The 279,085-nt window shown below is 44.9% G+C and overlaps 2 protein-coding genes across 2 annotated transcripts; one reads left to right on the forward strand and one right to left on the reverse strand.

The window, feature by feature from the left end:
* The first annotated feature begins 71,721 nt into the window (after window positions 1-71,721).
* ACSF2 (acyl-CoA synthetase family member 2) lies at window positions 71,722-223,077 on the forward strand. The gene is made up of 16 exons (XM_088482709.1): window positions 71,722-71,860; window positions 103,734-103,929; window positions 114,262-114,390; window positions 117,521-117,574; window positions 121,879-121,997; window positions 124,200-124,362; window positions 143,203-143,301; window positions 143,877-144,025; window positions 151,036-151,124; window positions 171,765-171,841; window positions 207,017-207,124; window positions 213,950-214,101; window positions 214,617-214,758; window positions 214,844-214,954; window positions 216,844-216,912; window positions 220,585-223,077. The coding sequence occupies exons 1-16, from the start codon at window positions 71,769-71,771 to the stop codon at window positions 220,633-220,635; spliced, it is 1,800 nt and encodes a 599-aa protein (XP_088338835.1). The 5' UTR covers window positions 71,722-71,768; the 3' UTR covers window positions 220,636-223,077.
* On the reverse strand, window positions 193,531-200,822 carry CHAD (chondroadherin). The gene is made up of 4 exons (XM_088482708.1): window positions 200,036-200,822; window positions 199,096-199,259; window positions 198,869-199,014; window positions 193,531-196,329 (listed from the first exon to the last, which is right to left on the reverse strand). Exons 1-3 carry the CDS (start codon window positions 200,810-200,812, stop codon window positions 198,873-198,875), a joined length of 1,083 nt encoding a protein of 360 aa, XP_088338834.1. The 5' UTR covers window positions 200,813-200,822; the 3' UTR covers window positions 193,531-196,329; window positions 198,869-198,872.
* Window positions 223,078-279,085: the final 56,008 nt, after the last annotated feature.

Here is a 279,085-nt window from a genome sequence, read left to right on the forward strand (position 1 = left end):
AGGACATGAGTCACACATTAATTCATTAAAGCAGCATAGCATATGGTAGCAAAGTTCGAGTGAGACAAGCCAACATAATTACCAACTAGCGTTCTGTTAGACTCCGTACTGCACCAATCGAGATTGGACCGACTGATATCGTGCTGCGCGCTCCTGCGGGGTCGTACATCGCATCCCCAGGTCTTCCTGCAAAACCATCTGACCTGGGATGCGATGTACGATCCCATTCAAATGGTGGAGGGGGGAGCCGGTATATCGTGCGGTCTGCGGGGACCGCACGAGTCCCGGCAGTGACAGCACGATCCGTCTACTGACGGATCGGCAGTCGCACTACACAGTGCATCGCACCGTGTATGGCCAGCATTAGACTCCATACTGCACCAATCGAGATTGGACTAATACAAACAGACATAGCACACATATGACAACAACAGATACATAAACAGAGCGATTTAACCATTTCCATGGAAATGATTCATGTTTGGAGAGGCTTATCCAACACACAAGCTCATATTGTCAGATTGTTCATCCAAAAGCTCATGGTTAATGTGACATACTGAGAAAATGTTACTCATAAGGACAACTCACCAAACCATAAAGAATGACATTAGCTAATGGATACTAATTCCCTTAAACAAAGTAATGGGCGGAAGCCGATCATTTACAGAATGCACACACAGTGCACCTACTAAGCGTATTGACCTAGTCCAGTGTTGGCTAACCTTGACACTCCAGCTGTTATGGAACTACATAACCCAGCATGCACTACTACAGTTTTGCTATTTGGGCATGCTAAAACTGTGGCAGGGCATGCTGGGATATATAGTTCCACAACAGCTGGAGTGTCAAGGTTAGCCAACACTGACCTAGTCACATTATTTAACTGTCCACATCACCCCAAGGAAATGTCTATACATAAGGGTGATCATAATTAAACCTCACTCGCTCAAAACGAGACACAGAGAATCAGTACATCTAAAGGGAACTTCAGTCTGACCTGATCAAAGGAATCAGAACTACACTTTGAGCGGACCAAAAAGACCAAGAAAATATTTGGATTAACAAAAACCAACAAATTAAATACTGTAATTAAGACAATTGCGGGAGCGAGCATATTGGCCGTACACACTGAGCGAATCGGCCGATATGTAATTCCGATATATTTGTGAACCACCTCACAGAGAGGAAGTGGTGTATACAATTAAAAGCTGTATTTAATTAGCGGCGAAAAGTAGGAATCCACGAAAAGTATCGCGGATGACGTAATTTCACGAGGCGGAAACTTTTCACCATATTCAATTGCAAAGACTTTTTGCATACATGTAAAGTCAATGCAATGTAATAGGCAAAAAAGATTCACCTCTGAATAGGTGGCGAGAAAAAGTGCAGAATCGCTATTTTGGGTGCAAAGGTGGGGAAACCACCCTGCACCCTTGGGATTGCCCCCTAAAAGACAACTGCTGCAAAAAATCCGTTAAAAAAAAGTCTGGGACACCCCAAAAAATGACTTTGGAAAAGGGGGCGAAAAAGACCAAAGTTGGGGTACAAACATAAAAAGTAGCGAACTAGTCTTTTGGGGGATCTGCAAGTATGGGGGAGGTGTTGTTTTGATTGCGTGGTGCTTATTGAAGGTGCATTTTTCACGATTTTTTAAACAACATTTTAGCAACTTTTAACTATGCTTGCACCCATTTTCAAGTACACCAAATTTGACAGGACTACTTATTTTCACCAAAAAATAATGCTTAATGCTATTCTTCACCACTTCTGCAAATACGCTAATTAGAAGCAATTCTCTGCACTAAAGTACCCCAAATAGCTTTAGTAGGGCTATTCGGCTGCATCTATATTGATCCCCAATGTTAGTGCATCTTTTGGGGGGCGTCAGGCTGATTTCCCCATTTTTGACAGCACTTTCCACCTGTTTAAGTTTCGCTGGGTTCCGTTTTCGCGTCCTTTGGAATTGAATACGGCGAATCGTAGGGACGCGCGTGAAAAGTTTCCGCTCCTAAAACAGGCAAAGACGGCGAAACTAATTGAATACGGGCCTAAGTTGGGACTGTATTAACCTGCTGGGGCTTGTGGCAGGGGACTCTCCCATCTGGGCAAGAGAGGGGAGCCCTGCATGCATTATGTTCTAAAAGGTTGTTGTAAGGGAGAGCAGCTTATCAGGTCAGCGGGAAAACAAGTGGCCTGTGCCTGCAGTCTATAAATAGAGGACACTCCCTGACAGTTACTGGACTCCTGAGGTGACTGTGGAGAAGAGCACAGCTGTGTTAGCCAAGGGTGTGGCAGGAATCGCCACTTGAGAAGGGGGATAGTCGGAGCTATGGTCTGACTGCAGCTGGAGACCGGGACTTCCTGTCTGTGACTGCTGGGAAACTGCATCTGATGGTGCATACACATGGTCAGATATGTCAGATGAACGATTTGAATGATTTTACCAACGATCTGAATGATTTGAATGATTGACCGATTTCAGACAGTATTAAAATGAAAGGAATCTTCCAAATCTGACTGCAAACACATCAGATGTCAGATATCGTTATCTGACAAGCGGGAACGTGCATCGTTCATCGTTGCAGGCTCACATTTCAGATTTTCTTTCAGATATGAACAATTCAACAATTTTTAAAATCGTTATCTTCTGACAGAAAATCTGACCGTGTGTATGCACCATGAGGAGCTGCCCAAGAATCTTCCACCTTCATGATGAGTGACAGCTGGGGCATAGGGAGGAGCAGAGATCACTGTCCTGATACAGAGGTGCTGAACTGAGTATCCTGTACAGTGTGGAACAGGTCTGTCAGCTGCTTAGCATATCAGCATATCAACACAGCAAATACTCCAGTCATCATAGACTGGCACATTATTTAGGAGTATTACAGCTGTTAGAACCTGCAGATTCAGGAATGACATTGCAGATTCAGGAATGACATTGATTAACAATGCACTGGCTGCTAGTAATATTGCGAAGTTTGATGTGCCGCACACCAAACCTGGCGACCATTAGCGGAAAAATGCGTACATACTGAGCAATGTAGGCGGCATATCGCTCCGACATCACTACAGTGTGTACCCAGCTTTTTTTAATAATGGAATTTTTTGGGGGAAAATTTTCTATATATTATAGACTAAACAAAAAGAAAATAAACAAAAACATATGTTGCCAGTAAAAAAGGAAAAAAAAGTGGTATAATTAAATACCAAAATATGTCAGAGAAATATCAGCAGTAAAAGGTAAAAGAAAACAACCAAACAAAAATAAAGCAAAAGGGGGAAAACTAAAGTGAAAGAAGAGGGAAAATAGAAAAAGATAGATTACATGAAAAGGATCTCCAACAGTTGTATGAAGGCCCAGGAAAGAAAGAGCCCATCTATCCCATAACTTGTGAATGTTAGAAAGGGCTTTATGACTAGTATAAACATACCGTTCATGGTCAGTGGTGTCTTTAACAAGCGCCCTCTACTTGTGTATATAGGGGGGCAGGGCCGCCATCAGGGGGGGACTGCCGGGACTGGGATCCCGGGCCCGGACACTCCAAGGGCCCGTCTGCTCATACCACCGCTGCTGCTGCCGTACAAGCGCAGGGACACCCACCCGCTCCACGTACTAACAAAGCCGCGGCTGGACTCGGTAGCCTGCTACTACAATTATCTTGTGAATGACAGGCCCGGTCGGGGACCCACTCCTACCTGCATGACAGCCACTACTACCCCGGCTGCCGCACAACAGAAGTCACTCCTGGGTCACTTCACACCTAGCCGCCCCCCTCCCCCCCCCCCCGCCCGTACAATAAAGTTTTCCTTATTAACAGGCGCAACATGACATCATAACGTCATGCCGCACCACTGAAAGACTGAAAGAAGGAGGAGCCACTGTGTGCGGATTGAGGAGCAGCCAGAACAGGGGAAGACTGACGAAACTAAGGTAAGTGTCTGGGGTGTTTAGGGGCCGCCGCTGGGGAAGGGGCCCTGCCTATTTTGGCAGTCCCGGGCCCCATCATTTCTGATGGCAGCCCTGCCGGGGATATCTGGAGCACACAAGGAGCGGGCAATAATTACGTTTGCTAAAGTGGATAAGCCTAAAACATAACAATAAATATTTGTATTAAACAATCCCTCAATATCCAATGCGAATAGACAAAGTTTTGCCTCTAGGGGAGGTAATGATGCGAAAGTAAACTGTATATCTCACTATATTAAGTTCCAAAAATCATTAATCCTAGGGCAATCCCATAACAAATGCCAAAAATCACAATCAACAGCATGTCATTTGGGGCAATTAGTTGGAATATTAGTGTCCATACATGCAATAGAAACCGGGGACCACTAGGAAACAAAGAGAGCCCAAATGTAATTCCCATTTATTCCTAAGGGGAAGAAGGGCATCTGACAATTAACAAGAAATAAGATCACCATAAAGATAGGAGACCGTCTTATGAACAGGTAATTGAAGGAGTGCAAGTTTAACAAAAAAAGGTGATAATAAAATAGGATCAGATCCAAACTGAGAGTGCAGGGCCTGACGGAGTTGAAGGGATCTATAAAAGGCCATATGAGGAAGGCCAAACTCCACACGCAAATGATCAAAGGAATGGAACACCCCATTATGAAATAAATGACTAAGGGTTTTGATGCCATATGAAATCCAAAAGGACTCCGATCCAGGCACTCCCAGCTCAGAAATATCACCATTAAGGGGACATCTGGATTCACACCTTCATCCCCAAATAAACCCTTAGCAAAATGCCAAACCAGTCGAGCCTGTCAAAGTAAGGGGGGAGATCTACCCGGCAATTTTACAGAGAATAAAATTTGTAAAGGAGCTAAAGGGAAGCCCGTTTGCCCACTAAGAAATCCCACCGGAGCGGTGACAGTACCATGAGATAACCATGACACCAAGTGCGACAGTTGTGATGCCATATAGTAAATACTTAAATTAGAAAGGGCCAGCCCACCTGAAGATTTAGATCTACATAGCGTACGGAGAGCAATCCATGGTCTTTTAACCCCCCACACAAAAGAAGATAGAATAGAATCAATATGGGAGAAAACTTTTTTGGGAATAAATACAGAGGAATGCTGTAAAAATACAGATATTTAGGCTAAATGGACATTTTAATGAAATTAATGTGACCTGTGACTGTAAGTTGAAGCTTCTTCCACATATGAATGTTATGTTTAAAAGCTGAGGTAACGGGCATCACATTAAGTTTTACAAAATCAGCAGGGTTAGGTGAAATGTAGATACCCAAATACTGAAAGGAGAGAGTCCATTGTAAAAGGCAGGAGAGAGAGGGGGAAAGAGGCAGGGAGGCATTCAAAGGAAAAATACTAGACTAGGACCAATTAATGAGCAACCCCGAAAAAAAACCCAAATCCTTAATAACGTCAATCAAATATTCCAAAGCTGGGCCTGCATTTGCCAGAAACAAGAACATATCATCCGCACAAAGAGCTATTGTGTCAATTACACGGCCCACCTGCAGACCCTGAATAGCTGAATCTGAGCGAATGAGACACGCCAGGGGCTCGATAGCCAGTGCAAACAATGCATGGGGATAAAGGGCACCCCTGGTGAGTGACACGCCCAAGTTGAAAAGAAGAGAAGGCACAACCATTCACCGACACTCTGGTTTCGGGGAAGAGTACAAAAGATGGACCCAGCTAATAAAATCAGGACCAAAACCAAACTTAGACAAGACCTCCCATAAATACTCCCAGTCCACAGAATCGAAGGCCTTGGCTGCATCTAAGAAGACCACCACCACTTAAGAAGCATCCCTATGGGACATTTGCATATGATAAAATAGTCACTGAAGATTTTGAGTAGTGAATTTACCTGGCATGAAGCCGGTCTGGTCAGCGTGTATAATAGAAGTAATAACAGAATTAAGATGAATAGCCAGAAGTTTAGCCAATATTTAAATGTCAGTGGTAAGAAGGGAAATAGGTCTATAAGAGTCTGGATGGAGGGGGTCCTTCCCAGGCTTTGGGAGCACTACAACCAAGGCCTCCGACATGGATGGTGGGAGACAACCAGCAGGCATCAAAAGTCTCAAGAAGACGCGGGATATAGAAGCTTTTAAATTTCTGATATACCTCTACTGGGACACCATCAATTCTGGGAGCTTTACAGTGTTGAAAGAAGGAGATAGCAACCTCCAATTCCTCCTCTGTAAAAGGAGTATCTAACCAATCCAATGCCTCAGTCTCAAGACTGGGCACAAAGTTGGGTGGGAGAATATGATACCTTAGTAGCATAAAGAGAGGAATAATATTGCAAAAATGCATCCATTATAGAAGGAACAGAGGAATCAAGGCTACCAAAGACCATTCTGGAAGCACCATCCTCTTTTGCTAAAAAAGCTAAATAACCCCCCCCCCAAGCCTGGGAATATTGCTTATGATGTTAAAATAACAGTTTGCGCTTGGATTTATCAAACAGGTGATCTGACCACTCCCGCTTGGCACGAAGCATAACCTCCCAGTCTGAGATCTCTCTGGACAAGAGGTACTGGACCTCAGCGTCCCTATAAGCAGTTTCCAAAATCGCTTCCCGCTGTCTATTATATAATTTAATATTAGCAATACGCTTAATAAAGGTACCTCTTAAAAACGCCTTAAAGGAATCCCAAAATAGAGAAACATCAGTACCTGCATTATCTGCAAAATTGGAAACCCAAGCAGCTTCCAACTCAGAGCCGTCACCCATTAGGTCTAGCCAGAATGGGTTAATCTTCCAAAAACGGGCACCCTCCGAAAGGGAGGAACCAACTGTAATGCACAATGGAGAGTGGTCAGAGACACCACTCGACAAATAATCAACTGCAGAAACCTTGGGAAACAAAATAGGTGAAAGAAAAACCATATCAATACTGTATGTGAAAAAGTACAATACGTGGTGGACTGGCAAGAGAAAGCAGAGACAGAAGGATAACGTACACGCCAGATATCTAACCAGCCCAATTCAGCAATCAATTTAGAAAAGAGAGATGGGGAAGGAGGTAAGGAAGAAATGGATTCTGGCCAATGGTCCAGGGATGGATCCATTATGTTATTAAAATTACCCAAGCAAATGACAGGGGTAGTGGGATAAAGTGCAATCAAGGCAGCAGCCATACCTAAAACATCATTAGAATATGGCGGGGGGACATAGGCCGCAAGTATATGCACAAACAGGGAATTAACAAATGCCTAAGGAAAATATATCTACCCATGGGATCAATTTGGAGTGGACCGTATCAAGACTAAAATTAAGACGCTTGTGAACCAGGATAGAGACGCCTCTAGAATTATGAGAAAAAGTGGAATGGTACATCCATCCCACCCAGGGCTTTTTCAAAGCATTTATACGGCTACCAGAGAGATGAGTCTCCTGGAGACAAACAATATCCATGTTCAGTTTTTTAACCTGTGACAGAACTAAGACTCTTTTAACTCTATCACTAAGGCCCCGAACATTCCAGGTGAGCAAACGAAGGCCCCCAGAATTATCCACAGTAGCCATAATAATAAATCACATAAGAGAGCAAAAAGGATACAGAAACAGACAGAAATACATTCAAGATTCCTCCATGCACAAGTAATATACAGGCCAGCACATATACCATCATATCAGAATTACAAAAAAAGTGGCAACACATATAGAAATAATTCAAATAAAAACAACATAAGAAAAATAACAAACGAACCCATATCTATAACCCGCCCTGCATACCCTACTAAATTTAAGGTATACCTAATCCCGAAAAATAAGAAAGAAGAGAGAAAAATTCCATAGTCTAAATTAACAAACTAAGGGCCGTATTCAATTAGCCGCGATAATTTCGCAGCCGTAGGCAAAATGTACTTTCCGCCTACATCGCGTATTTTGGATGCGGAAACTTATCAAGCACGCCCCCGCTTTTCGTCCTATTCAATTCCAAAGGACGCGATAAGTGCTGTCAGAAATGGGGAAATCAGCCTGAACCCCCCAAAAAGGTGAACTAACATTGGGGATCAATAAATAGGACTAATAAAGCTATTTGTGGTACTTAATTTGTTTAAATAGCTTCTAATTAGCGTCTTTACTCAAGTGGTGAAGAAGGGCATAAAGCAGGTTTTTTTTTTTAGAAAATAAGTAGTCCTGTCAAATTTGGGGTACTTCAAAATGGGTGCTAGCATATTTTAAAATCACCAAAGTGAAGTAAAAAAATTGTGAAAAACTCACCTGTTCCAAGCACCTGCAATCCAAAAAACACCTCCCCCATACTTGCAGAACCCCCCCAAAGTCTATTTAGCTACTTTTTAAGTTTGTACCCCAACTTTGAAATTTTTTCACCCCCATTTTCAAAGTCATTTTTAGGGGTGTCCCTCATTTTTTTAGGGATTTTTTTACACAGTTATCCTTTGGGGAGCTGTCCCAAGGGTGCTGAGTGTATTTCCGGCGTTTGCACCTCTAAACCCCAATTCTGCACTTTTTTTTCCACCTGCTGTCATAGGCGAATCTTTTCCGCCTGTTACATTGCATAGACTTTCCGCATACGCGAAAAGTCTTTGCAATTGTATATGGCGAAAAGTTTCCGTCTGGCAAAATGACATCACACGTGATACTTTTCAGCGGATTCTGACTTTTCGACGCTTATTGAATACGGCCCATAGACTAGATTAAGCAAAAAATAACCTACGCATCTAGGGCTGGTAGAAAAAACTATTGATAGCAAGGCCCTCCAAACAATTATAGCGGAGCGGTTGCCCCTCAAAATAAACCAGAGTCCCCCGGACTGTACCAACTCTCCCCATTAACAGAGAATAAATGAAAAAATCACAACAAAACAGTAGATGCACCACAATATACAATAAAATACATTAAATTATAAAACAAAATAGGGAGAGCAATTAAGATAGGGGAAGCCAGTAACGGACTCACAAAACCCCCAAATTGGCATCAGGAAACAGCAAATGAGTCCAAGGCAGAAGGTCAGCGTGGAGGCCGTGGACGTCCAGCCAGCCAGGCCTCAGCATCTGCAGGTGTGTTGAAGAAATGAGTGGTGCCATCAGCCACCACACGAAGACGGGATGGAAAAAGCAAGGAATATTGGAGTTGGTGTTCCCGTAAATTGCATTTAACAAGCATAAACTGAGAAGGGCTTTTTTGCACCTCCACAGCAAAATCAGGAAACACTGAAACAGAGTGTTTATCCAATTTGAGAGGACCACGGAGACGGACCAGCAGCAAGACCGCGTCACGGTCTTTGTAATGAAGCATGTGGGCAATAAATGTCCTTGGTGGGGCTCCCGGGGGCGGCGGCCTAGCAGGCAGACGGTGGGCCCGTTCAACGGAAAGCTGCGATGAAAAGGCATCTTTACCAAAGAGTTTCACCAACCACTCCTCCAGGAGCTCCTCAGGGGTAGAACCTTCAGCCCGCTACGGGAGGCCTACAAAGTGCAGGTTATTTCTTTGGAGGCGTCCCTCCAAATCTGAGAGCTCGGAACGACAGGCAGCCACGTCAGTGGAAAGAGTCGCAATCTGCCCAGGTATTGGTGCTGTAATATCCTCCACAGCAGAGATAAGATGTTCAGTCTCCCCAACTCGGTGCCTTATTTTCTGAAGATCATGACGGAGCAAAGAAATATCAATCTGTACTTCGCCTATCTTGTCAGTGACCCTCTTTTCCGACTCCGCAATAGCTTGTAAGATATGTGAAATATGAGAGTCACTTGCAGAATCAGACGTAGTAGCAGGGGGAAGAGGTGGTGGAATGAGAGGAGGAGGGTCAATCGGTAGAGGCAGCCCCAGAGGAATGGCCAGTTTTCCCCATTATATAGGAAAGGGATCACCAGAGGATACTGGAAAGTAGAATATTAATGCAGACAGGAACTCCAGGAAATGTAAGAAGATCAAACTGCAGCCCAGCAATAAATCAGGAGATACAGACAACACAGCAGGAATCCTGAAGGGTGAACTGCAGGTCCCAGCCAGTGCTCCAATATGAAACAGGCACCACTGCAGAGAGATCAGGCAGCAGGGGGAGTGAGAAAGACACACCACTTAGCTTTTTAGGGAATGCCTATCCCTTAAACTTGCAGCAGCAGCACTAGTGTATCCAGATCCACGCTGGCCAACATCAGTAGGAGACACCAGGAGCCAGCACCACAGCCTGAAGCAGGGAAAAATGATCCGGTAAAGCAGTCCACCCAGCAGGAGAGGAGAGCCTTGCCTTGTCCCCAGAGGACCCCAGAGCCAGGGGGAGAGGAAACCCGCAGTTAGCAGCCACCGGGCAATGACAGCGGGAGCTGCGGCCGCCCACGTGATCAGCAGAGGAGGACACAGTCAACCAGCAGCGCCCCACGTGTATCCACTCGTGAGCACCGGGAGAATAGGAGAGACGCCCCAGCACCGATCCAGGAGCAGCAGCACACACTCACCCACGAAGCAGGTGAGTATAAAGCTTGGGGCACTGATCCTGCAGGATAGAGTACGCAGGTGGGCTTCCTACTTCATGCTGATCCAAGCCACGCCCCCAGTGTGTACCCAGCTTTAATTAATATGCAGACATCTTCCCTCAGCAAATAGCCCACTCAGTAGTAACAGTGACTAGCTGTGTATAAATGGGCTGCTTAATTCTGGATGGGAAATAGGATTTAACCAGACTCTTTCAACCAAGTTTATACAATTTTGAGAAAAACAAGTGAACTTCCAGGCCTGGGCTCAAATTAGTGTAAATACTCCATGATTGACACTACTAGAACCCTCTAACTCTAACCTCACTAAATTTTAGGAAGATAATCACATCTATTGTGCACCAATGTGTCTGGCCAGAAACTCTAACGTAATTGTGGGACTGTATTGCAGTATTTATTAAAATGTAGTATTAGGGATGTAAAATAATTTTCTCAGGAGTTCATGGATGGTTAATTTGTGGTATCTTATAGAAAGCATGTATTTTTGTGCATGTACTTTTGCTGTGACCTGTTAACTACATTTAGGCCGGGATGTACTAAGGTTGCGGTAACCATTCCACCAGTCACCACAACCTTACTAATCACATATGTACTAACATATGCGATTAGTATCGTAAAGGACAGCTCTTGCAATAAGAGCTGCCCTTTGCGAAGCAGCCGATGCCGGGTGACGGGGTCTCCGTGGGACCCCACCCCCTCCGAGTCCCGGGAGCTTCCTGCTGGTTACCTGTGTAGGAAGCCCCGGGCTCCTCCTCCTCCTCCCTGCACCCGGAAGATTAGGAGGAGGAGGCGGAGGACCCAGGAGGAGCGCGGGCCGGCGACCATGGAGAACAGGTGAGTGGGGGCCAGCGCGGGGCGGCGAGGCGGCGGTGAAGCATCGGGAGTAGGGTATGGTAAGAAACCCATAGGCTTTTATAGGGTTTTATGGCATTACCCTTTGCACCAATAACCCTTTGCTTGGTACATATGGAAATGCGGTAAAAACCCTGAAAACTGTGTTTTTACCACGTTTTTCCTTTAGTACATACCGGCCTTATTCCGTAGTACAAGCAAAGAAGTGTTCCAGTATAATACATTTACTTTAGCATGTTTAAAGCGTGTATCAATTAGAAATTATAAGAAATGTTTAGAATTGAGATCTAATGATCTTCTATTGCATTGCAAAAATACGTTTTAGTATAGTCATTTATCTTTTTGTGAATCTAATTGAAGACAAATAAAAGTTTTTAAGGATCAATTGTGTTTCTTTGTGTTTAGGAAAAGTGTAAAACTTCACCTCTCTGCCAGAAGATGGGGACGTAATTCAGCTCACGATTACCATACCTTCCCTACTGTGAGCATGGAAAAGAAAAAAAAAACAACTTAATGGTAAGAAATTCCACACTATGAGGGGTATTCAATATGAAACGTTAACTTCACTGTCGAAGTTAACGTTTCATATCGGAGTTTTTACCTGCGTTAAAGTATCGGGCGCGCTCCCGCTTATCCCCGTATTCAATATAAAATTAACGAAAACGGGAAACTCCGCAGTTGGATTTGCGTAAAGTTACGAATTTTTCCTTTAAAAAATTGTAAGACCCCCCTAAAGTTGTAAAAACATGGGGGAACACTATGGGTACCCCCGTTTTAGCATTTAAATGAAAGTCGGGGATTTAAATAGCCGCAGCAGGTGTTTTTTTCCCGACATTGAAGAAGTATTGCTGAAGAGCACTTAGGTTATTTTTTTCATTTTTTTAAGTGGTCCCATCAAATTTGGGGTACATGAATATGGGTACTAGCATATTTTTAAGTCCCAAAAGTTCGGCATTTGTGCACCTGCCGCTATAATTCTATTCTTCAAAACACCTGCCGCATACTTGCAGAATAGCCCTGAACCTATTTCCCTATTGTTATACAATTTTTTCCCATTTTATTTTTCACCCCAATTTTTAAATAAATATTTTAGGGGTGTCCCTATTTTTTTTTTTTTTTACTTTTTTTGACAGTTCTTTTTTAAATGTCATTCCCAGGGGTGCAGGCTATTTTTTTTAAGCCTGCACTCCTAAACCCCAATTGTGCACTTTTTTTCGACACCTATTCAATGGTGAAAAGTTATCTCCATTTTTTATCAAAGACTTTTCAAAATTGCGATAAGTCTTTGAAATTGAATACGGTGTAAAAGTAAAACCTGCGATAATGACGTCATACCTCCGATATTAACGCAAAAACTATGTTTTCGCTCCCATATTGAATACCCCTGTATAGGTCCTACAACATTTTGGGGTGTCACAGATGGAGAAGATAAAGTGAAATATGTATTTCACATTCAATGTTTTACTTCAGAAAGGGAGCAACTTCCAAGTCTGTGTTCCCCAATTCACTAGCAAGTGCTGTGTGCAAATGAAAACCTTTTATACTCCTGGATAACTTGGGAATGGCTGCAGGCGTCATGTGAGAGAAAACTGGTCTCCAGTTGGTGGGGATCTGGTCACCTGACACTGACTGTCTTCGCGACGCCCAGGAACTGGCACCGATGGGGTTGCGCATGTGAAAGCCAATGAGACTGTCAAAAGCTGGAGGGAGGAGAAGCTGCCACCGCAGCTGGATGAATGCCGTCCAGATTCACAGGAAGTCTGCCGGTAACAGGTAAGTGAGCCGGCGGCAGCACAGAGAGGAGCGATTTGTGACAGTATGGTGGAGAATGTGGGCAGGAAGCACCAGATCTATGCAATTGATCTACGCAAGAGCTCTACTCAAAAATAAAGATGCTTTCTGCACAACATAATGGAGACAACAAGACAGGACTCACTTGAATGAAACCTGGGTAAGATGGTAGAGAAACAAAAAGCCTGTTTGAAGTGTTGTTTGAACAAAAAAATTGTCTGCAAATGTGCAAAAACGTAATGCAAACTTTGCTAAAAGTGCCAGTGTGTGAAGTCAGAAGTGTTAAAGTGTACACTTTGTCCTTGGAGAGGAAGAGAAATAAGTGTTTACATAGCCGCGTTATTGCAATGGAATTGTTTGTGAAATTGAAATGGCAGGGAAAGGGTTAACAAGAAAGCCCAAACTGTGTTTTTCTGGCTGGAAGATAGACTGTCACTCTGGCTCTACAGCTGGCCACACATCAAGGTGAGTTTCTGCTGAAGAGAGAAAGAGAAAAAAAACAAGGATTTAAATCTGTCTCATCAAGGTGCAGTGTGGTTTTTACAAAAGCAATTAAAGGGTAATTTGCTGTAATACGTGCTGGTTATTGTAGTTCTACAACTGCCGAGTAAACTGTTTTACTGTATTGAAAATACAAGGTGGTACAAGTGCAAACAGAGAAATTGTTCCTGCGTGTATTGTGTGCAGATCAATATGGGAAATAAAAAGAAAAATGCTCCCAGAAGGGGTCTGATTCCTACAAGTGTTCACTCTCAAGCTAGAGAGTAGCAAATCCAGCACTGTAGTCTACAGTCTGGAAGTAAATCAAGTGTGTTGCAAGAAGGTGATTTTTAGTTTTTTTTAAATCCTCTTAATTTAGTGTTGCTAAGTGATGGCTTAGAAAGAAACCAAGATCTAAACTGGCAATGCAGAGTAAAACTGGCAGTGTGTGTGGTCAGTGCAGGGGTTCCCAACCACGGTCCTCAAGGCACACTAACAGTACAGGTTTCAAGGATAGCCATACTTGAGCACAGGTGTCTTAATTAGTACCTCAGTTATTTTGATTTAACCATCTGTGCTGAGGCATGGATATCACTAAAACCTGGACTGTTGGTGTGCCTTGAGGACCAAGGTTGGGAAACACTGGGTCAGTGTATGGTGCAAGGTTCACCATGAGAGGTCTATAACATCATGGAAGAACCATATGCGTAACACTTTAAATCATATCTGCTTACTCTCCCGGGAGGCTGTAAAGCGGCGGGCCTAATGACGGCTATAGTCAGGCTCCGCCCCCCGAAGATGAAAGCAGCAGTCCAGGGGCGTAACTATACCTACAGGGGCCCCATAGCAAAAATTTTTATGGGCCCCCCTCTCAGCCCGCGGCCCCCAATCTCGTCCCGCTCTTGCCCCCCCACCGGTCTGAGGCCCCCCCGCCAGTGGTGTAACTTCATCCCAGGTGCCCGGAGGCAAGATAAATGTTGGTGCCCCCCCAAACTAAAATGTACCACCCCCTAGCACCTATGCCAGCCCCAGCTGCTGCCGCCCCCCTTATGCAGTTCCTTTTATTTAATGTAGTGCTCCCCAGTAATGGTCCCCCTATGCAGTACATCCAGTAGTGAGGCCCCTTGTAGTTGCCCCTTGTAGTTGCCACCAGTAGTGAGACCCCTTGTAGTTGCCCCCAGTAGTGAGGCCCCTTGTAGTTGCCCCCAGTAGTGAGGCCCCTTGTAGTTGCCCCCAGTAGTGAGACCCCTGTAGTTGCCTCCAGTAGTGAGGCCCCTGTAGTTACCCCCAGTAGTAGGCCCCTGTAGTGAGCCCCTGTAGTTGCCACCAGTAGTAGGCCCCTGTAGTTGCCCCCGGTAGTGAGCCCCTGTAGTTGCCCCCAGTAGTGATGGCCCCCACCGCGCGCGCACACACACAAAACAAAACAAACAACTTACCTTATCCCTGCTCCAGTGCTGCTGCCGTCCATCCCCGGCGTCCGCTCCTCGGCACTATGGGAGTGACGTCATTACGTCACTCCCATAGTGCACTGCGGGACCCGGAAGACGGAGGGAGCTCCGTCCTCCGGCTACCGCCAGGAGGATAGGAGCCGGGCGCCCGCTCCATGCAGCTCCGGGAGCAGGTAAGTGCAGTAAAGGGGTTTGAGGAGGGTGCGGAGGGAAGGGCAGCGGACAGCGGCCTGGCACCGTAGGTGCAGGGGGAAGGCCGGGCCCCGGGTTGGTCCGGGCCCCATAGCAGCCGCACCCCCTGCACCCACGGTAGTTACGCCACTGCAGCAGGCCCCCTCCAGGGAAGGTGCAGCAAAGAGTCAGTGAGAATGCTTTAAATGAAAGAAATACATATTATGCTGGTCAGATAGATGACTTAATGGAACAGATTGCTGATGAGAGAAATTTGAATGTTCAAGCTGAAAAGAAGTTACAGAGTGAACTTCGCTCTCTGAAAGTATCATATAAACAAGAAGAGAAACGAGAGCTAAAAATAAGAGACTGTATTACTTTGCAAACTAGCTGCCCATTATATTTAGGGTTGAAGCAGTGAGGTAGTGCTCTGAATGGGGGCTAGGTTTTTGTTATTTTATTGCTGCATGCTGACAACAGTAAAGCTCAATTTATTTAATTTGAACTTGAAAGCTGTGTGTGGACCCTTATTATGCACCTAGATATTACACCACTGACCCCTCTACCGAGCTAAATGACCCCAGTTTATCACAATATATATAACTATATATATATATATATATATATAAAAACAAATGTCCTGACTCATCAGCACCCAGCCCAAACCCCTGAACTTAGAAACATGTAATTCGGGAAGTATATGCCTTCCATGACGTAGACACCCACTAAGCAAGAATTTTTCAAGATTCGACTCCTAAGGGGGTGAAGAGGGCTAAAATGTTTCCTCGCTCCCTGGGCAATTTCCTGACTGACTCATCAATGCCCAGCCCAAACCCCTTGACCTTAGAAAGATGAATTTTGGGGAGTATACGTAGGCACCCAATCCTTGATTGGGATACATATATATTCTTTATCCATCTGAGGCATTAGCGCCATTCTTTTTCACCTACATCATTTTATTTTCTTTACTAGCCTGTTAAGTTTGTGTTTCCTTCAATAAGGTGTTTTAGGAGGCTGCTTATATCCAGTTTTGTGCAAAAGCATTGATTGCCCTTAATATTTATGTGTAGGCACCCACTAAACAGGGATTGTTCAAAAGTCATCCCCTAAAGGAGGTGAAAAGTGGTAAAATGTTTCCTCTCGAATGAGGTGATTGGGAGACAAAGCAACATGTCCCAAATTCTGTGGGACTGTTAGCTCATTGTCAGGGTCGAGTGGCTGCTTCAGAATGGGGCTGCAGCAGAGTCCAATATTCAAATAGGGGAGCCACACCAACTGCCAGTGATGTTTGGCAGCAGTTGGGGTGACAGTTGGTGTGGCTCCCCTATTTCAATATTGGATTGGACTGCACTGCAGCACTACCTCTGGAGTTGCCACTAAGGACTAGGTCATACTTGCCGACATTCAGCTCCCTCCTGACCGGTTAATGATGCCGCATTGGGAGTGGGGCCACAATATCGTGTCAACATGGCCCCGCCCTCTCTTCACAATGCCGAAAATAACGGCATTGTGAAGCAGGGGGCGGGGCCACAATGACGCGGTTTCTATTAGTAGCGGGGAGGCAGACAGCAACCAGGAGTCTTGTTTGCTTTTCTGGGGGGTCGGGAGAGGCACCCGATATTCGGGAGCTCCCGACCAAATCGGGAGGGTAGGCAAGCCTGGACTAGGTTTTTACTATTTGAATACTTCACTTGCTTTGTATTTGTATTTTTCATTTTCTCGAACATGGCAATTGAGTTTTTTAATGGTAAAGGGAGATGTTCCCATCACAAGAGACAGAGCCTTCTATTATCTCATATATGACACTCAGCTAATGGCTAGGGAGGTGAGTGAACTAATTGTGAGGCATGTGATGGACAACTGGGAAGAGTTCTCCATCATGACCCATGACAGCAAGCGGGACAACTATACCAGCTCTGCTGAGTATCTTCTCAGCATTTATTGACATCATCAATGCAAGAAATAGGTGTGGCACCATGCATGCGGCAGGTAAGGGTTGGGGGGAGTGGTGCTTTGGGCCTGCATTCATTTGAATAGGATAGGCTACATAGCAGTCTGTGTCAGTGGCGTAACCAGGGCAGGGCGAGCGGGCACATGCCCTGGCAGGCCCAACAAAGGGGTGCTGCTGCCAGTCAGGATACCATAGCCCCTCCCCCCACCCCTCCATTGCTCCCGGACTAAATATTGAACAAACAGGCATGTGTGCCTGTTGGTGCTGCTGGGGGACTGTAGGGGAAGCTGCAGCAGAAGCGCGCACCCCCTCCCAGGCAGTCTCCCCATTATCTCTATACTGAGAGCTGTCCTCTCAGGAGGACTCCATTTTCTCTGCAGGATTCCTGTCGAAACGCGTTGGAGGAACACTGCAATCCCTATCTAACAGCGTCTCCAGTACCACATTTGCCGTCCAACTGTTTCAGCTTACCACTACTGGAATTTGAATCTACTAGCGAGCAACAGAAGCGCGCCATCACCGCCGACGAAGAAGACCGCCGGGACCGGCAGCTTGGCATCCGGGCAAGTATCCTCTGGTGCAGAGTCGTCCGCGGCCCCCGGCTTGCGCAAGCCAGGACCGTAGGCACCCCTCTCCCCTGTCTGGCACCTGGTGCACGCGCACGGACCTGCCCCCTGGCAACAGGGACAGTGTCCGTGATCTCGGAACTCAGGGCGCCCGTGACGCAGAGTGATCCCCGGCGCTCGCCACAGCCAGCCTCCCCCACACTACACGGAGAATAACCTGGGCAACGTACAGACATCCACAGGACTTACAGCATACCACCGAGGTACCCCTTTGGAGCTAGCGGGACGCCGCTAGATCTCCCTGACTAAACACTATACTTTAGCCATCTCTATCATATTGACTATTCAGTTGGCGGCATCTAAGGTTGAGACCAGTACCAGTGCCTATTCACAAATAGATCGGCACATTTGCTATTTATATTTTGTTTATTTTTGTTTATATTTGTTTACTTTTCCTTCTGATAATTTTGACATATTGCAGCATTGTCCATTGTGTTTATTTGTTTGTTTATTCTGTTGGTGTATAGCTAATGGTTTTCAGGCACCATATTATATTGCATTACAATTGTAGTGACTATTATTGTGAAACTTTTATCAGTAAAAGCAACATTTGTTTCTTAGTTGGTACCCTCTCATCATTTTGGGTTCTACTACTTTAGAATATATTTAGATTATACAGAGTTCAAGAAATAGGTTGTGCGCAGCATCTGGTCCCCACGTTTCTCTGTATCGTATGATGATGACCTTGTTAATATTCCCACACAAACAGGCATCTTCCGTACGATATGACCTACACGAATAGTGAATACCGACTGAAGACGCCGTCATCCCAGGGAGGATGTATCTCTTCAGAGGTTCCACATTGTGAGAAACTACCGTATAGGTAAGGTGCATATGGAATAGAAAGGAATGTGCCCAGACTGACAAGAAATTGGTGGCGTGTCATGTTGACCTGCCCCATTTTCAGTAGCCACGCCCCTTTCAGTGTTTGACCACGCCAATTATTTTCCTGTGTGTGGGGGGGGGGGGGGGCGCGCCATTCTTAAATTTGCCCTGGGCTCCGAAAACCCTAGTTACGCCACTGGTCTGTGTACAGGGCACACAGTGACATTGGTGTGAGTGGCATAGGCAAACACAGGGGGAAGGGGGGTGCCGGTTGCCTCCCCAGCCCACACCATGATTACAATAGAAATAGTAATACAATAGAATATTACTAATGCTGCATGTTCTTCTAAGCATCACAAATGAAATAATTAGCACCACCTGTGGATCTTAATGAAACTGGATCAGAACCTTTATATACCCCTGCCTATACCTTCTAAATATCCTTCCTATAAACCTCTAAGAATAACGCTAATTTGCATACGCAGTCTGACCGCAAATAAATACAGGAGTGGAATCTGTGGTTCTAACGCACAAGTATTATTCAGGTAAAAGTACAGTCAGTTACTCGCAATTGATACATACACAATTTAGACGTAAAAGGAAATATTACAGACCCAAGTACAGTATACATACGCTGCGCCTTCGGACCCAGAGATAGACCTCAGACTAGAGACCCTCAGTTCATACAACCTTCAGCATGGACTAAAAAAAACAGTATTCGGGCACATGTATTTATCCCCCTCAGACTAAAGCAGGACAAAGGGGAAATTTCCTGCTGATGTCATTGGTTCCCAGAGGAGAAGCATATGTTACAGCACATTTAACAGGCTGGTTCAAATAGACTCCCCCTGCCTCTAACAGCAGGGGAATCTTTCTAATAATGCCTCCTGTAACATTCCAACAGCTAAACATTTTGTTGCTTGTAAGTTCTGCGATCCGTAACTTGAATTTGCATGATGCGATCTCTCCACCGATAATACCGGAATGCTGTAAAAGGCGTACGCATCAGAACAAGACCAAACACAACTTGCTTATCATGTATAATACCTTGGTTATCAAAAACCTTTATTTCTCAGCATTTAAACTAAAATAACCAACTTAAATCATACATTTTGATGCTTATGGAACCTTATGTGTGAATATGAAATGTGTGAGTATTCAGGGTTTGATATAAAGACATATTTAATGTGTGTATGAAGATGAGTGCATTTGTCTCTAACATTTTAGCATGCTGGGCCAGATAGTTCTACATGTCCTGTCAGCAGGCCCTCCCACCTTTCCTGTGTCCAAAGGGAAAAACCTATTTTGTTCTCCTAGACTCTTGTGTGGAATGCAAATGTATTATCACCTCAAGCTGTGAAATTTGGGGCCATCCTGTCTAGGATTCAGACAAATCCAATTGTGTATATATCAATGCCTGGATTATATTACAATTGCCACAACTTTACTTTATCTGCATCCAGGGATTCCCAATTTGTATGTAAAACTACCCATTGTCTATTTATATTTACTTTTACTCAGAAAGCTTGTTTTTCCAGTTGCCCTTGGTAGATTAACATTGCCATCTGTTCTTAGCTCTTGAGTTGTAACTTGAAATGACGTTGGTCATAAAATGGCGTCTTGCAGATTCTTGTTTCTAAAATGGAGTCTAGCTGCCATTTGCAAGATGGCGTCGCGCATGCTTCAATTTTAAACTGATCTTGTCTCAGCTAATAATCCAGTTTTGACAATCTTTTAACATGTCAGCCAGTAATAAATACACTTGTGCATCAATTAGGAGATCTAGAAAACATGCACTGCTAGGGGGGCACTGCTACAGACCATCAATAGGGTTAATTATTAATACCATATAAATACTCTATCCAGTGCATAATGAGACCAATATGTACATACAGTCAGGTGCATAAATATTGGGACATTGACAGAATTTTCATATTTTGGCCTCAATGGCTTTGAAATGAAACAAACAAGATGTGCTTTAACTGCAGACTTTCAGATTTAATTTGAGGGTAATTACATCCAAATCAGGTGAACGGTGTAGGAATTACAACGGTTTCTATATGTGCCTCCCACTTTTTAAGTGGGAGGCACATCTGTATCTGTCCAATCTGTGCATATCTGTCCAATCTGGCTGGTTAGAATTAAAATCTGGTAATGTATGGGAGCAAATGACAGTCCATTATATGGTTTTAAACACTGGAAAACAGACAAAAATGATTGTTCAAATTGGTTAAATTTGTTTTATTTAACCAATTTGGCTGAACGACCATTTTTGTCTGTATTCCAATGTTTGTAAACAAATGTTCGATTGTCATTTGCTCCCATACATTACCAGTTTTTCATTCCAACCAGCCAGATTGGACAGATATCTGACAGATATTTGTGTATGTCCAGCATCCGGTATATGCTGGAATTGTGAGACACAATACACTTTGTATGATGCATATTAAAGCTGGATAAGTGCTAGTTATGCATTCATGGACTGAAAGGGGAATAAAAGGTACTGTATTGGGAAGCTCTAGTAGTGAGTATAGGAATAAAAAGGACTAGATTTATATTCTTAGTAGCCAGTAAATTGTAATAATATCTATAAGAACTATCACTTATAACTGCCCCTCAAAACACCAGATAGTCCCCTGGTGGTTGAAACATATATAGCAAATATAAACAAAAGGAGTGGCGCTAAAAGTCTAGTTCGATTGTGTGTAATATAAACAATAAACACATATATAATAAAAAATTTGATACAGAGCTGTGTGATCTTACATAAAAATATTTCTAATACTTCATTTCCTCATGTTAAAATCACATACAAACAATCATAATATATACAAAGCATTGGTAGCTCTCAAAGGGCTCTATTTATGAACATTATTTTTACTAAAATAAAGTGAAAAAGGGTGTTTTCACACCCTTTTCACATTATTTTAGTATCACCTATAGTTATTACAGGGCAATTGGAGTAGAATTCGTAAAATTCTACTCCAACCCCTAAGTATCACTTATTTTTAGTAAGCAGATCGCATTTCCCATAATTGTAATGGGAAATGTGATCCGACCAAAGTTACCAAAAATAAATTGTAAAAAAATATCAGGGAAAGCCCTGTGATAATAACGCCACCTGGAGCTGGCGTTATCTAGGGTCTCCCCCGGTTACCGGGCTCCTACTCTGCTCTAAAAGGCAGAGCAGAGCCCGAAGCTGGTCCCAGTGATCAGCTGTGTGGTCTAAACAGACCGTAAGCTGATACACTGCCCCAAAAAAAAATAGTAAAAAAAAAAAATTCACTTACCTGACTCCATGGACCGGTGATTGGGGCTCCGGTGATGACTCCCCTCCTTTCAGCTGGTCTCCCATGGTGCACTGGGGCCCGGTCATCAGGTGATCAGGTCCCAGTACAGTATGGGATATCAGCTGACCGGAGGCATGGAAGACATCACCGGAGCACCAATGACTGCAGGTAAGTGCTATTAAGGGAGGGGGGGTCGTGAGGCTTAATGATGGGGGGGCTTAGCACCGGGGGGGTAGCAGCGGCGGCCGGGCGGCGCATGAGCGGGCACTTTGTCATGGTATTTTTCGCGAAAATACCGTGACTAGTGTGCGGAGGGGATTTACAGGGACAGAGCTTTATCGCAAGCTCTGTCCCTGCAAGGGATTTGTAGTAAATCCCTGTGATATTGCCTGAATTCAGTCGATAATATCACACTACAATCTGCATTACAAATGCGGATTGTAGTAAACAGAGCCCAAAGACCTTTTAATTTCTAGAAAGTATTTTTCACTCGACACCTGCTACTTCATTCAAGATATTACTTATGTATAATCAGCAGCATGGAATGGATCAAACAGTGCTTGCTGTTATTCTGTTTAAAAGTTAGTATAATTACCCCAGTTGGTATAATCTGGTCCCAGTAATCTTACAGCGGTATAAGTAGTGATGGTATTCTTGCTGTATATCACAAAATAAAGTCCAGAACACAGTTCATCATAATGCTTAGAGGCACCTCCGCAAATGCGTGTAGATGCTGCAGCTTAGTGCACGATGAGCTGGAGTGGATTCACCCACAATGGGGCAGAAAGACCGCTGGATAAAGGTTGTATTCAGACCAACAGACTTGTAGGGTTAACAACAGTTCCTCTGTGGTATCAAATTGGGTCCCAGTAGCAGTGTCAGGTATGTCGCCTAACACGTTTCCCTGTCTTAAGACAGCTTCCTCAGAGGCAATGGAATTTTTATTATTGTTTATATAACACACAATCGAACTAGATTTTTAGCAGCACTCCTTTTGTTTATATTTGCTCTTCATGGACTGGACACACTCGTAAAACAAGCATTTGAAAATCCCCCCTCTAGAACTTCTGCGTTTGCCACTGAGTGGTGGGTGAAGACTGTGAGGTTCTGGTATTGTTGTGGACCCGGGGTGGTATAAGGAGCAGACACTGGAACTGATTTAAAAATAAATGTGGCTTTTTTAATGAGTGGTTTCACAGACATGAAAATGGCAAAACAGAAAGTCCGGGTTTAGCACTAAGTGCACTTGGGAACTGTAGTGATGCAAATGGGAAAAAGTCCAGGTAGTGACAACAGAAGGTAATCCAGTATTCCGGGGTTTGTGAGGCTGAAAAAAACTGCAGGTTGGAGTGAATTGCTGATTGAGGTTAGTGGCAGGCTGAAGTGAATTAGCAGACTTGAAGTGATTGCTGGCAGAAACAATAATGTCCAGAGGAAATGCAAGTGGAGGCAGGGTGCAAGGTAAATGACTGACACAGGTACTGTGGGAGAGGCAATAGGAGGAGGCAGGGGTATCCAGCAGTGTTTAGGAGCAGGTTCAGGTATAGCACACTTGGCAGAATCCAACAGGTAGGCAGACTAACTCAGGAACGCTCTCGCTGAGAAACACGTTGCACTGGCAATGAGAGGAAGCTCAGCACTTCCGTAAATACCCAGTGCCGCACTGTGAGAGGCCAGAGAGAGCATGTGACCCACCAGGATAGGGCAACTAAGTCACATGACCGGAGGCAAGATGGCAGCGCCCATGCCAGAACGGAACGGAAGCACTGCCAGGCCTAACCAGCACAGAGTGACAATATGCCCAAACAGGACTACGCACAGCCAATGCTCCCCGCCAGGAATCAGCACCACCGCCAGACGCCCCCCCGCCACAGCATCCTCACAGATATCACCCGCCGACCACCATGCCGAGAAACCCTGGTCATGACAGTAACCCCCCCTTTATGGGTGGCCTCAGGACACTCACCAGGCTTTTCAGGATGAGTCGCATGGAACTTCCTGACGAGTGCGGGAGGATGGACGTCTCGGGCATCGGTCCAGCAGCATTCTTCCGGGCCGTAACCCCTCCAATCCAGGAGATACTGTAAACGACTTCTGCATATACAGGAATCCAGGACCTGGGAGAACTCAAATTCCACATCTCTTTCTGTCTGCACATGAGGAGGAACAGGAAGGACCTTGCGGAACTTGTTTAGGATCAGAGGCTTGAGCAGGGAAATGTGGAAGGAGTTTGGGACTTTTAGGTATGAAGGTAGCTGAAGGCGATAAGCCACAGGATTAATTATCTCGGTGATGGAAAAGGGTCCGATAAAACGTGGAGCAAACTCCATGGAAGGCACTCTGAGCCGTAGGTTCCAGGTAGACAACCAAACCTGATCTCCAACTCGCAAACAGGGCACCTTCCTCCGTTTTTTGTCAGCCTGAATTTTAAAACGAGAGGACGCCTTCACCAAATCAGCATGTACCTGAGCCCAATTGGATGCAAACCTCCGTACAGTATCGTCCACAGCTGGAACATCAAAGGCAGATAGGCTTTGGAACTCAGGAACTCGGGGATGAAGACTGTATACAATCTGGAACGGGGTTTGATTTGTGGAGGAGTGATATGAAGCATTATGTGCAAATTCAGCCCAGGGTAGCAATTCTGACCAGTTGTCTTGAGAGGATGACATGAAGATCCTTAGGAAGGTCTCTAGGTCTTGGTTAATTCTTTCCGTGGATCCATTACTATGTGGATGGTAAGCTGTGAAGAAATTAAATTTTACTTGTAGAACGGAGCATAGAGCTCTCCAAAACCTTGCCACGAATTGGACACCACGATCAGAGACTATTTCATTAGGAAGACCGTGGAGACGAAATATATGTAGAACAAACAGATGAGCCAAATCCAAAGCAGTAGGAAGTTTCTTTAGTGGAACGTAGTGAACCATCTTTGAAAATCGATCTGCCATGACCCAGATGGTAGTATAACCCTGAGAGCTTTGCAAATCGGTCACAAAGTCCATGGAAAGATGTATCCACGGGCGTGAAGGAACAGGCAGGGGCAAAAACTCACCAGCTGGAGCTTGATGTGAGGATTTGTGCTGGGCACATGAGGTACATAACGAAATGAACTCCGAGACATCAGCCTTCATCGATGGCCACCAATAAGCTTTTTTCAAAAGCTCCAGGATCTTCCGGGTACCAGAATGGCCTGCAAAGCATGAGGAGTGAGACCAGGTAAGAAGCTGCTTCCTTAACTCGATGTCTTCCCAGTAGGTGGCTGCATTTGTATGATGGCAAACACCCTTGACTCCAGCATGGGAATACTGCGTAGGATTTCAGAATTACTGTTGCAGGAGAGTGACCTTGACAAATAATCTGCTTTTTGATTAAGAGCTCCAGAACGGAAGAGTGAAGTGGAAGCGAGCAAAAAAGATTACCCACTGGGCTAAACGAGGACTCATACACTGGATATTTTTGAGGAAAAGGAGATTCCTATGGTTGGTAAAAACAGTAAAGGGAAACTTAGCCCCTTCTAACAGGTATCTCCATTCCTTTAGTGCCAGCTTTACTGCCAAGAGTTCTTGTTCTCCTATGGCATAGTTCCTTTCTGCAGGAGAAAATGTTTTGTAGAAGAATCCACAAGGGTGAACTCGGTTGTCTTCATAGCGCTGGGATAGGATGGCCCCCACTGCCTCTGATGATGCGTCAACCTCCAACAAGAAGGGTCTATCCAGGTCGGGTTGTCTTAGAACTGGGGCTGTAATAAACGCTTGCTTCAACAGCTGGAAGGCTGTCTCTGCCTCAGGTGGCCATAGAGCAGGATTAGTGCCTTTACGCGTCAGGGCCGTGATGGGAGCCAACAATGAGGAGAATACCTTAATAAAACATCTGTAATAGTTGGCGAATCCAAGCAATCTCTGAATGGCTTTTAAGGTTTGAGGTCGGGACCAATCCAGGATTGCATGAACCTTCTTGGGGTCCATTTCTAGACTGGAATCAGAGATGACATAGCCAAGGAATGGCACACTGGGTACGCTAAAGACACATATCTCTAGTTTGCAGTAAAGGGGATTTTTCCTTAGGCGGGATAACACTTCCTTCACATGTTTGTGATGTTCTTCTGGAGAGGACGAGAAAAGCAATATATTGTCCAAGTAGACAACTACTGAGATATGAAGTAAGTCCTGAAAATGTTAATTTACAAAGCCTTGAAAGACAGCAGGGGCATTACATAAACCGAAGGGTATCACAAGGTATTCAAAATGACCGTCCCTGGTATTAAAAGCGGTTTTCCATTCATCACCTGCACGGATACGAATGAGATTATATGCCCCACACAAATCTAGTTTAGAGAATATGACGGATCCTTTGACTCTATCAAATAATTCTGTGATTAGAGGAAGTGGGTACCGATTGTTGATCGTTATAACGTTAAGACCCCGGTAGTCAATACATGGTCTTAGGCCTCCATCTTTCTTAGCAACGAAAAAAAGAACCCAGCATCGGCAGGAGAGATGGAAGGACGGATGAATCCCTGCTCTAAATTCTCCTGAATGTATTCGGACATAGCCTTGGTCTCTGGCAATGATAGATAGGTGCAACCATGAGGCAGCATCTTGTCTGGCAATAAAGCGATGGGGCAATCCCATTCTCTGTGAGGAGGTAAGATATTAGCCTGTTGTTCGGAAAAAACATCAGTAAACATGTGATACTCTTTGGGAATTGCCGGTGGTATTGATGAGACTGTTTTCCTTACAGGTCGTATCTTAGGAAGACAGGATTTCTGACAGTCAGCTCCCCATGAAAGGATTTGCATAGAGCACCAATCTATCCTGGCATTGTGGAGGCGTAGCCAGGGGAGCCTTAAGATGTTATCTTGAGAGGCTTCAGGAATCACTAAGAACCTCAGAGACTCAGAATGCAGGGCTCCAATACGGACCAGTACTGGCTGAGTTTCTTTGGTAACTACTCCATTAGTCAGTGGCCGCCCATCTACGACGGTCAAGGAAATCGAATGCTTGAGAGAAGAACAAGGAATCTGTAATTTGTCAATCAAACTGGAGGTCTTGACATTTCCAGCTGCTCCGGAATCCAACAAAGCAGCAACAAAGACCGGCTTAGGCTTGAAATCTAAGGCTAAGTTTATTACGAAATCTTTTACAGTTTGAGGACGTACTCATTACTCCTAACTTGATGTCCCCAAGGTCAGTTAGGATCGGGCGTTTCCCGACTTACATGAACAGGAGGCCGAAAAAGGAGGGGGGTTTTAACCCCCTATTATTCCTCAGCACACTGAATAGTACCTGCAACAATATAAGAAAACTATATGGTCATAGAAATCAGAGATATTAGTTGCATGCATTTGCAAATACATGGGAAGCTGCTAGGCGACGTCACGGCTTCTCTGTCACTAGCAGTCCCTAACACTAAGGGGTTCACATCCGGGCCACAGTGCACCCCGAAAAATGACCAGCCCAGGACCCCCCCCCAGGGCATCACACGAAAAATGGAAAAAGAGTGACAGTGCAGTGTAAAGTATAGGTGTGTAAGACTAATTAATAAGTGTTGGAAAAAGGGGTTAAAATATATGTGAATTATTACATGAAAAAAATACAAACATAATATGTGATGTAAAAAGCAACTATGTGTATTAAGTGGTGATGCCATGAGGGGGCCCAGCCAGACCACCCCCGGGGGCCTTATGCCCGAACGCTCACCCCAAATGTAAAATATATCAATTATAAGGCCTCATGATAAAGGCACATATAAATTTTGTCAAATGTAAGGCCTCCTAATAAAGGCACATACTTCAAAAAATTAATCAAACAAAGAGCACTGATGGTGAGTGCAGAGCCCCTCTGATTTCTATTTAAACAATGTGGTCACATACCATGTTGCACCCCAAATCTAGGAATGGTGAGTGCCGTGGATCAGTGCTTTTTGTTTATTTGATTAATTTTTTGAATTAATCAGTTTGTGATCACATTTTCTCATGCACCCCTTTTAACCTGTTTAATCTAGCTTGTGTCAGCTGTTTTTCTAGGTGCTTTGCAACAGGTGTGCTTGGTGACTGTCTCACGTTTAAAAGCAAAGTTGCTGTGAGCGTTAAACCTTGATAGCACACCCTGAGTTTAACACTAATGTGATAGTTGTTTCCATGTTGTAATTCTGAGCAATAGAGTAGGGACTTGCAGTAAAGCGGGGTCCCTTTTCGGGGGCTGCAAGCTTAAATGCATTGATCAATTCATGAACCAAAACCCCACTGTACTATTATTATTATTCTTATTATTATTATTATTGTTGTAATTATGCTGAGTGCAGAGCCCCTTTGATTTCTCTCTCTCTCTATATATATATATATATATATATATCATTTTTTTTATGCAGGACAAGCCAACTTCAGCAACCATGCACATGGATGTAGCTTTCACAATCTCTCTGAATTGCTTTTTCAAAAGTAGGCAAGTATAGGCTTGCCTATAGCAGGGGTATATTGCAAAATACTGGGCTTTGGAGCATATGGTAAAGAAATTTTAAAACATTACTACAAAAGCAAAAGATGTGTAGGCAAGCACAGGGCTATTACAGTTGCCTTAGGTGCAGAAAGTGTTGTACCCTCTCACCAGGACAGTCTGATTGGCTGACCATTTCAGAGTACCTACAGACGGTACGATACTTTAAATGATATTGCCGTTTTTCGATGGAATGGAACGACAAATTGTTTAAAAAGTGCCGTGTATAGGCATGATAACAATGCCGATGCTCACTCCCGCTGTTGTTGGTCATGGTCGGTGATTTCTTCAACATACAGAAAGATCACAACCCGTCTTTCAATGATTTGCCACACATCGTTCCATGTGTACGGACGACACATGGAACGACACAGATGCACGGACAGATCTCACTGATCTGTCCATGCATCTGTGTCTTATTTATTTTTTACACACAGATGCATGCATCACGGATCTCCCTGATTCATGCATGCATCTGTCTTCTATCACACACGATCTAATGAATATTTATTTATGACCAGTTATTTATATAGCGCACACATATTCGGCAGTGCTTTACAGAGAATATTTGGCCACTCACATCAGTCCCTGCCCCAGTGGAGCTTACAATCTATATTCCCTTCCACATGCTGACACACATACCCACTAGGGTTAATTTGTGTTGGGAGCCAATTAACCTACTAGTATATTTTTGGAGTGTGGGAGAAAACCGGAGTACCGGAGTGAACCCACGCAAGCACAGGGAGAATATGGTGGGAATCGAACCCATGACCTCAGTGCTGTGAGGCAGTAATGCTAACCATTACAACGTCTGTGCTGCCCTATGCAAATCATTAGATTGTGCACGATACAACTTGTGACACATCAAGCAGCTTTTGCTGCACATTGTGTCCTGGAGTGCCGGGGAGCTGCTGGGGAGAATTGCTCCCGTTATGGCATTGTTAAGCACATCCTACCGTGTGTACCCATCTTTTGATATTTCTCTTGTACACAGGATAGTTTAAGGCATAAAAGATCTACAGCACACAATTACATACAGTATGTGCCTCCAATAAAAATGTCAAAGCTCACAGTAGTATCTGTAAAGTGAACATTTTGCTGTAGTAAAATAAGAAAAAACACTTTCAAGGCCTTCTACATCAGAGCAAGGGTCACACAAGTTGTTATATCCTCCATTTCAGAACAGGATTGTTGATGATTATTAGGAAAATAATATACAATATGTAATATAGTGGTGAGGACATGCATTATATACTTTATTAGGGACAAAGTTTAAAATTCAAATACAAAATAAAAGGTTTTGTTTGAGTATGGATCCAGATTATACTACATTAGGTGATTCACTGTTGCTCCTGTAAATGTTGTCAAATCCCAAATGCTGTCCTCAAGGCATCCCAACAGTTCAGGTTTTAGAGATATCCATGGTTGAGCACAGGTGGTTAAATCAAATTGACTGAGGTACTAATTTAAGTTACCTGTGGTCAAGCATGGATATTCTTAAAACCTGGGTTTGGGAACCTCTGCTGTAATCTATCTCAGTACTGACACATTTGCACTTTGTGGGCCTCAGCTGTGTCTATTGTCTGTCGATGTAGCGGGTTCTGGCCCTGATTCAGAGCCAGACGCTCTGACAGAGCGCTCCCTCTGAATCAGGGCGTCTTTTTTTTTTTTTTTTATGGAGCGGCCTCCTGGCCGCTTGCATTGCTGTGAATTTTCACCCACAGCTAATGTGAGCGGCCAGGATGATGGTCGCGATGGTCAAGACCATCGCGACCATCAGGCTTGCGACGAGACCCTTGTAGTAGGGTCTCGTGGCCGTAAGCCCCAGAGAGCTTTCGGCTCAAACAGAGCTGAAAGCTCTCCCACTGACATCACTTGTGATGTCAGTGGGGCCGCCCCCAAACGGTAGGCATTCTCATGAGAACGCCTTCATCTGGGCAGCCACCCCCCCGGCCCGCCTACCAAGGGGGCGTGCTGTCCCTCAACATCAACAGCACGCCCCCTTTTGTGCGAGGCCCGAAGCGACGGATTGCCCGTCGATATCCGGGTCTCACGCACGCGCACGACAGAGCCGGCTCCGTCATGCACATGCGCTCTGGGCCACCATCGACCCGGTTGCGAGCGCTCAGCGCTTGCGACTGGGTCTGAATCAGGCCCTCTGTTCAGACGACCAATGGGAGACTGTGGTGTTGCAAACAAGTAAGCTTTTTATTCCAGAGTTGAAAAGGCAGAGTCAGTGTAATAGCTTATTACATAAGGAAAATACAGTTCAGGAACAATAAATCAGCTTACATGAGACAGCAGTTCATACGAGCAGAGTATTCACAGCACAGTTATGGTTCAGCTTGTCCAGCATATAGAGAGCTGCTGAAGCTGTAACCTCTCCCTCACATTTCCATTGACTAACTAAACTCACCAGATTTTTATACCTTAGCTGGTCTTAATTGAGGTAAGGGTGTGGTTGCTCCCTAGCTACAGGGAGGTTAACCCTTTCCTCATAATGTGGGAGAGACCCATCTGTCACAGTCGAATATCTACAACTTAATGAAAATACCACTACAAACTTCTTACATTGTGTTCATCCATGCGCCTGAATGTGCAAGGACTGAGGCGCCCGCTTTCAAGGTTCATACCTGCAGTAATACAGATTGGAGCATCCTTAGATGCCACCTTCAGTCGCACCATCAATACCTGCATGAGCTCTATGGCAAATGCAGTTTCTCTGTCCATGTATAACCTCCTATGTGTCTGCCTACAGTACCACGTGCACTCTGATAACACTCCCATAAGACGGACCATCTCTGTGCATGCGTTAAAGCACCTCACCGCCTAGGAATGCCCACCACATTTGCCCTGCATGCGCCTAAAAGTACAACTGCGATTCTGCAAGGACACAATCAGGATGCAAGCGCTGTGCACTTTGACGCATGCACAGAAGCAAAAACTCACTCCACTATGTCAAACATCGACAGTGCGTACACCTCTAAATCGGGCCCTGTGGCTCAGTGTTAATGGATGGAAATTTCAAAACAGTTTGGAATTTAATGAAATTTTATAGGTTTGATGGTCACAAAAATATTCACAATACGTTTTTTATTAGATATCTATGCAATCTTGCAGTCCAACAATTGTTACTTGCTGTTCACATTTTGCATTCGCTTTTAGTGGTTTGTCATTCCAATTTTCTGTAAAATTTATTTTTATATATTTTTTAATTTTCATTAATATTTTCAATAGTAAGAAAGTATTTTATCATTCTTTTAATTGGAGCATTGAAATTCGCTGTTCTTGTTTGAGGTTCTCGTTTGAAAATTTATGGATTGATTGTACACAAATTCCTTTGGTTGAACTAGTTTCAACATGATCCCATTAGCTAAATTTTATTAATCGCTATACAGTTTTAATTAGTAATGCAAATTTTTGCATTGATTCAACAAGCTGTTTGAAGAAAGAGTTTGTGGCTAGTCCAAGAATCTCTAGTTCTAACTAGTGATGTGTGTGAACTCCCGTGTTGTGGTTCTAAATCTTCATCTGGTTTTGGCAAAACCACCCTCAAATATATTTGGTTTTGGATTTCTTGAAAAATTTATAAAAACAGCTAAAAATCTTGTAATTTGGGCCTGTTTTTGTTCCTATAATATTATTAACATCCATAACATTAATGTCCAGTCATTTTCAGTCAATTTTGACCATCTCACAATATTTTTTTCACCAATATTGGCCAAAGACGGCAGTGAGCTGGCTGGCTAAAGTAAGCTGTATACAGAGAAGGGTTACCTCTGGTCACAAGCAGGGGTAAATGTTCTGCTGGGATTCTAAGTACAATTCTCACCCAGCATATTATCACAATGAACATTCATGTAGTGGCGCTATATAGCTTGATTTTTATATCCACAATAAACCAACATATAAGTATGTATACAGAGAAGGATTGCCTCTGGTTAACAACCAGACAGCATTATTATACTGGGATTAATATTACAACTCTCACCCAGTGAAGGTTCATATAGTCCAACTTGTCTTACTACATCTCTCTACACAACATATTCTAATTTGCAGCAAACAATTGATATCAGATTCACTTTTTTATGAGAAAAGTAAATAATTATCCTTTGTAGTAAGGCAATATAACATGATTTCAGAAACCACATCACACATAAATATCCAGGAGGAAGCATACATTTCTTAACATTGCCTGTCCATATATGTATTTCTGGTCAATCCCATCAGGGATATATATCTATACATTCCTTTGTGTGACATTCACCCTGTGTGTAATAATGCAGTTGTAATCGTATTCAACTGAATTGTCTGAGGAATAGGTGGTTTGAGACAGAAAAAGAAAGACACGTAAGTGCCTCTCCACTTCTACTTTGAAACCACATCGCACATAAATATTGGATATGTTCAATATTGGATATGTAATGCAATTGGGCAGAAATATATATATGGACTGCCAATGTTAAGAAATGTATGCATCTGTGCATTCCTCCTGGAATAAATCCACCTTTTGACCACAAGATAATATCTGTCCAGAACTGAAGGTCTTTGACAAGATTTATAGAAAACAGAAATACTGTACATATCAAGGAATTCTGAACATGGAAGACAGAAAAGCAACTGATGAACTTAGAGCCATACCAGATATTATCATAAAACAGACAATAAATAGATAAGGGAGGAAATATTGTTCTGTAGCCTCAATGACTGTTATGTCAAAATGTTACCCAACTCTACGGAAAATGTTAAAGATCTTTATGCTAACATCATCAAAAAAAGCTGCTCACAAGGGCACAATTACAAGACTGGAATACAAATTTCTTTCAATGGATAATCCAATAATAACAAATTTCATCTGCTGCCAAAGGTTCACAAAAATCTAAGTGAACCTCCGGGAAGAACGATAGTCTCGGGCAAGACATGACTGACTTATTGAAGAAGTTCCATAATATCAGCTTACATGAAAACAATCTACTGATGAGCATCGATGTAGAATCACTCTACATTAGCATCAAACATGACATAGGTATAGCAGCTGTTAGGTATTTTCTAACCATGGAAAGACTTAATGACTTCAACAAGTTCCTCGTAAAGCTTCTGCATTTTGTTTTACATACATTATTTTTTTTTTACATCTGACAACCAATTTTTCTTACAAGTGGGAGGGACAGAAAATGGGGGCAGCTTGTGCCCCCACAAAGTCTTATTTTGCGATGGGAGCGGAAGGTAGTTTTTGCAGAAGACAATGACCATCATACTAAACATATAATCAAATGGAAACTTGGAGCAATTGGAAACTTCATTCATACTCTCAATGGAAATTACATCAATCTGAGGTTCACCTATGAAACAAGTTGAACAAGCATCTCGTTGCTTGATTTGAAAATATATAGGGATGACAACAACATGATAGCCACTGAGCTATACAGGAAAAATATGCATACTTGTGTATGCTATTTGTGCATATGCATACTTTGTAAGGTGCTGTAGAACACTTGTGGTGCCATATAAATAAATTATAATAACATATATATATATATATGTGTGTATGGTCAATGCACAAATCGTTTCACATGTAATATTTAACAATTCCTCTTTGAGGATATTTACCATTGTTGGTAAAAAATGTGAGCTTGAGTGGTGTAATATGCTATTTGTGCATGCTCACTCCCTTTTTATCAGCATTTCTCTACTGCCTGCACCAGGTATCACCCAGTGGAAGGACACCACTGACAATCACATCACAATCCTCAACAGTATATTGGTTTAATTTGATCTCACTTCACTTATAATCTATCACCTTCTCTTAAAATTCAAATACACAACTTATTATCCATTGTCGGGTCAATAATACACTGTCTATCACAACCACTGTCACAACTTCCAATTATTACATGTGAAACGATTTGTGCATTGACCATACACACATATATATATGTTATTATAATTTATTTATATGGCACCACAAGTGTTCTACAGCACCTTACAAAGTACATAAACAAATAGGTGACCAGCGACATACAGTACAATACAATGCAATGCAGGACAAGGACATGGATAATATACATTGCTACATTAGCGACCAAAACAGCCAAATTAGCAACAGAGCATAAGCAACCAAGTGTTAGGTGCCCTAGTGGGGAGGAAGAAATAGCTGAAAGTAAAGTATGGAGAAGCACAAGAGAGTATTGGGCCCTGTTCATGAGAGCCTACATTCTAAAGGGGAGGGGTAGACATGGAGGAAGGAGCATGTAGCAGCAGGTTAGGATGAGAGCTGGAAGACTTTGATGAAATAGTGGGTCTTGAGAGCCAGTTTGAAGGATTGTAGGGAGGTGGAGAGCCTGATGGGGAGAGGGAGAGAGTTCCAAAGGTGGGGAGCAGCAGGGGCAATATCTTGGAGGTGGGAGTGGGAGGAAGTAATCAGTTGGCATGAGAGGTGGAGTGCATTTGTTGAACGAAGAGGGAGGACGAGAGTGAAGGGAGATAAGGTCAGAGATGTAAATGGGAGAGGAATGGGTGAGGGCTTTGTAAGCAATTATGAGAACCTTGAATTGGGTTCTGAAAGGGAAGGGGAGCCAGTAGAGGGCTTGTAGGAGAGGGCAGGCAGATGTAGAGCATTTGGAGAGGAAGATGAGCCATACAGCAGCATTAAGAACAGACTGAGATAGAGGAGAGAGATGGGAGTTGGGGAGGCCAAATAGGAGGAGGTTACAGTAGTCCAATATGGAGATAACCAGTGAGTGTCTGAGGGTTTTAGTAGCATCCTGGATGAGAAAGGGTCTGATCTTGGAAATATTTTTGAGATTGAAACGGCACGACTGCAAGAGGTCTGGATATGTGGTTTGAAGGAAAGGGAGAAGTCCAGGATAACTCCAAGACAGCTCACTTTGGGGCTAGAGGAGATATGTTCATCTTGGATGTCCTCTCACCACCTCAAACTTAATATATCCAAAACAAAATTAATTATATTTCCACCGGCCAATAGTAGTTACCAATCTGATATCTCTATCACTGTTGACAACTCGACAATCAACCCCACCCCACAAGCTCGCTGCCTAGGTGTCATCCTTGACTCTGAACTGTCTTTTGCTCCCCACATTCAATCTGTCTCTAAATCCTGTTACATACATCTAAAAAACATAGCCAAAATTCGACCATATCTTACGCAAGACACTGCAAAAACTCTAATACATGCACTCATTATTTCCCGCATTTACTATTGCAATAATCTCCTTATTGGTGTTCCCAAAAACAGGCTTTCCCCACTACAATCCATTTTGAATGCAGCTGCGAGGTTGATCTTTCTCACCAAACGTTCAGTGTCTGCTGATCCACTCTGTCAGTCCCTCCATTGGCTGCCTGTCTTCTACCGTATTCAATTTAAAATACTTACACTCACACATAAAGCTATTAACCAAACCACACCAACATACATCTCTTCACTTATCTCAAAATATCTTCCAACCCGACATCTCTGCTCTGCACAAGATCTGCGTCTCTCATTCCCACGCATTACTTGTCCCATGCACGGTTACAGGACTTTTTTCGGGCTGCACCCACCCTGTGAAATGCCCTCCCACGCACAATAAGACTTTCCACTAGTTTCCAAACATTCAAGCGTTCTCTGAAAACGCACCTCTTCAGACAAGCTTATCAAATTCCTGGAGCGCCCACATAACCTTTTATAGCTTCCTTATTTAACTCCCCTCTTATAGTAAACACCTATCACATCTTCTCTTTCTTCAATTTAACATCCTCCTAACCCTAGGCCAACTTTCCAGTGTGATTGGATTATACAGCCCACCAAGAACATCTGCAATTGGGCTGGGCCAATTTGCAATATGTAGCCTTGTGTATCAACACCTATTTCCCTATAGATTGTAAGTTTGCGAGCAGGGCCCTCTTACCCTTATGTATGTCTTTTACGTATGTATGTATGTCTTTTACAAACCAGTAAAATGTTAATGTTGATTCAAATTGTAAAGCGCAACGGAATTTGCTGCTCTATATAAGAAACTGTTAATAAATAAATAATAGTTGTGCCATCAATTGATAATGAAAAAGTGGGAAGTGAGGTTATGTGGGAGGGTGGGAAGATGATCATCTCAGTCTTAGACATATTAAGTTTAAGAAATTGCTGGGCCATCCAGGAAGAGATGACAGACAGACAGAAGGGGAGAGGTCAGGAAAAGAAGATCAGCATAGAGATGATAATGGAGGTCCAAAGAGCTGATGAGTTCACCTAGAGAGGAGGTATAGAGGGAGAATAGGAGAGGTCCAAGAACAGAACCTTGTGGAACACCTACAGTAAGAGGCTGTGTGGGGGAAGAGGAGTCATGAGAAGATACAGAGAAGGATTGGTCAGAGAAATAGGAGGAAAGCCAGGAAAGGGCAGTGTCACATAGACCAAGGGAGTGAAGGATTTGCAAGAGGAAAGGGTGGTCCACAGTGTCGAAAGCAGCATAAAGGTCAAGGAGAATGAGCAGAGAGTAGTGGCCCTTGGATTTGGCAGCAAGGAGGTCATTGCTGACTTTCGTTTCAGTTTCAGTGGAGTGGAGAAATCGGAAGCCATACTGAAATGGGGCAAGGAGGGAGTGGGAAAAAAGAAAGGCAGTAAGGTGGGTGTAAATAATATGCTCAAGGAGTTTGGAGGCAAAAGGGAGGAGATGGGTCGGTAGTTGGAGAGAGTGTTAGGATCAAGGGTAGGTTTTTTTAAGAATAGGGGAGACAAAGGCATGTTTGAATGCAGAAGGAACAGTGCCAGATGAGAGGGAGAGATTGAGGAGATGGGCAAGATGGGAGCAGGCACAAGGAGAGAGGTAGTAGGGGAGACGTGAAGGGATAGGGTCAAGGGGGGAGGATCAGATGCGGGCCATGACTTCCTCTCCAGATATGGGGGAGAAGGATGTCAGAGTCGGTAAAATGAATGGGCAAGGGTGAGCAGGGAAAGGAGGAGGTGGGAGAGCTGGGGGAATGGTGGGATAAGATGTCCTGATTTATGGAATCAATTTTAGATGTAAAGGAGGTAGCAGAGGGAGGGAGTTGAAGGTGGAGAAGAGACACTGGGGATTTGAGGACTGAGAGATGAGGTTCTTGAAATATGACTGTTTAGAGAGGGAAATGGCAGCACTGTAGGATGATAGCATAAATTTGAAATGGAAAAAATCTGCCTTAGAGAGCGATCTTCTCCACTGTCACTCGGCGGTTCATAAACACTTGCATGTATCTGGTGCATTTGGAATGTCAGGGTTGAGGTGTGGATCTGCGAGGGTGAGTAGTGATTGCCAGAGCAGCAGAAGTAAGGGAAGCATTGTATAGGGAAGCAGCTTGTTCAGGGCAGGAGAGAGAGAGGATAGAGGAGAGAAGTGAGTCAAGCAGGGAAGAAAAAGAAACAGTGTTGATAGCCTCAATGTTACGCTTAGTGATGGTGGCCTTAGGAGGGGAAGTAGAGACAGTGATAGGTTAAAAGAGAGAAGGTGATGGTCAGAGAGGTGGAATGGGGAATTGGAGAATCAGAAATATCACAATGGTGAGTGAAGACCAGATCAATCGAGGAGGTCCATTGGGAGAGACCAAATGAAGATGTGAGGGTAAGAAGTTTGGAGGCATAGGATTCTATGGGGATATCAATTGGAATATTGACATCACCTAGGCTAATGGAGGGAAGGTCTAAGGAGAGAAAGTGAGGGAACCAGGAAGCAAAGTTGTCAAGGAGCTTGGAGGTCGGGCGAGGGGGGTGGTAAATGACAGCTACTTGAAAGGTGCACTGGTTGGAAGAGGCGTATAGCATGAACCTCAAATGTATGGAATGTAATGGATGGTTCAGAGTGTAGGAGTTGGTAGGAGTAACCTGTGAATAGAAGGACCCCATCACCACCACCATGGCGACCCCCGGGCTGAGGGGTGAGGCCCCCCAGGGGAGAGAGCTGCAAGGGGAAGTGGTGTCAGAGGGTGAAATCCAGGTTTCAGTAATGGCTAGGAGATGCAAGTTGTTGGAGATGAAAAGGTCATGAGTGGGAACCAGTTTATTACTGACTGAACTGGCATTCCAGGGGGCACATTATAGAGGGACAGTGTTTGTGGGAGACATGTGAATGAGATTATCAGGGTTGCTATAATGAGAAGGTGAGATTAATTTGGGTGACCGAGATGAATGGAGTGGAGAGATTGTATGGGCACCAGTTCTGGGAAGTGAACCTGTAGGTGTGGTGGGCAGGGAGGAAGTTTAACCAGATGAGGATGGAGGTGGAGTGACATGGAGAGGAGGTTTGGAGGAGGGTGTCGTGGTGGGGTAGTAGTACCAAGGTGGTGTAGAAGAGAAAGAAAGTGGAGTAATGGGAGAGGAGAGGGAGGAAGGCAGACAGACAGAGGAGGGGAGATAAAGGAAGGAGGAGGTAGAGGAGACAAGGAAAAAATTATACAGGTGGAAGAAGAAGGGGACAAAACAGAGGATTAGGTAGACACTGAGTGGAGGGGGAAGTGGAAGAAAACATGGTCATGGTGTGGTTGAGGTGAATAGTTGGAGGAAAACTAGATGTAGGAATAAAGTATGAATGTGAGAGAAAGTGCAGGAGATTTGCAGAGAAGCAAGTAAAAGTACAGTGGAAAAAAAGGTATCTGCTCAATAACAAAAGTTTATTATTTAGCAGAGGAAAAGTGCAGATTTAATGGGGAATAAATTGAATATTAAAGTAGACTGTATTAGAAGATAGATGACATGAGGCTAGGCAAAGAACTAAGGTAGAAATACATTATTTCTAAGAGATAAACTGAAATTGGCACAGATACAGTATGCTTTGAGGTATTTGTGCAGACAGCAGACAGCCGTTGCTTGTAGTGAAGAGGTTTTGAACTTACATTTCGTGCTTGTACTGTACTTTGTACAAATGTTAGGGTGTTTGGATGATTTGAAGTTAGAGTGTTCTTCTTCTGTTTGACTTTGGTATAACGCCGAAATTAGGTTAAAAATGTAAAGTGCATTTTTAAAATTATGCACTTATAAATTTTATGCACCAGCAGCCAAAGGCCTGCAGCCTAACAATGAAACTTAAATACTGAGAACTGGCATGTGTATGCAATGATTACAATCAGCCTCCGATACCATCCCCCTAAAATGGCTAGCAATAAATTTCCTAACACAAACAATGAAACAATGAATACCACAAAGCTAACAACTTGGTCTACTTATCTATACACTGTGCAAAGAGTTCAAAATGAGATATTCTGCAGCAATGATGGACTTTAGATATATATATAACAGGCTTAATCCACGGCACTCAACTATCTGGGGTGCCCTTGGTATGTGACCACACCATCTACATGAAAAATATAGATATATTCATACTCGCATGCCACTATATACACACTGTATGATATACTGTACATACAGGGGTGGCTAGTCTTTCCATTTTGGTCTATAGGATTATATATACTATCAGATGCCTTTCACAGGAACAATATTTCTCACATATCCCAGAGGCATTGTCAGCATCCCTCCCGTTTGATATCTAACAATTTTTTTATTCTATATTTTTTTTCTTCTCCACTTATATAGTAATTATTTTTCAATGGGATTTTTTGTTTTTAATTTACTTCTCAATGTAGATTATATACTCAATTATAAGGTAACCTTATGCCAAATAATTTAATACTACCACTCTGAATTCATGAAATTATCGATGGCTGTAACCATGTACTTACCTTAATGGGTTATATACACTACCACATAGGATAATAATAATTATACTAATATTTGTCTACAGAACTTCTTATATGAGAAGTCAATAAATATGACTACTCTTGCAAGTTAAATGCTATTTAGGTCCGACAGACACCAACAGTCATAAATCGTGGTTGGTATGTAATTATAGTTCTAATTTTAACTATTATGACAAATAGAATATAATTCTTTTATTAATTGGTATTTTTCTTATATAACTGCATATGTTTAGATAATTGAATACCATGCAGTGGCTGCTGTTAGCAGCATATCACACATATATATGTGCTTACCAAATATGCACACATATATTTATGTATTCCCTTACACATGTTTATCTGCTCGATAACAACATTAACCAATAAATGCACTGAGACTGGTATTGTTACTATTATACTTTTAATAATTTTAGTGTTATCTAATCTTTCTTATGATATGCTTTATAAGCAGTGGATATATATACTGAATACAAATAATTCCATATCATGACAGGCATATGTAAATAATAAATAATATCACAGTTTAATAATCTTAATAATAAACATTCAGTAAAGAAAGATAATAAAATGAATAGACATGAATAAATATTCAGCTGATTAAAATATCCAATTCCAACATAAAATGATTGAGGAAATAGCCCCTTGTTCGTGGCTGAGAAACACGTCAAGCTCCACCACTCTTTTCTCTGCTAAAGACATTACCTGGGAAAAAAAGTTTTCTCCCACAAGATCAGGCAGCAGCCGCCGGGATCACACAAGTGCGCCAACCATTACGGTGTACACCGCTATTCAGCAGTTTAAAGCCCGGACTAAGCACCTGAAAAAAAAACTAACCTTCTGAGGTTCCGTACGAGGTAGCGGTAAGCAGCACCTGTATATCGCTACTCGGCCCCAAACGTGTTTTGATGGTCTTTCCCACATCCCTAGTGGGTTTGAGCCATGCACGGAGGGCATACTTAATACTGTCAGGAATCATTATCCTGTAAATTACAGGCTGACAGTTATCTCTGACTGCTTGGATTGATTATTAAGGTGATTTAACCTGCGTAAGACCTATTCACTACTAAAAGTGTTTACCAACAGACTGTCACTTAATAATCAGCCTCAGGACTGACTAATTTAAGTTTTTTGTTGCCATCAGATTGAGACATTACTGATGGTTTGTTACCAATCACCTTAATAATTTTTCATCTTCCTACTAACGGTATGCAGTCTGGACGCCGACAGTCTAAATCCCGACCGTCGGCATCCCGACTGTCTAATCCCAGCAAGGGGCTAATGACAGGCATCGAAATCCCGACCCTGTCATTTTACCTTCGCCAGGAGCCCGGCATCCCGATTGACAATAAGCCGGGCGCGGACAGCCGTCGGGGTGGGGGGGGGGGGTAGGTTAGGGGCTCCCGGGGGGGACTTAGGGTTAGGCAGCCCCCTGGGAGGGTTAGGCTAGTGGAAGGGAGGGTTAGGCACACCCGGGGGGAGGTTAGGGTTAGGCACCCCCCGGGAGGCACTTAGGGGGGGTTAGGGTTAGGCACTTGGGGGGGGGGTTAGGGTTATGCACCCCTAAGGGAGGGTTAGGGGGGGGTCAGGTTAGTTTATATTTACCTTTAACCAGTCGGGTTTTTCACCTCTGACGGCTTTCCGTTGTCGGGATTTGAACCGCCGGCCATACGGCTGGTGGTAAATCATACCGATCCCCTACTAACATACTGCCGCAAGATAGGAAAAGGAAAACTGCACTAATACACACGCTAGGAAAAGTTCTCAATTGCAGTTCATAATGCCAATTGTATGCATGCAATAACCTTCTTGTTTTTTAAAGGAATCTATATGATACCAGGTGCTTGAGGCTGTTCATATCAATTTAAGATCACCAATATATGGCAGAGTCCAGATATGTTTTGTTTTTAATCACTTTCTATCTGAATGGGATAACCAGTGGATTAGTAATTACATGTGTAGTTACTGCACACATGATTAGGAATCAATGGTTTTTATTGTGTCTAATTGATTGTGCCAACCATGTTATGTTGGAATTGGATATTTTGATCAACTGAATATTTATTCATGTCTATTCATTTTATTATCTTTCTTTACTAAATGTTTATTATTAAGATTATTAAACTGTGATATTATTTATGGTTAGTGCTCTTTCTTTTTGAGTGTTTTTATGTTGAAATTACTTTAGATAAGGCTCAGCTCCTTATCTGTTAGTAGCAGCAACCAAATTGAGGTGTCACAGAATTTTTGTAGGATCACATTTATTTCCCTTGATTGTGGAGAGCTCTAAGAATTTAGAGTCACACTAGCGCCATTGTGAGGTTTTTCCTCTGTGTGTTTTCAATATGTAAATAATTGCTGGAAACTCTCCTTCTTTCCCAGCCACTATTTACTATGTGATAAATAGCGCGTGATTGGGCCAGGACCCTGCCAATCAAACAAGTACATAGATGGTCGGCTAGATTCATACAGTAATGCGAATTGGCCCACGGTCCTGTCAATCAGACACTAATGGAGATGATCAGCTCACACCCATATTAAACTGACACACTGAAGCGCTATGGGCTTAGGGCGTTTTGTTGTGAAAAAGCCACAGGCAAAACATGAGTCAACTTCTTGTTCCGGTCAGCTGACCGCGAGACCCACTCTCGGCCTCACACTGACTCCAGACAAGGGATGAACATCAGAAGCCCACCACCAAATGATGGCTGGGCTTCCGCCATTGAAACTTTCGATGTGATAGTAACTAACCATTGCATTAAAAGTATTCCATGGTAGAAACTATTTAAATAACTGGTGGCAGGGGGCAAATCCACTGTGAATGGGGACGGAGCCTCGTGGCACCCCCGTTCACGTCACTGTGGGGGTGTGCCAGCACTCTCCGAGATGCTGTGCTGCCCCCAGACTCTCCAACTGCTCACCGCTGCTATGCTATGTGTGCTTTACCCCTGCAGCCAGCCATCGGATGGGCATAGGAAAGCTGCATCCGATGGCAGGCAACCATTGAAGTCTCGGTATTTGATGGAAAAAGTACTTCCATCGATTTGGAAACATCGCTGGTTACTAACCATCGCTTTCCGATGTCCATCCCTACTGAGACTGACAGGAACTCTCAGTGTCTGCTGTACAGTACCGATCACCCTCACTGCAGGTACACATACATTCTCTTTTTTCTAGTGGTATGACTGAGTGGTCTGGGCATATTTGATCCCTGCAATACCACACTGGCACCAGGGATCATCTAACCTAACTCCCGCAAAGACCCTTAACAGGTCACCATCTAACTTTCATTTTATAGACTTACTTGCCTACCCTCCCGATTCATCCAGGAACCTCCCGAAAATTAGGTGCAGCCCACGGTCCCCCGGAAAGGCAGGCAAGCCTCCCGGCAGCAGCCGCTCTCCCCTTCCTGCATTTATAAGAAAATCCCTCGCAGCAGGGGGGGCTGGTGACATGATTCTTGCCAAAACGCATCAATTTGTCCCCGCCCCCTGCTTCACAATGTCGGTAATCCTGGCATTGTGTAGCGGGGCCAAAATGATGCGATTCAGCGAGAATCGTGTCACCAGCCCCCCCCCGCTGTGGGGGATTCTCTTATAAATGCAGGGGGTAGAGCGGCTGCTGCCGGGAGACTTGCCTCTTCCTCTCCCTCACTCCGCCCACAAATTCCAGCCATGTCCCCTCCCAGAAGGGGCAGCCAGAAAGTCGGAAACCCTGTCTATAGATACTAGCCCCTCCGCTCTCTCATCAATGGTCCTATATCTTGTGCAACGGGTGACAGTAGAAGAGAGAGGCACTTACATGTCTTACTTTTTCTATCTCAAACCACCTATTCCTCAGACAATTGAGTTGAAAGCTGATTGGTTGCTATGGGCAACTTCTCCACTGGTTCACTTCTCCACACTTTTCACTGTTTGATAAATAGATCCCGTAGTAAGACAAGTTAGACTATATAGCAGCAGTATACATACTTGCGACTTTTCATTCATCTTTTCCGGGAGCAGCCCGGTCATCTCGGCTTCGCCAGGCTTCAGCTGTCATTAGGGCCCGCCCCCTTTGCTGGAAAGTCCGCAATTTGCAGGTCCGTGAGGAGGGGGCGGGGGTAAATGATGCGATTCACATCATTTACAGACACGCAAATTTCTCCTAAAATCTCCCCAACCTGCCCACTTCATTAAGAAGTAGGCGGGATGCAGGAGATACGCCTACTCTTTTGGGGGCCTCCCGCGACTCCCGGGAGAGTAGGCATGTATGGCACTATATGAACTGTCACTGTGACTATTTGCTGGTCGAGAGTTGTATTAATAATCCTAGTATAATACTGCTGTCTGTTTGTTGACCAGAGACAATCCTTCAATTTATTTTGGGTTATTGTGGATGTAAAAATCAAGCTATATACCACCACTACATGAATGCTCAGTGTGAAAATTTGACCCTAGGTAATCCTTCTCTATATATAGCATATGTATGCTTATTGGTGAGGTAAAATTAAGGATTATCAAATAAACATATATTTGCACCCATCAGCTGTGGTAGGTTATGTTATATGAGTAACCCATATGCACTGAATTTTTAACATTTGTAATAGAGATACATGTTATTACTATATTCTATATTTTAAAGGGTACAAATAAAGGTTATATTTCAAAATTATCATCATTCCAGTTATCAGTTTCTAAAATAATGTCCCAAAAAGGAGTCTCCTTATATCATATTACTAATTGTGACTCCAGGGGGCACCACCAACAAACCTACACATAAGAGGGAGATAACTACTCCCGATAATTATTTCCACCGTTGGTCAGCAATACAATTTTTAGCAGAATCTCTAAAATAATCCCCTCCCCTCTACATGGCTAAAGTAGGCCACAGAGCAGCAGCATAAACACATGGCACTTTAAAAGAAAATAGCACATGCACTGTAGTGGCAGACAGGGTGTCAGTTTAATAAACTATACGATCTTATAAAATGTTTCATTAATCAAGAACTAGTCCAGAGGCCCAAGGGCAGCACAGATAAATGGAGGTGAGGTATTTAAAGGAAGCTAGGTAAAGCATTGATTGATTGACTGATTAATTGATTACTAACAGTACTATAAATAAAAAGAAAATCAGAGACATGGAACAAACTATTAAAAAATAAGCTTCTAAACTCCAAGTGAGATTTTTTAAATGGAAACGTAATCCAAACAACAAATAACAAGCCTCAGGACAATTCAAGAGATTCAAGGCAGAGTAACAGCTTAGTCAAAATCAAAAATTAAACCAAGCACTTCAGCGACAGGAACTGCCACTTTTATGGCTGAAGTGCTTGCTTTATTTGGGGCCCCACAAATCAAGCTACCAATGGAAGCTAACAGTGTTGTTAATAAATGTCACAGGTGGAATTTGTCAGTATAATCCTCATCACTGTTAATATCATCATCACACAATATTAGCTTATCCCCAATGGAATTCACCCTTACAGAAGTCTCTGTACTTTGTTGTTATTGGCAGGCGATCGCAACCACAATTACGCATGCAATCGGCTGATTATTGCATTCTGTGCATGCGTATGCATCGCAGTGCACAAACCGGCCACAGCAATCGGGACTGCAATCACAGTTACTACGCAGATCCATCGCAGAGTGATTGACAAGAAGTGCCGTTTGTGGGTGGTGACAGGGGGTGGTCTGCGAAATGCAGGTGTGCTAGTGCGTTTCAACGCCGTTACAGGGGCGTACATAAATTAGCCACTGCAATGCCGTACACAGCTTGAGGAGTCATAGCATGCAATGAAGTTAGCAATTTCTGAGTAAGGTCTGTTTTTATGTAAGTGTGCGTGAGGCTGCAATGGTACTCGATTGTACCGATGGTTTTGCAGTCTTCCTAAACATTACGGATGTGTGAGGTAAAGTGGGCGTCCTTATGTAGTGCAATGGATTAGCATATTATCGCAGTTGTGCGTAATCGCTATTTCAATCGCAGTTGCGATCCGTAGTGAATTGGGCCCTGAGTACACACTGGAGGGTGGGCAGCTTAAGTGAAGCAAAGCTAGTTTGAACAAGGGGTTCCAAATTTCCTTTTTTTTTCTCCCAGTATTCAAAGGGACTGTATGAAATGCTAATTTGTACATTATCATTAAAACAATTCTCTACAATTCTATTGATGCTTACTGTATTAGATTGAGTCACGGTAGAGGTGTCCAGAATTGTGGGCAATTCTTTTAAGCTTGACCAGATGTCATAATGTTGTTTCACTCTGGTGCACTGAGTTGACTGATCATCACCATCAGTGGATCTCTTGGAATAGGTCAGTTTATTCCTGTCAGCAGCATTTGCAGGAGAAACTGAAGCAGGAGACATGAGTTGACAACTTGCTTGCAAGCATGCTTGCCAAAATGTATTGATCCAATTGCAAGATGTTGCAAACCCTTTTGTCCAACATAGTAGAATCGCTTTGTTTCATCTCCTCCAGCTGCTTTTCCAGTAGTTTAATTAAGGGTATGACCTGACTCAGGCTTGCAGTGTCTGAACTCATTAAATTCGTTACAATTTCTTATTGGTTCAGTAGCATTCATAAAACATAGAGTATTGTCCACTGTGCTGAACTGATGCAGCATGCCCCCCCTCTCCCTATCTCATGGCTTGATATATAAAAGTGGTTCCCAAACTATTTTACATATTTTACATATTTTAGCAGTTTTTCCTGGCACCCCTAGGCAAAAAGATAATACTTAGCTGTTATACAGAATGACATAAATAAATTGAAAAACAAAAAGCAAGAGGTAATCCTGTTGATATATGAAAAAAAACCCTACTCATTTTGTTCCCCATCATTTAAAAAAAAAAATTAACCCGTTTTTAACTATTTACCGCAAGAAACATACACAAATCACAATGATTTGTGTATGTTTCAGGCTAACTCGTAGCTCAGGAGGTTGAGAGATGGAAAAGTGATTTTGACAGAGAATTTGCTGTCATCTCACCCGAGCTTGTCATCCCGATTCTTGGTAAATTTGAGAGATGTATATAGGTTAAAAGTACTTCCGAATCGAGTTAGCTATCTCTCCCGACTTTTATGAGTGAGATGAGAGATATCTCTCTCTTTTTCATCCGACTTTACCTTTAGTAATTTGCAAGATGAAAATCAACCCTAAAATCACCCGAGATTGGCATCTCGACCAATCTCGATTGTTAGTAAATTTACCCCTAAGTGTCAAATAGTGCTGGTTATAGCGCATTTGGCACTTACCACCTCTTTTTGCCTCTCACACACTGTTATGACTATATTTAGCACTGGTGTGGGATAGAATGTAGTATTGAGGACCATGGTAATTTATATTATTGCATTGTATTAGATATTGTAACTAAAGAATAAAGTGTATAAGTCTTATGCACTTTATCTCTATTTAAAATATCTATGACCATGTAATAATAACTTTACCATGGTCTGCAAAACACCATCCCTCCCCACACCAGTGCTAAAATACAGCTTATTCAATCAAAAAGTTAATGATAAAGAAAAGGGGTAAAATAAACATTAAATTTCATATATTCACTTTAATTAATAATAACAACTACACTACCTCAAAACTTCAGACAAAAGTGTCTGATTGGTTGTCAATAACCCGCCCTAAACAGAAGAGAGTCCAGGAGATAGCACTCAGCCCAATCAGCTGACTTGCTGATGGTGACGGACCATCCACCCTGCGCACCCCTGGGAGCCGCGGCGCACACTTTGGGTACCGATATATATGCTTGATATGGATTACATTGGAACAAGAAAATTCCAGTTATTAATCCCACATACCACATAACGCTATATACTATTTGAAGTTTCCTTTATGTAAGGTGCCTATATTATTTATTTAATTATTTCGGGCATTAACTATTTCTATATATATATATATGGGGGACATAATTATTTAATAAATGGGGCATTATGATTTCTTACTTCAATAATGGGAGGACAATTAGAGATGTATTTAGTAATGGGAGCAGAATGCTTTATTTATTAGTATTTAACATTATGTACTAATTCCCTATTACCAGGGGCGTTTTAAGAGAAGAGGGAGCTCATGTGCAGTCTCCATCTGGGCCCCCATCTCTCCAGCCGGCAGCGAATTAGTGAGGACTAATAGACTGACTCTGGGCCAGAATCTACTGTGCATACACAGGTTACCGTGGAATAGAATGGCAGCCCTTTTCCCAGCAATTTTTTTTTCTATTTACTGTGAACGTGTGAAAAGCTGGGAAAATGGCAGCCGCACAATTTTCCCGGTGATTTATGAAGCACTACTGCTGCTAACGCGGGACTCTAGAGAGGTAGGTTTGAAGAAATGAGTGCAGGGTGTGCACCACACACCCAGCACCCATTACAGATGTGCCACTGCCTATTACCCATCAGCCAGAGGTATTAGGGAGGCCCAATTTTATTTAGCATGTTGCTGGGCCATACTTACCTACTCTCCCGGAAGGTGCAGAAGACTCACGATTTTTCAGGTTGTTAACGCATCCCTGGAATAGTCGGTAGATCTCCAGAGTCTTTCATCCCACCCACTTCCTAGTGAAGTGGACAGGATGGGGAGATAATGCACAGAATTGCGGGTCCGTATGGAGAGGGCTGGGCTAAAATGACGCAAATCAAGCGAGAGCCTGGCCCCGCCAGCTGCATCTCGTCTCTGGCCTTCTCCCGGAGAGTAGCAACAAAGAGTAGGCGTGTATGGGCTTGGCCTTTCTAGCGAACCGGGCCCAATGCTGAGTAGCACTGATTTTTTCAAAAGGAGAATTTTTTCTTATTTTTTCTCTTTCATTATTAATTTAGGACTATTAAGAGACTAAATGGCTCAAACTGGATGAGGTTTGAACTATCTCACCTTTCACAACCTCATACTTTGTAATAGCTTTAGCACTTTGTATTCTCACAATGTAAAAAATCAGGGAGCCATGTCTTTTTCAGTGGCTTTGCCTTCAGCAAATATTGCAGTTTTCATAATGCAAGAAAAGTTGCTGAATAATCTGTGGTTTACATAACTTTCACTTAAGTAAATACAGCAAGGACTCCTAAACTTAATTTTTGACAATAACATGCACCCCAAGGGCATAGTGACTCCATGTGCTCTATGGTTGTATCAGTGTCAGACTGGGGCATGAAGGGCCCACTGGGGGAATGTAGTGGTAGGGACCCAGGGCTGCCAAGAGCCATTCTGGGTAAAGGCGTGTGGCCTAATCATGGGAGGTGTGGCCAGCCCAAGCCCCATTAAAAAAAAATGGTGCTGGGGAGGGGGGCGCTGTGACCCCAGGATGATCACTCCCCCCCCCACAGGCAGAGGAGACTGCGCAACACACAGTCTCCCTTTGCAGCCCGGCACACAGCAGCATGTGCTGGGCTACTCAGCTGACAGACAAAAAGGGGGGGGCAGCGTCAGACCTGGCACCCGCTGGACCCCTCCAGCAAGCCCGGGCCAGGGTAATTAGTACCTGCTCCCCCCCTCTCTGCGCCTCAGTAGGGACGCATGAAAGGGTGTGGCCAGCCACCAGAGTGGCTTGGCAAACTATTAGAGAGGCCATAGACTGCAGACAACATGGAGATTACAGTGCATGATCTGGGCCCCTTTCTAAATATATATAGATAACACTGATAGTTCATACTGTTGGATCAGGAATGCTCAGAGCTGCCTGAACTACTCAGCGCTGCCTGAACTACTACGCATGCATGCCCTGTTGGTACCTCTTTCCTCCCCAGAGTTCCAGCTATATGGATGTTCCCTCTAAGACACCTGCAAACAGAGAGCCATACTGAACTATATGGGTACCACCAAATATCCTGTACCACCACTGCTTACATAAGGGTTTAGCCACTTGGGTGTATGTAATCTTACCATCTGGCGCACTACAACACCCAGATATATATATATACCTGTTATATCATTGTGCCTGCTACCTGTTGTACTACTTGGTTAAATAAACCTAAGACCTGGTTAAGCTGTACCACGTGTGGACTAACTGCCACCAGCACCATTCTACTGCGCAACACATTTAATATCCTACACACTCTGGCCAAGCGTATTGTCTTCCTGCTATATAATTACATTTAACACCCAGTGTCATTCACAGGCACATTCCGCTGCTTTCTGCTAATAGGTTATGGACACTAGTCTCCTACCCTGCACAATATTCTGCTAATACATACACCATAGTCCTGGGAATGCAGTATAATGTAACATATATATAATAAAAGTGTATGGTGTTAATCCTGTCTACATACATCACATTAATGCAATTTTTTTTTACAAATATTCTATATTTTAAATGTTATTTTCACACAAGAAAACATTAACTCTGTTAACTCAACTTATAATTTTGATGAATCTTGGTGCAGTTTCCATAAGAGTGACACCCAATGCGGTCCACACCCCCATAACAACGCCACTGATTACACGCCCTTTAAAATTCTGTCTTAAAATATACTTTTGTGTAGTTTTTATTATTGAATGCATGCACAATACCAATGACTCTGGTTACATTTATCATGCAAAGTACAGTATACATGTATTTAATGTATTTTAGCATGCAAAAATTTGACAATTTACTTAATGAGTTCGAAATCCATTTCTGTACAGTGTTTACAAATGCAGACCTAAAACAGTGTATTTTAAATCAGTGGTTCTCAACCTTAACTCTCAACTTTTTCCAACAGGTCATGTTTTTGAGGATTCCTGTCTGTGGAAGCATGTGGGATATTTACTGACCCAGCAAATTAGATAACTCACCTGTGCATGATTAAAGAAATCCTTAAAACATGACTTGTTGGTGGTACTCGAGGACTGGAGTTGAGAACCTCTGTTTTAAATACTTCAAATGAAAACCTCATAACATGATTTAGTATAACTGGTCAGCACCAGCTTGTCATTGGGCATGAACATGAATTTCATGAATTTGGTAATTAAAGGAGCCCTGGAAAATTTGAAAGTGGACTCGTGGGCAAGACCAAATCAACTGTCGATGGGTCAAAGACAAAAGTAAGTGAGGTTAAAATACATATTCCCTAGCAGTGTAAAATAAAAAAATATATCACATTACCAGTTACTACCAACTGTGCTCTGCCCAGTATGATGGGCCTCGTTGCCTGAGGGTCCCACCTCTTACAAAAGTGTGCGACCATAGTTGACTGGGTGGCAGACTGAAGATGCCAAAATGTCAGTATTGCTGGACCAATGGATAGTCTTTTACACAGGTACTCAGCACTGACACAAGAGATGTAGGTCTTCTGTTCCTTTCACAGGGGTGTGGGATGTGGTTATTCAATCACTGGCTGATCGTCATGCACCCTCCCTGGTGTGCTCGATGATTGATATCAATCACCACATACTTACCGACGACTATAGGGTCCCTTAGTAACTTGCTCGATATCAAGCAAGTTGACCGGCATGCACAGCTGATGGATGATATTGCTATCGTCCATAAGGCGACCGCGCATTGCTGGTCGATGGTAAATTGGTAGGGACCATTTAAACGAACAGTAACGATATCGTTATCATTCAAATCGATCATTTAAATCGCTACGTATGTACGCACCATTAGAACACTACAACTACAGCATAGTACAGTTATATAGAATAACTACTGTTGGAATTACATAGGGCTCTGGTACAGGGTATACTGCTTTAAGGGTGCTATTCCTGCATGTTATATAGGGTTATCTGTTTCTGTTATTACCTAGGAGCTGTTATGTGTTTGTTGTTAAATACTATGTAGCATTACATTAATATATTTTGGTATGGTAATGTATGAGACTTTTCTAGTGGCTGGCTACGACTGTCTCTGTAGGTTGGTCACACCCCTCTGTTGGGTCACACCCCTTCAGCAGCTTGCTGATGCATGACTATTTCATGTGCCCCTTGGGGGCCCATCTTATGTGTCTGATCTATTGATCTTTATGTACTGTTTATAAATAAAAGTTACTAATAGACTCCTCTGTCTAATGTCCTTAAAACAAAACATTTTATTCAATACATTGTCAATAAAGCATTATCTCTTTTGAATCAAACTATATAAAATCCACATAGTTTGACTTAAAAATTTTCCTGCGACTTCCGGGGTCGCTGCATCCAAGATGGCCGCTTTTTACTGAGGCTCCGTCTTGCTCTGATACTATAGGTGACCATCCTTGATTTACATCCAACCAAATTGCCTGAAAACTACAGGATCTTGTGACTGATACTCGCTGGAGTCTGCTGCCCTGGTTACCTTGCAGAACAGAGCCTGCTTTTCCTATCCCCAGGGGCAGGCCAAATTTTTGTCGTGAACAGCTTGCTACGCAGCTGGACTGCTCAAGTGTTGGCGGGCTATACTAACTGAAGGAATCCTTTGATTTAACTAGCAAGTAACAGCTCTGGAGAGCCTGCGATACGACACTGCCTGTGTGCCGACGCCATTTGAGTTATACCGCGGGTGGGCGGAGTCTTTGTGGCAATGCTCCTGGTCCCTTCACCTGATCCCTTCACCACAGACGGCAGGACTTACCCCTTGGTCAAGGATCGAGGGTCTGGAGTCTGTAACTGAAGTCCTTGTGAAGCCCCGATGGTGAAGGTGGATGCTGCATTGGATTGATGCGTTCAGCGGCTGCCTGCGCATTGCTGATTGCTGACTCTCCTTCTCCCTCCGTCGTGCGCATGCGCAGTGGGGAACATCGACCCACTTGCGAGCGTACTGCCGCTTGCGAGTGGGTCTGAATGACCCCCATAGTTACATTCATGCAAAGAAGATACTTAATGTAAATTATAATACTAGCTCTTATATTGGGTACTGTTTGATATTTGTTGAGCTATTTGGTCATTCAGAGTAACTAATTTTTTTGTGACTTTGTCCTTTATTTGAAAGACAAATCCATCTGTCAATTCTGAGTTTAGAGTTGTTTTTCTTATAACCTCAGATATAGGATTTCTTGGATCAAGAATGAATAGACAAATGTTACCAATGTGATGGTTTTTTGTTTGTGATCTTGGGGATATTCATTCCAGGTTTCATTTTTTTTTTTTCCCTTATAATTTTATACAGTTGGTATTCATCGTTTTACATTTTTTTCTTAGATAACCACACCTTTTTTTTTTTTCTTCTTTAATTTTCTCTTTGGGCCGGTTGGGGTGGGATCGATCAGTTCCTTCTGAGATCATCCCTAGCCAGTGACCAACCACAAGATACCCCTTCAAAAATGGGTAGAAACAAATCAACTAACAATAGGAATGCATCCTCTCAGGGAGCCTCCTCTTCCTCCAGCACTACAGAGCCCACTCAGCCTGAACAAGGGGTTATTGTTGCTTCGACTTCTCTTGTAGAAATGGCTGAGGCGATGACTAAAGCCTTTATGCTGTAAATCCATAAAAAGTTTGAAAATATGAAAGCCTTGCTAGATGTGGCCATGTCCAAAGTTGATTCAAACACGTCTAGGTTTTCAGGTCTGGAACAGCGATTGAGCGACGCCGAAGATACTATACATTCTCTACAAGCCACAATTGAATCTCAAACTCACTTCCAAAATTTGATGACCGATAAACTGGACGACTTGGAGAACAGGAATCGGAGAAACATTGGGATTCCCGAATCTATTAAAGGCCAACAACTAACGGACTTTCTTAGCATCTCTTTGCCTCGAGCCTTAAATCTTCCAACAGATGCATCTCCACCACAGATTGAACGTGCACATCGATTATGTCCAGAAAGGGATGACAATGGAAATCGTCCTATAGCCAGATTCTTGGACTTCAGAGCAAAGGAGAAGATTCTGTCAGCTGCTACAAAGTGCCCTCAGCTCCTGGTGGAGGATAGGCGTATCTTGATTTTTCAAGATTTCTCTGCCTCAGCGGCACAGAATAGAAAAGCTTTTTCTCCAGTCTGTTGTCACTTGGTGAACAATCAGATTTGCTCTTCTATTTCTTGCTAGACTCCATGTAGACATAGATGGTCGCCCATCCCTCTCCGCGGTCACCTGTTATCCCGACCCTTAATTATGTGTGTCATTTTTCAAATTTATGCTGATATATTGAGATCAGAAATGACCCCAAAATTCATTACTGTCGGCTGGATACTGACAGCAAGCGGCCGCAATGGCAAGTGTTTGGGTTATGTTATTGTTTCCTAGTGAGCCATTTGTCTTTGTTTTGGGAGCTGACTCCGTTCTATTTGGAAGGAAAAGTAAGATAGTGGTGGATTCGGAAGCATTTTCCATATATTCCTTGAAAATTTATATTTCTCATTGCATTAATGTTATGTTACAAGTATGCATTTTGTGCTTAGGTTTTTTTTTTTTCAAAACAAAATGTTTATTGTTTTTGGACATGTTAGGAGTGATACATTGTGCAAGCTATTTAAAATTTTTGGATTTCCCTGACGGCTGGGACGGGGAAATGTTTTAGTTTTTACAGTTGGCCTCTTGTAATACTCCAGCCCACAAGGTTATAGGATGATGTCGTCCATAGATTTACAAACCTCTACATTCCCTGCTCATAGTCCTTGCCTCGGTCTGGTCTCGTGGAACGTGGGGGACCTTAATTCACCTATAAAGAGAAGGAGAGTCTCCTCTCATCTTAAATGCTTGGGGGCGCAGATAGTGTTTCTACAGGAGACTCATTGGAGAGCTGTGGATGACTTTACCTTAAGGGACACTTGGATTCATGAGTGTATTTCTGCTCCATTTCGCACTAAAGTGCGTGGAGTTGCTATCATATTAAGTCACTCTTTGCAGTATACCATCTCAGATCAATACCTAGATCCTGGGGGCATGTTTATTCTCTTGGACACTGTTGTCTCAAATGTTCGATATACTCTACTGAACCCTGAAGAATTCTTGTTGGAACTGTCTCATTTTCTAGCCCAGAGGGATACCCTGGGTTTGATTGTGGGTGGAGACTTTAATACGGTGGATGATCCTCGCCTGGACAAATCTTTCCCTCCTACCTCATTGCATCATTCAGCTTGGCAACTTATTGCTAAATTTAAATCTTCTGGAGGCCTTTTTGACCCGTGGCGTTTGTTTAACCCCACTGATCGCTCCTACACTCACCTCTCTGCAGTACATTGTACATTGTCTAGAATTGATTATATACTGTTGGAGGAATCTCTATTCTCTTTTGTCCAGGACACCATTTTAGGTGATTTAATAATTTTGGATCATGCCCCCATAAGTGTGTCCCTCTAGTACCCATCTCATATGATGTCTTCTCGTTTCTGGCGTTTCCCTCTTACCTGTCCCAGTCGGAAGACTTTAAAAATATTTAAAATATAGATGGAACGAATTTCTAGATGACAATATTGCCCATTGGGATGACCCTATATTGTTAAGGCAGTGTTAAGAGGCCATATTATTAATTATGTAGCGAAAACACGTAGAGATGAAAAAAACAAATATCGAGCTCTGCGGGATGCTCTGGCTTCAGCATTCAGTCTCTATATTGATAATCCTAATGATGAGACTTTTACGTTTTATAAACAGGCTTGTCGTCTTTTGGAATTGTATCTATTGTCTCAATCTAAATACAGATTAGACAACATCAAAAACAAATATTTTAGGTGGGGTAATAAACCTGGCAAATTGCTTGCTAAGACGAGATGTAAAAGAAGTTTTATCCATTCTCTTAAAGATCAGGTTACAGGTGTTGTCACCACTCAAAATTCTGCTATTATATCGCAGTTCCAAACATACTATGAACAATTGTATAGTTCTAAGCCAATAGATTCGGATCTATGTGACACTCTCTTGGACGGGGCTTGTCTTCCACAATTGTCAGATGATCAAATAAACCATTTGGATAAAGATATTACTATGAAAGAAATTCTGAACACCATCTCGAATCTCCCAGCCCATAAGGTTCCTGGTCCTGATGGATTTACTAGTGATTAGTTTAAAATTCTACACCATGAGGTTTCCCCGACTTTACTGGAGTTATATCGCTTAATACATAGACAGGCTGCCAGTTATCCAACTTTTAATTCCTCTCACACTATTTTTTGCCCAAACCCAATAAAGATCCCCAATTAGTGGCCTCTTATCGTCCGATCACCTTACTAAATTTAGATTTTAAGATCCTTGCAAAAAACAAGAGATATGGTAAGAACTTACCTTTGTTATATCTGTTCCTACGAAGTCCATAGGGTCCACAGGGTTGACCTTGGGGTATAGCTGGATCTGGATCCACGGGCACCACGCAGTTAAAGCTTTGCTGCTCCCAGAATGCACTTGGGTCCGTCCTCCTCTATACCCCGCCCTCGAGCCACAGGCACCTCAGTTGGTAAGCAGCCAAGGCTGGAGGAGGAGACTAAACAGAGAGAAGGAAGACTGGAACACACAAGAAACCATACTCACAGAAATGGGAGACGGAAAACCGGTGACCAGCCACACAGCCCATATGAAGCCAGGTGCATCAGGGCGGGCGCCCTGTGGACCTCATGGACTTCGTAGAAACAGAGATAACAAAGGTAAGTTCTTACCATATCTCTTGTTTTCTACTTCAGGGTCCATAGTGGGTCCACAGGGTTGACCTTGGGGATGTCCCAAAGCAGTTCAACTAAGGGCGGGGACGCTCCTGTGCTGAAAGGAGTACCCGGCGCCCAAAGGATGCATCCTGAGAGGCGAAGGTGTCAAACGCATAGAACCTCAAAAACGTTTGAATTGAAGACCAAGTGGCCACCTTACACAGCTGAACAGCGGAGGCGCCACGTCTAGCAGCCCAAGAGGGACCCACAGAACGAGTGGAATGAGCCTTAACAGAGGCTGGCACAGGTAAACCCTCCTGTGCATAAGCCTCACAAATAACGGAACTAAGCCAACTGGCTAACGTTTGCTTGTTGGCAGGCCAACCCCTCTTGTGAAAACCGAAGAGGACAAACAAAGAATCTGACTTCCTAACCGAAGCAGTCCGGTCCACATAGATTCTAAGTGCCCGGACTACATCTAAGGAAGCCTCACCAGCTGAAAGATCAGGTGACTGAAAAGCTGGCACAAGAAGTTCCTGATTAATGTGGAACTTTGAGACCACTTTGGGCAAAAACTCAGGACGAGAAAAGGAGGACGACAGGAAAGCACCCCCAATTCTGACACCCTCCTGGCAGAAGCAATTGCCAGGAGAAAAACGGTCTTAAACATCAGCCACTTGAGTTCCTCCGACTCAAGAGGCTCAAAAGGAGGACCCTGCAAGACCCGTAGCACCACCGCAAAGTCCCAAGGAGCCACCGGAGGCACGAAGGGAGGCTGGATCCTGAGAACACCCTGGAAAAAGGTGTGAACATCTGGCAGTGTAGCAATCCGTCGTTGAAATCACGCGGACAAAGCAGACACATGAACCTTCAGAGAGGCAAGGCGTAAGCCGAGGTCCAAACCTGATTGAAGGAACTCCAAGATTCTGGAAACCCGGAACACCTGAGGATCATAGCTTCTGGATTCACACCACTGAAAGTGTGCCACACCCTGTGGTAAATCCGTGCGGAAGCAGGCTTGCGTGCCCTAAGCATGGTACCAATGACCGAACTGGAGAAACCCCTAGACGGCTGTCTCAAGAGCCACGCCGTCAAAGACAGCCGACCCAGATCCGGGTAAAGGCAGGGCCCTTGAGACAACAGGTCCCGACGCTGAGGAAGAAGGTACGGAGCGTCGATGGAGAGGCTCCTCAGATCGGAGTACCAAGGACGTCTGGGCCACGCCGGAGCCACCAGCACGAGCATGCCGCCGTCCTGCTTGAATTTCCGCAGGACCTGAGGAAGTAGGGATATCGGAGGAAACAGATACGCTAGGTGAAACGTCCATTTCACCGACAGCGCGTCTACCAGACAGGCGCCTGCGTCTCTTGTCCTTGACCCGTAAACGGGCAACTTGTGATGGGAGGCCATCAAGTCCAGCTTCGGCAGCCCCCACCTGTCCACAAGTAGCTGAAACACCTCTGGGTGAAGTGACCATTCCCCAGGATGCACGTCGTGACAGCTGAGGAAGTCCGCCTCCCAATTGAGGACTCCGGGAATGAAGACTGCCGAGATCGCTGGAATGTGACACTCCGCCCAAGCAAGAATGGGAGACACCTCCGACATCGCTTCCCGACTGCGAGGTCCTCCTTGGTGGTTGATATAAGCCACCGTGGTGGCGTTGTCGGACTGCACCTGAACCGCCCTTCCGTGAAGAGCGGGGCTGGACGACTGCAGGGCCCTGTATACTGCCCGCAGTTCCAGGATGTTGATGGGGAGAAGTGCTTCTCCTGCAGACCAACGACCCTGAAGCGACAATGAGCCGGTCACTGCCCCCCAACCCTGGAGACTGGCATCCGTCGTGAGCAGTCCGGGATCCAAAAGGGGCGCCCCTCGACCAGATGAGCTGTCTGAAGCCACCAAGCCAAAGACTGCCGAACCTCCGGGGACAACACCAGCATCTGAGAGCGGATCCGGTGAGGCAACCCGTTCCATTCCGATAGAATCAGCCCCTGCAGGGGCCGAGAATGGAACTGGGCAAATTCCACCGTGTCGAATGCCGACACCATGGACCCCAGAACTCTCATAGCCGAATGGACCGACAGGCGGCAACTGCTCAGGCAACTGTGTATCCGCAGCTGTAGGGAGGAGACCTTCTCCGGGGTCAGGAAGATCCTTTGCTGACGAGATTCCAGCAGGGCTCCCAAATGAACCATCCGCTGTGATGGAATCAGGGAGGACTTTTTCCAATTTATCAGCCACCCGTGCGCTTGCAGGCAAGCGATCGTCAGGTGGAGATGTTGAAGCAGTACCTCCGGGGAGCTCGCCAGCAACAGGAGGTCGTCCAGATACGGCAGCAACTGTACATTCTGGTTCCGAAGATGTGCGGCCATGACCGCTATAAACTTTGTGAATACCCTCGGTGCCGTGGAGAGGCCAAAGGGTAGTGCCCGGATCTGATAATGATGTTGAAGGATAGCGAACCTCAGGTACCGCTGGTGCGAAGGTGCTATCGGAACATGGAGGTAGGCGTCCTGGATATCCAGGGACACCATGTAATCCCCAGGTTCCATTGCCAGAATGATGGAACGTAACGTTTCCATCCTGAACTTGGGAACTCTGAGGAATTTGTTCAGAGACTTCAAGTTGAGGATAGGGCGATGAGAACCATTGGGTTTCTGCACCAGAAACAGAGAAGAATAGTACCCCGTCTCTCATTGTAATTGAGGAACGGGAACAATGACCCCTGCTTTCAGCAAGGACTCTATAGCTTCCTGAATCTGTAAAGTCTTGGTCTTGTCCTGAGAAGGACTCGTGCAGAAAAACTGGTGGGGCGGTCTGTGCCGAAAAGACAGGGCGTACCCCTGGGAGACCACTTCTCGAACCCAGGCATCCGTGGTGGTATTGTGCCAGCACTGGGCAAATAGAAGAAGTCGGCCTCCCACTCTGGGGTCCCCCAGAGGGAGGCCCATCCCATCAGGCAGAAGGTTTATCTTCCTGCTTGGAAGAAGGGCGCCTGGCACTCCAGGCCTGCTTCTTGGGCTTAGAAGCGGCCTTGGTCGCCGACTGCCTCGGGAAGGACTGACCTTTGGCCTTGCCCTGAACCCGAAAGGACCGAAAGGCAGAGCTCCGTACCTTGGTAGGTGCAGAAGCCGAAGGGAGGAAGGCTGATTTAGATTTAGCCAGAGTATCCACTATTTTGTCCAAGTCTGGACCAAAAAGCAACTCTCCATTAAAAGGTAAGGCCTCCAGGCCCTTTTTGGAGTCTGCGTCAGCTCTCCAAGACCTCAGCCACAAGGACCGACGCGCCGACACAGCTGCAGCCGACACCTGAGAGGTCAGCAGGCTTGCATCTAACGATGCTTCCCCAATGTAGGAAGCCGCATCCCTCATTTGTCCTATCAAGGCTCTCTGGATCTCCGGAGCATCCTCCGGAAAGGTATCCTCCAAAGCGTTGGCCCAGCTCTCGATGGCCTTAGCCACCCAAGAGATGGCCATGGACGGACGGGCCACCGCCCCCGAGAGAGAGTAGATAGATTTTAAACAAGTCTTCACTTTCCTGTCCGTGGGATCTTTCAGGGAGGAGATCGACGGCAAAGGCAGGGTAGCGCTTTTAATTAAGCGGGTGACGTGGGAATCCACCGCAGGCGGAGTTTCCCACTTCCTGCAATGAGCCTCAGGAAAAGGATAGTTTGAAGCCAACCGTTTCTGTGGTTGGAATCTCTTGCTGGGCAACTGCCAGCCCCTGCCATATGATCCGTTAACTGGTCGGACAGGGGAAAAACCGTCAAAGCTACTTTGGCCTTTTAAAAATTAGGGTACTTCGACCTGGGAGCCGGCGCATCCTCCTCTATATGAAGGATGGCCCGCACCGCCCTAACCAATGCCGGCACATTAATGGAGGACTTAGCCTCCACCTCCTGGGCATCCGAGTCAGAGTCGTCATGGATCTCCCCGTCATCCGAAGACACGTCCGAGTCCATGAACTGTGCCGCCAGTGAAGCCGAAACGAGTCGCTTGGACGCCTTTGGGGGCAAATCACTGTGCAACATAGACTGAAAAGCCGATGATGAAGCTGCCAGGCTCTGAACACAGCTGGAGAGGACATCCACCCAGGGAGGGGGTACCGTTGGAGGGTACCCCTGAAAAGGTACCATCGACTGCTGCGGCACCGTGGGTGATTGCACGTATACAGACAATCCCGCATAAGGACCCACAGTCTGAGACCCTGGAGGAGACTGCACCAGACGCATCACACCCGGGGAATGGGGGATGGTAGGCTGGGGCAACACCCTAGAAGGGACCGGTCCGCGATCGACGCCAGCACTTGCGTAAACATCGCCCACGGAGGATCCTGCGCCACTGGGGGTTTAGAGGGACCAGTTACCAGCTGGCACCGCCCGCACAGACCGTCCTGAGACAAATCCGCCACGTCAACCCCTGCCGAACAGCGTCGGCAGGAAAACAACACAGGAGCCACGGGGCGGTCATTCTCCTCATCAGACCTGACACAAAACTTTTGCAATAAAAATGTATCACCGAAACGAGGTTAGGCGTATAACACCTGCAACACAAACGGCCCACAATATGGTACTGAGTAGCACACCGCAGTATGTGACGGACCTCACAAATACGTAGATCTATATAAGTGAGGTACACAGAAAGAACACCCCTCCCCCATGCACCTGCGGGCCGTAGGAGAAGGAAAGGGATAGGTATAAGCTGACAGTAAGAAAAAATAAGCACAGACAGGCAGCACTAGCAAAAGTCACATACCATGCAGGAAGTTATACTCACTGCACCTTCAGCTACAATCAACCTCCCAGATTCAGTGTCTGGGAGGGCTATAGCGCTGCGAACACTGTCCTATGCAGGGGGACTGGTCCACTGTATACCGCCTGGGAGCTCTGCGATGCTGCCTGGAAGATGGCCACCGGAGAGCACTGAGGAGGAGTGGCCAGGAGATAACAGCCCAGCGACGCCAGCACACATGAGAGAAGGCGCGCTGGGCTGAGGGGAGGAGCCGCTAAAGCAGGGAAGGCTGCCTCCCCTGCTAGTAAACCCCCAGGGAAGCCGGTTCCCCGCCGGTACTTACACCCTGGGGGCCAGCGGTCACGTGGGGTATGCCACAGAGGGGGGAGCCCACCGCCGCCGGTCTGTCCCCAGAGACCGGCGGCTTAAAGACTGCCTTTGATCCCCGCGCGCAGCGCGAAGCGCTGCACGCGGCTTACCTGGCCCCGTGTGTCCGGCAGCAGTCAGTGGGAGCTCCCGGAGCCACGCTAGTACTGACTCCGGGGTCCCGCTGCGATCCCCAGATCAGTACTGGCGTCGCAGCGCCAGCGGGGCTGTTGGAGCGGCAGCGTGGACGTCAAGATGGACAGTCTGATGCTGCCGCTCTGAAGATAGTAAAAATAAAGAGATAAAATCTTCTTTTAAAAAAATAAAGCTTAGGGGCTGCTTATGCAGCCCCACTGCCCAGGGTGACCCACCTCCGGCCGGGCACCAACTAAAACTGAGGTGCCTGTGGTTTGGGGGCGGGGTATAGAGGAGGACGGACCCAAGTGCATCCTGGGAGCAGCAAAGCTTTAACTGCGTGGTGCCCGTGGATCCAGATCCAGCTATACCCCAAGGTCAACCCTGTGGACCCCCTATGGACCCTTAAGTAGAAATTATGGCTAACAGACTACAAGCTATTCTCCCTGACCTATTGTCTCCTCATCAATTAGGCTTTGTGAAAGGCCGACATTCAGTCAAAGGAGTTCATTCGGCCATTGCCGCTACAGTGGTTTCAACCAAAGACCCTTCATCTTCTAATTTGTTGCTTAGCTTAGATACCCATAAAGCCTTTGACTCAGTGCTTTGGCCACACTTATATGAAATCCTCTCACATAGATCCTTTGGTCAAGATTTTATTGGCCTAATACGTTATTTTTATACCTCCCCATGTATGACTTTGTTATTGAATGGACTGCGGGAGGTGAGGTGGGGATTTAGAGGGGTACTCGTCAGGGATGTCCACTATCCACTCTCCTTTTTCATTTATCTTTAGATCCATTTTTTTGTTTAATTCAACTAGACCCCAATATTCCAGGTATATGGGTGAACTCAAGAGAAATTAAGGCCACAGCGTTTGCAGACGATGTGTTACTGTATGTTTCTCAGCCTAATACTTCTATCCCTCATTTATTATCTTTACTTCAAGATTTTGGAGATATTTCAGGACTCCATATTAATCCAGAAAAGTCTAATGCCCTGTATCTACGTCCGGGATTCTCAAGACCAAGCTGGCATGATAGAGTACCCTTTACCTGGGCTAAGGGGAATTTTACATATTTAGGCGTGCAAATCACTAAAAATCCCTCTTCTCTTTATAATAAGAATATATCCAAGGCTATTGAGAGTTTGGTTGGGGATCTGGATGTGTGGCGTCGTCTCCAGCTCTCCTATTTGGGTAGGGCTAGTCTGCTAAAAATTACTATACTCTCAAGGCTGATTTATTTATTCCAATCTTTACCTTTACTACTTTCTTTGGAAGATACCAAAAGGCTTAATTCCATTTTTGTTAAGTTTATTTGGAATTAAAAAAGACACAGAATAGGATTGATTCATGTTCAACAGACTAAATATAATGGGGGTATTAACTTCCCTAATATTACACATTACAATCACGCAGCACTGCTACGTCATTTACGGGACTGGTTACATTGTAATGATATGTACACGTATTCAGGTCTCGAGGGGAATTTTCTGACTGATTGCAATTTGGTATCTTTCCTACATCTCCATGACCAGGAGATATCTACAGAACTGTAAGAGAATCCTCTTCTTTGGAATACACGCTGGCTATGGCATATACTACGTCACAAACAGGGCCTAAACGCGCATTAACCTTTTTTGTTCCACTGAATTCCAACATGGTTTAGCTGCAAACCCCTTTTTACTTTGGGCAGCTAGAGGAATACACTCTGTTGGTTGCTTAGTGGATAGAGATGTTAGGAGGCCCCTCATGTTCCACCAGGCAGTTGAGAAATATGACTTTTTGTCCTAATCCCCTTTTGCCTTTTACCAGACGCAGCATTATGTGAGTCGAATTATTCGTAATTTTTCTAACAAAGATTGGGACAACACTCTGGATACATTATTGTCTGCCACACCGCCGGCTTGTGGGGCTATTTCTCGTCATTACTGCTTCATGCGCGGCAGTCTAGACTATGATACACTTCGTACTGGCCTGTCACAGTGGATTCCCCACTTCCCCAACCTCAAGGTAGAAATTTTGCTTAAAAACCTGTATGACTCATGTCGAATTATTCCTGCTAGCTCGTACAGAGAGCTATTCCTAAATACATATCAGAGAACTTATATTAGTCCACACAGTGGTTTTATAATGGGCTCTTCTTCTTCTTCGCATAGGTGCCCCCGTTGTCAGGAAGATAATGCTGACCTATTCAATTACTTATGGTCCTGTCCCATAGTTAGAACTTTTTGGCTCCAGTTTCGGAGATACGCCCAGTATAATTTGGTTAACTTTTTGCCATTTTACTCTGCATGAGCTATTTGGGTACTTTACCACAAGGTCAGAGAGTGTCAGGTGGTTGCCGTAAACTTCTGCTAGCATTGAGTGCAGCTGCTGAAAAAAACTATTTTGCAAGTTTGGATACAGCCTGTTGAACCCCCTTTTTCTTTATTTCTAGAAAAATTATTTTATTTGTTTCATATGGACTGGCTAGAGACTTCTTTATCCAAGGAGTCCAGAGTAGCTAAATTTTTCGAAGTGTGGGAGAGCTACATTTCTATTCTCCCTGCACATACTCAACAATTACTTGTTCAATGTTTCTCATTTACTTCATGGTATTTAATGAGGTTAATTGACAATTATCCCCCCATTGTTTATTAGAATGTTTATTTTGCTTGCACGGCGTGTCCTTCATAGTTTCATTCATACTTATTGTAATCTTATTTTGATGTTTAAAGAATATCTTATATTGGATTGACCTACAGTATTGTATTTTAAGTCCATTATATACTGAATTGTATATTCCTTTTGATCTTTTCAAATATGCTTCAAAATCAATAAAAATATTTTTGAAAAAAAAGTTTCCTTTAGGTAGCTAATACAGCACAGAAACACAAACATTGGGCCGTATTCAACTCTGAGCGATAAGCCTTTTTCGCGTGGTTTTTTTTGCTATATTTATGCCTATTTTCTCCTTATTCAATTCCATTCCGTTTTCGCCTATGCGAAAAGTCAAGGCACTGAAATCGACAATACTTTTTCTCCACAGAATAGAAAGTGAAAAAAAGGTGCAAAATCTATATTTTGGGGTGCAGATGCTGGGAAACCACTCAGAACCCTTGGTACACCCCCCAATGGACAATTCACCCAAAAAAAAGTAAAAAAAAAAAACCCACCAGGAACACCCCAAGAAAAGCCATTGAAATTTGGGGAGAAAATGAAAAAAGTGGGGGGTACTTTGAAATTAGGTTGTGGGGGTGCTGTAAGCAGGGGCCAAGTGTTTTTGGGATTGCAGGTGCTTGTATGCAGGAGGAATTTCACTTTTTCTAAAACATCACTTTAGAGACATTAAAATATGCTAGTACCCATTTTCAAGCAAACCAAATTTGACAAGACTACTTATTTTCACTAAAAAAAATGCATACCACTATTGGAAGGACGCTAATAACAGGGATTTTAAACAACTTCAGTACCCCAATAAGTTTTTTTTATGGCTATTGGAACACTTCTACATTGATCCCCAATGTGAGTGCATCTTTTTTTGGGGCACAGACTGCTTTCCCCAATTCTGACAGTACTTTCCACCTGTTCTGCATTTGCCACTTGCTGTTTTCGCCTGTTTTGTAATTGAATATGGCGAAAAGCAGGGACACGCATGATAAGTTTTCGCGTCCAAAATACACGATGTAGGCGAAAAGTCGGGTAGGCGGAACTTTTTTGCAGATGCAAAACTAATTGAATACGGCCCATTGTTTTAATCACTAAAGGGGAAAACTACTCCTGGTTATAAAGAGGTTAAGCCAGTGAGAGGCAACCTGATACACTTAAGGGGACACATTGGGTGACCCTCTAACTTTCAAAAGGGCCACACATTTTTCAATACTTGCCCAGGCTCCCGGATAAGTTGGGAGGCTCCCACAAATCAAGTAGGGCTCCTGGCCGTCTCAAAGCAGGGGCAAGTCTCCCGGAGCCGGTCGCCACCCGTCCGCAGCCACTCACTTACCCGGCAAAAATGGGCAGTCTGGTATTCGCATCATTGTGGCCCTGCCCCTCGCTTCACAATATCGATAATCATGGCATAGTGTAGTGGGGAACAACGATGCAATAGCAACATCACACCCACTGGCCTGCTCACTTTCCAGCGACATGCCCCACCAGCAAACCCCCCCACACACACACACTTAGCCGACCCTCCTAACACAGACAGACAAATATGAAAACAAAGCAGGAAGAAGCTTGGAGAGCCAAATGTGGGCCTTGAGTGCCTGTTGTTCATCTTTGGGTTAAGTTATGCTGTATCTGAAAGTCTGTTAAGGCATGCGAGTATCAGTTTAGAAGAATAATTTTTCTTTTTTTTTTAAATTGCATGTATTAAATTTGCCTCTTTGGACCTTAGACCTTTAGAGCTCAATTCAATCAGGAGCGAGGGTGGAGAGATGCCATTGCAACAACATAGAAATGCCGGCAACGGCAGCAGAACTCGCCCCCTCATGGACCAATCTCGCCCCAGACTCGTGGATTTTTGTTTGCAATTCAATGGGGCTGCAAACGAAAAATGTGAGTCCGGCGGTGCCGTAAGTGTGAGCGCTTGAAATGAGAACCTACTGTAGGGGGAAATGTAATAGACTACAAAATATATGCATTGGTGAGGGAATGGTTATGACGTCCCGGCGGCCATATAGCCGCCGGTTCATATCCCAATGCCGGCAGCCCGAAGGGAGAAGATCCCGACAGGGCAGGTGAGTACCCTATCCCTCTCCCCCCCTAACCCTTCCTTAGTGGTGCCTAACCCTAACCTCCCCCCCTAGTGCCTAACCCTAACCTCCCCCCGGGGGTGCCTTACCCTAACCCCTCTTACCGCACCCTAATACTACTTGGGGAGTGCCTAACCCTAACCTCCACCTGAAAACCTAACCCCACTACGCTCCCTAAACCTAACCCCCCTGCGCAGTTAACGCTAAGGGCGCCCTGGATTTACCTTGTTCGGTCTGGCGTCCTTCGGCATTTCGGTGTCGGAATTAAGATAGACATCGGTATTTCGAAGCTGATCTTAAGTCCCTTGCCAGGTTTCGGATGTCGGTATCGAGACCGGCGGCTGCATCCCATTGGGGAGATGCTGGTGAGTCTGCCAGGTTTTTTTTTTAGAAGCAGCAATAGTTTAACAGGCTGGTGCCTGCATCTTGCATGCTATTACATTTCCACTTTAGAGTGTTCTAATGTAATATGGGCTCATACTCCGTGAAGGTAATATCGATGTACAATAAAGAAAGGTGAATGATTTACTTTTAAATTGGTTATTATATATTAATTTTGCATTCAACCTGAATTTTAATTAAATAATCTTATTGTGACCATAACCCTGGGTTACGGCGATTCATCAAAGCCCCAAGTCATGACTTAATGTATTTTTGTATGCTCTGGATAAAGTGTGTGTGTTATCATAATTCTATGTTTCAGGAATGGCTGTTTGCTAGGAATGTTTAGACAGTATGGCAAAGCTGGATTGCATAAGATAATCACAAAACGGGTCAAGTCACACCTGGCCTTTGAAGACAAAGCTTCCTGAATGTAACGTTTTGCTCCCACACTAGGGGGCCATGATGCAAGTCCAGTACACAGTCACACTGGTTGCTAGAAGGGTAATTAGTAACACCTTATGCTAGCAGTCTTCCTATCATAAAATACCTTAAAGGTCCAGGGAGGTATATTAGTGTCAGGTCTTGTAGTTGTGCTAATTTACATCTACACAGACCCTGGGAGAACAAACACCAGTATTTTTGAGCCTGAAAAGGGTGGGGGCTGCTGGAGGAGAGCAGATCATGGAACTATAAGGCTCAGCAGTCCACACTGCTAGTTGTTCACTTCCAGGGAATAGCTGAGAGCTAAGGAGTGCTCCCCATGTCGGTCTATGGTGGTCTCCCTCCACACAGATCCCCTAAGATCTCTTAGGATTCTGACTTTCTATCCTTTACTTTTATCTGTAATCATTTTGTGCATTTATATTTGTATGTCTTGTTTATTCACCTATTTTCGTTGTAATTTACCCCTGGAGATATTTCTCAATAAATCCTAAAACTTTATCAGCGTTATCTCTGTACTCTAATGAATTCACGTGCCTGGAGAGGTCCATGCTATATTTATGTATAACTGTGAGTTTAAGTGAGATTTAAGTGTCTGATGAACGTAAGAGCTATATTTTAATACTCTTCGTGGTGGCAGCTTAGGTAAAACCCACATCACAACCACCCAGCTACGTCAGGTTGGCATATCTGAGCGCAGGCTGGGCACGGTGTCGTGACACTTATATTTTGGGACATGTAATTTTAAGTGCTTAATATTAACTTGGATTGTTTAATATTAACTTGCTAGGCTTAAAAACTTGATTCAAAGATGGACGCAACGTCGATGCTGGACGCAGTGGAGATTGAGAAAGCATAGGCTTACTCAGAAGTTCAATGAGCAACCAAATACACGACCAATGTTTCCGATGTTCCCACTTTTGTACGTGAGCCGCAGATGTGAGGTGGCGTTTCAGTGAACAAGACAGCTGCTGAGTAATTTGCATTTTTTAAAGTGCACTATGTACTGAGTTGCAGTTGCGAAGGCACTTGCGTTCATCTCTGAATCAGGCCCGCTGTCCTGTAACCTATGTGCTACTCTATTCACAATTATTTTAGGTGTACTATGCATGGAAATAGTTATTAATAAAGTATATTCAGGAAAGTAATGTTTTATAATCCATTAATTCAGAAACCTTTCCCCTTCTATAACCCATCTCCCATAACCAGAGGCTAGAGAAATGATTTCTATTGCATGTTTAGACTTTGCCTTATCTCGCAGGCTGCAGCTCGATTTTAAGTGGTGAGCTTCGCATGCCGCGGATGCTTTGCAATAACAGGGAGTAAGCTGCCTGGGAATCAGTATGATTTACCTCCGGCCGCATGGCTGGCGATTCAAATCCCGACAGCGGAAGCCCGCCAGGGTTGAAGATCCCGAACATAAAAAGGGAAGTATTAACTAATCCTATTCTACCCCCTAACCCTCCTTTAGGGGTGCCTAATCTCCCCCCCAAGTGTCTAACCCTGACCCCCCTTTAAGTGCCTAACCCCCTCTAAGTGGCTAACCCTAACCTCCCCCCAAGTGCCTAACCCTAACCCCCCCTCCCCACAGCCTAACCCTAAGTCTCCCGGGGGGGTGCCTAACCCTAACCTCCCCAAGGGGGTGCCTAACCCTAACCCCCCCTTCCCCTAGCCTAACCCTAACCTCCCGGGGGGGGTGCCTAACCCTAATTCCCCCCCGGGTGCCCCTAACCTAACCTCCCCCCTGCGGCTGCCCGCGCCCGGCTTACTTTCGATTGGCAAGCCGGGTGTCAGGCTCCCGGCGTAGGTCTAATGACAGGCGTCAGGATTTCGATGCCTGTCATTAGTGCCTTGCCGGGATTAGTCGGGAAGCTGGCGGTCGGGATTACGTCCCGACTGCTTCCCGCTGCCTGTAACACATCACAGCTGGGGCCGGTCCCTGGCAAGTAACAGCTTTACGCAGCCCCAATCCACATAGAGCGGGATGTACGTAAAGCAAAAAGTGGCCAAAACTCATAAACTCTCCTATATCAAGCTCCGGAATGCGATACTTTCCAGAACTTCTTGGACCCGTTAGGCAACACCATCTATAGATAGCGTTGACTAATAGAAGCCTGTGGGGTTCTCTTCGCAATGTTACCTGAGAGGGATCTAATTGGATACCCGCTGCATGTACATATGGACTCCCGAGAGTCTTCTGGGTCATAAACCCTGTAATTCCTATCATCGCAAATGAAAGCACTTTTCAGAAGAAAAAAACGGGTTGGTGCACAATCCCAGTGGTGAGAATCCAGACGGTTACAATACCGGCTCCGGAATCCCAACGGATGTTGGTGAGTATTCTAACCCTTACCTTCCCCCTAACCGACACCGCAAGTGGGTCCAGCAGCTTACCCTAATTGTCCCCTTCCACAACCTAACCCTCCCCTCCCGCAGTCTAACCCTAACCATTCCCCTATTGCCTAACCCTTCTTAGATTCCGAACGTCGGGATTCTAGAGCTGGTATTCTGATGCCCGTCGGGAAACCGGAGCAGTTATTCTGACCCCCTGGATGCTGCCGACATTCCCAAAGAGTCATAGGGAATGGGTATGTATTGAATTACACTAAAATACAATTCAGGTTGGGATTAAATTTCACACTTAACTGCAAATTGTGATATTCAATACCCACAATTCAATGATCATGTAAAAGTCATGATTGACCCCTTTAGAAACACACATTGCAAAAGGGATTATCACTAGCTTGTTTGACCAGGGTTCTTATATTGGAATAATGTATGTGAATTCTATACAATTATACCATGTCTTATTCCTGGCACTACACATCCTGTCACTGAAGCAATTGGAGCAGCACATTCACCTTCTAGCCTAACCAGGGCCGGAGCTAGGCTGTGCTGCGCCTAGCGCTGTCCTGTGTAGCCGCCCCTTCCCTCCTCCTGAGCTTAAATATATCCCATAGCGCTGGGAGGTGGGCGTTTCCTGCGCCCTCCGGAAACAGTAGCGCTCCGGGCGACGGACCGGCTTGTCCTTTCCTGGAGCCGCTACTGAGCCTAACAACAGCCAACCTAAAGGCCCCCATACATCAGAGATTGATTGCAGCAATCATGCAATTTACAATCGATTGTGTATAAAAATCTTTCCCTTTTTCAATCGATTGCAGAATTGCCACAATCGATTGAAAAAGGTAAAGATTTTATACACAATCGATTGCAAATTGGGCCTTAAGAGGCCACCAAACATTGGCCCTCATTCAGAGCCGCTCGTTAGCGGCAGTACGCTCGTTCCGAGCGATGTTTGCACATCTGCGCATGCGTACGGTTTTTAGTACGCATGCGCGAACCAGTCAGTGCGGCCAAAAATCGTTTGTACGCTATATAGCGAGTGCCTGCTATTTTGAGTGACAGAATGAGGCGTATGTGGGTGGTAACAGGGGAAGGTGCTTGAAAACGGGGGAGTGGAATTCGAACGCAGGCGTGCTTAAAGGTCAAAACGGGCGTATTATGGGTGTGCATAATTAATACAGCAGCGTCATTGACCACGTCACTGGGTTATTTTATAGCCAGAACTGCTCGCAAATTTGTGGTAGCAAACACCAACCACAAGAATAGCGAGCAGTTCATACGCTGCTCGATGTACTCGATTAATCAAATAAATAGCGGACATGACGTATGGTGCGAGCGGCCAGGGGGCGTTTTTAACAAATAAACGAGCGTATGTTTTGCTCGCTCGTTCAGACTTAGAGGTGTGAACAGACTGCAATTTGCGAACGGATCATTTGAATAGCCACCCCTTGTTTTTGAACGAACGACCGCAAATAGCGAACGGCTCTGAATGAGGGCCATTATTCCAAACGTCTTTTTTTATGTGTCTTTCTTTAATAAGTGCACATCTCCAGCCATCGCCACTCACTATGGGGAACTTTGTGTATCACGTATCATGGGGCGGCTATGTTACATCTAGTTATATATAATGCCATAGTTTCCTGTACCCGAGTCATGCAGCTTGGCAAACGGCAATTGCAGGCAGCAGCAGAATACACGCCAGCCACGCCCGCACACAACTATGGCTAATCCGTCCGTGGGCATGAAACCCGGAGTACTGTAAATTTATATAACTGTAAAGTGACAGCCATCCAAGTTACTTTTTGTTGACGGTCCCTGGAGTACTCCGCATGAGCGACCTTATGATAGATTTTAGAATGCGGGCAGGGATAGATAGAATGTGGGCGGAGATATGCTGCCAGCCAGATTACACCGCCCTCTGGTATGGGGGCTATGCCTTTTGAAAGTAATGATATGCAAATAAACTCCTCCCACTAGGCGAGGACTATCACGATATGGGCGTGGTTAAATATAAGTTCACCGAGGCTTTGGTTCTACTGATTCCGTGTTGCTGCTGTGATCGCTGAGTGCGGTGTGTCTGTCACTATGGCGCTATTACGGCTGATGCGGATCCTGAGTCGGAAGGCTGGGACTGTTGGGGTGAAGAGGGTGTGGTTTCAGGGCATTCACCGGGGAAGGTAAGTGTAGCCTGTAGATAGGGGAAAATGTCCCATCTCGTGAGCCTAGAGTTTGTGCGCATCCTAATGTTCTCTGCAGAGTTCAAAGCATGCGCGTAGCGCAGTGCTTAATGTAGCCTAAGCTTATTACTAATGCATAGTATTTATAGTATACATATTTATTCTAGTATATGCTGTTTAAAGCCAATAACATTACATAAGGAAAGCTGTAGCACTGCAAGGTTATAAGATGTGTAACCACTAGGGGTCTTACCAGTGTGCCGGATACACAGCTCTGCTAGGACAGTTGTGCATTCTTCTTTAGTTCAACAGCTGTTTTTTATATACAGTGTAGACTAGAGCTGCAACTAGACTTTTTGGTGCCCTGTGTCAGAGAGGACATTGGTGCCCCCGCCCCTTATTTTTCTGTATAGGGACATAAATAGGCACCTGAAAAAGTGCCATGGCCTCATGGGGAAGGGACAGGGAAGAGATAGGGGAGGCCAGGAGATGCTGGGGATAAATGAAGAGGAAGCTACAAGTGAAAATGATTATAAACAGGAAAATTGACAGGCCCAAATAGCACCCCCTGCCCTGAGGTGCCCTGTGCCATGGCACTGGTTGCACCACCCTAGTTACGGCCCTGCTGTAGACAATATCTGTAAATTAAACTAATAATAAATGTGTGTCCTCAGGGAAGCAATGCAGATATGAGGAGATGACTGTAGGCTGTACTACGCACAGGAGTTTACACATTCATGTTGTATATTGATTTCTGGACCAGGGCTCTGTTTGCATAACCGGGAAGTTATATAATATGTCCTGTAGTGGTTTGGACACACATACTGTACTTTATTAAGAGCAACAAGTAAACAATTCACATTTGGAACAGACATGCGTATGAGGATAGAAAAGCAAAACATTTTGTTACATTTATTTAACATTTCTATCTTACAGTAGCTCACGGTATTACATTTCCATCCCTAGGCCTCATTTATGGGGAGAATAGCAGCAGGTTCCATGCCTTGTCCCGCAGAATAACAATGTGCGCATTTCACAGGCTATTTTAATTAATTGTGTTCCTGATACCTGCGCAATTCAATTAGAAACGTCAAGTTGTGTTTGTTGCACATTAACTCTGCAGTGCGCAGTGTATGTGAAGTACATGACAGTGGGGAAATCATCTTGAATCCCAGAAAAAGTGGCATGTAAAGATAGCAGGACAGTGTAGAAGGCTGTTGGTCGCCATAAACAATGTATCGGAGGCAATTAAATGGTGTCAAATGGTTGTTTTTTGGAACTTTTAGAAATTATGGAAATTTGATATCCAGCAATTGTATTTCAGCAAATAAAAGTACTTTATATAACTAAGTTGACAGCCAGCAAGGTTCACGGCAGCGCTGTACTTTTTGTAGAGTATTTTCGGGTACATTATAATGTCTATAGTGAAGTTTGTATATACAAGTTTGTAGAAAGCTGGTAAATTCCCCTTGAGGTTCCCACCTGCAATTTCAAAAACTCCTTTCCCATCAATACAACACTCAACATACATGACCCACATCATATACCTAATTTTCTGCTTTTTAGAGATCATCACCTGAAGAATTACATCTCTTCTTTGGCCATGTTTACGTATTTAAAAAACACTAAATACACATTTTTATTCATTGGGAGGGGTGTCACAGGGATATTTGTTCTGTCATTTTTACATTGAAATAAGGATTCTTCCTTACTTTTTACCTAGTCTGGAGCTGCAAACTAAAATCCGTGATAGCCCACTGAAACCCATGTTATTGCGAATTTATAATGGAATAGCAAAAAGTTGTGGCTTTTTAACTCACATTGAACAATTTTCGGTCAACCAATTGAATCTCACACCTTAAATGAAATACCTGGTAAATTTCACAGTGAATTTGCATATGAACGCCCACAAAGTTGATGAGGTAATTAGGTTAAAGCATAGGAAATATGGGCAGATTATCGAAAATGCGCACACACTGCTCAATATCAGGAAATGTGGCAAAGATTTTGTGTGTACGCACTATATCGTGTGTTCTGGGATCGTACGATTGTAAGTGATCATTTGCTACATTGTTCAGGTGTGTACCTAGCTTAAGTGTCATGGCACACTTAGGCAGTGCCGTAACTAGGGCTGTGCGAGCTGTGCCACCCACAGCCCCTGCACCAGGCTAGCAGGGTGCCTGGAACGGTACCCTGCAGCCAGTATCGCTGCTTCAGTGCCGCGTCTAGGCAGGCACCCTGCAGCTCTTACAGCATCCCCAAACAAGCCCCCCACCCTCCCGAAGGGTCCTAAGGATGCTTTTGTCTGAGCTGTAATTACAGGGTGCAGAAAAGCTCTGCTATGGCCCAGCACTTAGGACTGTTATGCTTCATGTTCTGTCAACAGTGGATTTGAATATTTCTTATCAATCTTGTGACCGCTTCCCCTCGTGTATTTTTCTAATGACAAAATAAATATCAGCTGACATGAGGCACAATATCTAGCCACTTCTGATTGGCTGATTAATTCTTCCAGCTAATAATACTTTAATCATAAGCATCACAGCAATAGTATGTCTAGTCGTTTTTTTACGTTACTAAATTGGCTTTTCAGTTTTGCAGGAAGGAAGTTTACCTATTTATTTTTAAGGGGAAAAAATGTTTCTGATTAAATTCATTTGTATTTAATTGCATTTTATATAAAAAATGTGACTTGTACATTTTATCAAAACAATTCAGACAGTGGTCTGTGTGATGGCTGTGATCCGTAGGGCTCGGGGCCGATAATTAACATTCCAACTCGACACGCAGTCAAGCTCCGAAAATATAATATTTTCAGAGCTTGATAAATTCTATCCCCTTACTAATGTATGGGAACATCGGGTCATTCTGGGAGAGAAAGGTAAGGAGGAGATATCTGTGATCTCTCTTGGATGACCTTTTTCATGAATGGCCCGATAATTACATTTCTACAAAAAATGGATAAAAGTGCTAATTTCACCTGCTTTTGTAGAAATTAAGTGATGATGAATAGACCTCTTAATTACATAATTATAGGGTAATTAGCGTGGCACCAGGTACTGCACCCTGAAACAGTTTTATCTCTTCCATTACTATAGTACAGCACCGGCTTTACCCGTAGAATGTATGAGAGCATTACTATGTGGACAGTGACAAGCAAGAAGCTGCAAGTGCAGAGTATATAGCTTTTGACTGGTCTTCGGGCTTACATCCATCATCTGCCATTTTAGAGAGCGAATTAGAATCTGTTTACTCTGCTATAGCTATGGATCTGCTCTGGGAAAAACCTGAAACATACAGTTTCCAGGGCTCATCCTAAAGGGAAGGAGTAGCTTAGAGAAAATTGTGCTGGCTTATAATAAACACATCACAAGATCTAAACCACAGGTCTTTCTCCTAAGGAGTAGACAATGACAATGACGCACAATAGGTCGCTGGTCAGATTGGACACTTTAGGCACCATATCGTGTCCTGGAGTGCCGGTTGACTGCCGGGGAGAGTTCAAGGGAAATCGTTAACGACATTGCATTGTTTGCGAGTCGTTTAGTGTGTGGCCAGCTTTAGAGTCTATGCTAATCGCAACGCATGCTGCAGCGATGCGAAAATATGTTAATGCAACAGGATGTGTCTGAAGGAAAACAACGCATCCTGCCGACACTACAGATCCAAGTCCTGTGTCCGAAAACGCAGCATCAGATAACCATCGCGACCAATGTCCGTGATGGTTGCAGCCATATGAGTAAGCCTATGCTTACTCAGAATGACTGCTGGAAATGCCCAGCCAGGACTAGGAAATCTGCGTGGGAAGACGCATACCATGGCCTTTGCATGCCTACTAAACGGGGGTGACACTCAAAAAGCAGTCAGCTTCACCGCCCCCGCCCTGCCGCCAAACAGCAGCAGCATGTCAATCACACACTGAGATCGATCTCCGAGGACCCGTTCTGCACATGCACAGAATGGGTCATGCGCAGTCCCCTCGCCAACGGACTTGTACTCAAACCATCGGGTTTGCTAACAAGTCTGAATCGAGCCCATAGCAACTTCTGACATCAGTCCACTATAAAGTACAATAGTCTTACATTATTTGCCCCCCCCATTACCCCCATACCCACCGCTCCAGGGGTATGGGGAAGAGCCCCGGGCTTCAGCATAAGCCTGGGGTGCTCGGGGGGGGGCTTCTTTGGGGGGTCCCCGACTCCCCCGAGGTCACCGGCTTGCAATGACCGACTTGGGGTGCTAATGCTTTGGACCTGGAGCCCCGGTGATTTGGTCTCCGGGCTGTGGCATTACACCCCGGTCGGTTGGGTCTGGTGCTGGTCTTAAATATAGAGGGTACCCCACGTCTTTTTTGTCCCCTATATTTAAAACCAGCACCAGTCCCTGCAGCCTGGTGTTGGTCTCTAAAATACAGTGGAACCCTACACATTTTGTTCTCCGTATTTTTAGAAACCACCACTGGCTGCCAAGCCTGGGGCTGGTTTGGCTTTTGGAGGGGAGCCCTATGTCATTTTTTTTTTAAAACTTTTAACCCGTTTTTTTACAGGTATAAACACAACGGGAATTTTAGGGAAAAAATCCAGGAAACCCCCTAAAGATGTTTAGACATAGGGGATCACTATGGGTACCCCCATTTTTATCTCCTAAAGAAAGTCAGGATTTGTAATAGCCGCCGGCAGGTGCATTTTTGCTGAATTTTTTAAAAATAACTTTAGGGACTTTAAAATATGCTAGTACCCATTTTCATTTACCCCAAATTTGATGGGACCACTTAAAAAACTGAAAAAAAAACCTAACTGCTCTTCTGCATCACTTCTTCAAAGTCGGGAAAAAAACACCTGTCGCGGCTATTTAAAAACCCCAACTTTCTTCTGCAGGCAAAAACGGGGGTACCCATAGTGATCCTCGAGGTCTGGACATCTTTAGGGGTATCCTACAATTTTTTTCCCGAAAATTCCCGTTTTTTTTCGCTGATCCAAGTATCGCCGGGTCCCGTTTTCGCCTACTTTGAAATTGAATACGGGGATACGCGGGCACGCCCGCGATACTTTAACGCCGACAAAACAGGCGAAGTCGGCGTTAAGTCCGGGCGCGTTAAATTATCGCGGCTCGGCTCTAATTGAATACGGGCCTAAGTTTGAGTTTAGGTAAGCATTAGTTATAGGGGGACATTTCCGTATTCTGCTATCTGCAGTAGTGTCATGGTGCACTTAGGGCTGATGCAGATTGTTATTCGAAATATTCTGAGTGTTGGGGGGAAGAGGGTATGGTACCAGGGAAGATCAGGGATTCACCTGGGAAGGTAAGGGTAAGGTTAATGTTCTCACTGATCTGAGAGCTAGCACACTATACAATTCAGAGGTCATCACATTTATGTAGGCTGTTTATTTTGAAATCCTTACTGTATTGCTAATTCTTCTATATGTACTAACTAGCTGGGATACTCAGGCGTTGCCCGGTTGAAGACTTGACCCTGAAGTACGACAATATATTTAGAAAAGTTACTGGCGCACTTAGCTGATAGCTGCCTCAGTGTCCAAACGATGGTGCCCACCAGCAACCCGAAAAGTAACTGTCAATATGTAAACAATAAATGTCCAGACACCTTCGGCGCTGCTAATTTTCTATTGTCTTCAATGATCATCAAATACAACAGTTTCAAAGACGTAGAAGGGGTTCCCGAATGTTCTTAATCTCAAAGCTATAATATGGTAATGCTGCAGGAGGTGTCACACCTCCTGCATGCATTACTGATCTGAGTTGCGTCCAAGGACGCAGCACCGGATAATCTGCGATCACTAAAGCCGGCTGAGTGACCATGGGGTCACGCAAGCCAACCACAGCAGAGGGGTAAAAGCAACCAGGAAATCTCTGTTAGAGATCCTGGCCTCTCCACTCCCCACCCCCCCCACCCCCCAACAGTGGCAACATACAGACCCGTATTGCAGCTGCGCCGTACGGGTTATACGCATTCGCAGCTCCTATCGATCTATCGTGTTTGTGGTTATATTATTCCAATTTCTATTCATTTATATTGTATGGCATCAATGAAATAGTAATGGTTAGACAAGTCCATTGTAAGTAAACAATAGAAGCATATATTCAGTAAAAATAGCTGGTTGATTATGGGAGAGCACACAAATGGCATGCAGTGTATTTGAATAAACTTCATGTAGTCATGACACTAGCAGTAATGTAACCAATAAATACAGTAATACAGGAGTTTTAAGGGGTAAATTTACTAAGAATCGAGTTTTGTTTTTTTTTAAACTCACTTTGCTTCACCAAAACTCGGGTGAGTTTTCCCTTTTACAACTCGCAAATTTAGTTTAGCTGGAAGTGAGTTTGCCAGTGGTGAAGCAGATCGAGATTTCTTCCCCTAGTTGCGAGTTTAGATGAGATTACTCACCCGAGATTGCAGTGGTTTCTAAATCTTTACTAGTCACGGTGTGTGTAGTGTCTTTATTTAACTATTTATTTTACAGTGGAAGTACGGGTGCCGGCCGCATGCTGGCACTTGTAGTTCCACAAGTGCCAAAGTACAGGCATGCTGGCACCTATAGCTCCACTGTAAAATACAATAGTTTACTACTATTTAACCCTCTATTACCCCCGTGCCCACAGCCCAGGGGTGCGGAGAAGAGCCCCGTGCTTCAGACCAAGCCTGGGGTTTCGGGAGAGGAGGTGCCCCTTCTTGGGGGAGCCCCCAACTCCCCTGAGATCCCCGGGTTGGGCTGACCGGCTTGGGGTTGTAATGCTTTGGTCACGGAGCCCCGGTGAAAGGGTCTTCTGGCTGTGGCATTACACCCCGGTCAGTTTGGTCCGGTGCTGGTTTTAAATATAGGAGGACCACTATGCAATTTTTTCCCCCCTATATTTAAATCCAGGACTGGCCCTGCAGCCTGCTGATGGTTCGTAAATTACGGTGGAACCCTACTCATTTTGTTACCAATAATTTTAGGAACCAGGATTTGCTGGCAAGTCCTGGATTGGTTAGGCTTTTGGGGGGGACACAATGTAATTTTTTTTAATAAAAACACTTTATATTAGGTATACAGGCAGAAACATATACAAATCACACTGATCTGTGTATGTTTCTGCCAAAGTCGCAGCTAAGGAGGTGAGTGTTTAAAACCTCTATTTTACAGTGAGTTTGCTACAATCTCACACGAGATTGGAAACTCGATTCTTAGCAAATTTGCAAGTTGCATCATTTTCATGTAAAGTACTTCCTAATTTGGCCGATGGTGAGTTTTTTCGAGTTTGCAATCTCACATGAGTTTTAACAGTGAAAAGAGAGAACTGTCTTCCAGAAAACTCACTTGAGTTTCTTTAGTAAATTTGCAGTTTGAAAAACATGCCAAAACTCATCCAAACTCGATTCTTAATAAATGTACCCCCAATTCTCAATTACCCGCAACAGGTCATGTTCTAAGGATTCCTGGGCCTGATTCAGAGCCGGACGCTCTGACCAGAGCGCTCGCTCTGAATCAGGGCCCTCCTACCTAAAAATGGAGCGGCCTCTTGGACGCTCGCATAGCTGTGGGTGACTACCCACAGCTTATGCGAGCGTCCATGATGATGGTCGCGATGGTCAAGACCATCGTGACCATCGGGCTTGCGACGAGACCCTGCGGTAGGGTCTCGTGGCCGCAAGCCCTGGAGTGATTTTGGCTCTATCAGAGGCAAAATCACTCCCACTGACATCACTACTGATGTCAGTGGGGCCGGACCCAGACGGTAGGCGTTCCCATGGGAACGCCTCCGTCTGGCAGCCACGCCCCCGGCATGCCCACCAAAGGGGGCATGCTGTCAGTCACCATCGACAGCACGCCCCCTTTGGTGCGAGACCCGGAGTGACAGCTTGGCTGTCGCTATGCGGGTCTCGCGCATGCGCACCATCGACCCGCTTGCGAGCGTCCTGCGCTCGCGAGCGGGTCTGAATTAGGCCCTCTGTCTGTTGAAACAGGTGGGATATTATACCCCTTTGAGACATGCCGGGAATTTGGCCTGCCTCAGCCAAATTCCCGAGTTGCTGCGTATGTCTGAAAGGTACCTACCCGGGAAAACGTTCCCGGATAGCCGACCCTTCAACCGACCAGGGAATGTCTCGGGACTTAAGTCTCGGGAAATTACCCTGCTTATGCCTGAATGGTGTAACCTGGGAATTTACTACTCCCGGGATGCACCAAGCAGCTTTTACATTGATTTGGCAGCGCAGAGCGTCCTGTAGGACGCCTAGCGCTGCTGCTTTGAGTTGGCAGCGCGGACGTTCAGCGCTGCTGCTTTGAGTTGGCAGCACGGATGTTCAGCGCTGCTGCTTTGAGTTGGCAGCGCAGAGCGTCCTATAGGACGCTCAGCACTGCTGCTCACCACCCCCAGCGCTGGACGCCGGAGACACCCGCCGGCGGGTTTCTGGCACATTTAAATAATTTAATAATAATAAAATAAAATGCCTGTAGTGATTGGTCGGCTGCCTGCTGCATGATGATGACATCATCAGCGGCAGCCGGAGAGGGGATAGGCTAGGAAGGGCAGAGGAGAGGCAGGTAATATTAAAAACTGAAAAACCCGGCTTATGTCTGAAAGGGGTCTACCTGGGAATTTCCCGGGCAGACGCTGTAGTGTGAAAGGAGGGTCTCGACCAAATACCCGGGAACTTGCACAGGAGAAATTCCTGGGTCTGAGCAGTAAATTTCCCAGCTTGTATGTCTGAAAGGGGTATTACTGACCCAGCAAAATAGATTATATTATCTGTGTGTGATTAAAGAAATATTGAAAACATGACTTGTTGGGGGTTCTTGAGGATTGGAATTGAAACCCTTAGAAGTAATAGTACACAGATGTGGGTGTTACATGGGTTAGGCCATGTTTCATGTCATTTAAAAATAGTAATGTGCAATATTATGTTCTGTAGAACATTTGTATAACAGATTTTCCAGTCAAACGTGTACTCCTGAAGACAATAAAGATAAAAGGATAATTATGTGTGCAACTGTACTAGGGCTGTTACACAAAGGTGTTAAGTTTATGCCTGCAGCTCTCTAAAGGGTCATAAAGCGCGCTTTATTGCTGATATTCGAACAAGTACACCTTCTGCAGTATTCACAAGCATGAGCACTCCATAATATATGATGTACTGTATAGTCAGGGGCGTAGCAAGGGTGGTCCTGGTGGAGCTCCTGCTCCAGGCACCTGCTCTGGCCAGGGCGCAGGAGATCATCATCCGACGAGGAGCAGATCAACTGCAGAGCCTAAAGTACATAAGGGTCTAATTATTAAGCAGTGTTAGGAGACAGAGTGAAAAGTGATAAGGTGCCAGCCAATCAGCTCCTAACTGTCATTTTTCAAACACAGCCTGTGAGATGGCAGTTAGGGCCCTCATTCAGAGCCGTACGCTCTGAGCAGAGCGCATGCTCTGAATGAGGGCCGCCCTCCATAATTATGGAGCGTCCTCCTGGACGCTCGTATAGCTGTGGGTCACCACCCACAGCCTATACGAGCGAGCAGTTTGATGGCCGCGATGGTCTTGACCATCGCGACTATCGCCACTGCGAGCCGGAGCCTGCGGTTGAGTTTTTCAACCGCAAGGCCCGGAGTGATTTTGGCTCTATCAGAGCCAAAATCACTCCCACCGACATCACTAGTGATGTCAGTGGGCCGGCTTCTGACGGTAGGCGTTCCCTTGGGAACGCCCCCGTCAGGGAGGCACGCCCCCGGCACGCCCACCAAAGGGGGCGTGCTGTCAATCAACATCGACAGCACGCCCCCTTTGATCAGACACAACGAGCGAAGGAAAGTCCTTCGCTCGTCGCGTCTGGCGCATGCGCACGACGGAGCTCCCGCCGTCGTGCGCATGCGCAGTGCACAACATCGACCCACTTGCGAGCGGACAGCCGCTTGCGAGTTTGTCTGAATCAGGCCCTAGGAGCGGTTTGGATTGCACCTTATCACTTTTCACTCTGTCTCCTAACACTGCTTAGTAAATAGACCCCATAGAGAGATCAGGGACTCCAGACAGGGAGCATGGTGTGGGCGGAGCAATGCTTGCGGCTCTGCCCACACCACGCCCCCAGTATGGAGTCACTGATCTCTCTATGTGTTTCAGACTCAACAGGTGATCCAGCCCCCTTCGGGTGACTGATCTCCTGCGTTCTGTGAAAGTGAGGAAGGCACAGGGCCGGCCAGCCCATTATGCCAAGTACGCAGCCGCGTACGGCGCTTAGCTGTAAGGGCGCCATCTCCTGCCGCTGTCCCCCACAGGAGCCGGCGTTACAATAAGTCACAATGACTTATTATTCTGGATGCCGCTGCGCTGCCCGCCGACAGTGCTCCATCCGCGGCATGAACACACAGTACAGGCACGGATGGAGAGGGAGGAGGGACTGCCCTCTTTGCTCCTCCCCTCTCCTCAGCTCTTTTACCCTAGAGTGACATTAGCCATCTTACTGGAGTCCGTGCCTGCCGGGAGGGGCTGTGCACTTCAGCTCCTCCCCTTTCCACGTTATGTTCCCCTGTTTCCTCCCCTTTCTGATGGCTGTGCTTGGGCGCCGGGGATCTGATGTCGCGATCTCGTGACCATCCCCGGCGTTACATCCAACAAGGAGCCACGTAACTGATGACGTCAGTGTCCGCTTGGATCTAGCAACAACCTGAAGGGGCATCTAGATGCTGCTAAGGAGGCTGCCATCCACGTGCTGCACTGCAGTTGGGCACAGGTAAGATAATTGAAATACTGTATAATAGTCATCCACTGGCTGTCACCTTCTCTCTGTCAACCACTGCTGTCACCCTCTTCCTGTCATCACCCTCTCCCTGTCACCCAGTTATCACCCTCTCCCTGTCATCACCCATCTCTCGGTCACCCTCTTCCTGTCGTCACCCTCTCCGTCACCCACTGCTGTCATCCTCTTCCTGTCGTCACCCTCTCCGTCACCCACTGCTGTCACCCTCTCCCTGTCACCCAGTGCTGTCACTCTCTGTCACCCAGTGCTCTGTCACCCAGTGAAAGTGCTCTCTTTCTCTGTCACTCTGTCACCCAGTGAAAGTGCTCTCTTTCACCCAGTGCAGTCACTCTTTGTCACCCAGTGCTGTCACCCTCTCCCTGTCACCCATTGCTGTCTGTCACCCACTGCTGTCACCCTCTCCCTGTCACCCAGTGCTGTCACTCTCTGCCGCCCACTGCAGTCACTCTCTGTCACCCACTGCAGTCACCCTCTCCCTCTCATCACCCTTTCCTTGTCACCCACTGCTGTCACCCTCTTCCTGTCGTCACCCTCTCTGTCACCTACTGCTGTCACCCTCTCCCTGTCACCCACTGCTGTCACCCTCTCTCTGAGTATGGATCTTTGGGTATAGCACCTAGGGTGGTCCCAATGTCCCTATAACACTTCATACATTTTCACTGGTGGGGGCCTATGTGTGTGTATTATTATTTTTCACGTGGGGGCCTATGTGTGTTTTCTTTTTTCTGCAAAGATCTATGTGTTTTATTTTCACATGGAGGCTAATGCGTTTTATTTTTTTCATGCAGTGGCTATGGGCAAAATTTACTAGACATTAGGTTCTAAACCCCGGCGGTTTGGTAGCGGTTTGATGGCACGTTCTAACTGACAGCCTGTTCTATTCTAAAATTTGTTTTGACAACGGTTTTGCAGCGGTTTTGGCCTTAGTAAATCTGTGGATAGCAAAACCACTACCAGACTGCCGGTGTTTAAAACCTTGTACATGTATGTATGTGTGTGTTTTATCATGTGGGGTCCCCCGCAGTGTCTTTTTTTTTCCCCCTTTTGGTGCCATTGTTATTATTACCAAGGATTCTGCATGGTCTGATGCAGGAAAAAGTCCATGTGGGGTGACAACATGAGTTACTGCACTCGGTTACACCAGGCTTGCCGACTATCTGGCTGCCTCTTCCGGAAGAGGCAGACAGCTTGGCACAGCTGGAGGGCATGTCAGTTTTGAGGGTGGGCTGGGGGGCGTAACCTCGCGATCGCATCATTGCGACCCCGCACTGATATACGAGGGTTTATTTCACCAAGGGGCGCCAAAATCTATATTTGCTTACCCAAAATTTCAGGCTTGGGCCGGCCCTGGGAAGGCACATAGGAGTTGAGTAAGAAGGGGAGGGACCTGTGTCTGAAGGGAGGAGAGCTGTATGTGTATGGGTGGGGGGGGGGGGTCTGTGAGAGGAGGGAAGATTTGTGTGGGGGGGATCAGACTGATTGGGGAGAGCTATGGGTATGTGAGGGGAGGGGGTATTGTGTGAAGGGGGAGCTGAATGAAGGGGGATCTCAGTAAGTGGGGAGAGCTGTGTGTTTGGGGGGGGGTCTGTGTGAGGAAGGGAGATCTGTGTAATGGGGGGATTTCTGTGTGTTTGAGGGGAGGGGGTATAGTATGAAGGGGGTGAGCTGAGTGAGGGGGGAGAGAGCCGTGTGGAGGGATCTCAGTGAGTGGGAATAGCTGTGTGTGTGAAGGGGGGCTGAGTGAGAGAGGAACAGAGAGGGGAATTCAGTTAGAGGTGAAAAGCCATATTCGCCTGTTTTTTTGTGAAAAATTCGCCTAAAAAAAAATTTGCCAAATTCAATTCCAGGACAATTTCGCCTAAGTGGAAACAATTCTCCAAAAATTATTCTCCAATCAATAGCTGGTGAAAAGAAATGCAAAATCTTTATTTTGGGGTGCAAACGTGGGGAAACAACTCAGACCCCTTGGGACAGCCCCCCCAAAGGACAAATATGCAAAAAATACAGAACTAAAACCTAAGAACACCCCGAAAAAGACATGTCATTTTTGGGGTGTAAATTTAAAAAGTGGGGGGATAAACATTAAAAGTAGCGAAAAAGACTTCTTGGGGGTCCACAAGAATGGGTCAGGTGTTTTTGGGATTGCAGGTGCATGCAGCAGGTGGATTTTTCACATTTTTTAAAAGTTCACTTTAGAGACATAAAAACATGCTAGCACCCATTTTCAAGCACCCCAAATTTGACAGGACTACTTATTTTCACCAAAAAATACAGCTTTATGCCATTCTTCACCACTTTTACAGAAACGCTAATAGCAAGCAATTTACACAACTTAAGTACGCAAAATAGTTTTATTAGGGCTATTAGTACACATTTATATTGATTCCCTATGTTAGAGCATCTTTTTCTGGGGTACAGACTGATTTCCCCAATTCTTTCAGTACTTTTCACCTGTTCCGCATTCGCCTATTTCCATGTTCGCCTGTTTTGCAATTGAATTAGGCGAAAAGCGGGGACGAGCACGGAATAAATTCGCCTCTGAAACAGGCGAATGAAGCGAACAGTCGGACAGGCGAAAACTTCGCCTCTAATTGAATATGGCTCAGAGTGTGTGTTTGAGGGGAGGAGAGCTGAGTGAGGAAGAAGAGCTGTGAGTTTGGGAGGGTCTGTGTGAGGCATGGGGGGAAGCTATGTGAGGGGGGAGATCTAATTGAGGGTGGGAGAGCTGTGTGAGGAATAATGTGTATAAGTGACACTACTGTGTGGCATAACGTGAATAAGGGCCACAAATGTGTGGCATAATGTAAATAAAACACACTACTGTGTGGCATAACATGAATAGGGGTACTACTGTGTGGCACAATGTAAATAAGGGACACTGCTATGGCATAATGGCCCTCATTCAGAGCCGCACGTTAACAACAGTACGCTCGTTGCGTTCCGATGTTGACTAACCGCGCATGCGTCGGTGTTACACTGCGCATGTGCGTACGGCAGATTGCGAGCTTTTTTTCTCTCGTTCCTAAAATAGCGTACAGGAAGTGACATGTCAAATGTGATTGACAGAACAGGGCGTTTTTGGGTGTTGACGGGGGTGGAGATGAAAAAACGCAGGCGTGGCGAGGCGTTTTTGGGGCGTACATACATTAGCAGATGCGAACGTCAAATGTGTTCGGACCGTCTCATACGTCACTGGAACATCCGCTTTCCCTTCAAAATGCTCGCACAGCTTAGGGTCAGGATTACTCGACCACATTGGCGATGGCCTTCTCCTCCGTCCCGGGACTCCACGATGGTGCAGCGATTAATCGCGGCTGGTCAGTAAAGTAATTAGTGTTGGATTGAAATCCGGCTTGGTATGTGTTTGGAAAGCATTTTATTGGGATAGCACAAAAGCGTACGCAGGTGGAAATCAGAGCTGCTAATGTCATGATTACACAATCAATTAGCGTACATTTTTGGGGTTTTATTTTGGCCACAATTTGGTGGTTATGGCCTATTGTAACAATAATGTCATCATCTTTTAATTAGCTCCCCTTTTTTTTGGTTTACTGTGGAATTTGCATCGCTATGTGATTTTTTAAACGTTCCTTAAAGAGGCCTTTTTTTTTTTTAAAGAGGGTCAGTTTTTGCGTTTAAGGCCAGGATTAAATGTAACCCATTTGTCCAATAATGTCACAATACAATGTCAGTGTTTTGTTTTTAATTTATTGTTTACACACAAACAAATTGGCCTAATATTGTATTGCCTTTTTTTGTGGCCAAGATATTTGATCCAAAAAAAAATATAACATAACTACTAACATAAGCGTAAATACAAAATTTAAAAACATTTCACAAGAAAGGAGAGGGAAGTTTTGACCAGAAAGGAATATGAGCCAAGCACAGAAGGAGTGTGGGAAAAGTCGCCATTGCTGTCACCGTTTTCTCGCCCGTTTGGCTGGGTGAGGGTGGGCGCCAGACCGGGTCCGGGATGCCATCGGGCTGGCCTGTCCAGAGGCAGATGTTGTGGCCTCTGGACTACGCACAGGGCTAGGCACATTTGGAGGATTGCCTGATGTTGTGCCAGAGGTGGAGGATCCGGATGTTCCGGCAGGAAGGGAGGTCGGCTCCACCATGTGCTGGCGAACGAGCTGCTCCAGGGCATCGGCGATGCGGATGTTGGCCCTGGTATTTTCCGCCAGGGCCTGACCAATGGTCACGTTGGCCGCTGCATTTTGCTCCAGGGCCTCAGCCACCCGTATCAGACTGGCGTCCATCCTCTGCAGAATCTCCGTATGGCAATCCGATTTAAAATTGAGTTCTGTGAGGAGGCCCACTGCCTGCGAGGGGGCACGCCCTGGACTGGCTTCTGCAGGGTCCTCAGCCGGATGTACTGGTTCCTCCCCTGCAGAGTCAGCAGAAATTCTGCGGCCAAGGCTCCCCTCTGGAGCAGACTCATCCGCCTCTGTCTCTGTTAGGAAATTGGAGAAAAGACTCACATTAGAATCTACATATTGGCACAATAGCATTTCTGAGTTGGTGACATCACAAGACTTACCTTGGCCAACATGAGGAGCCGCAAAGTCTGGCATGTCCGTATCCATGTTGGACACGCCAAACACCTCCACAGCCTGCACACACCCCTGTGCCATCTCTTCTAAGTCTGTCAACTCCAATGACACAGGGGTGGGACCCCCACCTGTCCCCCTTGCATGCCTAGCCCTGTCGGCAAGTTTTTGTTTGAGACGATATTTGAAGTCTGCCAATCTGTGGAATGAATTTGGAACCATTATCCTTTTTTTTACAATGGGGTTTGTTTATAGGATGGGAAAGTGTTTACTTACCGCCGTTTGACATCCCGGGCTAGACGGACATAATCACCCACCCTATTGACAGCAACGGCGACCTCCTCCCACATTCTCCACTTCTGGCTTTGGCTCATATTCCTGGCTGCCTGGGGCAGGATGTCAACGCACTTCTGGATCAAAACCTCCATCTCCTTGCTTGTGAAATGTGGCTGCCTTTTTTTTTTGGCAGCTTTGGCGGGTTGACTGGGGCCAGCAGTCTCTTCCATGTCATCCTCCTCACCTATTTGGGTAAATATGCAGATTTAGCCACTTCACAACTTGCACAATATTATGTTTTAAAAGAATCATTGACACAAAATGCATGAAGGCCTTACCGCCGCAATTTTGACCATTGTTTCCCTGGTTTGAAGCCATGTCTCTGCTTCCAGCATGAAATCATCCAGAAATTCTATGTGATTTCGTGACGTATTTATACATGCGTCCTTAGTTTGCGGCCGCATCATTGATTGTGCGTCCCTATGATTCATCCTTAATTTGTGCGGGAAAATAAACACTATTTATGGCTTGGTGTGTGTGGATTCGAGGTGGGGTTGTTGGAGTGTTGTCGCTGAAGTGGTTTGGATTTGGTTGGTTGCGTTTGGAGGATTTTGCAGAGTTGTTTTTTTGTTTGTTTTTGCTACATTTCTTTGGTTTTTCCGTTCGCATTTTTTTCATTTTTTCAACATCCTTTCCTGATTTGGTAAGTTTTGTGCATTCAAATTTGTGGCCAATTGGTGTATTCTTCTGTTTTGTGGTTCGTTAATTTGTTTAACACTCATTTCATCTTTTTTAGTTTTTTTTTGTTTTCGGACCCAAAGAAGTTTTTTGTGGAAATCTTATATATTCGAGTTGGGTAAGTCCATTTTTTGTCTTGCATTTGCGAATTAATTACCGCATTTTTGACTGTTGGTGTAGTGACTTGCATTTGCGAATTAATTACCGCATTTTTGACTGTTGGTGTAGTGACTTGCATTTGCGAATTAATTACCGCATTTTTGACTGTTGGTGTAGTGACTTGCATTTGCGAATTAATTACCGCATTTTTGACTGTTGGTGTAGTGACTTGCATTTGCGAATTATTTACCGCATTTTTGACGGCTTATTCATCATATAATCCAGTTTTGCTTTTCCCTTTTCCATTTTTTGGGTCCATTTGAACCCTATTTGCCGTACGGTATGCAATGTAGTTTTCATCGATGGCCAAATGTGTTTTTCCGCTATTTTCTGTGTTGGCTTGCAACAATTTAAAAAAAAAAAAAACACCCTCTAAATTTTTGAAGTCTCATTGTTGGCTTTTTTACAGTTTATACGTATCATGACAATACCCCGGCATGTAAGCAGCTATGGATGGTATCAGAAAGCTAAGTTGTTTTTTCTTACTTTTGGGGTGGGTCAAAAGCCTTACATTGTAAACTTTGAATTTCAGGTAGATCTGGGGCAAATTGTTCTGGCCCTGCTCCCGGAAGACGACCAACCTCAAACTCGTCCCAGGCGTAGGCATCGTAGGCATGCAAGGCCCCAGATATTTCGAACACGTGTCACCCTTTTTGGAATGCCCGATGATGAGGTTTTAAGACGCTACCGTCTACCTCCCAAAATCATCATAGACACTCTCTCATTAATAGAAAGTGATCTTGAGCGGCAAATTGACAGTCCAACAGCAATACCACCACTGACGCAATTTATGGCGGTGTTACATTTCTGTGCCTCAGGATCATTTCAAACAACGGTGGGAATAGTGGCGGGCATCTCCCAATCCTCCTTTTCCAGGATCCTGAGGGCAGTGATGGAGGCACTTTTCAAGCACCTCCATCATTTTATTAAAATGCCTTTGGATATGGGTGCCCTTAGTGTGGCCAAGGCCAATTTTTACCAAATAGCTGGCTTCCCACACATCATAGGGGTTGTGGATGGTACTCACATACCACTTCAGCCTCCAGCACGGCTGGAGGCAATATTTAGAAACAGGAAACACTATCACTCCCTGAATGTAATGGTGGTATGTGATGCCTCCCTCCAGATCCTGTCCCTGAATGCTAAATTACCCGGAAGTGCTCATGACTCCTTCGTCATCCGGCAATCAGGGATATGGCAGAAATTAACCAACCTACAAGCTGGTGATGCGTGGCTTCTGGGTAAGTGGAGACCTTTAGTACATAACAATGTTAAGCTTGATACACAGTGTTCCTGATGTGGTCTATTTTTGTTCACAGGAGACAGTGGATACCCTTGCATGTCCTGGCTGCTCACTCCTTATTTGGCTCCCACACCAGGGCCACAAAGTGCGTATAATTCCGCACTTACAGCCACCAGGCAAGTGGTGGAGCGCTGTATCGGCCTTTTAAAAGGCCGATTCAGATGCCTCCACCGCTCTGGTGGCGAGCTCATGTATGTGCCGGATATGGTGTCGAAAATTGTGGTCCTGTGTGGGATATTTCACAACATTGCCATAAGGAGTGGTGTCCCAATGCAGCCAGAGGATGCCTTACCTGAGGATGGCCCCCCCGAGGTTGGTCGAAGGTCAGTATGTGGGGGGCCATACGCGATGATGTGGTGGCCAGATTTTTTAGGTAAGTTTGAACAAAACTCCAGTGTTTATACCTAATGTGTTTGTGTTTTTTGGCGAACATCTAATTTATTTTTAATTTTCTCACCATCTTCTGTTTGTTCACATAATCTTTGGCACTCCAACGCTCACTACTTCCTGCTACCCTTACCAAACCTGGATCTGGTCCTTTTGGGCATATATTCTTGAACCCATATCGCAACGCCATGTTTGTGGAATCATGTTGGCATGGTCCTTCGTCAACCAGTTCTTGATTTTGTGTTTTTATTTAATTATTTCTTGGTATGTGTTGTATTTGAATTTATCACTGTGTATTTTTTTTGGGAGTGACCACTTTGTTTTCTCTGTTATGTTGTCAATAAATGTTTGAAGAGTGAAATGGTCTTCCTTTTTTGGGACGTTAACAGCAAGTGTAACCAGGTTAACACAAGTTACATTTGACTAAGGGGTAAACCAGTACTGACGCCAGTTGAGCAAAACTGAAATATGTTTTCAGCTTCCCAATCCACACCAAAAGGAAGCCTGGCCCAACCTTGGGATTTGTAAGATTGGCCTAAGCAGCTTGCGCACCAAGTAGGAACCTGGAAAATGTAGAAATCTGAAATTGACACTACACACAAAAAGGGAAATGACATTGTTACTGTTATGTGTTTCTGGTGTCTGTTTGACATACAAAGACAAAACACAATCTAACTTTTAAAAAAGGGAAATCCTTGCAGGAACTTATGTCAGGCTAAACTATCTTGGTTTTGGTTTTTAAAAATGAGCCACAACGTATATTTGTCTTAATAAATTTATTTGGAAAATAGAACAAAAAAAAAAAAACTAATGCCGAAGGAGGCCAGACAGCCGGTCGAGGGCCACCAGAAGGCCGATTACATGGTGGCGCATCTGCCCCACAACATCCGCCACCTCTTGCCGACGCCTCTGTTCCTCTGTGGGTGAGAAAAGTGTGTGGGTTAATACAACAATAGGGACTCCACAGAAAAACATAAAAAAAAAACCAAATCACTCCTAAACCCAAAAACAGAAATAAAAAGGGTGGGCTGGCAAAAATACAAGGCCTAGGTACAAATTCCCACAGGTATGATATGTGTATGCTTAAATCACCAGGAAGAGGTAAAGGCAAACCTTCACAATCAACAAAAGTCAAGCCACAAAAACACGAAGAAAGGCACGACACATGATTACATACAAACAGTTTGTGCTTTAAAAAATAAAAATAAAAAACATACCGGGAAACAAATCGGGAGCTCCGGCCAAACCTCCATGATCCTCCTCGGAGGATCCGTCATTCCCCAAAGAATGGGGCGGAGTTATGCTGGACTCCGGGGAGGGGGTAATTGGAAGAGGGGTGGGTGGAGGAGAGGGGGAAGTGGGACGGAGGGGAAGGAGGCCCGACATTTCCGGGAGAGGGTCTGGGAAGGATGGGGAGGAGTTGGGAATAGGGGAAAGATTTGGGGTGGAGTGTTGGCTGGGGGTTGGGGAGAGTGGGCGGGAACGCCGACGTTGACGGCGGAGTCTTGGCTGTCCCCCTAAAATATGTCAAATAAATTGCGTTTAGTTTATGGACAAATCCGGGCAAACAAACAAACAAACAAAAAATAATAAAAAATAAAACCAAAAAAAAAAGCAGTAGAATTAAAAATTCAGAAAAAGAGGGGAAACATGCAGACGCAGATATGAGTACCAATAATAAATAGAACAGACAGGAAAACATGCAGACGCAGATATGAGTACAAATAATAAATAGAACAGACAGGAAAACATGCACACGCAGATATGAGTACAAATAATAAATAGAACAGACAGGAAAACATGCAGACGCAGATATGAGTACAAATAATAAATAGAACAGACAGGAAAACATGCACACGCAGATATGAGTACAAATAATAAATAGAACAGACAGGAAAACATGCACACGCAGATATGAGTACAAATAATAAATAGAACAGACAGGAAAACATGCACACGCAGATATGAGTACAAATAATAAATAGAACAGACAGGAAAACATGCACACGCAGATATGAGTACAAATAATAAATAGAACAGACAGGAAAACATGCACACGCAGATATGAGTACAAATAATAAATAGAACAGACAGGAAAACATGCACACGCAGTTTGCCCCACAAACACAAACATGAAAACCACAATACATAACACTTACTTGCCAGGATCTGCATGCGAAAGCATGCCAGCAAGCGGGGCGTTCGCCGTTGCAGGTCGGACCACCTGCGCTCCAGCTGCCCGATGTTTCGGCGTGAGCCGAAGGACCGCAGGCGGGACCGTACCTCCGCATACGCGGAGCGCTTCTGCCGGTTGGTCATGGGTTGAGGCTGGCTGGTGATCCGGCGATCCATGACCTCCGTAAGCACCAGCAGCTCACGCCTGGTGAATGCGGAGGCTCTCATGATGGCAATGGTGTTTTTCTTAAAAATCATTTTTGATAAAGTGTGTAAAAATTTTCTGATTGGCTAATGTATTTTGGAAATTAACAGGAGCAATTTTATTGGTTAGTGTATGAGTCATGTGTTCGACAGGGCCAGAAATCTCTGGAGAGTTAGGATAGGCTTGATGCAGTGACATGCGTAAGCAAATTTAAATAAAGAAATGAACCCAGGGAAATATGCGGGGATCCACAGCAATAGTACAATTGTTTAATTGTGGTTCACATGTTTTTTGAACAATAAAAGCGAATGTTTCATCCGTACGTATTCTGCGGGTAAACACAAACACGGACAAGAGTAAAGTTTCTTGCATTGTGTTGAAAAAAAACAAACAATTAAGCTAATTGATACATTGATTGGCATGATACGATTGATGGAGGTAGGCAGAATAAAGGAGCAGGTAATCGACATCTGACAAGGCCACTTCCTGTTTATACGTGTGCGTGCGTTCCTTTCAAGCCATTTCGGGGATGTACGCTCGCTATTTCGTACGCTCGTTAGTTAGAGGAGGGGTCGTCAGAGTTTAGGGAGGAATTTTAGATGCGAACGAAAATACGAGCGAGCCATTGAATTTAAATATTTTTGTACGTACGCCTAACGTACGTGCGCCCGCTTGCGAGTGGGTCTGAATGAGGGCCAATGTGTGTAAGCGACACTACTGTGACATAACGTGAGGCACTACTGTGTAGAATAATGTGAATAAGGGACACTACTGTGGCATAACGTGCATTGTGTGCATTACTGTATGAATGTGAATAAGGGGTACTATTGTGTGGTATAATATGAATAATGTGACAAAAGAAACTGAGTTTGGTGATATTAGTGCACATTAAGGACCTCATTCAGAGCTCCTCGCAAGCGGCCCGATGGTTTGCGATCGCGCATGCGCACGAACTACTCTGTGCGATCGCAGCCCGCTCGCTCGCCCAGCAAAGACAGCCCAGTGAAATGAGCGACAGGATAGGCCGTTTGTGGTGGTAACAGGGGCAGGACGTTAATAACTAGGGAGTGGAGGTGCGAACGCAGGCATGCCTGAGTGTTTCAATGCCGTTTTTAAGGCGTGCATAATTAACAGGCAGCGTCATAGTACACGTCACATGCTTGATTTTTGATTGACAGCTTGCCCCGTTTGGAAGGCGGGCCGGGGGGGTGGCAGCCCAAACGGAGGCATTCCCATGGGAACGCCTACCATTTGGGGGAGGCCCCACTGACATCACTAGTGATGTCAGTGGAGAGCTTCCGGCTCTGACAGAGCCAGAAGCTCTCCGGGGCTTACGACAAGTGAGACCGTACCCTAGGGTCTCGTCAGAAGCCCCAATGGTCGCGATGGTCAGAGACCATCGCGACCATCACCTGAGCGGTCGTTAGAGCTGTGGGTGTAAACCCACAGCCTAACGACCGAAACAGAGACAGGCGGTCAGGATGCAAGCGGCTGCCCAGTCTCTGAGCGACCGCTTGCATCCTCCGAACCGCCTCTGAATGAGGCCCTAAATGTAATGTCCTGGTAGCAACTTATGGCCTCCATCCATCTGCGATGGATTGCCGCGATCCCGCGATGCTGCAACCCGGCAAAAAATTATCGTGATCGTCAAAGCACCGACATTTAACATGGCAAATGTCTGTGATCCGGCGATGGATTGCAGAACATCGATGGTGGGCGATCGGAAATTCCCTACCGCATCCCTGCACCCGGCGATCCGTCGCAGATGTATGGCCATCTTTGGGGGGAGGGGGAAGCGGTAGCACACACATGCTTCGGGCGTCATGGCCACAGTCTACACTATTGTTTATAGTATACCCATACTTGCCTACCTTTGAAAAAGCATTTCAGGATTTCACGGAGATCGTGAAAGCAACACCTATGAGCACTGCAGTAAATTGGGCGTATGCTGCTACATCTGAGAGGCATGTCATAAAACTAACTTACATCCAAATGTAAATGATCCCCAAAGCAGTTAGTAAGATCTACTTGTTGATGAAGCCACTCTAAAACTTTTCAGAAACTGCATGTAGCCATAGGGATCATTGGGGCAGATGTATGAAGCTCTGGAAAGTGATAAAGTGCAGAGTGATAGCTGTCCAGCCAATCAGCTCCCAACTGTCATTTTTCAAACACAGCCTTTAACATGACAGGTGGGAGCTGAGTGGCTGGACGGTTATCACTCTGCACTTTATCACTTTCCAGAGCTTCATACATCTGCCACATTGTGCCTTATTACCAATGCAGGGAAATGATACTACTGATCCAATTTGAATGTATATACTGTATCTCCGTTTTTGTTTATATACTGTATAACAGCTTCATAATTGGTGTAAGGTGCAATCAGGGAGATTACTACACTCTTCAGGGAGACAGGGATATTGCTACTATTTCAGGGAGGCTCCCTGACAGTGAGGGAGATTTGGCCAGTATGAGTATACCACGCTGCGGGGAAGCATTAAGAACATGCTGAAATGTTATAAGCAAGCGCAATGTACAATGTTTTAACAGGCGCTGTTTCTCAAGGCAAATGTGTATGAGCCCCAAGGTCGTTAGAGCCCTACTTAATTAAATAACAAAACATTGTTTCCTAACAAAAATGGTGGAAAACACAGATTAAGTTCATTGCTTAATAACAAATGAAGTGAAGGATCCACCCCCCCACCCCAACTTACCTGTCTAATTAAGGCTTGTCTGCTGGGAATTATTTACCAATAGTGTTCACTCTAGCTCCAGCGGCAGGCAGAGCGCCGGAGCTAGAGAGGGCACTTCCGCACGCATACCCAAAAAGGGGGTGTGTCTTTAAGACGCGTCACCTTTTCGTCACTCTTGGGGGCGTGCCCGGCACTTACGGACACGCTGGGCAGCCCCCAAGCGCTGCTGACAGGCAGAATAGATGCCGGGCGCATGCGCCCAGCGTCTATTCACCGGCGGTGACCGGGTCACCGCACATTTCCCCACCCGCGGGACACTGTGACCCGCGGGTGAAGACTGTACCCGCAGGCTGTCTTAGCAGTGCGCTGCGCGGTGAGGGCAAGGCGCTTTTTGCCCTACAGAAGGAGGACAGGGCACAGCGCCCCGCTAAAACAGCCTAGCGGGAACGCTATACCAAGATCTAATACCTATAATACAAATAAAATAACTTGAAATATCTATTAATATAATGTGTAAACCTGAAGGACGGTTCAAAGGTGTGTTCTCAGGGAAGAAATATAGAGCAGAGGACAATGATGTGTGAGGATATGCAGGTATATAACAGTAGACATACTGCAAGCTGACTTTCTATCCTTAATTTTATGTATATTTTTCAAGACTCAAATATGGTGGCTAAAGGTAACACACAAGTAATTGAATGAATTGTTGCTAGATTGCAGTTTCTTTGTACTCCGTTTCTAAAGTCTTCATGCAAAACCGTTTCATTTGCTGCTCTCCATTCACCTTGAAGGTGCTGCTAAAAAACAAACAAAAAAAAGGTTTGATACACTTGTATTGGTTTAGGTACATTATGAATTTGTTATGTACTATGTAGATAGTGGTACAGGCCAGCCTAATTTGTTATTAAATCAATGCTACTCAAATTTCCTGATACAAGGATTTTTTTCAACAATCCCTTCCAATTGCCACATGGGATTGTTGTAGAGTTGCCGACTGGGGGATATTAAACAGAATATAAACAATATGTAATATAATTTATAAATAACATTTAAACAATGTATCACATCATCAGAAATATTGTGCTATTGTACTAGCTGCCTCTCAATATTTATCAGTATAAAGAAACACATTACAGGGCTTCTACCTTTATAAAACTGTGAGAACAGAATAAATATATATGCTACTAATAAAAATGTATGCTAGTGTATTTTTGACCTTCAAAAAAGTTTTGCAGTCTTCTTGATATGAAGCAGAAGTGGTTATTGAAGCAAAGGGCGCAATGTAAACTGTGTGGTGCTTTACAATGAAAGCAAAATCATAATAATATGGCCACAGATCTTAATTCTGCAGTAATTGAGTTAGGACATATATGTAAATAAAGCATATACTGTTTACTGTTCTGAAAAAATAGAGGTTGATTGTTATATTTTTTCCTAGTTGTTTTAATTATTTTTTTTGTATTTTATTGAACGTGAAACTGGAAGCCCAAGTCCGGCTTCCAGTACACGCACATATGTGAATTGCCAAAGCCAGGTCATGACTACACCTATGTTTCCAGGCTGGAGCAGCAGTAAGAGGACCTGATTCACTACGGATCATAATTCTGCTTATATGCACTCACCGCAGTTGCTAATATCAGCGGTGATATGTAAATGTGTGCATTCACATTGCGATCGCAGCCTGACATAAGGACGCCCACTTCCCCTTACTCACATCCATATACTAGGGCAACATAGTGAAACAATCGGTAACATCGAGTAACATTGGACACATATGCACAAGCCCTGACCTGACTTAGAAATTGCTAACATCCACGCACGATATCAGTGCTTTGGCTGCTTATGGCCACACAGTGGATAATTTATGCATGTCCCTGCAACCGCGTTGAAATGCACTGGCATGTAGGCGTTCGCCCGAGCACCCCCCTCCCCCATCACCACCCACACATGCCACTTCCTGTCAATCACTCTGCTCTGGGTCTGCGTAGCCTCTGCAATTGCAGTTCCCATCGCAATAGCTAGTTCGCGCACTGCGATGCACACGCATGTTTTAGATTGCAACAGCAGAGAGATTTGTGTTATCGGCGCATATTACTAAATAGACTTATTGCTACAGGGCTTGAGTCATCAAGTATTGCAAGATTGTACACGCACGCACCCGGCCGCTGCAAATTTTAGCAAATTAATGCGATCGCAGTGAGATCGCAGCACTATACCAAGACGCCCACCACTGTATACAGCCACCCACTTCCCATTAATTACATCCGCAATACCTTTGCAAGTCTGCAAAACCATCAGTAACATCGGACCCATACGCACAGTTGTGGTTGAGCTGACACTCACAAACTGCTAAACTTCCTGTACGTATCTGGAGCTCAGGCTGCGTATGCGTCGCGGGTGCTTAATTATGCACACCCCTGTAACGGCATTCAAACACACTGGCACGCCTGCTTTTCTCCGACCACCCCCCCATTACCACCCACAATCGGTACTTCCTGTCAATCACTCTGCGATGGGTCTGCGTAGCCACTGTGATCGCAGTCCTGGACATAGTGGAGTGCTTGCGCAGTGCACTGCGGCTTTGACGCAGTGTATAACAATTGGCCGACTGCGTAAACTATCGCATCTGCGGTCCTTGCTGAATCAGGTCCACAGTTAGCAAGCTTCTCTTTAGCTAGGTCATTTATTCTTTTGTGATTCCTATGACTTCGGTACTACATATTGATGAAGCAAATATATTTTTTGTGCTTTGATGTGTACTTCAGCTGATAGAATCCATTTACTGAATGTTCCTTCTGTGAGAGTGTGATCGCCTTTTGTGAGGATGCAGCTATACTGCATTGCTTTGTAACTTTATTCCCTGACAGCAGGTTGCTTTCAAGACTAGGGGTAAATTTACTAAGATTCGAGTTTGGTCGAGATTGCAGTCTCAGGTGAGTTTAGGCATGTTTTTCATCTTGCAAATTTACTAAAGACAAACTCAAGTGAGTTTGGAAGAGAGTTCTCTTTCACGGTTAAAACTCATGTGAGATAGCAAACTTAAATAAACTCACCATCGGCCAAACTAGGAAGTACCTTCCATGAAAAAGATGCAACTCAGGAATTTACCAAGAGTGGAGATTACAATCTCGTGTGAGATTGTAGCAAATTCACTGATAAATTGAAGTTTCAAATCGACCACCTCCTGAGCTGCGAGTTTGGCCTAAATATACACAGATCAGTGTGATTTCTGTATGTTTCTGCATATATACCTAATGTAAAGTGTCCGGGGCCCCCTGAGCCTCTGGGTCCCATAGCAATGGCACCCACTGTAGCTACACCCATGTCTATAGTTCATCATGGTATCTTTCCTGTGAGTGTAGGGGAGACTGGGTAGTACAGGTACAATTGCCAAATTTTGTGTTGCGGATTATAGTACTTATACCAATCTTGTGTCTTTAATGCAGACACAGCTCTGGGAATTCATCCATAGTTTGCCTAAAACATACTGTAATGTGAATTTGACATTTAATTGAGCATTTAGCGCGGCCCCAACCATTTCAATGTTGCCTGAGATAACCTGACTAGCAACAGCACATGACTCCATGGAAGTGCAATGTCTCTTCTGCATCATCACGAGGGCACTCTAGCATTTCTGAAAGGGCCCATACATCAACAATCAATGGGCCCTGTTCTGCATTTTGACAATGATTTTGTAAATACAATTTGCAAAATTCAACATGTTGGAAATCCTAATACGACGATTCCAATATGTCAGTGGTTCTCAAACTCGGTCCTCAGGACCCCACACAGTTCACATTTTGCAGGTTACCCAGCAGGTGCACAGGTGTAATCATTACTCAGTGACACATTTTAAAATGTCCACAGGTGGAGCTAATTATTTCACTTAATTCAGTGTGGAGACATGGAAAACATGCACTGTTTGGGGTCCCGAGGACCGAGTTTGAGAACCTGTGCAATATGTTTTTGGACGTACTTGGTGATCGGTGAATCCCATACATTGATGATTTTTTTTTTTCTTTACAAAATCATTGGCAAAATGCAGAATTGGCCACTTAATCCGCTTAGTTTTATCTAGTTTTTTGGATTAAACACTTTATGGGATTGGTACAGGATGCCGGCGCTCGGGATCCCGCCAGTCAGAATCCCGAAGCTGGCATCCCGACAGCGTTAGGATACCGACACCTGTTGGTAGGTATCCTAACCCTCCCCCTCTCCCTACCCTAACCCTCCCTCCCCTGCCTGAACCTAACCTCCTCCCTAGTGCCTGAACCTAACCTCCCCCCTAGTGCCTAAACCTAACCTCCTCCTCCCCACACCCTCCCCTTAGTGCCTAACCCTCCACCCAGTGCCTAACCCCTAATGCTACCCAACCAACCCCCCCCCCACCACAAACGCCGCTACTTACCTTTGGGATTCTGACGATCGGGACGCCGACGCCGGGATTCTAGTAGGTGTTTGGACTCTGGCGCACCGGCATCGCCAGAATCCCCGCGATTGGGATATTGACCGCAACCCCTTTATCATACCTCCCAATCATCCTGATTTCAGTAGTACGGTTATGGAGTTTGTACTGTTGTCACAATCGGGACTGAATTGTCCCTATCATCGGGCAGTTGAGAGGGGTTTCCGACTGTTCACTGCTGCTCTGCATGTTCCCCCACTGGTGGATGTTATAATGAATGGGTTGCGGAGATTCACTCTTTCATGCTTTCTGTGGCTCTCCTCAAAATTATTTTGGTATCTTGTGTATATTTCTACATACCATCTTTTAAACTCAGCATCTTTACTTTAAACTTTGGTTTGTCAATCTGTCACTGTCATTTATTCAGGACATTGTCCAGGTGAGTACAAAGCAGCTAGTAAGCTTTGCTCATTGATATATAAAAATGAATAAAACTGCAGCACGATAGCCCAATATCCTGAATTATACACTGCAACAATTTAATTTATCACAGTGCTGTGTGATTGGTCTCATATCAGATCACAGTGCTATAGCATGCGACTAATGCTAAGTACACACTGGACGATGTGTACCTGGACGATATATCGGCCCGTCGGGACAACTTATCATACTGCGGGTACGTGTTATGAGCGACGCAACGACCACTCGTTCCGTCCTTCATTAACATGAATGGGGCCACTTGCAATATTGTTAGGTTTGATGTACAGAACACTGCATGATATGTAGTTATGATTTGGCCAAATTGGAACGACATCGCTCTGTGTGTACCTAGATTTACTGCTGCCTATCACTTTTATGACTCTTATATGACATACAGCATTTTACATCTCTTCCGGGCTTTCAGAGGGAAGGAAAAAAGTCAACAACAAATGTAGCTGGACTGGCATGAAAGAAAGTTACCTTCTTAATTTGTATCCAACTATCTCAGGAGAGAGTAGGAGCCAGATATGAATTTAGAAGATCGGTAGCTACAGAAGAACATACAGCATGTGTGTGATCATTTTGACAATATTGCCCTAATCAGGAAATAAAACTATAAAACAAATAAATTGCTTTCTCTAGTACTCCAGTTTCTCGTTAAGGAAAAAAATGTATTTAGCAATAGGCCCCCATACATCTGAGAAAGATCGTGGTGGTCGTGGTGGAATGCGCAGAATCAACATTAGTAACCCTGCTGGAGGGCTGATTATTGCCCACCCCTAATTAAGTGTTAGTTACATTTTTATTTGTTTTACAATGACATTCTTACTTTGACAAACACTACATTTTATACTATATTTTAGTATTGGTATTTTCACTGATGGATTTGTTAACCCAACCGCTAATTTTGATCGACACGAGGGCATATCTTGGTGTACTTTCTATAGAAACAAACCAAACACCCATGTTCATCCTGCTCCATCAGGTAACTGATCCACTAATAGCGGAACAATGTAAAATTTGAGTACAGTCTGGAACCTGACATTAGAGGAGGGGGTTGGGCTCTCAGGCAGTGGGGCCCACCGGAGATTCCCCCTGTACCCCTGTTGGGCAGTCTGACCCTGCTTATCCATATAGTCTGTGAATGATTTCAGTTTTATAAATGTTCCCCATCATAGTTTCAATATGTCCTTAGACATGCGGGTGAAGTAAGGCTTTTCACTTGGTAATTAATTAAGATTTGAATTTGTTGTTAAATGTGCAGTATCATTACTACAGAGCATACCACCTGTGTGTTACAATATGACCGGCTAGGTGTTGCCAGTGGTGAGGCACAACCAGATAACTGTGATGAAGCAAGGTGGTAAGGCCATGCTTTGTTGGTTTAGTTATTTCTGTAACTGCAACGAGTGGGGAAAACACAACAATCCTCCACAAAATATAAAATATAAAGATAGTCGGCAAATGACAGATACATACACTGCATTGTAGCAGAGTATTGTGTATTGCAAATAAGCATAATTCTTTCCATTGCTTACTTTAAGCATAACACAGTGTATAATATAAACTATAGTCATGGAATAATTTCTTGGCCTGTGCAGAAATATGAGAGAAAATTTGTTCCTCTACTGGAGAAGCTGATATCAAATTCACCTGTCCTTCTGATTAGCTTTACTTATATACATTATAGTTTTTTACATCTTACATATGCTTACTTTTCATACCTCATCTCTGGGAAATGAGTAGGTAAGGTATGTAAAGAGAGCTGCATCGGAATCAGTATGAATTACCGCTGGACCCCTGGGCGGCGGTTCAAATCCCGACAGCGCCTGCCCGACAGAGGAGGAAATCCCGATCGTCCCTAGGTAAGAATTCACTAACCTAATCTACCCCCTAACCCTCCTTTAGGGTGCCTAACCCTAACCTCCCCCCCCCCCCGAACCTAACCCTAATCCCCCCTCTAAGTGCTTAACCCTCCCTCCCCCTAGCCTAACCCTAACCTCCCGGGGGGATGCCTAACCCTAAGTCCCCCCGGGAGCCCTAACCCTCCCCCCCCCCCCCCTGCTGCTGCCGCTGCGGCGCCTGGCATCCGCTCGATCGGGATGCCGGGCACCGGTCTCCCGACGTCGGTCAAAACGTCGTCCCTAGTCGGGATGCCAACGTCATCCCTAGTCGGAAGCCGGCAGTTGGCATTCCGTCTGCTGGCTTCCTAAACGTATACCGCTGCATCATCAAGACATACAGTGGCAGTAATTGTGTCATCAGCTTTGGCAACTCAGTGTTGCCAAAATAAATAAACCAAGATAAATAAACCTAAAACAAGTTGATACAATTTAAGTGACCTTGTAATAGATATAATATAACTGTACAAATATGCAAACCTTGAAAAATCTGCTGAGTTCACAAGGAACTAATATAATGAGCCATAGCTTTCTGACATACAGCTAGATATACATTCTGCAAGTTTCTGACATACAGCTAGATATACATTCTAATGTTTTGTTGCTGAAATTTAAAACCACAATAACATTCAATCCGATTCCAAACCAGTAGTGTTTTATAATTAAAGTTATTGTAACTACTAACACTAGCTCATGGTGTTCAGTCACTGTCCTCTCACTGGGAGGCCGGTATACATGGAAAAAATGTTGACGTAAAGCTGACTTGAGTGGTTATAGTCACATGTATACGTTTCCACAGCAAGCTTTATGTCACAGAAAAATACATGTTTGTTTTTATTTATTTTTTATTGTAATTCTCACTGTTATTGCACTTGGTGCTGTAATAATTGTCATATAATTATTTCTGAAGGATAATCGATGCGGAACCAATACTTCCAATAATAAATTAACTGAAACCCACACTGCCTTGTTTCTGATAACTGGTCAACTAGTTACTGACTGGGATATATAACTGTATTACCCTGTAGCAGTAATTTTTAGTAACAAATAGTTTTAACTAGTTCTGTTTCTTTTATTTGAAAACTAAATAAATTGTCATATAACATTAAAATGACCTTTTTAAAACTTTCCCATGTGTGTCAAAGTAACCTACTGACCTTTTTGTGACAAATCATCATATTAATACTGGGCACACACTATGCAATATATTGTTCATACAGCTGACGAATGATATCACATTAAGAGCGTTGGCTCATGTGTACACCCAATATTTCTGTGAACAACAATGTTCACAGATATATATCGTATCGGCCATGCAGTACAGCAAATGTGATATATCTGCAAGATATATCTGTGTGTGTGTATGGGTGACTCACCCACCGACCCGTACACTGGCCGCAGGAACCGCTGACATTGACATCAAAACTGGCAGGCAAATTTAAATGCCCGCCCAGTTTTGATGCCTGGCCAGACATAACGTCTGCTGATGGGTAATTGTGTGTACTTACCAAATTGGTAGCTCGGTCTGTGTGACAGTCTGTTGGCTGCTATGTTGTTCAGTCGTTTACGAGGCATAACACACCAATGGCAAAAATGTACAAAAACAAAGATTATACTGTAGGTCTCCAAAGAATATAAGTAAAATAACAACAGAAAAAAACAGATGTGCCTAACATCCTTCATCCATGGAATTTAGTACATTTTTATTGTTCCTTTGTGCATTTGTTCATATTCTGTGTACTACATTTAACAGTTGTGGCTGCCCATAAACACACGTTGATGAAAGTGATCTATTATTGTACTGTATATGCACTGAAAAAGGTACACACATTAATGCCCTATCCTCTGCTCCACAGCGCTCTTCTCCGAGAAACTCCTCCTCCGAGACCTGTCACTTCCACTAGTTATGTCCATGGAACATCTGATCTACCACTAAGCAGCAGGACTGTGCAGCAATGTCTGTACGACACCACCCAGCAAACCCCAGATGTAGAAGCTGTTGTAGATGTGCAAAGCTCCATCAGGAAAACCTTCAGCCAGCTAAGCAAAGATGTACGTGCACAGCCATCGGAACATTTATGAATGAAATTAAAAGGAGAGAAGTGTATGAAATAGGCTCATATAACAGTCTGTGTGTACAGGAAGGGGATCCTTGTAGTATTTGTGAAATAGGTTAAGAGCATAGACACTATATATAGCATAGACAAGGGTGCTGATGCAGAGTTGGTCACAAAACAAGCATAAATTACTTTTAAAGAATAAAAACTCATGTGCAAAAGTAGTGAATGTCATGCAGGTTGGATACTGGATGCCGTTGCTTAAGATTACGGCGGTGAGAATCCCGACGCCAGCATCCCGACAGGGTTAGCATACCGACATCTGCCTGGAAGTACCCTACCCCTAAACCTAACCCTCCCCCCACGCAGTCTAAACCACATGCCAGCGCCGGCAGTCTGACTGGCCATGCAGTCTAGTCAGACACTTATGTCCCACTTGTTCCCAAGTTGTAAACCAATTATTTTATGTGCAATAAGCGCAGACACTGTTAGGCATGAATTAAGCTACCATAACTGAGCGGGCTTTGGGGGATACCTTTGATTACGGCATAATGTTATAGTGTCTTCCTATTACTGATAACCTCCAGGTATCCTCTTACAAACTTCTGTGGAGAACATGTATGGAAATTTGTGGAACATAGGAGAGCATGTATATCAGTGGCTCTAAGCCTAGAATCTCTCTTTGGACCATAAGTTTTCCAGCCACCTACATTATTCCGCGGATCACTTTGAGCCATTTTCATTTTCTTTCTTTCGATTTGCTAATGTTTGATCAGAATTAGTTTGGGACATAATTTTATAAGTGTAAAAGTCATTACAGGTTGTGTCTCATATATCCAAATATTCCGAAATACGGAATATTCCGAAATCCAGAATAATTTTGGCATGACTGAGATAATGAAATCTTTGATTTTTGATGGTTCAATGAACATAAACTTTGTCTAAGGCACAAATTATTAAAAATATTGTATTTAATTACTTTCAGACTGTCTGTATAAGGTGTATATGACACATAAAAGAATTTAATTTCTGTACACAAACTTTGCTTGAGCCACAAAATTATTGAAAATATTGTATAAAATTATCTGCAGGCTGTGTGTATAAGGTGTACATAATACATAAATGCATTCTGTGTGTATATTTGGGTCCCATTCCCAAGATATCTCATTATGATATGCAAATATTGCAAAATACGGAATATTCCGTTATCCAAAATACCCCTGGTCCCAAGCATTTTGAATATGGGAGACTCAACCTGTATTACCATAGACTGCAGTAGAGATGAAACGCTATTGATGAAATGCAGAATCCCATAGTCATGAAGGTTTAACGGATAGCAACAATGATAGAGAATGCAAATAGAACAATCGGAGATTAGGCTTGTACAGAGAGGAGAAAGAGAAAGGTAGTAGGGAAAATACTATGAGTGGTTTGAAACACAGTTAGGAGAGTGGATGGTCGAGAAATTAACTAGGTGAGAAGATATATGGTACGCTAGTGTATAGTTACAGTCACCCTAAATTCTAGACGGCAGCTCTCACAATGGGTTCTGCTACCCACTAAAAATGCAGTGAACACAAAAAAGAGAAGAAAGTGGAGCGCTGTTAAAAATTCTGTAAATTTATTGCGAGATAAAAATTTAAGAGCAAGATATAACTTCATTCACACAATATAAACACCCTTTACACTTCAATAAAACAAAATTCTATCTAATAGCCATAAGCACGAGACTAGTAATACATAGACATTGCTTAAAGAACTTGTAGTGCAGGTATGCACTATGACAAGCCGGCCTGGCTGCTGCGATCAGAGCTCAGCTCCGATCGGCCAAGTGTTACTGTAGATCACAACATGGCCGACGGGGGAGCTACTGCGCATGCCCACCCGCAGCTGCTCCCCCCCATAAGCCTTAGCGGAGCTGTCAGTCATCACTGATGGTTCTGCCTCCAACCCGTCAGCAGCACAACCTGGCCCTTCCCTGCACACACGGGGCCTAATTCAGCAAGGATCGCAATTGCAAAGCCTCACGCAGGCAGACGGAGGTCGCAGGCTGGGATCACCATCGCTGGTCGCAATGGTGGGCGGCGCCGGGCGGAGACTTACTCAGACTGGCCAGCTTGCGAGCCCAGAAGACTGTGTACATCCATGCAGTCTCTGAGCTGGCCACTCCAGGAAAACATGGCACAAACGCCCCGTTTCCCGAAACGCCAGCCGACCCTGCCCCAGCACCGCCCCTTAAATGCCTCTGCCTGTCAATCAGACAGAGACATTCTGCACACTCTCCATAATCGGGAGTCTGCGTGCACTGCTAAATCAAGCCCGCAGTCACACACAACAGCAGCCTGCCCTGCAGTATGCACACCGACAGAAGTTAAGAAGAGGAGCCAGGTCCGGCTCTCCAATTCTGACTGGATCACAGTAGTGTGACAGTCAGTAAGTAAATTTATACTTTAAATCTGTCTGCCTGACTAGTGCTAAGGGAGGTGGGGGGGGGGGGGGGGAGTTAGGAGCTGAAGACCCAGCTGGGGATTGGGGAGGCTTAGAGATGGGCTGGGGAATAGTGAGGCTGGGAGACAGTGGCTGGGGAATGGTGAGACACGAGGGAGGGGCATAGTCTTGTTCAGTGCACATGTGTGTGGGGAGGTGTGCGGTGGGGGGGCTGAAGCATATATATATAATTTTGCGTGGAGAGTATGGAGCATATTATTAATGGGGGAGTGGAGCTGGTATTTGTGCAGCATATTATTACAAGGGGGGTCTGATACATTATATTATGTCATATGGGGATGGGGTCTGGAGCATATTATTGAGGGGGGGATGAGGAGCATATTATTATATTATTATGTCATGTGATTGTTATATGCACTTGTTTTGCAACCTAACTGCCTGCCATTTTTTTATATACAGTATGTTGTATTGATTGAACCTTATAGTAAACCTATCAAAATTGCATAAAAAACATTTTTTTGTTTTTTGCGGCCCACACACTCTTAGACCTTGAATATTCGGCCCGGTTGGGATTTTGAGTATGACATGCCTGTTATAGTGTATTCTTTCACAGAGTTAGCTGCACCAAAGTTCTCTCTGTATAGTATCAACTAACAGCACAAAACAGTGTAAGATAGAAAAATAATGAAATTGAAAGAATGTTGCCAAATGGTCACGCTAAAGGCCCCATACACGGTGCGATAAAGCAGCTGATCCGACTGATTGGTACGATTTGGCTGCTATATCACACTGTGTATGGGCCTGATGTTGGACCAAGCGCACACCTGTGGGGTCGTACATCGCACCACCTGATCTTTCTGCGATCCCATGCAGCGCTATGCGTGAGGATGAGGGGGGAGCCGGCATATCGGGTGGACGGCAACCCGATTGCACCATGTGTGGGGACCGCCCAATATGTTGGACGCCGGATACCCCCTCGCGTCGTGCGGTGCCTATTGCACCGTGTATGGCTGCCTTACTCTTAAGGGTCAAACAATTCTCAGAAGCTGTGACAGTATTATTAGTAAAAATAGCTCCTGTAAGGTCATCCAAATAAATAATGTCAAAGTTCTGATCCAGATATTTATAAGCAGAGGAACTCCCCACATATGGAGATGATAGCCGGTAGATGCTGTTATTCCTAGTGTCAGAGCGGTGGTTAGCAATGTGCTCGACAACTAATATATTTAGGGAAGCCGAGCAAAGTAAATAGTAGTAGTAGCCGCTGGGTAGGAGGAGTAATTTAACAGCGTTCCACTTCTCTTTTTAAAACTGCAAATCAACATTGTGGTACAGATGTGTCCACATACATCTTACCTCCGTGCGCTACAAGTCGCATTAAACATAAAGTGTGAGCGCGACTCTGTAGCCCAGTATCTTTTCGTGTGACTTTTTACCTTCAAATGGTCTTATTCACAAAGCAATGCGAATAGGACACACAAGCAGCTTATACTGATTAAAATGATATGCGGCATGACTATGGACCTCATTCAGAGTCTCTCGCAAGTGGCCGCTCACTCGTACACGGCCGATGTTAACAGACCACGCATGCGTGCACTTCGTTGTGCGTATGAGTCCTTGCGATCACAAAATCCGTCGCTTGTACGGCTTGCGAAGTGACTCCCGATAGTTGATTGACAGGTAAGGCCGTTTGTGGGTAGTAACAGTGGAAGGTGCATGTGAACAGGGGAGTGGTTGTGCGAACGCAGGCGTGTCAGGCCACCAAAACACTGTTTAAAGGGCGTGCATAATTTACAAAGTAGTGTCATGGTACACGTCACCTGAATGTATTTCAGCCAGCACTGATCGCAGTGCTCGCGGCAGGCTAAGGTAACCCCAAGGGCTGCAAGCAGCTCCGATGGCTCTCGATGGTCCCGATTAATCCTTCATTATCCGGGGATGACGTCTGTTGCGAGTAGCAAGGGGGCGTCTTTAGACACTTGCTAGCACACTTTGCCGTAGCTCGCTAAAACATAGTGGGCGTCCTTACGAGACGCAGTGCGAGCACTTCATTACAATATCCGGCCCCTTTTTGCCAGCAAGCGATCGCATCTTGCGAGAGACTCTGAATGAGGTCCTATATTTTGTGTGCGACTGTATCTGAATGTGAAATGCTATATTATAGTGTCAAAAGCTGTGACACTAACATAGCATTTCGCATGCAATGCATCCGCAGTTGCACACAGAATCGGTCACATCTTTACAGCATGGATTCTTGAAACTTACAGATATCATCCGTATTTTTCTCTGAAGCATTGGTGTGTGAGCCGATTGAGACTATTTTGAGTTCCAATATGTGAACCGCCGCTCGCAGTTCTGTGTGGAAGGACACTGCGAGTTTCTGGAGAAGGGAATCAAGGGGTCATCCATGTCTGAGGCACCAGCCCTACCCACAGAGTGAGCTGGGGGTGAAGATGAGTCAGAGGTGGATTTAGATTTCATTGACCCAAAGAACAATGCAGGGTCTGCAGCCAGGGTCTTGCGCTGACATTGAGACATGATAATTATGAAATCTAACCCCGCTTGAGAAAGCTGAGTCATGGCAAATGTTGAGCAAAGTTCTGTTAAATAGTAATAAGATGTACTAAGAGTATTCACTCTAAGGGGTAAATTTACTAAGATGGGAGTTCTATTAAGAAGTGATGTTGCCCATAGCAACCAATCAGATTCCAGGTATTATCTTCTAGAAGGTGCTAGATAAATGAGAAGTAGAATCTGATTGGTTGCTATGGGCAACATCACTTCTTAAATAGAACTCCCATCTTAGTAAATTTACCCCTAGGTATAGATGAAAGCTTCAAAACATTACTGCAGGGTAATGCAACTTAGGTGGAAAGGAAGAATCTTTTGTGTATGAGCCTCAGAAATGGGGGCAGCTGTTGCTACAAAACTGAGAGAGGAGAAAGATGCCCACTAGATAGATGCTGCATAGAGGCTTAAGTTAATGCTCAATTATTAAATTCACATGCAGAGGAATAGTGACAGCAGCAATATTAAGTAGGGAGGTAATATATGGTAGGGGAGTCCCCTTATCTAATGTATTAACACCCAAGCTGTCCCCAGATCCCCTGAATGCACTGAGGAGGCCGCAGACAGAGACAGGCAATGAGCAGCAGGACTCACCATTAGCGGGGAAGAGGTGACAGGGCTGTAGTTCCAGGGAGCCAGGGAAAGCAGGGTCAGCTCAGCTGCAAGACACAGGCTTGGGCCACTCAAAATGCAGAATGTTATGGGATCTAATGAATGTTTTAACTTGATGAAAATTATCTCCAGGATGTAGAATAGACGAGATGGGTACAGGATGCCGGCACTCCGGGATCCTGGCGGTCAGAATCCCGATGCCGGCATCCTGTCCAGGTTACAAACCCGACGGCTCTAGGTAAGTAAGACCTAACCTAATACCTAACGCTCTCTCCGCAATGCCTAAACCTAACCTCCCCCCTAGTGCCTAACCCTCCCCTAGGGCCTAACCAACCCCCTAACCCCGCTACTTACCTTTCTGGTCGGAATGTTGGCGCCGGTATTCTGATAAGTATCTGGATTCCCGCGTCTGCATTCTGAACGTATCCCGAATAGACATGGGTTTTCAGTATATGTTGTGTGACAAAGAAAGCCTTCAGCGTGAATGTGTCGACTACAGATGGTAGTATCAATGACATTGCCCTCAGATAAGTCGAGTCTGTCAGTGGAAGTTAGTACAGCATATTTAAACACTGTAATTAAGCAATTCTGCATTGTAATGGCTGTTCAACTTTCAAGACAGAGGGCCTGATTCATTAAGGATCGCTATTGCGATCGCAGCTGCGATTACGCATGTAGTCTCATGGCGAAAATATGCTAATGTTTACAATTGCAATGCTGCGCAGCATAACATAAGGACGTCCGCATCTCCTTACTCACATCCGTAATTCTTAGCAAGTCTGCAAAATCATCGGTAACATCGACTACCATCATAGCCTCACACACACTTGCACAAGTCCTGACCTTACTCAGAAATTGCTAACCTCATTGCATGCAGTGAAAGCCTAAGCTGTGTATGGTATCGCAGTGGCTAATCTATACATGCCCCTGTAACGGCGTTCAAATGCATTAGCACGCCTTCGTTTCGCCGACCCCCCCCCCCTGTCACCACTTCCAAATGCTCACTTCCTGTCAATCACTCTGCAGTGGGTCTGCGTAGTCACTGTGATCGCAGTTCAATTGCAGTGAGACTTTTGTGCACGCACACTGCGATGCATGAGCAGAAGGCAACAATAGGACGACTGCATGCGTAATCACATTTGCGATAATCATCGGTAATGAATCGGTCCCAGAGATAATAAATTATCTGTTTGGGTCACTGCAAAAGTAAGTAAAAATAAACAGGTTGCTGCATCAATGCTTATACATATCACTTATGACAGAGACCAAACACATGAGGTAAAATATACAGATACTTATAGTTAACAATAATATAATTGGACATAATTATTAAGTCATGGTTCATATCACACAAATCTGTATGTGGAGTCAGGTAAATAGAACATGAGTCATCTCTTGTCCTCTCCCTTGAGGAGTAGCAGTCCCAGTAGCAATATACATTTCCAAATGCAACAGATAAACCTGTCTGTGAGACCTGGTACAACGAATATGAATAATGCCATAGCAAGGACTTCTAAAGAATAAAATATAATACATAAATAAATATCTGAATTGTCAAATCTGCCACAGTGGGCGAGATGCAGCAAATGTAGAAATATAGTTAAACTCTGAAAATACGGGTTTGATCGCATCTCTCTATGCACCAAGCCCCTGAATTTTATGCACTCCATGGCTTTTTTGTGGTGGGTAACGCCATCTTCCTGATGGCGTTACCCTATACAAGCCTACGGGCTTCTATCAGGAGAGTGCTATGAGAGGTTGAATCCCTCCCAGCATGCGCAGAAGGACACCAGAGGGCTTCTGGGTCATAGACCTGGAAGTCCTTCCATCGCAAAGGGCCACTCTTACTGAGAGAGCTGTCCTTTGCAGTGTTCTTCATGCATACCGGCGATGCTAATGCTGGCATGCATGCGAAGAGAGGCGGGATGCATCGCATCCCGAATACCATGCGTCCTTTCCAGTGTATCTAATTAGTGTAGGTGTAGTAAGGAGGAGAGAATGTCCCATCTCCATGTGGCAGAGTCATAACTAGATATTTTGGTGCTCTGTGCCAGAAAGAGCACTATGGGTCTCATTCAGACCCGGTCAAAAGCGCTGAGCGCTCGCAACCGGGTCGATGTTAAGGCCCTGTGAGAAACTCGCTCCGAAGCTCACTACAAAAGGGGCGGCTGTTGATGTTGATTGACAGCTCGCCCCGTTTTGTAGGCGGGGCGGGGGGGTGGCTACACAAATGGGGGCGTTCCTAACAGAACGCTTGCTGTTTTGTGGGCGGCCCCACTGACATCAGCAGTGATCTCAGTGGAGAGCTTCCTGCTCGATCAGAGCAGGAAGCTCCCTGGGGCTTGCGGTTGCCGAGACCCAACCTTAGGGTCTCGTCGCAAGCCCCGATGGTCGTGATGGTCTTGACCATTGCGACCATCACCCTGGTCGGTCGCTAAGCTGTGGGTGGTAACCCACAGCTTAGCTAGCGACCAGGAGGCCGCACTTAAACAAACAAGCGGCCGCCCTCATTCAGAGAGAGTGATCGGCTCTTGTGACCGCCTCTGAATGAATGTCTGTTAAAAGGGGTTTGGCCTAGTGGGGCAGGGGAGTGGCCTCATGACTCTGGGCATGTGTCACTTCTGGAGATGCTGGGCTGCCCCAGGCTCTCCCCTGCATTAATACCTATATACATCATGTATCCTCCCTGTACCCCTATATACAGGCTGCATCCTCCGCACCCCCCTTGGGCGGTAATAGACCCCTGGCAGAAAGGTACTCACAAGTCAAAAAAATAGTTTTATGATGGTTGAAAACACCTTCATGTTTTATCACAAATAATATATCAATTCAATTAGGTGCGAAAGGTCAGTTTCTGCGGAAAAGTTTCGCCGGCGACGTCATATTGCCCAGCGAAAACTTATCCCCGTATTCAAGACTTTTCGCCGGAGCGGAAAGTCAATGCATTGAAATAGGCGAAAAAGATTCGCCTATGAAAGCTGTCGAAAAAAAGTGCAGAATTGGGGTTTTGGGGTGCAAACTTGCGGGAACCACCCTACAGCCTTGGGACAGTCCCCCAAAGATAAAACTGTCAAAAAAAACAAAAAAAAACAACTTAAAAACAACCCAAAAAATTACTTTGAAAAGTTAAAAACTAGCAAAATAAACTCCAGGGAGGTACCCAAGGTTGCCCCAGGTGTTTTTAAGATTGCAGGTGTTTGCGGAAGGTGTATTTTTTAAGTTTTTTTAAAACTTCACTTTAGCAACTTTATAATATGCTGGCATCCATTTTCGTGTACCCCAAATGTGCTGGGACTACTTATTTTCTGCAAAAAAACCTGCTAAATGCTATTCTTCACCACTTCTGCAAAGATGCTAATTAGCACCTATTGAGAGCATTTAAGTACCACAAATAACTTCAGCAGGGCTATTCGGATAGTGATCCCCAATGTCAGTGAATCTTTTGGGGGGTGTCAGACTGATTTCCCCAAATCTGACAGCACTTTTCGCCAGGTCGGAATTTGCCGGGTGCCGTTTTTCGACGATTTCTAATTGAATACGGGCATAAACGTGGACCAGCGCAATACTTTTTTGCATGCAAAACCAGTGATGATGGCGAAAACTCCCGGGATGCAAAAAGTCCGGGACTAACAGGGTGCCAAGAATGGCACACTGCAGCCAGAATCTATGCAGCAGTGCCGCCTGGAGTGTCCTTAGGACGTTTCAGACATCACACAGCTGCCCTTACAGCTCCCCGTAGCATCTTCATGATGCTTCGGGCATTGCTGTAATCACCAGCTATTGTGGCCCTGCCCCGTTTGACATCACTTGGATAGGGCGTGGCCTGCACCGCCCCGCAAATAATGTTGTTATATATTTCAAATTGTCCCTCAGCAGTTAAAAGGTTCCCCACCCCTTCTATAAAGCATGACCAGGAACTACAAATCTCGAGGGGCCATACTCACTAGTTATAGTCAGATGACTACTCCTGAGGCTACAAAGGGAACAGGGTACTGGAGTTGTGAGGAGCCAGGCGCACCCCTGGTGTAACATACATCGCAGCGGGCGCCTGGCATTATAGATTGTAGCAGCAGGAGAGAACGGCGGGCTAAGGCTGTGGGGATAGCGATGGGGCTGCCAACAGAGCCCTGCGCTTTGTGCGGCGGCACCCATTGCACACCCCTACTTAAGGCCCTGCTGTGTAGGTACAATGCTTCTGCTATCAGTCTATGTGCTACTGTAGTAGCAGTGAACGGTTTGATGAGAGAGTAGGGTGCCCAGAGTGGAATGAAGCAGGAGAAGAGATACACTTCTGCTGTCACCACAGAGGCTCCCCACAGGAAAGCGTAAGGTGAAAGCGTGTATAGAATTACCTACCTTTACAATGAAGAACTGATATGTGTGTGTCTCCTGTTCCTGAGTATAGTGACATCTCCTCCTTATGGGTCTTTGGTGCTTCTAATTTTTTTTTATTTTTTTTCACTGTGAATATACTGGAGGGTATTATGAGCTGTGACAATGATGGCATTGTGAAGTAAATGTTTAAAATCAATCTCTATTCTTCAAAGGCTAGTTGAAGAACAATATGTTCTCTGTCCTCAATAGAGCAGTTATTGTGGATTTTTGTGACCATATATAAATTTGGGAGATTGAGGCATGTCTGCATAAGATGAATGCAGAAGGTTGTATCAGGACATTGTCTGATGATTTTTTCTTTCAGGTAGAGACCATGGCTGCTGGGCTCTTAGCACTAGGCCTGAAGAAAGGAGACCGTCTAGGAATGTGGGGGCCAAACAGCTATGAATGGATTGTTATACAGTATGCCGCTGCTCAAGCTGGGATCATATTGGTGAGACCAACTGTGTATTTTAACCACACGGTTACTTTTTATTTTCAATATAAAACATAAATACAAAAGTGGACCTGCCATCTACATACTAAACAGATAAAGGGATAACATAGAGATAATAATTGTCCTATTTTTTGTTCTATTTTCTGCCCATTGCAAATCTGTTTTTATTAATTTCCACCTTATTACATGAATTTATTGGGAATAGTCAGTCTAATCAATATTGCTTCATCTCACAAAATGTGTGTATCCATTCTGTGTACATGACAAGTGCACGGTAACAAAATCTAAAATATAATTAAATAACAATCACAATGTTCTCATATCATGTTGTCATGCCTTTATTTCTGACAAAAACAAGTAAATCATATAACGGTTCCCAATTACTGGCACCCTATGTTTTTAGGATATCACTTGAAAGGTATAAAGCTGAGCTAGCCATATATATATATTTGTGTGTGTGTGTGTGTGTGTATTTTTTGGGCACTTCTATTCATCTTTTACATATAGCTGTGTTTATTCCATTTGTGAATATATTTTACTCTTGTTACAAAATGTAGAATATATATTTGTATTAATTGTTAACAAATTTGAATAATTGTTTTCCTCATAATGGGGCCAAGTCAGCGTTGCACACAAGTGGGCCACAATTACAGTTGCATTACATGCACAGAACTAAATGCAGATATTCTCCTAAACGTTGAGTTGTACGCATATATGAGACCACACCACTCCTATCAATACGCTTGGTTACATAGCTGTCATCATTATCAACGCACACTTGCACCAGTGATCTCTCCGGGAAACAGATGGATCTCTGAGTAAGCACAACTCAGCATAGCCTATAATTATACATTTATCCGCCCTCAACACTTCACTAAATCTAGCCTGTCCCTCATTTATGCTCATTCAGCCCCAAGTGGAGTTGAAACTGTAATGCGTATTCCTCTGGAAAGTTTAGCATTCTGGAGCTTGATACGTATGGGGATTTGAGCAATGCTCCGAAAACCGTAGGTTTGACTGCATTTTACTGTTAGTACATCCCACCCTGTATCTTAAAGAGGTTTTTAACTTAAAAAATTAATTTTACTAGAAAAAAAGCCTTTTAATAATAGTGATTTGTTTGCGGTCCATCACCCGGGACCTCCACCATTCACAGTATTTAGCAGTGTTCCGGCACCTGCATTTACATATGCGTCCTCCTCATACACTATTGCTGCAGTCACGCCAAACAGCCCCTCTCAGCAAGCCAGTTCTGTGCGACTCTGCTTACGCCAAATGCATTTTCTGCAGCTTTTTCACCCAGAAATGCATCTAAAGGTGCGTACACACTGGGCGATATTACTGAGCGATTGCACGATTATGACATCGTAATCGTGCAATCGCTCAGTAATCGTGCACCTTTATGTCAGCAACGACCAGCGATGCGCGCTCCCGCTGGTCGTTTCCAACATTGTCCATCGCCTGAACATGCATGTCAATCTGTCGATAACGACAGATAGGCATGTTCAGGAATGATCGTTCAGTGCAGACAATACAGGTGATCAGGAACGGCATCGTAATCGTACAGTACTGTCTTTCCTGATCGCCCAGTGTGTACGCACCTTTAGTGGCAATGCAATGTGACTAAGACACACCAGGAGACTGCATTGATTAATGTGATATGCGTCTCTTGTATATCTGTGTGCAACTGAATCTGAATCTGAAGTGCTACGATGCAGCAGACGTGGCTTTTTTCCACACAAGTGCCGTTGTGCTTTATTTATTTACTCAGTCGCACACAGCTATAGAAGTGTTGCATATCAAATTAATTGGTGCAGTCTTAGGGCCTGATTCAGAGCCGGACGCTATTTGCGCTCGCTCGGTCAGAAAAAGGGGCCGGCTATTTAAATTGAGCGCTCGCTCTTTGCGGTCTGTTGACGCCTCCATCTCTGAGCGAGCGAACGAAACATGCGCTCGCTATTTTGTAAAGACTCCCCCTGGCCGCTCGCATTATACGTCATCTCCGCTATTTATTTGATTAATCGAGTACATCGAAAGGCATCTGTACTGCTCGCAGTGCTTGTGGTAGGTTTATCCTACCGCAATCATGCGAACAGTTCAGGCTAAGAGACAACCAAGTGACGTGGTCGATGACGCTGCTTTGTTAATTATGCACACCCTTAAAACGCCCGTTTTGACCGTTTGGCACGCCTGCGTTCAGATCTCCACTCCCCGTTTTCAAGCACCTTCCCCTGTTACCACCCACAAACGCCTCATCCTGTCACTCAAATTAGCAGGCACTCGCTATTTGGCGAGCGCTCGATTTCCGATCGCACTGACTGGTTGGCGCACGTGCATTACGACCCATACGCATGCGCAGTTGTGCGAACATCGCTCGGAGCGAACGAGAGGCCGCTTACGAGCGGCTCTGAATCAGGCCCTTAATCCACTTGCCGACTGAGGAATGTATGTACGATTATGACATCGTAATCGTTCAGTCGTTCCTCATCCTGTAGGTGCCCACACTAAACTATATGTCGTTCAGTGCAGGCACCCTCCCTCACCCCCGAACATGCCCAACCTGTTGTTATTGGCAGATTGACCGTCATGTTCAGGCGATGATTGATGTCAGAAATGACCAGCGGGAGCACGTATCGTTTCCGACATTATACTGCCTATTTATGCACGATTAATGAGCAATTGAATGATTACGATGTCATAACCGTTCAATCGCTCTGTTTAATCGGCAGGTGGATACGCGGCTTTAGTCGCATCACTTTGTGACTAAGATGCATTTTCATGAAATAAGGCGCTCGATGCAAGCAGTCGCGCATGATTTGATGGCTCACTCATGCCAAGCGTCTCGGGCCGCATGGGGTATTGAGTCTAGGTTTATGAGGACACATCTGTAGCAGTGTCTCATTATATAGCAGGGAAAATGCAGCCATACAGAATACAGCTAATGAATATGGTGAGAAGGTCTCCTAACAAATTTTAGGTAAGCGGAATTATAGAGTCAAACCGAGTTTTAAGTTGGCAAAACTGTTCAACTTTTCTTCCCGGAAAACATGCTGAATAAATAGAAATACCTTCTCATTGCACATACAGTGTTCCTCCTACATGTATAATACTGTTTTCCTGTCTACAGGTATCTGTGAATCCAGCATATCAATCCAAGGAACTGGAGTATGTGCTCAGGAAGGTATGATAGACCGAATGCTGCTAAATGTATATCCTCAGTGGCAGAATATATTAAGATGCTTGGACTACATGCTTGCCAACCTGCCAAGTCATTTTATGGCAATTATATTCACTCTGGAAATACACACACTAGTCGATGTGTGTACCCAGCGACGGCAGATGCGACTGGACTATACTGTATATCGGGCGGTCCATACACACTGCACGATCTGGTGTATGACAGCACGATATGTCGTTCCCCAGCCAGAACTAGGTAGATCTGAAAATGCAATGTTCCAATTCGTTCCAAAACAACAAATCGTACAATATATATCGTCTAGTGCAGGGGTGACCAACCAGTCAGAGGCAAAGAGCCAAAAAATATATGTAGTCAAGCGAAAGAGTCGATAGCATGTACGTGCCCACGGCGCGATGGCAAAAATGGGGCGTGGCCTAGCTGTCACAAGGTCACGCCCCATTTTTGTGCACATGCCTTTGGTATCACATTTGCAGGCGCATGACCTTGTGTCACACCCCCTTTTTTAGTCACGCTAGGGGCGACCCAGCACATTGAAAATACACATTTAACATAATCTTCCCAATATCCATTTGTCATTGTTGAAGTGAAAGAATAAGCCAGATCAATATAGAAAACATTGAAATAGCCACATTCACATAAAATACACAGAAATATGCCAGATCCACATAAAATACATTTAAAATACATATCCACATAAAATACATATTGAAATCCAGAACCACATAAAATACATTGAGAATGCCAGTGTCCATTATGCTGTGCCCCCTGTAGTTGTGCCCCATATGCAGTGCCCTCCTGTAGTTGTGCCCATTAAGCAATGCCCCCAGTAGTTGTGGCCCTTATGCAATGCCCTTTGTAGTTGTGCCCCTTCTGCAATGCCCCCTTTAGCTGTGCCCATTAAACAATGCCCCCAGTAGTTGTGGCCCTTATGCAATGCCCCTGTAGCTGTGCCCATTATGCAGTGCCCTCTGTAGTTATGCCACTTCTGCAATGCCCCCTGTAGCTGTGCCCATTATGCAATGCCCTCATTAATTGTTGCCCTAATGCAACGCCCCCTGTAGCAGTGCCCATTATGCAATGCCTCCCAGTAGTTGTGCCCTTCTGCAATGCCCCCTGTAGCTGTGCCCATTAAGCAATGCCTCCAGCAGTTGTGCCCCTCCTGCAATGTCCCTGTAGTCATGCCCCCTAAGGAAATGCCCCCAGCACTAGCTCCCCCTCCCCGCCCACACCCCTATGAAGAAACTTACCTTCATGCTGGCACCGCTCCATGCCGTCAGGGCTCCCGCGTCCCGCCATCGCAGCTTCCACCGCCTGCTGAATCTAACTGGATCCAACAGACGCGCAGGCTCCTCACATCGCGGGTGACGTCATTACGTCACCCGCGCACTGCATTACTGGAAACGCTGGCCTCTGAAGCGGCCAGAGGCTTCTTTAGTGTCTGATGGCTTCAGAGACCAGCGTTCTCAGTACTAATGGGGGTCTGCTGAGCCACGAGCCGCATTAGAAGCTCAAAAGAACCTCATGCGGCTCGAGAGCTGCGGGTTGGCCACCCCTGGTCTAGTGTGTACCCAGCTTATCTGAAACATGTGTGGTTCAGATAATGTGTAAATTTGATAGTGTTACTAAGATACTGATCTAAATTTTTTTAACAGCTGTAAATGTTACTTGTTTCTTGCTGACTGTCTATACATTTTCTGACCGCAGCTATGGTGGTAGAGTAATACACTTTTAAGAATTTCAAGACACAAAATCTGCCATGAGGAAGATCAGTGTAGTACTTCTGTTGAGTGGTGAATTTCCCATTTGTAATGTGAGTCACGTACCTTGAGATGCCACTTGCTGGGGCAACATTCAGATATTTGCATTATTACTGTCAGTCTGACATTTCCCAATAAAGAGTCCACTGTACCGTACCATTCGCCATCTTCAGTATAGTGCGTATCAATAGGACATGCTTACGGTATGGAACAGTGGAATATCCTGTAATGACTGGGAAATGGATGGACCAATTAGCGTAAATGCAGAACAGTAAGCTGGCCAATCATCTTGTTAGGCCTGGCTAGTGCCTGACCAGTTATCAGAAGCATCTCTGGTTTGCCGATGCAGTAGGAAATGTTATTTGTTCACATTCCGGCTTGGTACAGCAGAAATAATTAGTAGTTAATAGAAATGTTTAGACTGTCACCAGGTATCTGCTTGTTTTATTACTATGAGCAAGTGGCTCATAAATAATGTCATGGCTTGCTTTATTATTATTATTATTACACTTTTAATCACCTAATTAAGGCTTATAACGTAATAATAAAAATAATAAAATTGGGGGGTGGGGCATGACCATTAATAGGCATAGGGGCAGTCTGATCCCTAAATCCACCCCTGCTTCTATTTAAAGCTGAGCACAGTGCATCCGGAAAGTATTCACAGCGCTTCAGGATGCATCTGAGCTCAATTTTGAGCTTCATGGCAAAGTACTTATGTACATGTAATTTCTTAGTGTTGTTTTTTTTTTTTTAAATTAAATTTGCAAAAATCTCAAAAAAAACGTTTTACACATTGTCATTATTGAGTATTGTGTGTAGAATTTTGAGGACAAAAATTAATTTATTCCATTTTGGAATAAGGCTGTAACATAACAAAATGTGGAAAAAGTGAAGCGATGTGAATACTTTCCGGATGCACTGTAAGTGTTATCTATTGAAGAAACAGCAGCACTGATTATAATGGTAATAGCTAATGAGCTATTTGGTTTTTTATTTACCTATTAAAACGCTGCGTAAATCTTTCATACACCAGTGTACATGTATGTAGGAGTTTCCATAAGAAATATTCTACTTATTCCTCCTAAAATTATTGGGCAGTCTCTAAATAAAGCAAAGAGGGGGGATCTAGCTCTAATTAATAAATACATATTAATATATATATGAGCATGGTAGCAGGGGATTATATGTATAGCTTTGTGACAAGTACATGTTTGAGGGCTCATTCTAACGTAAAATTGTATTAATTGTAATTTTTTATTGTGATATATGTTTTTAAAGAGTTATTTAGCTTAATGATAAATAAAATTTCTGTAAAACAGTAAAAAAATTGTTTATGAAAACCAGAAAAAAGAAGGGGAATAATGGCGGGAAGTAGGGAGGAGACATGGAGGCAAAGATGGGAAGGGGTGTGGGTCTCTGCCTGAATGCCCAAGTGGTAGGAACAGTAAAGAATGTGAAATCAGGGTCTCTGGGGGGAATACAATTCAGCACGATTATGAATAGCCGCGGGAGGGACCTCCTGCAGCTATTCATTTCAATGCGCTGTTTGCCTTGTCGAGAAGCAGGTAAGTCAGAGAATTCCGGTTCTCGCAACTTAACCTGAAGGTTAAGAATCGGTATCCGGCACTCTCCAACTAAAGTGCCGGGTGCTCAGCTGTTAGCGCCATGCTAAGCCGGCAAACAGCTGCACGCCCGGCACTTTTGTCGGATTTCTCCTCGCATCCCCAGGGGGGTGCGAGAAGAAATCCTTTGCCCACACAAACAGTGCGTTGAATAGCTATTCGCACTGAATTGAATTCCCCCCACTGTGTCCAAGTGCCATACTGAATCATTTCCATGTGTGCCATGTGCCAGATATAGGACTTGAAAGAGGAAATGTGGGAAGTAGGATGGGTCTTTGATTCTTTTAACATTGTCTTCAATTGGCCAAAATGCTTTCCCCTAGATGATCTATCCTTGTTCTTCATCTTCCCCTTTTAGTATTTTTCCTTATGTGATAATATAACAATTTTGGCTGAAAATGCATAATAGTGGGCCATGATAAGAATTCAGGTTGGCAGATGACCATGAAGAGTGCGCTCATCTGTGACCACACTAAAAAGTACTTCAGCTCAGCCTGTAAAATGGCAGATTTGGGAACTCCTCCCGTCCAGTCCCTCAGTGATTCAGCTGAAGAAATGTCAATTATTATTATTATTTTTTTAATCTTTACATTATACTTAAAATGGTGTAATTTGTGTTCTTTACTATAATGAGGAAATCTGGGTGCGTAGGTGAAATTCTTCCGCCACAAATCACAGACTTACTGCATGTTTGCATAAATATTTACACAGAGCAGTGGTAATTGCTTTATATTAAGAATCTTTCATTTTAGTGTTAATGGTGACATATCTGGTGTTCACCACCTCTCCAAGTGTATTGTATGTTTTCTATATTTGTTATTACCTTATTTCTTTTATTAATTTGTATTTAGTAACTCTTCTGACATTCGTATTGATATTCTCACCCTCGTTTTCTAACCCACAGGTTGGCTGTTCTGCCCTTGTGTTCCCGTCACAGTTTAAAACACAGAAATACTATGAGCTTGTTAAGCAGATTTGTCCAGAGATAGAACATTCACCGGCAGGTGGCATTAAGAGTAAGACGTAAGTGGCCATCCGTCTCATCTGTTTATCATCGCTTATGTTTATTTTCTCCTCTATCCCATTGGGGTTTCCATTTCCACCTTTCCAAGGGAGCATTTAGTTAGCTGTACATGTTATATAAAATAATGAACATGATATAGACGGTTATTTAAGCTATACCAGTTTATAAAAGAAAAGTTGAGATGATAGGAGCTTTTTGAGATACATTTTTAAAAGTTGTCATGCATTCACAACGACTTGTACTCACCTCCAAGAACAATTTATCATAAAACGCAGGTTATTATGTGCAGCTAAAAACAAATAAATGAGGAACCATAAAGATTTCGAATTCTTGCTTATGCCTATGCCATTCTTTTCCCAGGGCATATCAACCCTAAAGACTGCTGTATAGGCACATAAAATACTTAACAACTTTACATTTTATATTTGTTGTTGATGTTTTTGCTTTTTAAAAATCTGCTGTAGGTCTTCTTGACTAGATTCCAGCAGATTTTTCTTATTATGTCACTTTCCAGTCTACCTGCTGCATATTATTATAATTATTATTATAATCCTTTGTTTATATGGCGCCACAAAGGTTCCACAGCACCTTACAAAGCACATAAACACTATGAACAAAAGAAGAAAGAAGTGACTAACCGTACAGAACATTGCACGACATGGGCGTGGTTTATAAACATTGCTGCATCAGCAGTCATAATACCCAAATAAGCAGAAGGACAGCAGAACCCAAGGGTTAGGTGTCGCTCTAGGCCAGGGGTCTTCAAATTTGGCCCTCCAGATGCTGTGGAACTACACATCCCAGCATGCACTGCACATAGTTTTAGCATGCTGTTATATCAAAAAGGTGGCAGTGCATGCTGGGATGTGTAGTTCCACAGCAGCTGGAGGGCCAAGTTTGAAGACCCCTGCTCTAGGCAGTACGCTTGAGATGATGGTATAAGTGAGGGAAGGAAAAGCATATGAGGGAATAGGGCCATACCAGTGAGACCTTACAGTCTAAAGGGGTGGAGCAGACAGACAGAGGTGACACAGAGGGGAGTGACAGTGAACCAGGAGCACGGAACAGTGGGTTAAGGTGACAGTTGGAAGGCTTTGATAAAGAAGTGGTTCTTGAGAGCCCGTTTGAAGTTTTATAGAGAGGTGGAGAGTCTGATAGGGAGAGGGAGAGCATTCCAGAGGTAAGGAGCAGCACAGGCAAAATCTTGGAGGCGGGAGTGGGAGAAACTAATCAGTTTGGAGGAGAGGCAGGGGTCATTGAAGAGATGGATAAGATGGGAACAGGCATCAGGAGAGAGGGAGCGGAGGTAGCGGGGGGAGATGAGGTCAAGGGAGGAAGTGGAAGTGGGGGAGAACCAGATTAAAGCCATGACTTCATCTCCAGATACTGGACAGAAAGGAGTCATAGTTGGTAAAATGGATGGGGAGAGGCAGGCTGGGAAATAAGGGAACGGGGTAACGAGGATCTGGGGGGATGTGATGTCCTGACATATGGATTCAATTTTATATGTGAATTGGGTAGGGAAATCAAGGGCAAAGAATGAAGAGGGGAGGTATGGAGGACTGGGGGGCAAAGAAGGGAGTTGAAAGTGGTGAAAAGATGATGAGCCCAAATGTAATAGCCCGTGCTTTGTGGGTACCGTATTTTGATGAGATAGGCTAAGTTTAAAGCAATTTGCTTTAGAGCAAATCTAGGTTGTCTAGTGACTACACTACCAATATCGCACTGGTACCTGCAAATCACAGTCAGTCTATTACATTTGGGTCATGATCTCCTTTTCTAAGGATAAACCACTTACATGTCCTGGTCTTTACTCATTTGTACTCTTACTTCCTAGGTCTCCCCCTCTGAGCACCCCCATTCCCATCACTTTTTTTATTTTTTATTTATTTCTCTTAAATTATTGTATATTCTTGTACGAGTAGTTTTAAATGCTGGACATGTTGTTTTCTTTACCCTGTGGTGATCAATGGAAGGTAAACACCGCATCACTGTGATAAATTACTATGTCAAGTGCTATAACTATACTCATAGCAGGTTAAACAAACACTGTGTATGAATCCTTGGTCTTTTGTTAAAACTGCCATGAGTACAGTTACAACATTTGTCACATTGATCTCTAGTTCTAGTAATGCGAGTACTGTACATTCCTTTATAGAGTAATGATTTTTTTCCATGTGTTTCCGACCTCCTGTTTTCAGACTCCCAGATCTACGCATTGCGATAATCTTGGACAAGAAGTATCCGGGTGCTTTTCAGTTTCAGGAAGTGATGGATGCTGGCAGCACTCAGTATGTAAAACAGCTGCATGATTTACAGAAGACAGTATCCTGTGATGATCCCATCAATATTCAGTTTACTTCTGTGAGTTAACATACATCCAATACCAACAGCTAAATCATATTCTGTTACTCCTGATCCACATTCCTCCTCATATCTAATGATACCAATCATTTTTCTCATCATGAGTGTAGTGTGTTACATAACACTGGGTTTTGGTCGCTATGACATGATGTCTTGAAAGACTGATCCAGCCATTCTTTAACAACTGAGTGGAAATTAGATATTTTCTGTACCTGAAAGAAACAGGTTTAGGCCCTAATAAAGCACTGTCGGAAAAGTGAGACTGCAGGACTATCCTGCTGGAAGACAACTGGAGGTGATGTAGCTAGGCAGTTGATCAATTACCAGTAGGCTAATCACAACAGAACGCTTCATTCTGCCAAAATGATAAATAAAATATATATATATTATGAGGAATAGAACGCACACAGTTAAAATCAACAGTGTCAGGTGCAAGGTCAATAACAGCAAAAGGTCCCATCAGAAAGCATGGAGCCAGATCAGCACACTGTATTATATTCAATCACCACAATTTAATGTCCAACATTTTGAATACTAGATTTGACTTTCTTGCACAGTGGAAAAACATATTGTGCCTGAATCTGAGCTGCACGCAATCCGTACACAATGCTGATGTTCACATTGCAGAGCGATTATTTTCAACTGTGTATGCGCAAAAGTTTCAGAAAATCCCTACGCGAACGCGTTACACAGGGAGTACAAACAAAGGTGCTGTTGTGATCGATTCAGACGGTAACAGAAAGGTGGCGGAAACGTGATGGGCGTTCGTGTGCGGTGACTGGGAGGTGGCTAGTAGTTCACTCAAAAATTGGCCATTCAGTGAGCGTATTATGGAAGTGTAGTGAGCGTCAATGCAAATAGCTGCATTCCCAGACGCTTGGCCGCTCACATAGGAGACCATACTCCACAGAGAACCCGCACCTGCCATAGGGCTGGTGAAAGTTTTGATGGTGCGACTGAAGTTGGCGTCTAAGAATGTACCAATCAATATAACAGCGTGCACGGGCGTTAAAAGTGGGCGTCTCAGTCCTTGCACATACGACCACATGGATGTACACAAGGGAAGGAGTTAGTAGCGGCATTTGCATAAAGTCCCAAACGGACGACCTCCAATACACACTGCTGCGTGCGCTTTTACGTGGGACTAGGAATCAGCCCCATTATGATATCCTTCAGTTATAGTAACTTTTTCTAGTTACTCGCCTTATATATCTGTATTACCCCTCTGCCCGTCTCGCAATGCCAGTGGCACTTTGCAAATGCAGTGAGGACACATATTCATTAGTCATTATAGTAGTTTAAAAAGAAAAATGGATTCTATCTCCATAAATTTGGGAGGAGGCATTAAAACTTTTAATTGCTGTTCTCTATGTTTATGAAATCATCTAGACAAACAGTCATGTGATGTTTGAAAGGAACTAAACTTTTTTCTTACCTGAGGGGTTGTTTAAAGAAATTAGCATAAAACAAAAACAAGAACTGCATTTCTTTGAGTCACTGAACAGAAAGAAAAAGTTACTTATGTTTTTTAACTCTTTTTGAAACTCTTTATTTTTGTAGAGACACATGAAAGTACATACATACCTCTGACCCGTACAGCAAAAACAGAACACACATTAGGCGCATGATAGAGAGAGAGAATCAGTGAGTGTGTGTGTGTATGTGTATGAGTGTGTGAGGTGTGAGAGAAGGGTTTGGTTGGGAGGGGATACAAGTAACCTGTAACATGATAAGCAGTCAGAAACGTAGTATCCTAAAGTAGCCCTTTGATGAAGTGGAATGGTGATATGTGTAGAGGTATTTTACCTTCAAGAAGCAGTTCTACTATTATATATTAGCCAAGGTAACCTGACTTGTGTAAGTTTATAATGCATATCATGCACATAGTTTGTGTTTTTTTAAATACATACTATAAACCAAATAGTATTAATTGGTGACTAGGATATACTGTAGATGCTTTTGAAACTTCGCTATAAACATTTAGTCCTACAAAGAGTAGGTGAAACCAGTTTGTCAGTGTGTCTATCTATCCCGGAAGTGGTTAACACAGGTGACACACCCACGGGTCTTTTGCAGAGTTTAGTACCAAGATATTATTAACCAAGCATCTAACACAAATTGTTTGTAAAGATATTCAGACATGTCCACCAGACATGAATACAGGTCCCCGAATGGCCTTTACATCTTCAACTGAAGGGGAAAGCTGTCTTATGAAGTTTAAATGGGACACAATACACAATGTAAAGCACTTTATTAGGCATTTTGCTTTATCAAAATAGATACTGACTGCTTTGCAACCCATCTCAATAACTGGGATATGAACTACATCCCGCTGCACCATATCTGGTGACAAACTTAAAAAGCCCAGTTGCTTCTGTTGGCAAATATCCCAAACATATCTAGGTCTATTTGAATAAAAGATGCAAAAGGACGTTTGTGCTAGATCCTATTGGACAGGGGCCCTGATTCAGAGCGCTCGCTCTGACTCCTTCTTGATTTTTAGAGCGGCCTCCTGGCCGCTCGTATAGCTGTGGGTGACCACCCACAGCTATAGCGAGCGGTCAGGAAGATGGTCGCGATGGTCAAGACCATCCCGACCATCTGGCTTGCAACGAGACCCTTGTGGTAGGGTCTCGTTGACTCAAGCCCTGGAGTGCTTTCGGCTCAAACAGAGCCGAAAGCACTCTTACTGACATCACTTGTGATGTCAGTGGGCCGGCCCCAGACGGTAGGGGTTCCCTCCGTCTGGGCAACCACGCCCCCAGCACGCCCACCAAAGGGGGCATGCTGTCACTCAACATCGACAGCACGCCCCCTTTGGTATGAGACCCGAAGCGACGGTTTGCCCGTCGTTATCCGGGTCTCGCGCATGCGCACGACGGAGCCAGCTCCGTCGTGCGCATGTGCACTGGTCCACCATCGACCCGCTTGCGAGCGCTCAGAGCTCGCGAGCGGGTCTGAATCAGGCCCAGGGCTCCCACAGACTAATATTAATTGAGTTTTGATTGTAAAGACCATAAAATAATTTTTATCTCCACACTCTGGTGTCAAAGAAAAACTAGAGACCAGACTAAAAAGGAGAGTCACCTCTCCCAACTTACTTGGCTTACTCTAGTGATTCTACGCTTGGGCAGGTCATCTACAAAATGTAAACAAACATACTATAAATAAATGAAAGAACGTTACTGCAATCCTATTCTTAGTAAAGTCCAAAGTATGAAACGTTAACCCTACACCAAGCTAAACCTGTATTTTGCATATACAGTAGCTATGAAGGCCCGCTTATGTCTTAAATCTCTCCTCATGTGACCCTTATTTTACCTCCCCAGAACCTAGGTCCCCGCAGCTTTTGTGGATTTGCAGGTCCAGCGGGAAATGCAAATGATGAAAAGAGTAAAAATGTAAGTCGAAGTTCATCCTACCACCTCCCATAATGTTCGAATGTGCCTTGAAATGTGTTTTCTCATATGAATTACACATGGAAGGAGCAAGGGACATCCCATTTATAGGGTAGGACAAGGTTTGGGTTCTACTAGTTCTTTTAAAAATTAAGTCTGTGAGGATGCGGTCTGGGATCGGCTACTAATCACCTCTGCGCTGGCGTCCTTGGGCTTAGGTGTCCAGACACTGGGAGTGAAGGTGAGTGGTGACTGATTATTCTCCCTGGGGTCCGCTAGGGCTTCCATGCGTGCGTCCTTATTTCCGGGGTGCCGGGCATGGGCGCAGCCATGTTGGCTCATATCACCTGACTAGTCTCTCCCAATGGTAGTCCTGTGGTCACTCAGCTGATCCTCTGATCCAATGATCAGCTACCCAGGGGTATTTAAGTCTGACTCCAGAAACAGGAAACTGCTGTTCAACTTCGCTGTTTCAGTGACTTGTGATTCTCACCAGTGTTACTCTGTGTTTTTCCTTCAGAGTGTTGCTTCAGCCCACTTTCAGTTCTCAAGAATTCCTGCATTAGCTTCCATGCTAATTCTCAGTCTGAGACCCAGTTCTCTCCCAGTGCTCCTGTCTTTATGTTTCTATGCCTGTGAGTATTGTTATGTTCTGCTATTTCCCTGTGTTACTGAAGTGTCAGTTTACCTGCTATTGCTAATTGGCTCCCAGCTGCATCCCTTTGCATTCTCAGTATATGTCTGTGTCCACTCTGCTCTGTGTTTGTCTGTGCAAATTAGCACCTGCATATATAGCAATCCCCAGTACATGCCTGTGTCCACTTCTCTCTGTGTCCCTCTGTGCAAATCAGCTCCTGAATCTGTTGCAGTTCCCAGTACATTTCCCTGTGTTTCCAAGCAAGCCTGCGACTAGGATTCTACATTCTCAAGTCCATCTCCGGTGTTTAAGTATTTAGTTCATCTCCAAAATTCACGTTTTCAGTTTATCTCCAGTGGTCAAGTATTAGTTTTTATACAAATTAATTTAATATAGTTCTGGTCTTTCTGCCACTCCCAGGTACCTGTCCAGAGGGCCGCGACCTGCCCACTTGGTACAGCGAAACCCAAATCCCAACTGTAGCGGTCACTGGTGAAGACCAGCAAGTGGGTTAGACTCCGCGCCTCTGGGCAGGTCTAGCCAAACCTGGGTTTGGCCGCAATAGGGAGACCTAGCTGCCACTCACTCAGTTGCTCCCTAGTCACCCTAACCCCCTAGCTCACCGTCCTCCACAGAGAAACACTTGCACCGGATCGTGACAAGTTCTTCTGTAGGCATAAAAATGTCCTGCCACAATCCTGGGGTGTCTCGGCATGGTGGTCGACGAGTATTACCTGTGAGGTCACTATGGCGGGGGGTGTCTGGCAGTGGCGCTGGTGTTTGGCGAGGGGCATTGGCTGTGCGTGGTTCTGTGCGGGCATGTTGTCACTTTGGGCTGGTGAGGCCTGGTGGTGCTTCCGTTCCGCTCCGGCATGGGCGCCGCCATCTTGCCTCCGGTCATGTGACCTAATCGCCCAATCCTGGATTGTCACATGCTCTCTCTGGCCAGTCACGGCACAGCACTTGGTATTTATTGAGGTTCAGAGCCTCACTTCATTGCCAGTGCAACGTGTTTCTCAGCTTAGCTGAGAGAGAGTTCACTGTGCTCACCACCTGTTTTCCTGTGATACGCTACCTGCCTGCCTGCTTGTCTGCTCCAACCCCACTGGACTACCCTGCATCCTCCATTACCTTCCCCTTGCCTGAGTACCTGTGTCGGCTGTACTCTGCACCCTGCCTCCTCTCACATTTCCTCTGGACAATTCACCTCAGCCTGCAATTCACCTCTTCTACCTGCAAATCACTTCAACCTGCAATTCATTGCAGCTTCACAAGACCCGGATTACTGGACTGCTTCTATCTGCCACTACCTGGACTTTTACTCATTGCTTCACCTCAGTTCCCATTTGCACTTTAGTGCCATCCTGGACTTTATTTTCTCCCATTGTTCATGTCTACCAAACCACTCATTAAAAGTTCCACATTTTGTTTTAAATCTGCTTCTGTGTCTGCTCCTGTCAGCACCCTGGGCCCACAACAAAACCAGAACCTCACAGTTTGCACTGGCCCCATGGATCCGGCCACGGAACAGGAGTCTGGAGTAGATTTATTTCAGTGCATTGCTGGCCGTCTGGAAAACCTGGAAACCAGCAACACCAAATGGCTCAGTTTTTGCAAGAAATGTCTAAACGACAGAATAATCTGCAAACCTCCTTATCCACTTCTGGGGTAACAGCAACTACAGCCGCTTCTATGCCGGGTAATACAGGAAGCAGGGCATCCCCTCGCTTACACCTTCCTATGCCAAGCAAATTCGATGGCAACCCTACACTCTGTCACGGGTTCCTGAATCAGTGCGATATACATTTCACCTTACAGCCTGATAATTTTCCCACTGCAAGAACTAAAGTGGTATACATCGTGTCCCTGTTGTCCGGTTCGGCCTTGGATTGGGCTTCCCCACTCTGGGAGCATTCAGATCCTCTGCTGGATAACTACGCAGGCTTTGTATCATCATTCAGGAGGATTTTTGACGAACCTGGAAATACAGTATCAGCATCGTCCAGTATCATGACCCTGAGACAAGGAATCTGTCCCATCAGCCAATATGCTGTACAGTTCCAAATTTTGGCATCAGAATTCAAGTGGAATGAGGAAGCCCTCACCTCTGCCTTCTGGCAAGGACTCTCGGACCGATTAAAAGATGGCCTGGTCACCCGTAAGCTTCCTACCAACCTAATTGATATGATTTCGCTCTGTAACAAGATTGACCTACGCTTCAGAGAACATCAGGCTGAAAAGCATAGGACTGACAGGCAAAGGTCATCTACCCTTCCCTTGGCTACCCTTCCATCCCCTCCTCCTGTGGATGAAGAGCCTATGCAGGTGAATCACACCCATCTCTCCAAAGAAGAACGTCAGAGAAGGATACTAAAAAACCTCTATCTAAACTTTGGAGATTCGGGTCACCTGGTGGTCGCCCGATCCTAACTAATACTGGGGACATCAAGTTAGGGGTAATGATTCCGTCCTCAAATAATAAAGACTTCGTAATAACATTAGTTATAGACCTCAAGCCTAAACCTGCCTTTGTTACTGCTCTACTAGACTCTGGAGCAGCCGGAAATTTTATAACCTCCAGCCTAGTTGACAAACTATTGATTTCCTGTTCATCTCTCAATCATGCGATTTCCTTGACTGCCATAGATGGTCGGCCTCTGGCCAATGGAATTGTCACCAAAGAAACTCAACCAGTTCTAGTCCGTATTGGAGACCTTCATTTTGAGTCGCTGAAGTTCTTAGTGATACCTTAGAATGTAAGCTCTCATGAGCAGGGACCTCTTCCCTCGTGCTTCTCTTTACATTTTCTTCTACTCTCTACTCCCCATTAGGGCACCTAACACGGGACCGCCAACTCCCGGCAGCTTATTGTGAGTGCTTTAATCACTATTTCAGCAATGTATATAAGTTGTGTCCTTGTCCTGCACTGTAATGTACTGTAAGTTACTTGTTTCTTGTTCACTTATTAGTTCTATGTACTATGTAAGGCGCTGCGGAACACTTGTGGCACCATATAAATAAAGGATAATAATAAATAATAATAATAATACCTGAGGCGTCCCAAGACATCATTCTAGGATCACCCTGGTTACGCCAGCACAATCCTAGGATAGACTGGTGCTCTATGCAAATTCTTTAATTGGGGGGGCTGACTGTCGGAAATTCTGTCTTCCCAAGATACGACCTGTAAGGAAAACAGCTTCATTAACATCTCCAGCAATTCCTAAGGAGTATCAAATGTTCACTGATGTCTTCTCTGAACAACAAGCAAATATCTTACCTCCTCATAGAGAATGGGATTGCCCAATTGATCTGTTACCTGACAAGATGCCACCTCGTGGTTGCACCTATCCTGTCCTTGCCTGAGACCAAAGTGATGTCTGAATACATCCAGGAGAATTTGGAGAAAGGATTTATTCGCCCCTCCATCTCTCCTGCTGGAGCTGGGTTCTTTTTCCTTGTCAAGAAGGACGGTGGCTTACGACCTTGTATAGACTACCGAGGCCTGAACGATATAACAGTCAAGAATCGATATCCGCTTCCACTAATCACAGAATTGTTCGAGAGTCATAGAGTCCATCATATTTTCCAAGTTAGATCTGAGAGGGCCTACAATGTTATTCGTATTCGCTCAGGTGACGAGTGGAACACCGCTGTTAATAACAGAGATGGACATTGTGAATACCTTGTAATGCCTTTCGGCTTGTGCAATGCCCCTGCTGTCTTTCAGGGCTTTGTTAACAAAATTTTCCGGGACTTATTATACATTTCAGTTGTTGTCTATCTGGACGATATATTGATTTTTTCATCTTCTCCAGAGGAACATCATAAACATGTGAAGGAAGTGCTGTATCATCTGAGGAAGAATCACCTCTATTGCAAACTGGAGAAATGTGTCTTTAGTGTACCCAGAGTTCCATTTCTTGGTTATGTAATTTCCGGCTCCAGCCTAGAAATGGATCCCAAAAAAGTGGAGGCGATCCTGGATTGGTCCCGACCACAAACCTTGAAAGCCATCCAGAGACTACTCGGATTTGCCAACTACTATAGACGTTTCATCAAGGGATTTTCGTCACTGATGGCTCCCATTACAGCTCTGACATGTAAAGGCGCTAATCCTGCTCTATGGTCACCCGAAGTGGAGACAGCCTTCCATCTTTTGAAACAAGCCTTTATCACAGCCCCAGTCCTAAGACAACCAGACCTGGACAGACCTTTTTTATTAGAGGTTGATGCTTAATCAGTGGCAGTGGGAGCGGTCTTATCCCAGCGTTATGAAGATAACCGAGTTCATCCTTGTGGGTTCTTCACCAAGAAATTCTCTCCTGCCGAAAGAAATTATGCTATAGGTGAGCAAGAACTTTTGCGCTGAAGGAGTGGAGATACCTACTGAAAGGGGCTAAATTTCCGTTCACTGTCTTCACTGACCATCAAAACCTCCTCTTCCTCAAGAATATTCAGTGTGTGAGTCCTCGTCTGGACAGTGGGCGATATTTTTTGCTCGTTCAAGATCACCCTGTCCTTCCGATCTGGAGCTCTCAATCAAAAGGCAGATGCCCTATCTAGATCTCTCCTCTGTAACAATAATTCGGAGACCCTACCTAGTGCTCCTGTGTTGGAATCAAGAGTGTTTGCCACCGTACAAATACAGCCCCCTACTGGGAAGTCCTTTGTGGCCCCGGAGTTAAGGAAGCAACTGCTCACCTGGGCTCATTCCTCTCACTTTGCAGGTCACTCAGGTACTCTGAAAGCTCTGGAACTTTTAAAAAGAAGCTACTGGTGGCCGTCCATGAAGGCTGATGTGTTGAAATTCATTTCTTCATGCCCCTCGTGTGCTCAGCATAAATCTTCGCGTCAAGCCCCAGCTGGTGAATTGATGCCCCTACCTATTCCATCACGTCCATGGATGCATCTATCCATGGACTTCGTAACTGATTTGCCGAGCTCTCTGGGCTATACCACCATCTGGGTTGTTGTGGATCGATTTTCCAAGATGGTCCATTATGTCTCTCTAAAGAAACTACCTTCTGCTCCTGACTTTGCTCATTTGTTCATCCAACACATATTTCGTCTCCATGGCCTTCCTACCGAAATAGTTTCTGATCGTGGTGTGCAATTTGTGGCAAAATTCTGGAGATCTATATATTCCGTTCTGCAAGTGAAGTTAAACTTCTCCACGGCCTACCACCTCCAAAGCAATGGATCCACGGAGAGGGTTAACCAAGACCTTGAGACCTTCCTAAGGATCTTCATGTCTTCATCCCAAGACAATTGGTTTGAACTACTGCAATGGGCGGAATTTGCACACAATGCCTCCTATCATTCTGCTACCAACCAAACTCCATTCCAAATTGTCTACGGTCTTCACCCTCGGATTCCTGAATTTCAAAGTCTACCTGTCTTTGATGTGCCAGCTGTGGAGGATACTGGGCCTGATTCAGACCCACTCGCGAGTGGCTGTCCGCTCGCAAGTGGGTTGATGTTATGGACTGAGCATGCGCACGACGGAGGGAGCTCCGTCGTGCGCATGCGCCAGACGCGACGAGCGAAGGAAAGTCCTTCGCTCGTTGTGTCCGATCAAAGGGGGCGTGCTGTCAATGTTGATTGACAGCACGCCCCCTTTGGTGGGCGTGCCGGGGGCGTGCCTCCCTGACGGGGGCGTTCCTAAGGGAACGCCTCCCGTCAGAAGCCGGCCCACTGACATCACTAGTGATGTCAGTGGGAGTGATTTTGGCTCTGATAGAGCCAAAATCACTCCGGAGCTTGCGGTTGAAAACCTCAACCGCAGGCTCCGGCTCGCAAATTCGATGGTCGCGATGGTCGCGACCATCGCAATGCACGCTCGTATAGCCTGTGGGTGGTGACCCACAGCTATACGAGCGTCCAGGAGGACGCTCCATGAAAATGGAGCCCGGCCCTCATTCAGAGCGTTCGCTCTGCTCAGAGCGTACGGCTCTGAATGAGGGCCACTGTACGGAGATTTGTGTCCATATGGACCCAAGTGCGTACTGATTTGGAGAAGGCGTCCTCTCGCTACAAACTTCAGGTGGATAGGAGACATAGGAAAGTGCCATGCATGCAAGTTGGGGACCAGGTCTGGTTGTCCACCCGGAACCTACGCCTTAGAGTGCCTTCAGTGAAGTTTGCTCCCCGTTTCATCGGCCCCTTCTCCATTACGCAAATAATTTACCCTGTGGCTTATCGCCTTCAGTTGCCTGCTTACCTGAAAATTCCCAACTCATTCCATATCCCTCCTAAAACAACTAATCCTGAATAAATTTTGCAAGGTCCTTCCTGTTCCCCCTCGCATCCAGACTGAGAGAGGCGTGGAGTACGATGTCTCCCAGGTCCTGGATTCCCGTTTCCGCAGAGGACGATTATATCTTCCGGATTGGAAGGGTTATGGCCCGGAAGAACGCTGTTGGACTGATGCCCGAGACATCCATGCCCCCGTCCTGGTCAGGAGGTTCCATGCTGCTCATCCGGAAAAGACTGGTGAGTGTCCTGAGGCCACCCATAAGGGGGGGGGGGGGGAGTACTGTCACGACCAGAGTTTCTCGGCATGGTGGTCGACGGGTATTTCCCGTGAGGTCACTATGGCGGGGGGCGTCTGGCGTTGCCGGTGGTGTTTGGCGAGGGTCATTGGCTGTGCGTGGTTCTGTGCGGGCATGCTGTCACTTTGGGCTGGTGGTGCTTTCGTTCCGCTCCAGCATGGGCGCCGCCATCTTGCCTCCTGTCATGTGACCTAATCACCCAATCCTGATTTGTCACATGCTCTCTCTGGCCAGTCACGGCACAGCACTTGGTATTTAAGGAGGTTCAGAACCTCACTTCATTGCCAGTGCAACGTGTTTCTCAGCTTAGCTGAGAGAGAGTTCCCTGTGCTCACCACCTGTTTTTCTGTGATACACTACCTGCCTGCCTGCATGTCTGCTCCAACCCCGCTGGACTACCCTGCATCATCCATTACCTTCCCCTTGCCTGAGTACCTGTGTCCGCTGTACCCTGCACCCTGCCTCCTCTCACATTTCCTCTGGACAATTCACCTCTTCTACCTGCAAATCACTTCAACCTGTAATTCATTGCAGCTTCACAAGACCCGGATTACTGGACTGCTTCTATCTGCCACTACCTGGACTTTTACTCATTGCTTCACCTCAGTTCCCATTTGAACTTTAGTGCCATCCCTGGACTTTATTTTCTCCCATTGTTCATGTCTACCAAACCACCCATTAAAAGTTCCACATTTTGTTTTAAATCTGCTTCTGTGTCAGCTCCTGTCACCACCCTGGGCCCACAACAAAACCAGAACCTAACATGCAGCACTTATACGCCTTATTTTGTTTTTGACATCACAAAATAGCATTTGCCTGTCCGCAGATTCAAAAATGATTGTTTGTGATTAAAGTGGACCCAGATATGGATGCATACCTCCCAATATCTGTTTATCAGAAATAGGGACAACAAACATTGCCTGCGAAAAGAGGGTGTGATAACAGTATGATGAGGGCTAGACTGGGTGACTGTGGAGGCATGGCTACATTGCCTGGGGAAGGGGGCTTGCCCCATCAACCCTCATAACCTTCATAGAAATACCCAAGAATTGCCTCATGCACAAGTGTTGTGAACATGACCTACCTTTCAACATTCCCAGCTGTAGCGACAAAAGTGCTGATTGTCGAGACAGTGGGACTATCCCCTAGAGTAGGGACTGTCCTGCCTAAATCAAGAGAGTTGGGATGTATGCAAATGTTCTGCTTTATCAGAATTCATGTATGTGGCCAGTGTAAGTTAGTAGGTTTACATAGTGTTCATTTACTATATCTGCATTCAAAACAATAGTGATAAGGAAATAAGACATATTTGAAGTAAATCCTATTTGACGGCAATTGGTCTTTTACATCTCTTTGTTAAGCTTCCTGTATATTACATAATTTGTAACTCATTCAGTGAACTGTGGCCCTGATTCAGAGCCGGACGCTCTGACCAGAGCGCTCGCTCTGAATCAGGGCCCACCTCCATTAATATGGAGCGTCCTCCTGGACGCTCGTATAGCTGTGGGTCACCACCCACAGCATATACGAGCGTGCAGGATGATGGTCGCGATGGTCTTGACCATCGCGACCATCGAAACTGCGAGCAAAAGCCTGCGGCTGAGTTTTTCAACCGCAAGGCCAGGAGTGATTTTGGCTCTATCAGAGTCAAAATCACTCCCACTGACATCACTAGTGATGTCAGTGGGGCCGGCTTCATATGGTAGGCCTACGTCTGGCAGGCACGTCCCTGGCACGCCCACCAAAGGGGGCGTGCTGTCAGTCAACATCGACAGCACGCCCCCTTTGATGAGACACTCCGAGCGAAGGAAAGACCTTCGCTCGTCGGGTCTCGCGCATGCGCACGACGGAGCTCCCACCGTCGTGCGCATGCGCAGTGGGGACCATCGACCCACTTGCGAGCGGACAGACGCTCGCGAGTGGGTCTGAATGAGGGCCTGTATCCCTGCCACATGCTGTATCCCTGTTACACGCTGGCAACTAATATAATGATACACACAAAAGTACAAATAGTTATCTAATTTATGGAACTTGTCTTGTATACATGAACTAGTAGCATGTAAAAAGTGATACCTATTTGTTATTTTACTTCTCAAATGCCCCCACCCCAAGAATCCACATAGTGGGAGACTGCATCTTAAGGCCCCCATACATCAGCAATTGATTGCAGCAATTGTGCAATTTGCAATCGATTGTGTATAAAAATCTTTCCCTTTTTCAATCGATTGTGGCAATTCTGCAATCACTTGAAAAAGGGAAAGATTTTTATACACAGTCTTTGCTCACCTGTGTCTGAGTCGTGTGTGTTTGATTGCGTCCTGTTGCCGCTCCACAATGGTACCTCCCTGTCAATCACTTTAAAAATAAATTCTCACTGCGGGCAGCCACAGTAATGAAACTTGACGCATGCATGGCGTGAGATATGAGCAGATTACTAATACGCTCTCATCTGTACACATCAGCATTGTGTCCATCTCTGAATCAGGCCCAGTGTTCTGTCTTAGATAACAGCAATATATCGATAACAGAACAGGCAGAGAGTGCTTTGCACCGTCCTAAATGGTGGCAGTAGAATAATTATGGAAACTTACACACATCAATCAGCAGTGGATATAGGGCCTGATTCAGACCTGCTCGCGAGCGCTCGCAAGTGCGTCGATGGTGCCCAAGTGCGCATGCACACGACGGAGACGGCTCCGTTGTGCGCATGGGTGAGACCCAAATAACGACGGCCAAGCCGTCGTTATGGGTCTCGCACCAAATGGGGCGTGCTGTCGATGGTGATTGACATCACGCCCCCTTTGGTGGGCGTGCCGGGGGCGTGGCTACCCAGACGGAGGCATACCCATGGGAACGCCTACCGTCTGGGGCCGGCCCCACTGACTTAACTAGTGATGTGAGTGGGTGTGCTTTTGACTCTGATAGAGCCTAAAGCACTCCAGGGCTTGCGGCAGCGAGACCCTACCGCAGGGTCTCGTCGCAAGCCCGATGGTCCATCGCGACCATCATTTTGGCCGCTCGCTATAGCTGTGGGTGGTCACCCACAGCTGTGCGAGCAGCCAGGAGGCCGCTCCAAAAGGTTGGAGGGACGGCCCTGATTCAGAGCGAGCACTCTGTCAGAGCGTCCGGCTCTGAATCAGGGCCATAGTCACCACTCCAATTGGTTATTAGTTCACACTGACGTAAGCAGGAGGCACTGCTGAAAAAAAGAAGTGCCTAATAGATCAAGATATGATTCTGAGTTGCATTCAATTCTGTTTTAGCAAACTGTGAATTCGTTGTGACCTACAGTCAGGTCCATAAATATTGGGACATTGACAGAATTTTCATATTTTGGCCTATATTCACCACCACAATGGCTTTGAAATGAAACACACAAGATGTGATTTAACTGCAGACTTTCAGATTTAATTTGAGGGTAATTACATCCAAATCAGTTGAACGGTGTAGGAATTACAACGGTTTCTATATGTGCCTCCCACTTTTTAAGGGGCCAAAAGTAATGGGACAAACTAAACAATCCTAAATCTAACTTTCACTTTTTAATACTTTGTTGCAAATCCTTTGCAGGCAATTACAGCCTGAAGTCTGGAACGCATAGACATCACCAGACGCTGGGTTTCATCCCTGGTGATGCTCTGCCAGGCCTCTACTGCAAATGTCTTCAGTTCCTGCTTGTTCTTGGGACATTTTCCCTTCAGTTTTGTCTTCATCAAGTGAAATGCATGCTCAATCGGATTCAGGTCAGGGGATTGACTTGGCCATTGCATAACATTCCACTTTTTAGCCATAAAAAACTCTTTGGTTGCTTTTGCAGTATGCTTCGGGTCATTGTCCATCTGCACTGTGAAGCGCCGTCCAATGAGTTCTGAAGCATTTCACTGAATATGAGCATATAATATTGCCCGAAACACTTCAGAATTCATTCTGCTGCTTTTGTCAGCAGTCACATCATCAATAAATACAAGGAAACCAGTTCCATTGGCAGCCATACATGCCCACGCCATGACATTAGCACCACCATGCTTCAATGATGAGGTGGTATGTTTTGGATCATGAGCAGTTCCTTTCCTTCTCCATACTCTTCTCTTCCCATCACTCTGGTACAAGTTGATCTTTGTCTCATCTGTCCATAGGATGTTGTTCCAGAACTGTAATGGCTTTTTTAGATGTTGTTTGGCAAACTAATCTGGTCTTCCTGTTTTTGTGGCTCACCAATGGTTTGCATCTTGTGGTGAACCCTCTATATTCACTCTTGTGAAGTCTTCTCTTGATTGTTGACTTGGACACATATACATCTACCTCCTGGAGAGTGTTCTTGATTTGGCCAACTGTTGTGAAGGGGTTTTTCTTCACCAGGGAAATAATTCTTTTGTCATCCACCACAGTTGTTTTCCGTGGTCTTACGGGTCTTTTGGTGTTGCTGAGCTCTCCGGTGCGTTCTTTCTTTTTAAGAATGTTCCAAACAGTTGATTTGGCCACACCTAATGTTTTTGCTATCTCTCTGATGGGTTTGTTTTGATTGCTTCACTCATAGTGACAGCTCTTTGGATCTCATATTGAGAGTCGACAGCAGTTGATTCCAAATGCAAATGTCACACCTAGAATCAACTCCAGACCTTTTACCTGCTTAATTGATAATGAAATAACGAGGGAATAGCCCACACCTGTCCATGAAATAGCTTTTGAGTTGATAGTCCCATTACTTTTGACCCCTTAAAAAGTGGGAGGCACATATTGAAACTGTTGTAATTCCTACACCGTTCACCCGATTTGGATGTAATTACCCTCAAATTAAATCTGAAAGTCTGCAGTTAAAGCACATCTAGTTTGTTTCATTTCAAAACCATTGTGGTGAATAGAGGCCAAAATCTGAAAATTCTGTCAATGTCCCAATATTTATGGACCTGACTGTACATATGCTGCTTAGAGTCATTCTGAGTGATCCAAAGGCAAACGCTTCTCTGCTGTTTCTCACATAGTGTTGTGATGCAGTATTTATGTACGACAAAGCATATAAACAATTAATTAATTTTTTGCATTTTTAAGGGTGAATTTCCTGCAGTGCCTGTTATTAAATGAATCTCTCCTATGGTATATTTGTACAAATGTGTATCTTGGAATACCTTATACTGTCCCTGGCCAGCAAGGCAAACAGGTCAAACCAGAGATCCGTGTTTGGCTAAAATATTGTGCAATTATTTAAAGGACACAGATCTCTGGATTTGCCTGTTTTGTCTTGTTGGCAAAAAACAGTCTACTGTCCTGAGGTGCAAATTTATAAAAAATATCAAAATATCTGTTGCCTGCAATGGCTTCTTGTATAGAGAAATGTATTGGACACCTTGGTGCTCATACTCTAAAGGCCAAACCAGCAAGATAGCAAGATATATTGCTCAAATGACCGACTTTAGAACACAATAGAACATCGGCTCACTATGAGCCTAGGCTGGTATCGGGAGGGGGGGGGGAAGGGGGGGGTGGCGTGGGGTTACCCCTACTTCCAATAACCAGCACTAGGCTGTGGGGTTCCCCCTACTTTCCCCCTACTTCCAATAACCAGCACTAGGCTGGACCAGACGGGGCAGCTGACGTTTCAGCAGGGGGAAAGACAGCGTGGAGTCCCCCTGCTATAACTGCAACAATCTCTAAACTGGCTGCATTCCCAAGGGAAGTGGAAACATCCCAAATATAGGGTCTCCTCTTCCCAAGGACAACAAGCCCCGAGCTGGATTTACTAAAGCATCTAAAACAGACAGAATCTGATTGGTTGCTATGAGCAACACCTCCAATTGTCTATCATTTTCTAGAATGCAATAGAGAAATGATAGCTACAATCTCATAGAAAGATTTAGTAAATCTACCCTCAGAACTCTTTTCTGCATCCCCAGGACTTTGGGTGCCATCATGCCCAGACATCAAAGGCCTGCTGGCACCTGTAAATAAATATTAAACAAAAGTAGGAGACACCTCGTGAATATTGTATAATTTTACTAAATAAAAACATTCCCACACAGCCCTCGTTGATTCATTTATTACTCACAAAATGCAGGGGTTCACTACGGTACATGTAGCAACCCCAGAATCTTGGCAAAACAAAAACATGTCTCCCTGCAATAGTGTCAGCTGCCACGGCTGGTTCAGAATTGTGCCAGTTCTTTGAAAATATGGGGCACCCCCTCTTCATTTCCCCCCCTACTTTTCAATACTGGCCTAGACTCAGAGCTCAGCGCTGGATAATGATTTGGGTCCCCATGCCAGTTTTTAAAAATGTTATTACACACCTTTTAACAACTTTTAAAGCAACAAAGTCTGCTAAGAATCATAGCGATCCGCGCCACAGATTGACTTATGATTTGTAGCGGAACCGATGCTTTGTAAATACTGAATTATTCTGGACTAAACCGCTGACGATGCCTATTGCTTTGTCTTTGAAGCCCAAACCGACACTTACTAAATTTACCCCCTTGTCAGTCATCAGAATGTTTCCGGTTAGTAAAAATATAAAGTCAAATATTTGTCAATGAAACATATATAATGATGAGTTAAAAATATAACATCCTACTGATTCATATAAATTCTACATGACATTACACCAAAAAAATATTTTAATTACTGTATTAGTAACTGTTGGTAGATATACTGATAATTGCCAAGAAGTCTATGACTTTGTTTCTCTATACAAGAGTAAGGGAAAACAGAGGGCTCTGCTGAAAAAGAAGGGCTACAATATGTCAAAACATATTTGAAATTATCATTCGAATGCATAGGCAAATGCAGGGGGGGTCGGGTTCCGGGTGCATGGAAACCCCCCTTCCCAGCCCACACCATGACCACAATAGAAATAGTAATATAATACAATATTGTTAATTCTGCAGGTTCTTCTCAGTATCACAAATTAAATTATCACCACCTGTGGATCTTTTAACAAATGTCAGCCAATAATAAATACACCTGTTAATCAACTAGGAGATCTGGAAAACATGCACTGTTAGGGGTGCACTGCTATAGACCATCAATAGGGTTAATTATTAATACCATATAACAATACACTATCCAGTGCATTAGGAGACTAATATGTACATATATGTCCAGGGCATATATGATGCTTCCCCAGACTCCCAGACTTGCTCCCATACTCTGGAATAGTGTCCATATTTGAAACAAAAATATGTCGCCGATCTTTCTGATGATTGGTAAGTGTATACATACTTATCGATCGTCTGCCCGATATGCCGGGCTTGACAGCTCAACTGGGCAAGCAAAATTTGGTCCCTGTAATTTTGAACGCAAAAAAACGGCAGGTGATATTTAAAGAGAAAAGTGACATGGAAGAGGTGCTTGTTCCTATCGGGATGCCCAGTTAATGCCAGAGTGTGGGGATTGACGTACAGTGCATTAAATACATGGCTGGCAACTACCAGATGCTGGGGGTGACAGGCAGGTCTAGCCCAGATGGGCAGTGGAGGAGGAGAAGGACAGAGCTGCCTGTAATTATTGACTAATTAAGCTAATTGAAAACTTCCAATTGTCTAATTAGTCATCACAGGGGGGTACCCAGGGGCTCTGAAGTAAGTCCCGACAGTTTAAGGAACTTTTCCCATGTGGGCTGTGAGGAACAAGTCGTTTATAGAAATTAACGCGACTGATTTTTGCTCCTTCAGTTGAATAGGAAAAACCTTGCGGCTTTGGGAAAATCCCTGCATTGTTCAATATTTCATCTACAATTGAATATGTCCCTATATGTGTGTTTCTGTGGCTCTTAGCATTTACTGTTATTACAAATTTTCGAAAATTATTATTATTTATAAGTTTTGATTATAATGTATGTTTTTGTTTGTTCAGTTGGACACAAACCACAACAGACTTCCTTTGTACCCCAGCATGATCTGTGCATGAAAACAAATGTAGGGGTCACATACAGTAGGAGTATTAGGAAAGGGATCACATACATTTTGGCTTGTACTTGTATAAAAATCCATTATTCTAACAGGGACCATGATTTCTATGCTTGTAGCATCCTGGATCCTTCAGGATCCTTGCTTAGTTAGTGTGGGATATTATGGGGCAAAGACAACATTGTGAATAAGCATGAGGTATTCCCAGTTTCCTTGAAAATCATATCCATGTTTGTGTATTCTCTCTTCCTCTGCTACCTCCATAAGTGTATGTCCTGCTATCTATCTCATCTGTGAAATCCATCACCCACATTCCTAATCTAATACGCATTCCTTACTCTGCTCTGTCATAGGGTACAACTGGATATCCCAAAGGAGCAACTCTAAGTCATCACAACATTGTAAACAATGCATCTATGGTTGGGATGAGATTTGGCTATAACTGGAGGAAGGTGAGAGACTCAATACACTTAGGGCCTGATTCAGAGATGTACGTTAATCCGATGATTAATGTATATATCTCTCCGATATTCAGGGGTTTCCACCTGCGCAGGACCTGTTCTGCGAATGTGCAGAACGGGTCCTGCTATCTCACTCACAGACCTCCCCCAAGTCACAGCATGACTGACATGCTGCAGTGCTTTGGGGGTAAAGCGGGGGCATGCCTGGTCACCGTTTCCTGGAAATGGGGGTGTGTGTCCCCAGTTTTCCAGGTGGAACAAGGCCAGGGTCTGTGTTGGTGGATGCAGATTCCTGGCCTCTTAAGTGACCAGCACCCGGTCAGGTTGGGGGAAGTTTCAGCTCCCGCAGCCTGAACAAAGGAGCAATCATCTCGACCATCTGTTATCCAAGCCTGCGACGTCAGATGCAGTGCGGCGAACGCAAATGCAGCAAGGATGTGTCTGACACATCCTTCTGCATTGTATCTGAGATGGACGGAATTGCATCTCTGAATCAGGCCCTTAGTTACACATTACTCTGTATAGGCTAATCCCCATACTTGACTCTTTTCATTGTCACTTACAAGGGAGACCGGATAGCTCTTCCAGTGCCCCTGTATCACTGCATGGGCTCCGTTCTTGGCAGTCTTGTGATGGCTGTCTATGGTCCCACTGTGGTCTTGCCGTCACCATCATTTGAAGCCCGAGCTCTTCTGGAAGCTATTTCAAAGGAGAAGTAATTTTTATTTTATTTTAGTATTTGTGTTACTATTTAAATGACTAATGTCTGTAAGTGTGTTTGCACCCACCCGCATAGTATACCTATGTAATACACAATTGTTGCTAATATTTCTATCAATAAATTTGGTAGAATCTGTGATCTGTCTCCGGTGGTCATCAGCAAAACCTGGGTGTTATAAGAGGTAATGGTGGACTCAGAGGTGGACACAGTGTCGATGTTTGCGCAGTTTAGTAGTTTTTTGCTACTGCCAGAATAGTCCTAGAAACCCCTATGGCACATGTGTACCACTGAGCGTACGCAAAGATCACTGTTGCATATGTGATCATACACATTTTAGCTGGTGGCAGAAAGTCATGGCCGTTCCCGGGAGCTGGTCTGAAGTGAACAGAAGAAGAGGCCGTCTCATGGGTGTGTTATGGGGGAGTCACGGGCGTCTCAGTGAACGCACTGCTTTCTCAAATGCAAAGCCGCAGCCACAGAAGCCATGGTTAGAGAAAGTTCAGAAAGACACACTGTGGAGCTTGCTGTTATTGATATATAATGCGAAGGGGAATATGCTGGGGACAGTAGTTCTTGAGATGAGTTCTGGGCAGAGTGTAAGTCATGTTAATTATGTGTATATTGCAATAGTAGGTGCTAGTGGCGATTAGTCCACATGTGGTTTGTTTAACGTAGAAGAACAGGTAGCCTATGACACAAGGAATATCATAGGTGTAATATAAAATAGTGGTTGATCATATCAATTTAATAATCTTTCACAGGTGCTTATAAGGGAGGGGTTTTAATCTAGACTAGGAAAAAAGAACAAATGTCCCCCAGCACACTGCAATAGACCAGCAATACAATTTGAATACTACATGATAATAGAAATCCAGAGATCTTTGTTGCATATATTTGATGTGTTAGATATGTTTAAGCATCAGGCCGCGCCAAGGAATCTCTGTAACAGTGGTCCTAACCCACATGATAATAGCACCCACTTTGGGTGCTTAAACATATCTTTGCAAATATATGCAACAAATATTTCTGGATTTTTATTGTCGTGTAGTAATCAAATCTTAATGCTGGTGTGCTGGGGGACTTTCTTTTTTCTCCTAATATCATAGGTATATCAGCGGTAGGTATTTTATATTCAGGGCTGTTATTATGAGTGTGCGACTAGTGCGGCACCGTGGCTGCCCCCTGACCTTTGCTTCTGGCTAGCCGGGTGCCTGCAATGGCACTCTTCAGCCAGTATAATTGCGGTAGTGCCCCAAGTAGCGTATTCAAGACACTACGGGCACTGCAGCAATTCTGGGTGTTGGAGGCCTCGTCCCTATGTCTGAACTCAAAGGAGGCAGGGCCGGCATAGGGTACTGTGAAGCCCTGTTACAGCCTTGAATATATTTTTTGTGGCAGCCTGGAAGTTAGGGTATTGCTGGGCGTTATAGTTCACAGGAAGTGATCTGGGTACTGGCACCAGTGGATAGTAGTACTGGTGGTCTAGTGTACAACGGTGATGTAATAGTGTACTTGCAGGCATACAGCAAGGCACTGTAGACAGTGCACTCCTTCCAAAACCTCTCCTCGCTCAAGACTGCCATCCATCACAGGACACAACATGAGCATCATATCACATTTGATGTCTCTTTCCTGCAATGGAAGACATTGAGGGCTAGGCTAAAACATTTTGCAGAATAAAGCATCAACATTTTGAATTTTTTCTAGTCCAAATTCCTGCAAAAGAAAATTTTGAGCATAAGAAATCAAACATTTGCTCAACATTTCACTGTAGACATAAACTGCACTGACTAAAGCATTCTTCATCACATTCCTGACAAAGTGACATTCAGTAGCATTGTTGATTTTCTGAACTAAACATCTCTAAATCACATTTAGTTCCAGAAGCAAGAAAAGCAACTGCAGTATATAGTGTTCATTCTACTTCCGGTGTCCGAAAGGGCGCCTGTCTTTAAGACTCGCCCCATCTTCATTAGTTTTGGGGACGTGGCCCAAGCTCTCTCCTCTCTGTGAATAGATGGCATCTATTCACCGGTGGTGATCACTGCAACGCAATTCTCCCCCAACCCCCCCCCCCCCCCCCTATGTGGGACACTGCGGCCCACGAATGGAGACAGGGCACCCGGCAGGTTGTTTTGGCGGGGCACAAACAGGGCGTCGCCATAAGGGCAGGGCATATTCTGTCCTTTTGAAATTGGGCAGGGGGCTTCTAACACTTCATTTATTTACAGTTGGATATGCAAAGCTTGATACATTCATGCTTTTTAGGCACCTGTCCTGGAAATCGGGTTCAATAGTAGATTTCCATTCTTGTTGGTTTTGGATCATGAAGTTTTTGAGGTCTGTTCTGTTCACTGATGCCATTTTATCCTAGTGTATAGGTAATAGTATTCTGATGCTGTACGCCATTTTCTTTTTAGTACTTAGCCATTTCCCTATTCTCGTATTCTCCACCATTACCAGGTATTAGAACTTTCAGCTTATGACCTGTTTACTTTTCAATGAGATTTCTGTACACATTGACCCTACTTGTTACAATGCTTTTGTTTCTCAAGAAATAAACCTGTATAATGCTTGTAGCATTGTTATGAGTATTATGGAGTAACGCCTGCCACTCATAGATTCAACCTCCATTAGTCCACAGACATCAGTATGTACTAAGGGACTGATTCAGAGCCGCTCGTAAGCGGCCGCTCGTTCGCTCCGAGCGATGTTTGCCCAACTGCGCATGCATACAGATCGTTATACGCATGCGCGAACCAGTCAGTGCGGTCGAAATTCATGTGCTCGTAAAATAGCGAATGCCTAAAAATTTGAGTGACAGGATGAGGCGTATGTGGGTGGTAACAGGGGAAGGTGCTTGAAAACAGGGAGTGGAGATCCGAACGCAGGCGTGCTTAAAGGTCAAAACGGGCGTTTTATGGGTGTGCATAATGAAAACAGCAGCGTCATTGAGCACATCACTGGGTTATTTTATAGCCAGAACTGCTCGCAAGATTGTGGTAGCAAAAACCAACCACAAGAATAGCGAGCAGTTCATACGCTGGTCGATGTACTCGATTAATCTAATAAATAGCGGACATGACGTAGGATGCGAGCGGCCAGGGGGCGTAGTTTTCCAAAAAACGACCGCAAGTTTTCTTTGCTCGTTCAGACCTAGAGGCGTGAACAGACCGCAAAGAGCGAACGGTTCATTTGAATAGCCACCCCTATTTTCTGGACGAGCGAGCGCTAATTGCGTCCGGCTCTGAATGAGGCCCTAACTCCAATAGGACTTGTGCTCTGATTGTGAACTTCGGAAAGGTGCAACGCATTTGCTTGCCCTCTCACATGCTGGGCTTTCAGAGTTGTCCTTTGACATTCCAGTCACCATACCACTCTGAAGCTTCTGTACTCCGTCATAGCCTAGATGCCCCAGCCGCCTGTGTCATAGTTTTATTGATTGAGTGAATTCCTCAGCGAGCATTATACAACACTCCACAGTGTCAGTACATGGTAGCTGCAACAATAACAGTCCATCTTTGGTTGTACACAACACAACAACCCTCCTCAAACTGAACCCTATATCCACTCTGCTGTACTTCCATGCAGCGTGCACTGTACGGGCATACAGCGGGGCATTGCAGTCTCTTATGTGGTGAGAGTCTCCTGGTGTCACCTGTCCTAGTGGGGAGTAATGACATGCGGAGACACTGCACATGCACAGTAGCGCATCACTGAGGTCAGACCTCTCTTAGCTGAGCTCCGGTGGATCCTAGCGACCGCTGGCTCTGTGCAGCCTATACAGTGCTGGAGGTAGGCAGTGATGGAGGGCACTCCTTACAACAGTATCTATGGTGATCGCGATGATGCACCAATGGCGAAGTGTTTGAGTCCACCAGCGGATTTGCACTGTCCACGGACATTGAATGTGGGCATCTCCGTTGCGTGCACAAGGGGAAGGCCTAAACTAGAATTTGCATATTATCGCAACTGCGATTATCGCAACTGTGAATCTAAAATAAATCACAGCAACACATTCATTGGCATCCACCTCTGAATCAGGCCCAATGTACCCACAACTCAATATTATGGATATTATAAGTCACTTTGTACTTCCATGACCTGCATAAAAGAACACTTTTGTGTAGCTTTGGGCCTTTATTTGGTCACAGAAATCCTCAGTGACTTCTAATATCCTTATATTTTATAAACTGGTAATATTGGGAATGATTCAATTCAGCGAGCTGTGAATATCTGCAGGAAGTTGGTCCCGGAGCTATTCAATTTACCTCACTGTTTAGTCCGACTATAACATTTTAAGTCAGAGAATGCCGGTTCTTGCAACTTAACCTGGGTGTTTAGTCGCGAGAACCAGCATTTTCAGACTAAAGTGCCGGTCTCAAGGCTGTTTAGGCCGCCCTAAGCCGGCAAACAGCCTTGCGGCTGGCTCTCAAGAGGGTGCGTGGAGAAATCCTTTAGTCGTTGTTTAACAGTGCGCTGAATTGAATGGCTCTGCGACCAACTTCCTGAAGATATTTACAGCGCACTGCATTGAATTTGCATTGTCTGTATACTGATGTGTCCTCATACAGCTACTTCTATACGCCATACAGTGCAACTGAGCCGCTCGGAGAGGTGTAGAGTATTCTCTTTTTCTTTCAATTTTACGTCTTATTTTCTTTGTAGACGCCGCAAAACACCACTCACAGATAAAGCACAGCGCATGTTGGTGTGAGAGAAAGTCGCAGCCGGTGCATCACAGCATTTCGTACACGGAGTCAGACTCAGTCGCAATCAGATATACAAATGTCTCACATCAAATAGATCAGTGCAATCTAGCAAGGTAGTTTTGTCGCTCCCAGTTACTTTATTTATGGAAATAAGACACCCATTTTGGGTGAGTCACCCGGGACTTGGGGTGCCTAGAGAGACTGTTTGTGACGACTTCAGCAAAAGTGTATGAGGACACATCTGTAACCAGTCAGCTTATGTCACAGAGATCTGTGATCTGTTTAAAAAAAACCCTCTATTTGCTCTTCAGTCCTCAGCAGTGGGTGTAGTGTCCCATTTCTGCAGTTTATTACACAAGCATGTATTTCTGTTATTTACCTCTGCCAACATCTGTTTTCATTTTGCATTATTATTACTTTCATTGCTTATGGTGCACCAAAATTCTGCATCATCGAACAGTGAGGGAATAGAGCATGGAACATAAATGTAGACGTCCAACCAGCAATATACAGAACAAGCAAGAGTTATAACTCTAATAATAAGTTAAACATAACACGTAAAACATACTAGGAAAGGTACGAAAGAAACAGAGGCCTGATTCACTACGGATGATCGGTGCTGCGATTACGCACACAGTTCTGCTGCGAAAATATACTAATGAATGCAATCGCAAAGTTGTGGCACAGCCAGCATAGTGACGCCCACTACCACTATCTCACATCCGTAATACCTTGCTGTCCTGCGTATACATCGGTAACATCGGCCCCTCACGCACAGTTACAACAGGTCTGCCCTTGCTCAGAAATTGCTAACCTTGTTGCACGCAGTGAGTACTCAAGCTGCGTATGCCGTCGCAGTGGCTAATTTATGCACGTCCATGCAACAGCGTTCAAGCAGACAGGCAAGCCTGCGTTTCTCCAACCACTCCCCCATCACCACCCCCAAATACTGAAGTCAGTCTGCAATGGCTTTGCATCTGCGTAGGTGATCACAGTGCTAACTCACGCCCGCGCACTGCGATACATATGCATGCGCAGTACTCACCATCGACCGATCTGAGTATGTGATTGCAATTGCGTTCCATAATGAATCCGGCCCATAAAGCGTAGCAGGGAACACACAAGAGGCATAGTACAAGGATGCACAGATAGACAAGATGAGAGTGGGCGTACAGATAGGAGGATATACAATAGGGCCCTGTATGTGGGAGATTACAATCTCCTAATTCATTTTTTTTAATGTTAAATTTAATAGGCCCTAAATATCCTTAAGTATAAGCATAATATCCACTGGTTGGGAAATTCAAGTGTAGACAGAAAAATGTGATATTTATCTCTTTAGGATATAGATCAAAGAACACTGCCATGCACATATAATACGGCAGGTGAATTCTGGCCTGGAATGTTTGGCACATGGTATATGGTTCATTATTCAGGAATAGTTACTCTACCTAGCACCTAAAGTACATGGCTGTATAGCTCGGCCTCACAGTTCGTATCTGTGACTATCTTGCAAGAGGAAACAACTGGCCACAAGAGCAGGGGGGGAACTGTCATTGTTTCATTCATCCTGCATTAGTAACTACATTGTAGCAGATGTTGAGAGTTGTAGCTCATCGTATGCCGCAATGGTGGATATTACTATTTGCCCTGTTATATATCAAAGCACTGGGGTTAATTCATAGAGAAATGCTGATCATTCAGTGCTCTAAGATTCTCTTCTGTAGACGAAGGATGAGTAGGAATTGTGTGTATGAAGATCAGCTGAACTCCCCTACAATCACCTCACTTGTCACTACAGTGGTGTAGATGTATGTAGCAGCATGCGCTGAATCAGAAGCATTTAACGTGTTCAGACGCCAGAGCAGTTTTGTATGATCTTGTACTTCCCGTTACATGTTCCCATGTCTCTTTTACATATTCTCCTGCCTCTTTACATGTTCTCCTGTTCCTTTACATGTAGATTCAACGGGAAATGTAGCAAGCTTTCTAAAAAGTGGAAAAGTTGCCCATAGCAACCAATCAGATTTGACCTATGATTTTATAGACTGTACAGTACTTGATAAATACTAGCCAGAAGCTGATTGGTTGCTATGGGTAACTTGTGCACTTTAGAAGGCTTGACACAACTTCCCCAAAATTATGTACTATTATTTTTGAATGTCTTACCTAGTGTATTTTTCTACCCTTTCATTGCTCTATCTTTGCGGAGATTTGAGCTGGCATTGTGTGAGAATACTAGTGTTTTGTACTTTTTTAATTTTCATATATTGTTCTCTCAATGTTCCACAGATGTACAAGTTTCTACGGGACCCCTACAATGTATATAGATATTTTGGGGCAGCCAGACTATGCTTCTCTTGCCTCTACTCTCATTACTGGTACGTAACAGGCAGTTCATATCCAGCATAACGTAACCAAGTCAGATTGGTTAGTAGGGTTTCCATATGCTGAGTGTGTTACTGAGTGTCCATTGGTCGTCGTGTGTACTAACATTTATATAAAATGTGTCCTTAAGCCAAAGACACAAAATGGATATTTATGCAGTCTATGTGTAGGTAAAATGCCTAATCTACTATACATGTTTTATTTTTTAACTTTTATATACACAAATTAACTTTGAAGTCACAATTTAGTAGCTGGACCTTACTAAGTCAATTGTTTTATTCAATACTATCAGCTGAGAGAAAGTAAAGCAGCACACTTTACTGTCCAAAAACGGACATCGTGATTGGCTAACTATCACTTGACATTCACATCTAATCTTGGAGGCTGATGCAGAGTTGAATGTAAGTTGACTGTACTTACTCTAGCTCATATGCAGATTAGTATTTGCCCTTATCCATAGCTTTTATCATTATCAGTGCGCATTTGCACCAGGCCAATCGCTGATTGAAGAGAGCTGTCTGAAAACAGGTGTATGTACACATGTGCACAACTCTGCACCGCACACTGGGCCTGATTCAGAGCCGGACGCTCTGACCAGAGTGCTCGCTCTGAATCAGGGCCCTCCTACCTAAAAATGGAGCGGCCTCCTGGCCACTCGCATAGCTGTGGGTGACCACCCACAGCTTATGCGTGCGGCCAAAAAGATGGTCGCGATGGTCAAGACCATCGCGACCATCGGGCTTGCGACGAGACCCTGCGGTAGGGTCTCATCTGCCGCAAGCCCAGGAGTGCTTTTGGCTCTATCAGAGCCAAAAGCACTTCCACTGACATCACTAGTGATGTCAGTGGGGCTGGCCCCAGATGGAAGGCGTTCCCATGGGAACGCCTCCGTCCTGGCAGCAACGCCCCCGGCACGCCCACCAAAGGGGGCGTGCTGTCACTCACCATCGACAGCACGCCCCCTTTGGTGCGAGACCCGGAGTGACAGCTTGGCTGTCGCTATTCGGGTCTCGCGCATGCGCACGACGGAGCTCCCTCCGTCGTGCGCATGCGCATTAGGGCACCATCGATCCACTTGCGAGCGCTCAGCGCTCGCGAGCGGGTCTGAATTAGCCCCACAGGGCCTGATTCACTACCGTTCGCAACTGTGATTACGCATGCAATCGGCTGATTGTTACGTTCTGCACATGGGTATGCTTCACAGTGCGCGTGCGCAAACCGGCCACTGCGATCGGAACTGCGATTGCAGTGACTACGTAGACTCATCGCAGAGTGATTGACAGGAAGTGCCGTTTGTGGGTGGTAACTGGGGGGGGTCGTCGAAACGCAGGCGTACCAGTGCATTTGAATGCTGTTACGGTGGCGTGCATAAATTAGCCACTGCAATGCCATACGCAGCCTGAGGCTTCATAGCGTGCGATGAAGTTGACAAGGTCTGAGTAAGGTCAGAGCTTGTGCAACTGTGCGTGAGGCTGCAATGGTACTCGATTGTACCAATTGTTTTGCAGTCTTGCTAAACATTACCGTATGTGTGTATGGTAAAGTGGGCATCCTTATGTAGTGCTGTGACGGCATAGCGATTGCAATGGATTAGCATACTATTGCAGTGGAACTGTGTAAGTAATCGCTATTCCAATCACAGTTGCGATCTGTAATGAATCAGGCCCACAGTTCTGATGAAACGCTCTCGCTAAAATTTGTCTATGTGTGAGTGCCCTTTTACCACCCTTCATCTGCAAGTGGAAATGTGACTTAATAACGTGCAACTCTGAATCAGCAATAGATATCTGCACTCTGCTACAGAGTTTTCACAGATGGAAAATACACAAGTCCATCCACAAACTGTGCTTGCGTTAGACCCTGCATTGGCCACTCTGGGCCTGACTCAGAGATGGACTCTAATGCAATTTTCTCTCAGATTGAGTGATTGTTTGCCATTGCGCATGCATATGCACCGCACTACACATGCACTGCGATCGCATTGCGATCACGCATGCACAGAGGAATCTCGGCAAGTGTGTGACAGGTTATCAGCGTTTGGGGGGATCCATCGGGAAGTGTGTGACAGGTTGTCAGCGTTTGGGGGTGGTAACGGGGAGTAGTCAGAAAATCACAGGCGTGCCTGTCCGTCTAAATGCTGCTACATGGGCGTGCATAAATTAGCCACTGCGAGTGCATGCGCAGCTCTGTGTGTCAGAAGAGCTCCCATGGCCAGGTCAGACCTTCCACAAGGGTAAGATGGCCGCCGATGTACTTCGATGTTACCGATGTTTATGTAGGTATGCATGGTCGAACGCTGGTGAGAAGGCAGCAGTGGGTGTCTTAATGCTCAGATGATCTTTGCTGACATTTGCATATTTTCGCAACTGCGTTGCGTATGAATACGCAGTTGCGATCGCATTAGCATTCATCTCTGAATCAGACCCTCTATTTGGTCCACTTAGGTAAGGAATAATCACTTCTTCAGCATCACTATTGCAGCCAGGGGATTTCTAACCTCTTTAATAGAGATGACCCAAATGTGTTGATTTATAACCAGTAGTCTACATTTTTTGCCAATCTATACTAATATAATGAGAGCGTTGTGTCCGTCTGTTTGTTCAAAGTTGGCGCAAAAACTACTTAACGGATTTTCATGAAAAATGCATCATTTGGTAGAGGAAACTCCTAGAAATAACTTGCACTTTGTTTCATCTCAATCCATCAAGTCAAAGCTGTGCAATAACAAAAACAATATTTATTGGCATCATCAATACAAGAGATAGGTGTGTCATCATGCCCGGTGGCTGGTAAGGGGTGGGGGTAGAGATGTTTTGGGCACGCGTTCACTAGGATAGGCTACATAGCAGTCTGTGCACAGGGCACACAGTGACATTGGTGTGAGTGGTGGATGAAGGCGCTGCTGCCACCAGTCTGTATAGCGGTGCTGAAACGTGGGCCACTCTCGCGACAGGGCCCCTATGCAAAGCAATACCACTATAAAGACTCAGGCAACAGCTAGTTTTAAATATATTTCTGTTAAAGCAAAATGCTAAACACTACTTTACAGTGTTACAGCCACTGACACTGTAACATAGCATTTTGTAGGAATCGGTATGGATTACCGTCGGTCCCCTGCCCAGCGGTTGGAATCCCAACACCAGGAGGCCGTCAGAGGAGGAAATCCCGATCGTCGAAGGTAAGTATTTGCTAACCTATTTCTAACCCCGTAACCCTCCTTTAGGGTACCTAACCCTAACCTTCCCTCCCAGTACCTAACACTAATCCCCCCTCTAAGTGCCTAAACCTAACTCCCCCTTCCCCGCCACCTAAACCTAAGTCCTCAGGGGGAGGTGCCTAACCCTAAGCCCCCCCCGGGGGTGCCTAACCCTCCCTCCCCCGAGCCTAACCCTAACCTCCCGGGGGCTGGCAGCAGCGGCGCCCGGCTTCACTTCGATCGGGATGCTGGTCTCGCGGAGTCGGTAAAATGACCGGCGTCTACATCATTTAACCCTCGCCGGGATATGACAGTCAGAAAGCCGGCTGTTGGTATAAGGTCCGCCGGCTTCCTGACTGCATACCCATTTTGTATGCAGATACACTCGCAGTTGCACACAGAACATAGACATGCTGCATATCATTTTAATCAACAGAAGCTGCCTGTGCGTTTTATATGCATCGCTCTGCAAATAAGACGCATTTGAAGGTAAAAGTTGCTCAAAAAAACGCTTGGCGCCAGGGCCGAACTGGGACTAAAAATAGGCCCTGGCATTTAAAGAGCACACAGGCCCAACTCGCGACAGCAACTGGCTCCTGGCATAGACTCCTCCCCTTACTATTCCTGGCCCCTCCCACTTAGTCTATGCTCTTACAAATATTCTTAATATTAGAACAACATACAAGTACACATCATTCTCTGTATTAAACATGTAATACCTACAACAGAGCTCATCCTGCAGGGGATTCAAACATGTGCCATAGTCAGACATTACTGGTGTAGGTCACACACAGAGAAAAGGGAAGGCATTTTCCCAAATGACCAATCCCTAACTTAGCAGTTGTACAGGATTAGATACTGTTCACTGCAGGAATTTTTTAGGGCAGGGGTGCTGAACGCAGGTTCTCAGTCTTCGTGCTGAACGCTGTATGACTAGGGGTCTCTTGCTGATGCCTATCTCCGGGTCCAGAAGCGCCTGCATATGTATACTGTACTTGGGTCTGTATAATTTTCGTTTTGCGCCTAAATTGTGTCTTGATCAATTGCGTGTAACTGTCTGAACTTTTACCTGAATAACACTTGTGCTTTGGAACCACAGATTCCACGTCTAAGTCTTTATTTATGGTATGACTGCGTACGCAAATTAAGCGTCATCCTTAGAGGTTTATAGGTAGGATTTTAGAAGGGACAGGCAGGGGTATATAGAGGTTCAATTTGAATATCAACAGGGGGCTCCCTGGGGACTGGCTGCAGCGCGGAGTTAGGTATTAACCTGCGCTTCTACTATGCCCCTGGGACAGCGGGTTGCGCTGTGCGGTAAACGTCCGGCATCCTGGGGGTTAAGTGCATGCCAGGGGAGCGCACCTTCCCTGTATACAGCCGGCGCCTCTCCCGCTGCACATGTGAGCACTCCTCCCCCTGGGCCCGCCTCTCCTCTCTGCTCCTCGGCGTCCATCTTCCTGAGTGACTTGGCAAGCGCTGCTGGACGCTGGTCATCGGTGGCATCGCGGTCCGGGTCACCCTGCATACCTCTCCTCCGGTGTAAGGTCAGTGTATGCAGTGCTGCTTCCTACCAGGCTCTGTGTCTGTGTAGTTGCTCATAGCGCTGATAGTGCAGGGTTTATTCTGCATTGTATGTGATTTAGGCCCTCATTCAGAGGCGGTCGGAGGATGCAAGCGGTCGTTCAGAAACTGGGCGGCCGCTTGCATCCTGACCGGCCGCCTCTGTTTCGGTCGTTAGGCTGTGGGTTTACACCCACAGCTCTAACGACCGCTAGGGTGATGGTCGCGATGGTCATAGACCATCGCGACCATCGGGGCTTACAACGAGACCCTAGGGTAGGGTCTCACTTGTCGTAAGCCCCGGAGAGCTTCTGGCTCTGTCAAAGCCGGAAGCTCTCCACTGACATCACTAGTGATGTCAGTGGGGCCTCCCCCAAACGGCAGGCGTTCCCATGGGAACGCCTCTGTTTGGGCAGCCACCCTCCCCGGGGTTTCCAAACGGGGGGGTGGCCTTCCAAACGGGGCGAGCTGTCGGTCGTAGCGGGTCTCACGCATGCGCACGAAGGAGCCGGCTCCCTTGTGCGCATGCGCACTGGACAAACATCGAGCCTCTGAATGAAGCCCTTAATGCTAGCGCTGCTGCCTGTACTTTCACTTCTGACTGTCAGCTATTTTACTAACCCTATTCTCTGCTACAGCCCTTGCGGTGCGGTGTTGCAGTGTGTTCATTGCCTCACTATACAAGCATTTGTCTGTGATGTGTGTCACATACATTCCGTTACACTCATCATGTCTGAAAGTGAATGTGATTTTCCTCTTCAGCTAAAGTGTACCACATGTAATGTACGATTAGCGGAGGGTGATGGAAACTCTTGACGGGTTATGTAGGGCGTGTTATCTAATATCACGCCCGATTTCTGTCACTGCGCCTGTGCAGGAACCACCCTGGGCTTGTTTTGCTAAGGCACTTACAACCCTTGTGAGCCAGCTAGCGACGCCCCCTGCGTTCCCCCAGATGGGGTTATCACAGCAGTCATTGGTGTCGTCGCCCATGCAGGGGTTACCCAGACAGTTGATGGTACCCCAGGGTCTCCCACTTTGGGCCCCCCAGATCTCACAAGAGCCTGCGTGGGTTAATTCCTTGCCCACTATGGTGCAATACCTGTGGGACGTTTTACAGGGAGAGTCATTATTGCAGCCACAAAAGCGACCTTTGGCGTCTCAGACAGCTCAGTATGTTGAGGATGATGTGTCTTCTGATGATGGTGAAATTTTTGACCTTTCTGACCAGGAGCCCCTCCATACTAAAGAGACGGAGTCTAAGTCTAAGGTCTATATACCTGGCCTTAACTTGTGCAGTCCGTACGGCCTTGGTTATTGAGGATGACGATCCCCTCCCCATGGCCAAATCCAAACACACCTTCTTTAAGGATATTAAGGGTGATGCCACTGTTTTTCCTCTTTCTGGTCAGCTAGTGGATCATTTAGAGGAGGCGTGGAAAAATCCGGGTAAACGGTACCAGCCTCAAAAACGTTTGGCTTTTGCATACCCCTTTGCGGATAATTATTTCTCAAAGTGGGAATCTCCTCCGCAAGTGGATTCTCATGTGACACGCCTAGTGAGAAGTGCTACATTGCCCATGCCCTCCATTTCCTCCTTAAAAGACGCTACGCATCGCAAGGTTGAAATATGTCTTAAGTCCATTTATTCCCTTGCTGGAGGGGCGTCCAGACCGGCTATAGCTGTGTGTTGGGTGACCAGAGCAATGGAGAGCTGGGTTAATAGTTTGGAGGCGTATCTGGACTCTGACTCTTCTGCGGAGCAGGCAGAGTTATTTGGCAATCTCAGCGACTCAGCCACTTACATTAATGATGTAGCCTTGGATATCGGTTTCCTCACCTCCAGAATTTCCTCTGCAGCTGTAGCTGCTCGTCGCACCTTATGGTTGCTCTCTTGGAAAGCGGACGCAGATTCCAAGAAGGGCTTAGAATGCTTGCCTTTTAATGGACAGGTCCTATTTGGCCCTGATCTAGACAAGATAGTGGCCACTCTGGCAGCAGCCAAGTCTGCGTGTCTCCCATCGGCTACAGTCCCGTCAGGGTCTGGCACTTCGTCCTTTCGGCCCTACAAGGCCCAGGGTAGGTCCAAAGTGCAGTCTTTTCCAAGACAGGCCGGGCCCAAAAAGGCTACCAAGCCCAAGAAAGAAGCTTGGAGTACAAGTCGGACGATAAGCCTTCGGCTTGACGGACCGGGCCTCCCTTTGGGGGATCCCAGAGTGGGAGGCCGCCTGCTTTGGTTCGCCCAGCGTTGGTGTCTGACTACCAAGGACACTTGGGTACACAAAGTGGTCTCTCGGGGATATGCCCTCTCCTTCCGGCGCAGGCCTTCCCCAGCAGGTTTTTCACCACAGGCCTTCCGTCAGATCAGAACAAAGCCCTGGAACTACAGAAAGTATTGCACTCTATGCTCCAGGCTGGAGTAATAGTGTCTGTTTTATTCTCCCAGAGGGGCATGGGTTTCTATTCCAATCTCTTTCTGGTGCAGAAACCCAATGGGTCTTACCGTCCAATCCTCAACCTCAAATCCCTCAACAAGTCCTTGAGGGTGCCTCGGTTCAGGATGAAGACCCTGCGTTCCATTATACTGGCGATGGAGCCTAGGGATTTCATGGTGTTGTTGGACATCCAGGATGCTTACCTGCATGTCCCCATTGTCATAGCGAATCAGCAATTCCTCAGGTTTGCAGTGCTCGACAAACATTTCCAATTCCAGGCACTGCCCTTTGGTCTGGCAACAGCGCCTCGTGTCTTTACCAAAGTTATGGCGGTCATGGCAGCCCACCTGCGGATGCAGGGAGTCCGCTTGTTGCCTTATCTGGATGACCTTCTGTTGTTAGCAGGGTCTCCAGAAGTCCTCCAGCTTCATCTGCAACTGACAATCTCAGTATTGCAGAATCACAGCTGGTTAATATACTGGAAGAAATCCACCCTGGTTCCCTCGCAGAGGATTCTCCATCTCGGGACCTTGTTGGACTCTCAACTACAGAGGATCTTTGTGATGGAGGACACAAAGATCCATTGTGTCCTTTGTGCATTACAGACAAAGGTGCGCAGTTGCCTTTCTATTGTCTATTCACTCGGCGATGCGGTTACTGGGCACCATGGTGTCACTCTTCGACATGGTGGAATATGCCCAGTTTCACTCCAGACCTCTGCAGCAGTTGATCCTCTCCAGATGGAATGGGTTGCCTCAGCAGATAAAGACGCAGACCATGGTGCTTTCACCGGAGGTTCGTCTGTCTCTGGCATGGTGGTTGCAAATGACTCACCTGAACAGGGGACGTCCCTTTTGGGTGACGAACTGGGTCCTTTTGACGACTGATGCCAGTCTCAGAGGCTGGGGAGCAGTCACGGGTCCACACTTGTTCCAGGGCAGGTGGACCCCGGCAGAAGCTGCAAGAGACAAGAAGGCACCTCTGGTAGACGCTCTGTCGGTCCAGTGGACCTTCCAGTTTGCGTATCTCTTCTCTCAGTTTGCCCTTCTTCCTCGGGTGATCCAAAAATTCAAACAAGAAGGTGGCACGCTCCTGTTGATAGCTCCAGAGTGGCCCAGACGTCACTGGTTCTCAGACCTTCAGAGTCTCTCCGTAGACACTCCAATGCGGTTGTCTCTACGTCCGGACCTGTTGTCACAGGGTCCTTGTCTTTACCCGGACCTGAGTCATCTGTCTTTAATGGCGTGGCTGTTGAGACAGCCCTCTTAAGGTCCAGGGGTTTTTCCAGCTCTGTAGTTAACACCATGCTAAGAGCTCAAAACCCTACATCTGCAAGAATTTACCATCGAGTATAGCATACTTTCTTTGAGTGGTGTTGCCCTAGAGGCTATGATCCTTAGGTGTTCCGGATTTCCAGAGTGTTGGCTTTCCTACAGGCAGGCTTAGATCACGGTCTTCACCTTGTTTCTCTGAAGGTGCAGGTTTCTGCCCTTTCGGTGTGGTTTCAGCGTAGGATTGCTACTCTTCCTGATGTCCACACCTTTATGCAGGGTGTACTTCGTATTCAGCCTCCCTTTGTTCCACCAGTGGCTCCTTGGGATCTGGCTGTGGTCCTGAGTGCTCTCCAAGGACCGCCATTTGAACCACTGGGCTCAGTGGCTTTAAAATGGCTTACAGCTAAGACTGTATTCCTTCTGGCCATTGCTTCCGCCAGACGGGTCTCAGAATTGGGGGCTCTCTCATGTCGGCCTAACTTTCTCATCTTTCATAGGGACATGACGGTGCTTTGCACTCGCCCTAGTTTCCTCCCGAAAGTAGTATCTAGTTCCACATCAACAAGGAAATCATTGTGCCGGCCTTTAATTCACCAGACCTTTCGGTTGGTGAGGCCACCTTGGATGTGGTGCGGGCTCTGAAGATTTATGTTGACCGCACCAATTCTGTTGGCCAATATGGCTTCCGAAAGAAGAGTTGGCCTGCCACTAAGCAAACTTTGGCAGAATGGATTCGCAAGGCAATTTCTGAGGCTTATATTCATGAAGGCCTTTTTGTACCATCTTCTATTAGGGCTCATTCCACTAGGTCTGTGGGTCCTTCGTGGGCAGCTCGATGTGGTGCCTCAGCGGTTCAGCTTTGCAAGGCAGCCACTTGGTCTTCTGGCCATACTTTTGTGAGGTATTATGCATTTGACACATTTGCCTCAGGATGCTTCCTTCGGGGGGGCAGATTATCCCTTCAGCACAGGAGCGTCCCCACCCTTAAAGGATCCTTCTTTGGGACATCCCCAAGGTATCCTGTGGATACCCTATGGACCCTGAAGTAGAAAATATGAGATATGGTGAGAACTTACCCTTGTTATCTCTATTTCTACGAAGTCCATAGGGTTCCACAGGACTCCCGCCCTGTCACACCTGTACTGCAGATGGGCTTTCATCTGGTCACCGGTTTTTCCGTCTCCTTCTGGTGAGAATGTGATTCTTGTGTGTTCCAGATCTTTCTTTTCTCTCATTCCTCTCCTCCTCCGGCCTGGGGCTTGTTACGTAACTGATTTGCCTTGGCTCAGGGGCGGGGTATAGGAGGGGGACCCTAGTGCATCCTGGGAGGCTGAAAACTTAACTCTGTGATGCCTGATGTCATCACCTATACCCCAAGGTATCCTGTGGAACCCTATGGACTTCGTAGAAATAGAGATAACAAGGGTAAGTTCTTACCATATCTCATATTTTTCACCTGAAATTGCAGAAATTAGGTTTTTGGCCCATTCGTCATGAAGGTAAAGCACACATATCTCCTGATTACCTTCCTCTCTCGGAATGGCCCGCTGTCACCATATACGCTCTTGTACGCATGCGTGACCCCTAGGTCACACATGCGCACTTGTCTCCTCTGAAAGGAACAGTGAAACACTTTGGGGAGACAGCTTATTTGCAGATCAGCTGTCTCCACGCTGGAGCAATGATGAATTGCTCCAGCGCTCGCGTAGCATTAAAATGCTAATTATCACGGTCCGTTTGGACCCCGATAATTAACATCAAATAGACCCCTAAGAAAGGGAAAGGGGGGAGGGAGAGAAAGACAGGGAGTGGGGGAGAGAGAGAGAGGGAGGAAGGGACAGGGAGGAAGACAGGGTAATGGTATGTAAACACATAGCGATTTAAAAGAATGATTTGAACGTTACCGTAATCTTTCAAATCGTTCTTTTAAATGGTCCCTACCAACTTACCGTCGACCAGCGATGCGCGGCCAAATATGGACGAAAGCGATATCGTCCATCGGGCGTGCATGCTGGTCAACTTGCTCGATTTGGAACAAGTTACTATAGGGACCCGCGATCGACTATCGCGGATCGCTATAGTCGTGGTAAGCTGGTGGTGTGCTGGATGATCTATATTTATCATCCAGCATTCCAAGGAGGGTGCATAACGATCTGCCAGCGATATCGTATCGCTGGCAGATCGCTATGTGTGTACGCACCATAAGAGAGGTGGAAGAAAGTGAGAGAGATGGAGAGAGATAGAGGGCCGTATTCAATTAGAAGCGAAAAAGTCAGTTTCGGCAATACTTTTTCGCCGATGATGTCATTTTCGCCGATTCCACTTTTCCCTGTATTCAGTTTCTCTGACTTTTTGCCGGTGCAAAAAGTTTGCGCCTTGTAACCAGCGGAAAAGTTTCGCCTATCAATACCCGGCGGAAAAAAGTGCAGAATTGGGATTTTGAGATGCACACTTCCGGCAACCACCCTGCACCCTTTTGGACACCCCCTTGATGCTAAATGCATCAAAAAACGCAGAAATAAACACAAAGGACACCCCAAAAAAGCACTTTGAAAAAGTGGGCAAAAAAATTCAAAGTGGGAGTACAAATTCAAAAACTATCGAAATAGACTCAGGGGTATGCCCATGGGGTTTTTTTTTAGCTGATTGCTGAAGGTGCGTTTTTAGCGCTTTTTAACACTTCACTTTAGCCAATTAAAAACATGCTTGCACCCATTATCATGCACCCCAAACTTGATGGGAGTTGTTATTTTCACCAAAAAACCCTTCAAAATGCTATTCTTCACCACTTATGCAAAGACACTATATAGCACCTATTGAGCACGTTTTAAGTAGTGATGAGCGGTTCGGATTCTGAGGAATCCGAACCTCTCCGAACAGGTGGAATCCGAGTCCACCCGAACGCAAGTTCGGGTGTTCCCGCCTGACTCGGATTCCACCTCGAGGCCGAACGTCACCCGTCCGGCGTCGGATTCTCGCGAGAGCCGAGTGACGTTCGGCCTCAATAAAAAGGCGCGGCGCCCGGCAGTCGGCGCCATTTCTCGCGTGACGCGTAGTTAGGTAGTTAGCTAGTGCGCTGTCTGTTCCGTGACAGGGCATAAGCCCACTGAGTATTATACAAGCTCCGTGACAGGGCATAGCCCACTCAGTGTATTATACAAGCTCCGTGACAGGGCATAGCCCACTGAGTATTATACAAGCTTCTTGACAGGGCATAGCCCACTGTGTCTATTATACAAGCTCTGTGACAGGGCATAGCCCACTGTGTCTATTATACAAGCTTCGTGACAGGGCATAGCCCACTGAGTGTATTATACAAGCTCCGTGACAGGGCATATGCCCACTGAGTATTATACAAGCTCCGTGACAGGGCATAGCCCACTGAGTGTATTATACAAGCTCCGTGACAGGGCATAGCCCACTGTGTCTATTATACAACTCCGTGACAGGGCATAGCCCACTGTGTCTATTATACAAGCTCCGTGACAGGGCATAGCCCACTGGGTCTATTATACAAGCTCCGTGACAGGGCATAGCCCACTGAGTGTATTATACAAGCTCCGTGACAGGGCATAGCCCACTGTGTCTATTATACAAGCTCCGTGACAGGGCATAGCCCACTGAGTGTATTATACAAGCTCCGTGACAGGGCATAGCCCACTGTGTCTATTATACAAGCTCCGTGACAGGGCATAAACCCACTGAGTATTATACAAGCTCCGTGACAGGGCATAGCCTACTGTGTCTATTATACAAGCTCCGTGACAGGGCATAGCCCACTGAGTGTATTATACAAGCTCCGTGACAGGGCATAGCCCACTGTGTCTATTATACAAGCTCCGTGACAGGGCATAAGCCCACTGAGTATTATACAAGCTCCGTGACAGGGCATAGCCCACTGTGTCTATTATACAAGCTCCGTGACAGGGCATAGCCCACTGGGTCTATTATACAAGCTCCGTGACAGGGCATAGCCCACTGAGTGTATTATGCAAGCTCCGTGACAGGGCATAGCCCACTGTGTCTATTATACAAGCTCCGTGACAGGGCATAGCCCACTGAGTGTATTATACAAGCTCCGTGACAGGGCATAGCCCACTGTGTCTATTATACAAGCTCCGTGACAGGGCATAAACCCACTGAGTATTATACAAGCTCCGTGACAGGGCATAGCCTACTGTGTCTATTATACAAGCTCCGTGACAGGGCATAGCCCACTGAGTGTATTATACAAGCTCCGTGACAGGGCATAGCCCACTGTGTCTATTATACAAGCTCCGTGACAGGGCATAAGCCCACTGAGTATTATACAAGCTCCGTGACAGGGCATAGCCCACTGTGTCTATTATACAAGCTCCGTGACAGGGCATAGCCCACTGGGTCTATTATACAAGCTCCGTGACAGGGCATAGCCCACTGAGTGTATTATACAAGCTCCGTGACAGGGCATAGCCCACTGGGTCTATTATACAAGCTCCGTGACAGGGCATAGCCCACTGTGTCTATTATACAAGCTCCGTGACAGGGCATAGCCCACTGAGTGTATTATACAAGCTCCGTGACAGGGCATAGCCCACTGTGTCTATTATACAAGCTCCGTGACAGGGCATAAACCCACTGAGTATTATACAAGCTCCGTGACAGGGCATAGCCTACTGTGTCTATTATACAAGCTCCGTGACAGGGCATAGCCCACTGAGTGTATTATACAAGCTCCGTGACAGGGCATAAGCCCACTGAGTATTATACAAGCTCCGTGACAGGGCATAAGCCCACTGAGTATTATACAAGCTCCGTGACAGGGCATAGCCTACTGTGTCTATTATACAAGCTCCGTGACAGGGCATAGCCCACTGAGTGTATTATACAAGCTCCGTGACAGGGCATAAGCCCACTGAGTATTATACAAGCTCCGTGACAGGGCATAAGCCCACTGAGTATTATACAAGCTCCGTGACAGGGCATAGCCCACTGTGTCTATTATACAAGCTCCGTGACAGGGCATAGCCCACTGAGTGTATTATACAAGCTCCGTGACAGGGCATAAGCCCACTGAGTATTATACAAGCTCCGTGACAGGGCATAAGCCCACTGTGTCTATTATACAAGCTCTGTGACAGGGCATAAGCCCACTGTGTCTATTATACAAGCTTCGTGACAGGGCATAGCCCACTGAGTCTATTATACAAGCTCCGTGACAGGGCATAAGCCCACTGAGTATTATACAAGCTTCGTGACAGGGCATAGCCCACTGAGTGTATTATACAAGCTCCGTGACAGGGCATAGCCCACTGTGTCTATTATACAAGCTCCGTGACAGGGCATAAGCCCACTGAGTATTATACAAGCTCCGTGACAGGGCATAAGCCCACTGTGTCTATTATACAAGCTCTGTGACAGGGCATAAGCCCACTGTGTCTATTATACAAGCTCCGTGACAGGGCATAGCCTACTGAGTCTATTATACAAGCTCCGTGACAGGGCATAAGCCCACTGAGTATTATACAAGCTTCGTGACAGGGCATAGCCCACTGAGTGTATTATACAAGCTCCGTGACAGGGCATAGCCCACTGTGTCTATTATACAAGCTCCGTGACAGGGCATAGCCCACTGTGTCTATTATACAAGCTCCGTGACAGGGCATAGCCCACTGAGTGTATTATACAAGCTCCGTGACAGGGCATAAGCCCACTGTGTCTATTATACAAGCTCTGTGACAGGGCATAAGCCCACTGTGTCTATTATACAAGCTCCGTGACAGGGCATAGCCCACTGAGTCTATTATACAAGCTCCGTGACAGGGCATAAGCCCACTGAGTATTATACAAGCTTCGTGACAGGGCATAGCCCACTGAGTGTATTATACAAGCTCCGTGACAGGGCATAGCCCACTGTGTCTATTATACAAGCTCCGTGACAGGGCATAGCCCACTGTGTCTATTATACAAGCTCCGTGACAGGGCATAGCCCACTGAGTGTATTATACAAGCTCCGTGACAGGGCATAGCCCACTGTGTCTATTATACAAGCTCCGTGAAAGGGCATAGCCCACTGTGTGTATACAAGCTCTGTGACTCCAGTTCATAGTGATAAAGTAATATGGATCACGAGAATGAACTGAGAGGAGAGCAGAAACAACATGTAAATGCTAGCATTGCAGCGGCTGGAAGTCCATCACTTTTATCTAAAGCTGATGCTCAAGGGCGTAGAGGCTTTAAAACCTTAGGGAACCTGAAATCAAAAAATTTAGATTTTACAGGGGTAAAGACAAAAAAAAAACCTCTAAAGACTACTACTTTTGCAGAGAAACAGAAAATTGGCAACATACCATTCACCACACGTAGCGGCAAGGAAAGACTCAGGCTTTGCCCTTTATTTCTGAGTGGTGGTTCTGCAGCTGTCAGTGAGGCATCTTGTGCCTCTCGTGATGATAAAAGACCTTTTCAATCAGACTATAGAAGTGTGAAAAAATTTAAAACCAATAAGGCAGTCGAACAAACTGTGTTTTTTGAAACACAAATGTCAGAAATCCCTGAGGAGAGTCTAAGTGGGTCCACAAGTGGCATTTCTATGTGTAAGCCTGACCTTTCAGAGAAGCCGCCCTCCACAGTTTCTTTTCCATCTGTAGTTGTGGGGATGAGCAGTATTGCCGAGGACATAGAAATTGAGGATGCCACCGTGGAATTGCAAGAGGATGAGAGGAATATATGTGCAGCTGATGCTGGCACTAATGAGGATGTTGAGGATGAGGATATTATTTGTATAAGTCAGGCACCAGTGGAAGCAGCTCTTGGCCAAGATAAGAAGGCCATTGCCATGCCTGGGCATAGAACCAAGAAATCCACATCTTTTGTGTGGAATTACTTTTACCCAAACCCTGACAACGTTTGTCAAGCCATTTGTAGCCTCTGTGAGACCACAGTTAGTAGAGGTAGGGACGTTAAACATCTAGGAACCTCTACGCTATTACGTCATCTGCAGCGAGCTCATGACAGGTGTTTGATAACAGAAACTACTGCAAAAAAAATAACAACAAGCAGTCCAGCATTAGCTAGATGCCTTCTCTCTACTAAATCCCAGCACCTGCAATCTCCACCGACAACACCTTCCTCCTCAATATCCTCAGGAATGATCAGTGGTAGTACAACATCCAATTTATTAGTGCTAAGTCACGGTGACTCCTCCAATTTCCAGGACACCTCAGAAGAAACTGAATCTTTGAGCGCTAGGCCTGCTGCTGCTGCTGCTGGTGGATCTTCATCCCAGAAGTGGACAAAGAAGACTACTAGTAGTATACCAAAAAAACAATTGACTGTTAAAGAATCTCTTGCAAGGGGAAGCAAGTATGACAGCTCTCACCCTGTCGCACAGCGGATCACTGACAGCTATGCTAATATTAGATCTGCGTCCAATATCCTCAATTAATGCAGTGGGATTTACACAGCTAGTTGAGGTCATGTGTCCCCGGTACCAAATTCCATCTCGGTTTCATTTTACCCGAAAAGCCATTCCTCGGCTGTACCAGGACGTTAAACAGAACCTAATTATTGGTCTGCAAAATGCTATTGTACCCACTGTCCACTTAACCACAGATATGTGGACAAGCGGTAGTGGACAAACTAAAGATTACATGACTGTGACAGCCCACTGGGTGGGTGAATCGCCTTCAGCAGCAGCAGTATCTAACAAACAACACCAGCTCATTCAGAGGCAGGCAACTCTGTGCATCACCGGATTCAATAAGAGGCATACCGCTGACAACCTCTTAGAAAAACTAAGAGATGTCATAGAAACATGGCTTACCCCACTTGGACTCTCCTCAGGATTTGTGATTTCTGACAATGCTACAAATATAGTGAAAGCATTACAGCTGGGTGAATTCCAACACATCCCCTGTTTTGCTCACACAATAAACTTAGTGGTGCAGGGTTTTTTAAAAAACGACAGGGGCGTTCAGGAGATGCTGTCTGTGGCCCGAAAAATTTCGGGACATTTTCGGCATTCAGCAACAGCGTGCAGGAGATTGCAGCACCTGCAAGAGCAGTTTAATTTGCCCTGCCATCAACTGAAGCAAGAAGTGGTAACGAGGTGGAACTCAACCCTGTATATGCTTCAGCGGATGGAGGAGCAGCAAAAGCCATCCATAGCTATACGACAAGCCATGACATTGGGAGAGGAGGGGGAATGTACCTTACCCCAGCACAGTGGAGAGTACTTTCTGTCTTGTGCAAGGTGCTCAAACCATTTGAAGTTGCCACTTGTGAAGTGAGTGCTGACACTGCTAGCTTGAGTAAGGTGATTCCCCTGATTTCGCTTTTGGAAAAGCAGCTGGAGAAATTGAAGGATGATATTAAACAAAGTGATTCCGCAAAGTATGCTGGACTGATAGATCAAGTCCTTTGTTCGCTTCGCCAGGATCCACGGGTGGCCAAGATCTTGAAATCTGATCATTATATTTTAGCAACCATTCTTGATCCTAGGTTCAAGTCATATGCTGTGTCTTTCTTTACAACTGACCCAGATCTTAAAAGAACCAAAGCGCTCCTGGTGAGCAAGTTGGCAGCTGAAGTGACACATGGCACTACGATGACGTCTCCTCCTTCGGTTTCTGCAGCAGCAGCCAGAAAAAAATGCACCTTTTCCAAAAGACCCAGTGGTGATGCAGATAAGTCAAGTCAACATTTTGACATCTGGTCGGGTCTAAAAGATTTGCCCAACACCAGTGACACCTCTACCGCAACTCCATCTAATACGATTACCATCCAAAGAATGGTGGAGGATTATTTTCAGGACACCATACACGTAGACATGTCACAGAGTCCCTTCGAATATTGGAAGAAAAAAAAGGCAATTTGGAGACCCTTGTATAAACTGGCTTTTGCATTATTTAAGCTGCCCACCCTCCAGTGTGTACTCGGAGAGAGTTTTCAGTACAGCCGGGAACCTTGTGAGTGAACGACGAAGGAGGCTACTTCCACAAAATGTAGAAAAAATGATGTTCATTAAAATGAACTGGAAATTTCACGAGGAAAACCTTTCCCACCAATCACGTCACAGTACAGATACTTCTGTAATGGTAGATTCCAGCGGGGATGAACTGATATTGTGTGAGGAATCGGATGATGTACACACTGATGAGGGTGAGGATGGCAATGATGGTGACATCATGCCACTGTAGACCTGTTGCCTTTAGTAGATTGGAAGATTTTTTTGTGGGGGCCCAAACAAACCAAGCACTTCAGCCACAAAGTGGCAGTACCTGTCGCTGAAATGCTTTGTTTGTTAAAGTGTGCATGTCCTTTTTAAGATCCAACATAAAGGGTGGGTGGGAGGGCCCAAGGACAATTCCATCTAGCACTACCTTTCATTTCTGCCACTGCTGTGTGGCATAGTTTCATAGATGTGCTTTAAACTGTGGTGTCTGTGCCACTGCGCCGCTGCTCTGACGCTTGGTCACCAGTCAGCTCACTGCAACCTTTGGCCAATAATGGTGAAACGAATAATTTAAGCTGTGAGGTGGTCTAAATTGACTGTAAATGACTGGAAATTAATGTTATTGAGGTAAATAACACTCTAGGAAGAAAAAAAAGCCCAATTTATGTAATTTTAGCTTTTTTTGCCAATTTTGGCAAAAAATCCAAATCCAAATCCAAAGCCAGTCACTGCAGTTTGGCAAATCCAAATCCAAAGCCGGATGACGAATTAGAACCAAATCCAAATCCGCCAAAAATGGTCCGGCGCACATCCCTAGTTTTAAGTCCCCAAATACCTTCAGCAGGGCAATTCGGGGGTACCCATAGTGATCCCCCATGTCAGAGCATCTTTTGCGGGGTGTCAGGTTAATTTCCCTAAAAATGACAACTCTATTACTTTTCCCCGGGTCCCGTTTTCGCCGATTTGGAATTGGATCCGCGGGGACGAGCGCGATACTTTTTCGCGCAAAAAAGCGGCAAGTTCGGCGTAAAGTCCGGCAACTGACTTTTCGCTCCTAATTGAATGCGACCCAGAGAGTGAGATAAAGGGAGGGGGAAGGGAGGAGGACAGGAGTAGGGGACAGACAAAGAAGTGGAGGGAGTGAGGAAGAGAGAGAGATTGAGAGGGAGGAAAGGAGTGTGCTCCCTCTGTAGCACACTTACCTGAGGTACAGTACCAGCTTTTCTACGGGGCGGGCACTTCGCGGCATAAGGCCCCGCCCCCTACTCACCCACAAATCACGGCATTATTTCATCAAAGGGGACGGGGCTTCATCAGTCAGCCGCGGCCATTATTGGGTACTGCTGCCGGGAGGCGGGACACGGGAGTCATCCATGAGGCACGCCTATAATCCGGCCCTGACGTGGTCGCACATAGCAACTGACGAAGCAAGGCTGCCGGGCAGCCCTGCACGTTGACTGCTGGCAGGACTAGCATCCACCTGCCCGGATGGGGCTTGGAGCCGGCCGCATCATGTCATTACGCAATGACGCGGGCGCGCATTTCAGAGCATGGTGCCACCCGGGAGGTTGTTCTGCCGGATAATCCTGCTCTCCGTCAAAGCATTTGCCAGAAGTGCCCGATGACCAGTTTGGGGCTACAGAGTAACACTCCACCCTCACGTTATGTGTAACCCGACTTGTAGCACACAGAGGATAGATGTATGTGGACACATCTATAGGTGAGAATTTACAAAATTGCATTTTTCATTGACAATAATTCTAATACTGCATTCAAATTCACTAGAACTTTTTCGGGAATCTGTCTATTTAAAAATAGAATTCACATTGTTTCATTTTCGTGTCATTTGAATCCTCTTGCCTTTGCCATACAATTGTTTAAGCTTATTTATTCAGATTAAAACTAAACTTTTAAATATAACATTTGAAAAACGCGATCAGTTATTTTTAGAAATCATTACGCCACACCCACCTTTTTTTTATCAACTTTTATAAGCTCAAGATTATAAATGATTTGTTATTTGGGAAAACATTTGTAAATTTTGCATGAAATAAAAATATTTGCTTTTGTGTGCTATATTCCACACAACATTTAGTAGTTCAACCCATAATCTACATATGCTAATTATTCTTAAACTGTCAAGAAAGTGCTTTATTTGGATCTGTTCATGTAATTACTTTTGAAAAATGCCCTTATTTTAATATCTGGAAGCAGGAGTAAGAAAAAAAGTAAATATTTTTGTAGACAGCAATAGCAATAGGGCAACCACTGCAAGTTCAGACATGCTGATTACCATCATTTTTGAATTTGTTATGGCGATACTGTTAAAATGCTGCAAATCACATTATTAACATGTTGGCATGCCAGGTTCCACTTAACAGAGTCCACGTTATGTGTGTTGACATTGTACCTGTCGAATTGCCCACTACATCCCATGCCAAATCAATGATTTTACTGGGAAGGCATTTTCTGCATGGTAGTATCCAATAAACAAGTTGGTTAAAACGACATACAATTTCGAATCATTGGAGCTTAACATGTAACAGCAGCATTTTAGTTTGGTTTACATTTTCAGCCTTAGGGGGGGTATCCAATTAGCAGTGTTGCTGATTAATCGCGGTGGGGCTTTCCAATTAGCCATGAAGTGCTGCCCGGCGACGGCACTTATCGTGGATATTTTTAGGGACCTGATATATAATCCACGATAAGTGCTGATTTTTCACCACCTAATTGGCAAAAACACATAGGTCTGCGAGCTTATCGGGAGAAATATCCTATTATTTTGACCTAAATAATCGGATTGGGGAAGAAAAACATTGTCGAAAAATGGGGATAATTGAGGAAAAATCCCTGTTTTCCACCAGTCGCAGCTAATTGGATACCCCCCTTAGGGTATTTGGATGGCCTTTTTCTAGAAGAATGCTGTAGCCAATTTTCATCATGCTTTCTCTAGAACCATGTAATGAGGCCGTCCTCATTATACATGTCTGTACTACTTTTACAAATCCATTCAGTATATGGAATCCTATATTAAGAAGAATATTTTGAAGCACAAAATTGTGCAAACGATAGTTTGGGTGTACACACTGTACAATGGTCATACAGATTGCACAGTGTATCATATACTGTAGTTTGTACCAAACTTATGTTTTCCAGGGCTCCTAGAAGTAGGGAACAGGTCTGCAAATAATCAAGCCACGTATTTATCTTTATTCTACATTTTTTTCTAGGAGTTATTGCCGGATCCAGTGCTCCCCCTGAGATTGTGAAGAAGCTTGCAACAGAAACCAGTATGAGAAATATCTTGGTAAGTGTTTCCTCAACAATGTTTTCACTTAACCACTGAACCAATATTTTTACATATATAACATTTTTAAACTATATAAAAGCTGCTACTTGTAGGACTTCACAGTCCTTGAAGAAGAGCAGTCACAAGCAGGGAGTGGACGATCCTGAGAATCGGCCATCTCCACTGCTGCTGTGTTACCTGGGAGAGATGGGAGGCGTGGCTGTGCTGTAGAGCACGGTGCTATAGACTGTCACTGTCAGCTCCAATCAGTCTGGGTGGCCATGGAGGGAGCTTAGGCTGCAGGAAGACTGCCTACCTACAGCTGCGGGTAGCCCGGCCGGCTGGGGGGAGGTTACCGCAACAATCTAAGGGCCAGCCAGCTGCGCTGAGGCCAGGGATTGCCAATAGATCAGCTTTCAGCAGCCGACGGCAGTTTCTCTGCCACGATCGCACATTGTGACTCATGCATACCACAACACTGGAAGCCTACACCTTCCATGTGCTCAACCATTGGTGCAGAATACATGGAGATGATGATGTTAATCAGCAGCCGATACTGGTTATTTAAGGGGGGGAATTCAGTTAGCTGCGAAAATGCGATAACTTTTTGCGCGCTAAGTTTTTTCACCATTCGTGTGCGAATTTAGCACACTCCTGTTTTTCGCACAATCCAATTACAAAAATCACGATGAGGCATTCGCACAAAGATTCTTCCTCGTATTACCCACGATAAGTATAGGTGAAAATGGGCAAATCTGCCTGTACCCTAATAAGAGGCAAAGTGGATAACAATATAGAAGTGTATAAGTGGCCCTAATGTGTCAAATTACTGTTTTTATCCATATTTCTAAAACAGTCAAGTAATTATTTTTTGCTAAATAAATGTACTTTTTAAATGGGGGGGTGCATAAAAATGCCTATAAGTATATATTATCATTAACCTTCAAAATACACCTCTGACGCTCACCTTCATTCTTAATACACCTTTTTATTCACACTGCACCCCCATATACCAGTCCCACATCAATTAACTCATTATCTGGACTTTGCACATTTTCACCCCCAAAATGACATGTTTGGCCAAATTAAGCTAATCAATTTTTTTTTGCCTAATTAGTCATTAAGGATGCTGTCCTAGTGGTTATGAACTTAGTCCCGACATTTTTACCTTGAAATAGTGATTTTCTGCATGTCATAATGCACACACGCGAAAACCACAGCTATAGGATTGTGCGACAAATATAAATTTGCACGATAAGCCGTTTTTCGGGAAAAGCGGCTTATTGCATCTACTTGAATTCGCCCCTAAGTGTGTCTTGTTCTATTCTCTTCCACTGATACAATTAACGTACCTCCCAACTTTCATGTTTCTGGAGGCGGGTATTGAGTGCGCATCCAGAAAGAGCCCCATGGCACCCCCGTTCCCATCACTATGGGGGCGTGCCCAGCACTCTTCGAGATGCTCGGCTGCCACCAGGCTCCACCTACACTGTGAATAGAGGCCGTGCATCACTTGTAAATGATGATGGGATTACGCTGGATGACGGCAGAATAAATTTTAAAAACCAATGGGGATTGATCTTTTTACAAGGTCACAATAACCTTTAGTAAATGCTGTTTTCCATGCAAAACTCTGAAAAACTGTTTTTATTAAATTTACTCCATGATGTCCTTTTCTGTTCATTTGTGGAAAGAAGTGATAGATCTAAAATAAGCAGAACCATTGGGAAACTGGTGACATTTCTCTCCCTGATGCCCACTGTGTTATTTCACTGTGCAGCTTTGTCATTTGTTTCATTGACATGGTGTGAGGAGAGGAAAGACTTTTATATACCTGGTACTCAGGATACTTTGATCTTGTATAAATCCTATATGCACTGTTTGGGTCTGATGCTTTGAAACTGCACATTTGTGCAGACATTGAGTGTTTGGGATGCTGCCTGAGACTTATACTGTAATGATAACACATCCATCATGTTGGGGACACACTGCTCTCTAGGGGGTCTATTTACTAAGCCTTGACTGGAGATAAAGTGAATGGAGATAAGGTACCAGCCAATCAGCTCCTAACTTCCATGTCACAGGATGTGTTTGAAAAATGACAGTTAGGAGCTGGTTGGCTGGTCCCTTATCTCCATTCACTTTATCTCCTTCCAAGGCTTACTAAATAGTCCCCTTGGAACTTTACAGTCTGTACTTTGCATAACATATGCTACCATGCAGGGGCATCGCTAGACTTAGGGGGGCCCCATAGCAAGATAGCTCCCTGGCCCACCCTCGGCACTCTCCTCCCCCGCACCCTCCTCACTCCCCTCTACTCAACTTACCTGCTCCGTGGTCGCGCTGTGCAGGGCAGGCACACCTCTTCTCCCGGTCGGCTCCATCTCTCCTCATTGATTGATGCTGGGAGGAGGTGGCCACGCCTCCTCTCAGTATTTCAATGAGGAGAGCCGGAGCTGTCCTGGAGGGCGCGACCATGGAGCAGGTAAGTCGATGAAAGGGGAGTGGGGAGAGTGCAGAGGGGAGGGCTGTAGACCGAGGCCTGGCACCAAAGGTGCAGGGGCACCTACCTCACCTACAGTAGTTACGCCACTGCTACCATGTACAGTTGTATCATGAAGGCTCTTCAATCATTTCAGTTGCTCAAGTAGGAATATAATCTTCCCAATAGTTATGCAGCCAGAGGTGTAGCGTGGAGCCTTGGCATCCGGAGCAAGTGCATGCTATTGCACCCCCTCCCCCTTTCCATTTTAGTAGTCACTCTTGGTGGTGTCATACATCACACTGCTATTACCTAAGGCTCTGTATGTAGTACTTAAGGTTTAATTTTACTAAGTTTTTGTGAAACAAATCAGCGGCCACTGCATCGTTGTACTTCATATATTATTATTATTATTATTATTATCCTTTATTTATATGGCGTCACAAGTGTTCCGCAGCGCCTTACATAGTACATAAAACTAGTAAGTGAACAAGAAACAAGTAACTTACAGTACATTACAGTGCAGGACAAGGGCACGACTTATATACATTACTGCAACAGCGATTAAAGCACTCACAATAAGCAGCAGGGAGTTGGCAGTCATGTGCTAGGTGCCTTTATGGGGAGTAAGGAGTAGAAGAAAATGTAAAGAGAAGCACATGAGGGAAGAGGTCCCTGCTCGAGAGAGCTTACATTCTAAAGGGGAGGGGCAGACAGCCAGGCGTGACACAGAAGGGGAAGATAGGGAGGAAAGCGCATGAAGTGGGTTAGGATGAGAGCTGGAAGGCCTTGATGAAGTAGTGGGTCTTGAGAGCCCTTTTGAAGATTTGTAGAGAGGTGGAGAGTCTGATAGGGAGAGGGAGAGCATGTCAAAGGTAGGGAGCAGCACGGGGAAAATTTTGGATGCGGGAGTGGGAGGAAGTAATCAGTTAGCAAGAGAGGCCGCATGCATTTGTTGAGCGAAGTGGGCGGGCGGGAGTGTGAAGGGTCAGAAATGTATGTGGGAGAGGATTTGGTGAGGGCTTTGTAGGCAAGTGTAAGAACCTTGAATTGGCATCTGAAGGGGAAGGGGAGCCAGTGTAGAGCTTGAAAGAGAGGGGAAGCAGATGTAGAACGTCTGGAGAGGAAGATGAGCCGGGCAGCAGCATTGAGAGCCGACTGTAGTGGAGAGAGGTGAGAGACTGGGAGGCCAGCTAGGAGAAGGTTACAGTAGTCTAATCTGGAGATGACCAGCGAGTGGATGAGGGTTTTAGTGGCGTCCTGGGTGAGAAAGGGTCTAATCCTGGACATATTTTTATGTGGAAACGGCAGGACTGCGAGAGGTGCTGAATGTGTGGTTTAAAGGAGAGGGAGGAGTCTAGGATAACTCCAAGACAGTGCACTTTGGGGCTAGAGGAGATAGCTGTGCCATCAATAGATTGGACTCATTCGTACACATATGTACGAGTGTCTCATATCAAATTAATCAGTGCAGTCATGTTTAGTGGTTTTGTCACATTGCATTATGAATAAGACGCATATTCAAGCAAAAAAAGACATGAAAAAGATGACCAATGCAAGCTGAGTGGAACCTGGTTGACAACTGCTGCAATAGTGTATGAGGACACCAGCACACCAACATACTCCTCCTGCACAGCAATATACCCCATTGCAGAAAAACATTGCCCCTCTGCACACCAACATGGCCCCTTGCATGCCTACATGCCCCCCATCCCCCTCACAACAACATGCCCCACTGTACACCAACATGGCCTCCTGTACACCAACATGCTCTCCTGCATACACCAACATGCCCCACCACTGTACACCAACATGCCTTCTGCATACCAGCATGCCCCCCAGCACATCAATATCTCCCTGCACACCAATAAGCCTTTCCAGCACACCAACATGCTCCCTGCACAAGAACATGCCACCCTGAACACTACCAAGCTCTCCCAACTCACCTATATGACCTGCATAACAACTTGTCCTCCCTGCACACCAACATGCTCTCCCATCCCACCAACATGCCCCCCACTACACAGGACTGATGGTAGCGCTCACCTTTCCTTCTCCAGACAAGTGTTTTTCCAGATGCCCCAAACAATCTGAAAGGGATTCATCAGGGAAAATAACTTTACTCCAGTCCTCAGCAGTCCAATCCCTGTACCTTTTGCAGAATATTAGTCTGTCCCTGATGTTTTTCCTGGAGAGAAGAGGCTTCTTTGCTGCTCTATCCGCATGCATACAAACGTTTTTTTATGCTGATATACAAAAATACTTAGCTGCTGGGACGGAATCAGTATGATTTACCGCCGGCCGCATGGTCGGCGGTTCTAATCCCGACAGCGGCAGCCTGGCAGAGGTGGAAATCCTGATCGTCAATTAAGGTAACTATAGCTAATCTAATTCCCCCACCTAACCCTAACCCTCCCTTAGGGGTGCTAACCCTAAGCTCCCCCCCCAAGTGCCTAACCCTACCCTCCTCTAAGTACCTAAACCTATCCTCCCCCTTCCCCGCAGCCTAACCCTAAGTCTCCCAGGGGGGGTGCCTTATCCCGACTTACCTTCGATCGGCAAACCGGGTGCTGGGCTCCCGGCATAGGTCTAATGACAGGCGTCGGGATTTCGACGCCTGTCATTTGAACCTTGCCGGGATTGAACAGTCGGGAAGCCGGCAGTTGGCATTGCGACCGTCTGCTTCCCGCTGGGACAGCTTATCCGTATGCGCATTAGGTGTGGGATGTACTAAACGCAAAAATGAGATAAGACCCCCGAAAATCCTGTTTTGAGCATGCGCCGGACCTGCATGTGCAGTACAGCTTTGCAATGTCGTACACAGTCTGGCAGCAGACTGTCAGTAATTTCTGGGTGAGGAGGGGGCAGTTCAAAAGGAATCCGTGGGGGGGGTGTAGAGGCCAGGATCTAAGTCGTCTGAGGGAAATTTCCTGGCCTCTTTTACTCATCTGCGGTAGCCTGTTTGCACGACCCTATGGTCACTCAGTTGGCGCAGATGATCCGATACTGCGTCCAAGGACACAGCTTGGTTCAGTAAAGCATGGAGGATGCATGACACCTCCTGCTACATTACCATATTACAGCTATGCGATAGCAGATCCGTCCGCAGCTGAATCACCTCCTCTGTCCGTAGGCGGATACTTGATCCACAGTGCATATGCAGAAGACAATTTCTTTTTTAGGGGCATGTGCATTATGCTGAATTCCAGAAGATCCGTGCGCATTGCGACTTACATGCGACTCAAGTGTCAGAACCTTTGTGGAATCACTTCGTGCTGAATTATGTCCATGTGTTTATTTTAGACACGTATGGTATAGTGGTTATTGAGACCGCAAAGCACTATGGGAGAGGAGGGATATGATGACAGATAAAAGTTTTGTAATCCAGAGCTGCTTGCATCAAAAATAGTGAATGCTGCACTGCTACCTGTATAAAGGCAAAAGGTTGTGTGCCCCTGCGCAACATAAAAAACTTTGTGAACACCTACGGCGGAAGCTGTTTGGGAATGAGGTCACCAGCCTCACTTATAGAAGTAATCCAAAATAAATGTTTCACCTATGAGTTGATGCCCTAGCGCTAACCTCCTTTATCTTGAATTTGTTGTTCGTATTTATATTAATGATGCAAAACATGTATTGAATCCATTGTAGTATATATGAAAGTATATATGAAATTGTATTACATTGTATTATATATGAAATTGTATTAAAAACCACAAAGGGGAGATTGTGCCCTATGCTTACAGTGGGATTGATTGGAATACACGCGTTATGTTATGTTATGTTATTGAAAGAAACAATGGCCCTGATTCAGAGCCGCTCGTTAACAGCAGTATGCTCGTTGCGTTCCGATGTTGACTAACCGCGCATGCGTCAGTGTTACACTGCGCATGTGCGTACGGCAGATTGCGAGCTTTTTTTGTCTCGTTCGTCAAATAGCGTACAGGAAGTGACATGTCAAATGTGATTGACAGAACAGGGCGTTTTTGGGTGTTGACGGGGGAGGAGATGGAAAAACGCAGGCGTGGCGAGGCGTTTTTGGGGCGTACATACATTAACAAATGCGAACGTCAAATGTGTTCGTACAAACTCATACGTCACTGGATGATCCTCTTTCCCTTCAAAATGCTCGCACAACTTAGGGGCTGGATAACTCGACCACAGTGGCGATGGCCTTCTCCTCCGTCCCGGCACTCCACGATGTTGCATCGATTAATCACGGCTTGTCAGAAAATCAATTAGTGTTGGATTGCAAACCGGCTTGGTATGTGTTTGGAAAGCAGTTTTTTTGGATAGCACAAAACCGAACGCAGGTGGAAATCATAGCTGCTAATGTCTGGATTACACAATCAATTAGCGTACATTTGTGGGGGTGTATTTTGGCCGCAATGTATTGTTTTTGGACTATTGTAACAATAATGTCATCATGTTTAGGTTTGGTGCCTCATTTTGTGTTTGCAAGGTGATTTTTCCTCCTTAGGTAATGTTTTAAACGTTCCTTAACGAGCCCTTTTTTTCCAATGTGTAATTTTTTAGGTTGAACGTTGTTGGCTTGTGGGCCCGGATTAAATGTAACCCATTTTTACAATAATGTCAGAATACAAAGTCGTACATTTGATGTAAATTTATTGGTATCCCCAAAAAAATGAATGCACATATTTAACACAAACATTTTTGGCAGTGTTCATTCCACAATATTTATTAATTGTGCAAACAATAAATTGTTGTTAAACGTAAATGCAAAAATTTAAAACAATTCACAAGAGAGGAGAGGGAAGTTTTGGCCAGAAAGGAATATGAGGCAAGCACAGAAGGAGTGTGGGAAAAGTAGCCAATACTGTCACCGTTTTTTCGGCCGTTTGGCTGGGGGAGGGAGGGCGCCAGACCGGGTCCGGGATGTCATCGGGCTGGCCTGTCCAGAGGCAGATGTTGTGGCCTCTGGACTAGGCACAGGGCTAGGCACATTTGGAGGATTGGCTGATGTTGTGCCAGAGGTGGAGGATCCTGATGTTCCGGCAGGAAGGGAGGTCGGCTCCACCATGTGCTGGCGAACGAGCTGCTCCAGGGCATTGGCGATGCGGATGTTGGCCCTGGTATTTTCCGCCAGGGCCTGACCAATGGTCACGTTGGCCGCAGCATTTTGCTCCAGGGCCTCAGCCACCCGTACCAGACTGGCGTCCATCCTCTGCAGAATCTCTGTATGGAAATCCGATTTAAAATTGAGTTCTGTGAGGAGGGACACTGCCTGCGAGGGGGATTGCCCAGGACTGGCTTCTGCAGGGTCCTCAGCCGGATGTACTGGTTCATCCCCTGCAGAGCCTGCAGAAATTCTGCGGCCAAGGCTCCCCTCTGGAGCAGACTCATCCGCCTGTGTCTCTGTTGGAAAAATGAGAAAAGAGTCACATTAGAATCTACATATTGGCACAATAACATTTCAGAGTTGGTGACATCACAATATTTACCTGGGACAACATGAGGAGCCGCAAAGTCTGGCATGTCCGTATCCATATTGGACACGCCAAACACCTCCACAGCCTGCACACACCCCTGTGCCAGCTCTTCTAAATCAGTCAACTCCAATGACACAGGGGTGGGTCCCCCACCTGTACCCCTTGCATGCCTAGCCCTGTCCGCCATTTTTTGTTTCAGGCGATATTTGAAGTCTTGCCATCTGTGGGTGAAAAAGGAACCATTATTTTTTATTTTGTTTTTGGTTTTAGGGTGGTCAAGTGTTTACTTACCGCCGTTTGACATCCCGGGCTAGACGGACATAATCACCCACCCTATTGACCTCAACGGCTACCTCTTCCCACATTCTCCACTTCTGGCTTGAACTCATATTCCTGTCTGCCTGTGGCAGGATGTCCACACACTTCTGAATCAAAATCTCCATCTCCTTTCTTGTGAATTGTGGCAGCCTTTTCTTTTTGGCAGTTTTGCCCGGAATACTGGGCCCAGCAGCCTCTTCCATGTCATCCTCCTCACCTATTTGTGTAAATTTGGAGAATTCTCAACTTCACAACTTGCACAATATTATGTTTCTAATTAATCATTGAGTCAAAATGCCTGAAATACTTACCGCCAGACTGTTGTCCATTGTTTCCCTGGTCTGTCGCCATGTCTGAGCTCCAAACAAGAAATACACCAGAATTTTTTTTTTGTCTCGTGACGTATTTATACATGCGTCCTTATTTTGCGGCCGCATCATTGATTGTGCGTTCCTATGATCCCTCCTTAATTTGTGCGGGAAACGAAACACTATTTATGGCTTGGGGCGTCTCGAGTCGAGGTGGCGTTTTTTGAATGTTGGAGGTTACGTTGGTTGGAGTTGATTGTTGGCTGGTGTAGGAGTTTGCGTTGGTGGAAGTAGATTTTTGGATATATTCGTTTTTTGATTTCCGTTCGTTTTTTTTCAGTTGTAATTTTTTTGGTCGTTTCCAGTTTTGGGAAGTCTAACTTTGGGTCAATTTGTGTCTCCTTCTGTTTAAGAATTTTCTAATTTTTTTTGCCGTCATTTCATCTCTCTTAGGTTTTATTTTGGCTCTGCCCCAAAGACCTTTTGATCCGGATTCTTATATATTATCTCTTGGTAAGTTCATTTGTTAAATTGTTTTGTAAATGTTCTTGTTTGTCTTTACGCAACTTTGGTTGGCCTTACACATGTAACCTTTGTTTTTCAAAATCCGCAATCTGTGTTTTTTTTTGTTTATTTTAGCGCGTTTTTTTAACTTGTATTTGCGAACTAATTAGCGCATTTTTATTACTTTCTATTGTGACTTGTATTTGCGAACTAATTAGCGCATTTTTATTACTTTCTATTGTGACTTGTATTTGCGAACTAATTAGCGCTTTGTGAAATGCTTATTCATCCTGTAAAATTGTTTGTGTTTTCTATGGAGCATTTGTTGCTTACATTTGGCCTCAATTTGACGTAGTGTGCGCAATGTCGTTTTGCTCTTTGCCCAAATGTGTGTTTCTACCCTTTTATGTTTTGTCTTGCTTAAAATTTGGAATCAGAAATGGCCAGCATAAAATGATGTATATTTATGTTGTGATTATTTCCAGTTTGCACATATCATGACAATACCCCGGCATGTAAGCATCAATGGATGGTATCTTCAAGCTAAGTGAAAATTAAAATTTTTGGGGGGGTTAAAAAGCCTGACATTCAAATCTTGCCATTTCAGGTTGATCTGGGTTGGATTGTTCTGGCCATGCTCCCGGAAGCCGACCAACCTCAATCTCGTCCCAGGCGTAGGCATCGTAGGCGTGCAAGGCCCCAGATATTTCGAACACGTGTCACCCTTTTTGGAATGCCCGATGATGAGGTTTTAAGACGCTACCGTCTTCCTCCAAAAATCATCATAGACACTCTCTCATTAATAGAGAGTGATCTTGAGCGGCAAATTGACAGTCCTACAGCAATACCACCACTTACGCAATTTATGGCGGTGTTACATTTCTGTGCCTCAGGATCGTTTCAAACAACGGTGGGAATAGTGGCGGGCATATCACAATCCTCCTTTTCCCGGATCCTGAGGGCAGTGATGGAGGCACTTTTCAAGCACCTCCATCATTTTATTCAAATGCCTTTGGATATGGGTGCCCTTAGTGTGGCCAAGGCCAATTTTTACCAAATAGCTGGCTTCCCACACATCATAGGGGTTGTGGATGGTACTCACATACCACTTCAGCCTCCAGCACGGCTGGAGGCAATATTTAGAAACCGGAAACACTATCACTCCCTCAATGTAATGGTGGTATGTGATGCCTCCCTCCAGATCCTGTCCCTGAATGCAAAATTACCAGGAAGTGCACATGACTCCTTCGTCATCCGGCAATCAGGGATATGGCACAAATTAACCAACCTACAAGCTGGTGATGCGTGGCTTCTGGGTAAGTGGAGACCTTTAGTACATAACAATGTTAAGCTTCATACAGAGTGATCCTGATGTTGTCTATTCTTTTTCACAGGAGACAGTGGCTACCCTTGCACGCCCTGGCTGCTCACTCCTTATTTGGCTCCCACACCAGGGCCACAAAGTGAGTATAATTCCGCACTTACAGCCACCAGGCAAGTGGTGGAGCGCTGTATCGGCCTTTTAAAAGGCCGATTCAGATGCCTCCACCGCTCTGGTGGCGAGCTCATGTATTTGCCGGATATGGTTTCGAAAATTGTGGTCCTGTGTGGGATATTTCACAACATCGCCATAAGGAGTGGTGTCCCAATGCAGCCAGAGGATGCCTTACCTGAGGATGGCCCCCCCGAGGTTGGTCGGAGGTCAGTATGTGGGGGGTACCATACGCGATGATGTGGTGGCCAGATTTTTTAGGTAATTATTGCCAAAACAACAGTGTTTATACCTAATGTGGTAGGGTTTGTTTGAGAACATCTAATTAATTTTTTTTATTTTCTCCCTCTTCTGTTTTTTCACATAAACTTTGGCACTCCAACGATGACTACTTCCTGCTACTCTTAAAAAACCTGTATGTGGACATTTTGGGGATATATTATGGAACCCATATTGCAACGCCATATTTGTGGAATCATGTTGGCATTGTCCTTCGTCAACCAGTTCTTGATTTGTTGTTTTTTTTTTTTGTTTTGTTGGTATGTGTTGTATTTGTGATTATCACTGTGTGTTTTGTTTGTGAGTGACCACTTTGATTTTTCAGTTATGTTGTGAATAAATGTTTGGAGAGTGAAATTTTGAACCTTTTTTTGAACGTTACAAGCAAGTGTAACCAGGTTCACACACGTTACATTTGACTAAGGGGTAATCCAGTAATGACGCCAGTTGAGCTAAAATGTAATATGTTTTCAGGGTCCAAACCAACACCCAAAGGAATCCTGTACAATCATTTGGCTTCGTAATATTGGCCTAAGCAGCTTGCACCCCAACTAGGAACCTGTAAAATGTAGTAATATCTAATTGTGACTACACCAAAAAAGGGAAATGAGATTGTTACTGTTAGGTGTTTCTTGTGGCTGTTTTACATAAAAATACAACACACAATCTTAGTGACAAAAATTGCTAATCCTTGCAGGAACAGTCTACTTATGTCAGGGTAAACAATCTCTGATTTTGAAAAAACGAATGAGCCAGAACGTTACTTAGAAAATAACAATATATTTATAATTGGGCAAAAATAAAAAAAAACTAGTCCCTAAGGAGGACCGACATATGGTCAAGGACCACCAGCAGACCGATGATATTGTGCCGCATACGGGCCATACAGGCGGCTAATTCTGCCCGACGCCTCTGTTCCTCTGTGGGTGAGAAAAGTGTGGGGATTAATACAACAATAATGAAACCACATTAAAAAACAAGCCAAAACCCCCCAAAAAAACAAAAAAACAAACTAACCATAATTACACCATTAAAACCCATCCACCAAAAATGGTGTAGTCCAAAAATACAAGGCCAATGTACAAATTCCGACAGGTGTGATATGTGTATGTTGAAATCAGCAGTAACAGGTAAAGGCAATCTGCAAAATCCCCAAAAGTCTAGCAAAAAACGCCAAAAAAAGGAACGACACATGATTACATACAGTTTGTGGCGAAAAAAACCCCCAAAGAAAAACATACCGGAAGATAAAACGGCAGCTCCAGAAGACCCTCCCTCGTCCTCCTCGGAGGTGCCTCCATTCCCCAACGATCGGGGCGGGGTAATTACCGATTCCGGGGAGGGGGTAATTCGAAGAGGGGTGGTTGGAGGAGAGGGGGAATTGGGACGGAGGGGAAGGAGCCCCGAAATTTCACCCAGAGGGTCTTGGAAGGCTGGGGAGGAGTGGGGAAAAGGGGAATTTGTGGTTGTGGAGGGTTGGCTGGGGGTTGGGGAGAGTGGCCGTGAGCGCCGTCTGGGCTGACGATGACGGCGTAGTCTTCGCTGGGCCCCTAAAAGATGTGAAACAAATTGTGGTTAGTTTCAACACAAATCAGCGAAAAACACCATTTTCTAATCACCCCAAAAAAAAAAGGGACATGCAGATATGAGTACAATGAATAAATATGAACTACATGGAAAACATGGCCATGCAGATATGAGTACAATGAATAAATATGAACTACATGCACACGCAGATATGAGTAAAATGAATAAATATGAACTACATGGAAAACATGCACACGCAGTTAGGGCCACAAATACAAACATGAAAACCACAGTCCATAAAACTTACTTTCGGCGATCTGCATGTGAAAGCATGCCAGCAAGCGGGGCGTCCGCCGTTGCAGGTCCGACCACCTGCGCTCCAGCTGCCCGATCTGGCGGCGTGAGCCGAAGGAGCGCAGGCGGGCCCGTACCTCCGCATATGCAGAACGCTTTTCGCGGTTGGTGATGGGTGGAGGCTGGCTGGTGATCCGCCTATCCATGACCTCCGTTAGCACCAGCAGCTCGCGCCTGGTGAATGCGGAGGCTCTCATGATGGCAATGGTGTATTTGTGAAAAATCATTTTTAATAAAGTGCCCAAAAAATTTTTGATTGGCTAATGTATTTGGGTAATTAACAGGACCAATTCTATTGGTTAGTGTATGAGTCATGTGTTCGACAGGGCCAGAAATCTCTTGAGACTTATGATAGGCTTGATGCAGTGACATGCGTAAGCAAATTTAAATAAAGAAATGAACTCCGGGAAATATGCGGGTAGAAAAACAAATCGAACAATTGTTTAATTGGGGCTAACATGTATTTTGACAATTAAAAGCGAATGTTTAAGCCGTACGTATTCTGCGGGTAAACACAAACACGGACATGAATAAAGTTTATTGCATTGTGTTAAAAAAAAAAAAAAAAAACAACTAAGCTAATTGATATATTGATTGGCATGATACGATTGAGGGAGGTAGGCAGAATAAACGAGCAGTTAATCGAAATCTGACAGTCCAACTTCCGGGTAGTACTTGTGCGTGCGTTCCCTTCAAGCCACTTCGGGGATGTACGCTCGCTATTTGGCACGCTCGTTAGTTAGAGGAGGGGTCGCTTGAGTTTGGGGAGGATGTTTGGCTGCGAGCGAAAATACGAGCGAGTGCTTGAATTTAAATATTTTTTACGTACGCCGAACGTACGAATGGCCACTTGCGTCCGGGTCTGAATGAGGGCCAATGTCTTTTAATTCAATGTTGCAAAAAAAGAGAAGAAATGCAATTGTACAGATACATTAGGCAGTATACTTAAGTATCAATTACTTCATGCCTTGAAAAGTGTCTATGTAGCTAATTGTTTAAGCTGGCTGCAGTATGGTAAACATATATATTTATAAAGCAAACAAGAAAAAAAAATGAGACAGGGAAAACATACAGAGGATGGGGGTGAGTGCGTGGTAGTGTGCTGACGGGACTCTAAGACAGACTGTTTTGGTGTGGGAATAAGGTTTGGGGGAAAAAAGAGAATAAAAAAGGGTTTAGAGCATGGGAAGAAAAAAAGTTGTTAAAATGAAAGTCCCTGTGTAAATGAATGAACCTGATCTCCTTGTAGCCACAGAATGGAGAGCCGGAAAGGATACTTCTTACGTGTGTCCTTCGTGGTAGAAATACCATGGGCCTGTCGGGGATTCAATCCCGATGTGTTTCAGGGATATCTGGTGTTTGCCAGCTTTTCGGTATTGCGGTGCTAGTGCACTGCTGTCAGCGCTGTGTGCAGATCCTAATTCTTAGGTAATTTACCACGTCCTCGATATTGCAGGCTCTCCGTGGGGGACCAAAGCAAGACATTACAGTTATCCTACCGACCAGCTACATCAGCTGGAGCTGAAATTAATCCTCTGCACCGGACGGATCTCAGTTTGACAGCACGGACCTCACAGGCGCCTCATACAGCGCGCTCAACGAAGGCAACCGCCGCACGGAGAAACAACCAGCCAAGAATTCCACACTGAACACAAGAGAGTGAGAATCGCACAGGACTAGATAATAGAATGCAAGCCCAGATCCAGCAGGACCCGGCTAGGCAAACATAACATCTAATACCAACTTTGTATATTAATTACCACCAAGTGGACCACACTTATATTTGTTGGTGGTGCTCCCCAGAGTCAGAAAAAACTCAAAGTAGCCCAAAAGACAAAGAAGACTTGTTGTTTGGGGGCACTACTTAATAAGATAAATAATGTAATTAAAAATTAACTTTTAATAGATTACTCTTAAAAATCAAGGACTAAACACACAAACATACACAAAACAAATACGGCAAGCGTAAACCTTATTAAATAAGGAAAACAATGCCCCATTAAGAGTCAGATGCAAATGGCAGATACACAAGGCACAGGCTTCGGTGTGATCAAGCCCTGGAGAAACGTACGTCATCTGACCAATAATGAGGCAGGCTGTCGGAAGCGGCCAGGTACCTTCCTGAAGCGCTGCGAGCACGGAGATTCCCGCTACTGGAGATAAAGACACTTTGAGTATTTTGACCCACAAGTACTATACTCGGTTAGGTTCTCTGTCATAAAGGAGATACTGTTTCTCTCCTTTATTTCTATTTAGGGACTCTCTAATAGTAATCTTTGCTTTATTTCATTAATTTTAATAACTAACAAACATAGAGAGAAAACATGTATACATATATATGAAGAATACATGTTACCCTTATTTTGAATTACTGCATTTTTTGAATTATTTACACATTGGATGTGATGTTCTGCTGTCAGCACCAGTCAGTGTGTGTGTTTCTAAAGGCAGTAATATTATTGTTGTCATACTATTGTAGCCAACTAGGCTTGTGATTTATATTGTACCACTTTGTTTATCAATATTGGCATGGAGAGATTGATCACGGTTTATTATTATATCAGGGTAACCTGACCCTGTACAGGATGTTTTTCCTAGGAATTTTTTTCCTAGTTTAATAAGGTTTACACTTGCCGTATTTGTTTTGTGTATGTTTGTGTGTTTAGTCCTTGATTTTTAAGAGTAATCTATTAAAAGTTAACTTTTAATGACATTATTTATCTTATTAAGCAGTGCCCCCAAACAACAAGTCTTCTTTGTCTTTTGGGCTACTAAGAATTCCTCACTGTCAGTCCAAGGTACCCCACAGGAACTATACAGGGACTTTCATTTTAACAACTTTTTTTTCTTCCCATGCGCTAAACCCCCTTTTTATTTTTTTTCCCCAAACCTTATTCCCACACCAAAACACAGTCTGTCTTAGAGTCCCGTCAGCACGCTAAAACGCACTCACCCCCATCCTCTGTATGTTTTCCCTGTCTCATTTTGTTTTTCTTGTTTGCTTTATAAATATATATGTTTACCATACTGCAGCCAGCTTAAACAATTAGCTACATAGACACTTTTCAAAACATGAAGTAATTGATACTTAAGTATACTGCCTGATGTATCTGTGCAATTGCATTTCTTCTCTTTTTTTGCAACATTGAATTAAAAGACATTGGCCCTCATTCAGAGCCGCTCGCTATTTGCGGTCGTTCGTTCTAAAACAAGGGGTGGCTATTCAAATGAACTGTTCGCTAATTGCGGTCTGTTCACGCCTCTAAGTCTGAACGTGCGAGCAAAACTTGCGTTTGTAATTTGGAAAAATACGCCCCCTTGCCGCTCGCACCATACGTCATGTCCGCTATTTATTAGATTAATCGAGTACATCGAACAGCGTATGAAATGCTCGCTATTCTTGTGGCTGTTTTTTTCAACCGCTATTTTGCTAGCAGTTCGGAGTAAAAAAAAAAAAAACCAAGTGACGTGGTCAATGACGCTGCTGTATTAATTATGCACTCCCTTAAAATGCCCGTTTTGACCTTTAAGCACGCCTGCGATCTAATTTCACACCCCCGTTTTCAAACACCTTCCCCTGTTACCACCCACATACGCCTCCTTCTGTCACTCAAAATAGCAGGCATTCGCTATATAGCGAACAAATGATTTTCGGCCACACTGACTGGTTCGCGCATGCGTATTAAAATCCGTACGCATACGCAGATGTGCGAACATCGGTCAGAACGAACGAGCAGCCGCTTACGAGCGGCTCTGAATCAGGGCCATTGTTTCTTTCAATAACACTGTAAGCATAGGGCACAATCTCCCCTTTTGGTTTTTAATATAATTTCATATATACTACAATCTATTGGATTCAATAAATGTTTTGCATCATTAATATAAATACGAACATCAAATTCAAGATAAAGAAGGTTAAGCGCTAGGGCATCACCTCATAGGTGAAAAATTTATTTTAGATTACTGCTACCTGTATGTCTGTGGCAAGACTATAGATGGAGTTCTATGAGAAGTGTAACTTGTATATCAGGGGTTCCAAACCATGGTCCTCAAGGCACACTGACAGTCCAGGTTTTAGGGATATCCATACTTGAGCACAAGTGACTTAATTATTACCTCAGTTATTTTGATTTAACCATCTGTGCACAATGATGGATATCACTAAAACCAGGACCATTAGTGTGCCTTGAGGACCGAGGTTGGGAATCACTGTTGTAGAGACTACCCATCTGTAATATCATCTGGTAGCAGCTCATTTGCATGTGAAAAAGATAGAGAATATATAATATTAAAGGAGCGTAGACAGGATGTGACTTTTAGAGGGAGATTGTCTTTGGTTATATGTCCTAGTTTAAAGCGCCCATTATTGTACTAGCTGACTTTTTTCATGTTCCCTTCAGGGACATCAAGGTGAGGAAGGCATGGCACTGTGAATAGCATCCTCTCAGCCCCTCCCATTCAATGCCATGATCCCTGACATTGTGAGCGGGGGCAGAGCCACTATGATGTAATACATGGCATCATCAAGCCCCCAGACTGCCTGCTTCACTGGAGAAGTAGGCGAGATTCGGGAGGCTGGTCTTGTCTCCTGGGAGTCCAGGTTAGCTCCCAAACTTCAGGAGTCAGCAGCATTTTCCTCAGCATATGTTATCTAAATTGTGAGACAAAAATGTATAGAAGAGAATTACATTTGGAAATGAAATAATTGTGTATGCATTTCCGCTGACAGCACAACTTATATTTTGGAATATGGGACAGATTGCACATAAAAATTCCGTGTTCAGAGAGGAAATTCCGACTGAATTCTGAGTAAGCAGAGCTGCCCTGACATTCATGGAAAGCATGACAAATCTGCTCACCCTTCTCTAGAACATAGGGCCTGATTGAGAGATCTACGCTAATGCCACCACTGCTGCGAATTTGTACTCAGCGGCTGTGCCAAAATATGTAAATGTTGCAGCTGCCAAAATTTGTATTGCGACCCCCTGGCAGCTTAGCAAAGCCAAGCTATTGCGTACAAAGATGAAGAATCGGTCGCAGATCAGTCGATTAAGTTCTGAGAATCCCTAGGGTTACTCAGAAAGGCTGCTGGATCTGAGATGCTGGAGCATTTGCAACTGCATACGGGATCGCAGTCTCAGTCTGCGACAAGCCCACATAATGGTCGCGACATGCCTGTGTTTTCATATCCTCTACCCTGTTACTTCCCACAAACACTCCCGATCAGTGATAAATCACACCATTGCGTAATCATCTGCATGGCACCCATTACAGAATCAGGCCTACAGTTAGTTCTTTCTCTGGTTTAGTTAAGTCTAAAATGCCAAAATAATATCCTCTACTGTCCATACAAATAATATTTCAAGAGGAGGAAGGGGTCTTCCTGATATCAAACTATTTTATCTACACATTCTTTCTAGATCACCCCCTCATACTCCCTATCTGGGACATCCCTTTGGATTGATATTAAGTCTTATTATATAAAGTAGCTGTTGCCCGCGGCTTCACAAACAATGAAATCACTTTTGGAAACTTTTTCTTATTTGAGGTGTTCTAGTTGTATTGCTTTGCATAGGGGCCCTGTCGGGGGAGTGGCTCATGTGACCAGCAGCGCTATACAGACTGATGGCAGCAGCGCCTTCATCCACCACTCACATCAATGTCACTGTGCACAGACTGCTATGTAGTCTATCCTATTCAAATGAACAGGGACCCAAAGCTCCTCTCCCCCCATTCCTTACTGGCCACGTCATGGTGTCATACCTATCTCTTTCATTCATCATGTCAATAAATTTGTTTTTTGTTATTGCTTAGCTTTACCTTATCGGATCAAGATGAAACAAAGTGGAGTTTCCACTATAAAATTATGCAGTTTTCATAAAAATCGGTCAGTAGTTTTTGTTCCAACTTGGAACAGACACAACATTCTTATTATATTGGTATAGATTGCCCAGACCTGTCTTCTTTCTGGGGTCTACAAAAGAAACACAGACCTCCTCTTCTAGTCTACCTCCGACCCTGAAATTATTTCTGAAATTATAGAATCTATACTGTAAAATTCCATGTCACCCACTCACTCCCATATGGAGCAACCGAGATTTCCCACCAGGCTTACACTCTGGTCATGTGAGGCCCTGGATCGAAGCGTCTCTTAAATTCCTGTTGATTTCTGCTCACTTGGACACTGGCTTCCCCTTCCAGCCCTCCAACTGTAGTCCACTGCCCATATCCTCAATTGCTTTCAATAGTTTCAAATACAACACTTTTTAAGCTCCCTGCCTCAGACCCCACTTCTTTACAACCTCACTCCTTTTGAACGTCTCTAAAAATATCATCCTATGGGCCTGATTCAGCAAGGATCACTATTGCGATTACGCATGCAGACGGCCAATTGTTGTGTACTGCGCATGCATATCCATCGCAGTGCGTGTGTGCGAAGGCTCCACTTCGATCACACTGCGATCGCATTGACCACGTAGACCCATCAGAGTGACCACTTGGGGGTGTTGACGGGAGGGGGGTTGGAGAAATGCAGACATGTCAGTGCATTTGAACGCCATTACACGGGCGTGCATAAATTAGCCACTGCGATGGCATACGCAGCTTGAGCTTTCTCTGCGTGCGATGAGATTAGCAAATTCTGAGTAAGGTCAGACCTTGCTCAGAATTGCAAGTGTGTGTGAGGCTGCGAGGGTACTCGATGTTACCGATGGTTTCGCAGACTTGCAAGGTATTACGGATGTGAGTAAGGGGAAGTGGTTGTCCTTATGTTGGGCTGCGACGGCATTGTGATTGCAAACATTAACATATCTTCACAGAGGGTCTTAATGCGTAATTGCAGCTGCGATCGCAATAGTGATCCGTCATGAATCAGGCCCTATGTCTAAAGGCATGGTATCTCACGTCTATGGTATTCTCATTGACACTGCCCTCCCTGAGCAAAACTATCATGAAATGGCTTGGGAAAAGGATCTTGGTCCCCCGCCTGGCGAGTAAGCTTTGGAAGATATGAGATTAGTCATAATAATATGTTCTATTTCCACATGTCTTAAAGATCTTATAAACTATACTACCACTTCTACTATAACCCAGTGAAGCTTTCCAAGATGTTCTCCACTACCTCACCCATCTGTTGGAGAAACTGTGCCACCAGGGTAGCCTAGTTCATATCTGGTGGAGTTGCACTATACATCAGTCCATAACCTCCCGAATAGCTTACTTGAGACCCCAATACCAAAATATCTGTGTATTTTTCTGTAATGCTGCCCACCCACACACCTCCAGACCTTAGCAAACTCTCCAACAAATTGTTGTCTTTTTGCATTTTAGTCACTGAGCTGGAAGTAATTGTAAAAACCCTCTTCCTCCATCGTTCTCTGCCTTAAAAACACACACACATAGCATATGGAAAGCATCACCTATTACTTACATTACAGAGCTCATATGTGTGCTCGGGTCTGGGTTCGTTGGCTCTCCCTTGCGGGCACCCCCAGCCTTTGCTCCTTGAACCCTGGTAAAGCCAACTGACCCATGCACGATGTGATGGTATGACTTACCATCTGCTAGTGCTCTTCACTATGCTATCCTCAATCCCTGTTTTTTTTATTTTATTTTTTGCTTCATTCTTCTTCTTCACCTGTGGCACCCCCCTTATTGCACTTCTATGTTACAGCATCAGAGTTCATTTTCCTCCTCTTTGCCCTAGTCCTTTTTGACCCTTACCCCAACCCTCCCCCTTCCTTGTAGTTATGTAGGTACCCCCCGTTACCTATGTTTGATTCACTTTCCTGTATTTGTTCCTGCTTTAAAAAACTCACTTATATGCTCATATTTTCCTGTTCTGTTATCATTTTTATTCTTGCGAGCACTCAAAATGAAGAATTACAAAAAAAAAACAACATGCAACTTATTTTCTATAAATAGCTACTAAGAATTGTCATAATGAAATGTTAATATTTCATGAACTTACCATAATTTTTTATGATGTGAAATGTATGCACGCCAGACTTCCTATGTATGATCTCGCTACTGCTGATGTAATACCTGTCCATAGAAGATTTTCTGTATGTAGCAACATAAGAACAGATAATACTGTACAACAAATTAATACTTTTAATTTGTTTCCTTTCTAAAAATAGTCATACATTGCTAATTTGAGGTCAAGAAAAACTAATATGATTTTAGAATGTTTTTACTAGCTCTATTTTTTGAGCTACACTACTTGCGCTATACTGTATGTACATTAGTAATATAGTCATAGTAAAAAGCTATTTTAAAATAATCTGATATTTTCTTGATAGAAAATAAATAACAGTTGTTTTAATTCAATCAATCAGTCACAAATAAGAACACAAAATGAAACAAACATACAGCATACGAAACAAACATACATCATACGAAAGTACTATCTAATATAGTGGCCTATTCATAGAGGTGCTTTCTCTTTGCTTGTCGCTTGTACTCCTCTTCTGGGGCATCTCTTGTCACTGTCCAACAGTAGTGATTCACCTACCCTGATATCTTTGTTCCATTGCTGAAATGTCTTGGTGGAATCGCTCACTAGGCTTGTCACTCAGTGCACCACAGTTATCTTGTGTGGGTAATCCCGTGAATCGCATATATTTGAATAGGGGAGGGGACAAATAACTGATTCATTTAATTGGGTCATTAGGCCCCGCCCCCTCTGCGCGGAACGCAGATTGCTGGTAAGATTCTCTCCATTCTGCCCACTTCACTAGGAATACCCCTAAATCGTCATAAATGGGCTATATCTCGGAACTCAGAGCTAACTGAGAGTTTTAAATGTCATATTCATTCTTTGCATGCTGAAATCAATTAGAAGTAACTATTTTCACATCAGAAACATTTTCATTGTTGTGCAGTGTAATGGGAGCTCACCAGCACCTAGAGTTCCACAGGCTCGCATTCATGTGCACACAATTCAGTGACACAACAGACACTCCATGTCATTTACAGGTAAAACCTTACTTTATTTTGCAGAGTATAAATACTGTACAGAGCATGTGTTTACAACTTGGCTGTTTGCTTCTGAAGACATTTTTAAATATAGGATAATGCAGACGGGAATTTCTAATATGTCATTTTCCAGGCAGATTGCTAAAGTGACATTTTATATAAAATATTTTTTTGTAATTAAATATTTTGTCAACCATATATAACCCTAAATATCATCCCGGGAATAATGTAAATGTTTGTGTTGGTTACCAAAAAAAAATAATTTAGTAGGAGGAATGTCATCCCTTTCCAGTACTTTTGTGAATATGTTCATGTTTGTATGTATAGAATTTAAACAGGTACAGTATTCTCCTTTCAATGCACTTTTGTTATCTCGCCACCACCCCAGGGTAGTTTTGTTGTGTCTGTGCCTTCGGAACCTGTGCCCTATACCGTGTTATGCAGGGTCCCTAGGGAATGCGTTTATGATGCCGGCGGTCACTATGCCGACCGCCGGCATCTCCGCTACAGAATCCCGGCGAGGGTTAATTAACCTACGCTGGGAGACCGGCGACCGGCATCCCGATCGAAGGGATGCTGGGCGCGGACAGCCGCAGGGGGGAGAGTTAGGTTTAGGGGGGGGACTTAGGGTTAGGCACCCCCCCCCCACCCCCCCGGAGGTTAGGTTGGTTTAGGCTAGGGGAAGGGCGACCGGCATCCCGATCGAAGGGATGCTGGGCGCGGACAGCCGCAGGGGGGAGAGTTAGGTTTAGGGGGGGGGACTTAGGGTTAGGCACCCCCCCCCCCCGGAGGTTAGGTTGGTTTAGGCTAGGGGAAGGGGGGGGGTTAGGGTTAGGCATCCCCGGGGGGAACTTAGGGTTAGGCACCCCCCCATGGGACTTAGGTTTAGATGGGGTTAGGTTTAGGCACTTAGAGGGGGGATTAGGGTTAGGCACCGGGGGGGGGGGGGAGGTTAGGGTTAGGCACCCTAAAGGAGGGTTAGGGTTAGGAGGTAGATTAGGATAGGAAATACTTACCTTTTGGACGATCGGGATTTCCTTCCACGTCGGACTGGCACTGCCGGGATTTGAACCGCCAGCCATGCGACCGGCGGTGTAACATACCGATTCCGGTCCCTAGTACACCGATAGGAAGGAAGCCCTGCTGGGCAGAATCAGCAATGGATGGGAGAGGACATCATCATTACATTTATGCATTGCTTTTTATTATAATTAATAAAAAGATTTATCCTACTGATAGATTAGCTTTCCATATCATCCTTTAATTCAGGACACATATGAATTACACAGGTTCTGTCGCTAGCTGACTTCAAGTCTCCATTTCACCTGGTTTTAATCAGTAGCAGAACCTGTGTAATTCACATGTGTCCCGAATTAAAGGAATGATATGGCAATCCTAGTTATAGATCAAGTAAACTCATTATTTGGTATATATGGATATATCAAAGCAGTATATAACTGAACTGAATAATATACACAAAATAGCTGAAGTGTTTATACTTATCTAGGTATGTCCATCATGCTGTACTTCACTCCTATGCAGCAAGTCACCATGTGAGATTAGCAATACCATTTCACAATTTGATTTGCTGCTCGGCGGAATACCATTCTGCACTGCATGTTTACATCTCTGTGTAATGAATAGAGCTGGGATAATGGTTAAGACTGCAGTGTGGTGTGGTTAGGGTAGGACAGTAGACACTAGAGGCCAATTCTACCAGAAAGAAATGCGGAATATGGTGAACATTTTTCTCATCTCTACTTTCATCCAAAGTGAAGAGCTGGTGTGCAGTGAAAAAATATCTTCACCCCAGAAAACACAGGGTGTTTTGAATACCTTAAGTTTGAAAACGTTGACATGTATATTTGTAATGTTACTTAATGTAGTTTACTTATACCTTTTTTTTTTATAATAAAGCAGGTAATATTTTATTTGTAGATTAGCCTTCATTTTGACAGTTGTCCGGTCACTAAGGACGATTCAATTCAGAGTGATGCTGAATAGCCCCAGAAAGGAGTTCCCATAGCTTTTCAATTCACTGCACTGTTAAGTTCGACTACAGGAATCTTGCTCGCACCCTCCTGAGAATGCTAGCAGAAATCCTACTTAAGTGCCAACCGTGATGCTGTTTTGTCTTAGCATGGAGCTAACAGCCTCACGACCGGAACTTTAGTCAGAGAATGCTGGTTACAACGACTAAACACCCAGCTTAAGGCATGATAACCGGCATTCTCCAACTTAAGTGGTTCTAGTCGGACTTAACAGTGCTGTAAATTGAATAGCTCCCGGAACTCCAATTGTTGATTTGAAGTGCCACCAATGTTTTGTTAACTGTGGCAGTAATAATGATGATTTCAAACTTCACTGGTGATTTGATTGTGTGGCTTACTGTTGTATCATATTGGTTTGTAATATACGCTAAGCTTATGTCAGCAATGTTATGGTGCACTCTGTATATAAATTCACTATGTAAAGGTGTAGTTTATTTACCTATGCAACATTTATGGCAAGGGCTGCTAATATTTTTCTGACATTTAATGTATCACATAATTGTAATACGTGTCTCTATATTGTATATACTATATACAGTAAATGTACATACCTAGCTGGTAACATGATTAAGAGTGCAGTGGCTGTAATTGGTCACTTAATTACATGCATACAGGGTGGCATGGCTTGGTAAATGCAGATTCAAAATGGCAGTTGTAGAAAATTAGATGGTTTGAAACACTGTGAGATGAGCTTCAAGAAGGTCCTACAGGTCAGTAGTTTGCAGGTCAACAGGGTCACATTTACCCAGACTGTCCATTAGGAACCTGTCAGATGGGGAGAGTCATGAGAATAGTGAGAGTCACTCATGAGAATTGTCAATTGTACATTTGTAAGTTAAAAATAGTAATTGTGTGTTTTTAGTCTCCACAGCTCCCTGAACTTTCTTTGGTCTATTATAGTGTTGCCAGTACTCCCAAGTTGCTAGTACTGACTCCAGAGTGTCTCCATTATCCAGTTATAGCTCTAAAGTAGATCTAAAGCCCAGACAAGCACTCAAGTGGAGATGTAGTAGAGTAGGAGGATGAGAAGAGTGTAGATACTTCATCTTCATTTGTGGGGTCAAATAAAGAGATTGTGCTAGTGGGTTCAACCAGGGAATTTAGCATGTCACTAGCTGAGGAAGAGCCCACCATTTCATATCGTATCTTATCCATCTTGTCCTTGACATAAGAAGCAAGATTACAAATAGTAGCAGAAGGTTTGGGTGAGGGAGGGGTAAGAAGTGATTTAAATGTATTAAAAGGTTGCTTGGGGTTAGAGACTTGGGCAGAGATGAGAGATTGGAAATATGTGTGTGTTTGGCATTGTCCAGAGCATTACGATTTGAGTGGTAGATAGTCTTATATGTGAGGAAGTCACTTGGAGTACAAGATTTACGCCACTGACTGTCTACTTTACATGAGAGTTTTTGTAGGTGTCTTGTTAATTTGGAATGCCACAGTTGACGTCTAAGTCTACGTGGAGTGTGATGGGTAGCTGGAGCCACTTCATCGAGGGCTATTTCTAGAGTCTGGTTCAGGTGTGAAACAGCAGTCTCAGAAGAAGTGAACGTAGAACTTGGCGTGAATAGATGTTGCATAGATGTGGATAGTTGTTGAAAATTAATAGCATTAATATTTCTGTGGGTTTGAGGAGGCTTGGTTGATTTCAATGACATTGTGGTTGACGTAATGGAGGAGAGTGTGCAGGTGATAAGGTTGTGATCCAAGAGAGGGAAAGGAGCGTTAGTGAATTCAGAAACTGTGCATAGTCTGGTGACTACAAGATCAAGCCAATTGCCATCCTGATGAGTGGAGGAGTCAGTCCATTGGGAGAGGCCGGAAGAGGAGGTTAGAGAAAGTAGTTTGGAGGCATGAGGAGAAAGTGGTGATATTGTAATCACCCATGATGATGGTAGAAATGTCAGAGGATTAGTGAGGGAGCCCGGCAGAAAAATGTTCCAGAAATTGTTGGGATGGCCCAGATGGACGATAGATAGCACCAACACGCAGAGAGAAAGGGGTGAAGATCCTGATAGAACTTACTTCAAATAATTTAAATGTGAGTGAAGGTACTTGTGTGAGAACTGTGTATGTGAAAGATTGGGACAGTAATATTCCAACCCCTACTCCTTTACTGTTACCAGGCCCGGCGGTGTGTGTGAAGTGTAGGCCACCATGTGAAAGTGCAGCAGGGGAGACTGTGTCCGATTGTGTGAGCCATGTTTCTGTTATCACCAGAAGGTTGAGGTTATTTGAAATAAACTGTTGCAAACAGAGCATGCATTCCATAAGGCACATTTTAGTGACTTGAAGGGTGATGGGAGACATGTCATGTGTCTAAGGTTTGCTGGATTTATATACCATTGTGAGTGGGGCTTATGGATGGGGCCTGGATTTGGTGATATATCATCAGCTAATAGAAGCAAAAAGAGAGAATTATATATGTAGTTGTGGGAGGTGTATGAAAGATTTTTATGGCGATAGGTTGAGGATGTTATTGTCAATGTATATAGATAAGTAAAAAGCTCATGAGTTAATTAGAGGGGAGTAGATTATTGAGGCTGCAGGGAGAGTGAAGGATGTAATAACCTTATGCTGGGTAAACATATTGGCCAATCAATTGATCAGCCAATGTATCTTGTGTGCTTCAGCCAGTGTGTACCAGCGATATATCTGTGAACAACGTCGTTCACAGAAATACCACATCGACCTTGCTGCACAGCCGATGCCCAATATATCTGCAGATATATTGGGGCATCGTGCTGTGTGTACAGGGTGGTCAGGCGACTGCCCGTACAATTGCTGCACAGGCCACAGGGAAGGGGGCGTGACACGTCCCCTGGCCAGCTGGACCCGCGGCCAGATGACAGATGATGGTTTTGTGTATGAATAACCATCATCTGCAGATATATCTGGTAGGTTTGTACCCAGCATGGAGAAGATACCATGGCGTTAAATAAAAAAATATATATGTTGATACATGAATATAAATATTAGTATAATTTTTTACTTTCCTCGGAGTTATCCTGTTAATCTAATTAAAGTGTGATAATGTTTTCACATAATTGGAGGACTAATGTGTGAGTGGTCGGGGGGGGATGTATAAAAAAGTGGGGAAGTTGCCTCTAGCAAGCAATCCTCTTCTACCTATCAGTAGGTACTGATAGGTCTACAAGGTCCAAAAATAGGTGACAGACACAACTCCCTGGTGAAGTCTGCAGTGGGATAAAATAATCTAAAAACAAAAATCGAGCACAATTGTCTGTGTGTATTTTGGTCACACTGTATTTAGTGGTTGTCACATTTGTCTTAGTCACGTTACCTCTTTATTGGCGTTCACCCTTTCGTGACTTCTTTATTGGTTGTTTACATCCACGGAAAGCTCCTGTGTCTCTTAGCTGTTGCCCACGGTACTGAGCTGGGCTTGCACATGTGGCATCCGGGCGAGAGCGGCTACTATCCATCCACCTACATCCAAATAAACAGTGTTACGATTGGATCATGGAAATCTTGGGATGCATAATGTATGTGTATCTGGAACAGGCTCACCTTCTTAGAGCTGCCAGTTGGCAGTTACAGTGCCAAGGATTATTTGCCAGTGTCAGATTTTGTAGGGTGGAGAATGGGGCGTTGGCAGGAAGCTGGCTTAGCTTGTTTCCTTCAATATTGAGTGTCTTTAGGGTTGTGACTCCAACAAAAGCTTTTTCTGAAAACTAAACCAAAAATGTATGGGTTTGGCTACTACTTAGAGAACAAACATTCCACCTTATCCTCGCTTATTCTAAGTGTCCACATCCTCCTCTACAGCTTTCTCACCCACTCCTTGTACCCCCACCTTCCTTTACCCTCAGCAGGAATCACATTGGAAATTTCCACCTTTCATTGTGAGTTGCCCAAGTGATCTCAGACAAACTTGATAAAATAGGAAAGATTCATACACAACCTGTCAATTTATAATGAGTGGTGCTGATGTTCCCTAACATAGCATGCTCTGGAATACCATTACCACTGCTGTATACACCAATCCATTTTTTTTGCTAGTTTGAAATGAGCAATGCAGGTGCCCCTCCTCTTAGCCTCATGAATCACAGACAGGGACTGCTTTGTGAACCACAGAGAAACTGCTGCTTATGAGACATCATGTCAATAAACAGACTGTTCTTGAGAGGAAAAAATGGCCCTTCCTTTCCTGACCAGGCTGAAGGAGAGTTTATAGTTTGAAAGGTCAAAATTAACTCTTACATTGCAATTTAGCCCATCTCACACAAACTAAATTGAACTTAACAAAAGTCAGATATGCTCTTTTTCTATGCAGGATGGTTCCTTTTATGCTATTCTACAGAATACAAATAAAATGTTGTTTTGTTAGCAAGAGAAGCATCCACAAAACAGCATGTGTGACAGTGCATACATGTATAAATCATGCTGTCTTGTTGCAATGAGGACACTAAACAGTTAATAAATTATCCTCCCCTTGCTAACCGCTCACCTTCTCCAGACCCATGTTCTCCATGGACAGCGATTCCATGTATCGACCAAAGGACTGGAAGGCAAAATCAGGAATGACTTTAATAGGGTTTCGGGATATCTTGAAATCCTCCACTACCCTCAGCTTGCTGATGGTGGCAAGTGGGTAAGAGCTCAGCTGGTTTCCATCTAGGTGGAAGATGGCCAGGTTTTCTACTTCATCCAAGGAACCTGGCTGCAGTGTAGTGATTTCATTTTCAGACAGATACAGCCAGCGCAGGTCCTTGGCACCAGCAAAGGTACCTGCTTTTAGTTCGCGCACCTTGTTGTTGTTCAACTGAAAGATGAATAGGTTGAAGAGAGGCGACAACAATCCCTTGGGTAGCTCGATGATTTTGTTGTGATCCATATACAAATAAGTGAGCTCAGTCAGTTCATCAAAGGCGCCACCGCCTATCACACTGATATCATTGTGGGATAGATAGAGATAGACCAGCTTCTTAAGACCTCGAAACGCCCCACTTGAAACCTCTCGGATTTGACAGTGCTGAAGGTGCAGAGACACCAAACCTTTTATTTCTTTAAATGAATTGGGAGCCAGCACAGGAAAGTTATTTTTCTGCAGGTTTAGCAGGCGAGTTTGTTCTGCTACCTTGGGAATCTTGGTTAAACCTGCACTGTAACAAATGGCGTGCTGCAGGTCTCCTCCATGACAGTGACAATGTGTGGGACATGCCTGCAGGATGGGGCATGCAGCAGCTAGAACGCTTAGTATGAGACAAAAACTGAGGTGTTCCATTGCAAGCACAGAACACTGGCAGTGTGAGCGAGACCTTCACACACACACACCTATTTATATCATATTCAATAAAAAAAAAGCAGAGAGCAGCCAAACAGTGATGTGGAGGAGGCAGATTTTGGGAGGTGAGTGTGAATTTAACCCACTATGAGTCTGAATGGGAACCTTATGTATCCTAAGGTACTAAGCTAAGAAGTACCGGTTAGAAGCAGATATTTTCAAGGAGAATAAAAATGCTTAAATGATTTTAGCCTTGCAGAGGTAATAACATTCAGAGCATGTTTTTCCTTCTTTTTCGTCTGGATAACTTATTATAGTTCTGCTGCAGTGTTGTGCACTATTTTTAGGGGAAATTGTCACCCACACAGTGATTATCTCAACTTTCTGGGTCCTGCAAACATTTACAAGGATATCCAATATTCACATACATATACACCAATAGTCATAATATATACATAAACACTAATATATACACATATGGTCTATTTTAGTTCACATGAACTTGTGTAGCTTACAGCCACAAGAGGTTAAAAAGATTAGAACCATGATCTCCCTCTAGAATGTTCTTATGCTTTGATCAAGCCACAAATATTGAAAAAACACTTTCTCTTTGCCCTAGTCAGATATAAAAGACAGTCAATTCTTGTGTTACCCAGATCTCAATTCCAAGAGGTAAGCAATTATCACACAGGCACACGGGGATTCATTTATAGGTAGGACGGAGTATGTTGGAATTTCTTACCATAAGATACAGATTTAATTCTGTACATGTGCACGAAAACTGCATATGTATATGTCCATATTATTATCTTTGCGTATCTGTTAGTCTTTATGTCTGGAATGGCAGAATTGGGAGGGAATACACCACCAAGACTAGGCCGAATAAAGTAAGGACTTTTTCATACAATTGCGACTCAATTAGATGCGGACAGATATGTACAAATACTTTTCAGGTGGCATTTGTGTTGTTGGTGCTGGAGGGCTGGTGCAGTACTATATAGCCAATTCTGATTGGCTCATTAGATTAATCTCTCCAGCTGATAACACTGTAAACATTAGCTATATTATATGAAGTTGCAGTCATCTATTCTCATTAGTTAACTATCATTTCCATATGGAATGCTGAAGGAAAGGTGATTCCCATTTCTTTTTTGTAAAGTGAGGATGGGTATGCTGTAGCGAGATTGATTTGGATTTTGAAGCATTTACACAGGGACCTCAAGAACTTGGAATACAAATTGTATGCCTTGATCAATGACAAGCATGCGGATAAAATCTTTTATAATGAAAAGAGTAACCAATGTGGGAGCAGCAGTTGGGCCTGATAGAGCGATTAAATGAGCCTGTTTAAAGAAATGATCAGTCACAATCCAATTATATAGGTACCATTTCCATATGCACCTGCAAAGTACAGACTTGCCAAAAAGGAGTTCAATATGCCAGTCTCACTCTTTGGGCCCTATTTACAACTGCATTTTAAATGCGGATTGTAATAGTGTGATATTTTCGCCTAATTTCGCTTTGCGAATTTAGGAAATATCACAGGGATTTATAACATATTCCTTGCAGGGACAGAGATTGCGATAAAGCTCTGTCCCTGAGAATCCCCTCCGCAGTCTTCTCACTGTATTTTCTGCAAAAAAATACAGTGAGAAGGTTCCCGCGCACACTCCGATCGGCTCCCCATAAACGTGATCTGCTTACTAAAAATATGTGATAATGAGGGTTGCCCTGTAGTAAATTTATGTGAAACTAAAATAATGTGAAAAGGGTGTGAAAACACCCTTTTTCATTTTATTTGATTAAAAATGATGTTAATAAATAGAGCCCTTTGTGAGAAGTTAGATCCTTGGATCTTCGTTTGCAAAAACATCTTGGAAAGATGTATACCCTGGAGGTAGAAGTTGGTTGGAGGATTAACCTTCAGAATACATTGAGATTCATAACGAGAACCCCAAACTAAATTTTGTTTAAAGTTCCAATCCAAAACTGGAGAGTGCAGTGGAGCCAGGGAAGACAGGCTAGAATCAAGGAAAACCCAGGATGATGGAGTTGACAACTTGAGGAATTACCTAAGAATAGATTAGTTCTTTATGTAAACACCAACCCCATACGCCCACCCCCCTTCTATGAAGTCAGCGGAAAAGTCAGATTCCATATGCGGCAGTTAGGAAGATAGGTTCATCTAGTGCCAAAACAGGTAACGACAAATTGGAGACATATGCCGTGTATACACTAGACGATAAAAGTGAACGATATCTTTAAACTATATATCGTTCATATCGTCTAATGTGTATGCAGTAAGCGATGAACGATGCGTGCTCCTGTGAGTCGTTAACGATATCCCCAGTCGGCCGTGCATGCAGCTCAATCTGGGGATATCATTAACGATGCCATGCTGCTGAGTGTAGCATGGCCCCACTCCACTGCAACCCCCCCTCCTCCTACCATCCCCCCCCCCCATCATCTAGTGTGTGTGAGCCTTAAGGGGTCTATGTACTAAGCCTTGGAGAGAGAGTGGATGGAGATAAAGTACCAACCAATCAGCTCCTAACTGTCATTTTCAAACACAGCCTGTAAAGTGACAGGAGATGATTTGTTGATACTTTATCTCCGTCCACTTTTAATCTCTCTCCAAGGCTTATTACATAGACCCCTATGGAAGATAAAATTCCATGCTGTGTCCAAATCCAAATAGGTGGTGAAAAGATCTCCTGAGAATGCAATAGGTAGCATAGTTGGTATTGGAGTCAGAAAAGGGAGTGTATGCAATTAAACCCAACTTCATTGTTCCACAGCAACAAGAACACAAGAGTACAGGACTGCACTACATATTGGTCCGAGGTAAAGGAGCCTTGGAGAATCAAGCAGCAGAAGAAGCTTGTCCAGGTTTAGAGATTTTTTTGAAAGCCATAAAGAAAAGAGATGCTGTTCTGCAAAAGTGGGTCATTGCATTACCAGATAGGGGAGGCCAAGGAGCAATTGACCAGTTAGAACTGAGAACATACAGTATAAGCCAATTTGGCCTTATGGGAGCAGTTTAAACCAGATAATTGATTCAGAAATCCTCTATAGGCTTTGTTGTCACCACTTAATTTCCCATGGGTACATGGCATTGGCACCTAAAACAGTTGGATAGGGGTGGTACGGTCACAGAGATGCCTATGACACAGCATACAGGCAAATATCCATTTTGTGAGTGTAATTTCAGTTGAATTATGTTCATCTCTGCATTGTCCCCTGAATGAGTGGCAGAATGACACCTATCCCACGGCACCGCACACTGAGAGCAGCTGGCATAAAGGAGTGTTACATTTGTCTATAATGTCACAGACAAGCGTCACACTTCCAATTTCAGATTCCTGCCCCAAGCAGTGGGTACTTAATGCGAGGTGGGTCAGTAATTCCACATAATGGGGGCATAACCTGGGTCACTGCATGGGCATGGAGCTGCTATAAAAGTAATCAGAAAGATGTGTCCTCATACACTATTGCCGCAGTCACGCCAAATAGCCCTTCTCTGCACACCAGGTCTCGTGTGACTCTGTATGCACTGAGCATCTTTTTCATACCTGTTTTGTACCTCCGGTCACTGCATTCTGCAATAATTGGTCACAGCAGCCCCTTGGTGTGGAAGAACTAAAAGGTGGTTCCATGTTCTGCGGTAATAGGCTACACAGCCACTACTTTCATAATGATGATTGAAGTGGGGGCATACCTTTGTCCTGCCATCCATTTGTTCTCTTCATGGCACATTCACTGTATTTGCATGCTGGGCTCTGCCTCCACTCTGGTTCCACCCTATGTACCATCTCCTACACTGGTGCAAGTAGATTCAATTCTTAGTGGTACTGTACCTGACCATATGTCTTTTCTAACAATTCTTTACTTCTGCTGGAATCAATCTTCTTCCTGCCTGGGTCTTTATGAACCTGGGATTGTAGCCTTGTCACTGATTGATTGTCACGACCAGGGCTGTGTGTCACCGGATATCGCTGACCTTACCTGTCCTGGCGCTCTGCGGGGTCCCTTCAGCGGGGGTGCTTGCTTCTGGAGGTAACCCTGGTACTAGTGAATTGTCAGGGAGGTAGGCAAGACAGCTGGCTGTTGATTTTACTAAAAGTGCTGCTGACTACTGGGTGCCGCCATCTTGGATTTGGACATGTGACCTGGTTGAGCCAATCCAGTCACAGCATCTTCCTGGGAGTTCTAGCAACCAATCCTGCACCTTTCCATGGTACTTAAGGGCTGTTTGGAGACTCTTTAGTTGCCAGTGTAAGTTCCTGTGCTCCCTTTGCCTCAGTGATTTCTGCAGTTCATTTGTAGTCTGCCTGCTATTCAACTCAGTCTCAGTTCCAGCCTAACCACCTCTGATTCCAGTTTCTGAGTGCACCATCCTGTTTGCCTACCCAGCTGGAGGTCCTGCGTCCCCAAGGTTCAAGAGTCCCCTCCAGTTCCAGTGTCTGGCATACCGCACGTCTTCTTCAGTTTACTACAGTCTGAGTCTCCTGCATTGCATTTCTCATTCACGAATAACACCCCCTAAGGCCGGCTTCTTTTCAATACCAGCAAACCATTCTACGGACATCTCCTGTCTCCACTCCGGATTCAAGTTCTAATCAAGTTGTGACATTGATTATCTGTCATTTGCCATGATTCCTGAGTGCAGTAATCTATAGTGTTATTTGGAATTCCTTATTGACTATGACTTGAGTATGATATCCTGCTGTGTGCCGTTTTTTGTCACTCACTGTAAGAAGGAAATAGGAGAACTCAAGAGGGGTTGGAAGTGGGCAACCTTGCTAATAAAGGAAGGGTTCAATTAAAATGAGCGGCTAGAAAAACTAGGTTTACCTTGAAAAATAGGCATCTTAGAGTTGACCGAATTGATATTTGTTGTCTCAAACATTTCATACCAATATCCATACACAGGGCCTGATTCAGAAATGGGCGGAATTGCACAGGTGCACACAAGCGGCTGTGCAATACCCTCCATCTAAAGTGCTAATGCTGCAGGAGGCGGCTGAAGAGAAAAGATGCATCTGCAATCCCAGTGCTGCAACTGAGGTCGCAGCCTGGGATCACCATCAGCTTCCAAAGGCTGGTCAGCTCCTGACTGCCTGCAAGGCACGCCCTTTTTTCCGGAACGCAGGCCATTCCCACCTCCTGCATCACGCCCCAAATGTCAATCAGGCAGAGGCTTGTGGGAATCAGGTCCAAAGTATAATGGGTCATCAACTTTACCGTAAGGGTGGTTAAGCTATAGAGTGCCATAGCACATTAGATGCTGATGTGAATTCAGTAACAGGAATGTAAGAATGTTTTGGTTGGATTAATGGCATTTGTAGCTCTAGTTATGTGGGTGATACAGGGAATTGATCCGAATGACATTTTTGTTTTAAAGAAAAGGGTCAATTTGTTGGGACATATTACGAAATTAAAGTTTGCACTATATGTCTGTAAGTGTACTTGAGTGTGCATGTAATGTGTTCGGTGAGAGTGGGACAAGCTTGTGTTCAGAACGATGGCAATATATCTGGACAGGAGACTGGCAGAGAGATCAGATTCACTTTTGGGAGCAGCCTGGCAAGGAGCCCTCATGTGCTATTTATAAAGGTGGCTGGCATGCATAACAGCTAGTAGGAGACATTTTCTTGGCACCTGCAATATTTATATTCTCTATTAAAGGTAGTTTGTGGCCCAGCTGTCTGATTCTCAGTGTTTGGATCACTGTAATGTGTTTTTTTCTTTATTAAATTGCTGTTTTGGTGAGAATGAAGTAGAGAAATCGCACCAAATGTCACTATTTTTTATATAAATGTCTCATCTACTGTCAGATCACATATTTCACCTGTGACTATGAATTATCTATTAAGCCTTTGCTGCTTACTTCATCCATCTTCAGCTGGACCCAAATCACTTCTACTATGTTCAACTCCCCTCCAAAGCTAGTAGCTGCAGACGTGTTTTGGAAAATCCCTCAGACCTCTCGGGAAGCTGCCACATGTCTCTTGCTTATGAGACAAAGGAGGGGCACCTGGGAAATATTCAGGAATATGTAATGTAGGAGAAAAAGGGAGCAGCCAAACACTTTGCAAAGTCTCTGTATTAATCACAGCAAATCAGAGTAGCTGTTATTCCAAAAAAAATTTTTTCTATTGTTTTCTTTTCTTCTAATGCTTTTAATTTCATGTTATTTTGCAGATCGGCTACGGCACAACAGAAAATAGCCCTGTCACTTTCATGGGTTTCCCCTATGATGATCTTATCCGCAAGATTGATACTGTAGGATATATCATGCCTCATACAGAGGTAAGACAAGGCTCTACCTAAATTAATTTTGTTTTTTGTAATCTCTTTTTTTGTTTTTTAAAGCAAATCTTTATTCAATGAATGAGAGACAATATATAACAGACCTACACAGAGGTCTATAATAACCGCAACACATATAGTAAAGTATAAGCAAACAAGCATGGTTAAGTGAGCTAGATAATGGCCCTCATTCAGAGCCGTACGGTCTGAGCAGAGCGCACGCTCTGAATGAGGGCCGCCCTCCATGAAAATGGAGCGTCCACCTGGACGCTCGTATAGCTGTGGGTCACCACCCACAGGCTATACGAGCGTGCAGTTTGATGGCCGCGATGGTCGTGACCATCGCGACCATCGAAACTGCGAGCCGGAGCCTGCGGTTCAGGTTTTCAACCGCAAGCTCCGGAGTGATTTTGGCTCTATCAGAGCCAAAATCACTCCCACTGACATCACTAGTGATGTCAGTGGGCCGGCTTCTGACAGGAGGCGTTCCCGTGGGAACGCCCCCGTCAGGGAGGCACGCCCACCAAAGGGGGCGTGCTGTCAATCACCATCGACAGCACGCCCCCTTTGATCAGACACAACGAGCGAAGGACTTTCCTTCGCTCGTCGCGTCTGGCGCATGCGCACGTCGGAGCTCCCTCCGTCGTGCGCATGCTCAGTGCATAACATCGACCCACTTGCGAGCGGACAGCCGCTCGCGAGTGGGTCTGAATCAGGCCCAATGTCTATCCAAAAGAATCCTATATATAAAATTGACAACGCTTCTGATTTTAAGAAGTCTATTTACTAAGCAGTGTTAGGAGACAGTGAAAAGTGATAAGGTGCCAGCTAATCAGCTCCTAACTGCCATATCACAGGCTGTGTTTCAAAAATGACAGTTGGGAGCTGATTGGCTGGCACCTTAACACTTTTCACTCTGTCTCCTAAAGGTGGGTACACCCCTGAAAGATATATCTGCAGATCGAGTGATCTGCAGATATATCTGCAGATGATGGTTCATACACACTGAACGACCATCATCTGTGCTGCAGCTGGTCCCGGCAGCCAGGGGGCATGTAGGGGGCATGGCCTAATCATGGGCTGCGTGGCCACGCCCCCTTCAGAAAAACCATTTGCGGCACTGGGGAGGGGGGCGCCGTGGGGGTCGCAATCGGCGTGATCGCTCCCCCCCCCTTCAGTATAGGAGACTGCTCGGGCTGCTGCTTTATCAGCCTCGGACAGTCTCTCAGGAGTAAAGAATAGGTGAGGGGTCGCCATACACAGAGAAAGAAAAGGGGTGAGGGGAAGGGGGCAGATTCTGCTCAACTGGACCTATCTGAAGATTCTATTGGACTACCAAAATATATGGGGTCTGAGAGTATAAAAACCAACATGCAGGAGGACTAGAGAGATATCAGGAAAATGCTGGAGGCATGTGAAAATGTGTGGTCCACGGTCCCAAGTTTTGGAGATCTTGAAAAGCTTAAATGTGCACTGTTCCGTCCCCGCCCCCTTGGCGCATGACGTAATTAAGTTTCATGGAGGGGTCGGGACGGCAGCACCGGTAAATGTAGTGCTGACGTGGAGCGTCCTGTGCTGCGCTCACAGTGGGTGCTGGCCCTGTGGACGCTCCAAATCAACTGCATAAACTGCAGGAGTGTCTAAAGGATGCTCCGGCAGCACCGCAGCAGTGACCCGGGCTGCAGAGTGCCGTTCCAGTCACCATGCTAGCCAGAAGCAAAGGCCGCAGAGCAGCTACGGTGCTGCCCACAGAGCCTTGCACTCTGCAGCTAGGGGTGAGCCTTGCACTCACCCCTAGTTATGGTCCTGGCCATATATATTTGGACACTGACACATTTTCATAATATGGGCTCTGTTAAAATTAAACCATGGAGATGCAACTGAAGTGCATACTTCCAGCTTTAATTCAAGGGATTAACAAAAATATTGTATAAAGGAATTGCAGCCATTTTTATACAGAGTCCCCTATTTTCAGGAGCTCAAATGTAATTGGACAAATGAACATAATCATAAATAAAATGTTAAATTTGAAATCTTTGTCGAGAATATTTTGCAGGCAATGACTGCCTGAAGTGTGGAACCCATGGACATCACAAATTGTTGGGTTTACTCCTTTGTTATGCTTTGCCAGGCTTTTACTGCAGCTGTCTTCAGTTGTTATTTGTTCTGCCTTTAGTTTTGTCTTCAGCAAGTGAAATGCAGGGTTGAAATCAGGTGACTGACTCGGCCATTAGAATATTAAATTTCGTTGACTTAAAAACTCTTGGGTTGCTTTCGCAGCATGTTTTGGGTCATTGTCCATCTGTACTGTGAAGCTCAGTCCAATCAACTTCGCAGAATTTATCCGGCTGATTCTGTCTTCTGTCACATCATCAATAAACACTAGTGACCCAATGCCAATGGAAGCCATGCATGCCCATCCATCACACTGCCTCCGCCATGCTTTACAGATAATATGGCATGCTTCGTATCATGAGCCATTCCAAGCCTTTTCCATGTTTTTTCCCCCCATCATTCTAGTACAGGTTGATCTTAGTTTCATCTTTCCAAAGTATGCTGCTCCAGAACTGGGCCGGCTTTTTTAAATGTTTTTTGGCAAAGTCTACTCTGGACTTTTTATTCTTGAGGCTTATGAATGTTTTGCACCTTGTGGTGAACTCTCTGTATTTGCTCTTGTATAGTCTTCTCTTTAAGGTAGACTTGGATAATGATATGCCTACCTCCTGGAGAGTGTTTTTCACTTGGCTGGATGTTGTGAAGGGGTTTTCTTTACCATGAATAGGATCCTGCAATCATCTAACACTGTCATCTTCCATGGACGGCCAGGCCGTTTTGTGTTGCCGAGCTCACCAGTGTGTTCTTTTTTTTCTCAGAATGTACCAGTCTATTGATTTGGCTACTCCTAAGGTGCCCGCTATCTCTCTAATGGATTTTGTTTTTGCAGCCTAAGGATGGGCTTTTTCAGTTGCATTGAGAGCTCCCGTGACTGCATGTCGTGGTTTCACAGCTTCCAAATGCAAATACCTCACTTGGAACCAACGCCAGACCTTGTGCCTGATTAACTGATAAAGAAATAACAAAGGAATAGCCCACACCTGTCCATTAAGCAATTTTGAGTCAATTGTCCAATTACTTATGGTCCCTTGAAAAAAGAGGGGGCTACATATTAAACAGCTGTAATTCCTAAACCCTTCCTCCAATTTAGATGTGAATACCCTCGAATTAAAGCTAATAGTCTGCATTTTAAAATCATATGTATTTAATTGTAACTGTAATATGTTTTGGTAAACAGATAAAATAATAGAAATTGTTTCCGCATCCAAAATATAAACAGACCTAGCTGAATGTGCCATACATTGGCTATAGTCTCCCATATATGAGGAGTTTGTTTGCTGCCAAATGACATGTGGCCATTGAAAGTATGTGTCTAATTAATTAATATTGATGATGGGTGGTGTCTTGGAGCTCAGTGACAAGAGAAAGTATTTAGAGCATAGAAGGATACTTAAGCCTATAATGGAATGAACCAGAGAACTCATTTTGTTCCAAAAGTGGGTGAGCATCGGGCAGCTCCAGTATGTATGCAGAAACATTCCCACAACAGTACATCTCCAGTATAAGCTAGAGATTTCTGAATTCATTTTATTTAGCCTATAGGGAACGTAATACCGCCTATAGAGAAGTTTATAAGTATTTTCCTTTATTCGTACACAAATGGAGTTAGTTGCTACGTATCTTCCCAGTCTTCTTTATTTAGTGTTCCCCCTAGGTCAGCCTTCCATGCCAATTCATGTAGATCTCTCGGATCTCAGTCAAACCTCTGGGGTTCTGCATACAAAGTGGAGACAAGCCCCTTAGGGCTGGCACCCCTTAGGGTTAGTGATTCGCAAGCAGTGAGAAGTCCATCGTTTCGATTTTGTAACAGATTACTGAAAATATCGTATTTGAAAATATTGGTAAAAATGTTTATGTGGGATGAAGAACTTGGCCTGAATTGCTTGAATTGTTGGAAATTCCTGATCACGTGTAATATCATATAGCCGTCTGATCCCCCAGAGTAGCCAAGGTCTAAATACAGTCGGATTACACCCACAACAAAAGTCAGTATTTTGGAAATAGGGACTCAGGTAGGAAGTGAATTTAAAACAGTGGTTAGCAAAGTCCCAGATAACTAATATATATGATATGACTGGATGGCGTGCATCTTTTGGCCGGTTCCATAAGACACCTTAAGCAAGCCTGGCTGGCAAGTAATAGAGGCCCAGTGTGGGCCTTAGTTAATTATGTTGTCTCAAACGAGGGCGCTTTTTTGGACCATGTGAATTTGCAGGTGAAGCTCTCACAGGAAGAATTTGAAATAAGTAGAGCAGCTCCACCAGGATCCATCTCTTGGCTTGATATTGAGTCAGCTTATGGTAACCTTCCCGACTTGACCCCCCTATGGGGTCTGACTTCCACGCAGCATCCTGCTGTTGCTAAATTGCTCCCTACTATCAAATTTGACTTTACCTTTTGGGACCTGTATTTGTGAAAATTAATCTTTCCACACCAATCTCTCCCTTGACTGCTATGTGGCAAAATCCTCTGTTTCCCTCTGGTTCGTCTAGTGCGAGATCTCGCAGCTGGATTCGGCCAGGCCTTACATTTCCAGCGGATTTTCACTATGAAGGTTAGTGGTTATCCCTGGCTGAGCTCCAACAGAAATCTCCATCCCAGACACTCAGGACCTCATTCAGAGTCGGTTGAAGCGGCCGCACGGTCGTACGCCACCGATGTTCGCTAAACTGCGCATGCGTAAAGTTCGCAATGCGCGTGCGCAAACTAGCCGCTACGATCAGAAATTTCTCTCTTCTTGAACACAGCCAGGTCGGTAGTTTGAGTGACAGGATGAGGCGTTTGTGGGTGGTAACAGGGGAAGGTGCTTGAAAACAGGGGAGTGGAGATCCGAACGCAGGCGTGCCTAATTATGCGAACAGCGTTTTATGGGAGTGCATAATTAACTAAGTAGTGTCATAGCACACGTGACATGGGAGGTTTTTACACTGACATGATCGTAGAGCTTAAGAGAGGGTATGGTCAACCTTAAGCTCTACGACCAGTTCCGATGGTCTCGATTAATCCTTATATGCCTGGAGATGACGTGTAATGCGTACGAGAAGGGGGCGTATTTTTTTGTCTTCCGGCCGCTTCCTCCCCTTGGCCGGCCAGCTGCCGATCCGATCTTAGGGACGCAACATGCGAGTGCATCATTTGCATATACGGCCCCTTTTCCCATACAACCGTGCGGCCGCTTCGACCGACTCTGAACGATCTCCTCAATCCTTGTGAATTTTTTCAAATTAGACATTTTTTGCGCTCCTTATCTCCAACTCCTATTCTCCGAGACCCCTTTTGAAAACCTTTGCAAACATTACTCCTTGACAAAGGGTTCAATTTCCCAATTTTATATTATCTTCCTGAATTGGAAAAATTCTCCCCTCCCATCCCTTAAACGCCAGATGTGACATTTAAGCCCCAGATCTGGCATGTTGCGGACATGCTTTCACCCAAGTTTGGGCTCTCTGGCTCTTTGTGGAGCGTAGACCCCCATCTTCCTTCATGCCCATGCTCTGCCCCCCTTAGGTGACCTGTTGAACTCTGTCTCCCCTACTCCATCTTATTTTCTATATTTTTGGCAATATCTATGATCCTAAATCTGAAACTTCCTACATAGTCCTATCTCGTGCTCCCCCCCTCCTACACCCTTTCTCCTATCCTCACCCCCCTTCTCTACTCCCATCTGAAGAAAATTTGGTCACTTGTCAATGTCTTCACATAATTTTTTTTTTACATTTTTGGTTATTGTTTATTCTATATTTTGATCTTGTTATACAATGGCATTCTCTCTGTGTTACATCAATGCCTTTTTTATGTCACAACGCTATTGTTTTTTTTCTGTCATTTTATAAACAATTATAAAAAAAAGAAATCAGTAGAGCGATAGCAGTAATAAATTCATCTTGACGGCATTGATCCGGCCAATTCTTCAAATATAACAGCCATTCTAGGTCCCGATATCTGTCTTAAATGCAAAAAAAATTGTGGGTAATTTAACTTGAAATACCTGGTGTTAAGTCTTTGTGATATGGACTCCCAAGTATTTAATCTTGTGCTGATACCACTGGAAAGAATAGTTTTGTGCCAGTGTGTGTTTAAGTTCCCTAGACATGTACTCTAGGCCTAAGACCTGTTTTTTGCTGGTTAATTTGATATCTAGAATAGCTGCCACATTCTTCAATTTCTTTAAGTAGGTGGGAAAGTGAGGAGTCAATAGAACCTCATCAGTGTATAACGCCATGTTATGCTCCAGACAACCCATCTTGACCCTCTTTATGTGTGGATTGGTACGTATCCTCGCTGTCAAAGGTTCTATAACCTGTGTAAAAATGAAAGGGGACAAAGGGCATCCCTGCTTAGTTCCGTTGGTGATAGAACGGGATGGAGAAGCGACCCCATACCAATGCCCTGGGGCTGTTGTATAGGGCCACAATACCATTATAGAATTTCCCTCCGAAACCCATCGACCTCAGGACCCTAGACATGAAAGGCCAAGCTATGCGGCCAAATGCTTTTTCAGCATCTAACCCCAGAATCCTGACTGGGAGCTTTTGATCATGAATAGCGAGGATTAGGACGATGGATCGTCAGATGTTGTTGAAGTGTTTGGCGGCAAGGCATGCACCCCTTCTGATCAGAGTAAATCAAAGTAGGAAGAAGTGGTCCCAACTCAATCTAAATTCTGTACTCCTAAAATTTCCCTGAACTAACATTGCTCCTTCCTTTTAGGCAAAAGTAGTGGATACCAAAACAGGCCAGATAGTTCCACTCAATATCTCCGGGGAACTGTGGATAAGAAGTTACTGTGTAATGTTGGGTTACTGGGCAGATGAAGACAAAACTAAGGAGACGATCACCCCAGAGAAATGGTACAAAACTGGGTGAGTAAAATTAACTGATGTACCCTAACCATAACCCTTAACCCTAATACCCTAACCCAAACAGTGATTAATTTGATATGTGACACTTGAATATCTGTGTGCGACTGAGTCTGAATCTGTATATGAAGCGCTACGATGCAGCTGCTTTTTTTCACGCCAAGTTCCGTTGTGCTTCATTTGCAACTCGTACATATTTAAAATTAATTCCTCTGCGGTTAAAGTCGCAGCCAGGCATCCCTGGTACAGATTGTGTGCTGTTTTGCTGCATATGCGGTGCAACTAAGATGCAAATTTAAAGACAGAGATCAGTGTTGTATTCATCTTCTTACAGCGCAGAATTCAGCCAGGGCAAATCTAAATGGGGTAACATGTATGTTCCCTCTAACTATGAAACTACAGAATGCAATTGAATATTAACACCTGACAAAGCTTGAGGTGTCACCTTGCATATACATTGTACCTGTACGCTGTGATTGTATCCCATGCTGTCTAGTAATTTAGCCTTTTTCTGCCAGAGATATTGCTAGCTTGGATGAATATGGATACTGTCGAATTGTTGGGCGCTGTAAAGATATGATTATCCGAGGTGGTGAAAATCTGTATCCAGTGGAAATAGAGCAGTTCTTGCACACACATCCCAAAATCATGGAAGCCCAGGTACAGTAATTGGAAAGAGTTGGGCATGCAGAGATAATTTACACAGGTTCATTTAAAAGGACAAAGTTGCACTGTGTTGTTATAGGTCGTTGGAGTAAAGGATGAGCGAATGGGGGAAGAAATTTGTGCTTGTGTCAGAATTCATCCGAATGAGCAGTGTACGGCTGAGGAAATCAAACAGTACTGCAAGGGAAAGGTGAGGTGCTTAGCATGGACTAAGAACATGAGATATGAACATCCATTTATGTTAAGACTTTGTAGTTGGCATTCTTCTTACACATAATAATTGTAGTGTTTTTCTACTTTATACAGTTGTAAATTATATGAGACAATAAGAAGCGTTTTGTGATAATGAATAGTTGTGTCTGCTAGTCCTACAATAAAGATAGCTTTTCATCTCCTCGGCCTGGCAGCCCTATAGGTTAGGATATGGCCCATAATTCACATCTCCCAAGCAGTTTTTGAGGATTAAATCTGATACAGATAAATGTAATGATGATGGAAGAGGACCATTGACGCAACACTTTTGGTTGTTCATTGTACACTGCACTTCTATAGCTACTAATGATACTTGATCAGAACCTCTATAAACCCCTGCCTGTACCTTCTAAAATCCTTCCTATAAACCTCTAAGGATGACGCTAATTTGCATACGCAGTCATACAGTAAATAAAGACTTAGACCTGGAATCTGTGGTTCCAGAGCACAAGTGTTATTCAAGTAAAAGTTCAGACAGTTACACGCAATTGATCCAGACACAATTTAGGCGCAAAAGGAATTATACAGACCCAAGTACAGTATACATACGCAGCGCTTCCGGACCCGAAGATAGGCATCAGCAAGAGACCCCTCGTCATTCAGCACGAAGACTAAGAACCCAGCGTTTGAGCACACATATTTATACCCCCCAGAATAGACAGTACAATGGAGAAGTTTGTTGCTGATGTCATTGGTTCCCAGGGGAGAAGCATCTGTTACAGAGCATTTAACAGGCTGGTTCAAATAGACTCTCCCTGCCTCTAACAGCTGGGGATCTTTCCCTTCCCGCCCCCTGCAACATCCTAACAGTTGTTCATGAAATATACATTTTGTTGCTTGTAGGCTCTGCGATCCATAACTCGAGAATGCATGATGCGATCTCCCCACCGATAACACTGGAATACTGTAAAAAGAGTACGCATCAGTACGAAACCAAACACGACTTGTTTAGCATGTATAAAACCTTAGTTATCAAATATCTTTATTTCTCAGCATTTAAACTAACTGAACCAACTTAAATCATACTTTAAAGCTTATTAAACCTTATGTGTGAATATGTAATGTGTGAGTATTCGGGGTTTGATATAAGGACGCTAGTTAACTTGGGGCAGATGCGTGCGCATAAAGCTAATAAAACAGCGGTTTCATACAAAGTCCTATGCATTCGCTAATATGCGACTAGTTAACAGCGCAATTGTGTGTATTAATGTGTGTATGAGAAATGGTGAAATATGCAATCGCATGGTGCTAATAGTATTATCGCCACATGTACTAAAATGTGATTTTATTTAAAATGGCGCTTAGGTGGCCATTCGCAAAATCGCGTCTTGCGATCTAATTTTCAAGATGGCATCTTGCGGCCAGTCGCAAGATGGCGTCGTCGCGATTACATTTTAAACTGAACTTGTCTCAGCCAATTATTCAGCTTTGACACTACCAAGGTTGAACAGGGCATTTTTATGGGTACAATTACCAAAAGTGTAAAGTGGGCTTTGCTCTATGTATGTACATATGCATATGATTTTTCTGTGCGCATGCACAGTACAGAAATGTGTACTTTATGCAAAACAAAGATGCATACAATCACACCTACATGAGCCCTTCAATGATAAAACTGCTACACAAGCACTGACATCCCATTGTGAAGACACACGCATTGCCTGTGTGCTATTAGCCATTGATGTAACAGTATGAGATCAACTTTTAAAAGGTGACTGTTGTTATTCTATCTTGTTGTTGGTTTTTTATTATAATCCAATAAAATGTTAATAGTGTTTATGTTATTGTTTATTGCATATGTGATATGTTTCTCTTTTATCTCAATAGATAGCTCATTTTAAGATTCCTCGTTACATTGTCTTTGTAGATGAGTATCCTCTAACTGTGTCTGGCAAGGTAAGTGGGGGGCAGGTCAGTTTAAAACTGTTATGATGATAGTATTAAGTCACAATTAGCATGTACCTATTCTTTGTTTTTGGTTGCATTGTGTCGTTTGGGATAACCAACCCTGTGAATGGCCACATGAAAGAGAGTGGCGCTAGCCATTCTGCCCCCCAGAGCAGCAACTAAATTGCAATCTTCACATCCCACATATTAACTACAGTAAAATTGTGGTATATAATTTCTGTGCACTTCAATAGCCAAATCATTAGGCATTATATGATCCGTGAATATGCAACATAGTAACATGGCATAGGTGTAAATAATTCTCTTCATTTTGTGACGCCATGTGGAGAGACCAAGATCAATAGGCTTCTGTAGGGTAGAATCATGTTTACTCAGAAATCAGGTATGCATCTGGGAGGGTATTCACAGTAGCATAAACCCCAATATATGTTACAGGGCATCTTTCCCAGGGGAGATACTCTGATATTTATATACATATGGTAAAGGCATAGTATGCAGTGAGAGTGAAAGTTATTCTTATCAGTACATATTCCTTTATTCTTGTAATTAGACAAGTCTCATTATTTCAGGAGTTACTACTTACCCATCATAAATATTTAGGCATATCCTGCTTCATACGCAAAAATCACATATTTAATGAAGTACAATTGTTTGAGAACATTTTAAACAGAAACAAATATTGTGTTATAATCACACATATCCCTTTTCTTCTGCAGTTTCCTTTCTAGGACACTTTGTAAGTCACATACAGAAATTATGACAGCTCTGGAAGGTCTGACTTTTTAGATCTAGTTACACACTCCAAAACTTTTTGCCTGAGATAGCTGCCTCGAATGTCTTAATATAGGCACACCATGCAGTGGCGTAACTTCATCCCAGGTGCCCGGAGGCAAGATAAATTTTGGTGCCCCCCCCCCCAAATTAAAATATACCACCCTCTCCCCCAGCTTTCACCGCCCCCTATGCAGTTCCTTTTATACAATGCCCCCAGTAGTGGTCCCCCTATGCAGTGCCCTCAGTAGAAGTCCCCCTATGCAGTGCCCGCCTATGTAGTACCCCCCAGTAATGGTCCCCCTATGCAGTGTCTCCAGTAGTGGTCCCCCTATGCAGTGCCCCCAGTAGTAAGGCCCCTGTAGTGCCCCCATATGATACCCCCAGTAGTAATGCTGCTGTAGTGCCCCCATATGATGCCCCCAGTAGTAAGGCCCCTGTAATGCCCCCATATGATGGCACCAGTAGTAAGGCCCCTGTACTACCCCGTGTAGTGTCCCTAGTAGTAAGCCCCCAGTATTAAGTCCCCTGTAGTGCCCCCAGTAGTAAGCCCCCTGCAATGCACCCAGTATTAAGCCCCCGCAGTGCCCCCAGTATTAAGCCCCCTGTAGTGCCCCCTAAGCCCCCTGTAGTGCCCCTAGTATTAAGCCCCATGTAGTCCCCCAGTATTGTGCCCCCTGTAGTGCCCCAGTATTGTACCCCCTGTAATGCCCCCTGTAGTGCCCCCAGTAGTAAGCCCCCTGTAGTGCCCCCAGTAGTAAGCTCCCTTTAGTGCCCCCAGTAGTAAGCTCCCTGTAGTGCCCCCAGTATTGTGCCCCCTGTAATGCCCCCAGTAGTAAGCCCCCTGTAATGCCCCCAGTAGTAAGCCCCCTGAAATGCCCCCAGTATTGTGCCCCTAGTATTGTACCTCCTGTAATACCCCAGTATTAAGCCCCCAGTATTGTGCCCCCTGTAATGCCCCCCACGTGCGCACACACACACACATTTACAAAGCAAAAAAAAAAAACTTACCTTCAAATGGAGGGTGCAGGGGGTGCAACCGCACCCCTTGCATCCTCCGTAGTTACGCCAATGGAGGTGGAGCGCCGATCAGCGGCGCTCCTTCTCCATGCAGCTCCTCCTCAGCAGTGGCCGGGCCTGGATGACAATGGAGCCAGGTGCCCCCTTCAGGGCTGGTGCCCGGCGGCAAATGACTCCATTGTCTTCGGGAGTTCCGCCACTGACACCATGGGGTAAATTTATTAAGCAGTGCTTTTCTAAGATGCTGCGTCTTCGACTGCTGAATTTAAAGGGACTAAAAATACTAGTTTTGTATTTAATATTGCTGCTTTAAATCTATCTGTCCAAGACACAGGAGTTTATAAAAGCAATTTTTTTTTTAGATATTCTTTTATTTAAGAACATACAAATCAAAAATAATCACAAATATGTAAAACAAACAATACACATTTGAAATAAATACATCAAATTTGACAAAATAATATTATAAACCAATCAATACAAACAAAATTCAAAAACAAAATGACAACACGAAAAAAGGAAAGGGGGATGGAAGGAGGGATAAGGAATTCCTAGGTCCCCCAACAGATATAACAATCAGTTGATAGAGAGGCTCATACAAAAAACTCAGATGAAACCATATTACATTCAAAACCCAGAACTCCGGTCCATCAGGGACACCCTCGCCAACAAGATCCTTAGTAATTAGGATGACTTGTTGCCAGAGAGAGGCAAATAAAGGGCAAAGTCACCTAATATGAAGAGGAGAATCCAAACTCCCATTGCATCTCCAACATACATTGGAAACACCCGAGAACATTTTGTTTAATATACTGGGATATCATTACCATCTGGTAATGACCTTATAGTGTGTCTCAATAACTGATATGCTCTGGGGCGAAACATGAGAGTATTGGAAAGCTTTAAACCATTGTTTTTCTGTGAACTTTATGTTCAGATCATTGTGCCAGGCACTTGTAAATTTAGGCAAAGAGACAAAAGCATTCTCTAGAACAGTGGTTCCCAAACTGTGTGCTGTGGCACCCTGGGGTGCCTCGGGACACTTGCAGGGGTGCCTCAGCTTGGTGGACCAACATCAAATCAACTTATTTATGGTCAATGTAATTAAAATGTGGATAAACAGAAGCACAAACCTGTCCACCACCACATAACTGACCCTAATGATGACAGGTCAGCACAATTTACTTTTTTTTTATTTTTCATTAACAAACTCTTGGCCTAGGGGTGCCTTGAAAACAATGCTGATGCTCTAGGGTGCCGTTATTCAAAAAAGTTTGGGAACCACTGCTCTAGAAGCATCTTAAAAATAATAGAGATAGCGTCCCACAACAACTGCAGTGCCCTATGTGACCTACATTTAGAGTAGAATCGTGTGTCACAGGTTAGATCTGCCTTCATTGTAGTGTTAGCCCACTTACCTTAGTTAGACAGATATAAAAGGCTAAAATTAATGAAGTAGACACAAATGCTGAATGGGGAAGAGCACAAGAAAAACAACCAGATGACAAAGAAAGGTATAATGATACATATGATATATTTAGTATAACTAGAATTCGGGCCCATGTTTCCATTTATGTAAATACTTGTAAACCAGATTGTGTAAATGCATTAGTGTGGTTGTCAGGGCTGTGGTAATTACATACAGTATAGCCCTCAGTGAATGCAGAAATTTTGATTTAGGTGAGACAAAATCCTGGTGTATGTCAGGCCCAATGTAAAAATGTTATTATATCCCACACTCTGATTGGAACTTTGGTTGCTGAAATAGTACATGTTATTTAGGCATATGTGGTGTAATAGTAAATATTTCAACTAAAATTACACCTGCGGTTCATGTAAATGTGTAATTTGCTTCTTTATCTATTTCAGATCCAAAAATTCAAACTAAAAGAAGCAATGGAGAAGCAGCTGAAGCTATGAGGAGGAGACAGTCATCGGGATCTCTAATTGTCCTTCACTATCCTAATATTTGTCAGTGCTGAGTCTCAGGACACCCCCACGCCTATGCACAATTCTCTTATTTCTCTTTTCTGTATTGTCATGCAACATCATCTTCTATAAAGCGGCAGATACCTGTAAATTAACTGTAAATGTCTAAATTGACTGTAAATGAATAACTGTGAACCAATGTTACTCATACAGCTTGCCCACCATCAGTATGTTCGGACTGCATGATGTATGGCTTGCACAGACTAAACTACCTAAGCTATTTCCCTGCCACCCAAGATCAATGATGCCACAGCTGTCCCTTTCCCCAGACCATATTGTAAATATAGATTTAAACATTGGCACACAAGGGGATAAGGATCAGCAGACATTCTCCAGACTTAATTTCCTGTGACTAGAAATTGCACTTTCAAAGGCAAAATATCAGGGTCATTTATCTACAGAATTGTCTTGTTAACTATTAATAATCATCACAACCAACCATGTACTTGTATATGCCTGACTGTTAAGATGGGTACACACTGACAGATATATTGGCGATAAATTGATCGGCCAATATATCTTTTGCCCGTCGGCCAGTGTGTACCAGCGATATATCTGTGAACGACGTCCTTCACAGAGATATCGTGTCGGCTGTGCTGCACAGCCAATGGACAGATCTATCTACAGACCCATCTGTCCATCGGCAAGTGTGCACATGCATCGGCAGCCGCGGGGAGGGGGGAAGACCCGACCCACGGCTGCTTGGAATATGACGGTTGTTCCGTGTATGAGAACAACCATCATCTACAGACAGGGGCGCCGAGAGGGGGGGGGCGGGTACAGATTACCCGGGCTTCCTGAGGGGCCCGGGTCTGGCGCCACTCCCCCCACCCCCTCACAGCAGCTGAGCCGTAGTTGGAGACTGCTCGTGGCTGCTGAGTAGCAGCCGCAGCAGTCTCCTATGCCTGTGCGGGGGAGCAATCACACTGATCGCGCCCCCCCTGGCATTGCGCCAGGTGAGGGCTCAGAGCGCCCCTCCTCCCCAGCGCGCCGCTTTACGGCGCTGCAAATCTTTTTTTTGTTCTCGGCAAGGGGGCGTGGCCATGCCTCCCGTGATTAGGCCACGCCCCCTATTACCGGGGCCCGCCACGGCTCTTGGCGGGCCTGTCTACAGATCACTCGATCTGCAGATATATCTGCTAGGTGTGTACCCAGCTTTAGACTATGTAATTATGTCATTATGTCTCAGTCACAGGTTACCCTGCATGCTTCCCTGGCAGTAGCAGTTTATTGTTATGTTATCCATCACAATTGCAGGTTTACACTTTACTCCTATGTATAAAAAATAAGAGTGTGTAGTTGTGCACACTTCAGTGTCTGGTAATCAAAGTGCACATTACTTATTTTAGTTGCATGCAAGGTCTAAACGACTGTGGGACGGTGATTAAGCTATGAATGCACCAAAGTGCCTATACTGTGAAAGAGAAGGGAGGTGATAGAGCAGCTTTACATTAAAGATGACTAACTTTGGAAATAAGTCTCTTTAGAATTACCCTGAAGCAGCACTACTAACTAGAATATTACTTATATGACTTCCACTACCCCTGCTGCTCATCTCCCCACCAGATATGTACTTGCACATTCCATTCAGCAAGTTTGCATAGTGTGAGCGTCTATAAAATGTGGCACATACTTACTGCTTTTGGCTCAACCCTTTCACTGACATCTCTGTCATTATTAGCCATTTTGTTTTGAATATACAAAGTATGTGCGTGTGCCTTTATTTTTACGCTTCAAATTACCATACTCTTTGTAACCAAATGATACTGTACACATTTTTGGCAATTTTGCTAAATGTGGTATCAATTTGAACGCTTTCTATTGTAAACCTTCTAAAAAAAAAATCACATACCATATGAAGTATTTTTTGGTGTGTTTTTATTATCAACCATTCTACATTGCTGTAGAGAGAGTGAGTAGCACCCAATTAATGGCAAATATAATATCCTTTTAAATGAACCACAGTTAGGTTTTTTTTTAATTTTCATTTTCCTCCATTTCCCAAACCAATGCAGTGAATAGGTCAATAAAGCACAAACACGTTTTTGTCGCACGAGACCTCTTGTTTTCATCACAAGAGATTATTTCATGTCCTTTCATTACATCCAAAGTTCTTCTCTTCAAATGTGCTGAGACTCCTCGCCATTCATACAAAAATCTCTTCTTTTTTTTTATTACTTCTTGCTAGTTACTTCTCCATATACTGTCTATTTGTAATAACAAGTTATTATCTTCTCACATATCTAGTTTTAACCACCCCCTCCATCCCATCATGTTCTATTGGCTTTGGATGTCTGGTTTCTTGAACCGGGTGCTAATCCATTGTTCATGGAAGACCTTGGGATGGTTCTTAAGCTACATTGCATCCGGAAAGTATTCACAACGCTTCACTTTTTCCACATTTTGTTATGATACAGCCTTATTCCAAAGTGGAATAAATTCATTTTTGTCCTCAAAATTCTACACACAATACCCCATAATGACACAGTGTAAACAGTTTTTTTAGATTTTTGCAAGGTTAATAAAAAAAAAAAAAAAACCACTAAGAAATCACATGTACATAAGTATCGACGGCCTTTGTCATGAAGCTCAAAATTGAGCTCAGGTGCATCCTGTTTCCACTGATCATCCTTGAGATGTTCATACAGCTTAATTGGAGTCCACCTGTGGTAAATTCAGTTGATTGGACATGATTTTGAACGGCATACACCTGTCTATATAAGGTCCCACACTTGACAGTGCATGTCAGAGCACAAACCAAGCATGAAGTCCAAGGAATTGTCTGTAGACCTCCGAGACAGGATTGTCTCGAGGCACAAATCCGGGGAAGGGTACAGAAAAATATCTGCTGCTTTGAAGGTCCCCCAATGAGCACAGTGGCCTCCATAATCCGTAAATGGAAGAAGTTCGGAACTACCAGGACTCTTCCTAGAGTTGGCCGGCCGTCTAAACTGAGCAATCGAGGGAGAAGGGCCCTAGTCAGGGAGGTGACCAAGAACCCGATGGTCACTCTGTGAGAGCTACAGCATTCCTCTGTGGAGAGAGGCGAACCTTCCAGAAGGACAACCATCTCTGCAGCAATCCACAAATCAGGCCTGTATGGTAGAGTGGACAGACGGAAGCCACTCTTTAGTAAAAAGCACATGGCAGCCCACCTGGAGTTTGCCAAAATGCACCTGAAGGACACTCTGGTCTGATGAGACAAAGATTGAATTCTTTGGCGTGAATGCCAGGAGTTATGTTTGGAGGAAACCAGGTACCGCTCATCACCAGGCCAATACCATCCCTACAGTGAAGCATGGTGGTGTCAGCATAATGTTGTGGGGATGTTTTTCAGCGGTGGGAACTGAGAGACTAGTCAGGATAGCGGGAAAGATGAATGCAGCAATGTATAGAGCCGTCCTGGATGAAAACCTGCTCTAGAGCGTGTGATTTCTTATTTTTTTTGTTTTTTATGAAATGTGCAAAAAAAAAATTTTTACACGTCATTACGGGATATTGTGTGTAGAATTTTGAGGACAAAAATTAATTTATTCCATTTTGGAATAACGCTGTAACATAACAAAATGTGGAAAAAGTGAAGCATTGTGAATACTTTCCGGATGCACTGTATATGTGCACCAAAATGCCCTATACTGTGAGTATTAGGTCACCATGTGCTACCTTCTATGGAGCAGCTGCAGGCATTTTATGGTGCACCGTTTCTGTCCATGTGCTTATTAGAAGAAGAAGGAGTCCTTGTTATTTGCCATTGCTGGTTCCCGGAGATGTGCCACCAGTACATTTTATGTCATGCAGTCTGGAAATTGCAGTGTATAAAACAAACCTTTAGGTGCAGAAGTCACTGTGCAGGGACACATTAATCACTAGCTTTCCAGCCATGAGATGTGAACATTATTTTAATACAGCTGTTTGTAAAATGCACAACACTGGGGAAAATGTGTCTGCCACCCACTCTGGAAAAAGGCATACCTTTTGCTGCCATAGACTTATCATTGGCATTAGGTCAAATTTGTATTGGACTGGAACTAGAATACCAGCAAGTGGCAACCATGGGAGGAACAACAATTTGTATCTGGCACAAAATAGTAATAACTAGCTGGATTTTTAAAATATGTCTTTTGATTGCTTCAATTTTTAATAAAAGTCCTGTCTTAATGTGAAACATTGAAAGTATCTTGCTGTGTGTGTTAATAACTGGTGTAGAGGGTGACACCTGTATCCTACTATTTTAAATAATGTAACTCCCAACAACCACTCCTGATCAAAAGCTCCATCTGTATACATAATTTCATGCACGTTAGGCTTGGTTAATGATGGACAGATAGAATCCCTTTGAGGGGTTATCTGGCTCTTTCCCCTTCAGATAATTCAAATGCCCTTGTTACTCCAGCTAGATCTGTAGATGTGGATTGAGGTCTAAAATGAATGGGATTACAAGGACCGATGAAATTAGGGTCAGTCCATCTGACCAGAAATATCGTACTGTTGGGATGCTGGTGGATGGGATGCCGGACGTCAATATACCGACGACCGTCAGAATGCCGTATGCAGGTTAGGGTTAGGCCAAGGATAGGGGGGGGGTTAGGTTTAAGGACCTCCCAGGGTGGGTTAGGTACCGACCAGGGAGGGTTAGGCTGCGGGGAGCGAGGAGGAGGGGCTGAATCTAATAGCCACCTGAGAGACTATATAAACAGTGTTCACACTCAGAGCTTGCTCATTGAGATAAACTTGCATTCTAAAGTGAGGCTTGAATTCTTAAGTGAATTGTGAGTTTGAAACAGAAGCAGGTGAGTTAGAATACAGAAAAAGGTGAGCTATTATACACAAACAGTAACATATATTTTCAATACAACTTACATCTGAGACAATGTCTGGCCTTGTGCAGTACAGGGAATGTAATGCATTTGTTTTACAGGAAGAATGCTGGAGACTCAGCTGCTGTCCAATCTGTAAGCAATTTTCTCTGCTGCAGGAGGAGATAGCAAAACTGCATGCTGAGATATGTAGGATGTCTGTGTCCTTGAGGCCACCACTGCCTCAGAGAGCCCCCCAAAGACATACTGCCTGGACTACTGTGGGTTCTGAAAGGCAGAGATTTCCAGAGGGACACAGACACCTCCAACAAGCTGTGGCACTGCAAAACTCATATACTGATTTTGCAGGGCTGGAAGGTACAGCTAATACAGGCAATACAGAACAGGAAGATATGGGGTCTTCCACTGACTATAGAAAAAGGAATAGGAACAGGAAAATGACATCTTCAAAAAGGACTACACTTCTCTTGGGAGATTCTATCATTAGAGGAGTACACCTGGGAAACACTGCTGAAGTAGAGAAACAAGTAAGGTGTTTACCTGGAGCCACAGCTCCAAGGGATAAAGAGCGCATGCTGAGAATTGTGAAGGCAGCAAGAAAAGATGGAGAGGTGGATGTCATTGTCCACCTAGGGACAAATGACCTGGCCAATGCTGAAGTCATGGCAGTAAAAGATGAATTCAGGAAGTTAGGGACTGTTCTAAAGCAGGTGGCAACCACTGCAACTTTTTCAGAAGTATTGCCAGTACACAGAGGAGAAGATAGAAATCATTGCATCAGAAACTTCAATGTTTGGCTACAGAAGTGGTGTTATGAGGAGGGATTTGGACTGACAGTCCATAGCCATGCCATCTGGCAAGATAGAAGCTTATACAAATATGATGGCCTGCACCCATCTTCAAAAGGAACTAGAATACTGAGTGAACAGTTTGAAAGTTTCACCAATAACTATTTAAACTAGAAGAGGGGGACAGTGAACCAAACATGAAAAAATAAATATGTTCCCCAATAAAGAGGTATTATTTCTGCTAGCAAATGGAACAGTAAGCATATCCACAGCAACAGAAGATAATTCAGAACAAAACCAAACAAACATAGGCAGAGAGATGAACATACCTAGGAACAGGAGAAATAAGCAAACAAAAGTCTAAGAGCAATGTGTGCAAATGCTAGGAGTTTAGGAAATAAAATCCCTGAACTTAAAGCAATAATGACAAGGGATGATCTGGATATTTGGGCTATTACGGAGTCATGGTGCAATGAAAATCATGACTGGGACATAGCTATACCAGGATATACTTTATTTAGGAAGGATAGAATGGGAAGAATAGGCGGAGGAGTAACAATGTATATCAAGGAAAGCATAAATACTAAATTAATGCATAGTATTATTGTTATTGTCACCTTTGGGTGACTATAGAAACAGGGGAGAAAGTGATTCTTCGTATTGGTAGAGGCAAGCAACTACCGACCAATGAGCCTTACATCAGTAGTAGGGAAATTGATGGAAACACTCTTAAAAGAAAGAGTCGTAAATTATCTCAAATCCAAAAATTTGCAGGATCCCAAACAGCATGGATTTACTGGGGGGAGATCATGTCAAACAAATCTTATTGACTTTTTTGACTGGGTGACTAAGGAAATAGATAAAGGGGGGGGGCATAGATATAGCTTATCTAGACTTTAGTAAGGCTTTTGACACTGTTCCACATCACAGACTGTTAAATAAACTGGAAAGCATGGGATTGGATACAAAGATAGTTGAATGGATAAGATCATGGCTGCAGGATAGGAAACAGTTGTAGTAAACAGAGTGCAGTCTCAAGAGGGAAATGTTACCAGTGGAGTACCTCAGGGATCTGTACTTGGACCAGTGCTTTTTAATATCTTTATTTGTGATATTGCAAATGGTATTTAAGGGAAACTGCCTTTTTGCAGATGACAAAAGGTATGCAACAGGGTAGACACACCAGGAGGGGTAAAACAAATGATTGATGATATAGGTAGACTAGGGGAATGGTCAAGAACGTGGCAACTACAGTTTAATGCCAAAAAAAGCAAGATCATGCATCTGGGTCTCAAAAATCCAAAGGCTAAATATAGTATTAATGGCACTATACTGGAAAGTACTGAAGAGGAAAGGGATCTAGGAGTCACTATATCAGGTGACTTAAAGGCAAGCAAACATTGTAACAAAGCAATGAGGAAGGCAAGTCAGATGCTTGGTTGCATAGGGAGAGGAATCGGTAGCAGAAAGAAGTGATAATACCACTGTATAGGTCTTTGGTACGTCCTCATCTCGAATACTCTGTTCAGTTCTGAAGGCCATATCTCCAGAAGGATATTAATACATTAGAGACTGTACAAAGAAGGGCAACTAAAATGGTGCAAGGTCTACACCACAAAACGTACCAGGAAAGACTAAAAGATCTTAATATGTATAGTTTGGAGCAGAGAAGGGATAGGGGGGACATGATAGAAACGTTCAAATATATAAAGGGTTTTAACAAGGTAAAGGAAGGAGACATTCTTCAAAGAAAGAGAAGTATTAGAACAAGAGGACATGGTCTAAAACTGAAGGTTGGTAGGTTCAGGGGAAATTTGAGGAAAAATTACTTCACAGAAAGGGTAGTGGACAAGTGGAATAGCCTCCCATCAGAGGTGGTAGAGGCTAAAACAGTAGAGCAATTTAAACATGCATGGGATAGACATAAGGATATCCTTCAGAAGAAGTAAGGATCAATAAGGGTTGAGGTCAAAATATGTTTAAAAATGTGGCAGACTAGATGGGCCAAGTGGTTCTTATCTGCCGTCAAATTCTATGGGGAGGGAGGGGTTAGGCACCATCGGTGGGAGGTTAGGGTTAGGAACTGTCGGGAGAGGATTAGGGTGGGAGAGGGGGAGGGTTAGGCTACTTACCGGCAAGGATGGCATTTGCCAGGGGCGCCTGCCGGAGGGGGGGCCCGCCACCTGACAGAGGTAGAATCACTACACTCCATCCCAACCATAACACTTTAATGTCACCCTAACGCGCCGTTCAGTAGTAATAATAGGCATGTATTAGGCATGCAGCGCGGCATCCTAAAGTGAGAAGACTACATGTTCCAGGGTGCAGCACGGCGGTCAAATCCACGTGTGTGGTGAGGGAGTGGGGGAGTGACAGGCACAGACTGTCACTTGTGCTGTTGATGAAGTGGATTGTCTGCAGCAGTGCTCTGGGCTGGCGGTGGGATGGAGGCTGCACCCTCATCTTCCTCTCTATCTACATAATATCCTTTATCCGTGTGACTTCCCCAACCTTGGTGTTTGGGGGAGCTCCCGGGTCTCTGTAACCTGTACACCACCCTCTTTCATCACTACACGGCGGCTGCTGGTGCTGAACGATCCCTGTGCTCCCTCCACACCCTTTGATGTCAGTTTCCCCTCCTGTGTGTTTCACGTTCTGGGTATGTGTGTCAGCTCCTGTGTGTGTCACCTTCTCTGTGTGTCACCTCCCTGTATGTGTCCTGACGATAGGACGGATGCCCTGAAACGTTGACATGATTCTACAATACATCTCGCATCTCATACCATGTCTCCTGAGTGCCCATTCATTTGTTTGGACGATAGTATACAATGTTATATAATGCATATAACAAACTTCTCGCTCCAATATTTGACCTACCTCTGAGGTGAGTGAATGTATATTAACTCGCTTTTGGGGGAGATCTTTAAAATAGCTTAAATGTATGTTGTGTTAAGTCTTAATATAACTAAAAAAAAAACAAACAAACCATATAAACAAAACCATATTGTTTTGTTTTAATAAATGTATGTAATCAGGGATTCCCACCCTTGCAGTCACCCTTTTACCTGAAAAGAAAGTAGTATGCAGGTCTCTTATACAGTGGGTATGATAAAATGGAAATGTAATATTCAAATTCCCTAATCTAATACGATAACTTATAAATATCCCATAAGTAATTGAATATTTTTAAAATTGAGTTGTTTTTATTGAGTTTTATGAAAATACAATAAACCCCAAATATGTAAATAAAAAAAAAACGTAATGTGGCAGACATGCAAATAAACATGGTATACATAAAAATAAGTGGCAGAGTGTAATATAAGAGCAGAATATACAGATCAGGATACACATATGACTGCAAATCATAAATAAATCATGGCAAGTACCTGAAGGCGCCATTTGGGTACTTGTACCAAAAGAAAGAAGAAAAAAAAACAAAAAACTGTACATAGCACAAAGAAAATGACACAATTACCCTGTTCACATACAGTAGTTACTAAATACAGTACATATGTACAGTATATCAAAACAAAAATAGTGATAATATAAATATGGGGTGAGCGGATTCGGTTCTACTCGGTTCCGTTCGGTTTTAAAAACCGAATCTTATTGGCTATCCAAAACTCGTGACAGCTGATACCCAATAAGATTCGGTTTTTAAATCCGAACGGAACCGAGTAGAACCGAATCCGCTCAATCTAGCAAAACTAAACAAATACCCCTTTAAAACACACCTTCTCCTTAACTCCCCACCCTGTATAACCTAACCCCAACCTGGGCATACCTGGATCCTGTAACAATCCCCACCCCCCCAACTACACTAAAATAAATAAAATAACCCCCTTACAATAAAAGATAATAAGACCACATTATTGACAGGGGCAATAATCTAATGACTTTAAAACATGGCCAACTCTCTGGCCAGAAAACAAATATAATTACTTCCACACCTTAAAACATATTAAAATACAAACTCATAACAAATCCAGATATACAGGTATAAGTATATAAGTATAAACAATACCATAGCATTGAATATGCATCAAAAAGACAAAACATACATAAAGCATCAGCAGTGAAACAAAACAAAATATTTCAAAACATTAATCGGGCCAAGCCTCAGCCTCTTGAGAAAAAATATATAGTAATAAAAGTTCCTGCATAGACCACCTGAAAACACATATAAAAATACCTAAAATTCTGAAATGTCAGGTCCCAGAACACTGTTGTAGCTGATAGGAAGGGAAAACTGATTTTTTTAAAAACTGGTGCAGATTTAAAGTACCCAATAGCTGAGTGATCTTCAAACTTGAACATATTTGCAGTACAACATAAAAAGAAAAAAAAAACATGAAAAAAAAAAAAAAGAAGTGAGGAAACCTCGAAACTTCCACATCCTGTATACCTCTTATAACCCTACACCAAAAACAAACAAAAACGTAGAATACATCTAAATCCCTATAAACCGTACAGGACTAAACATAAACCTACCAAAATAGAGACAAAAAATGTTGGTGATGCAACAATAAGTATTATGCAAATCACTAAGAGGCAATAGAGAAATGCTTGAGCTTCGTATGCAAGAAGACAGTGAAATCCGCAATCCAGCTCCATCATCCAAATATACAAAAGTATTCCAAAAGGAGAGTCAGAGGATCAGTCCTCAGCGAGTTGCCTTCTTTCTGGTGCGTATCGATCTAACCATGCTGATGCTTCTCTTGGGGTTGCAAAAACCTTGGTTTCACCATTAACCACCACACGAAGTTTGGATGGGAACAACATAGCAAGTTCAATTCACGAAGACGCCGTTTTATAGGAAGAAACTGGGCCCTGTTCTTCTGAACATCCATTGCAAAATCAGGCAAGACAGAGATACGGATGCCATTTCGCTCCAGTGGACCTTTGGTGCGGGCCAGTTGAAGCAACGTGTCCCGATCTTGGTGATGTAGAGATTTTGCGATAAAAGTACGTGGAGGAGCACCTGGCGGGAGAGGCCTGGTAGGTATGGGATGTGCTCTTTCTACAGCAAGTTGAGGAGTAAAAGATTCACAGACAAATATATCAACCAGCAATTTCACCAGAAAATCTGCTAGGGCAGAACCTTCTTTTCAGGAAGACCAATAAAGCGCACGTTGCTCTGCCTCAGACGGCCTTCCAAATCCAAAATTTTACTGTGCATGGCAGTCATCTGAGTCACCAAGGTGGTGACCTGCTCTTTTAAAGGAGAGTGAGAGTCCTCCAGTGTGGAGATGCATATCTCAGCCTCCTCAACCAGTTCCCGAACTCTTTGAAGATCTTGGCGCAATAATAAAAGATCCAGTTGTACCGTCTCTATTTTATCAAACAGACGCTTTTCGGAGGAGGTGACAGCTTCTAGAATCTGTTCAGGGTAACTTCAAGTAGAGATATCTGCTCAGAGCCAGAAGATATAGAAGCAGGGTGTCAGAGTTCAGCCGGGGATCGGCCATCCCGCCGGCTTCCTCTGACTTCCCGGGCAGTCGGGCGGCTGGTGCGGCGACGTGGGAGGTGCTGAGCATTCTCCCTGATGCTGGTGTCTCGGGCGGCCTGGTGCACGGGGATCGGAGTTCCTGTCATGGGCGCCGCCATGACACTTCCTTCTCTGACTATCCTTCCTTGACAGTCTGGCCAGTCAGCTGACGCTGTGGACCAATCAGTGGGCTTCCAGGGGTATATATCCGGCTCCTGTGTATCAGGTAGTTGCCTGAACAACCATTGCCGCTGCTAGTGTTACTAGTGGTCTCTCGTTCCAGGTTCCCTTGCTTCCAGTGATCTACTCCTGTGTGCAGCTATATCATCCATCTCACCAGTGCTTTACCACCTCAGCCTGTGTACAACTATATCATCCATTTCACCAGTGCTTTACCATCACAGCCTGAGTGTAGTTATACGTACCCACCTCTCCAGAGTCATAACCTCTGGCTGGCTCCAGTACCACTACCCACCTCCTTACCGGACTCTGTGGTCCCTACCTACATGTACAGTATTGCACGCTTTCTAACCGGCAACCCGGTAGAGTGTGTCCACAGTGCACACTTCCTTGTACCTCAAGTACAGTGTCCCTACATGCCCCTTACTGGCACAGACCCTTTGGGCCACGAGTGTTCATCTCTCCTTTTTCCCGCAGGCTTTGGTTACCTAGTCAAAGGACCGCGACCTGCTTACGAGGTGCAGCTCAAGCCCATATCCCAATTGGTGGGGTCACTGGCGAACACCATCTCGTGGGTTAGATTCTGCACCTTTGACTAGGTCTCGCCAACGACCAGGACCCATGGATGCGGAGGTCGTACATTCAGGTCCCTCGCCTCAGTTTCCTCCCGCAGCCTCAGGCCTCAGCTTCCAGAAAACCGCCTCCCAGCGTGACAGTTTGTTCAGGCCAAATGGAAGCTACAGGCTCCCCAGGTACTGGGAATCTCCAGGAGCTAACGACTCGCATGGATAACCAAGAGGTGACACAGCAGCATGTGGCCCAGTATGCTCCACCTTCTGTCGCTCCTTCGGTTTCTCCTGTATTACCTTCGGGGGTCGTTCCTCAAAAATCCTGTTTACACTTGGCTACTCCCGAGAGGTTCGATGGTGCTCCTCAACGATGTTGTGGTTTCATAAACCAGTGTGAGATCCAGTTCGAATGCCTACCCCAGAATTTCCCTACCTCCCGGTCTAAGGTGGCCTATGTAATTTCATTACTAACCGGGGCAGCTCTGGATTGGGTCTCCCCCTTGTGGGAACGAGCAGATCCGCTCGTATCTAGATATGAAGAGTTCGTGGCAGCTTTCAAAAGGATCTTCGATGAACCCGGGAGATCTGTCTCTGCTTCTTCAGATTTGCTTCGTGTCCGTCAGGGTACCCGGTCCATCGGGCAATATGTAGTTCAATTTCAAACCCTGGCGTCCGAACTAAAATGGAACGAGGAAGCACTTAAAGCAGCCTTCCTACATGGCTTATCTGAGAGGATGAAGGATGAATTGGCATCTAGGGATTTACCTCCCACCTTCTCGGATGTTATATCCCTCTGTATAAAGATTGACCTTCGCCATAGAGAGCGGTGTGGAAATAGGGGGCGTGGAGATCGTCCTCGGGATCGCCCATCCTTGGGAGGTCATTCCTCTCCTTCCTTCTTTAGCAGTGAGGAGCCGATGCAAATTAACAGATCCCGGTTAAGTACCGCCAAACGGAACCGGCGTTTTCAAAATAAATTGTGCTTGTATTGTGCTGCTCCGGAGAACACATTAAGGAATTGTCCTGTGTTGATGGGAAACGCGAAACCCTAATTGATGTTGGGAGCATGCAATTGGGGGTTATTTCTGACTCCTCCCAAATAAATGACAGTTTTTGCCTGTGTCGCTCTCCTACCAGTCCAGGACAAGGATGGTTAAAACCCTTGTGGATTCTGGGGCTGCCGGCAGTTTTATTTCTAAGTCACTGGTTCACACCCTAGGCATTCCGGTGGTTCCATTGCCAAACAGATTACTGCTCTCTGGTGATCCATTTCCTCAAAAACCCTGCCAGTGTTCCTCCGGTTTGGATGTCTGCACCAGGAGACTATTGAATTTTTTGTTCTTCCCGACTCAGCCTATGAACTAGTTTTAGGCCTCCCCTGGCTACAAAAGCACAATCCTACGTTTGAGTGGTCCAGTATGCAGATTTTATCGTGGAGTCAGGGCCGCAACTAGGGGGGGGCTAGAGGTGCACGTGCACCGGAATGCAGGGGGTGAAAAAGGGCTGACTCACGGTGGCTTGGGGGCTGCAAATTCAGAAAATGCCCATCCAAAAATGACCACTGCCTAGGAGGAGACAGATGCTAGAGGTCCTTACTGGACCTCTAGTGTGTCTCCTTGGTGGCAGCCATTTTTGGTTGGCCATTTTCAGCAGATTCCATGCGCACTAGCCGTCCGCATGGACTCTGCTGAAAACGGTCATCTAAAAATGGCCACCATCAAGGAGGAGACAGACACTAGAGGTCCTACTGGACCTCTAGTGTCTGTTAGGCCAGCGCAGGTGCCGGGAGATGCTGAAAGCTGCATCTTCTCCCGTGAAATCCCCTGGCAACGAGCATGTAACCCCTGGCAACAAGCATAAACCCCATAGCAATGAGCATGAAACCCCCTGACAACGAGCATGAAACCCCCTGACAACGAGCATGGAACCCCTGACAACGAGCATGGAACCCCTGACAACGAGCATGGAACCCCTGACAACGAGCATGGAACCCCTGACAACGAGCAGGTAATTTTAAAGTAATTAGAAGCCTTACCGTGTGCATAAAATGGTGTTGGGCAAATATGTAAGTGGCACTTTTGTAATAGGCATTACAGTGTGTGGAATAATGTAAGTCACTATACCAGGGACGTTTGACTAGTGCACTGCCTTATGGAGGAGCAAGGACAAAATCCAGGCACGGGAAGGGAGGGGGCGCAAAATTGCTGCCTTGCACCGGGTGACAGATATCCTAGTTTCGGCCCTGCCCACATGGTAGATACTTGGTATGAATGCAGTCTGAATGGATGCAGGAAGCCAGGGCCGGCCAGAGGCACGTTCGACCAGTGCGGTCGAACAGGGGCACCACCAAATAGAGGGCGCACCCCCCCCAACCATTCCTGATATCAGCGGGACAGTCCCGTTTTTCACTGCCCCACTGTTCCATCCGCGAGGCGAAGTGTCCCACGGGCGGTCGGGAGGTTGGGCACCTCCACGGCCGCAGCCTTGCGGCGGTGCCGCCCTGCAGGAAGCACTTATACGCAGGTAGCAAATGCTAGATTCAGTATGCACTAGAATGCAGGACACAGGCAGATGAGTCAAATGCAGATGCACTTTGTAAGAACAGGACACTGGAAGTTGAGTCAGATGCTGATGCACTGCAGGATACTAGAAGCTGAGTTTAATGCAGATGCTGGGACAGAACTGAAAGCCACTCCAACTAGGAGCCAGGAGACTCTCAGGGAGAAGAGAAAAATGGTTTAAATAGGGCACCACCAGCCAGGGACGGATTAAACCTTTGGGTAGCCCGGGGCATTTAACACAAAGGAGCCCGCCTCCACTCCTCTTGCCCTCCCTCTTTTCAGCAGCATCCCCAGTGTACAGTGTAACAGTGGATGGATGGAAAGGAGAGGAAAATGTGGTGGGGACAAAGGAAAGGAAGACGCTGCGGGGTGCTGTGCTTTCTTAGAAGGCGCATGTCATAGGTCTCGCCTCCACGGAGAGCTGCTGGGTTCAATAGCCAGATTAAAACTTCATTGGGCCTTAGGTAATATATTTATTTGGGGCCCCTCCCTTCCCACATGATCCAGTTGTCCTATTAGTGCATGTCTATTCAATTGGGATTCCCTGTGCATCAGTGTCTCAAAACACCATTAGCCAGGGCCGAAACTAGGATATCTGTCACCAGGTGCAAGGTAGCAATTTTGCGCCCCCTCCCTTCCTGGATTTTGTCCTTGCTCCTCCATAAGGCAGTGCACTAGTCAAACGTCCCTGGTATAGTGCCTTACATTATTCCACACACCATAATACCCATTACACATTATGCCACACACTGTAATGCCTATTACCAAAGTGCCACTTACATATTTGCCCCACAGTAAGGCTTCTAATTACTTTAAAGTTACCTGCTCGTTGTCAGGGGTTTTATGCTCATTGCCAGGGGGTTTCATGCTCATGGCCAGGGGGATTCATGCTCGTTGCTATGGGGTTTAAGATACATATGGGGTGAAAGATACACATACAAAATGAAAGTCAAGAAGGAAAACAGAAAGGGGAAACAGACAGGGAAGCGATAGATGGAGATATACACACAGATGAGGGACGGAATCAAGACAGTTGAACAATGCAGAAAACAGAAAAAGGAGCAGTGATGTGACACCACTGGACCTGGTAACTGGGGCTAAGACCACAAATGTGTGACACTGTGGATAGGAGTCCCAAGTGGACAGACCTGGATGCACTGTAAGTGAAATACAATTATTTGAAAGAGTATCTTTTGCACAGTGTGGGGCATGCATAGGTGCACACTGCTGAGGATGGTGATGATGACTAATAATAAACCAGGCATATGAGCTACACAGATGTGGTCACATGCGAGATGCAGACAACCCTGTCCCATTTACTTCCAATTCTGCATCAGGATCTAATTGTGCCCCAATATGTAAGAAAATGAGCCCATATGTGTAAAAGTATTTCTAGACAGGGTCTAGGTGTAATGTGTGTACAGGCTCCAGTGCAGGAAATCTGGCCCTGATGAAGGTAGGGAGTATATAATAGAAGCTGTATTACGTCTCCCAAATGACACAATATAAATAATTGTTGGTAATGATGGTCTCACCCTCTCGCTGCTAGAAAAGAAAAACATATTTTCCTAGAACTGTGCTTACTCTTGTAGATGTCACCATGGCCATATATGTGAATTATATTCAGTGACACCTGCAGGATAACAAGGGGCTAAATCAAATGTTCTGATCCAATGACCCATAAAGTTTAATTCAATTTAATTTTATATAACTTTCTAATAAATATATTTTGTCTATTTTGTAAGTTTAATGAAAGATTGTGCGCGGCCTATATATTACTCAGTCAGGGCTGTCATTAAATGGATTATATAGAAGTTTCCTTCTCTCCTTAACAGGATCCCCAATCTGTTTGGGAGGATGACAACAAGGCTGTAAGCACAGGACTGGGCCTGCAGGGAAGTACAGGTAATGCTTGTATAATGAACTACTACACACACTACAGCTGCATACACACACAACAATTTTGTTACCAACAATTTTATGAACAATTTTCTGTCAGATTATCTGTCAGATTTTTTAAAATGTAATGAACGATTTTTTTGAACTACAAACGATTTTTGCATATTCCCTTAATGAAAATCGTTCAGTTGGTCAGTCTGACTGAACTACAAACGTGAACGCGCATGAACAATAATCGTTCATCGTTTTAACTCAGAAAGTGAACGATTTTTTCAACGATATCGTTATCGATAATCGTTCAAAAAATCATTGTGTATGCACCATATAAAATAAATGCTTGGTTTATATGTTTTAAAACTTCTGAAATTAGTCATTACCCATCATGAAAGCAGTAACCATTTCTTTTTTCAGTGCAACTGATGATGTAGCATGATCTGTCATGTATTGTTCATTGGCAGAACAGCTATAATTAGTCGGAAAATTATTCTGAAATCAGTCACTAATGAAAGACTGCCCAAAACAGGCTCTCCCCGACCTTGCATAGCTTCAGACGTGCACTGAAAACCCACCTGCTCATCAAAGCATAAACTTCCACCACATAACCCTGTCACCAGGTCACTCACCCCACCCTCCTGCCTCAGCAATTTCTACCTTGCCTACTTCCTACCCTCAGGTCCCCATCCTCATGCCTCATGTTACCTGTCTGTATCCCCTCTACCCTAGATTGTAAGTTCCTAGGAGCAGGGGGCCTGATTCAGACCCGCTCACGAGCGCTGAGCGCTCGCAAGCAGGTCGATGGTGCCCAAGTGCGCATGCACACGACGGAGGCAGCTCCATCATGCGCATGCGCGAGACCCGAATAATGATGGCCAAGCCGTCATTATGGGTCTCGCACCAGAGGGGGCGTGCTGTCGATGGTGATTGACAGCACACCCCCTTTGGTGGGCGTGCCAGGGGCGTGGCTGCCCAGACGGAGGAGTCCCCATGGGAACGCCTACCGTCTGGGTCCGGCCCCACTGACATCACTAGTGATGTCAGTGGGAGTGCTTTTGGCTCTGATAGAGCCAAAAGCACTCCAGGGCTTGCGGCAGCGAGACCCTACCGCAGGGTCTCGTCGCAAGCCCGATGGTCGCGATGGTCTTGACCATCGCGACCATCATTTTGGCCGCTCGCTATAGCTGTGGGTGGTCACCCACAGCTATGCGAGCGGCCCGGAGACCGCTCCAAAAAGGAGCAGGGACGGCCCTGATTCAGAGCGAGCGCTCTGTCAGAGCGTCCGGCTCTGAATCAGGGCCAGGGTCCTTCTCCGTACTGTTCTCACAGCCCTCTTCTCTAGAACTTCAATGACAGCCTTCAACTTCCCAGCTGTATTGTGTACTGAGAATTGTGATGCTAATTGTTACTTGTGCTCTGTTTATGTTTTGGTTACTGTATTGTAATGTAATGTTCTGTGTACCCTGTACTGCCCTACTACTGACCTATGTACGGTGCTGCAGACCACTTGTGGCGCCTTATAAATAAAATGTAATAATAATACATGCCAGGTCACTGACTTGGATACAGTATTTTTTTCCATTTTTGTTTGCACAACAATTACTACGTGTTCTACATTTATTACAGTATCCTTTTACACACATTTATGGTTTTAATCCCCAGTTTGATTCATTTGGGTTTTCAGACAATGAATTACACTTTTTTTTACATTTTGTACCCTTATTTTATGTTCATTCGTTATAAAGGCTCTACACTGGAACTTGCCCACAAGACGACATCTGTTGAGTCTTTGGAGCATATTTATTAATATTTGCGGTGTGCCCCTGAAAGTAAAGATTCTTTATCGACACAATTTGTGTCAATAAGGAATCTTTGACAGGAGCCTGTCCTGGCAATCAGATGTCTGGCACCCCAGATGTGGTACTGTGCATGTGCCAAGATTGTCAGTACATGTGCGAGTGAGCAGTAAAACCGGCGATAGAGTAGTCCATGGGCTACTATGGACTAACCAACATCTTCAGATGGCGTTAATTGCCAGGGCCAAGCTCTAGAACGCTTCAGATTCTGGAGCTTGGTAAATCTGACAATTAAGCTGCCCCATATAAGCCTATGGGGGCTGTTGTTGCAGTCGTTGTTGCAGTCAGAAATGCAGGGACCATGGCAGATATCAGAAATATATACTGCAGTCCCTCCTTCTTACATCATGGAGAGCCTTTATATTTGCAGGTACCCCACAGAAATGGGTGTTTTTGATTGGATCACGCAAATGTTCTTTAATAAATATGCCCCTTTGAAACCATATCTCCTCTGCCCTGTGTTCTCTGCTATGGGAGCTATAACTCAGCTGGAGCTCACATAACACATCTTGTTAGGTAATGTTCAAAATGTAGTCTAATAATGGCTACAATGCCAGACATCACTAAACCCCAAACAACACTTTAAAACTTTAAATAGGCAAAGAGAGACTTAGCACACTGCTAGGCCAAAATGGTCATATACCACCATTTCTAAGCCATTTGTGGGCAAAGGGCAGCTTAGGAGACATGTGTGGCTCATCTTCACCAGGATGTCAGGCTTTATTATCCCAATCATTTAAACATCAATGACATCATCAGTCCTGATTGTGTGGTGCTGCTCCCCATCCAGCAGCTAAAGATAGACTAATGTGTTCCCTGCCATAGCTCACAGTGCAGAGGGGGCAATTCCATCCTTATCCAAATCAAATGTAAAGTGCGAGTTGCTGCCATTGTACTAAACAGTAACGTAGGGCACTAAACTGCAGAGTGGGAACCACAGACATAGGGGCATATTTATCATTTCTCGAGTTTTAGACCCATTAATTGTAATTTCTTATCCCCGTAATTCACGGCAATAAGAAATTAAGTTTCACCCAAATATACTAATACGTATACACAAGCAGAGACAGGGGCTCTAAAAGGAGCTTGTGCCAGTGATGTGCATGAAGTAAAATGATCGCTATTGCAATAATTTCACTCTTCTTTTGGGACTCCTGCACGCTACTGTGCATGCACGGTCTACTAACTGCGCAGTATGCAGTGACCATTGCTAAGGATGGATCCGGTGGAACTCTCTCCCGGTAATTTGTGCGAAGTGTAGCCCATAGGTTGCAGTGGCTAAACGCCATCTGAAGAGGGCATTAGCTGCCCGTGCCGAGCTCCAGAATGCTTCACATTCCGATGCTTATTAAATCTGACAGCTTTGCAGCCCCTAAAGGACGGACAATGATGTAAGAGATACTGTATCTGCTGTGGTTCCTTTATGGCACATTCGGGGCATCCTTAATATTTGCAGGTACCCACCCAAAAACAGCTGTTTTCAGGGATATCCTGAAAATATTGTTTAATAAATATGGCCCATAGACACTGTCTAGGTCTATGTATAATATAATAAATAATCATACTCCATTAACGCTGTACAGTCCTACAACTTTGGAATGTTCTGCAATCCACATACTACTCCCCCAGATCATCCGGAAGACTCCCGAAACTAGGGTGACTTTCCCGGACTCTGGAAGAGTAGGCAAGTCTCCCACTTTGGCACGGTGCTGACCACCCTGCATACTTCCTAGCGGAGAGGGCATTCCGGGCAGCTGGTTGATGGGATTCAAGATTCACATCATCCGTGCCCTGCCCCCCACTTTACAAAGCAGGGAATCTCAGCCTTGTATATGTAACAAGGCCATGATGATGTGACTACTGCGCCATGCCCTCACACCTTCCACTCAGCTGCATGAAGGATTCCTGTTCAATTCAAAAGTTATCAACTGCAAAATCAGAATTTGGGTAGTATTTTTGGCACTGTTGCATCCCAGAATGAATATCCTTACCCCCAACACACTTTTTACCCTCACAAATAACTTACAATATAGAGGTCACCATGTACACCCTATTGCATCAATCTATCTAGTGTGCATGGGCCTAATGCCCATCTAACAGATGCCACAGGCCTAAGGCCTGACTGTGCCCACGGGCCTATTGCCTGACAACCCTGATGGCCTAGGGGGATTTATGGTGCAAGGAAGAGGACTTACTGGCTTTGCCGACTATGGGGGCAGAGGGGTCGGCCGCCAATGTGTCCCCAACGGAACACATTTTTACATTTATGCATTCTCTTCTGCTTTACCAATGCCTTCTTCCTGCTATCTCCTTTATTTGTAAATTTTTCCTGAATTTCAACCATTCAAATCTGTGGCTTACTCACAAACTGATGCTCTCAGCAGGAACCGATGCAGAAACAGATGCAGAAAAAAGCAGCTCTAAGGCTGAGCCAGATATCAGAAAATTCTAACCAGGCGGCGGATATTAAAATCAGCAAGCTCAATCTGCAGCTATAGAACATCAGGTGAGAGAGGATTAGATGACACAATAGAGAAAGATATAGGGGCCTATTCATCATCATTTAACTTTCACAAAAGCAGGTGAAAATGCACATTTTTACCTGCAATTGTAAAAATTTAATTATTGGTCTATTCATCAAGAGTATAAAGCAGGAGCTAACACATATCTCCTACTTACCTTCCTCTGGCGGAATGACCCGCTGTCCCCATACACTAGTATGGGGACAGAATTCATCAAGCTCCGAAAATCTAATATTTTCGGAGCTTGACTGCGGGAGGCCCTGGAATCCTTGCCTTTTGTGGGTAAGGTACTGTTTGTACCAGAGCTGGATGACACAGTGTCTTCTTTGGTGACATCTAAATCTGCGGGGTTGCCATCTACGACTACCCCTAAGTATAGGCAGTCGTCAGCTTAGTCCTTTCGCCCACAGGGTAGGGCAAAGGGACAGTCCTCCTCTAGACAGGATCATTCCCACAAGAGACGGCAGACCAAGAAATCCTGGTTAATCAAGTGTCCTGCTTCCAAGCCGGACAGTAAGCCCACTGCCTGATGGGGCGGGCCTCCCCCTGGGGGAGTCTCATGGTATCGACATGGTATCCACATTCGATATGGTGGTGTATGCCCATTTCCACTCCAGGTCCCTGCAGCAAAGAATTCTGTCTCAGTGGAATGCTCAGTATCATCGGATAAAGGCCCTGATTCAGAGCCGGACGCAAGTCGCTGCTCGTTCGCTCGAGCGATGTTTGCCCAACTGCGCATGCGTACGGATCATTATACGCATGCGCGAACAACTCAGTGCGGCCGAAATTCATGTGCTCGCAAAATAGCGAATGCCTGATAATTTGAGTGACAGAAAGAGGCGTATGTGGGTGGTAACAGGGGAAGGTGCTTGAAAACGGGGAGTGGAGATCCGATCGCAGGCGTGCTTAAAGGTCAAAACGGGCGTTTTATGGGTGTGCATATTTAAAACAGCAGCGTCATTGACCACGTCACTGGGTTATTTTAGAGCCAGAACTGCTCGCAAAATTGTGGTAGCAAACACCAGCCCCAAGAAAAGCGAGCAGTTCATACCCTGGTCGATGTACTCGATTAATCTAATAAATAGCGGACATGACGTAGGATGCGAGCGGCCAGGGGGCGTATTTTTTCAAAAAACGAACGCAAGTTTTGTTCGCTCGTTCAGACATAGAGGCGTGAACAGACCGCAAACAGCGAACGGTTCATTTGAATAGCCGCCCCTTGTTTTAGAACGAACGACCGCAAATAGCGAGTGGCTCTGAATGAGGGCCAAAGTCTCAGTTGATCCGCATCTCGCTAGAGGTTCGGCTCTCCCTCGCTTGGTGGCTGAAGACGACTCATTTAGACAAGGGTCGCCCATTAAGGGTCCCAGATTGGGTACTCCTCACCATGGATGCCAGTCTGTGAGGATGGGGAGTGGTGACAGGTCAATACACCTTTCAGGGAAGTGGACGGATCAGGAAAGTCACCTATCGATAAATATCTTGGAGCTTCATGCAGTGCACAGAGAGCTCTGTCTGGCACAGGACCTTCTTCACTGCAGGCCTGTCCAGATTCAGTCCGACAACACAACCACAATAGCCTACACCAACCATCAGGGAGGTGCGCATAGTCCGTCAGCCATGAGGGAAGTGGCAAACATTCTGCAGTGGACAGAATGCAATCTTCCAGCAATCTCGGCAATATTCAGCCCAGGAATTCTCAACTGGGAAGCGGACTTCCTAAATCGTCAGGACATTCACGCCAGAGAATGGTCTCTTTATCCAGACATCTTTCAACTCCTGGTGGACAGGTGGGAGCTACCAGATGTAGACCTCATGGCATCACGCCACAACCACAAGGTCCCCAGGTACGACTCCAGAACGAGGGACCCCTCAGCTGCCTTTGTGGATGCTCTGGCGGTGAGGTGGAACTTCAGGTTGGCATACCTGTTTCCTCCGATATCTCTCCTCCCAAGAGTCGTCAGAACGTTCAAGCAGGAAGGTGGCAGGTTAATACTAATAGCTCCTGCCTGGCCCAGGAGACATTGATTCACTGATCTGACATGTCTATCCATAGACAGGCCACTTCCACTGCCTCTATGACCAGATTTGCTAGTGCAGGGTCCCTGCCTATATCCGGATTTACCTCGGCTGACTTTGACGGCATGGCTATTGAGGCTTCCGTCTTAAAGGCTAAAGGTTTCTCTGCTTCTGTGATCCAGACGATGATGAGGGCAAGGAAGCCTGCTTCAGCCCGCATCTATCACAGGATTTGGCATTCATATTTTAGTTGGTGTTCCCAAACAAAATATGACCCTAAGGTTTTCAAGGTTTCAAGAGTACTTGCTTTTTTGCAGGCTGGGTTAGACTTAGGTCTGCGCCTGGCTACCTTGAGGGTTCAAGTTTCTGCTTTGTCAGTTTTGTTCCAGTGCAGAATTGCGCCCCTGGCAGATGGAAGAACATCAATGCAGGGGGTTCTCCGATTTCAACCTCCGTTTGTCCCTCCGGGAGCACCGTGGGATTTATTTAATTAGATAAGGTGGACTTAAGATAGTTGACAGCGAAGACACTTTTTCTCCTCGCTATCTCCTCAGCTCACAGAGTTTCTGACTTGGCAGTACTGTCATGTTGCGCTCCATATTTGATTTTTCATCAAAATAGAGCTGTCCTTCATACTAAGGCGGGATACCTTCCAAAGGTAGTTTCCCATTTCCATATAAATGAGGAAATTGTAGTCTCGGCTTTTCAGTCTTCAAACCTGTCTGCAGGTGAAGCTTCCCTTTGTATCTACGTGGATCGTATCAGCTCCATCAGGAAATAAGATTCGCTCTTTGTGTTATATGCGTTTCACAAACGAGTCTGCCAGCTAACAAATAGATTTTGGCTCGCTGGCTGCGTATGACTATTGCTCAAGTCTATACATGGGCTGATCTCCCTGCTCCTAACAAGGTCTACTCGGTCTGTTGGACCGTTGTGGGCGGTTAGACATGGCACCTCAACTGAACAGCTGTGCAAGGCAGCCACTTGGTCTTCCGTCCATACTTTTATCAAACTCTATACATTTGATACTTTTGCCTCCCAGGATGCTTCCTTTGGGCGGTGGATTCTTCTCTCTGCTCAGGAGCGTCCCCACCCTTAAGGGAACTGCTTTAGGATGTCCCCATGGTATATTCTGTGGACCCTATGGACCCTGAAGAGGAAAATCAGAGTTATGGTATAACATAACATACCTTAGATAACTCCACAGAGCACCCACTCTGACGCACCTGGACTCAGTTGGGATCTGTTCTTTGCTTTTTTGTATCACTGATTCTCTTTGTATTATGAGAGTGTTTCTTGTGAATTGTACACTCGTAGTACACTGAGTGAGCAGTACTTTGAGTGACAGCGCCGTTTGTGGGTGGGAACAGGGGAAGGTCCTGGAAAACGGGGGAGTGGTTGTGCGAACACAGGTGTGTCTGAGCGTGAAAACGCTGTTCTTTGGGCGTGCATAATTAGCATGGCAGCGTAATTGTACATGTCACCTGGTTGTATTTCAGCCTGCAGTGATCGCAGTGCTTGCGGTGGGGTAGGGTCTACCTCAAGGGCTGCGTACAGCTCCAATGGCTCTCGATGTTACTGATTAATCATACACTTCCTGGAGATGATGTGTGCTAAGACAGAAAAGTGGGCGTCATTAAACCGGCATGCGATCACTCTGTCGTCACTCTCAAAGACATAGAAGGCTTCCTTAAGCCTGGCCGTGCGATCTTGGAATTTGCATACCCGGCCCCTGTCGACTGTGAAAGTGCGCTGTTTTGCGTTCGAGTCTGAATCAGGCCCAGAATCCTGACCCGCCAGACTCATAACTATACCGGGAGGGGAGCAGAGCCTGCGGTTACATGGGATGGTACCATGGCAGGGAAAGCCAGGCAAGTGGTTAATCACATTTGAATTACATAGTTCTGTGGCTGATTAAAACCAGGTAAAATGCAGACTTGAAGACAGCCACACATAGGGCTCTATTTGTTACAATCTGCATTTTGAATGCAGATTGTAGTGTGATATTAGGCAATATCACAAGGATTTACTAAAAATCCCTTGCAGGGACAGAGTTAGCGATAAAGCTCTGTCCCTGCGAATCCCCTCCGCACACTTATCACGGTATTTTCGCAAAAAATACCATGACAAGTGCTGACGCATGTACCGACCGACCGGTGCTAAGCCCCACCCCCTACCTTAATTACACTTACCTGCAGTGATCGGTGCTCCGGTGATGTCCTCCATGGCTCCAGTCAGCTGACATCCCATCCTGCACTGGGACCCGGTCAGGTGACGACCGGGCACCAGTGCAGGCTGGGAGACCAGCTGACCGGAGGGGTGACATCACCGGAGCCCTGATCTCCGGTCCCTGGACTCAGGTAAGTTTTTTTTTTTACAGCGTATCAGCGTGCGGTCTGTTTAGATCACACAGCTGATCACTGGGGCCGGCTCCGGGCTCTGCTCTGCCGTTAGAGCAGAACAGGAGTCTGGTAACCGTGGAAGACCCTGGATAACGCCACCTCCAGGTGGCGTTATTATCACAGGGCTTTCCCCGGTATTTTTTAACAATTTATATTTAGTAACTTTGGCCAGATCACATTTCCCATTACAATTATAGGAAATGCGATCTGCTTACTAAAAAATAAGTGATAATTAGGGCTTGGAGTAGAATTCTACTCCAATTGCCCTTTAGTAACTTTAGGTGATACTAAAATAATGTGAAAAGGGTGATCTGGGGTAGCAGGTACATAATATTGTGATGGTGGCAGCCAGGGCTGGCCAGCCCATTACGCCAGGTACGCAGTCGCGTACGGCGCTAAGTTATAAGGGCGGCAGAGTCCCGCCGCTGTCCCCCCAAAGATACCGGAAATTAATTACAATGAGTCACACTGACTCCTTTTATGCCGCTGCGCAGCTAGCCACAGCTGCTGCTTGAACGGCTGTGGCTGGCTGCGCAGCGGCATAAAAGTCAGTGTGACTCATTGTAATTCCCACTGGCCCACAAGTTCAATGTTTAAGTTTAATGACAGGCCGGGGACGGCCGAAGGGAGAGGAGTGGCCTCAGCTCCTCCCCCCAGAGTGACTCAGTTTACAGGGGTCTTTGCCCAGCTGGAGAGGGAGGAGGGGCCTCGCTCTCCCCTCTCCTTAGCTCCTCCCCTCCAACCCCAGCTTCCCCTCTCTCTGTGCTACTGCTTGGACGCCGGGGATCTGACGTCACGATCTCGTGACCGTCCCCGGCGTTAAGTACTCCAAGGTTAGGAAGGGGAAGAACCATCCAAGCGCTGCAGTTCTGACCCCAAGTAAGTCAATTTAATTACTTTCTATTTGTTATGCAATGGCTGTCACCCTCTCCCTGTCGTCACCCTCTCCCTGTCATCTAATGCTGTCACCCTCTCCCTGTCGTCACCCTCTCCCTGTCATCTAATGCTGTCACCTTCTCCCTGTCTGTACCCTCTCCGTTACCTAATGCTGTCACCCTCTCCCTGTCGTCACCCTCTCCGTCACCTAGTGTTGTCACCCTCCCCGTCGTCACCCTCTCCCTGTCACCTAGTGTTGTCATCCTCTCCGTCATCACCCTCTCCCTGTCGTCATCCTCTCCCTGTCACCTAGTGCTGTCACCCTCTCCCTGTCGTCACCCTCTCCCTGTCACCTAGTGCTGTCAGGGTCGGTTCTACCATTATGCATGGTACGCAGCTGAGTAGGGCGCCACATAGTGGAGGGCGCCTCAGCTGCGTACCATGCGGGCCGCGGGCAGTCTGTGTCTCTGTGACACAGCTGCACCGCGTGTGTAGCGCTGACCAGACTGAGTTCGGTCAGTACTGCACAATGCCAAACAGCAGCGGCGGCTGTGTGTTTGTTTTGTTTAGTAGCCAATGAGAGTCTGTCAGACTCTCATCGGCTGCACCCACTGCCGGAGCCATCTTCCGGCTCCCGCAGTGGGTAATGGGAGTCTCTCCCGTGATGCAAAGCGGCTCCGCCCGGGAGGACGGACGGAGGAGCTGATAGTGGCGACGGGAGCAGGAGCGGGGTTTCAAGTGTTTTTTTTTTATTTTTATTAAGTGTGTCTCTACTGGGGGGGGCTACTACTGGGGGCACTACAAGGGGGGTTACTACTGTGTGCACTACAAGGCGGGACTACTACTGGGGGTACTACAAAGGGGGGGCTACTACTGGGGGCACTGCATAGGGGGGGGATCCTCCACTGGGGGCACAACAATGGGGGGACTACTACAAGGAGGGACTACTACTAGGGGCACTACAAGAGGGGGGACTACTACTGGGGGCACTATATAAAGGGCAATACTGGGGGTACGGCATAGGGGGGGAACTACAACTGGGGCCACTGTTTAAAGGGCACTGCATAAGGGGTACCACTATTGGGGGCACTGCATGGGGGGAACTACTACCGGTGGGCACTATATAAGGGACACTGCATAGGGGGTACCACTACTGGGGGCACTGCATAGGGGGGACCACTACCGGGAACACTGTAAAAGGGGCACTACATAGGGGGGCGCCAAAAAATATACTTGCTTACCAAAAAATTTGGGCTAGGGCCGGCCCTGGTGGCAGCTTTTCAGTGTCCATATGCTGCAAGACTTTTGGTCCCTCTGGGCTTGGAGCCTCTGCTGCAGTGTTGTCACTTGGGAAGTGCAGCCTGAGCTGCTCTGCTATTTTGGTGTCACCTCCTCAGGTATCGTAGTATCATTAACCAGTGGTGATAGTGGTGATGGATGCACGCATGGATCCAACATACTAAGCTAAATAATTCCAACATTGTCCCACTTGTCAGAAATTGGCTACACTATGGTTTATTTCTTCCCTAATTATTTTGAGGTATCACAAATCCAGCTCTGGAGGGCACCAACCTGAGCCTTTGCCCTGGTGACAGAAAGCCTAGCTACACCCCAGGCTTCCACCATGTATAAGGTGACGCTATGAGGAGGATGACTGTGGGCAGTGCTGAGACTGGATTGATCCTCTGTGTCTTTATTTATTAGTGACAACATTCCTGAGAAAACTTTGGGATATATGAAAGTCCCCCAGAGCTGTGGCGGCCATCACGCTGTCACCTTCCAGCGCCATCCTAAACGGGATATGACTGCATCTGCCCGTATGGAAAGTGCGATGACTGACATGATGGTAAGAGGAAGCAGACATGTATGAATTAATGATGATATATACATATTTCCAACACATACCGGTTACATTGTGATCACTATACTATATTATTCCTGACCATAATTCTCTAGCTAAGCTTACTATATGTCCGTTCTTACCCTGCTTTTAATGCATCTCTTATCTACTGCAGCATAAACTAGAGCTGCTGCTATGTATTCCCCATAACCTGTGTTATCCGCCTCACATCTCTCTACTGCCCACACTTTCCCATACTATAAGCCCTCTATACCCTGAGGAGTTAGATCCTTACACAGATGTTTATTGCCTTGATTAATTTGAATGAAGACACAGACAACTGAAGTGGAATCAATATTGAACAAAGATTTCTTACAATAAGAGACAAGCATTGCTTCCCAAACTCTAGCCCACGATACTAGTTAATGAGGCTACATGAAGGCGTCTGATGCAACGTGAGTTACGATAGGCTACACCCCCCTTTATTTGGCTTAGTACTACTGAGCCCTACCTCTAGGAAGAAGCCCAGATCCCCCCTTAAGGGCCATAGTTTAGACTAGATTTATTATGCAGCGGGAAAGTGGACACAATCAGACTGTTAGAGGCTGGTTTGAGTCTTTGCACTGACCTATGAATTGTACCGTAACGGAAGAAGCAAGAAGAGGAACCAATGAGAACCTGCCAACGTATTCTATTGTATTGCTTACCCCAGTACGGGTATATATGTGAGTGCTCTGAAACGAGATGCCAGTCTGCGGTGGTCCTGTTATGCTGTTTCGACGAAGGTTTCATTACTGATGCCGGTATCTGGTCCCAGAGCGCACGCGTATGTATTGACTGTACCTTATGACCTAAATGTTTGTACAATTTAGTTTGCGCTCATTGTTAGATCATAGCGTGGTAACATCTGTACTTTTACCTGAATAATAATCTTTAGCGCGTTGGACCGCTATTCCACTGTCTTAGAGTCTTATTAATGGTATATTTAAAACACAGCGCTAATTAGCGACACCTTATGGTTTTAGGAGGTATAGGCAGGTTTTGTCTTAGAGGTTCTAGGCAGGTGAATCTTAGAGGTTTATAGGCAGGAATGTACTAAAGGTTCAGTTGCACGATTCAACACTAGATGAGTTGCCTGCCAGGAGGGCAGGATAACACAGGCTGAAAATAGTTCAGGTGTAAATGTACAGTTTGATTACACACAGTAGGGCTGAGAAAACTGTAGCTGCTGATTATACAGAGGAAGCACGGACCCAAAGGCTTGGGCCTGCATCCACTGAGCACAGCATGTGGATGGTGAAAACAGACAGCAAGCTAACAGCATTCAGAGCAGAGTGGAACAACAGTCTTGAATAATTGAGCTACCTGCTGAAGCCTGGAAGGCAGCGTGGAGGGAGACGGAGAGTGGTAAATAGAAGCAGCGGTTGAAGTGTAGACAGTCACGGAGGATAGCTGGAACAACCAGACCGAACTGCAGGTGGAAACTCTATAACCGGCGTGAGGGAATGAATCTGGAAGCTACAAATAGGAGGAGCAGCCAATCAGCAGCATATGGAGTATGAGTCACTCTCTGCAGGATCCCCGGTGCTTGGTAATCAGCGGAACCGGATTCTGAGTCAGTGTAGGTCCCGAGCCAGTGGGAAACAAGCTGCTGCCACGGCTTGTGACAGTAAGTTGCGAACGCATGTTCCGATCTTCACACCGTTGATACCGGGAAGCTGTGGATAAAGTGCGGATCAGTATAATATCAAACACGGCTTACTTATCATGTATTAAACCTTAGATACCAAAATAGTCTTTATTTCACAGCATTTGTAATAAATGAATAAAACTTGAATCTTTTACTTTATAGCTATGGAACCTTTTGTGTAAGTGTGCATTATGTAAGTATTAGGGATATGGGAAAAGACGCTAGTTAGGTTTATCTGATTTGGGGCAGATGTGCACGCATGCAGCTAATAAACAGCGGTCGCATGCAGGATATTGTGCATTCGCTACTGAGCGTCATGTTAGCAGCACAACTTTGCGTAATGTGCAGTGTTTATGCGTGAGATTCTATCTATAATGGACTTAACATATACATATATACACACACACACACCTCATTCCTCACTCACAGTTTCAAACTGCAATGCAAATGTGTTACCCCCAGCTGTGAAGCCGGGGGCCATTCTGTCTGTGTGTGGGACTAAAACCTGTTTAGGATTCAGACAAATTCAATTGTGTAGATCAATGCCTGGGTTATATTACAATTGCCACAACTATACTTGTCTACATACAGGGATTCCCAATTTGTATGTTAAACACTCACAGTATTCTAGTGCATTTACTATTCTATTTACTTTTTCTCAGGAGGCTGTTCTTCCAGTTGCCCTTGGTAGATTATCAAAAACATTGCCATCTGTACTTAGCTCGTGAGTTGTAACTTAAAATGGCGCTGATCGCAAAATGGCGTCTTGCAAATTCTTGTTTCTAAAATGGAGTCTAGCTGCCATTCGCAAGATGGCATCGTGCACGCTAATTTTTACGCTGATTCCGTCTCACCCACTAATCCAGCTTCGACAGACCCAAGTTGGAGAAAAATGTATAAGCTTCTCCATCTCAAACCAATGATTTAAGCAGGAGAACCAGAAAGACCTCAAAACAATGAGAGCATAGATGTCTCCTTTCATAGTATAGTAAATGTATGATCATATATCATAGAAAATATAGTGTTACTCACATGTGTGGATGCTCTTTGATCTGATGGCTGGATCAGGTGTAAAGTTGTTAATTCACATTGGTCCCATCTAGTTCAAGTTCTGTTAGATGCTTATTATCTCTAATTCTATATAACTGTATAAGAACAAGAATATATGGGAGAAACTATAGTGAATGTCTTATATGTCTACCTTGTTCACCATAATATTTTTTTCCCTATTTACTAAAAGACCAATACATGTGTTTATACTGATATAGAGCATTGACAATAGACTTTGTCGCCAATCAGTTATTAGATCACAACTTAGGATGTGCTTAGTGCTCCATAGTGTTTAAAAGTTAAGATACTGTAAATGAGATTATATATATATATATAATCTCTCAAGTTAGGGGTGCCCTCTCCTGGGGTAGGTGGGTACTACCAAACTTACAGCACCAAGGAAACAGCACACCAGTCCAGGGTTTCTGTGAAATTAGACAAAGCTAGTTTATTGTGCAGAAAAAAACAAAACAAAATAAAACCTAACCCATCTGGGCTCTAACTGTACATAGAGATTACCTCTCTCATCAGTGGTAGGACTTAATGCCCGTACCACAAACATAGGCATAATCACATTACTCATGGTCATAAATCACAATGGGGTTTATTTATCAAGCAGTGAAAAACTTAGAGAAGTGGACCAGTGGAAAAGTTGCCCATGGCAACCAGTTTTAAAGTAACATTCATCAAGTACAGTCTATAAAATCATAGGTAGGAGCTGATTGGTTGCCATAGGCAACCTTTCCACTGGTCCTCTTCTTTTACGTTTTTAACTGCTTGATAAATAAACCCCAATGTCTCTTAACAGACCTGTTGCCTCTTTCCCTAGGTAGTGAGACACTGAGTAAAACCCCTGAAATACTTTTATCAGCCTCTTACAAGTGCAAGTGCTAATTAGCCTGACCTGAAATGGGCCTAATTGATGGAGCCCGCCCTCACTCTCCATCAATTACCCCTGGTACACTATATCCAGCTTTTACTAAAGCCCAAACACTATAATGTCTGTTTTGCAATCACAGACATATATATATGTGACATTCAGTTGGGTTAGGGGTCCCTCTCCTGGGGTAGATGGACTCCTTCCTTATACACACAGCAGCCGGGAAACAGCACACCAGTCTGGATGCGAGTACAAGCTGGTCGGTGCCAGTCTTTATTGTACAATATCAGAATTACATAAAGAAAACATAAATCCTAGCCCTGTCTGGGCACTAACTTTACAAGTGATTCCCTCACTACAAGAACCTGGCAGGACCTAATACCCTCACCAGCAACAAAACACAGGACAGTACTCACTGCTAGGATTCCAAGTGTCTCTGAGCAAACTCCCTGGCTGCTCTCCCAGGTGAGACACTCAGCCCCAAACAAACCAAGCATATCTTGGCCACTCTCAGCTGGAAGTCCTAATGAGCCTGTTACCAGGCTGCAAGGCCCAAAACCTGGAGTGGCCGTGGGTGGAGCCCACCCTCTCCTCACACCCACAACCCCCAGGTCCCAAACCGGCTTTTCCAAAAGCCGACATTCTAGTCTGCTCACAACACAGACTTCTCCTAGGTTTTTTTAGAATACATAGGACAGGAATCTGGGACAAATGTACCTGCCACAGACCACTTTATCAGTGATCCTATCACTATATAAAGTGGTCTGTGGCAGGTACATTTGTCCCAGATTCCTGTCCTATGTATTCTCCTATAGTCCTATATCTCCTCCCCTGTTTGCTTAAGTTTTCTCCAGGTGCTCCAGTCTCTTCCCACACACCAAAAACACATACTGCTAGATTAATTGACTACTGTAATATAAATGATATGTGATAGGGAATATAGATTGTGTAAGCTCCACTTGGGCAGAAAATAATAAAAATTACTGCATTCTATAAGTAACTGTTGAAAAATAGGTAGCAAATTTTTTTTTTCTCTTTCAGGCGTATTCTGCAATTAAATCTATGTCCAACTGTGAATGAGATCCATAGTTGTCAACATTATTAATTTTACATTGTTGATCGTTATCTTTATTTAAATTGCATAGGCAATTCCAAATTCTAGGCATCTGAGAAATCTCTCCTCTCTTTGAATATCATTACTATACCCAAACCCCCTCTGAGTGGAAAGCCCACTGGACGCAACCCAGGTATCTTATTTCTGCACTGAAGTTGTACCTAGATATATGGAGCAAGTGTAGTCAAGTGGGAAGCTCATATAATGCCAAAATGTAGTGCCAACAGTTCATATTATGCCATGCAGTAGTGCCCACAGTTCATATTATGCCACGGAGTAGAGCCAACAGTTCATATTATTCCAAACAGTAGTGCTCACAGTTCAATATTATGCCCACGTAGTAGAGACCAAAGTTCATATTATGCCAAACAGTGATGACCACAGTATAATATGCCAGTCAGTAGTGCCCTAATACATATTGTGCCAAACAGTATGTTCAAAGTTCATAATATGCCAAACAATAGAGTCTCCAATTCATTTTATGACAAACTGTAGTACCCACAGATTATTATGCCAAACAGTAATGTCCACAGTCTAAATTATGTCAAACAGTAGTCTCCACAATTCACTTTATGCCGAATAGTAGTGCCACAGTGGCAAATATAACCTTTTAGTGCATAGGGCTTATCAATTGTATTGTTCTTTCACAGACCATCAGTAATTATGTACTTATTCAATGCCAGCAGGGGTGGATTGGGCCACTGGGAGCACCGGACAGTTCCCGCTGGGCCAGCAACCCAGAAGACACTCCCATAACATGCCCATAGTACGGACCATCTACATACATGATACGGACCATCTAAGACACCTCCCTGTCACCACCCTGAAACACCCACTACATTTTTGTTACACTTCTCCCTGAGTGCGCTTGAAATTACAACTGCAACTCTGTACGGACACAGTCAGGATGTATGTATGAGCAGTGTGACTTAGACGCATGCACAATAGCAAAAAATCACTCCACTATGTCCAACACGTACACCTCTGAGTCAGGCCCTCAGTCCCTATATTAGAAACTATTAGAGGGCTGTGCGCTGTGGCACTGTCTCCTCTCTCTACTATACATGCTGGGCACTACGACCCCAGCGCATACTTGCCAACTCTCCCTCATTGCCAGGGAGACTCCCTGAAATAGTAGCAATCTCTCTGTCTCCCTGAAGAGTCTATCAATCTCCCTGATTGCACCTTACCCCCATTATGAAGCGGTTACTGTATAAAAAAAACTCCAAAGATATATGCATTCAAATGGGATAAATAGTATAATTTCCCTGAATTGGGTATAGGGCACAATGATCCCTATGGCTACATGCATTTTTTGAAAAGTATCAGTGTGTTTTCATTAACAAATAGATCTTACTAATTGCTTTGGGGTTGTTTACATTCTGATATACTGTAAGTCAATGTTATGATGCGCTTCTCAGATGTAGCAGTACACACCCACTGTGACGCGCGCTCATAGGTATTGCATTCATAATCTCCCTGAAATGCTTTTTCAAAAGTAGGCAAGCGTGCCCCAGAGTCAGTGGGAGGTCCGACCTGATGATGTCACCACTGGGCTACAGCTCGTGCAGTCGGCGCCATCTTTACTGTGTAGAGTACAGGGCTGTAACTAGGGGTGTGCAAGCGGTGCTGCCACATAGAGCTCTGTGGGGGGCATCGTCTCTGCTCCACGGCCCTTGCTTCTAGCTACCAGGGTGACTGGAATGGCACACTGCAGTCAGTATTGCTGATCGGAGCATCCTTAAGGACGCTCCACTTAGCGCTGCACTTACCATTGCAGTTGAGCCCTGTTACGGCACGGATAGAGTGTCACAGTACTGTGTGGATGCTCCTGAGGTGACATACTTAAATACAGCTGTAACACCTGCAATACCGCTGTTTCTGCTGTTACCTGATACCCTGTAGATATCATCAATAATCTGGCATCCTGGTTAAGGACTCCGTGTGGGGAATTCAGGCACAAGGTTCTAGCCACAATCTGTAGTCTGTACACAGCATTTCTGTCCCCTTGGCTGGCTAGTCTGGCAGTCTTAAACACTGAGGGCCTGATTCAGAGCTGGACGCTCTGACCAGAGCGCTCGCTCTGAATCAGGGCCCTCCTCCCTAAAAATGGAGCGGCCTCTTGGACGCTCGCATAGCTGTGGGTTAGCACCCACAGCTTATGCGAGCTTCCATGATGATGGTCGCGATGGTCAAGACCATCGCGACCATCGGGCTTGCGACGAGACCCTGCGGTAGGGTCTCGGTGACCGCAAGCCCTGGAGTGATTTTGTCTCTATCAGAGCCAAAATCACTCCCACTGACATCACTAGTGATGTCAATGGGGCCGGATCCAGACGGTAGGCGTTCCCATGGGAACGCCTGTCTGGCAGCCACGCCCCCGGCACGCCCACCAAAGGGGGCGTGCTGTCACTCACCATCGACAGCACGCCCCCTTTGGTGCGAGACCCCGAGCGACGTATTCCTCGTCGCTCGCCGGGTCTCGCGCATGCGCACGACGGAGCTCCCTCCGTCGTGCGCATGCGCATTCGCCCAACATCGACCCGCGTGCGAGCGTCCTTCGCTCGTGAGCGGGTCTGAATGACCCATTGATTTCTCTAATGGATGTAAAAGACAACATAATAGACAAATTAAATAGAAACTTATCAGTTATTTCAGGAATAATATGTAGCTCAGTAATACACAGACTTTATATCAGTGGTGGCCAATCTACATTCCAACTCCTCCAGAATGTTACACTGTACATATAAGCTTATCTGGCACTGCTGTAACTAATACTATTCTGCTGACACTCACCCACCACCATGTAAAAGTCCTAGGGCTTCAGCCTTTCCAAGTTGGGCACAAAGGTTGTTGACTATATTAACATCTAAAACAGAATATATTAAGCCATTTAAGATATATTTTCTCTGCTTTTACCAATGTATTAGCATTGAATATTATTATAAATATTAGTATTAGTATTGTATATTATTATAAATATTAGTATTAGCTACCTACGTTAAAATATTTTGTAACTTAAAAAAAAAAAACTACTTGATTTCCTTTATTGTTTTTTAACATTTTACAGAGAGAACCATCAAAGTCAACATCAAATAGGGGAAGAATTACGTGTAAGAGACACCATTTACACTAGAGACGGAACGCTTATAATCTTATATAAGGGAATAAGCGCAATTACATCAGTCATCTTATGGAACATCAATAAACACACTTCTATAAACAATTTATTGTCATTGTAGTATTTCATTTATTATTGTGGGGAATGTAATGTTTTTCTTAATTGCAGGCCATTTTATATTTTGCAGCACAACATATAATATGAGCTTGTCTAGAGGTTTGTCAGTGTGTAGAGGGGTACACAATAGTATGTTGGTGAGTGATATGTAATGGTTAGCATTACTGCCTCACAGCACTGAGGTCGCGGGTTTGATTCCCACCACAACCCCAACTGTGTGGAGTTTGTATACTCTCCCTGTGCTTGCGTGGATTCCCTCCGGGTACTCCCGTTTCCTCCCACATTCCAAAAATATACTGGTAAGTTAATTGGCTCCCAACACAAATTAACCCTAGTGTGCATGTGTGTGCGCATATGATAGGGAATATCGATTGTAAGCTTCACTGGGGCACGGACTGATGTGAATGGCCAGATATTCTCTTTAAAGTGCTGCGGAATATGTGTGCGCTGTATAAATAACTGGTAATAAATATACAAGCAAAAAAAAAGAAAGTAACTTTACACCTTGACAACACCGTGTTGGACTGCGGGTGGGGTGTATTTATTACGTGCAGAGAGATTTGTATTTGGGAGAGACGTGGCTAAGCTCAAATCTAAATAGCAGTGTAAAAATAAAGCTGCCCAGCATTTGTGGGCTACTTGCAAAAGCAGCCAGTAAAATCATAAATACATGTACTGTATTTGCACCCCTTGTATTGCAAGATGGTGTGTCTAAATTGCACTTTTTTTTGCTTTGCTCCCAACTCAGAAACAGCCTCATTATGTGACAGAAACTGTGCGCTTAGAATATAGGCTTAACCATAAAAGTTCATGTATACTGTGAGCAGAGCTGCGTTCTCCCACAAGAACACCACATGCCCAGGAGAATGTGCACTATTTTAAAAACCACATACCTTTATTAGTATAGGCTGATAGTTGCATTACAGAAATTTATATATTGCAATGAGAAAGGCACAAACATTTAAAAATGTATTTATTATACGAGAACATATTAACAACAAAAGTCGGCTAACTATTCTCTAAACACAAGGAAACAAACATTCAGTATGCGGCACCCAGTACTGCACACATACATAAGCAATAGCAAACTTATTTTCATATATGAAGCATGAAAGTTAACCACATTCTTTGGATGAAATTCAATTTACTGAGGGCTAATTGGTCCCCTGGGTTTATTCAATTTGCCCCAGAGGCAGTCCGTAGGCTGCACGTAACCGCCTTTTTTTGTCAGGTCTGATGAGAACCGAAAAGAAATCCCCAATAAATAGGCTTTTAACGGGTGCTAAGACCCTGTTAATGCATAGGTCTGAGAATATATCATGGATTCTATGTGTTAATGGGGCCTATTCATAATCGATAAATGGCCCGGTAACCATGCAGAAACCCTAGTTACCGGGCCATTCACCATCAGGGGTCCCAAATGGACCACATGATAATCAGCAAACTCTTCTGAACATCTTCAGACAGCGCTTGTTTTCGCATCCCTCCGCCACCTCCACACTACCTCCCCGGCAGCTTTGCACAGGCATGATCTTGGGTCACGCATGCGTAGCCGGGCCAACGGGAGGGAGGTAAGTAACACAGCTACTTCTGTAGCTGCGATACTAACCAAGGGGACAGCTGCTTTTTAGGAGCAGCTGTCCCTGCACTGGAGCAATGATGAATTGCCCCAGTGTCAAGTGTTCCCCCGCCATTTAGCCCACCATACGGCCTCCGATGATGAATAGGCCCCAATGCCTGTTAACATGTGTTAATGCCCGTTAACAAGTTCATTTAAAGGGCATTAAAAAGGGTCTCGAGTCCCTTAAATAGGGGACGGAATTGGGGATGGAATTGGGGATGGAATTGAATAGCCCCAAACGTTAAAGCCCAAGGCTACCACCCATTTTCACCCCCATTAAATTAATGGGGCTAACTGAATTCCCCTCCATATTGTACATTTTAATGTTATTTTTCCTCTCTTCCAAACAGCCATAGCCTATACCACATATTCAAGCTTTGGGCTAAAGTAGCGATGACATAGGACAAAGCTCTGAAGTTACAAATTGTGACATATCATTTATACCTGCTGTGACCGAGGATAAAATTTAGATCGGTCAGGCTTGCCGGATTGACCAGCATGCCCGTCCGATGCGATATTTTGTATGTTAAATGTCGTCTGCATCAGGCAGTGTATGCCCAGCCGCGGCCGACAGACAGACACTTTCCCTGTTCCTTCCCATGGAAGTAACGGGAAATGTCTCCTCTCCGGGGGCAGAGCACAGATATTGGGACCAATACACTGTGAGATATCTCAGTCTATGCCCGCGATATCTGCAGGGTTGCAGGCTGCCAGATAAAATGTATGTCGGTCTGACAGGCATTTTTTCTGTCAGTGTATGCCCAGCATTAGGAATTATCCTTGTACAGTGCTGGGTTGGTGCTAGCCACTGCCCTTTTATTGTGGATTATGCAATTAATCTTGAATACAGTTAAATTTCATAATTATTTTTCCTCCATTAACCCATTTATGGACCATGAACTCCTCCTATTATTTGTCTAGTGTGTGCTGGCTTCCTCAATATCTATCTACACCAGGGCTCGACAAATTTTTCTAAAATCTAGTAGCCAGCTTAAAAATATAGGAGCCAGACCATCGTCCCAAACCAAAAACTTGCATACACTACCCCACATGCTTGAGGTGGCCCACCTATTTGCCATTTAGTGACCTGGGCCTAACGCCCTGGTCACTCACACCTATTTTGGGGGCAGATACTTTACATTGGGCCTAATGCCCCCTATGTAGCCCGGGCCTTGTGCCCGCCTATATGCACAGAGGCCTATTGCCTGATTTACCTCACGGGCCTAGTGCCCGACAACCCTTATGGTCTAGGGAGGGGTTAATAATAGGCCTCACAGAGGGCCTACCTGCTACGGTGGAAGAGGCTGCAGGGTGGGGGGGAGCTCTTTCACTTTCCACCCCCGCAGTCCTCTCCGGTCCTCAGCCGCATTCTTCTGCCGCTAGCCCGTCCTGGCCAGCGGCGCCGCCTCTTCTTTCAGCTGGCGCCTCCTGTCTTGCTCACGGCGTCTTCTGGCCCCTTCCACAGCTGCCGGAACACTTCTGTCTTCTTTGGGAGGTCTTGTCTCCTCCCCCTCCGCACTCCCACAGACGCCGTGAGTGGGCAGGGCTATGACGTGGCGAGCCGCAATTGGCTCTTCGCATCCGCCTTCTATTGGCTGCTGGACCGCGAGCCGTGTTCGGCTCACGGCCAGAGCCAAACACCTGCCGTAGTATCAAGGCTACTGGGTGATGGGCTACAGTAGGACTTGGCACCCGGAGCCAAGTACTGCCTGCCACCACTTTACTGCTGGCGCTGGTGGAAGGGACCAGGCGGTCCCTTCACTAGGTACCAGCCGATTCTGCTTACCTGGCGCTGGGAGCAGAAACAGTGTCCCAGCGCCGGCCAGGGATGTGTCCCGCAGGGGACACATCTCCTTTGCCTGCCCCTGCAGCTGTGCCGATGCTGGGATCAGCCACTTGATCCCAACACGGCTTTGCAAAATCCAGTCGCCAGGTCTGAAAATTTGGTCACCACCGACCGGGATTTGTCAAGCCCTGATCTACACAGACATATACACATATAGGGCCTCATTCTGAGTAGGCTAATCATGGTCGCATCCCACGAATATTCGCCATACGCCATAGAAAGCAATTGCTGACCACACCATGGATATGCATCTTGTCGGAGGATATGAGAGAGGACAGTTCACTTCGTGTGTGGCTGGATCTCTCTGTAAGTAAAATGGGTGTTTCTGGGCAGCAACTGGGCAGTTCATAGGCTTTTTGGATACATTCACCTGCATTTTTTTTTCTACATGGCATTACAAGTTTCAGCATGGTAGCACCTCTTATTATGTTTAAAATTAGGGTGTGCAGTCCGGCCCTCCCCCCTCTTTTACTTTCTAAAATATGCCTGTATCTCAGGTATGTGATCTTTTCAGGAGAGTGGCTGAGATAGAAACAGTGGCAGTGTGAGGTGTTCTTCTGCATCTCTGTCCGTTTCTACTTGTAAAGATGTGTAGGTCCTTTTTAGTCACTCAGCCGACCAGGAAGGCTGGTACAGTACAGCCGCGTTATACTGACACAAGATGTGTTACATGTCAGTACAACAGCATCAACATCCCAACTGACTAAAATAACGGTCGGACCAGACAGATCGCTGGGTCATTGAACGGCTCAACTGACCATCCCTGTGTCTCTCAAAATGGCTTCCAGCACATTTCACATATTTATTTACATAGAATAATCATCTGGCATAATTTAACTACAATTCTCTTAGCTGCTTGTCCCAAATTTGGATTGTACCTGCCAAGTCTTACATCCATATTATTTTACTCCCTGCTAGTATATCTGGTATTAAAATATTTCTGCCCAGTTTCTAATGTATTCTTTATATGCGCCAGTCTTTAAACCAATATTAAAGCACACAAGACCTGGAAGCAACTTGAGCACATAGCACTGTATGGGAAATAGGGGGTGCTACAGGAGACCTGACGCAGTTCTGTAGCAGGGATGTATCTATAATGGGTGCAGGGTGTACGGGGAACACGGGCCCCTGGGCCCAGGGGGGCCCTGCACCGCACACCCTGCACCCATAATACAGACTCTCCAACAAGACCTCTTCCATCCGGTACAAAAAGCTCTGCTCCTGGATTTCTCTCTTAATTGATCATTGCAGCCACCTGTGGTGATACACCTGCCTCATCTATTAACAAGCTCAACACAAGTGTCTGCAATCATTAATTAGGTGGGAAGCCCAGGAGCAGAGCGTTTTGTACCGGATGGAAGGGGACATGTTGGAGGGTAGGATATTACTTACCTCTCCGGAGTCCCACGTCGGTGCGGGGGTCCGGCGCTGTAAAACGACTGGAAAATTTTGTTTGCGCATGCGCAGTACAGGGAGAATGGCCGCCGCTGCATACACTATAGACTCTGGGCACACTCTAGTGCCCAGAGTCTATAACTCCAGCGCTGGCTGTGCACAGCTCAGTGAGGATGGGGCTCGTGTCAGAGACTGCACATGGGCCCCCTCCTCTCTAGAAACGCCCCTGTTCTGTAGGCTTACTATACAGCTGCTGGCATCCATTACATAATTACTGGCCATACTTTATGGAGACTAGCACTGCCCATGTACTAGCAAACCAGTTACTATTCCTGACACAGCTGGCACAGGACTTATCCATTAGGGTTGCTGTTCATGAGGATATATCCAGAGGGCCTCAGATAGGTGGCGAAAGTGCATTTTCCTGACTGGCTCACTGGAGACTGGAAAACTTTAGATAAAGTTGTAAGACTGGAAGCTGCTGCAATGATGTATGACAACGTTAACATATATAACAAAATAATACTAAATCCATTGACAATTTCAACATTGTCTTATAATCTGACTCTGGAAGCAAGGTACTTTAAAAAGATTTATTGATCACTAGACATGTTGATGCAAACAGCTCATTTCCACAGTAGAACATCCTATTCAATTTTCCCAACCACGAAAGCAGAGTGCGAGGATGACACCGCACACTGAGCCAAACTTCTCTCTCCGCTGTCCACCCATGGGCTCCAATACTAATCTGACACTTCACTTTTACTGTTTAAAACGTTCCATTGAGTGTCCACACGGAGAAGGTCTACCCATTGAAGTAGATGGCTGTTAAAACTTGACCATCCATGAACTCCTGTAATGCTGAGCATACACATATAATGCCTGTCAGACCGACACTGTGAGATAACTGATATCTGTGCTCCTACCCAGGGGAGGAGACATTTCCCCATTCCTTTCTCTGTTAAGGAACAGGGAAAATGTCTGTCAGTTGGCCACGTCAGTGCATACAACGCGTGATGCGGCCGACTGTCACTTAGACAATATTGCATTGAACGAGCATGCTGGACGATCCGGCATGTCCAACCGGTCTGAATCTTCAGATCTGTTGCCCACATATACTGTACTATATTATCTGGCCAACCTGCCCGATATCGGCGAATCGGACAGATAATTGTATAGGGTATGCCCAATATAAGTTAGAAAAATTATTTACCGGTCATAACCCCCCAAAAATTTCTATGTTCACAATATTAATGGTTCATACTTATTATGAGAACAATATTCATAAGCTTTGGCCTATGGTTGATTACTTGTCTAGGTGGAACTTTGACTTGCAGTGATATAGTAATAACAACGCTTTATGGAAAGCAAGAGTATCCTGCTATATCAGGTGTATATTGTACATACAGTATTACATGTAGTTTTACTTTATCTACATATTTTCAGGCACAAATTCCTTGCCCATTTCAGTTTACAGTCTCAACTTAGTGTCTGTGACAGGAACTGACATGTCACAATAAGCAACCATTGAGAGTTAAATAACTAATGAATCTTTGAACTTTTAATTAGATTAGTAAATCTTCTAGTTTCAATGTTGGAAATATATAGCTTTTAATTAGATAGGAGGATGGTATTATTTACAATACTTACCTCAGAATGTGTCTACTGCTGTACACTGAATTATAGCGTGAGTGAGTTATTTCTGTGGAAATAAATACAAAGTTAGTCAGGACCAAAGATAATGATATTTGAATGTAAATAGTTTAGGAGGGGTGGAGCAGAGATTATCCACTAGGCCTTCCTAAGATCCTACCTAGGTCCCAGATGGCATTGATGGCTCCTTATTACGCCAACTCATTTTTATGCTTGGTGTTTATTTCTTCATTTAACAGAGGTGGGAAGGGGACCCTAATCACTATATTGCCAGGGGCCTCATGGGGTAATAATCAGGCTCTGAGTGGGGGTGGTCAGATGATTAGGGGAAAGTACATTGACAGCTGAATGTGAATAGTGTTTTTTTTTTGTGTGTCAGAACATCCCCGGCCAGTGGCTATAGCAAGAATTCAGCACTCACCCTGATGAGAAATGGAAGCCTAGGTCCTAGGGACCATAAATGCTGTCCCGTGACTCATAGCAAACCAGAAGGAAGCAACCAGCAAACTATAAGATGCAGGAAAATATTATAATAAAACTGCATGAAATTGCTGCTTTGTGGATGTTGTAAGGAATTAAAGTGACTTAGGAGCTTAGGGGGAACTACAAATACGAAGCTATCTGAGAGATATCCATATTTTTTTATTTTTGTGTATTTGGACCCACATGGGACAATACTCCAATTTTAAGTTAACTGCTCTACAACCAGGGTTAATGGAAGGTGCTAAGCAATGTGCAATTACTCACAACTAAAAAGGCCCTTTCTCAGCATGTATGGAGGTCTGCGCATATGCACGTGAGCCATGTTTGGCTTTTCAGCTACATCACAGTACAACTCAAATCCCACTGCACATAGCCTGGACCATGTACATTCCCAGAAATGCAGAGCAGGTGCTTAAAGACTACATGGTCAAGTATGATCACACTCACAGCTGAGGTGCATAGCCGCCACATAGACTGCCACGTAGGTAGCTATGCCAAGTCTTCAAACATGTTACACTTCACCTGTAACTTGCCCTATAGAACTTTCTAAAGAGGACGTGGAGGTTGCTCATAGCAACCTATCAGATTTTACCATTTTATAGAATGTACTAAATAAATTATAGCTATTAGTTGCTAGTGGCAAAATATTCCCCTTAGTCTTCTAGTGTAGTGTGGAGTGAAATGCAGCGTGTGATTGGGAGGCTGTGATTCCTGTCCAATCAGATGCTGTACTCAATTCCCAATACAAAACCTGGCAGATCTGAAACTGTTGCTCAGTTGTCTCTGCCCCACTGACTGCAGTGTCAACAACAAGCTGGTGAACTCTCTGGTCTGACACCAACTTTGTGACAGACGGAGACCCATCAACAAAATGCTACATAACAGTAGGAAAAACTACCTAAAGAGCTGGATGTCCCAAAGTGTATGACTACTTTAATATATTATGGGGGAGATGTATCAAGCAGAATAAAGAGTGGAGAATTCACCCACAGCAACCAATCAGCTTCTACCTATTGTTTTATAGACTGTACTTGATGAATACAGCCTCAAAGCTGATTGATTTCTAGGGGCAACTTCTTCACTGATTCCCTTTTCCACTCTTGACACTGCTTGATACATCTACCCCATATCACCTATGTATTATTGTGAGGTTACATTGCAAGTTTTACTGATCTCTGACTTTGTACAGTAACATGATGTAATACTGAAACATTATTTAGAATACATACGTCTTTCATGCTGGATGAAACAACGGTATTGCCAACTTAAGGTGCCTACACACTAGGCGATGTGGTTACGTTCCGATATCGTGTCCGATTTCCCTTTAACTCTCCCCGGCAGTCGTGGGCCCGATTTGAAGCAAAAACTGTCCAAATTGACCCATGATCTCACGATCTATCATGCATCATGTCCGATGACCAAATCGTGAGATAATTTGTTAGCTTAACAAACACATCACAATGATTCGGCAGATTTCAAAAACATTTAAATAATGGGCGTGCTTAAGCTGAATGCTGTACATTGCTATTGTGCTATACTTTGTTTTGCCTGGCTCAACAAAGTGTGTGTTTGCTGCATTCTATCCTGTATTCTGTGCTGATGGATCCCTATCGGTACAGAGTGATGGTTGCTTATGCTGGGGTGAAGGTGATGAAGGAGAGGACCCAGCATAGGAGGAGAGCATGCTGGACCAAAGAGTGGCTGCTGCAGAGGGAGAGTCGCTCTCGCATGTCCCTGCTGATGGAGATTCGGGAGAACAATCCGGATGACTATCGCAACTCCCTGCGCATGGATGACGCACATTCCAGGAGTTGCTGCGTCTGGTGACCCCGTTTATCCAGAAGCAGGATACTAAGCTGCGGAGGTCTATCCCTGCTGAGGAGAGGCTGGTGGCTACCCTGAGGTACCTGGCTACAGGACGGTCACTGGAAGATCTGAAGTTTGGGACCCTCATATCCCCTCAGGCTTTGGGCGTCATCATTCCGGAGACTTGCAAGGCTATTGTGAAAGTGCTGCAGTACCAGTTTTGCAAGGTAAGGAAAAAAAACACACTACAAATTTTTAGTTTGTATTTTTATTCCTTCTTGAAAATGTTGAAAATTGCTGTATAAACAGGTTAAAACTGTCTCAAAATTTCAGCCAATATGGCTGCAAGTGATAAAACTCTTTATGACAACAGTATAAACATTGGCATTCCAAACATGGAATAAATAACTTAGCAATTGTGTTCTTTAAGAAAGCTCCTATATGCATTCATAATGTAAAACTGCATTATCCACAAATTTTATCAGTCCCAATACCTAGCCTGTTCTATGGTATACCGTGGGTCAGATGCCAGATTGAATAGGCCAATACCCACATGGCGCAAGGACAGATTGTGGCCCCGGCTTCCAACAATGTGCCATGTCCTTGCGCCATGTGTGTATTGACCGTGTCCAATCAGGATCATCACCACCGTATATCATAGGGGAGGTATTGGGAGTGATAACATTTGGGGATACTGCAGACAACAACAATCAAAGTTTACATTTGGTAAAACCCTGGATTTTCATCATCAGCATGTAAAAGGGCACTATATATAGCCTGGCTTGCGATGGGAGGGTTAGTGGGTAGTGGAGAAGACAGCGACTGGGATGGAGGCATCACAGAGGCAGTTGGGGCAGGTGGGAAGGGCACAGGGTCACCAATATAGGTAGCTGGATATAGATTGTTACGCAGCACACTGATTAGCAACTCATAGACGAGACACTGGAATTCGCTTTGAGTTTCAGCACTCATCTGCCGCATGGTGCTGTTAATATGAGTGGTGAAATTATCTAGGTGGTCTGGGGGCCTTCTTAAAAGCTCTGCTGCCTGTTGGAGAGTGTGTCTGCTGGCTCCTTGCTTTGTGTTTTTTCCCAAGGCGTTTTTGATTTTGCTTGGTAGGTGCTGGGGGTGGTGCGGTTGGTGGTGGGCTGCGCATTGGGATACCGACACATCCCCCTCACTGTCAGCAATGCAGCTTAAATCAGGCGTAGACACCAATTCCAGTTCTTGTGTCGGAGTCTGTATTGAAAGAAAAGATAAAGAAAATAATGTTCATGTTTTAACTTTTTTTTTCCCCCTAGTTTCCTAATACGGTTTAAGAGTGGAAAACGATCGATGAAGACTTCGAATGGCGTTGGAATTTCCCTAACTGCGGGGGAGCAATCGATGGGAAACACATCTGCATCACCCCACCTGCCAACAGCGGATCATATTATTTCAACTACAAGGGGTACTTCAGCATCGTTCTCATGGTGGTGGTGAATGCCAACTATGAGTTTGTCTTTGTGGATGTTGGCAAGAATGGCGGTGCATCGGATAGTCCGTCATTCAAACAGATGGCATTCTACTAGAGGCTCACCTCCAAAACCCTCACCAGGCCGTCAGTGGAGGAGACGAAGCATGGCCTAAACTTCGTTTTGTGGCTGACGAAACGTTCGCATTACATGAAAATGTGATGACGCCATATGCGCAAAGGGGCTTGATGTCAGAAAAGAGAATCTACAACTATCGGCTTTCTTAGGCACGCAGGATTGTGGAAAATGCCTTTGGGATCCTCAGTAACCGGTTCCGCATTTTCCACACCAGCATGAACCTGTGTGTGGACAAGATAGACTGGGTCGTGATGGTGTGCCATAACTTTTTATGCCACAAAATAACCCTCCAAACTGCATCAGGCACAGCTATGCTAGAAGACCCAGACCATCCAGAGGAGATTGACCAGATATCATCAGTGGCAGCACCATCAATGCAAGCAACAAGAACTGCACGGGCCAAACAGGTGAGAGAAGAGTATATGGCCTATTTTAATGGGCCGGATGCAGTGCCATGGCAGGAGGACTGTCTCAGTTAATTGGCAGTAAAGTGGACAAATATGTAACTTAAAAAAAGGGAGCTTTTGTTGAAATAATAATAATAATAATAAAAAAAAAACATGCTGTGTATGCACTGTGTCTCTGACCTTTACCCGCCTCCTCTTCTCTCTCTTGTTTGGCCATAAGCACAATGGACTGTCACTGTGGTTCCTGCTCCATTATAAATGACAATAGAGGATAGTACCAAAGGGTGGGGCGATAGACATCATCAGCGGATGCTCCAGAACGTTTTGACTCCTCCACCTTCTTTCGTGTTTTCACAAACACTGTATGGAGGTTTTGTATTTTGAGGCACACCCACTTCACTGTTGCATCATGGCAGTATTGGCGGCTGTATTCCACCAATTTCTCTAATGCCAGAAGTTTCTTGGCCTTATGGAATAGTCGCGACAACTAACCCTCCATAGACACTCCTTTGCCTCCCAATGCTCCAGGAAGCCAGTGATGAACTCATGGTCCTTATCCAAAGACATTCCTGGTGGAAAGAAAAAACTTCATAAAAATATGGACGTATACAATATTGTCCATGTTAACCATGTGGAAATGCTAGTTTCCGCATATTTAAACTACATAGCTACTATAGAAAAGTGAAAATTTGTCGTCCTGTCTGTCTTTCTATACAAATCCACAGTTTACAAGCCAAGATCGTGAAATTTTACATACGAGCGTATTAAAACACGGAGGAGGCAACTAAAAAATTTTTTAATCAAATTTAATTACTGTTCATTTTTAATTCATTAAAAACCACAATTTTTGCATAGCATTTGCCCTCTACAGGTCACATACGGAATTAGGAAAGGATTTAGCTAATCTAATATTTTTTCTTTTCTATCTCTATCTACTATATAAAAGCGAAAATGTTTCTTTCTGTCTTTCTATACAAATCCACAGTTTACAAACCACAGTTTACAAGCCAAGATCTCTCATGGTTCTACACCTAAAACACCAAAGAAGAATAAAAGCATTGTCCTGTTTGGTTTATTGTTAGATGCAGATTGGGACACCATTCTTCTTGGGCCATCTGCAAGGTCAATATTTTGATTTTATAACATGCATTTTGCTACATACTAAGGAATTATGGAATTTTATTCTGTAGCATATACTCTAAGGGGGTCATTCAGAATCGGTCGCAAGCGCTGAGTGCTCGCAACCGACTCGATGTTGCCCCACTGGGCATGCGCAAGATGGAGCCTGCTCCGTCATGCGCATGCGCGAGACCCGGCTAGCGACGAACGCTCCATCACTAGGGGTCTCGCAGCAGACCGGGCGAGCTGTCGATGGTGAGTGACCGCTCGCCCCATTTGGGAGGCGGGCAGGGGGCGTGCCTGCCCAAACGGAGGCATTCCCGCTGGAACGCTTGCCGTTTGGGAGCGGCCCCACTGACATCATTGCTGATGTCAGTGGGGAGCTTCCTGCTCGATCAGAGCAGGAAGCTCCCTGGGGCTTACGAGTGTCCAGACCCAACCTTAGGGTCTGGTCGTAAGTCCAGATGGTCGTGATGGTCTTGACCATCGCGACCATCACCCATGTCGGTCGCTAGAGCTGTGGGTGTTAACCCACAGCTTAGCAATCGACAAGGAGGCGGTCCTTCTGGATGCAAACGGCCGCCCTGATTAAGTGCGACCGCTTGCCACTAACGACCGCCTCTAAATGAGGTCCTAAGTCTCTGAACATCATTTACTATGGCTCTCGCATGGAATTTACAGTACCTTTTAAATGCTGTATGAAGTTATAACCACTATTGATTAGGGATGAGTGGGTTCAGTTTTCAAAGAACTGAACCCTCCAGAATTTTGGGGATCCGGGGCGATCCCTGCCCCGGATTCCTCACCTGAAGCAAAACCTTGCAATCCAGCTGACGGATCACGAGGTTTTGTATTGAGCGGGCTTAACGCTGATTGGCTGAGAGAGCCGTCTGTCACGGCTCTCAGCCAATCAGCGTTAAGGCCATTTAATATGCACACAGGAAGCAAAAGAAGATGGTGCCTGCCATCCCCCGGTGCCGACACCCCTGCACTGCTGCCCCACGTACTGAGGACACCGTCAGTGACCCCCACACTGCCAGCACTCCCACATACTGAGGACACCACCAGCACCCCTGTGTTATGTTCTGGGTTGTTTGTGGACCCGGGGTGGTAGCAGGAGCGATCACAGAAGCGGGTTTGAATAAAAACTAAGTTTTTTAATAAGTGCTTGAGTAGACATAAAATATGGCAGTAAATAAAAGTCCAGGAATATATAAATATGCACAAGAGTTCTGTGGTGGGAGTAATGGGTTAATGTCCAAGTAGAAACAATTAGAGCTCTCCAGTTGTGCAGGTAGTGAGACTGAAAATAATCAAGCAGGTATGCAGGTAGTGATGCAGGAAATAATAAGCCAGGTATGCAGGTAGTGAACTAAGGCAAATGAGCAGGATGTCAGCAGGCTCAGGCACTCAGGTATGGAGGAAGCGGGGTAGTCCAGCGGAAGCTAGGAGCTGACAGGCAGACTGGCAGACAGCGAATTCACAGGAACAGGATAAGCACAGAGAACTCCCTCTCAGCTAGGCTGAGATACACGTTGCACTGGCAAAGAAGGAAGGCACTGACCCTTCCTAAATACCCCATGCCGTGCAGTTACTGGCCGGAGGGAACATGTGACTCACCAGGATTGGCCAGCCGCATCACATGGCCAGAAGGCAAGATGGCGGCGCCCATGCTAAACGGAACAGAGACGCCACCAGGCCTTACCAGCGCAGAGTGACAACGGGCCCGCACAACAACGCGCGCAGCCAAAGCCCCCCGCCAGACACCAGCTCCGCCACCAGACAGCCTGCGCCACGACGACCTCACAGGAAACACTCGCATAGCGCCATGCTGAAATACCCTGGCCGTGACAGTACCCTCCCCTTTTGGGGTGGCCTCAGGACACTCACCAGGCTTCTCCAGATGGGCCGAACGGAATCTCCTGATGAGCGTGGGAGCATGGACATCACGAGCATCGGTCCAGCAACGTTCCTCTGGACCGTAATCTTTCCAGTCCAGCAAATGCTGTAGATGACCTCTGCGTAGACGAGAGTCCAAGATCTGGGCAAACTCAAACTCAACTCCTCTCTCCGCCTGGACTCGAGGAGAAGCAGGTTTGAGCATTATGGAACTTATTCAGGACCAGGGGCTTTAATAAGGAAACATGGAAGGAATTAGGAATTTTTAGGTATGGGTTTAACTGTAAACGGTAGGCCACTGGATTAATGACTTCTGTAATGGTGAAGGGACCAATGAAGCGGGGTGCAAATTGCATTGAAGGAACTCTTAGACAAAGGTTCCGGGTAGACAACCAGACCTGGTTTCCTACTTGCATGCGTGGAACTATTCTACGCTTCTTATCGGCCTGGGTCTTATAGCGAGAGGATGCCTTCAACAAATCAGACCGTACTTGAGTCCAGATGGCAGCAAAATTCCGCACCGTGTCCTCCACGGCCGGAACATCAAAAACAGGCAGGCTTCGGAATTCGGGAACACGAGGATGAAGGCCACAACAACCTGAAATGGCGTTTAGTTAGTAGATGAGTGGTAGGAAGCATTATGTGCAAACTCGGCCCACGGCAGCAAGACAGCCCAATTGTCCTGGGAAGATGACATAAAAATTCTTAAGAAAGTCTCTAGATCTTGATTAACTCTCTCGGTGGAGCCATTGCTTTGCGGATGGTAGGCCGTGGAAAAGTTTAACTTCACTTGAAGAACAAAACACAAAGACCTCCAGAATTTTGCAGTAAACTGCACACCACGTTCAGAGACAATTTCAGCAGGAAGGCCATGTAGACGAAATAAGTGTTGGACAAACAACTGTGCCAGGTCAGGGGCAGAAGGTAACTTCTTCAACGGTATATAGTGGACCATCTTAGAGAATCGTACTACAACCCAGATAGTGTTGAAGCCTTGAGAGACTGGCAGGTCTGTGACGAAATCCATGGAGAGATGCGTCCATGGACGTGATGGAGTAGGTAGTGGAAGCAATTCCCCAGCTGGAGCTTGTCGTGATGATTTATGCTGGGCACAGGAGGAGCAGGAAGAGATTAACTCCATTATATCTGCCTTCATAGAAGGCCACCAATAGTGTCTTTTCAGGAACTCCAAGGTCTTCCGAGTGCCTGAGTGCCCTGCGAAGCGAGAGGAATGTGCCCAAGTGAGAAGCCGCTTCCTTAATTCCGGGGCCACAAATGAATTTCCCGTAGGAGGCTGAAGCTGTAATGCGGCAAAGACTCTTGATTCCAAGACAGGGGTATTGCTTTGATTTTCAGATTGATCATCACAGAGGAGAGATCTCGATAGGGCATCAGCCTTCTGATTAAGTGCTCCAGACCGGAAGGTCAGGGTGAACTGAAACCTGGCAAAGAATATTGCCCAGCGGGCTAAACGAGGACTCACACATTGAAGGTTTTTGAGAAATAGGAGATTTCTATGGTCCGTAAATACAGTAAATGGGAACTTAGCACCTTCTAGTAAATATCTCCATTCCTTCATCGCCAACTTAATAGCTAGTAGCTCTTGCTCACCTATGGCGTAGTTCCTTTCGGCAGGTGAGAATTTTTTAGAGAAGAACCCACAAGGATGGACTCGGTTGTCCTCATAACATTGAGACAAGACTGCTCCCACAGCTTCAGATGATGCGTCTACTTCCAACAAAAAAGGCCTGTCCAGATCTGGTTGTCGAAGAACTGGTGCTGTGATAAAGGCCTGTTTTAGAAGATGAAAGGCAGACTCTGCCTCAAGTGACCATTGGGAAGGATTAGCACCTTTGCGGGTCAAGGCTGTAATAGGAGCCAGCAGTGTAGAAAATCCCTTAATGAAGCGTCTATAATAATTGGCGAAGCCCAACAATCTTTGGATGGCTTTCAGTGTCTGAGGTCGGGTCCAATCCAGAATTGCTTGTACCTTCTTGGGGTCCATTTCCAAACTGGAGCCAGAGATAACGTAGCCGAGAAAAGGTACACTGGTCACACCAAAGACGCACTTCTCCAGTTTGCAGTAAAGGTGGTTTTCTCTCAAACGGGTTAAAACTTCTTTAACATGTTCTTGATGTTTAGCCACAGAAGGGGAAAAAATCAGTATGTCATCCAGATAGACAACAACCGAAACATATAACAGATCCCGGAAAATCTCATTAACGAAACTCTGAAAGACAGCAGGGGCGTTGCACAATCCAAAAGGCATTACTAAATACTCGAAATGTCCATCTCTGGTATTAAAAGCGGTCTTCCATTCATCGCCAGCTCGAATACGAATGAGGTTATAAGCCCCTCTCAGATCTAATTTAGAAAAAATGACAGAGCCCTTGACCCTATCAAACAACTCAGTAATCAGGGGAAGAGGGTATCGATTCTTTACAGTAATGTCATTAAGGCCTCGATAATCGATACATGGTCTTAGACCACCATCCTTCTTGCCAACGAAGAAAAACCCAGCTCCGGCAGGTGAAGTAGAGGGGCGAATGAACCCCTTTGCCAGGTTGTCCCGGATGTACTCGGTCATGGCTTGAGTCTCAGGCAAGGACAGTGGATAGGTACGACCACGAGGTGGTGTCTTATCAGGTATCAATTCAATTGGACAGTCCCATTCCCTATGAGGAGGTAAGGTATTTGCTCGCTGCTCAGAGAACACGTTGGCGAACATCTGATATTCCTTGGGAATGGCAGAAGAAACTAATGGTACTGTCTTTCTTACAGGTCGAATTTTTGGAAGACAGGATTTCTGACAGTCCATACTTCATGACAGAATCTGCATAGAACGCCAATCAATCCTGGGATTATGTTGACGCAACCAGGGTAGACCAAGAACAATTTCTTGAGAGGCCTCTGATATCACCAGAAATTTTAAGGACTCAGAATGAAGTGCCCCAATTCGGACCAATACTGGTTGAATCTCCTTGGTGACTATCCCGTTAGTTAGAGGGCGTCCGTCTATAGTGGTCAGAGAGAAGACATGATTGAGAGACGAACAAGGAATCTGAAATTTATCTATGAAACTAGACGTTATGAAATTTCCGGCTGCTCCCGAGTGAAGTAGAGCAGTAGCAAAGACAGGTTTGGGTTTAAGATCCAAAGCTAGGGTAATCGTGAAGTCTTTAATTTTTGGAGACGGGCACATAACTCCTAACTTGATGTCTCCAGGGTCAGTTAGGATTTGGGCATTTCCCGGTTTACGGGGACAGGAGATCAGTAGGTGACCTGACTCTCCGCAGTACAGACAGAGGTTCTTTTGCATTCTTCTCTGACGTTCTTCTTTGGAGAGGTGTGTATGATTCACCTGCATAGGCTCCTCTTCAGTAGGAGAAGGAATGGGACGGGTAGAAATGGAGGATGTAAATGACCTTTGCTGGTCAGTTCTGTGTTTTTCAGCCTGACGTTCCCTGAAGCGTAGGTCAACTTTAATACACAACGAAATCATGTCGTTCAGATTAGTGGGAAGTTCTCGAGTGACTAGATCATTCTTTAGTTGGTCTGACAACCCATGCCAGAAACCCGAGGTGAGGGCTTCCTCATTCCATTTGAGCTCTGATGCTAAAATTTGAAATTGCACGGCATATTGACTGACAGGACGGACCCCTTGTCTCAGTGTCATGATGTTTGATGATGCTGATACAGTACGCCCAGGTTCATCGAAAATCCTCCTGAAAGATGACACAAACCCTGCGTAATTATCCAGCAGCGGATCTGAGCGCTCCCAGAGTGGGGAAGCCCATTCTAAGGCCTGGCCGGATAACAGAGAGACTATATAAGCCACTTTAGTTCTTGCAGTTAGAAAGCTGTCAGGCTGCAGGGTAAAATGTATGTCACACTGATTTAGGAATCCTCGGTAGAGTTTAGGGTTGCCGTCAAATTTACTTGGTAAAGGAAGATGTAAGCGGGGAGATGATCTGCCTCCTGTATTCCCAGATGCTGATGCGGATGTAGATGCTGGTACTACAGGGGTAGGAAAGGAAGTTTGCAAACTATCCTGTCGCTTGGACATCTCTTGCAGAAATTGAGCCATCTGATGCTGCATGTTTTCCAGATTTTCTAAACGTCCAGGAATGCACCGGAACAAATCCACTCCTGACTCCTGATCTGTGGCCGTTCCATGGGGCCAGCGCAAACTGTTATGCTCTGGGTTGTTTGTGGACCCGGGGTGGTAGCAGGAGCAATCACAGAAGCGGGTTTGAATAAAAACTAGGTTTTTTAATAAGTGCTTGAGTAGACATAAAATATGGCAGTAAATAAAAGTCCAGGAATATATAAATGTGCACAAGAGTTCTGTGGTGGGAGTAATGGGTTAATGTCCAAGTAGAAACAATTAGAGCTGTCCAGGTGTGCAGGTAGTGAGACTGAAAATAATCAAGCAGGTATGCAGGTAGTGATGCAGGAAATAATAAGCCAGGTATGCAGGTAGTGAACTAAGGCAAATGAGCAGGATGTCAGCAGGCTCAGGCACTCAGGTATGGGCAAGGGTGATGGAGGAAGCGGGGTAGTCCAGTGGAAGCTAGGAGCTGACAGGCAGACTGGAAGTCAGCGAATTCACAGGAACAGGATAAGCACAGAGAACTCCCTCTCAGCTAGGCTGAGATACACGTTGCACTGGCAAAGAAGGGAGGAACTGACCCTTCCTAAATACCCCATGCCATGCTGTTACTGGCCGGAGGGAACATGTGACTCACCAGGATTGGCCAGCCGCATCACATGGCCAGAAGGCAAGATGGCGCCCATGCCAAACGGAACGGAGACGCCACCAGGCCTTACCAGCGCAGAGTGACAACGGGCCCACACAACAACGAGTGCAGCCAAAGCCCCCCGCCAGACACCAGCTCCGCCACCAGACAGCCCACGCCACAATGACCTCACAGGTAACACTCGCCTAGCGCCATGCGGAAATACGCTGGTTGTGACACCCTGTACTGCCGACACTGTCAGCACACATGCACTGAGGATGCCGGTGGAACCCCCGCTCTGCCGACATCGCCGGTACCCTTCACTGAGGACACTGCCAGCACCGCAGCACTGCCATTCCACATACTGAGGACACTGTCAGCAACCCCCGCACTGCCGACACAGCCAGCAAACCTGCACTGAAGACACCGCAGGCACCTCCGCTCTGCCGACATCAACGATACTCTTCACTGAGGACACTGCCAGCACCGCAGCACTGCCATTCCACATACTGAGGACACCACCAGCAACCCCCACACTGCCGACACAGCCAGCAAACCTGCACTGAAGACACCGCAGGCACCCCCGCTCTGCCGACATCGCTGGTACCCTTCACTGAGGACACTGCCAGCACAGCAGCACTGCCATTCCACATACTGAGGACACCGTCAGCAACCCCTGCACTGCTGATAAAGCCAGCAAACCGGCATTAAAGACACCGCTGGCACCCCTGCACTGCTGACATCTCTGGTACCCTTCACTGAAGACAATGCCAGCACCACAGCACTGCCATTCCATGTACTGAGGACACTGCCAGCAACCCCCGCACTGCCGACACAGCCAGCAAACTTGTACTGAAGACACCGCTGGCACCCCCGCACTGCCGACATTGCCGGTACCCTTCACTGAGGACACTGCCAGCACCACAGCACTGCCATTCTGTGTACTGAGGACACCGTCAGCAATCCCTGCACTGCCGACACAGCCAGCAAACCTGCACTAAAGACACCTCTGGTACCCCCAGACTGCTGACATTGCCGGTACACCGGTACCCTTCACTGAGGACACTGCCAGCACTGCAATACCATGTACTGAGAACACCATCAGCAACCCCTGCACTGCCGACACTGCCGGTACTCCCACACTGAGGACACCACCGGCACCCCTGCTTTGCTGATACCCTGCACTAAGGACACTGCCAGCACACCCGCACTACTGCCCCATTATTTGAGGACTCCATCAGCGACCGCGCACTGCCGCTACTCCCACACTGAGGGCATCCCTGCACAGCCGACACTGTCAGCACTCCTGCACTGAGGATACCGCTGGCACCCCCGCTCTGCCGACACTGCCGGCACTATGCACTCAGGACAATGCCAGGGCCCCCACTCTGCCAACACCGCCACACTGCCTACAATGATGGCACTTCCGCATTGAGGACACCACTGGCACTCTAGCATGGAGGACACCGCCAGCACCCCGCACTGCCGACACTGCTATCACAGTAAGTGCACTATTGGGGTATCCAACCCACACTGTATAACACACTGTATCTGTGTTGGAACTTGGAAGCTGAGCTGCCACATGTTAGTGCCATCCACTGTGTCGCTTAGCATAGTCAGCCAGCTAGCTGGATACAACCTTTTGGCCTTAACTAGATGAAAGAAATAATATTGTGAGGTGGTAAAAATTGATTGGAAATGACTGGAAATACAAGTTATTGAGGTTAATAATACTGTAGGAACAAAAGCAGGCCCATTTTATTTGATTTTAGCTGTTTTTATGATATTTTAAGAAAACATCCAGATCCAAAACCAAAACCGAAAAACAAAACACCAAGGAAAAAAAATCCAAAACCAGATTCAGATCCAAAACCAGGGGAGATCCAGATCCAAAATCAAAACCAAAACACGAGGGTTGGCGCACATCTCTACTATTGATATTAAGCCAGGCTTATTATGAGTCTGAATATGGTAAAAATTGCTGTATCCATGAGGAGAGATCCTTCTATCTAATTTAGAATCAGGCCCATAAAGATGGCAATTATACTGGGATGCAAAAACGCAGCTCTGCAGCACAATTTTTATTTATACTTGCTCATGCATCAGCTTACACAACTAGATGGTGTCAATAGTGGTGACCAAACTTTTTTGTCTACCTCCTTGGTTGCTGGACCGCACTATGGAACGCACAGAGGCTACTTCCGGTTTATTCCTTTGTCAGCCCCTGAAGGGTAAAACCGATTGGAAGAATTTTATACACCGTGGAGACCCTGAATGCTGGAAACAGCTGCACAAGGAACTGGAAGTAGTTGCTGTGCATTTCGTAGTGCGATCCAGCAACCAAGAAGTACACAGTCACCCTGGTATCAGAGCAACAGAAGCACTTGGCCGTTTTTACACTGTACATCTGACAAATTTTGAATGCTTCTATCTCCGAAGTTTGCTTTACACCGTTACAGGTCCTACTTCCTTCGAAGACCTTAGGTCTGTGGATGGGGAAGTTTGTCACACTTTTCGTGAGGCCTGCCTAAGGAGAGGTTTGTTGGAGGATGATGTGTAAACAAAAATTCTTAAAATCCCGGGCAATGCCGAGTACTCCAGCTAATATATAACAATATATAATATATAACAATAACACAATTAATATTTAGTTTAAAAAAAAAAATACTCCAGCATTGCATTGCTGTTAATATTTCATATTACTACATCCCTCCTCCCGCTCCTGGGACTTCTATGTCACATACACACATCCCACTGACCACATTGACAATGTCCCGTCCCCCCTACCAGGACACCTGTCACAACACACACAAATATATATCAGAGATGAAGTGCACAGCACTCACCCAGCCGGCACTGACAAGAGACTCTGGTATCTCAGCGCCATAGCCAGCAGGTCTGGCATCAGTTTTCCAGCTCTTGTGATATCAATGGCGCTGTCAGCACGTGCTGAGACTTGTAGTCCCTCAGTGTTTATATGTAAACAAGTGCCTGGTTCAGGGGGAAGTGAAAGTCACATGGAATATTATATAGCAGCAGCCAGCCAGTCACGTGATACAGCCAGCCTCCACCTTTCTGCACCTAACAGCTCCTCCGCGATCCTGGCCAATGCGCTGTGCGGGAGCCGTGGGAGGCGGAGCTCACCACAGTCAGGACAGTCGGGTGCACCACGGCACTGCTATAAACAGAACATCCACCGCCCTGTGCGGCGGCACAGCACCACTCTAGTTACGGCCCTGATTATTGTATTCTAACCAGATAGACTTCCAGGGGTCAGAAGAGATTCCATTCTGGCTCCCCTATTACCATCACTAATGCCCCTTTCAGACCAACGACCTGAGAAATACACAGGTCTATCAATCCGTGAATTTCCCGGGTTTTAGTCCCTGACCCTGGTACAGAGCAGGGTCGTGGACCCGGGACTTTGACTCGGGTCGGGCCCTTTCACACATAGGGCCTGATTTATTAAGGATTGTAACTGCAACAGCGCACACAGTTGGCCGTTTGCGTACTGCCCATGCGTAGGCATCGCAGTGCACGAAGGCTACACTGTGATCGCACTGTGATTACGCAGAACACAGTAAGCCATGGCAGAGTGAGTAACAGGGAGTCAGCATTTGGGGTGGTGACGGGGGAGTGGTTCGAGAGGGGGAGTGGTTGCGTGCCTGTCCGTTTGAACGCCATTACATGGGTGTCCATAAATTAGCCATTGCAACGGCATATGCAGCTTGAGCGCTTACTGCGTGCAACGAGGTTTACAATTTCTAAGGGCGGTCAGGGCTGGTGTAATTCTGTGTAAGGGGCCGATGGTACTCGATGTTACCGATGTATACGCAGGACTGCAAGGTATTACGGATGTGAGATAGCGGTAGTGGAAGGCAGTGGGTGTCTCTATGTTGGCAGTGCGATGGCATTGCGATAGAATTCATTAGCATATTTTCGCAACAGACCTGTGTGAGATTACTGAGCTACAATAGCAATAACGATCCTTAATAAATTGGGCCCATAGTCTAAACCCGGCTGGTGCGCATGGGTATT

This window comes from Taudactylus pleione, unplaced genomic scaffold (assembly GCF_031769625.1).
Source record: "Taudactylus pleione unplaced genomic scaffold, aTauple2 ptg000290l, whole genome shotgun sequence".
NCBI lineage: Eukaryota > Metazoa > Chordata > Amphibia > Anura > Myobatrachidae > Taudactylus > Taudactylus pleione.

What these genes read in the sequence shown, in the direction of transcription:
- ACSF2 (XM_088482709.1), top strand. Translation starts at nt 71,769, where the DNA reads ATGGCGCTATTACGGCTGATGCGGATCCTGAGTCGGAAGGCTGGGACT. An exon ending in GGTGGCATTAAGAGTAAGAC is followed by an intron (nt 121,998 to 124,199) that starts GTAAGTGGCCAT and finishes TCCTGTTTTCAG; the next exon opens with ACTCCCAGATCTACGCATTG. An exon ending in CCAGTATGAGAAATATCTTG is followed by an intron (nt 171,842 to 207,016) that starts GTAAGTGTTTCC and finishes GTTATTTTGCAG; the next exon opens with ATCGGCTACGGCACAACAGA.
- CHAD (XM_088482708.1), bottom strand. Translation starts at nt 200,812, where the DNA reads ATGGAACACCTCAGTTTTTGTCTCATACTAAGCGTTCTAGCTGCTGCA. An exon ending in AGAACATGGGTCTGGAGAAG is followed by an intron (nt 199,260 to 200,035) that starts GTGAGCGGTTAG and finishes TTTTTGGTTTAG; the next exon opens with TTTTCAGAAAAAGCTTTTGT. An exon ending in CAACTGGCAGCTCTAAGAAG is followed by an intron (nt 199,015 to 199,095) that starts GTGAGCCTGTTC and finishes ATTTGGATGTAG; the next exon opens with GTGGATGGATAGTAGCCGCT.